General features: G+C 43.5%; 5 protein-coding genes across 7 annotated transcripts; 3 read left to right on the top strand and 2 right to left on the bottom strand.

Moving 5' to 3' along the window:
- Positions 1–4,443: 4,443 nt before the first annotated feature.
- Mxd4 (MAX dimerization protein 4) lies at positions 4,444–18,666 on the top strand. Its single transcript, XM_085692035.1, has 6 exons — positions 4,444–4,678; positions 4,760–4,859; positions 8,025–8,054; positions 13,629–13,743; positions 14,868–15,030; positions 15,498–18,666. The coding sequence occupies exons 1-6, from the start codon at positions 4,459–4,461 to the stop codon at positions 15,653–15,655; spliced, it is 786 nt and encodes a 261-aa protein (XP_085548161.1). The 5' UTR covers positions 4,444–4,458; the 3' UTR covers positions 15,656–18,666.
- A 131-nt stretch (positions 18,667–18,797) lies between these two features.
- On the top strand, positions 18,798–31,613 carry Haus3 (HAUS augmin like complex subunit 3). 2 transcript variants are annotated; one of them, XM_048415031.3, is made up of 5 exons: positions 18,798–23,281; positions 24,286–25,336; positions 26,260–26,699; positions 28,982–29,210; positions 31,283–31,613. In XM_048415031.3, exons 2-5 carry the CDS (start codon positions 24,428–24,430, stop codon positions 31,514–31,516), a joined length of 1,812 nt encoding a protein of 603 aa, XP_048270988.3. In that variant the 5' UTR covers positions 18,798–23,281; positions 24,286–24,427; the 3' UTR covers positions 31,517–31,613. The 2 variants fall into 2 exon arrangements, with proteins under 2 accessions (XP_048270988.3, XP_085548160.2); XM_085692034.2 differs by lacking the exon at positions 18,798–23,281 and having other exon boundaries at positions 23,288–25,336.
- A 678-nt stretch (positions 31,614–32,291) lies between these two features.
- Poln (DNA polymerase nu) lies at positions 32,292–200,114 on the top strand. Its single transcript, XM_085692033.2, has 24 exons — positions 32,292–34,765; positions 46,872–46,951; positions 49,100–49,600; positions 53,415–53,605; positions 56,607–56,719; positions 61,781–61,938; positions 64,676–64,744; positions 66,673–66,733; positions 67,426–67,490; positions 81,649–81,732; positions 82,156–82,251; positions 95,013–95,069; positions 95,881–95,934; positions 97,042–97,107; positions 130,845–130,902; positions 131,783–131,860; positions 132,698–132,812; positions 156,434–156,516; positions 163,481–163,612; positions 193,123–193,233; positions 194,260–194,338; positions 197,947–198,014; positions 198,772–198,833; positions 199,770–200,114. Exons 1-24 carry the CDS (start codon positions 34,627–34,629, stop codon positions 199,827–199,829), a joined length of 2,580 nt encoding a protein of 859 aa, XP_085548159.1. The 5' UTR covers positions 32,292–34,626; the 3' UTR covers positions 199,830–200,114.
- A 1,275-nt stretch (positions 200,115–201,389) lies between these two features.
- Positions 201,390–210,183, bottom strand: Aspnat (aspartate N-acetyltransferase). Its single transcript, XM_085692036.2, has 3 exons — positions 209,816–210,183; positions 208,512–208,676; positions 201,390–206,369 (listed from the first exon to the last, which is right to left on the bottom strand). The coding sequence occupies exons 1-3, from the start codon at positions 210,180–210,182 to the stop codon at positions 206,002–206,004; spliced, it is 900 nt and encodes a 299-aa protein (XP_085548162.1). The 5' UTR covers position 210,183; the 3' UTR covers positions 201,390–206,001.
- Positions 210,184–216,795: 6,612 nt separating this feature from the next.
- Nicol1 (NELL2 interacting cell ontogeny regulator 1) lies at positions 216,796–218,390 on the bottom strand. 2 transcript variants are annotated; one of them, XM_048415254.2, is made up of 4 exons: positions 218,289–218,390; positions 217,956–218,105; positions 217,685–217,773; positions 216,796–216,907 (listed from the first exon to the last, which is right to left on the bottom strand). In XM_048415254.2, the coding sequence occupies exons 2-4, from the start codon at positions 218,077–218,079 to the stop codon at positions 216,842–216,844; spliced, it is 279 nt and encodes a 92-aa protein (XP_048271211.1). In that variant the 5' UTR covers positions 218,080–218,105; positions 218,289–218,390; the 3' UTR covers positions 216,796–216,841. The 2 variants fall into 2 exon arrangements, with proteins under 2 accessions (XP_048271211.1, XP_048271210.1); XM_048415253.3 differs by having other exon boundaries at positions 218,300–218,384.
- Between the last annotated feature and the right edge of the window lie 24,828 nt (positions 218,391–243,218).

Raw genomic sequence — 243,218 nt, forward strand, 5'->3', positions numbered from 1 at the left:
CACCCCACTGTGACCGACACCCTAAATCCAGACACAATCTCAGCACAGACAGACCCAGTGGTTATGCCCCAGTTTTCAAGATCCCACAGATGCGTGGAGGGGCCGGAGGAGTCTATAGCTGGCACAGCGATGGCAGACAACAGGGCAGACAGGCCCTAGAAGATCTGCAGGGCCAGAAAAGAGTCCAGACTAAAACTGGGAGCCTTTCACAGGTAGGATTGGGGTGAGGCTAACAGCATGCTGGATTGAGAGGTCAACATTGTCAACAGTTGCAGAGGGAGCTGGAGGAGGTAATGGGGACCCTATTCCTGCCATTTCTAGCTCCAAAGAATAAAAGTCAATGCTTTCTTCTAGGCTCACAAGGGAACCTTGTTTCATAACGTTGTTGACTTCCAGCCCCAGTACACATAGAGTACAGCAGAGCCCCTAGGGTTCAGGAATGACCTTCAAGAAGGAGGACCCCACAGTCACGTGAGTCCAGGAGCAGAGGCAGGGACAGGATGGACCCTCCCTGTGTCTCTTAGTCAAAGCCCTGGTGGTTCAACTGCCAGGGGTTCTGGCCCTTTATTGTGGAGACCCCATGGCAGTGAGTTAGCGTTTCATTCACCCTCATCCATCATTCATTTTTATTTCCCCTCTGTGAAAGCACTGGAAAGATTTGGTTGGACCTTTGGGGCTACAAAATTCATTTAATATAAAAATTGTTAACTTATGCATGACCCATTAGTACAGTGGGAAAAAACTTGAAATGAAAAAAGTACCCCACAAATCATTCACAAATACAATGAACTGTTACATTTAAATTTTAAAAAATTGACATTATATTAGTTTCTGTAGACCATTCATTACATCTTGATGCACCTTGGTTTTCCTGTCTTCTTTTTGTATTCTGAACACAGTGTTTCCTTGCATGTTAAACTTTCTGGAAAGCCTCCAAGTGCTCAGAGACCAGACCTGGTGCTTGTGACTGGCCAGCCTGGCAGCCTAGGCTCCACCCCAGGTTCTGACTGGTTGAGGCTGGGTAAGCCTGCCCCTATGGGCTCCCTTCCCATGGGCGTGGCCAGGGGTTTGCAGTGCTAACTCCGTTGCACTGCTGCATCTATTCCTGCTGTTTCCTGGGCACTGCTTTGTGCACATCCTGCCGTTGCCTGGGTTTTTCATGCATCCTTCCCTGTGTCACCAAGCCCTCCAAAAGCTAGAGGTTGACATTCTTACTTTATAATTAGGGAAACTGAGACTTAGAGAGCCAAATTCTCATGGCCATAGTAGAATCCAGAATGGCTCTCAGAAATGGACTCGCACAGAACCTCCATACACTCTTTCCTGCTGTGGGTACACCATTAGTCTCTCAGGGCAGGTAGCAGCAGATTCTAGAGGACTGAACTCATCATGGCTCTCCAGGGCCTGCTGGGCCCACCATCCTACAGCTCCAGATCTCTCTCCAGGAGCTAGCCACTAAGAGTCTGAGAAGAGGCAGGAGCAGACTGCAGGATTCTGACAGTGGGGTAAGCAATAGGATGTTAGGACTGGGGCCTAGGGGCTGCTGGGTGTCAACTCCAATGACTGAAGAGGCCAAAGGTGGAGAAGGGACAGGGGCAGGTAGTAAGTAAGAGGTGGAGATGGTGTAGGCCCCAGCAACCTTTCTACTCTGGCTATGTGGGACACTCCCTGGTGTTCCTAAGAAGCCTGGGCAATATTGCCATACCTGGGCAGGGAGGTATAAGGTGCTGTCTACCATAAACTGGTGACCTGATGCCAGAGAAAGGAAGCCAGGGCAGGGAAAGGGGGAAAAGACCTAAAACCATTCTTCTAGAGGTTTCTCAGTTCTCTCATTTATTCTCTCTCTCTTTGTCTGTCTCTGTTTCCCTCTCTGTGTATGTGATGTGATGTGTGTGTGTTGGGGAAGAGGATCAAGCAGCTCTTCTCCACACTAGACCAAAAGCTCTTTGGTCAACCCTCAAATGCCCCAGAAGTGGGTGCTAGCCTCATTCCTTAGTCAGAGAAACTGAGGTGGGGGAGGCCACTAGGGAAAAGCCAGGTAAACTGATGACTTGCAGTCCCTGATCAGGCACCCAAACCTGGGGAAGGCCCATGTCCTTTCTCCTAGGTGATGCTGGGTTCCCCGCCAGTTTGTGGAGGAAGACAGGGCTGAGGACTTGGCGGCAATGCTCTACCAAGAGTGGAGGGGTCTGCTTTCCTACTCCTCTCTGGCCTTCTCTAGGTGAGCCTGGCAGGTCACAGTAAATGACCTGTGATGAGGTAGAGGGTCTTGGTCAGCCAGCCTGCTGCCTCTTCTTCCCAAATCTTGGGAACTTTGGGGTACAGATGAATACAGGCACTGCTGTATTCTTTGTATTTCACACAGTAAAGGCTGTGGGGGTAGAGACCCCTCTGGTCTACATGGAACCCGCTTGCCCTTTGCACTTGCAAGCCAGTTCCTGTTCTAAGCAGCGGCTTCCTGATCTCCCCTGGGGATCCAGCTCATTCTTCAGCCTCGAGCAGCAGGCCTGCTGCCACTAAGACTCCTCTACAGCTGACCTCACTTACCAGATCCCCACTGCCCACTTCTCCCAACTTTTGCATTCTCTCAGCAAGGGAGAGCCCTTCTGGCACCGGCAAGTGCTTTGTCCTGGGTGCTGCTGGTGGGAGCTAGTGTCCTAGGTTGAGATTAAACATTTCCCAAACTGGGAGGTTGTAGTCACCCTTGTGCTCCCCTTCAGCACACTGGAACATCCCGTCCCAGCAGCAAGAGGCAGCAGGCTAGGGAAGTCTTTCCTTAGCACTTGCAGGCAATTCACCAGCATGCCAAAGCAAGGGATGCCGCCCCCCGCCCCCGCTGCTAAGTTTAGGGCTCCCAACGCTCAGCATGGCTCTCAATGCTCCAGAAAGATGGGCAAACTTTTTCTTCACAACTCTGGGCAGCCCTCCAGACTAACTGGTTCTATCTACCTGGCCCTGGGGTGATTGTGGGGCTGGTCCAAGAGGCACCTCAGCCAACACCAAGGGGTACTCTCAGTGTCTCTATAGAACTGTTTATGGCAATGAGGATCCTCACTGGGTCTTGCAGGGCTCCATCCCGGCACCTGTTACTCTTAATCCCGCCCTACAGGTCAGACATCTGTGGCTCACACCCAGGCAAGGAGGGAAGTGGCTCTGGTTTCCACATTCCCAGATTGTTAACAGTCCTGAGTAACCACTGTGGGAGCACTGATCTCCATGCTTCTATTTCAAGAGGACTCTGCAGGTTTCCTTATCTGCATATCGGGCAAAGGGAGATCCACAAGGAAGTGAGTATCATGCATCCACCTTGGTTCCACAGTAAAAGGTAGCGTTAGTAACCTTTGCTGTTGGCAGCAGTAGCCTCCTTCTATTTTAGAGGCTGCTGTCCAGCCACCTTGTGCCACAGAACTCTCCAGCCTAGTGGTCTATCCTCAACCTTAAAAACCAGAGAGGACCAGAGGGGTGGGAGGAGCAGGTACAGAGGATGATGTTAGGCTGCCCATTCCCCATGCATTTATAGACCAACCAGAGGGGGCCGGGTCATTGGGACTTAGGTCAGTCACACAGCCAGGAGCCTGCAGAAGAGCTCGCCTTCTTGTCTGACACCAGCACCTGGTTATTGGGACGGTCCTACCCTCAGACCAAGCACCACAAACAGACTACATTCCGGGATCCCTCTTGCTCGTGGTAGCAGTCAGGTGACCTTTCTTTCACTCCTGATGGCCACCGGAAAACTAAGTGTTCCTGCTTACTCTGGGTTTGACATTTTCTGAGAAGCTTTTAGATTCCAACCTTCTGCATCTCTGTTCTAAGTTTTAGCCTTCCCTGAAGCCACTATTCATGCGGGGGGCAGGTGTCATTTGCAGTCCTATAGCAAGATCCCAGCTCCTGCTTCAATCAGGCCCCAAGCTGGGTCCTCCATCGAGACTGGTACAGCTGACCCCGAGCAACAGGTCGTTGCGCACGACGTGCATGGCATGACAAAGCGCCGGGGCGCGTGTCCGCAGCGCATCCTGCGGGGTGTCTCCCGAGACACGGTCCACGTCCTCCTGGCCCCAGCGTAGGCCGGGCAGCGGTCCCACCGCGCTGTGCTTCCTCTCGGCAACGCGTCCTGCCCCGGGGCCCTCATTGGCCCCACGCCCCGTGGCCGACCATTGGTCCGCGGCCGCAATTTACATAGACCTATCTGGCCCAATCGGTGTGCAACGCCTACTTAACATGCACGTCGGCCTCCAGTCAGCGAGCACCGGGGCCGGGCCACCACGTGCTGTTGCTAAGCTTGGGCTTCTAAATTGTTACTACTGGGGCCAGCCTATCCCAGCCAAGCTTCGCATCTGTCAACATTCTCAGCCCTGCCCGAGGCGTTTGGCCAGTTACCATTGGCCAAGGTTGGCCTAGGACCCGCCCCCTAGGCCAGAGATCCCACACCGATTGGCTGTGGCGACCGCCGCTCGCCTTATGTGTCAATTTGAGGGCCCGAGGCGGAGGGTGGCGGTCCAGCGCTGGAGTCTGCGAGTCGGACTGGTGTGCCGCCAGGCGCGGGGCGTGCGGCGAGCAGAGCCGGCAGAAGCGCGCCGGGCAGCTGCCGCCGCCGTCCCGTGCGCGGGCGGCAGGATGGAGCTGAATTCCCTGCTGCTGCTGTTGGAGGCGGCCGAGTACCTGGAGCGTAGAGACCGAGGTAGCCTGCGACCCTTTGTGCCAGGGTGGGCGGGCGGCGGGCGGGTGCGGGGGGCCGCTGACCGCACGGTCTGTCCCGCAGAGGCCGAGCACGGCTACGCCTCCGTGCTGCCCTTCGACGGCGACTTCACCAGGAAGAAAACAAAGACGGCCAGCCTGGTGCGCAAGGCCCCAAACAACAGGTACCGCCCCCACCCCCCACCCCCGCGCGCTGTGCCCAGCCAGCTCGGGTCGGCCCCGCCCGACTGTCCCCGTCCTCTCCGCGTCCCCAGCGCAGTTCTGCGCGCACCCGGGCGGCCGGCCTGGAGGAGGTGCCGGCCCCGCCCGCGCGTCGCCATCTTCCCGCGGCCGCGCCTCCCGCCGCCGTAAACAGTGCCACGCGTACAGCGCCCGCGCTCGCCCAGAGCCCTTCTGGACTTTTCCAGACTGGAGAGGAGCTGTCAGTTGGTGCTGGCCGCTGTTCCCCACCTAGGGCCGAACTGGGGACTCCTCCCTCCCTTGCACTTCTAAAGCTGGCTTTGCTTTTAGGCCCAGCACCTTACCCCCAGGAGCTTGGACAGAGACCCCTCCCTGGATACCCACCGGTCATGCACAGCCAACTGACAGGGAAACTCCTAACTACAAGTGCAGGGCTGGCCTTGTGGTGAAGAGCTGCAGGGAGCTATTTCTACCAACAGTACCAAAGCCCCACTACTCCTCTCTTTGCCTTGGCCTAGTACTTGGAGGAAGCCCTGAAGTTGGGGTTTAGGTATGGCTAGGACTCCTAAGGGTTCCACTCTCCTGGCTGCAGTGGGGATCGTGGCACACCTGACAGTGTCTAGGGGTCAGCCTTGGCCCAGCCACTCCTGTGTGGTCAGTCTGGGAGCTTCCCTGGCAGGCTGGGGGCTTCAGGAGCCCCTGGCAGAGGGTGCGGCTCATTCCTGTGGCCTGCCTGTTCTTGGGAAACAGAGAGCCTGGCACAAGGACCCATTTTTGTGGTGTCCTAGGCCTGGCAAGGAATTGGTTGAATTTCCAACTGCCTGAGTCCCAGCCCTTGGTCTTCTGCTTTGGGCTGTTGAGAAGGCCATAAGTGTGTTGGAGGCCCCACTGCCCCAGGCTTCCACAGTGGGATGGCGTGGACCCTGATTCTGTCTGCCCAAAACCTAGGTTGGGAGTTCAGGTTCCTGTGGCATGGAGTAACCACAGGTAATAGGACCAGTAGCAGAGACACTCAAATGCTGCAGCCATATGCACAAGTAAGCAATCTGACCTAGCATTATAAAAGAAGCCTTATTTGGGGGGCTGGAGAGATGGATCAGCAGTTAACTCAGCAGAGGACCTGGTCTCAATTTCCAGTACCTTCATGGAATCATTCAACTGTCTGTAACTCCAGTTCCAGGGTACCTGACACCCTCACACAGACACACATGCAGACAGAACATCAGTGCAATGCACATAAATAAAAAATTTACTAAGAAGCCTTATTTTGAACTTAATTTTACAACTGAGGAAACCAAGGCATAGACAGATTCAGTTACTTGCCTAGGGCCACCTAACCACCTCTGTCCCCTATTACTGGGTGAGTTCCTAGGCTTCCACCTACTGCTGGGATGGAGACCTGGGTGCAAGGGGCAGGGGATACAGAGAGCATCCCTGACTTGGGTGCACTTCTCCTAAAGCTTCCTTGGACAGAATGTACTCCCTCAAAGCCTAAGGCCTTAGGGGTGGCAGGCATAGCCCTTCCCTCCCCAGTCCCTGCTCAATTGAGAAGTTGGGATCCCAGATGTGGAAGGGCATTTCTGAACCTGTAAGGCTTCTGTGCCCTGGCACATTGAAAGGCAGACTTGTGGATAGCAACCTAGGGCAAGAGGAGGACAGGAGGGACGCACTAAGGTAAGGACACAGCAGCTCTGTGATTGACATGGACTCTAGGTAGGTCGCTGATGGCCCCCAGTGACTCCATGGGAGGGGCTTAGAGCTAGCCTTTCAGGGTCACATTCTTCGAGAAGATAAGCAGAGGGGATCAGATCAAGGTGGTGCCCAGACAGCACCTGGCACAACCGTGGCCTCTCCTCAGGCACAGGTGCTTCTAGAACCTGTGTGACAAGCTCCCCTACAGGATCTCTGAATGCAGGGAGAGTTCCAAGAAAGGCCATCCCTCATGCTGTTGAGGAGTGGCCCTCCAGTCCAGGGTTGGGAACCAAGACAAGGGTCATCCTTTGGTCAGGAGGTGGGGGACTGCTCAACACTGAAGGCCCCTGCTGACCCCAGCCTCCTACACAAACTAGCAGACCTACAGACCTAGTCAGACTTCAGTTTGAGCTGAAGGCCCAAGGCCAGTGAGCAGCTTCTGTGCAGCCTTCTTGGCTCTGATTGGTTCATGGGGGATCCTGAGGTGCTGGTCCAGCCCAGGTGACTAGCAGGTCTTTGAAGACCCTGGAAACTGCACAGTGGAGCCCAGGAATCAGCAAGAGTTGAGGGAAGATGGTGACCTAGTTCCCTGATGGAGCAGGCAGAGCATAAACACTTTTTGGTGAAAGATACCAGATCCAAGATCTGGAGCAGCAGCAGTAGAAGGAACAGGTGGGCAGTGGCCAGCAGAAACACAGGGAGGGACTTGGTCTGGGTGTGTCCTGAGCTTTCCACTCATTTGTGCAGCAGGCCTGGGACCTAGAAGCCCTTGTTGACTTGTGACATGCCCTTAGATTGACAGAGTCACTTGGAAGCCTGCATGGCACCTGTGGTGTTCAGAAATCTGCTCTGATCTTAGTGAGGTTGGCCAGTGGGGCTCAAGCAGTCCTTGGGGTCCCTGTTCCCAGGGGAGATAAACTTGGACTCAGGGTGACGTGTTCTGCCATAATGCAGCTCCTGAGAGAAGTGGGAATGGTGCTTTGTACCCACAGGCCCAGAAAGCATCAGTATCTTACAAATGCCCCTGAGAAGTGACTTGGCTGTAACAGCTTTGTCTTGGATGTTTGTATCTGTGTGACAGAGTGGCCGTGGGAGGACAGGATCATCTCGTCTCCTGAGGGCCTGGCCTTTGTGATACATGCTCAGACTGCCACTGGTTCTCTGCATGGCTTGTGTTGCTTTTAAGGACACAGCTGGCCTGAGAGAAAGGGGAGCAGAGAAGGAAGATGGCTGGGTATCTGCGAGTCCCAATTCTCACAATTTAGTATGGGGTTATCCTAGCCTTTGGTAGGCAGCTGTGCACCTGCCCTAGCTCTCAGCATCCAGAGATATCCTGGACCTAGACCCTCCTAGCCACTGTGTGAGGGCTCCTGGCTCTCTACAAAGAGCCTCTGTTATTTGTGCTCTGGTTATTAGGCCTTGAAGTGAGCCCTGTCTCTCTCTCTCTCTCTAAACAGGTCTTCACACAACGAACTAGAAAAGCACAGGTAAGTGACATCCCCATTCCCATGTGAGCTACTGGATGTAACTACCCCCAACCCCGACACTGAGGGGGTGCTTTCGCTGCCCTGACCTGTCTGGGTTGCCAGGCTATGCGCTAGGCTCTGGAAAGATCGGTTCTAGAGGGGTCTAGGGTCTGTTTTCAGACATTTTAGCTTGGCAGGCAAGAGCTTGGTCCAGGCCCTATTCTTTGGCCTTTAGCCCGGGATGAGAACTGGCAGGTACCAAAAACTCGAAGCTCAGCTCCTTGCACTGGTAGCACTCTGACTTTGCTCCCAGAAGAGGACTTGAGTGTGATTCGGTGTGCCTAAGCCCCTCTGGAAACTCTGTTTCAGCTCTCAGTACAGTGGCCTTTCTAGCACATTCAGCCCTTCCCCTCACCTCTGTGGCTTTTGGGGCCTGCTTTCTAAGGAGGTGTCATGCTCTGCGTGCCTGGGAGAGCATCCAGAGGGCAGCAGGCCCAGGCACTCTCCCTGCACCCAGGCTCCAGTCAGCTCCTGGGATGGCTGGTGGCCCCTGAGGCTGCTTGTCATTTGTGTCTTCCCTCTGCCAATGACATGGTGTGGCTGAGCCCTGGGAGGTGAGAGGCAAAGGGGCTACTTGTGACTGCTAGCAGCAGCCTAAGTGGAAGTAGAGGTATTTTAGGCTAGGCAGCCCCATAAGCAGTAGCCCTGGTGCAAGGACCAGGGATAGCCCCTGAGAGACTCTAGGCAATAGCGCCATCCTGACCTCTGCTCCTATCTATAGAATGGACCAGTTCTGTCTTGCCTTCTTGGTGTTTAGGGGGTGGGGTGTGTAACTCTGCATCCCAGATGAGCCCTCCTGGGTGCACTGGGAAAGTCTGGAGCCCAGCCAGTTCTTTCCCTCCCCCTCCCCCATGTCTGCGCCCAGTGCAGCGCCAACTTCCGCTCTCCCGGGATTCAGGGCTCTGGTTGGGGCGGGTGACTGGGCAGGGACAGAACACCATGTTCCCAGAGGAGATGCACTTCCTGCACTGGCTGTGTGTGGTTGGGGGGTTCCCAAGGGGCCAGGCCACAGGGATGGAAGCCAGTGTGAGGCAGGCTAGGGGTTGCTCCTAGGTCAGAAGAGACCAGCCAACCTTGTCCAGACCTAGGCATAGTATCCTGGCCTATAGTGAGGGCTTCCTGGAAGCAGTGTTTGGGAGGATGGATAGGGAATGCCATTGAGGGAAGCATGGGTAGTAAGGGTATGGAAACCTCTGGGAAGGTTTGACCTCCAGCCTCTGTAGACATCCATTGACCTTGGCCTTGATCTCTGCCATCTTCCTCAAGCCTAGTTAGACTGGGTCTCATGGAGGCCCTTAATTTAAGATGGGGTAAAAGTGGTTTGGGCATCCTGGGTCTCTCTGCCACCAAGTTTAGGGTAGGGTCTTTCTACCTAGCTAATCAGGTCATAGATGTAGAGAGCTCTGAGTAGCCCACAGGCCTAGGGCTTGGGCCCTGGTAGGGACATCAGTTATGGCTTGCCGTAGCTGACCTGAGATCGATGCCAGGTGTTCCTGGCTGCTGACTGAAGGAAGGGCTTGTGTGTTGTCCCGAGGAAGGAAGGAAATACCTGGCTAGCTGCCCAGCAGGCCATAAGAGGCATACCCTGGACATGGCCTTGGCCTTCACTGGAAGTGTCCTTCAGAGAGACTCAGGTAGGCCTGTGGGACTTCCCCTTTTGGAGCTTTGAATAGTACTCAGACAGCTGTAGGCCCACTACCCCTATAGGTCAGTAGCTCTGTTAGAGTGGCCAAGTCTAGCACTTGCTGCTGACCTCGGCATGGCAACCTTCCTAGGCTCAGCTCTAGTCTTCGGTCTTGGCTAGTATTGGTGAGAGCTCTAGATGTTCTTCCTAACCCTTAGCACTCCTTGAGTGTCCCAGTATGCTCACAGCGCAGGCAGGTCTAAGCCCTTAGCTACTCCCCAACCCTAAACCAGGCACAGAGATGGTTGTTGAGCCTTGACATGCTCTTGCATGGCAGCCAGCAAGTGCCTGACGCAGTCATGTCAGGAACACGCTTGTTAGCAACAACAGAAGATGGTGATAAATAGAAGAGAGTAGGGGTCCCTTGTCCCACGCTGCTGAATATAGGAGAATTCCTCACTGCCATTTTTCCCAGTATCTTGGCCTGGAACTTACCTCTGCTATGCAGTCAAAGCTCTGACCCACATGTGCTGGAAATCCTGACATAGAGCCAAGCTCCCCGCCCCCAGCTCTTGGGCCTTCCTTTGAGGAGTAGAGGTTTTCAGTGAGAAGTTAGGTGTGGCATTGTAAAGAGGCTGGGCTGTAAGAAGAGATGGGGCCATTGCTGATACTAATGTAGGGTTTCTAGGGCCAGTTCTGCCTCTTTTAGAAGTGCAGGGGTTTAACAAGTTTACTTAGGGATAACAGTGAGTGCTGGTGTTGGGTCTGCACTATAGTGGCTTTAGGGAGGATTTGGTGAGGTCCCAGAGCATCCTAGACTCCAGGACTGTGGTGCTCAGAATAGGGGGTGGGGACCTTCCCCACATGTCCTCAACAACCATAGGCTTACACCAGGGTATGCACTCTTCTGAGTTTGGGTTGATTTATTACTTTTACATTGCTTGTGTATGATCAGGTGACTTGTCTTCATCTCTTGAAGAAATACCTTTTTCTAAAGTATTATTCATGAACTCCCTGGATCCCCCTCCCAGAGACCTTATCCTGTTCGCTCGGAGCCCCTGAAATGATAAGGGGCTCTTGTTACCCACTCTCCCTACCTGGATCCTTCACCCAATACCATGGAAGTGCTGCAGACCTGTGTCCATGTGCCCCTAGCCTTCCCAGGTTCCCTCTGACCTGAGTATTGTTGAGTTGAGTCTTCAGATGCCCAGGGATGGTTCTGTAGCACCCAAATTCTAGATGTAGAAGTACTGGTCTGTGATGTGGGCCAAAGCCAATGGTGAGTCTCCCACAGGACCTGTGACAGGTCCCCATGTACTGTCCAAGTAAGTTCCAGCTACCTCTTTACATTCTAGTTGGTACAAAGGAGAAAACGAGCATCTGCTTGTTTGAGTTTTCATTTCCTGACTGCTCATGGGATGGAGTCTGTTTTCATGTCAGAGTTGCCCTTTGTTTTCTGCGCCTTGCCTGTTTGTGTCCTTTGCTCATTGTTATGTGAAGGCAGTATTCTTTATTTTTGATGTGTATGAGCTCAAAATATCACTAATACTAACTGTTTTGTCTTTTATATGTATTGCAAATGCGTTTCTACTGTTATTTGTCTTTCAGCTGTGTTTCTTTCTTGTACAAACATGTCTTTCTCTGATTGTAAAACTAAATGTGGGATTTTTAAAACATAGAAAACCTGGAAAATACAGAAGAGCACAAAGCTAAAGAAATAAACGTTGCCAGCCGCATCCCTGGAGATGCCTGCTTCCCGTGCTTCATTGTGTTCTGTGGAGTCTCTGTGTGCGTCTGCTCTTTTTTATTTTTTAAACAGAAGTGGGTCACTTGTCACATATGTGGTTCTGTATCCTAGTGTTTTCACTTGACACTCATGAACTGGAAAGATAGATACACCAAAAGATGACAGTGTGGTCATCTCTGGGGCAGGGAACTTAGGAATTCCTTGTTTCTTGTCAAATTGCACTTTCTATCAGTTACCAAAAAGCCATTGCCGCTGACATGATTAGATAATGGGTTGTGTGAATTGCTATTTGCTGTGTAACAAGTACACCTGGTGAGAAGACTCCATGGCCACTCCTCCTGTCAAATCCCAATGGTGCTTCTCTGCTCCCTAGCCTAGCTCTGTTTTCTAGTCCCTTCAGTTCCTAGGGTTGGATTCTCACTGTGCCTGAAGCAATGACGCTGAGATATGGACTCTGGGCGGGTAACCATGTATGCAGTAGTATGGAGCTAGGAATCTATGTATGGTGAGATTGAAGATCCTCTAGCCTTGAGGCAGAGTCAGGGACTTACACACTCTCACTCACACCAGGCCTCCTGGCTAAGCCCACTCTCAGTCCTGTTTTTAAGAAGTTCTTCCAAAGGTCTAACTCCAGTTCACCAAAAGGACCTCTAGGCCTTAGGGTGCTGGGCCAGGATGCTAGGCAGGAAAGTGCTTTGTCAGCAATGAGTACAGTTTGAAAGGCATAATGGCCATGGGTGGCACCCTCGCTCCCTATGTATGACTGTTAACATCTCTCTATGGTCTCTTCCTGTATCCAAGGGCCCCCTTCTCTATTCAAGAGATGTCTGTTCCTGCATTCTGCCTTCCATGATCTCCTAGGATTGAGGGAATCTGTGGGGATGCTTGGGCTCCGTGACTAGGGAACAGATATGAAAAAGAGACTTTCAGCATGGTGCCACTCTTTTCTTAATTGAAAATAGATTTTTTTTCTTACACAATATATTCTAACTATGGCTTCTCCTCCCGTTTCCTCCTAGATCTTCCCTACCTCCCCACCATCCAACTCCACACACACCTTCTTTCTCTCTCTCTAGAAAACAGACAAGCAAATTAAAAAAGCAAAACAAAACACTGTTAAAGAGGAGTATATGGGGCTGGAGAGATGGCTCAGAGGTTAAGAGCAGTGACTGCTCTTCCAGAGGTCCTGAGTTCAATTCCCAGAAACCACATGGTGGCTCACAGCCATCTGTAATAAGATCTGGTGCCCTCTTCTGGCTAGCAAGCATACAGATCGGCAGAACACTGTATATATGATAAATAAATAAATTTAAAAAAAAAATAAAGAGGAGTATATGTAGGCACTGGTCATGTCAGGCCAGTTGACTTGCAAGTTGCACTTTTAAGAATGTGTCCAAAGCAAGCCATACTGACTTGGAAACCACTTTACTTCCAGTGGGGCCTGGCTAGCTCCATAACTGGGTATATGGGGCCTGGCTAGCTTCATAACTGGGTATATGGGGCCTAGCTAGCTCCATAACTGGGTATCTCAGAATACTGGTTTCCTGCAGCTACTGGCAGGTGGATGTGCAGATGCAGCAGCAGTCCCTGTTAGCACGGTAATGTCAGAGATAGCCTCTGGAATTGAACTTAGCTGCACCCACAGACCAGGCAGAAAATCTCTCCAGCGTGTGAACAAGTGCTGTGACTATGGTTCCAGTTTTGTGAGAAAATAGATCCACAGAAATGGATACAGGAACAGAAGTCTGGAATGATGTAATTTCCAGTGAGACCACAAACCAGCAGAGAGAACTGGTCCGCGGCCTCCCTTGACCTTATCTACTCATGCTTTTATGAGGACAGGAGTGACTAGAGCACACTGTGCAGGGCAGAGTCTTAGGCCCCGTGGAACCACATGGACACCATATCCACAGAGGTACCTGTGACAGGCTACTCCTGATGAGATGTGTTATCCAGACCAGGAGGGAATTCCTGGAGAAGAAGATAGATACTTGAGCCCCGAGGCAGAGTCTGGGGCAACTTCCAGGTCAAGAGGCAGGCCTGCAGAAATACTGGGGCCTGTGGAGGGGCTTGGCTGGCCACTTCCCACCTTCTGCCAGCCACATCTGTCATAGTTCTGTGGGGTTTGCTGCCTAGCTTGATAGTCTGTCTCTGGCTCTTTCAGACGAGCTAAACTCAGGCTCTACCTGGAACAGCTCAAGCAGCTGGTACCCCTGGGCCCTGACAGCACACGCCACACCACTCTGAGCCTCCTGAAGCGTGCCAAGATGCACATCAAGGTAAGCATGCTGTGCCCTCTGCTCTCAAGCCACCCTGGTGTCCCCCAAGCCATCCATTGGTTCAGAGGACCTGGAGGTGGGTGGTGGAGTCACCTAGCAGGTGCTTGTCAGGAATTTATGGGGAGACCCAGCAGGAGCTGGTGGGTGGTGTAGAGGCTACATGCCTTGTGTTAGGTTTTGTTGAGTGGTGTTTGGCAAGGAGACAGTACAGTTGGCTGGACAGGTCAGGTCCCAGGCTGGTACAGTGTTATAGTTCTCTGTAACACTGGGCTGTGAAGGAGCAGCGGCTGGAAGGAAAGGTGGAGTTAGGAGAGGGGCAAGGCGACATTGTATGCCTTCATAGTCAGACTGGGAGTAGACAACATCTAAAGGGAGGTGGGAGGAGTGGTGGAGACTTGGGAGTTGGTGTGGGACTAGGCTTAGGGGGATTTACCTGACACAGTCTCCTAAGGCCTTCAGACCAGACTGACGGTTGCTTATTTAGTGTTCTTGGGAAATTTGAGTCAACCAGGGTAGGTCTTTCCTGTCAAAAGGGCTCCTCTGCTTTATAGGTGTGGACTCACAGGTCAGGCGTCAATAGCTTTGAAAGTTATATCCAAGACCCTGGGGTTTTAACAGAATAGCAGTGTCCCAGGTGGGCCCCACACAGGAAGGTTTACAAAGGTAGGAAGGTCTGTGCCTTAGAGATACACAAGGCCTGCTTGCAGGCGTCCTCCGTACCATTTCCCCACTGCTCTTCCATGCTCAAATGCTGCAGGTACCCAGTGAACGCCCAGTCTTGGGTAGGTGGAGCTCTCATGAGTAGGGTTGGAGGGAGGGGTCTGCCAAAGTTTGGATGGCACTGTACCAGGTCTTGAGACCCACACATGTCTCCACTTCCTGGGGCTGTCCAGTAACACTGGGCATTCTACAGCTGGTTAACAGGCTAAGAGTGAAAGACCAGGCTGAGTAGTCACCTTGCTGGGGTGAGGAAGGGCATATTAAGCCTTTGGCTGGGTGTCCTGTGGTTCTGTCTAGCAAGTCATTTTATTGGTAAGGATCCTATCTGTAAAGCTTCTGTATTTATACCCAAGGGAAGTTATTCCATCTTGGCTATGGACTCACAGACCACCTTCTATCCCTAGAAACTGGAGGAGCAGGACCGTAGGGCACTAAGCATCAAGGAGCAGCTGCAGCGGGAGCATCGCTTCCTCAAGCGACGCCTAGAGCAACTATCAGTGCAGAGTGTAGAGCGTGTGCGCACAGACAGCACTGGTTCTGCTGTGTCCACAGACGACTCAGAGCAAGGTGAGTGCCCAGGCAAGCAAGGTAGGAGCTCGGACAGCCCAACCCTGGCCTCTGGGTATGGGTATCACCAAAGTTCCAGAGGGACAAGGAAGCACCTAGGGAGAGAGTGATGTTGGTGATGACAAGGTGCCCACACCACCTGAACTAACTGCTGGCAGTACTACGATAATTTCTCAGTCTTGCATGAAGAAAGGGTGGGAAGAAGACAGTGAGGCACAGAGGTTCATGACCTGACTCTGTGAAGGCAGAAAATGATTCACCTCTAGTTAGCATGCTGCAGAGTTTGGGTTCATAACCCAAGACTTTGGCTGGAGCCATCCTAGCATCTTCCACCTCAGAGGACCTCCCTTATCTTTCCCCAACCCCAGCCTCCACTTCCATAAAAGGGAACCATGAGCTCTAATTTGGAAGGGAGCTGGTTTCCTGGGAAGGGGCCACCCTGACCCATCCTCTCTCTGTTCTCTCAGAGGTAGATATAGAGGGCATGGAATTTGGCCCTGGGGAGCTGGACAGTGTTGGCAGCAACAGTGATGCCGATGACCACTACAGCCTACAGAGCAGTGGCTGCAGCGACAGCAGCTATGGGCACCCTTGCAGGAGGCCTGGCTGCCCTGGCCTTTCGTAGGCTCTATGTCCTTTGCTTCTTGACCCACCTGCCTGCCCACCTAGCCAAGCGTCTCAGCCTACCTGCCTCCCTTAACTGAAGCCAGCCTCGTCATGAGCCTACTGCTGTGCCATTCTCGAAGCTCCAGCTGCTGCCTGGTCTGCCCGCCTCTGCCTGCCCACCCTTTGGTCAGGACTCAAACAGCCTGCCCCTTCCCGCAGGGCAAGAGCCCAGCAGGGAAGTAGGGTGAGGCTCTCACATCTGGAGCCCAGCATAGTTGCCCACAATCTGTTCTCAGATTCCTAATCATTCCAGAAGTATTAAATGTCATTGCTGCAAATCTCGGCAGGATCCGTGTAGGGGCCTTAATGACCACCATGGGGAGCTTGAACCCCAGCATCGGATCCCAGGAGAGAGGAGTGGACTGAGAAGGAAAGGAAAGGAAGAAAGAACGGAAGGCAGACGGGCGCAGCTGTCCATCCATTCATCTGTTGGTCCACACAGGCTCCTGAGGTGTGGACAGAGAGATTTGTGAAGGGCAGGGTTTGGGTGAGCATCTGGAGCAGGTGGGTGGGATCCTTTTCCTTTGTGTCAGGAGCCAGGGGGATGCTCTTGGGGGTCTGGCTGAACCACCTCATACCAACTTAGGTGGCTTATGCTCTATTAGGACCATCAGATGTATATACACACGCCTAGGCTCACACCCACAATCACAGACACATGGACATCAGAGAATGTATGTCCTGAGATAGTTGGCCTGAGGTCACTTGGAAATGATGGCCCCCAAGCCTGTGCCTGACTCTCACTCAGGCCCCTGCTCACCTGTGCCAGCCCAAACGTCTCTGTCTAGTTTGCACAGGAAATAGATAGGGCCTTTCTTCTGGCAGGGGACTGGAATAAGCTGGGTGGCAAGCTGAAACCACTGGGTCCTCCAAACTTTCTCATCTCCCTTTCTTAAGAAAAGAAAAAAGAAAAAAAAAGTTTGACAGGGAGCTCCCAGAAGGGGCCTCACAAGTCCTGCCCTGGGCAGCCTCAGCTGGCAGAGGCTTTACCCAAAACACAAAGCAGAAACATTTTTAAAAAGAGAAAAAAGCTCTGAAGACTCGCCAAGGGACATCAGTGTGTGCCGCCTCTATTTCCTGTATGAGATTTTTGTACTCTATTTTCCTAGCCATTGTTGTGTCCTTGTTTGCTGAGGGGTGGGAGCGACCCAGCGTCTCAGGGACCCATCTTCTGTCATATCGTCATAGTGTGCCTTGTGTCCCCTGTTTCACCCCACCTACTGCCACCAGCATGTTCCTGTGGCTTATGGGATGCACCAGGCCTGCTGGCAGGTGCCCCTTCACTGCTTTCCCACAGCTCCAGCCTCCTGGGAGGGACATATGCATGCCTGTGTGGCTCCCGTGGCTGATTTTTGTATCCTGCAGGGCTATGACCTGGCCTCCAATGGTGCCTCCCTGGTAACCGGCAGGGTGGCTGTGCTTGAAAGTTTAGGGACAGCAGGCCTGCTGGCCTGGGGCCTTTTCTTTGGGCCTTGGCAAGGACCTGGAGTGTCAGCCATGGGCAGCTGACAAACACAGTTCTTCTGGAGGTGGTGCAGACCTGGCTAGGAGGCTTCCATTGGCCTTTCAATGCTAGAAGTGCTCTAGTGACACCACACAGCAATATTTGGGTCGTGGCTATGTGCTGGCCCACAGCAGCGCCTGCCACCTTCTCTGGTGCATTCATAAACAATTTCCAAACTGTGGGGGAAATTCCTTGTTTATCTTCAGTCATGCCAGTGAACATCCTAGGGTGGGTGGCCTACTAATAGGCGGAATGAAGTTCCTGGAAACAGTTCTGGCATAGAGCCTGCCCCAGGGGTAGTCAAGATGACAGGTAGAGAGCAAGCCTGGGTAGGAGTCCATGGACTAGAAGGATAGCCCACATCTTAGTAAGCTGGTCCTGTCAACATTTCCAGTCCACTGGGCATCAGTGTCTACCTAAGCATGTCCCCTGGGCACTTGTTTTGAGCACACCCACCCTTAGCACAGGACAGAGCAGAGCTATGTTTAAAGCTCTTGATTCAGGGCTCCTGATGTGCCCTGAATTCTTGTTATCATCAACTCCCTGCTCCATCTCCAGCACCTTAGATTCTGCTTCCACCCTTGCCAGCAGAGTCCACTCCTGGTGACCAGACTGGCCCCCTTGGCTGAATTTTATGGCAGCTCAGCCCTTTGCCTTTTCAGGCTATGGTTCCTATGTAGCCTGGGAGTTGGCCTCCTCAGTCACCCAGGGGTGCTAGCCAGCTGCCTCTCCTACTAGCAGACATGTGAGGGGTGGTCCATAGGCATGGGGGCTGGTGCTAAGAGTTATATATCCATTACTCCTTTTCCTGCTCTCTACCGTTTGCACAGTATGGCCATTGCGAGTGGTCATAGGATTCAGCCAAGGCTATTGTGTGTCTGCAGAAAGAAATCTGGACCAAAATAGCTGCTGCTTATGTCCTCCTCCTGCACCTGACCATGCGAGCCATGTGGTGCTCCATAACAGAGTCTGGAACTCCAGGCTCAGGCTTGGGTCTCCTTCCTGGGAGGTGGTCCAGATGTACCAGACCCACCATCCTGTTGCAGGCCCAGCTGGTCTGGCAGGAGAGGAGACAGAGGTTATGTCTCTGTATAGGCCCTAGGCCTGCCTCTGCAGTCCTGTCCTGCAGGTGCTTGAGCCTGCCTTTCTAGGCAGAGGGAGTTGTGCACCAAACTGTGGCTGGACAACCCCTACCCTTCTGTGTGCCCAAGCCTTCCCTGCCTCTGTTGGGTCAGCTAGCCTCCCACCTCTTGTGTCTGCACAGAGGGTCTTGACTCCAGGCCAGCAAGTAAGTTAGCTCAGGCCTCTAAACTAGGGCACTAGGGCAGGTTCCGTGCCAGAGTATGTGACTACACAGGGGGCCTGAGCTGCGAAGTGGAATGGGACCCCCATCCCAGCTGTCTGACAGATGGGGCTGTGCTGTGTCATTCTGTCATTGTAATATAAATACAGATTTTTATACCTCATCTTCTGGTTTCTAGTTCTTTCTGTCTCCTTGCTTTTCTTTCCCTCCAGCTTCAGCTAGAGGGCCTGACTCACTGGAGCTTGGCTCATCCTGGCCTTTGGGAACCAGCTTTCACATCTACAACTTCTGTTTCCTGGCCAGATCCATGAAGACACGGGTAGAAGTACCACACACCCTACTCTGTGCCAGGTGTCTTGTTGTTGGTCTTGTGGTTTTACCCTTTTGTGGACTAGGACACTGTGGGCCCAAAGACAGCTCCATCCTTAAGGGTGCTATGCTGATCAGGTGCCCTCTACAGGGAAGTTGCTGGATCTCCCTCGGGCTACACCTTCAAGGACCAATCCCTAGGCCCATCCCACTATCCTCACAGTGACTCCGGCATAGCTTCTGCCCTCAGTCCCTACTGTGCTGAGGTGGAAGTGTGTCCAGCTGTGCTCAGTGCTAGCATGGGGACTTAGGCTTCTGAGCTGCCCTCACAGAAGCAGCTGGGAGTTGTTAGAACACACAGGATGGGGAAACAGGACAATGCCCCTGACATTCCACCTCCTATGGGGAGGCTTCAGTCCATTCACAGGAATCCTGGCCCTTGTCCTTAGGGACTCAGCTGTCCTCCCTCCTTTAAGAATTTGCCACCTTGAACACCATAGAGGGAATGGATCAGGACTTCCAGAGAGCAAGATGTCACCACACCAAACCCTCTGTAGAACACATTGGAGATGGCCTAGTGGTACCTGATAGAAAGTTTTAGGGTGGAACCAGGAATCTTGGGGAGGTATCAGCCCTCCCAGCAGGCAACAGTGGGCTCTGGATTCCTGAATATGTGCACCCCTGCCTTCTGTTGGGAAGGAGTGGGAGTGGACAGCCTTTGAGGCAGTTGAAGGTTACTCAGAAAAAGGTGTTTTTTCATGTGAACACAATTGGGACCCCAGAATTGGTACAATTTGGATGTTGATGTTAATATGAACATTTAAATCCCAAATACTGTGGTTTGAGCCTACCCTACTACCACTTCCTATTGGGACGGTGGGCGCCAGGGTCTGTGCTAAATACTTAGCATGATTAGCACCTGCTATAGTCATACTGGGTCAGTCTCACAGGAAATTAATTCTCCATCCATAGCTTTCCTGGCATGTCCAGTCCCACCAGACACCTCCCTAGGACCATCCCTATATATCTTCATGTTTGCCCCCATGTGAGACCCCTGCATGAGTCTGAACACTTGCCTACTTCCTTCTTGGCAGTCAGAGTGGCTCCAAGATGGCCCTGCTGTTCTTCCCTTCCTCCCTAGAATTAAATGCCTGCTAGCTCCCGCTCTTTACCTCAGCCCAGCCTACCTTCAACTTAGCCCTTTGTCCTTACCATCTCATTTTGGATCTCATGGTTAGTTCAAGCCCAGTCTCCTCTGCAAGTGAGCCCCGAGTCCTTTGTCCCTATCTGTCACATGGTTGCTGAGATTCTGGCTGCATCAGTTAGGTGGTGGACTCATATAGACTAATCGCTAGTGGGACATTGCATAGCTTCTTTTTCCAGTCTTTAGCTAGACAGCTGGAGCACAGGAGCTCTGGATTTTTCCAGAGTTATACCACTGGCCTGGGAAGGGAGCTGCAGTGGCTGTCATCACAGTCTTCCTCAACAGATATGAGCCTCTCAGCCTACCTAAGGTCCCGGACTGCTCTGGCCCCTAGACTCCACCAGGCCTCTTGTTATCAGCTTCCAGCTTCAAAGGTGCCTGTTCCTACCCACCACCATGGTGACCCCTTCCTGGTGGTGCTGACTCAAATGCTCCTCAGTTTGGTACTGAGTTTTCACCTTTCTCACATGAGTGTAAACACCATGAGAAGAAATCTCCCCTTCCCCGACTCCACGGCCTGTGGAAAGTCAGCTTTCTTCTGGAAGAACAAGACAAATAGGAAGAAGCTGCCAGGCCACATCTCACTGGCTGACAGCCCCCAGGGATCTGCCAGCTCCTGGAGTTCCCTTGCCTTTACCCATTCCTGAGTTGTCCAGTGCCAGCTTTCTCAGACCTTTTGTATTTGAAAAAAAATGTAGAATCAAGCTAACACATGTCTGAGGAAGTCACTCCCTTGCTTCCAAACAGCCCCATCTCCATGTTGTTTGGAGAATAGGTCTCTTCACTTCCATTAAATTGCGCCCAAAATCAACCTTTAGCATCACAGTTGATATACGAAGTTTTAAAACTGCCTGAAAATATACTCTCTAAAACATAAACTACTTTTTAAATATTGATGACAGGAGAGTGAAACTTCAGCCAAGAAGTAGAAAAAGCAAGCAGCAAAGACTGTCCCTCCCGGCCCTGCAGTTAGGTTTGTTTCATCCGTGACATTCTCACAGGCTTGCTTAGGCGAGATCAGCTCCTGGCTTCCCTTACCTTCTGACCCCATTAAAACCACAACTGATTTTGAGTAGAAAACAAGCTTGTCTTGAAATAAGTTTAACATACTTGCCTTCTTAAATTTTTAATCCAATTCCCGGAAAACTTCCCAGATCTGTATAATTAACCCCATTGTGTTTGTCGTTTGTACTCAGGGTCCTGATCCTGTTCTAATCTCTATATTTTTATGACTTCTTATGGCCTCATAAACACCTTTCAAACAAATAGCTCTGATAAGTAACTCAAAATGGAGAGTTGGGGGCCTGGAACTGCCCAGGAGTCACTAAGAAAAGTGGGTTTTCTGGAAGGTCTCCAGGGTTCCAGGTTGTGCCTCCTGCTTTGGGGGACCTCATCCTGAGCAAAGTAGCCTTTTGTCTTTCTGCCATCCTTAATTTTGTCTCCTCTGAGTTCTTCCTCACAATCTATAAATATCTCCAAGTTCCTCCCATTTTAAAACAAAACAAAACCAAAAAACCCTCTTAGCCCTGCATTCCCACCCCCTCATCTTGTGTCATTTGGCTCTTTTTCTCTCAGTCTTTGCCTCCTCAGCAAAATTTTCCAAAAGCACTGCCTGCACTTCCTCTGGCCAAAACCCACTCAACACCAGCTCCCTGCTGAGCCCCTACCTCCAGCTTGACACCAGGGGTCCTTCTTGGCCTGTTCCCTGATTTCCTAATTCCAGGTTAGGCACCATTCTGAGAACTTTCCCCCAGTAATGTTTGTTTTTATTTACTCCTAGATTTTATTGGCTTTCAAAAAGAGGATTAAAAAGTGAAACAAGAATTAATAGTAAATGTCTTTAACTCTAATTAATTATCTGCTAGATCGTTAGTTTTTCTCTCTTTAAAAACATTAAGAGCTGGGCAGCATAATTCATACCTATGACCCCAGCACTTGGGGATGCTAAAGTAAGAGAATCTTGAATTGAAGCCCAGTCTGGGCCATGTAGAAATCCTTGTCTTAAAAACCAAAACAAGCAGGGAGCTGGAGAGTCGGCTCAGCGGTTAAGAGAACTGTGTGCTCTTGCAGAGGTCCTGAGATCAATCCCTAGCCCTCTTCTGATATAAAGGCATGCATGCAAACAGAGCACTCATAACATTATTCAAATAAATAAATAACTCTTAACAGATAAGTTGGGGAGGGGGGCAATGCAGAAAGAATTCTACCTAGTAGCAGCTAGCCTAGAACTTTGATAAACCACCTCATTTGTGACCGGAGGAGAGGAGTACTGTTTTCTAATGATCAAAGCCTACACCTTGCAAATTTATATGTCATCTTACAAGAGATTGGTAAATTGCAAATGCAGTTTGTCTGGTAGAAAAATGAACAAATGCTGTCCCATACGAACACGTTGTTACCAATGCCAAAGGGCAGTTTTCTGGGACCATAAGCCATTAAGCAGGCTTGCATCACTTAGCCGTATTTCAGCTTTCTGCCTTCCATCGAACGACTGTGGCTATCCTAGCAGCCTCAGAATGTCTGTACTTTCGAGTTGAATGCATTCCTTCCACAGCTCTCCAAACTTACGTGCTTTCCAGTTTGATATTTTGAAGATGGGATCGTGGAGGAAGTCAGCTAGGCCTTGGGAGTTAAGTACTTTTGCTCAACAACTATTGTAAAAGAATCTATAGCCAATAATCCTACACAGCAAGAGATCTGTTGCTAGCACCCCGTTAGGTCACCGTGCCGCGGGGAGGGGTCTTTCGGTCTCAGGCTTCTGATCCCTAGAGGTGTCGAAGATTAAGAGCCATCCTTAGGCTAGGAGGCCTAACTGAACGAGAGAAGCCTGGTTCACTGTGCAGCGCACAGCCCAAAGAACCCCAAACATCAACTTCAGGGTGGGGCGGGGAGAGGGCGGAGTCTCCAGCGAGGAAACCGCTCCGCTTGAGCCTAACGGGAAGGACGGCGGGCTGGGGGCGGAGTTAAAGGGCAGCGTCTGGCAGAAGAGCCAATCAGCTGGCTCTTGGCTCCAAGCAGGCAGGGGGTGGGGCAGGTCAGCTGTTCCTCCTCAGCCTCTCCGCGATACCACGCCTGCGCAGACATCGTCGCTGTTGCTATCTGCGCGTGCGCGTCCCGGCACTCCCGTGAGGCACTGCAACGCGCGCTGTTAGAGGCCGCTGACAGCGCCCGCGGGAGCCGCCGGAGGTGAGGGGTTCCAGTTCGGGGTTGGCGGGGCCGCCGCTACCCTCCTGCAGCCAGCTTGAGGTTCGGATAGCCAATAGAGGTACGGCGGGAGGCTGAGGCTTCGTGCCGGGACTGAGGGTGCGTGGCCAGTCATCCGGCTGGGGTTGGTAAATTGTTTTTTTCCGAGTGCTGCGGATAAAACCCAAGGCCTCAATCATACCAGGCAAGCGTTAAACCCCAAATATGTCCCTATCCTTTATGCATCTTTTTGTTTGCTTGTTTTGCTTTTCGAGTCAGGGTTTCTCAGTGTAACAGCCCTAGCTATCCTGGAACTCACTCTGTAAACCAGCCTGGCTTCGAACTCACAGGCATCCACCTGCCTCTGCCTCCAGAATGCTGGGATTAAAGGCGTACGCCACCACTGCCCGGCCCTTTATGCATCTTTTAAAAAGCAGCAATTCTGTGGTTTTGTGGGTGTGTTTTATTAGGGATCCGGAACTGGTTACTCCAGAAACAAACAAAAGCCAACCCAGAGATTTTGCTATCAGAGTGTCAAATGTATCGAGATTTGTACGGCCTGCCATTGCCACTGACCTTCGTTTGGCTCAAGTCATCGATCATTGTGCCTTGGTGAAAATAATACTTTTTGCTTGATGACTGGTTACTTTGAAACTTGTCAGTTTGCCCTGGTTTTCTCTGCATTAGGCTGGTTATGTCTGGAGATTGAGTCATTTGAACCTGATGAATGCTGATTGATGTAAATATTCAGTTGATCTTTTAAAAAGTGGCATATTTCTGTTTCTTAACTAGAAACGACAGTGGGACATAACTATTATTTTACAAAATATAGTGCATTTTAAATAATTTCGTCATTGGAAAAATAAGATTTTTATTGTTATATTTTCATTAATCGGGTTTTCATTACTGTTGCAGTGTTCTAAGCAGCGCCCTAGTAGCTAATGTTTTGCTCCATTTTCATCAGATAACGAACCTGCACCTGCCTTTCATTTAAATAGTTTCCTGATGGCATCTGATAAAATTATCTGTGTATTTAAAGTGCATTTGACTTATTTGTAGTCTAATACTTGTTTTTTTCCCCTCTAGGAAAGCACATTATAGATTGTATTTTCCCCCTTCTTCCATGGACTTAGTGTAAACATGTTTTTTTCTGTTTGAACTTAGTTCTTAAAGACAATTACCATAGATTCATATCAAATATAAGAAACAGGGGAAGGGTAGTTAAACCATGAGTTGTGGAAAGGAATTTGTGGAAACACTGAAAAAAATTGGTTATCCTAAAGCTGATACTCTTAATGGAGAAGATTTTGACTGGCTGTTTGAGACTGGTGAAGATCAGTCATTTCTGAAATGGTTTTGTGGGAATGTTAATGAACAGAATGTATTGTCTGAAAAAGAATTGGAAGCTTTCAGCATTCTTCAAAGATCAGGCAAGCCCATCCTAGAAGGAACGGCATTGGATGAAGTTCTTAGAACGTGTAAAACTTTTGATTTGAAGACACCTACACTGGATGACAAAGAGATTCAGAAATTAGAAGATGAGGTTCAAATTCTGCAGAAATTGTATAACTTAAAAATTCAGCGACGGAATAAATACCAGTTAATGACTTCTGAAACTAGTTACAAATCTCTGGCATTAAATGCTAAACAAGAGGAAACTGCTAAGAAGCTAAAACAAAGTCAAGGATTCCTAGATGCTGTGAACACTAAACTCAGTAATGAACTTCAAGTTCTTACTGATGGAGTTAATAATTTGATGATATTCTTCAGAGATTCTAATTTGGGTCAAGGGACGAATCCAATGGTATTGTTATCTCAATTTCCCTTGGAAAAATATATAAGCCAAGAAGAGCAAAGCACAGCAGCCTTAACCTTATATACCAAAAAACAGTTCTTTCAGGGTATACATGAAGTAGTTGAAACTTCAAATGAAGAAAATTTTCAACTCTTAGACATACAAACATCATCTATTTGTGATAATGAAGAAATCCTTGGGGAGAGACAACTGGAGATGGCTAGGCTGCAAGTAGCATACATCTGTGCCCAACAACAGATCTTATACCTGAAAGCAAGTAATTTGAGCATGAAGTCAAGTGTAAAATGGGCAGAAGAGAATCTTCATAGCCTAACCAGTGAGGTAAACATAAGAAATAAGACTGAATTTGTATTTTAATTGTTAGAAACATAAGGTTTAATATTGCTACTACTTTAGAAAGGAGAAATTGAATTTAATTTTGTTTTCTCAGTACTTATTTGCAGTGTGTATTTCATACAAAAATATTATTAATCATATTACCAGAACTTAGTAATTTTATCCTCAGTCATACTACCTGATTAATTCTGAACAAAAATGCCTTAATTTGCATTATGAACTTGAAATTTGTGTCATTTCAAATATAGATTAAACTGGGTTTCCATTTTATGATATATGTCATTTATGATATATGCTTGTTTGTGGGTGTTCTGCCTTATTTCTCTGAGGAGAAGTCAAAAGTTCTGGATTCAGTGAAATAAATTCCTCTTGTTGAGAATGTGAAGATCTATTACAGTTATTCATTTGTACTCTTGGGAAGCTTGCTTTCTTAATAATATAATCATCAGATAGTTGAATAAAAATGTAGGTTTTTCTGAATCAGAATGAATACTTACATTAAATTAGTTACTGCAAGAGACAAAAATTTGAAATAATAAAAGAAGTGTGTGCTGGAATCAGCCGATGCACTAATACCTATTGAGATAGTTTAAGAAAAACTAAAATCTTCATTTGCTGTCAGTGACTAATATACCGATAAAGTTATGATCAAGATAATAGATCTCCTAGTTAGCTATTACTGCATGCATATTTAATGTAAAAGCACTGAAGTTCAGTAGTTCATGCTGACTTTTCTCTTGACTTAGTCCAATATCTTCTCTTTTAAAATTAGTTTTGGATTATACTAATAAGTTAGTTTTTATTCAGTGAGCATATTATCTGACCACTTAAAACAAAAAAAGTGAAAATAATTTTAAAATAAAAATTTAAACCTATAATTTAAAATGTTATTGCTTTTTTTTGTGTAGGCTGTTGATAAAGAAAATTTGGATGCTAAAATTTCTAGCTTGAACCATGAGATTCTAAAACTTGAAGAACAAATCACCCATATGAAAGACAAAATTTTGCCTGCTGTAGTAAAAGAGAATGCCCAGTTATTGAACATGCCAGTTGTAAAGGGAGATTTTGATCTGCAGATTGCTAAACAAGATTGTTATACAGCAAGACAAGAGTTAGTTTTAAATCAGTTGATAAAGCAGAAGGCCTCATTTGAGCTTGTACAGTTATCCTATGAAATTGAGTTGAGAAGACATTGGGATACGTATCGGCAACTTAAAAATTTGGTTCAACAACTTAGTCAAAGAAACGTGGTGCTCTGTCAGCATTTAGCAACGATAACAGATCCGTCAGCATCTGAGCAGTTAAACTCCAGGACTCCCATCAACACTAAAGATTATTCTACTCATAGGTATGCATATGTCATTGCTTTCTTAATATTTTTTTATTTGTGTAAGATACAAGAGAATTTGAACAGAAATTGTAAAGGTTAAAAAAATTACTTGTACTTAGATTGGCCTTTCTGCTTTTCTTTTATCTTAAACAATTTTTGTTCCCTTTCTGTTCATGTTAGGTCTGAATGTAGCCACTTTAGAGCTGAAGTCAATGAGTTGTAGGAATAAACTAATAAAACATTTATTCCCACTTAGACACCATTATTTACTTTATTTTAGATTTGGGACAGGACATTTGAATACAGCTTTATATCATAGGTATTGCCAGGCACAATATTGATTGTATTTGGGGAAGGTGGTAATAGAGCGGAAAACTTTATTCCCTGTCTGGTGAGGTAGAGCACTCAAAGTGAAAGCTAGACTTTCCTGGTTATCTAAGTAATTGATGATACCAAGATACTGGAATTAAAAGACTAAAGAATGCAGACTTTAAAAGTCTGTATTCTGTTCAGTGTAGTGACTCATATCTGTAATCCTAGTACCTAACAGGCTGGTATAGAAAGATCCTACGTTTGAGGCCATCGTGGGCTGTAGAAAAAGAATGTTCAGAAAACACTTGTGTTTTAAATTCTGTGTAGTGATGGGATTATACCTTAATTTTAACTTTTTGGAAGCTGGGACAGGAGAATCTTGAATTTGAGGTCAGTTTGGGCTACATAGCAAGAATTCTAGGGCAGCCTGAGTTGCACAATGAGACTTTGTATTTTAAAGAAAGAAAGGATTGGCAGGGAGACAGGGCTAAGGAGATAGTTCAGTCACTGAAGTACTTGTGTACAAACTTAACCTGAATTTGATCCCAGAAATTACATAAAAAAGCCAGGTGCAGTGGCACACTCCTGTCATCTCTACACTGGAGAGGTAGAGGAGAAAGAATCCCTAGTGCTTGCTGGCCAGCCAGTTTCACTGAATAGGTGAACTCAGGTTTGTGAGAGACTTTGGTAAAAAATGAGACAGTGTTTGAGGAAGAGCCCCAACATCAACCCCTGGCCTCCCTGTGCACATGTGCACACAGGTGCACACCCACCCACACAAACACATAATTTGTATCCTATTCTTCATTTTTCTGCAGGATTAGAATAATATACACTAAATCATTTTGTTTATTAGTAAAATGAATGACTTAGGGTTGCCTCATTGTTTTAATTTTAGGGTTTGCCATCAACATCATGGTTCATGTAAACGTGCTAATGTGTAATTGTGTAGTTATATTCTCCGGATTGTAATTGGCAACTTTGAATTTCAACCACCTTTATAGTCTGTTAAGATTTGGGTATGTGAAGAGAGCAAGCTATATACTGGTGTATGTATAAGTAAAAGATAAAATGTCTTTTTATAAGGAAGGTGTGACATGTTGCTTTAGATTTTTCTTTTGTCTTATAGGCTGATGGATTTTCTGCCATTAAGTGAAATGGTCTTATTAATTATCAGGGTTTTTTTTGTTTGTTTTATTTTTGTTTGTTTTGTTTTTCAAGATAGGGTTTTTCTGTGTAGCTTTTTGGAACCTGCCCTGGAACTTGCTCTGTAGACCAGACTGGCCTTGAACTCACAAAGATCTGAGTACCTCTGCCTCCCTAGTGCTGGTATTAAAGGCGTGTACCACCACTGCCCAGCAATTATCAGGATTTTTACCAACCAAAATACTGAACAAATTAAAGTAGGAAGTTTATTGTTAATGGCTATTTATATAGCTCTTAATTGTTTACCTTTTACAATATTTACATTTTTAGTTTTTCTCTTTTAATCCCGCCACAATCTTGTCCAATAGGCATTTATTGGTCATTGCTGCTACTGCTATGTCATAGATGCATTCTATAAAAATGTTTTCTTGGGATGTATCACTGAAGCTTGCTTTGAAGTAAACTAATAAAGGTGAAGTTTGTGTCTAAAATAGGGATGATGGAGAAACTGGAAATTTAGATATTTCTTTTAAAGAATCATTTATCTTTTGATATAGTATCTTGCTGGCCTTGAATTTGCTCTGTAACCTTGAGCCTATGATGCACCTGCCTTAGCTTCCTGAGTGCTGGGATGACAGGGTTGTATCATATGCTCAAATTCAGGTATTTCTCTCTTCTGAATAGTATTATACTTGTGATGTTTCAGTTGCTCAATATTAGAAACACACAAATTACTACTTTTCAGTTGTTACTTAGCTATCACTATCCATGACCCAATATGGTGGGTTATAATTTTGAAAACTGCTAACATGAACATTTTTCTCTTTAATTTTACATTTTAGGCTTTATCAACTTTTAGAAGGAGACAATAAGAAAAAAGAATTGTTTATAACCCATGAACACTTGGAGGAAGTGGCTGAGAAATTGAAACAAGATCTTTCTCTAATACAAGATCAATTGGTAGTATCTACTCAAGAACAGTTTTTATTTCTGTCCAAACTGAATAATGATGTGGACATGCTTTGTGATGCTTTGTATCACGGAGGGAACCAGCTATTGCTCTGTGATCAGGTGAGTGTTTACCTAAGAAGTTTAAAATGCTTTTAAAAATATGCTTATTGTAAGGGGCTGGAGGGCTATCTCAGTAGTTAAGAGCATTTGCTGCTCTTGTAGAGGACCCGTGTTTCATTCCTAGCACCCACATGGTGGCTCACAACCATCTGTAACTCTAGTTATGGGAGTTCTGACATCCGTGGCTTTTGTGGGTATCAGGCACATGTGTGGTACACATACATACATGCAAGCAAAAATACTTATTCAAATAAAAAAAATCATTAAAAAGTAATGTTCTGCCAGGCAGTGGTGGCACACGCCTTTAATCCCAGCACTCAGTAGGCAGAGACAGGCGGATCTCTGTGAGTTTGAGGCCAGCCTGATTCACAGAGCAAGTGCCAGGACAGGCTCCAAAGCTACACAGAAAAACCCTGTCTTGAAAAACCAAAATAAGTAAGTAAGTAGGTAGGTAAATAAATGAATGAATAAATAAAATAATTAAATAAATGAATAAATAAAATAATGTTCCTTATAAAAGAAAATATCATGAAGAAAAGATTACCCTATCCCATTATACCAATATAAAATGTTTTTATTTAGAGTACAGAGTCTTGTTGTATAGCCTATGCTGGTCTCCAACTCACAATCTTCCAGGTTCTAGGATTACAGGCATATGCCACCATACAAAACCTTATGGTTTTTTGTAACTACTAATACGAATTCAGATAATTTTGAATGTTGTGTACATAATTGAAAGTAAAGTTTTCAGCCACTATAAAAATGATATGATTTTGTATTAGGGAAGAAAACTTGTTATTTCAGCAAAGAGAAGATTGCTCGTCTGTCTTTAAAATCTCTGTGTGTACTTATTGGTACATGCTTCTTCTAATGGAATTCCCCAACTTTTTTGTTTTAAACATGTTTCCCAGTGACTGGTCTTTTAGATGTTTATAGACATTTTTTCACCATACTCTTTTTTAAAATCACATTTATTTGTGTGTTATGTGATAGTGTCATGATGCACAGGTGGAAATCAGGACCATTTATAGAAGTTGGTTCTCTTCTTTCTACCATATCTTTCCAGGGATTGAATTATGGTTGTCAGACTTGGCTGTAGATGTCATTGTCTACTGAGGTGTCTCTCTAGTCCATCATTGTGTTACTCTTGAGCATATTTTAAAGGAAAAAAAATAAGCCAGTTAAAATGAGTAGAATATTTATAAAGCCTCATGATTAATTCCTAATTGCTCTGAATTGTTCTGTGATTCACAATTGACACATTTTTCTACATCAAGAATATTAGGGAAAACTGTTTGTTTGATTCCAAACAGAATCTCACCACATAGCCCTTGCTGGACCAGAACTTGCAACATAGACTTGTAACAGTCTTTCCTTTGCCTCCAAGTGGTGGGATTACAGTTCTGAGTGCTTGGCCATCAGAAACCACCACATAATGGTCTCCATGATAAGATGCATCTTTGTTTCAGAATGTTGTGATCTGAAAAAAACTGTGTATCCCAGTCTGGCCTCAAATTTAGAGCAATCTGGCCTACCTTTCCTACTGTTGGTGTTGTAAACATGAGCACCATCCATGCCCAACCTGTTAAGGGTTGTTTTTTTTATTTTAATTTTTTATTACATTTATTTATTTTTGTGTGTGAAGGGTCACACACCTGTCGATCAGAGGACAATTGGGAGTCTATTTACTTCAAACATGGATTTGGGGGATCAAACTTGGGTCATCAGGCTTGATAAAAAGTGCCTTTGTCCACTGAGCCATCTGTTCAGCCCTGTCTTTTTGTTTTTCTCTAGTTCTTTGTTTAAAGATAGGATCTCACTATGTAGGTCTGGCTGGTTTGGAATTAACTGTGCAGATCAGGCTATCCTAGCACTAAGAGATGGTCCTGCCTCTGTCTCACAGGTGTTTATATTAAGAGTCTGTGTCATCACTCCAGCCTAACAGGGCTTTTTATTGTGATTATGAGAAGTTATTCATTCAATAGAATTTCCTTTTAAGTTGCATCTTAAATTTCTAGTTGGTGTTAGTGATAAAGTTCTTGAAATAAAGCTTTTTTTCCTCCCCTTTTCAGGAGTTAATGGAGCATGTTCATCGAGTTGAATCTAAGTTGAATAAACTAAATCATCTCCTTACGGATATTCTTGCTGATGTGAAGACAAAAAGAAAAATTTTGGCAACTAATAAATTGCATCAAGTGGAAAGAGAATTATATGTATATTTTTTTAAAGATGGAGACTATCTAAAAGATGTTGTGGAAAATTTAGAAAACCAGTCAAAGATTAAGACCTCTGATCTTAAAGACTGAAGATTTCTCAAAGCTGAATCTTTACTATGCCTGCTGTGTTTTAGTTTTTAACTATTAGGATGCTATTTCTAATAAACACTACTAATTTTTCTTTTGACATTTACTTAGTATGTGGGGAGGGATGTGTATGTGTGCAGTCATGTACATTAATTAGTGTGTACCATGTCACATGTGTGGAGGTGAGAGCGTCTTGCGGGAGTTGTGTTACTCTTCTACCACAAGAGCTCTGGGAATGGAAATCAGGTCGTCAGTCTTAGTGGCAGTGATTAACCCATATCATCAGCCTCAATGCTGTTAAGGTTATAAATTTAAGGTCAACAGAACATTTTATTTGAATGGATTCAATGTCAAGTTGATCTTCTCTAATATGAAATTTTTAAATACTCCAAAATTTGAACCTGTATTTATAAGCAACTGGAATGTTTCTCAAATGAAAAATTCTACATTTGATCTTTCATGACTGGTCAGTCGTAAAATACATACACTAAATTATAAAGCTACCTTCAGTCTTATTTGTATAAATTTTTGTCTGAAATATGAATGAATTTCACATTTTGAATTAGTTTCTATCCCTAAAATGTATAATTGTTTGTATACAAAAATTAAAATGTCTGAAACACTTTAGTTCCACTCATTTAAGTTAAGGGATATTCAGTTTGTGACATTAGTTTTGAGGTTGTGTAAACATTGACATGTGCTGTGCTTTTGTAGGACTGACAGACCAGACTGGACTTGAATCACATCAGGCATACTACCAAGTGCTTCTCATCACCTGCTTGCTTGGTGCCACTTTATCTTGTCAAATTTTTACTCGCAGGAAAAAAACATGCTATACAAATGTTTTAAATATAACTAAATTTCCTTAAATTGGCATTTTCTGCTGTCGGGTATTTCAAAATTTTGTAGAATTTGGGGTTTTGTTTTTTAAGATTTCTGTTATCTGAGGTCAACTGTGATCTGAAAATACTGAATTAAAAAAATGACAGAAGTAAAGCTATTTTTTTCAGAAGTAAAGTTTTAAGTTGTATGTTATGGACTCTGAAACCTCCTACCTAGGATGTGTTACACCTTTGTTTAGTGTATGTATGCTACATGCTTGACCTTTTTTACTAGTCACTCAATACCTGATAGTTAGCAGGTATATAGATTTCCATACTATGTGCAGTTTCATTTGGGTTTGGAATTTTATCCTCTGTTGGTAAAATAATATTATATATTCAATAGCCAAGTTTTGTGTTTGACTAAAGTAAAATTCTGCTGAAGTATTTTCCCCTAATTTTCTATTGTAACCTTTGGAAGTTTAAATGTGTCTGCTTGTACCACAAATTTTGAGCATTTCTGTTTTAGGGGCTGGGTTCTGGTGGCCGTACTAGAGCTTTAACCACTGTGATGATAGCATAAATAATGAAATTTGAAATATAAGTTTCAAAATTATGTACAAATGGCTACTTAAAGGATTTATGATATATAGTTAAATCACTTTCCTAGGAAAGAAAATGTTGAACAATTATTTAAGATTTGAAGTGGCTTTTGTTTTTAAGATTCATTTTGTTTTGTTTTTAAGGTAAGGTCTTAAATCTTTTCGCCTAGATTGGTCTTCAGTTCATGATTCTGCCTTGACCATGCTGGGATTATGAGTGTATACCACCACATGAGATTTCCTATCAGTTATTTTATCAAATGCTTCCAAAGAGTTCATTTTATGATATGTCTGTGTCAAATACTAAATATTGTAAGTTCAACTATAGGAAATACCTCTAAGAATATTCTTTACCTTTGTTTTATGGTTTACCTTTGTTTTATGGTTCACATAGTTTCTTGGATATTTTCAGGATATAAGTATAGATAGAAAGTGGCCATGCACTGTATTTTTATAATCCATCAAGCAAATGTATTTTTGTCAGTTATTGTATCATGTTACATAAATTTATTTTTGTTAGGTGAATTTAATGTAGTTAAAAAAACTTAACATTAAATTTTATCATAAGATTTAACTGTCAGGGGCTGGAGAAATGGCTCAGTGGTTAAGAGCACTGACTGCTCTTCCAGAGGTCCTGAGTTCAATTCCAAGCACCCACATGGTGGCTTACAACCATCTGTAATGAGATCTGGCGCCCTCTTCTGACCTGCAGGCATGTATGCAGACAGAACACTGTATACATAATAAATAAATAAATCTTAAAAAAAAAAAGATTTAACTGTCAGGCCAGTCTTACTCATGCCTTTAATCCCAGCACTAGGGAGGTAGAGGCAGGTGGATCTCTGTGAGTTCAAGGCCAGCCTGGTCTACAAATAAAATTCTAGGACAGCCAGAGCTGTTAAACAGAAACCTTGTCTCAAAAACAAAACAACTCCCCCAAAACAATTTAACTGTCAGCTGTTCATTTTAATGTCCAGAGATAAGGCATTTAAATTCCTCTTTTTCTCAAATAATGTGGAAAACGGTTAACTGCTTTCCCAGTGGGTGCCAGATAATTTAGCTATGAAGCAGATAATTAATCTGTACCACCCACTAAACCTTCACCTACTCAGCCAGGGGACCAATAGAGACTGTCAGTGCCAAAGTGGCAGGTTATTTGTCTATCTTGATGACCGAGGTCAGGTTTAATTACCGTATTGCAGAGTGGTATGCTTGAAAATAGCAGCCAGCTTTCAGAACTGAGGAGGAGTTAAACTGCTTACCTCATAGTTGGTTAATTAGAAATTATTTTTATATGTTTATTTCTCAAATGAGCCTCTGGTTGGTTTTGATTTGATTTGTAGCACTGGGAATCAAGTCTAGGGTTTATACATACCAAACAAGAGGGAACTGAGATTGGTATGTAAAATGAAAAAAAAAGATAGTTTGTTTTCTTTTTAAAAAATAAAAATCTGTCCAGCTGTCCTCGAACTTGCTCTGTAGCATAGGCAGGCTTGAACTGTCTTCCTGCCTCAGCCTCCTAATTCAGTTTGTACCAACAGGCCCCACTTTTTGTTTCTCCATCCCATTTGTGTTAGATAATCGAAACCTGTTTCCTGTAGTTATTAATACCTTTTAAATGAAAACATATATAAGTCCTTTTAAAGTCTTAAAATTAATATATGGGTACTTATCTTGTATTTAGGATTTTATGAAAATGGAAAATTATGAGGCATGTGTAGGTTTTGATCTCTATGAGACACCCCTCTCTACTGTTGCTCAGAAGATTATGTGTGCTATGCGTTCAGGTGATTTCATGGATTCTAAGAATGAGGGAGAGAGTACAAAGAGTAAGTAATTTTATGAGTCCTTTATTGTCTTATATGTTACTTATTTTAAAAGCTTAAGACTTAAAAGTGAAATGAATGTAATAAAATTATTCCCTAGAACTTTATATTTTGTAGGGAATTTCTATTACCTACAAAAGAAGTGATTTCCAATACCCTCCCTTCCCCATTCATTATGACTAAATTGCTTACTAAATTCAAACTCCTTTAACCCCTTTGCTTTAATACAACACTCTTCCTTGTTCTTGGTACTTTAGTATCTTCAAAGGAGATGAACTCTTTCCTAATGTCTCTTGGATTATTGAATTTGTAATTTACTTGCTGTTGTATATGGTCATAAGAGAAGTGTTTCTGTCATATACTACCATACAATGTATAAATTCTGGGTATCAGAGAAGAATGGGTTTGTGTATGTGGTTTATGATGTATGGCATGCTAACAAAAAGCTGTGGCATATACTCTCAGGCACAGGTATAGCTGGAAGTTTTGTAACATGAGGGTTTTTTAACTAGCAAAGCCAGTAATTTGTTTTATTTCTTTTCCTAAAAACTAAGTTGTAAGTCATATTAAATTAGGATATTGAGATGGAATCATTGAGTGTATTGCCAAGTATTAACACAAATGCTATCCATAAACACAATTTCTTAGTTAAAAGACAGTAGCACTTGGGACTTGAGAGATGACCCAGTGGAAAAATAACAGGCTTGAGCAACTGAGTTTGAATCTGTTGTATTTAGGTAAAGAAGTCAGAGGCAAGGCTATTTGTGTCTAACCACAACATTGGAGATAGATCTTGGGAATTCACTGACCACCTGGCCTAGATGAAAATTACTACTTAAATTGCTATAATCTCATTTTTTTTTTCAAAATCTCCTTGCTCAAAGGTTACACCACTATCCTGACTTTTATTACAACTGCTTCCTAAGGGAAGTGTTTTATATTACTTCAAAAACCTTTTTGTCAGGGATTGCTTATCTATCCCATAGTAATCCAGACTTCCCTTTCTGAGGTACAGAGGTGTGTGCATGGCTCAGGTTCATTGCATCAGGTCCTATCAGATAGTGAGTACCTCTTCTAAGGCATACTTGAAGAAGGCCAACTTGTTTCCCAGTTGGAACTCAAGATCATTTCTCTTCAGTTCTAGGCTAAATAATAGTATTATGGGGTGGGGATGAAATAATATGTCAGAAGGACCTTGGGTATGTGAGTGCTTCATGAAACAACAACTCTATCACTAACCGAGACCTTTATCTCAGAACAGGAAAGAGATAAGCTTACACGTTGTTCATTAAGCCATTTAGCTTAGGTTTTTGTAGTTTTTTTTTTTTGTTGTTGTTGTTTTACCTTAACTCACCTTTATATTCAGAGTTGAGTTCATCTATAAATTTTTTGCCTTATATTGTTCGGTAATACTGTTAAAAGTGTTTGGCAATTACTGGGGTCAAAGAAGTTTTTAAGGTTTTTAGCTGATTAGATGCTATGTCATCTTGAGATTGAGCATGTTTTAATCAGGATATATGTTTATTTTATCTTTATTTTCATAGAAAAACATTCCACACATTTATTAGAACTTTTAAGCTGGAGTTTAGAGGTATATATTGTATTTAAAATATTTTTATAAAAATGAGTTTATAAAAACTTGATTCTCTAAAGGTATTTGGGGGAATACATTCACACTTAGTATGAAGCTTATCTTTATTCCCACTATCTAATAGAAATATTTAGCAATTTCAGTAACCGAATGAAAAACTAAAAGGCAGAATAGATCTATGATTGTATTTCTTCTAATTAGGAGTAAATGAGTAAACATTTTTATGTGTACCAAATAAATATAAAAATCCTTACTTCAAATCATTTACATAACCTTGCAAGGTCTTAGATTTTAGTTCCCAAGGCACTGCCCTCTGCCTCATGGATATTTTTGAGGTAGCCTCTAATTTTTTTTTGAGACAGGCTTTGGGGCCTGTCCTGGAATTAGCTCTTGTAGACCAGGCTAGCCTCCAGCCCACAGAGATCTGCCTGCCTCTGCCTCTCAAGTACTGGGATTAAAGGCCTGCGCCACCACTGCCTGGCTCCAATTGCTTTTTATTTTCAGTTTATTGCCACTTTGGTTGTTTTTTTGTGTGTCATGGCTTCAGGTTATTCTTTGTCCTTGCTCTCTGGAAAGTTTGTCCCTAGGATATTTTCATGTAATTCTATGTAATATCTAGCTCCTATCTGCCCTTTATATTATATTCTACTATTCACTATTTTTCTTTCTTTTTTTTTTAAAGATTTATTTATTCATTTATACAGTATCCTGCCTGTAGGCCAGAAGAGGGCATCAGATCTCATTATAGGTGGTTGTGAGCCACCATGTGGTTGCTGGGAATTGAACTCAGGACCTCTAAAAGACCAGTCAGTGCTCTTAACCGCTGAGCCATCTCTCCAGCCCTATTCACTATTTTTCAACACTTTGTTGTCCTGTTTAGATTTAACTATGACTCCTGACAACATGACACTTTTCTGTCTCCCTGTACTCATCCATTCCTTGTTGACCTTTCTTCACAGCTGTTAGTGTGTTAGTGCTTGTTTCCTGTATGGACATAGATGCAAATTCTCTCAATGAAATACTTGAAAACTGAGTGTAGTACCACATTAAAAACATCTTACAACATGACCAAGTTAGCTAGTTGTTTGTTTGTTTTTGTTTATGTGTTTTTAGGACAGGGTTCCATTTCTTTGTGTAGCTCTGGCTGTCCTGGAACTCACGCTGTAGACCAGGCTAGCTTCGAACTCAGAGATCCGTCTGCCTTTCCTCCTAAGTGTTAGGATTAAAAGTGTGAACTACTGCTGGTAATCAAATTAGTTTTATTCCAAAGATGTAAGCATTATTCAAAACAAGCAAATCAGTAAATTAACTTAATATATAAATAGAATCAGGGACAGAAATCACATGATCACCTCAATAGATACATACATTTGACAAAGTTCAACCCTTTAATGGCAAGTGTCCTGAAGTGACTATGTCTAGAAAGACCATATCTTACCATAAGAAGAGAGTCAGCATCGGGTAACAGCATTTCCCTCCAAGTTTGACCACATAAGTTCAGCCCCCAAGATGTACCTGGTCAACAGAGAGGACTCATGAAAGTTGTCTCCTGACTACACATACACACAAAAATAAATAAATGTAATTTAAAACTAAGGGTAGGAAGATAGGTCCATGGTTAAAGTACTTACTATATATGTGTGAGGACTGGAGTTCAGATCCCTGAAATTCATATGAATTCCCTGGAATGATGTGTATGCATGTCTGGGTCCACTTATAATTCTAGCCTTGGAAAGAAAAGATGGGATCCCTTACTAGTTAGTAAGACTAGCATTATAAGTGAACTCAGTTGATTTGAGAGGTCCTGCCTCAGTGAATAAGGTAGAAGAGTGATGAAAGATGATTCCTTACATCAACTTTGGATCTCTACATGCATATGCACCCATGTGTTCTTGCACCCACTCAAATGTGTGCCTACATATGCAAATGTGTGTACACACACTTGCATATCACACATGGAAATGGAAAATAATAAAAAAATTAAAAGTAAAAGCTTTATACAGAAAACATCACAAATACTGTATTAATGGCGAAAAAATTGAAAGCATTCCCTGTAATTCAAGAATAGGAAAACATTGACTAGTTATCGGACTAGCTCAGCAGGTAGAGATGCTTACTACTGAGTCTGAGAAACTGAGTTCAGTCCCTAGGACCCATGTGGTAGAAGGATAGAACTAACTCTTGAGAGTTGTCCTCTGACCATTGGCACACTATGGCAAGCACAGGCCACCACAAAATAAATATAACAAACAATTTTAAAAAGAAAAGTATGTCTATTCTCCATTGTTGTCTAGTGTAGTCCTTGAATTCTTAAGCCAGAGAAATAGAGGGTACACACAGGAAAGGAAAATGTCAAATTATCCCTATTTACAGACTGGTCCTATACTTAAAAGACCCTGATATCACCAGAAAACTCTTAGATCTAAATAAGCATTTTCTTCAAAGTTGTAAGATAAAAAGTTAGCATCAGTTGCTTTTCTATATAATGACAATGAACACGTTGGAAAAAAAAAAAGAAATCAGGGCAAGCATAGTGGTGCATGCCTTTAATTCCAGCACTTGAAGAGGGCAAGCTCTTTGAGGCCACCCTGGTCTACATAGCAAGTTCCAGGATAACTCAAACTACATAGACAAACACTGTCTCGAGGAAAAATTGCAGAAGAGGAAAAAGAAAAATCTAGAAATATACCTATACAAAGTGTGAGACTTTTACAGTGAAAACAGTATCCCTAAAGGAAGAAACTGAAGTCACTAGAAGATGAGGAAGAATACATTCATTGACTGGCAGGAGGAAAATGACTATTGCCAGAAGCAACCTACAGAATTGCTACAATCTCAAACAAAATTCCAATGGCAAACTCCTAAGATTAATATGAAAGCACAGAAGACCTCAAGCTGTCAAAGCAATCCTGAGCAAAGAGCATACTACAGTTGTCACAACACAATCTCAAATTATACTACAAAGCATCAGTAAAGAAACAACATGGTGCCAACACAACAGAGACCAACAGTGACCTCGAATTGAGGACCCTGAAATAGACCATCCATCCGACTTTCAATAAAGATGCTGAAATAAGTTGGAGAAAAGACAGCATCTTCAGTTGGTGCTAGGAAACCTGAAATTAATGTAAGACCTGAAACTACTAGAAGAAAACAGGAAAGACATTTAAAGATACAGACACAGAATTTTTCTGAATAGGATTCTAAGCCAAGAAACCATCAAGAATTGACAAATGAAATTACACTGAATGAAGATTGGACATCATGGGGGAATAATTACCAGTGAAGAGAGCCTACAAAATGGGAGAAAGTCCTTACTAGTTACTAATCTAACAGCATTGCCATCTAAACTTTTTTGTTTTATTTTTCAAGACAGGGTTTCTCTGTGTTGTAGTTGGACTTTTTTGAACTGCCAGCTCCCAAATAATGACATGGAGACTTCTTATTAATTATGAAAATTTGGCCTTCGCTTAGGCTTGTTCCCAACTTGCTCTTATACCTTAAGTTAATCCCATTTATAAGTTATCCCATTTATATTAATCTACGTTCTGCCACATGACTCATTACCTCTCTTCCATACTGTACATCTGCCTTCCCCATATCTCACTGGTAAACCCCCCAGCCTCAGATTCCTCCCCTGAGTTTTTCTCTCTTGCTGGAAGCCCTGCCCATCATCTACTGCTATTGGCCATTCAGCTTTTTATTAAACTAATTGGAAGGTGCCTTAACAGAGATACATCTTTACAGTGTACAAAAAGATTATCTCATAACACTGTAGTTCTAACTGTCCTGGAACTAGATGAGATTGACCTTGAACTCAGAGATTCTCCTGCCTCTGCCTTCTGAGTGGTGGGATTAAAGGCATGTACCACCACTGCCAAGGGTATCTAAACATTTTTAAAACTCAAAAAAATTAAAATTAAAAAATCAGCTAGTCAGTAATGGACACGTAAACTGAATAGTTCTGAAAAGAAATATAAACTGCCAATAAATACATGAAAAGTGTTAATGTTCTTAACTGTCAGGAAAATTCAAATAAAAACTATATTGAGATTCCATCTTACCCTTGTCATAATGTCTGTAATCAATAAGACAAATTTGGGACTGGATAGTTGACTCTGGTTACCAGCACTTCTTGTTGCAAAGGTCCTGGGTTTGATTCCCAGCACCCACATGGAGGCTTACCACCTCCTCTGGCACAAAGCATGCATGTAGTACACAGGCATACATGCAGGCAAAACATAATAATACTGAAATAATAAAATATAATAAATAATGAAAATCTAAAAATAAATTTTAAGAGTTTCTTTTAAAATTTACAGTTCAGGATGTGGGGGGAACTCTTAAACAATACTGTTCCAAAGAGTCGCTTAGCCACTTGTTCGTTTCCCAGCTGCCCAGACCCCTGAAATAATTACACAGGAACTGTATTAATTAAAATCACTGCTTGGCCCATTAGCTCTAACTTCTTGTTGGCTAATTCTTACATCTTAATTTAACCCATTTTTATTAATCTGTGTATCACCATGAGGTTATGGCCTACTAGCAAAGTTCCAGCATGTCTATCTCTGGCTGAGGATCCATGGCATCTCTCTCCGCCTCTTCTTCCCAGCATTCCATTTAGTTTTCCCCACCTAGCTCTGTTCTCCTATAGCTCTGCTATAGGCCCAAAGCTGCTCTTTTATTAACCAATGAAAGCAACACATAGACAGAAGAACCTTCTACACCACAATACATAGTGAATATGTAAATTAGGTAACCAACCTTGGAAATTAGTATAAAAGCTCTTAAAAAATAAGCTGAGTTGTAATTGCACGTGCCTTTAATCCCAGCACTCAGGAAGTCGAGGCAGACAGATCTGAATTCAAGGCCAGCCTATTCTACAGAATGAGTTCCAGGACAGCTAGGGCTACCAGAGAAACCATGTCTCCAAAAACCAAATAAATACATATGATTCAGCTGTACACTTTTGGGTATATATCCAACGGAATCCAAGTCAGATATCTACACACCTAATGACAACAGCCAAGTTATAGAAGCAGCATACTTGCCCAATTGTATTAATCAGGCTTCTCTAGATGAACAGAACTGATAGAAGATAATATAGAATGGCTTACAGTCATTGTTGCCGAGCTAGTCCAACAATAGCTGTCTGCCAATGTAAGATCCCAGAATCTAGTAGTTGTTCAGTCTACAAAGCTGAGTGTTTCAGTTGGTCTTCAGTATATGCTCAAGTCCCAAAGAAGTAGGCTCTAATGCCAGTAAAGGAATGAACTTGGAAATGAGCAAGAACAAGCAAGCAACAAAAAAAGACCTTTCTTCTATGTTGTTTATATAGGCTGCAATAGAAGGTGGGGCCCAGATCAAAGGTGAATCTTTCCACCTCAAAAGATCTGGATTAAAGATATATGTCTGCACCACAAAAGATCCAGTTTAAAAGTGTATTTTTCTACTTCAAATGATTTAATTTAAAAAAATTAAATTTTAAAAATTTAGTTCAATTTAAAAAATGTTTAATTTCACCTTAAGGTTGTACCCAGCTTAGTCAATTTCAGATGTAGTCAAGTTGGTAACCAAGAATAGCCACCACAAGTCCACCCCTTGTCAACTTGACACAATTGCATCTCCTTGTGTCATGCTTAATTTCCAAATGAAAACAATAACCAGCTCATAATCACCCCTAACATGATATAATTATCCCATGCACAACTGCAAACATATTATATATTTAACCAGGTCATAATTATGCCTAATGTGATATAACTATCCCTCATACAACCACAAATTATGAATTTTAGAATGGGTGGCAATATCACTTGAGGGAACATTCTCAAACTTAAATATGATAACCACTTATGTTCTCTTAATTGATGTTACAGCCCATGATGAAGAACTGGGGAAAGAAAACACAAATATCTGTACAAACACATTCTTAACAGAATATGACAAACATGTCAATTTTAATCCTCATTTCTGCTTACGTGACCTTAGCTGATATTTATAGCTACCTTTCTCTATTACCCACTCAGTATTTTCTCCACCCTCAGCAAGCTCCTCATCAGGTCTTGACTCTTTTCCTGGAGGAGTGACCCATATCTTCATTCTTTTTTTTTAAATATTTATTTATTTATTATGTATACAATATCCTGTCTGTGTGTATGTCTGCAGGCCAGAAGAGGGCACCAGACCTCATTACAGTTGGTTGTGAGCCACCATGTGGTTGCCGGGAATTGAACTCAGGACCTTTGGAAGAGCAAGCAATGCTCTTAACCACTGAGCCATCTCTCCAGCCCCCATATCTTCATTCTTGAAGAGTCTAAGCCCTTTGCTGCCCTGCCTGGATTAGGCTGTTATAGTTTCCCATTAACTTTAGTCACAAGACATGGTGGTACCAAGAGATTCCCTAAAGGATCTCCTGCATTCCAGATATAATCTTTCTTACTCCCATTGTGGAGAAACAATCCGGTTTCCCCTTGGTAATCTAAATCAACCATTCCTCCTAATACTGTTATTCCTTTCTTATCCCATTGGTTTAAGGGCATCAGAAACTCAAAGTGGCCAGGGGAAAGTATTGAACTTTCAGATCAATGAAATTTTTGTTGTGTCTCCTTACAGGAGCACCGACCCTTTGGAAACCAAAATTTCTAGGCCAATAGAACTTATGGTCAAGGGAGCACCCATCAACAGATGAGAAAAGGAAATGTATATGCACACAGTAGTCTTAGTCAGAATGAACTGCCATTTGCAAGGAAAATGATGAAACTGGAAATCATATTAAGTTGAAGAAGTCAAACTCAAACATTTTCTTTTTAATCATGTGTTCATAATACAATTGTTTAAGTGGAAGGCTTTGGGAAGAGGTATGGGAACCAGAGTAGGTTGAGATGGAAGATGAGTGAATTATCAAAGTACAATTTGAATAAAGGGTGAAAAACAAATGGTTCTAAAAGTGGTTCTGGAGGTTTTGGAGTTCAGATATACAAAGAACCCAGAAACCCTTTCCATATAACTAAGCAATGTCTAGGCTGCCTGGACAGCTGAAGATCCAGGCCCTAATGTCCTTCTGCTTGAAAGCAGTGCCAGGGCCATCTGTATTAGAAAAAACGGCATACCCCTTTATTTTTTTATACTTAAGGGTTATCTAAAACTAAACCCGATGTCTATTGTCCTACTTTTTTCTTAAAATGTTTTACATATTCACACATTTTGTCTGAAAGTTTTAGAGTGTATATGTACTGTTATAGTATAAGTTCTATCTTTCTCTCCCTTCCTTCCTTTCTTCCTTTTTCTTTCTTTCTTTCTTTCTTTCTTTCTTTCTTTCTTTCTTTCTTTCTTTCTTTCTCTTTCTTTTTTTCATCTCTTTCTCCTTCCTAGTCTAGCAGAACTGGGCTTATTAAAGGAGTATTTTTATCCACTCAGGATAGAAATCACATAGTAATTTGAACAGGGAATGTTTAGATCTTTATTGACTAGATGGGTTTTATCCACCAAGACATATAAAGAGAACTCTGAAAGATCTAAGTAACAGAAGGAGAGCAGCTACCTCCCCCACCCACAAAGCTGGAGTAGCGTGCTGATAAAGGGAAGGTGTCCATCTCCTGGCAATGTTCCTCCAGCACCCTCTGCTGACTAAGTTTAGCATTGTGCCAAGTGTTTGCAGGGTCAGCGATACATAAGCAGTAAGGAAAGTAACGAAGTTCACATTCACTTAGGATGGACAACATAAAACATCTTACAGCTGGGTGGTGGTGGTGCACGCCTTTAATCCTAGCACTCAGGAGGCAGAGGCAGGCGGATCACTGTGAGTTCATGACCAGACTGGTCATGGCCAGACCTAGTTCCAGGACAGCCAAAGCTATACAAAGAAACCTAACCTTGAAAAAAAAAAATGTTCATTATCAGGGGTCTTGCTGTTCAACGGGTGGAAGATAAACCCTAAGTGATTCAGAAGCCTTAGGGGAAGTAGTAGGGTATCCCCTTGTAAGTAACAGACAAATGACAGCATTTTACTCCTTCCACCACTAAGAAAAGACCCAGAACCTGAACCTGATGGAAAATTTTCAAAGAATAAAGGTATATATCCCACATTTGTGAATGTATTCTATCTCATACAGTGAATGATATGAAAGTCACCTGCTTTGTGTAGGACCTAAAGTAGACAGGGTTCCAATGAAGTCCAGGCAGTGAAGCAAGTATCCCAGTCATAATGCATTGCCAGCCCAACAGACCTTCTGGTATTAGAGGTGGGGAAAAAAAATAGGTGTGTGTTTTTTAGGGTCTTAAGAGAATTATAATTCAGACTTCAAGAACATGAAGCAAGGATATGCCATCATCATCAGAGAATCATAAATCTTTTAAAAGATTAAAATTAAACTAAAAATGCTCCCCCACCCTGCCATGCTACTAGCTCCTTGTGGAAATGGAGCTTAAGCATATCCAAATAACCTTGAATTCCAATCTGTCAAACATTGCCCCATTCTGTCAGAGCATCAAGAGGGCGTGCAGCAATCTATTGTATACTGGAAGTGGTTTGTTTGGTTTGGTTATAAGCAGACCAGTAGGCACAACTGGCTGCCTAGTTTCAGACCTGCATGGCTTGGCTTATAATGTGTTGTCTCAATGTGAAAAATAAAAAAAAAAAGGACTGCAGATGTACCTGACCTGGGTGACATGTTGAAGATAAATCCAAAAGATAAAGCTTTGGGTGATTTACTTGTCTATCCACATTGTATGAATGGGGAAACAAAGGTTAGAGAACTTTCGACCTACAGACAAAGGTTGACCAATCTGGAATAAGAGAGGTCAGAGGTCTGGCACTGGGAGTTCTTGAGGCAAGGCATATGACTAAATCCATTGTATGGTCTTAAAGTATCTCCCACCTATGAACATCCACCACAGGCTGCACCCAACAGCCATGCTATTAGAATGACTTGGCCAATTGGCACTATCACCTTCTGTCCCATGCTGTCCCAGTGCTAACACATGGTTGCTTTGAATTTAGTAACTGTAGGACTTGGGTTGGCCCTTTAGGCATTGGCCCATTAACCAGCACTGGTTTAGCTGTTTTTCTGTCAAATGTTCAACTCTGCAACAACAGAGACTGAGCTTAGATTCCCCAATGGCATCATCTTTTATGAGTAGTTACTTGGTGGCAGGTTGACAACACCGAACTCTCCATGTTCTGAAAGGTAGAGTAATGGTTTTTTCTCTTAGTATCTCATTGTGTGGCCAAGGCTGGTCTTTCATGTGATCTTTCTACCTTAGACTCCCAAGATATTGGACCACAGATATATGTTACTATGCCTACCTTTGCAGTGACTTATCTGAACCAAATCAATACAGGGTCCAAGCATGGGCTCACCTTTTCCATTCTCAGTGCCTCTGTCCACTCCATTTCCCATGAGTGCTCTGGGAACCTTGGAAGAACACGTGAGCAAGTGGGCCCATGTACACAGAAACACGGTCAAAATAGCTGTGGGCACAGATGTCTAAATTGTGTCTTGTTCTGTTTCTTCCTGCACAGCTCAGGTTAGTTAGCTAATTTGTTTCTGTGTGAGTGCACAAGTGTGTGCATGTGGAGGCCATATGTTCTCAGGAGCCAGGTATTTGTCTTTTTTTGAGGTAGAGTCTCTCACTGGGACCTGGGACCCACCTTAGGCTAGACTAGATGGCTAATGAGACCCAGGGACCCTGTCTTCACACCAACCAGCACTAGAATTCTAAGTTTGCATCATACCTAGCTTTTTATATGAGTTTTGGAGATCAAACTATGAGGTCTTCATTCTTGATCAGCAAGCATTTTACAAACAGCCACTTACACAGCCCTCCAGCCCAGGATTATTAAAATTAAAATCTAATTTAGGTATTTGTATCAATGATATTTTCCTGAACTCCTTCCTGATTATTCTATGGCAGTATTATTCAGTTTAATAATTTCCTCAAATGCTTAGTACTTATAAGATGTCTCCAAAATGCTAACTTTGGGTTTTCAAAATAAAATATTCAAGTGCACACGCCTTTAATCTCAGTACTTGGGAGGCAGAGGTAGGCAGACCTCTGTGAGTTTGAGGTCTACAGAGCTAGTTCTGGGACTGCTAAGACTACACAAAGAAACCTTGTCTCAAAACAAAATTCAAATATAAACTTCAAGTAATAACAAATAAGCATTTCATAATTATATAGACATGTCTTCTGTTAATTTGAAGACACTTTATGTAACAAATTACTACAATAGTCTTATGTGTTTTGCTTGTGCTGATAGTGGCTAAATAACATAATGAATAATAATCATTTTCAATGGTTAGCTAATTCTATAATATTTTATTTTGTTTGTGACAGGGTCTATATGCAACCCTGGCTCTTCTAGTTCTGCCTATGCTGCCTATGTATACTAGACAGGCTTTGAAACCACAGGGTGCCACCTGCCTCTGCTCCCTAAGTGCTGGGATTACAGTCATATACCACCATTCCTAGTTCAATTTATTTTTCAATGTTTAATTTTTTGTTTGTTTTTTTAAGCTTCGAAAGTGACCAAAAAATCCAGTGTTCATTATTCAGTATTAGCTGAACATGAGAGGACTCAATCACTAGAAACAAAGGTAAATCTTTGCAAATATGAGTAATTCTAAACAGAGGATCCTCATTTCTTAACAAATATTTAATAAGCATCCTGGTATATGCCAAAACTGCAGATACAATGCTTTAAAAACGTTCTTATTCTGTGTAGCACGTGGTTTAATTTGGACAGGTTGTGAGGAGGATGGAACATCCCACACATCTGCTCCATGTGTGCATTAAGTGCTGGCTGTGATAGCAATTAGTTTCATGTTCCCTGAGACCAAGAAGAGGAATATTTAGCCAAGCTTTGTGCTGTTGCACTTTTCATTTCTGGGTAGTGGGGGCAGGACGTTGAAGCAGGCTATCTCTCTGAAGCATGAAAATTGTTTCTGAGTTGAAATGTAATGGATCATTAGAGGTTGGCCAAACTGAAGATCCCAGCTTCAGAGAGGAGGGGAAGGATACTGAGAGTGTTTAAGGAAGAAGATCTTGAAACTTTTGTGAGCTGACCAGTTTGGGCTATACATGAAAAAGAAGAGGTCATGTCTCTGAAGGCCTTGTTTAGGAAACAGTGGTGGAGGTCGCCTCACGGTGGAGAGAATGGACTCTGGTGCAAACTGCTTGTTCAGGTTCTAACCTAATTTTTTGTTTGGTTGGCTTATTTTGGGTTTTGCTCTTTTTTATTTTTACAAGACAGGATTTCTCTATGCAGCTGTGACTGTCCTCAAACTTGGTATGTAAACTAGGCTGGTCTTGAACTCAAAAAGATCTACCTGCCTCTGCCTCCCAAGTGCTGGGTTTTAAGGCATGTGCCACCATGTGCTGGCATCCTATATTTATGCTATTTATTTATTTAGTGAGAAGGTCTCACGATGTAGCCCTGGCTGGCCTGAAGCTCACTATGTAGACTGGATTGACTCAAACTTACGAAGATTTGCCTGTTTCTGCCTCCCAGGTGCTGGAAGTATAGGCATACAGTGCTATATCCAGCAAAAGCTATTTTAAAGTTTTATTGCATTTTTTATTTAGTTTTGTTGGGGAAGATGCACATGCCATGGAGCACATGTGGAGATTAGAGGACCTCTTGCAGAAGTTGGATTATTTTCCACCATGCGGTTGCCAAGGATCTTAGTCAGCTCTCTAGGTTTGGTGGCAAGTGAGTCATCTTGCCAACCCTCAACCTAATTTAAAATTAAGCTCCCTGTAGTAAAGTAGAGATAATGTCAGGATCTATCTCTAATACTACTGATTATTTGTCCCTAGGATTTTAAAAAAGTCTTATACTTCCTGAAATATTTTAAAGTTGAAATTTAAAACATTCACCGTAAGTTTCTAAAATTGCAAAGAACACGATTTTAGTATATTGTTAATATTGACATTTTAAAAACTGTCATAAAATTTAAAATACTTCTACTGTGATTCAAATAAAGTACACTCTGGCAATATGATATCCACTGTCACCCTTTAAAAAACACACGAACAAGATCTTCAATAGTCTGAAATCTTATTGAATTCCTTTTCTTGAGTACTCCTCCACAGAATTTTTAATTAATATAATTTTATGGCTAAAAGTCTGTTCTTGGAACCATAAAATATTTCTCTTCAGTAAAAGTATGGGTATAAATGTTAAATTTTCTGTGGTACATGACCAACTATTAAGACATTTTCTTTTAAAATAATGTTAATGTACAGTTGTCTAAAGCAAGAGATAAATTATAATTTGGAAACGAATATTAAAACACAAAGTACCATTGTAAACAAATCTTCTAATGAAATGGGTGGAGATTCTATTCTCCAAGTAGTTTTTATAATTTCGTTTTCTCTATGGCCTCTACTTGGATTTGCAAATTACAGGCCTCACTCTTGTTCATTGTCTTCTGAGATGAATGACTTCTAGCACAGGGGCTTAGAGGAAGCATTCTGAGCTAACCCCAGGATCCAGCTATATAATCTGGAAAGACTCCATCTAGCTTTGTTGGAAAATGTGGTTCTAGGATGGAGGTGGTTCAGTGAATGGTAGAACATTTGTTCAGCAGACACCACAGAAGAAGAAAAGAGAAATATCATAGATAATGTGAAACTTGTGTCCTCTCATTATCTCTGGTAAACTGTATCAGAAATTCACTTGGTTGATAGACATGTCTTGTGAATATATGCTGTGATAAAATATTTTCCCTCTTCTTCTGCAGAACCCTAAGTCATTAATAACCCAGTCACCAAGAGGATCCATCAAGTTCTCTCCTCAGTCCTCTATTACTCAGCTCACAAGTCATCTCTCTGTTGGTCAAGTACAGAACAGCACCGCCTCATTGACTCTTTCCAGTTGTTTAATTCCACAGAGTGATCAGGAAGCACCAGTCTTACAAAAAATGAAGTATACAAGAAAGCACTTCCTAAAGGAGAATATGGCTAAAGAAGATGAGAGAAGATTAAATCTTAAAAGGAAATTCATTACATGTAGTAATTCCCCAGAAAAAGCAAGTAAACAGATAGCACTGGAAGAAAGTACTGATGGGGCTGAAACCTGGCTAAAATCTGAGGACATGACAGTGTTTGGAAAACAGTTTTGCGATGTTAGATATTTGGATGATTTGGCAAAAGTCCAGCTGATGAATGTGCTCAAGCAGGCAGAAACTCTGGTTGTGACACTGATGTATAAGGATGGTTCTTCACAGCTCAGAGTCAACCAGGTTAGTAAATAGTAGACACATGCCTGTGGCACTAGCACTTGACAGACTGGGGCAGGAGGATAACTTGAACTCTGGATTTTGAGGTCAGCCTGGGAAACACAGTGAGACCTCATTTCAAAGCAAATCCTCTTTCTGATTTTGATAGGAGAGCTAGAAATAAGATTTTAAGCCTTGCCACCCTTACTTTTGTAAGTGATTCTGACAATGTAGGGTTCCTGTCAGTTCTAAGTTACTGACAAACTGCTCCATTCCATCTTTTACCAGTAATGCATGAGGGTGTCAAATTCTCCACCTGATGGAAAGTATCTCTCTTCTTATTTTAGCCATTTTTGTGAGTGTAAAATTTTTGTTGTACTTTTTTGTACATTTTTGTTGTACTTCTGGAGTGCATTTGCTCAACAGCAATGACACTAAGCATTTTATACACTTATTGCTCTTCATGTATCTTCTTTGGTGAAATCCAAGGGGTTTTTTGGCCTATTTTTAACTAGTTTATGATATTTTCTATTTTGGATATGTAAGAGTTATTTATATGTTTTTTTATATGATTCAAGTCTCTTCGACGATATGTGGTTTGCAGTTTCCCCAATCTGTGGATTTACATTTCAGATTTCTTAAGAGTACCTTTTCAAAAGAAAAAAAAACCCTTAAATCTAAAGAACTTCAAAAACTTGTGCTTTTGTTATTTCATTCAGAATGTTTGGAACTTGAGATGGTTCAGTGTGCAAGAACACTTGCTTTGCCAGTATGTAGGACTGAGTTCAAATCCCCAGCAGTCACAGAGTAAGTAGGGCACAGCTTTGCTTGAATGTAATCTCAGCATTAGGAGACAGAGACAGGGATAAAACCGGTCATTCATTTCAGTGAGAGACCCTATCTCAAAGCAGTAACAAAAAGACCAGTTGAAGAAGACACCTGGCATTCTGCTCTTACCTCCACATAAACCCACACATTCATGTGCATGCAATTCTCTCTGCCCTCTCTCTGTCTCTGTCTGTCCCTGCTTTGTCTTTCCTAGGTCAAGCAGATTTGCTCCAGTTTTATTCTTAAGTGTTTTGTAGTTTTAACTCTTACATCTAAATCTGTGATCCATTCTCATTAATCTTTTTATAGGCTGTGAGATAAGGACAGAAATTTACCCTTTGCAGGCAGTTATCCAGTCATCCCAGCTCTATTTGTTGAAAATATTTTTTTATTTAATTTTCTTAGTGCTTTTATTAGTTACTGTTTAGTTTTCTCGTTACTGTGAGAAAATACCTGACAAAGCCAACTGGGAGGTAGGGTTTGTTTTGCTCAAAATTTGGTGGAGAAGACATGGTGGTGGAAATTTGAGATAGTTGGTCATATTGCATTCACAGGAAGCAGAGATAGATGAATGTTTGTCTTAACTGACTTCTTTGTACTGTCTTTATCCCAGGAACCCAGGCAGGGAACAATGTCTCCCACATTTAGGGTGGGTCTTCCCTGCTCACTTAAGCCTTTCTAAACACATCCTTATAGACAGATGGCTCTAAATCCAGTCAAGTGGACAATCAAATTAACCATAGTAACACTTTTCATTGACAATCAGTTGCTGTAGATCTAAGGGCTGACTGGGTTCTCTTTCCACCTCCCTGCTTTGTTTTTGTTTTGCTTGAGACAAAGTTTCAGTGTATACTGCATGCTGGCCTTGAACTCAAACTTCTGACCATCCTGCTGCCTCAGCCTTCAGAAAGCTTGTAAGTGTATGCTACTTCACCCCATTCTCTAAAGGTTGATTTTCATATGTTTGGTTCTTTCCTTTAATCTTTGTGTCTGTCTTATTCCAGAAACCACACTATCCTGATTACTGAGGTTTGTAATATTTTTAGAAATCAGAAAGCGTGACTCTATTGTCTTCCATCTGAGTTGATCTTTTTCAAGTTTATTTTAGCTATCAGGGTTCCTTTGCATTTCCATATAAATTTTATCACTATTTCATATTGTCATCAATTTCTGCAGCCATCCAGCTGGGGGTTGATACAAATTGGGTTGAATCTTTATGTTTTGGTGGGGAAGCTTTTTTTTCTTATTCTTAAGGACAATTTAATTTAAAAGAAAGACTCAAAAGCAAGAAAACTGAAATCTTGGCAACTGCCCAGAGGGTGGAGATAAAGAAGAGGGTAGAGATAGAGGATAGAGACAGAGGAGAAAGCCAGGGCGTTTGAGTTAGGCCAGCATGGAGCTCAGCTGCATTGTGGGTAAGCTGCCACATGACAAAGAGGCACTTTAGAGAAATGGTAAGGAATCCCAAAATGATGGGGAAAGAGTACTTCGAACAGAGACAAAGAAAAGGGAAAAGTACCAGGTGGTACTCATGCCTTCAATCCCAGCGTTCAGGAGGCAGAGGCAGGTGGATCTTTGTGAGTTCTAGGCCAGCCTGGTCTACAAAGCAAGTTCCAAGATACCAAGCCAGCCAAGGCTGTTATGCAGAGATAGCCTTTTCTAAAACCAAAATAAATAAACAAAATTTAAAAAAAGGAAGACAAATTATGCTTTTCATAGTTTAGTAGTTCAGAAAAGAGGAATGACCCTCTAAATTTGTATCTCTATACCTAGAGTATAGACTAGTGCAGCTCTCAGACCTCACTAGAGAAGTTTCTTTGAGCAGTGGATGGTGGTTAACATAAAAGCACACAACTGGACAGAGAGCAAGTGTCTGTGGAACTCCAATCACAATGGTACGTCTGTATCACATCAGATTCCCCCAAGGCTCAGGAACATTATGGAACAGGGACAGAAAGATTGTTAAGAGTTACAGGTCAGAGTAGACTGGAAGTGACTGGATTATAGCACTGCTGAACTCTAACAGCCGTGGTTGCCAACACAAGCTGCCCCCGCCCAGGATCAAGCCACCAATATTCCAGCATGGATGGGGAGGCATTCCCAAGCTCCTGCCCCTAGCTGAGAAACTATTGCTAGGTGGTGGCTACTGAGAAAAGAAAAGGCAATTTTCTTTCAAGGTGTGGACTCTGATAGGTTGACCATACTCTGGTAGATGGTCCATACACACGAGTATATGGACTACACAAATTGGACTCAGTGTGTTAGGAAAAAAAAAAACAGAACAGGATAGATGGGAAATGGAAGTGGGTCTAGGGGGAGCTAGGGGAATGGGTGGATGAGTATGATCAAAATATAAGGTATGCTTATTTGAAATTCTCAGACAATTAGTAAAAAACATTTAAAAAGAAAAGCCACCCAGTGGTGGCACTCCCAGCACTTGGGAGGCAGAGTCTGGCAGATCTCTGTGAGTTCGAGGCAAGCCTCCTCTACAGAATGAGTCCTAGAACAACCAGGACTGTTTCACAGAGAAAAACAAGCAAAGAAAGAAAGATGACCCTGTCTAAAAGGAAAAGTCAGTTGGGGTAGGAGAGATGACTCAGTAGATAAAGTGCTTGCTGTTCAAGCATAAAGGCGTGTGTGTGGATACCCAGAACCTCTATAAAGCTGGACACCATAGCATGTATTAGTAATCCCAGGGCTCCTATGGTAAGATAAGAGGCAAATACAAGAAAATCAATCACCTGAAGCTCAGGAGCCAGTTAGCCTGGCAGACACAGTTGCAAGCAGCTAGAGACCCTGTCTCAAACAAGGTGAAAAATGAAGATCAATACCCAAGTTTATCTTCTAAGCTCCACATGTGTGGTATGGTATTTCTGGACCCGAATTTAACATGCACATGCAGAGATTTTTTTTTAAGTATTATAGATGTTACTCCTTTGTCGTATAGCTTGCTCTCATAAAGCAATATATCTGTTTAATTTTGTGACTTTATATTACTTTGTCTTTGCAGACTTTAACTTGTCCTGTTAGAGGAATTGTAGTGTTACTAAGAATCCATGTAGACAGCAGCCCTCTGATTTCCCCAGCCCACGGTAGTGTTCTGGGAGAGGACTCCACATCTGCAGATCACTGTATCTATATCCATACTGAGCACTCCTCTTTCTGGGGCTCCAACAAAGAGGCACATAGTCTATTTGTCAGGTAAGAAATCTTTATTGCTTACATTAAATGTAAGGAATTCCAAGCTCTCCTCTCCCAGAGTTTCCAGAATGGAAGATCCATCCTGATGCCAAGATGCCAAGTATTGTAATAACTTTGCAATGAGATGTTAGGGGGAAACCTCATCCTGAAAACCCACTGCCACTACCAGGGTTTCAGGTGTTTTTCACTAGTGTTGTAGTTCCCTCCTGTACAGTATAGTATAAATTATCACTGCCTGAAAACACTAAGTTGTCTTCAGTATCACTAAGGATAATGTCTGTCTGAAGATGTGACTTGGGTGTGTTTTGTGGCACAAACAGTCTTGCTGATAGAGACTTGGTCCCAGGGTGGCTGTTTTGGGGTGGTAGACCCTTAAGAGAATAGACTCAGCAGGTGATGGGTAGGTCATGGGGCTCCTCCCTCTTGAATGGATTCATGCTGGTCTTTCAAAGTGAGTTTTCACACTAGTGGGCTGTTGTGAGGTGAGGCCACCATGTGCTTGGCCCCTTCTATCCTTGGCTGGTTCCCTTTCTGTCTGTCCATCATGCTGTGATGCTTCAAGGGGCCTCTGACCAAGCCAGTGCCATGCTTTTTGGACTTTGCTGCTGCAATTGTGAACCAAATGGACTTTATTTAATTGGGTCTAAAATGATAGTGGCTTTTCTGTCTTTTTAATTTTCTTTACATTTATTAAAGCTTTCTGTGAAGAACTTTTCTTCATCAACTAGACTTACTTATCACATCTTTACTCATATGTCATTTTATTGGATAAAACAATACTCTAGCCCAGCAGTTATACAATCTCCATCTTCACATTTCTTTATAATGCCTGTCACTACCACCACCATTCATAAATATTGTTTATTTTGTTTATTGTATGTCCACTACTAAGCTTGCTGAGAGTTAGGGCAGGATTTTTTCCCTTCTCTTTCATGACCCCACACTCAGAAGCACTGCCACAGAACAAATGAATAATATTTATCCAGCATCATTTTGAAATATGTTAAGTTCTAGGAAAAATAGTCCCTTATGTACTATAAAACTAGAATAATAGCCTCAATTCTACAGTAGTATATCTAGGCTTAAAAATGAACTTAAATAATACTTTATGAACATATACATAAATATGTTTTAAGAAATTTTGCATATATAGTGTATATAAGTGTTTGCATGTGTTGACATGTTTATACACATGCACATGCATATGTGTGCGTTTTATTTTATTGAGACAGGATCTCTTGCTGAATTTGGAACTTGTTTATTCTAACTAATCTAGTTAGCCAGCTTGCCATTGGGATTGCTACCTTCCAAGTTCTGGGATTACAGGCAGGCCACAAAATATTTACATGGGTTCTGGGGATCTGTCATAGTTAGCTTCAGTTGTCAACTTAACACAAACCTAGAGTTACCTTGGAAGAAAGAACCTCAACTCGAGTATTGCATTGACCAGCTTGGAATCGGACCATGTCTGTAAGGCATTTTCTTAATTGTTAATTGATATAAGAGGGGCCAGTCCACTATAGATGGCACCACCTCTGAGCAGGTGTGTCTGGGCTGTATAAGAAAGATATCTGAACATGAGTCTAGGTGCAAGTCAGCGAGCAGTTATTCCTGTATGGTCTCTGCTTCAGTTTCTGCCCCCAGGTTCCTGCCTTGACTTTCCTTGATGATAAACTATAACCTTTAAAATTAAATAAACTCTTTTCTCCCCAAGTTACTTCTAGCTATGGTATTTGATCATAGCAACAGAAAGCAAACTAGAACAGAATCTGAACTCAGATCGCCATGCTTGTGTGGCAGGTACTTTTTCTTCTGAGCCACCTCCCAGTCCACAAGAAACACTTCTGCTGTTTGACTTATCAATATTGACTTCAGCCAGCCTGAAAGTCTCCCTAGGAGAAGGCAGTGTAGCTGCCAGATCTCTTCATCCTAGATCTGTGTCAGGGAGGTCCTCACACCCCATTTTCCATTATTCCTCACTTCTTCCTTCCCTTCCCTCCCCAGTCTAAGCCAAGAACCAGTGCTGTTGGCACTTTGACCTCCCTACCATCTTAGCCTCCTGTCCTAACAAAGTCAGACCATGAAACTTTCAAAACACTATACAGTGCTGTCAATGGAGCCATACAAGCAAAACCCAACTACACATCACCCAGTGTGCTTGCTTACTGAACTTCTGGTTTCTTCATCTCTTGTTCCATCAAAGAGCTCTTTAGATGTAGAATTGCATTCTGCCATGAAAAGGAACTTACAGTTTGGTGGTTTAGGGTTTATCTCCTGGCAGTAGCAAGATATAGTATCAGAAAACAACCTTAACACCTATTAGATATGACATTTCTGAACTCAAGTACCTTCATCTGCTTACTGGATGGAGTGCCTGCCTTGTAGCACTGTAATTAAGCTTTAGTGCAGTAACCTTGAGAAATATTAGCCTGGTACCTGGACACATAAGTGTTAACTGTTACCCCACATGCAGAAGCTCAGGAATGATGGAAGAATGCTGTAGTCCATCACAAGTGGGTCCTTCTCTGATAGGCGTGTGGATAGGCTGCTTGCCTACAACAGTCCTCGAGCAGGTTGCACAAGTTCTGGAAGGAGAAGAATAAACAGGAAGGAACATATGCTATATCCAGTGGCATGGGTAGAAGTGGCACAGTGAAATGGCAGAAGGAAAGACCTGGCCTACTGAGAGGTAGAATACTTGGAAGAGCCTGGGCCAGGTCCAGTGTGTGTACTCTGCATAAGAGCTTCAGGAGTAGAACCTTTGCTCAGAGATAAGCCCTGAGTAATGCTCACTTCACAGGAGTCTTTAGTTAATGAGGTGTGTGTGTGTGTGTGTGTGTATATATATATATATATATATATATATATATATAGTTAATGAAGTGTATATATATGTGTGTGTGTGTGTGTATGTTGTATAAGGATAGTTAGTTATTTAATATCACAGTATTTTTCCAAGATTTGAATTATTGTCTAAATTGATGAATTTTTCCTTGTCTAGGAACTTGCTGTTTTGGACACTTAGATGTAAATGCCCCATTGTTTGTTTTAATGCCAAGGAATTTGTGAGGACAGTACTGCAGCTCCTTGGTGAAGATGATAGTTGGAAGCATGGTAAGCCACCATTCTAATTGTCCCGAAGATTTAGAAAGGTCGCCAGGCCACCATGCTGCATTGCTCCTGGCCTCACAGACACTGTTTCTTCACCTGCCATGAGTATAAAAATGCAGTCCCCTCCTGTGTGGTCTAGACTCCTTTGGTGACATAAGTGGGGAAGGATGATCCATCAAGCAGAGTCACAATGGGCTTTGTTATTACCACCAGTATCTATAAACACAAAAATTAAACTACATCACAGAAAGCATCAGACAAGGCAGGGTGTTTATTATCTTTAAGAGAGTACGGAGTAGCTGGGCATGGTGATGTATGCCTTTAATCTAGGTACTTGGTAAGCAAAGGGCAGCAGGTCTCTGAGTACAAGGACAGCTTGGTCTACAGAACAAGTTCCAGGACAGCCACGGCTACAAAGAAACCCTGTCTTAAAACAAAAACAAAAAACAAACAAAAAAACAAAGAAAGAGAAAGAGAGAGAGAGTAGGGGAAAAAACTTAAGTTTTAGTTGTAAAAATTTTCCAAGTTATCTGAGTTTTGAAATATTCATAATAAAGTGTTGAGAAAAATTATTGTAATAAATTTCTAACACACACAAAATTACTCTGCACAGTCTAATCAAGATTCGACATCCAACTGATTTTTCTTCATTTTCAAACGACCAGCTCCTTAGAATTTTGTAACAAATCTCAAACAACACAAGGTTAAGTGCTAATATTTCAATTGTATGAGCATCCTAAATCAAGGCAATTCCATCACCTTCCCCAGTATGAGCAGTAATCTTTCTGCATTACTAGCTATCCTGACAGTATTCCAGCTCCTACACTTGTCCTGTGACACTCTTGTTTGTTTTTTTGTGATGGTAGAAGTTGTTGATTGCCATTGTCTAGGTTCCTTAATTGCAACCTGGCAAGATCCAAAATCCATTATATTTTCTCAATTTTTTTTCTTTTTTCCATTTTCATGTGTGTATGTTTGTATGTATGGAGGCATACATGTGTGGACTGCATGTACACATATATGCATTCATGTGGAAACCTGAAGTTGATGCTGGGAATTATCTTTAATTGATCTTTTACCTTATCCACTAAGGTATGGTCTCAGTCAAACCCAGAGCTGGCATATGTGACAGTCTTACTATCCAGCTTACTCTGGAAACCCCATCTCTTGCTTTCTGAAACTGGAATTACAGGCATGCTGCCACACATATCTGACATTTACATGGGTCTGTTAATTTGAACTCTGGTTCTCAGGCCTGAATGGCAAGCACTTTGACCACTGAGCTGTAATCCGAGTCCATTTTCCTCATTCATTAACTACATTAGTTCTATAGAGAGGATCCCTTCATTCTCTGCCTAAGTGAACTTGAGATGGAAACACCTAGATGGAAATTTGACTATCTCTCTTTACTTATATCTTCAAAATAATAACTTGTTCCACAGAGTAATTGTATCAAGCAAAGTTTGATAAAAATATTTTAAACAATGGTCATGGTGAACATGTAGGTTGGTTTTATTGCTTATTTAATTATTAGTAATATTTAAATAAGATATACTTATGTATGTACATTACTACAGAAACAGGTTCCTTGGGAAATGACTGAGTGCAGGGCAGGAAATGCTCGGGGCATGTATATAGCAGCTCAAAGTCCCTCAAGTCAAGAAAGGTCAATATTATAAACCATCAAAGATATGAGTGCTAGAACAAAACATACCTATTAGGTTGAAATAAATGGTGGAGAGAAGAAAAGGTAAATCTGTGTGGTCACTGTGGAGAACACTATAGACAGACCTAAAAAAAACTACAAATAGGGATTTGTCCTGTCTGACTTCTGTTTGTCAATTTCAAAAGTTTACAGGGATTAACATCCAGAACATTAGGTACTGTCAAATTTCCAAGGTCTTTTCAAAAGATCTTGCTGAGAACTCTTACCTTTGGAACATCAGAGATCAGTCAGTGTTACCCGGCAGTGTCATGTGAAGTCAAACATTGCTGTCCTGGGGGCACAAGCATCCAAAATGAAAGTTCCAAATATGTCTACATCAGTTGTCTTGGCCATAATCTGGAGAAGTCTTGACACTGACTGCTGTGGTAAATATAAATCTCTCTGACTAGTATAATAACTTAAGAATGCCATGCTATCCGACATTTAGTGTGACATGATCCAAGATTATAGTTTATCTAAAGATCAGTACCTTTTGTTTTTAGTTGTCTCATAGGACTATCTTATGTCAGGAAATACCATTCTGCCTGGCCTACACTACCTGCTTAAATGATACAGTGACAGGATACTGTGTGGGTTCAGGTAACTACTACCCTTATTCCTTGACTCAGGAGGCATGATTTTTTGACCATGATGAAGCATTATGAGTGGTCTGGGAGATAGGAGATAGAGGAAAAAGTAGAAGAGAAGACCTATCACCTATAATGTCTGAAAAGCGCATTTCGGGAGAGGACAGTTGAGGGGAAGGAAAAACAGAGACATGGGACCAAGTTTCTGACTTCATTGAGAGATTCATATTCCAAGTGAGCTTGGACTCCCTATCCTTTCCCAGCTGTTTGGATTCCAGTTCTTTGATGTGATGACCATAATCAACCAGCCATGTATCGAGTGTATCGATACTGGGTGTGTTGAGTCAACTTCCCACAAGGTAGATAGATATTCTTGAAGAGGGCTAGAGAGATGGCACGGCAGATAAAGTGCTTACTGTGTTGAGTGTGAACACTGAAGTTTGAGTCCCTAGTACCCATGTAAATGTTGAATAGGTTTTATGGTATGTCTACCGTTCCAGTACACTCAGAAGGTAGAGACAGGATATCTGGAAAAAGCTGGCTAGCTAGAGAGCCATACTGAGGAATTATGGGTTCAACTGAGAGACCTTGCCTCAATAAATAAGATGGAGCCAGGCGGTGGTGGCGCAGGTCTTTAATCACAGTACTAGGGAGGCAGAGACAGATGGGTCTCTGTCAGTTCAGCCAGCCTGGCCTACAAAGTGAGTTCCAGAACAGGCTTCAGAGCTACACAGAAAAACCCTGTCTTGAAAAACCAATAAATAAACAATCAAACAAACAAACAAGCAAATAAGATGGAGAGTGCCTGAGGAAGACTCCTGGCATCAGCCACGGACCTCTACATTTGTGCACCTGCACATGCACTCACATATTCACATGTGCGCACGCGCGCGCGCGCACACACACACACACACACACACACACACACACACAGACCACACATGCAGATACATACAAAAAAGAAATTATTTTTTTTCCTCTTGGTCACAAAGTCTTATTTTCCATGGTAAGATAGACCTGACAGGTCACTAGCTCAGAAATTTGAAAATGACTGGAAAAAAATCATCTAAATAAAGACTATATAACATTAATTAAATAATTATTTAGAACATATGTGATATTAACTTAACTATATGTATATAGTTAAGTGTGACTGTTTTTTTCTATTAATTACAGGGCACAAATTTTGTCATCGTAACTTAATACATTTTTAAAAAAGAAATTATAGTCATAGGGGTACTTAGTTCTATAATTTGATAGACTAGCAAAAAGTATTAGTCATTGGAAAATTAACCTTTTGGGGGCTATTTATTTTTATTTGATTTTTTTCATATAATATATTTTTATTATGTTTCCCCTCAAGATCTTTCCCCACTGCCTTACCCAGTTTATGTTCTCTCTCTCTCTCTCTCTCTCTCTCTCTCTCTCTCTTTCTCTCTCTCCCTCCTTCTCTCTCTATCTATATATCTCTATCTCTCTCTCAGAAAAAAAACTTCCCACAAAAACACATAATGAAAATCATAACAAAACATATAAGATAAAAAAATTGCAAAACAAAATGAAACAAAAAAGTTCACAAAACACATGGACTTCGTTTTTATCAGCTCATTACTCTTACCCATAAGACTTGCCCTAGAATGTGGTGGATCTACCCAGTGACATTCCGTTGTAGAAAACTGATTCCCCATTTGCCAGCAGGTATCAGCTGCAGATAGCTTCTTGGTTAGGAAGGGACCCTGTGTCCACTTCCCCTTCTCATTGCTAGGATACTGTCTGGATTGAATCTGTGCAAGCCCTATGCATACTGCCACAATCTATGAATTCTTGTGTGTGTACGTCCAGTTGTATCTGTAACACAGTTTCCTTGGAGTGTGTGTGTGTGTGTGTGTGTGTGTGTGTGTAAGCTTCTATGGCGGTAGGTTTCTCTGTGGCTTTTCAGAGGCCTTTATTGTTAATTGTCCCTCTCATATTTCCTCCTTTACCCTGATCTCCCATCCTCCTTCCCATTTAATCCTTCTGCTCTAGCTTCCCCTCTGTCTCCCCATTATACTATATTCTATTTTTCCTTACTTGTAAGATCCTCTCCATCCCCCTGGTCCCTTACTAGGTACCTAACCTCTATGGTTATTTAAATTTAGAACACATATCAAAAGCTTTAAAGTTTAATATTTATATATAAGAGAAACATGTAATAGTTATCTATTTTGGGTCTGGGTTACCTTTTTTTCTTAACAGCTGAATAATATTCCATTGTGTAAATATAACACACTTTCATTATCTATCTATCAGTTGATGGACATATGAGTTATTTCCTATTTCTGGCTATTATGAATAGACCAGGAGTGAACATGATTGAGCAAGTATCTCTGTAGTAAAATGTATAATCCTTTGGGTGAATGCCCAGGAGTGGTATAACTGGATCTTGAGGTAGATCTCTTCCCAGCTCCCTGAGGAAACTTCTCACTTATTTCCACAGTGGCTGTATAATTTGTGCTCCCACAGCAACGATTAAGTGTTCTCCTTTGTTGGGACCCTGGCCAGCATATGCTCTCACTTGCTTTATTGATATTGGACATTCTGACTTGGATAAGATGAAATCTCAAAGTAGTTTTAATTTGCATTTCTGTAATGGCTAAGGATGTTGAACATTTCTATAAGTGTTTCTCAGTCATTTGTATTTCTTATTTGGAAAATATTCTGCTTAGTGTAAATATGGGAAAGCAATAATTGTTTGTGATTTGAGGGAATACTAAATGACCCTTTTCTCTGCAGTTGCAGGTTTTGTGGGACTAGATCCCAGAGTTGCTGCATGGCTCATAGATCCTAGTGACACTGCACTTACATTTGAAGATTTAGTTGCAAAATACCTAGGAAAGTCCATCATAGTTAAACCAAGCAGCACATTTGGTGATACCTCAAGAAATATTGTGGTAAGATGTTTAAGATGAGGTTCTATCTACCTTAGTGCAACCCTGACTGTTTACTTCATAAATAATCTAATAGTAACACGACTATTGCTAGCCCCCATTTCATTTCATTTGTCCTAACCAAATCTTTTTGGCTGAGGTGTTTCTGGTAGAGGTCAATGAATAAAGTGTGAAGATATCCAGGAAGGCTCACTTGAAGTGTAATTCTATAGATTCTCCAGGGTCAGTAGTACCTCCTCTGTGAGCAGAGAACTGTCCTTTTGTAAATATGTAGGTGACAAGTTTTTATTGGCTGACTTCTGCGACAGCCATCTCAGTCAACATAGAAACAATGAGGTGAATTTTTTCAAGGCCTCTTATGCTGGAGATACCCCTTGTCTCCAGGAGCTACCTTTCCTGAAGGAGAGGTATAAGGGAGCAGTGTGGTCACCATGGTAGAACACTGCAGGTGAGCATTCAGATGGCCAGAGGCACAGATGTGAGAGCCTGCACACCCAGCCCTTCATCCTCTTAACTATCATGTGTAGAGCAAGGGTCTGTGTACCACAGGGATAGACAGTAGATACCAGAAACACTGTATCCTTGAATTTAAAAAGAGGTATACCAGAAGGTCATGAAATAGATTGTAGAATCCGAGAAGATACAATTCTTGTAAGAATAGGAGTCTGTGGCCTTGGCAGTCTGGGAAGTAAACCTCTTCCCTCACTAGTGATTAGAATCCTACTCCACCAGGCAAAGGTTACCTAAACAGAAGCTGAAATATGACTGCAAGAGATTGTCCACGTCAGTATTATCAGTCCCAGTTCACAGATGAGTATACTAAATGTGCACTCATCTTGCCCAAAGTACAGTTGATACCATGGTTCAATTTGGATTTATGACTTTAAGCCTAGTTTCTCCTTACCATTTCCACATACGATTCAAGGTAAGATAGCTGCATGGGATTGAAATGAGGGTGTGTTCTTTTAATGCTGGACCAGATGCTTAGGGATGCTGGTGAGCCAGCTCCAGATCTTCTGTTCTCTGTTCCTGAGGCCCCTTTCTTTGTCTTGCCTCATGAGGATAAGAGGCAGTTTCAAGTGCAATCCCAATCATGGTTGTTGGCGAGATGTATCTGTGGAGAACCTTGTAGTGCATGAGAGTTAGAGATGGAAACTGGGCCTTTAGCCTACAGAATCTGCTTCTGTACCACTCTGAAACGGTGATTTGAGTTGCTCAGAACGGAAGGGAGCTCAGATAGAAGAATGGCATGGGAACGGCAAGACCTCCTAGAAAATTAGCTCCTTAGAGGGGACAACAGGGCAGTTTGGAAAGGAGAAAGGAAGCTGTGTTATGCAAAGGAACAGGCCTGTCAAACTTGATTCAAAAGGAAGCTTATAAACAAGGCGGGGGTGGCACACACTTTTAATTTCAGCACTCAGGAGGCAGAGACAGGCAGATCTCTGTGAGTTCAAGTCCAGCCTGGTCAAGAGTGAGTTCCAGGACAGGTGCCAATGCTACAGAGAATCCCTGCCTCAAAAAACAAACAAACAAACAAACAAACAAAAACCCATCCAAACAAAGGGGAAAAAAAAGGAAGGAAGCTTATGATCGATCGCTTTGGAGTTGAGAAAGTTTCAGGAAACCATGTGGGATTGTTCTAGGTGGCGGCATAGATGTGGTCCTCTACCTCATTACTCCTGAGTTGTTGATGGGAGAGCCAAGATCAGGAAATGACTGAAGAAGCATGCTAGCATATATCCAACTGGTAGCCACATATTGTAACATGAGGGCCGGCTTGTTGGTGTTTCTATCCCACCCAGTACCCACAGCCGGCATGCAACAAAGAAAATCACACATAGTCTACATTAGGTTATAAACTGATTGGCCCTTAGCTCTGGCTACTTATTAGCTCTTATAACATATATTACCCCATTATCCTTATCTACGTTAGCCACACGGCTCAGTACCTTTCTCAGCATGGCAGGTTACATCCTGCCTCTTCGATGGTCTGCGCAGGAATGGCAGAGGGAGCTTCCTGCTTCCCAAAATATTCCTGTTCTCATCTCCCTGCCTCTACTTCCTGTCTGGTTGACCCACCTATACTTCCTACCTGGCCAATCAGCGTTTTATTAAAATACATGATTGACAGAATACAGATAATTCTCCCACACCAACATATTTTGAGTTTCTTCTAATGTGAGGATTTAGCAGAGATAAATCTGAGCAATACAGAGTTTGGGGTTCTTTGGTAGAGTGGGATATTGAGTAGAAGGTCCTGGAAGATCCCTGTTAGGAAGGACACAAATTGTGTGTTGAGGGTCTGTCTTTTATCCCATCTCCCCTCTCTGTCCTTTGAAAATTTTTGTGACGTTTCAGGGCTTTTCTATTCAGACCTGTCCTAGGGTATTAATGGATAGGTTAGTGTGGAATGTAGCACCCATGAAGTGGTGCTGTGTGACAGAGCAGGGAGGAGAGGCTGTGGGATTTGAGAACTCTTGTTCTGGCTCTGGAAATCATATAATCATTGCAACAGGCATTGGGAGCTCTATTTTTCTATCTGTACAATGAAGAAAGAAAATGCTGGGCTGGGAAAGTGGACAGCTTAACTTGCACAACAGAGGTACTTTTCTGTTAGGGACCTTGTCAGGAGCATCCTACCATGTCACCAGAAACACTTGTATAAGTCATATCAGTTTCCAGACTATGATGAAAATTGCTGCCATGTTCATCTGAATTTTAATGTATTCCGTTTTTAAAGAATCAGAATGTGTGTGTGAACCTGAGGATACTCTACGACCTCACGATGGATCTCTGTTCCAAGCTGAAGGCAAGACATTTTTTTTATACTGTAATTTCTGGCTATATAAAGCCTGTATTTTCATTGATACCCATCACACTTATGTTTTCAATATGACATGAGATGTTTTCCTAATGCCAAATTAGTTTATGCCTCATTCAGAAAAGGAAAGATTAAAATAATTCCTACAGTTTTAAAATGTGTTCTGTATATTGAAAACAATTGTTTCAAAGCATCACAATTAACTAGAATGTTTCGGATGCCCAAGGTTTACTTTTGTTAGCAACAAGATGGACCCAACTTGTTTCAGTTAGGTTTTTATTGGGAAGCTGTAGTCAATGGAGGAACAGCTGAGGACCTGAAGGAAGAGAGAATATGTCCTGAGGCAAAGGTGAAGGAGACTGGCAAGATGAGATGCTTCCAAGGACAACTATAGCTGGAGACTTTTCCATTCCTGGGCTATAATGAAAGCTAGTTCTCTTTTCCTCTGCCGTAAGGCATATGCCCAAACAAGAAAACTGTCTTAAGGGTTGAGGAGGAGCCCAAGTGATGTGTCCTGGAGAGGAGGATCAGCCTACCTTAGGGTGCAGGGACAGACAGAGAAGTTGAGGGGAACTAGAAAGTGAGGCCCAGCACTCTTAGATGGCAGCAGAAAAGAGTGAACATAAGAAAAACTCCAATAAGCATCATGAAAAATCAGGTGTGGTAAACATGGCCTGTAATCCCAGTTGAAGCAGAGGCAGGAAGAAGTTCAGTGGCAACCTCATCTACATAGAGAGTTTGAGTCCAGACTGAACTACATGACACATGTGTATAAATAAGGGCCTATAAATAAATAACATGGAAGGTGATATGAATAAAAGAGGAAGGATTTCATGCTTTTTTGATGTAAGAATATTTTTAATACAATCGTTTCTCATTTTACATAGCTAGCCCCTTTCTCATTCCCTCCCCTCTTCCTGCCCCCCACCCAGTCCCCTTATCAGAAAGGGTAAGACTTCCCATGGGGCAGTCAACAAAGTCTGACACATCACTTTGAGACAGGACCAAGGCCCTTCCTCCTATATCTAGGCTGAGCAAGGTATCTCTCCAAAGAAATGCTCCAAGACACCAGTTCAAGCACTAGGGTAAAATCCTGGTCCCACTGCCAGTGGCCCCACAGACTGCCCAAGTCTCACAGCTGTCCTAGTTTGGTCCTATGCAGGTTTCCTGCTATCAATCCAGAGTCAGTGAGCTCTCACTAGCTCAAGTCATTCTGTGAGTATCACCATCATGGTCTTGACCCCTTTGCTCATATTATTGTTTCTCCCTCTCTTGGATTGGTCTCCGGAAACTCAACCTAGTGCTTTGCTGTAGACAGATTTCATGCTCTTAAAACAGATGGCCTAATATAATGATTCCAACATTCCTGACTAGTCTGTAGAGTCAATGCAAGATTGATGAAGACTAGGTAAAATGATTGGAATTCAGTAAACCGTTCTGTAGTTAAAATGGAAGACTAAAATCATGCAAATACTCCTCAAAGTAAGAAAGCAAAGGTCTTGTGAAATTTCAGAATATCTCTACCAGATATTTAGAGAATAATAAAATATTCTCTGTAATAGAAATAAAAGTTTTATTAAAAAAAGAATGGAGGGACTGGAGAGGTGTCTCAGCAGTTAAGAGCACTTGACTGCTCTTCCAGAGGACCTGTGGTTCAATACCAGTACCCACATGGTAGTTCACAACTGTCTGTAATTTCAGTTCCATGGAATCCAACACTCACACAGACCTATATCCAGGTAAAACACTAATGCACATGAAGTAAAAATACATAAATTAAAAAAGAATGAAGATAGTAGGAGGAGCCACGTTAGACAGGGGTCACATTAATCCTAACATAACAAAGTCAAGTAGCTTTTCAACAAAATGCAGACAATAATTTGAAGCAATATTGATATTATCTCTTCCATAAACAGGCTTATGGCTTATGGCAACTATTTTGTACTTTGGAGCTTCCTTTGATACCAATTTTGGCAGGTGAGTTACCATAAAAACAAAGTATAGTCATCTTTCTGGAGAATCTTTACATTGTTTAAGAATGACTTTTCTCTATCCTTTAATGGAATGGGTACTGTGTTTCATCCAAAGAGGCTGCTATCATATTATTTTCTGTTCTGCAACGAGATGGTTTAGGCTACATCACCTCCTGGTCTGGAAGGACTTGAAGGGCTGGCATCCAGTCATGGAGACCCCTCCTGTTCTGTCTAGCCAGAAGGGGGTCTCATTGACACTTACCCACCTGTGTTATCTCAATTTCAGGCTAGTCCTCCAGCTAGTTCTCCTTTAGAGATACTTCCTTTAAGCACCCTCCAGGGATTTATCCATCTTCGCCTCTGACCAGGTCTTGCCACAAGGCCAGGAGTCATTTTCCATCTAGAGTATGCAAAGGGCCAGGCTGGAACCAGTGCAGTCCAACATCCTTCCCACCTTGGGACTGAACCCAGAACCTGGCTTGTGCTGTGCAAGTGCTCTGTTACTAGAGTGTATCCCCAGGAAGCCAGTTCTTCCTGTGCTTCTGTTTCCTCACAGAACAGCAGTTGATTTACAGTGGGGCCTGGGTCAATGAGCATTGTTATCATTAGGTCATCAGAGAGTAGGGCTCTTCAGTCTACTGAAAAGGATTGATTAATGCAATGAAAATATTATCTGCTTTTGATTTTGATTCACAGTGATGGAAAACCATAAGATTCCAGTTGACAAAGAAGAAATGGAGAGGACTTCAGCACTCCTTGGGGTAAGCTATTATTTCAAAATCTGTAATTGTCATTGCTTCTATTAGATTCTCATTTTATTCCTTATTCTATTTAACCCTAGATTATTGTGGATACTGTTCATCCTTCTCCTGGACTCCTAGAGGGGAAGACCATGTGTTGAAGGATTTACAGCCCTTTGACATCTATTGCACTATACTAGTTTAAATAAGAATGATTCCAATAGGCTTACATATTTGAAGCTTAGTTACCAGGAAGTGGCACTATTGGGAAAAAAATTAGAAGGTTTAGGAAGTATGGTCTTGTTAGAGGAAGTGTGTCTCTGGGGGTGGCCTTTGAGGTTTCAAAATCTCATACCAAGCCCAGTGTCTCTCTTGGCCTATGGATCAGAATGTAGAACTCTTAGCTACTTCTTCAGCCCCATGTCTGCCTGCGTGCTACCATACTCTTTACTGTGATAATAATGGTCTAACCTCTGAAACTGTAAACAAGCACCCAATTAAATGCTTTCTTATATAAGATTTGCATTGGTCATGGTGTCTCTTCACAGCAATAGAACGGTGTCTAAGAAGTCGGTGCCAGGGACTAGGGTATTATGTGACAGGCCTGACCATGCTGTTTGTTTGGAAGAATATGGAAGATTTTGGACTAGAAAAGTGGTTGAATGCTTTCAGTAGGGTTTAATGGGCCATTCTAAAGGAGTGTGGGATATAGCAGTGGTGAGAGCCATGCAAATTGTAACAGCTGAACTCCAGGTTTCAGAGGTGAAGAATATTAGCAAATGACCTAGAGATTGATAAGAAAAAGAGCAGCTCCGCTGGTGCAAGAAATCCAATTAGGTCGAATTAAACCAAATCAAAATGCCCATCGTTTTATTAAGTAAGACGCTCTCAGGTGGCCAAGCGCATGGCGGGGAGACAGGGCAGCAGGGAGCCCATGTAGACCTGAAAACCAGATGTTTCTCCTCTAGGAGGCCACTTAAATACCCTGTGGGAGTGGTTTGGCATGCTGGGATTTGGAGTCCAGAGCAAAGCAACTCCCAGGCTAGGGGCTGGGGGCTATGCTCCCAACTTAACAGAGATCATTCTTGGGATATTTTAGTAAAAAATGTGGCCTCTTTTTGCTCTTGTCCTAAAAAATCTACATAAGGCTAAATTGAAGAGTTTTGAATTATTGACATTGAGAGTAGAAATTTCCAGACAGCCTAATATTAACACTATATCATGTGGTTATTATCCACATTCCCCTCCCTGGTTCCCATAGGCTTGTATCCTGTGTATAACAGGCCTGGCTATCCTGGAACTCACTCTGTAGACCAGGCTGGCCTTGAACTGAGAGAGATCTACCTGACTCTGCCTCCCCAGTGCTGGGATTAAAGGCATGTGTCACCACCACCCGGCTAGTAATCTCTCTTATACAGATTTATAATGAAAAGGAGCAAGCTGGGCAAAGAGAAGTATAAACTGTACAGTGTGAAGAGAAAAAGAACATCAAAAATCTTGATGTTGGAGCCAATTCCTGTGCTCAAGGAGTTAAAGAGCTTAAAGAAAAACTTGAAACTCAATGAAATAAAGGAAGGAGTGACCTCAGGGCAAGACCCCATACAGCTCTATTTCCAATTTATAAAAAGGAATTAAAGAACAGCTTAAGATGTGAAGGAAACCATCAACATCAGGAAGTGTCAGGGACCAGCCCAGACATAAATCGTTTCTTGTACCAGAGTGGAGGTGTGGGAATAAATGAAGACACAATTCACATGGCAGTATTGGGAGGGGATTTTCAGATATCATTCACATCCTGAAATCTGAAGTCCTGAAATCACCCGTGTTTATTTTCCAAACAGCTTTTTAAATTTTTTTTTTATTTTTCCATTCAAAAATTTATAGTTCCTCCCCTCCTCCTATTCCCCTCCTGCTCCCCTACTCATTCTCCTCCCTCCTCCTCCCTCCCCCTCCCTCCCTCTCCCTGCTTGAGAGAGGGCAGGAAACTCTGTCCTGTGGGAAGTCCAAGGCCCTCCCCGCTACATCCAGGCCTAGGAAGCTGTGCATCTAAATAGACTAGAGTCCCAAAAAGCCAGTACATGCAGTAAAAACAAGTCCCAGTGCCTTTATCAATGGCTTCTCAATCAGCCACCATTGTCAGCCACAATCAGAGAGTCCGATTTGATCACATGCTCGTTTGTAACTACACACAGGACTCCATAAGGTTATAAACTGATTGGCCCATTAGGTCAGGCTACTTATTAGCTCTTATAACTTATTTTACCCCATTATCCTTATCTACGTTAGCACATGGCTCAGTACCTTTCTCAGTGTGACAGCTTACATCTTTCCTCTTCGGTGGAGTGGGCAGAACTGCGGAGGGAGCTTCCTGCTTTCCAGAATACTCCCAGTCTCTTTGCTCCACCCCTACTTCCTGTCTGGCTTTCCCACCTATACTGCCTGCCTGGCCAATCGGCATTTTATTAAAATATGATTGACAGAATACAGACAGTTCTCCCACACCACTTGTTCAGTACGGTCCAGTTGGATTTGGTGAGCCCCCATTAGAACAGGCACACTGTCTCGTGGGTGGAACAACCCCTCATAGTCCTGACTTCCTTGCTCGTCTTCTCCCTCCTTCTGCCCTTCAACTGGACATTGGGAGCTTAGTTCATTGCTCTGATGAGGGTCTCTGTCTCTATTTCCATCCATCGCTGGACAAAGATTCTATGGTGATATTCAAGATAATCATCAGTGTGATAGTGGGGCAAGGACAGTTCAGACACCCTCTCCTCTGCTGTCCAAGGACCTAGCTGGGGACATCCCTGTGGACACCTGTGATCCTGAAACTGAGAAGCTTCTGTAAAGCAAACGACACTGCTATTAAGACAAAAAGGCTACCTTCTGACTGGGAGAAGATCTTCACCAACCCCTCATCAGACAAAGGTCTGATCTCCAAAATATATAAAGAACTCAAGAAACTAGACATTAAAATTCTAATTAACCCATTTTAAAAAAAATGGGGTATTGATCTGAACAGAGAATTCTCAACAGAAGAAGTTCAAATGGCCAAAAGACACTTAAGGTCATGTTCAACCTCCTTAGCGATCAGGGAAATGCAAATCAAAACAACTTTGAGATACCATCTTACACCTGTCAGAATGGCTAAAATCAAAAATACCAGTGATAGCCTATGCTGGAGAGGATGTGGAGTAAGGGGAATACTCATCCATTGCTGGTGGGAATGCAAACTTGTGCAACCACTTTGGAAATCAGTGTGGTGGTTTCTCAGGAAATTGGGAATCAGCCTACCTCAGGATCCAGCAATACCACTCTTGGGAATGTACCCAAGAGATGCCCTATCATACTATAAAAGCATTTGTTCAACTATGTTCATAGCAGCATTGTTTGTAATAGCCAGAACCTGGAAACAACCTAGATGCCTCTCAATGGAAGAATGGATAAAGAAAGTGTGGAATATATACACATTAGAGTACTACTCAGCGGTAAAAAACAATGACATCTTGAATTTTGCATGCAAATGGATGGAAATAGAAAACACTATCCTGAGTGAGATAACCCAGACCCAAAAAGATGAATATGGTTTGTACTCACTGTTATGGTTTTCATCTCTTTAAGAGACAGGCCACTCCCACTCCCGGCGACCCCTGCCCTCCTCCCGCCATCTTAGAGCCCTCCTCTTGCCATCTTATCTTCTCATTGTCCCCTCTTGGCGTGCACATACGCATTTCTCTGCTTTCCCCCCCTTCTCTGTCTTTTTCTCATCTTCTCTCTCTCTCTGCCCCCCCCACTTCTCCCTTCCCCCTCCATAATCCCCTGAATAAATATTTAACCTCACTCTACATGTTGTGTCTATTCATGTCTCTGTCTCCTGCTTGCCCTCCATGTGTCTCCCTGCCCGGGACCAGCCACCACTCAGAAACCGGCAGCCATCTCTGTCTGGGACTGGTTGCTCCCAGAGCCCGCTGTCTGTCGCCACATGGCCTGCTGGGGATCTTGCAGGGACCTGCAGCCATCTCTGCCTGGGACTGGCTGCTCCCAGAGCCTGCTGCCTGCCTACTGCCTCCCGAGACCTCCCAGCATTTTTAAAAAATCTTAATACTCATTAGTGGACTCTAGCCATAAACAAAGGACATTAAGCCTAGAGAAGCCAAATAATGAGGTAAATCCAAAGAAAACATATATAGATCCTCCTGGAAATTGGAAGCAAACAAGATTGCTGGGCAAAAGCTGGGAGCATGGGGGTGGGGGTAGGGGTGGGAGTGGGGGTGGGGGAAGAAGAGAGGGGGAGAGGGAAGGGAGAAGGGAAAGACTGGGGAGAGCTTGTGGGAATGAGAGGGTGGAGAAGGAGGAAGGGCAGATATAGGAGCAGGGAAGAAGATATCTACATTAAGGGAGCCATTTTAGGGTTGCCAAACAGCTTTTATATCAAGGTAAATTGATGGGGGGCAGGTAACACAAACTTTATTAGCATTGTCTCCTAGATGGGGAGGATGACTTAGAGCACATTCTTGCCTATGGCTATTTTATCATGTAGATTGAAAAACACCACTTCCCCAGGTGACCTCATAATTTACAATAGAAGGAGCAGAACAACATTAGCATATCCTGGCACCAGTTGTTAGGATGGTGTCAGGTTGTTTTGCTATCAAAGAGCCAGGCAACTACCTCCTGTGTGGAAGGTGCACATTGTGTCTTTTAAGTTGCTCAGATTCTCTGAAGACCAGACAATGTGGAATATGGGCCTGCATAATTCGAACCCCACAAGAAAGCTGATGCAAATGTAATTGAGCAAGGGGGTAAGTCCCAGTTCCAGCAAACAGCAGAACTTGGCAGCTTCAGCCGCAGCCATGCATTTCTGGCTTTAGAGTCAAGGATACAAGAAGGGGTTGTGGAATCTCCCTATATAGCTAAGGAAAGCCACTGAGGCCAGATGTGTTTCAGGGGAGTGCCTTCATAGAGGCCATTTATTGAACCTGTGAAGGTGAAGCCTGAATTGTGTTAGAGACCATAAGACATTGGAGATTCCAGAGTCATGGGATACTGTTGTAGGAGACTGTTTGTTCCTGGCTGCTCAGCCCTGAAATAACCACACAGAAACTTTATTTTTTGTAAAATGGTTTGGCCAATAGCTTAAGCATATTTCTGGCTAACTCATCTTAAATTAACCCATTTCTGTTAATCTGTGTATAGCTATGTGACTGTGGCTTTCTAGGCAAAGTTCTGGCGCATCTGCTCCAACAGTGGCTATATGGTGTCTGCTGACTCCACCTTCTTTCTTCCAGAATTCAGTTTAGTTTTCCCTGCCTAGCTCTACTCTACCCTATCACAGGCCAAGATAGATTTCTTTGTCAACCAATGGTATCCACCACATAAAGAGGGGAATTCCACATCACCTCCCCTGTTCTGTTTAAATAAAAAGGAAGGTTTTAACTTTAACATAGTAAAATTACATATAACAAAACAGGTATCAAGCAAGAATTACAGTTACAACATTTATATCTATTTTATCTTTATCATAACTAAGGAAAATTATAACTATCTATTCTTCAACTCCATCAAAGATTCCAGAAGAATATATTATTACCTAAGTAAAAAGAAAATGTACTGTAAGCAACTTCCAAAACTCTAAAATTGACAGAGACATCTCGCTGCCTGGACAGTCACCCAAAGTTCTTCTGTATCATTGGCGTATCCCTCTTCAGCCTACAGGCCCGTAGATTCCAGCAGACTTTTCCATGAATCATGAAATTTCAAAGACAGTTCTGCCTATATTGGCAGTTTGTCAGTCACTTTCTTCTATGTACTGCAGAATGTCTGGCAGACTCTTTGATGAAGCAGGAACCCAGAAGAACTCTCTCATCTTCTTTAGGCAACTTCAGCAGTCATTTCTCTGTGGGTCCTGCATGTCCAGTTCATATAGCAGAACATCATCAAGCAGTCCAGGCAAGAGCAGTTTCTTGCCCACATGGCTAACCAATTCTATAAAGAGCCTCTTCAATGCCCATTATCCTGGGCACCAATCTGTTGTGAGAGGCTGCTAGTTCATTTCCCAACCATGTGGCAGCTCAGACCAGAAATAATCACACAGAAACTATATTATTTAAAATACTGCTTGGCCAATGACTCTAGCATATTTCTAGCAAGCTCTAACGTATCAAATTAACCTATTTCTATTATTTTATATTTTATCATGAGGTTCGTGGCCTACCAGCAAGGTTCGCGCTGACAGCCTGAGTCTTTCTCCTCTGGTGGCTCCATGGCATCTCACTGACTCTGCCTTATTTTTCCCAGCATTCAGTGTAGCTTTCCCCACCTAGCTCTATTTTGCTAAGTCACTGGCAGAAACAGTTTCTTTATTCATTAACCAATAAAAGCAACACATAGAAGGACTTCCTACACTAAAATACTAACCAAACTGAGTTGTGGACTGGGTGTGGAACCTGTCCAAGAGACAGAAGTATGCCGTAATCAACAAAACTAAAAGAAGTTGGATATCTGAAGAGCTCTTTGACATCAAACATGGAGGTTTAGAATTTGTAGTTTGTGCTACTGGTTTCCAGTCTTGCTCTGGTCCAGTGTTTCCTTACTGTGCTCATTTTCCTCTCTTTTGGAATGCTAATGTATATTCTATGCCATTATATATTGGAAGTATGTGCTCTGCTTTTCTATTTTTATTTTATAGAGGTTTACATTTAAGAAATTTCCATGAGTCTCAGAGTCTTTGAATTTTGGACCTTTAAACAGTGTTGAGATTATAATAGACTATGGGGAATTTTGAAGGTGGACTGAGTGCATTTTTGAATTATAATATGGCTACAAACCTATGGGAACCAGGAAGGAGAATATGGTGGTTTAAATAAAAATGGCCCCAATAGGTGCATATATTTAAATGCTTAGTCATCAGGGAGTGGAACTATTTTAATGGATTAGAAGTATTACAAGTTATGGCCTTGTTGAGGGAAGTATGTCACTGGACTTTGAGATTTTAAAAGCCCATGCCCAGCCCAGTGTCTCTCAACTTGGCTTGTGGATCAAGACTAGAACTCTCTGCCATGCAATAGGTGCAGCCTTTAATCCTAGCACTTAGGAGGCAGAGGCAGGCAAATCTCTGAGTTCAAGGACAGCCCATTCTACATAGTGGTTTTAGGACAGCCAGGGCTACACAGAGAAAACCTGTCTTGAAAAATAAAATTAAATGCTTTCTTTTGTAAGATTTTCCTTGATCATGCTCTTCACAGCATCAGAACAGTAACTAAGACATGCACTCATGTAGGGGGGGGGAGAACAAGCATTGTACCTAATATATATATGTGTGTGTGTGTGTGTGTGTCTTGGGGGGGGGGTCTTCAGAGTACCATTGTTGTGGGATATTTTGATTACACTCTGACACTCCCAAGACTGACAATAAAGTTTACCTTGAATCAGGGGGCAGAGCCAGCAACTAGCTGACTGGAATTAGTCATAAAGAAGCTAGCATTTTGGATAGAGAAGATACACAGAAACAAAAAGGAGGGGGCTAAAGTTTAAGCTTCCTTTTGGTTCTGGGATGAGGGAAGACATGTCTTTTGTGATATCTCCAGCCAAAAATGAAGGTCAGCTGGTCATTTCTCAATTTCTCTGATCTAGCAGGTTTTCACCCCAACATCTGACTTCCAAGTTTTTGTTGGTAAATAGAATGAGAGAGACTTAACTTGAACCTTCATAAACCAGGCCTTGGAACCAGAAGCTCTGCAAGGCTGTGGCCTGATGTCGGGATTTCTGCCCTGCCTGATTTCTGCAATTGTTAAGTCCCAAAGAAATCACACAGAGTTCACATTAACTCTAAACTGATTGGCTCATCAGCTCAGGCTTCTTATTAACTCTTATAACATATATTAGCCCATTATTCTTGTCTATGTTAGCCACATGGCTCAGTACCTTTTTCAGCGAGGCAGTCACATCTGGGTTTCCTCCTTCCCAGAATTCTCCTGTTCTCCTTGACCTGCCTCCTCTACTTCCTGTTTGGTTGTCCCGCCTATACTTCCTGCATGGCTACTGGCCAATCAGTGTTTATTTAAAATATAATTGACAGAATACAGACCATGGTCCCACACCACTTCTCCCTCTTAAAAAAAAAAAGAGCATTCATAGTCCATTTTTTGGGAATGTGGGCATAGTATTCCATGCTACTTCCTGCTGGTTGGGGGCACTGATAATCTTATGGGGACCTAAAGAAAATTTAGAACTATGATCAAGTCCTGACTGGAGTATCCTGTGAGGCTTGATCATCTCAGGCAGCATCTTGAATCTGTTTTGGATGTAGAACTCTGACATCTGGGCCATCTGTTTCTACCATAGTTATCTCAGGTGGTCTTCCTTGATCAAACCTGATTTTTCTTAACTCATAAAGAATCCACAGCCTCTCATTTCCTGTGGAAACAAAAACAAAACCTCTTCTCCAAAGTAACATATCTTTTGACTTAAATTTTGAAGTCAAGGTATCTTCAAATTAGCTTTCTTTGATTAATTCAGCAGCATTTATAAGCAAATATCTTTTAGCAGCTGTTGCTTCTTTCTCAGCATTCAAACAATTCAAAGAGAACATAATAGCATACAGTATCCAGATTCTCTATGTATTTCCCATCTTTATGTGGCTTTATTTTAACCTCAATTTTTTTTTTTAATTTTTACTTTTAATTTTTGGCTTTTTGAGACAGGGTTTTTTTTGTGTGTGTATCTTTGTCCTGAAACTCACTCTGTAGACCAGGCTGTCCTTGAACTCACAGAGATCTGCCCATCTCTGCCTCCCAAGTGCTGGAATTAAAGGTGTGTACCACCACACCTTGAATTCTTAGAAATCTGTCTGTCTCTGCCTCCCAAGCCTTGGGATTAAAGGTGGGTGCCACCACACCTTGAACTCACAGAGGTCTGCCTGCCTCTGTCTCCCAAGTGTTGGGATTAAAGGTGTGTACCACCACACCCAACTACTCTCTTTCTTTTTTATTTTAAGGACTTTAACCTGTTTCTTTACTCTCCCAAGCTTGCAAATATTTTTAACACACTGTAAACCATTTAGAGGTTTTCTTTATCTTTGAATCTCTCTTTACTGTATATATATCTCTCTTTTTCTGACTATGTGAGTCTTTAATTTGCTAAACAATATGGAGAGAATTAAAGCTGTGGCTTTGACAGCTGGATCCAACCCATTCCTTAGTTTTCTGAGATTCCAGCCTCATGGCTGAGGTATTGGCCAGAGCCATGTTTATTGCCACAACTCTATAGCATTTCAAGGTCCCTGGCACCAACAGAAAGCATGCGGCCAGCTTTTCATCAACACTACTTAAGTGTTTCGTGGCAGGACCTCTTTAAAGAGCTGCAAGGTTTTGCAGCTAAAGCTGAGTCAGGAAGCTTCTCTTAAATGAAAGCACTTGCCTCTAGCAAGCAGAGCCCATCTGAGAAAATGCTGCTAGCAATAAGCCATGTTTAACTTTATTCTTTTCTGTCTAGAATTACTTCCCAAGCTCTGTCAGTTTTTATGTGGATGCAGTCATCCACACGTTGGGCACCATTTGTTGTCGGGGGTTTCTGTTCTGCCCAGTTCCCACAATTGTTAAGTTCCAAAGAAATCACACAGAGTTCACATTAACTCTAAACTGATTGGCCCATCAGCTCAGGCTTCTTATTAACTCTTTTAATCTATATTAGCCCATTATTCTTGTCTATGTTAGCCACATGGCCCACTACATTTTTCAGTGAGGCAGTCACATCTTGCTTCTTCTGTGGCTGGGCAAGGACTGCAGAGGAATGGGCTTCCTTTCCTCCTTCCCAGAATTCTCCTGTTCTCCTTGACCTGCCTCTACTTCCTGTCTGGTTGTCCCACCTATACTTCCTGCCTGGCTACTGGCCAATCAGTGTTTATTTTAAATATAATTGACAGAATACAGACCATGGTCCCACACCAGTGGCCTGAGTGACTAATAGGGCATTGATTGAATGGCCGTGGGACTACAGACGATAATTGAAATATTAGTAGGTGTATGTGCTGCTGCTAAGCCAACAGAAAAACTGCATTTGGTGCTCTAATGCATGACATGACCACACAGATGGAAAAGTCATGCCAGCTGGCACCACCACAGTCACTGTCTGGGCCTCTCCAAGAGCCATTCCCAGGACTCTGAAAAGTGGGCTTGTGCTTGGAAAATGTGGGAGAGGCTCAAGCCCTCTGCTGCTGATGCTGTTGCTGTGGGCAAACTTAGAAGTCAGCAGATTTGGTGAGACACTTGGGAAATTCTTAAAGAGAGAGTTAGATAATAATAAAAGAAAAATCTTTCCCATGTTAAGAATCGGGAATATCATAGTGCAAGGAGTTATGATTCTGTATAGTGCTACTATGGGTGGCTTACAAATGGAAAAAATAAATGAGGGGATGAATCACTTAGCTGAGTTTGGCATAATGGTGATTGTAATTACTATCAGTTTGGTAATTCTTATTTTATCCTTAAAAAGTGGTTTGATAATTGTGCCAAATATGAAAATTTTACAGATAAAATATAAGTCTTAGAAAGACTACTATTGATAAGATACAAACGTTAGAAAACTTACTAATAAAAATAATAAAAATTTGACAGATAAGATACAAATCTTAGAAGGGCTTACTATTGATATGACACAAACTTTAGAAAGACTTACTACTGATAAAATAAAAACTTTAGAAAGACCTACTCATGAAAGTAAGAAAAATACTCAGACACAGACAGAGCAGAATGTACTGTACCACTGCATTATGAGACTGAAGAGGAGTGGTCTAAAGTTATTAGAAAACCAACCTTAATTTATCCAGTTGCCACACAAGAGCAGTCACCAGACAATACGCACCCCCATTGCAATGCAGAAGTTAACTGGGATCCTGTTTCAATGTTAGACTTGAAGAGATTTAAGGGAGCATTCATTTCATATGGTATGCATTCACTTTTTGTGAAGCAGATGTTAAATTCACAGGCAACTCAGAACAGAATTAGAATTAGTCCCCAAAACTGGAAAGATTTAGCTACAGCAATATTGGTCCTCAATTACAGTGGAAAACATGGTGGAGAGAGGAAGCTAAGATCACAAAATAACAAAGTAGGGCTAGAGGTATTGAAATTTCCAAAGACCAGCTTCTTGATGAAGGTATGCTGATTTCCAAAGACAGTTTACATTTGATGATAACACCTTGGCTCTATGCCATATTCAGAAGTTATACAAATATTAATTGAATATTTGGATTTTGAAAATCTTAGTTCACAATGCAAAAGGGTTATTAGGCCCTTAAAGGCAAGATTAGTACCCATAGATAAATGGACCCAAAATACTGCTGATATTGGATCTCACACTTACAATGATACTTAGATAGGAGAAGTGATTTCTAAAAATTTCAAGAAAAATCAAAATGTCAGATGTTTTAAATGCAGTAAACAAGGTCATTTGAAAAGGTATTATAGGTAAAATTTCCTAGAAACAATTTTTTTCTAGAGCTAATTCAAACAGGAAGTGTAACAAAGACCAGCATTGGACTAATGAATGCAGATCAACAAGGGACAAGCAAGATAACCCTTTGCTATTGGGAAATGCCCTGAGGGGCATCCAGCAAACCCCTTCATCAAATTTGGTTCAGTCATTCCCTAGCAGCATTGGAGAAATTCATCCACAGAACAATTAAAAGACTTAATACCTGTTGTTAAAAACCACACTGCTCTGGACATGAACAAAGATAGAACAGCTTCAACAGAGACAACAAAAAGTTCAGAAGAGACCAGAAAACAAGCATTTTGGAAAACTGCCATAGAAGAGCTAAAAATAAAAATAAATGGCATTGAAATTGAGGGTTTCATAGACACAGGTACAGATATAACAATAATTTCACCAAAATCTTAGCATCCAGTTGGCCTCTTCAGAAAGTAAATGTTCAACTTCTAGGGATTGGAACTTTATCTCAGGTAAAACAAAGTGAAAAATGGGTCTAGTGTATAGGACTAGAAAGAGAGGAAAATTAAAATAATATGTGGTTAATATATCAATGAATTTATGAGAATATGATTTATTGCAATAATGGAAAACACAGATTAACATTCCTCCAATCTCAGAAACAAATCATAAAATAAAGAATGCTTCTGAGAGAAATATTAAAAGGTCTATGAAGAACAGCCACAGACTGTTCAGATTGTACATGAGCAGGGCATAACAGCTGCTGATCTTTCAAAAGCACCAACAGCTCTACCTTTAAAATGGCTAACTGACAAACTTGTGTGGGTGGAACAATGGCCTCTGACATCAAAAAAATTACAGGCACTAAAACAGCTGGTACAGGATCAGTTAAGTGCTTAACATATTGAGAAATTGACCAATCCTTGGAATTTTCTTATATTTGTCATTAAAAAGAAATCTGGAAAATGGAGAATGTTATCAGATTTAAGCAGTGATTCAGTTAAAGGGATCTTTAAAGCCTGGAATTCTCTTGCCTTCTTTATTACCTAACATATGGTCTATTATACTGATTGATTTAAAAGACAGTTTTATTTTCACAGTATCTTTACAAGAACAGGATAGAGAAAATTTTGCCTTTACAGTATCTACTTGTAATAATTCTAGCCTATTAAAATGTACCATTGGAAAATTCTTCCATAAAGAATGCTAAATAGCTCCACCTTATCTCAATATTTTGTATAACAGCCATTAGAACTAATTTGTAAACAGTTTCCTCAATCTATAATTTATTATTATATGGATGTTATTTTGCTGGCTGATTCAGATGCAGATACTTTAGAAAAAAATGTTTGATGAAGTAAAGAAAATTTTGTCTTGTTGGGGATTGCCAATTGCTCCTGAAAAAATACAAAGAGGAGAGTCTATTAATTATTTAGGATATAAGATAGATTTGCAGAAAATTCAACCACAGAAAGTCTAAGTCACGATATATCGATTATAAACTCTAAATGATTTTCAAAAATTGCTGGCTTCTCTGTGGCTAATTCTGGCCAGCTAATCACTGGTTCTGCCCCTGATTCAAGGTAAATTTTATTGACAGTCTGGAGAGTCACAGAGTAATCAAAATTTCCCATAACAGGCAATCAAGGGCCAGACTAAGTAAGACTACATTTCTTGAACAGATGTTTGCTCCCTAGAGTTCATTTAAGGAATTGGTAAATTTCCCCGTGAATGAAAAATATGGAAAGATGCATACAGATGTATAAAAATATTTTTAATTCCATTTAAATTAGTCACAAGATATCTCTGGAATCTATCACAGGTCAAATCATGGGATTTCCACAGCTTTATGTGCTTTTCCTGGAAGAAACTGTGTTCTGCTTCCAAAAGTAATCACCACCCTACCTTGGAAGGCATTTCATTCTTGTTATTTTTCATGTATTCTCTATTTCAGAGTCTAAACAAGATAGTTTAGATTATTATTGAACTGTGAGTAATTCAATAGTTTGTATGCAGCCTTTCAATATTCTACATCTTAGCCCTGATGTGATTACTCAGTTTGCCTACTCTGCCATGGGTGACATCTGTCCCAGTCAAGAGGCATCTGGTTGTTTGAAGATGGCAACTGTCATAACCATGCATAAGTTTGATTTTTTCCTGGTTACTGATGAAATGAATTGCTTTTCTATAGTTATTGGCTATTAGTTTCTCTTTGAAACAATCTACCTAAGTCTCTAAAATGGTGTGTGTGTGTGTGTGTGTGTGTGTGTATGTGTGTGTGTGAGTCCATCATGTGAGTCTCCTTCCATCATGTGAGTCTCAGGGATGAAGCTCAGGTTATCAGACTTGTGCTTTTACCTATTACCAGCCCTTTGTCTAATTCTTTTGTTTCTTCTTATTGACTTACAGAACATCTTGATCTATTGTGGGTATAAGCCTGTAACCCATACCTCCCCCCTTTCTGTCTCTTTCTTATGGAACTGGATCCCTTTTCTAGTTCTAATATTGCTGAAAAACACATTCTTTCCCTCCCTCATTTTGCTTATTTTAGTTTCAGCTATGTTTAGGGAAATCCTGAAAGTTCCACCACAAGTCAGTATGTATGCTTTATCATTTTGATAAGTTGTAAAGGACTTTTTACTCAATTAAGGGCTTTTGTTGAGAGTTGCTTGATGAGCAGATTAAATTCTTTTAAATTATAAAATCTATGAATGATAATGTTTCAATTTTTCAGGCTCGCCTCAAGGAACTAGAGCAAGAAGCCCATTTTGTTGCAGGAGAACAGTTTCTTATAATGAGTAATAATCAGCTTCGTGAGGTAAGACTCAATTTTATTTGATTGCTTTGAGACAGGGTCTCATTCTGTAGCCCACACTTACTCAGTAACCTATGCTGTATGCTAACTCCAACCCATGTCAGTCCTCTTACCCCGTCTTCCAAAGTACTGAGATTAACGCCAAGGACAACCATACCTGGCTGGTAATGTTAAGTTTTGTCCTTTCAAAACATTGTCTTACTCACAAATTAAAAGATGGTTTATTCTGAGTTTATAATATTGTCTGAAAGTGATACGTTATTCATGTTCTCACAAGTATGAACATTTTGTGATACATTAAGTAAAAGTCCTTCTAAAGGAGCTAAGCCTCTTTTCAGTGTATGTCTTCAGGCCAGTGGCTGTAAATGTGATGGTTATGTTTATTTTCTCAAATCTGAATCTTTCTCACACATGCTTTTGTTGAAGATCCTCTTTGGCAAATTGAAGCTGCACCTGTTAAGTCAGAGGCAGCATCTTCCCAGAACTGGGCTACAGAAACAGCTGTCCACATCAGAGGCCATGGTAAGAGTCCAGCTTATCCTTCTGACATGCTCATGTATCTACATAAGGTAAAAAGCTTTCTTCTGTGCTGGCAGCAGACCCTGAAGATATGGTGGTCCCATCCAAGGTTATGCTCCTGGCTGTGCACCAAGAGATGGGCAGGTAGCTGCCCTCCAGGAACATCTAACTGGCTATATTTCACCAAAGGATAATTTGATGCAATTTTGATCTTTTTAAGAGTGTGTGTTGTGTATGTGAGTGTATGTGTGAGGGAGAGAGAGTATGTATGTGTGTTTGTGTGTCTGTATATATTTGTGTGTCTGTACAGATGACTGTAGGTACCTATGGAAGACTGGAGAGAAAGTTGGATCCAATGGAACTGAAGTTTCAGGCAATTGTGAACCACTCAGTGTGGGTGCCAGAAACTAAACTGAGTCCCTTGTGAGAGCAGCAATCACTCTTAGCCACAGAGGCATTCATTGCTCTAGTTTCTGAATCTGACTCTTTACAGAGCTTCTGGGGCCTCTAACTCAGGTTGTTAGGCTTGTGTAACAAGCACTTTCAGCCATTCAGGTAACTCCTTGGCCCAGTTTTGTTTTTGTTTTGTTGTTTTTAGTTCAAGAACAATTTTGCTAGTGTTTAGAAGAAAACAGAGCATATAAGCCAGAAATTTCAGAAGCTGGCAGAAGAAGGGGGCCAGAGAAGAGGAAGAGAGAAAATCAGGCCATTCTGAGTTAGGCATGGAGTTCAGCGAGCAGCCAAATGGCAGGCAAACAGTCACATGGCAAAGGGATAGTTTGACTTTTTCTCTTTTGTTGTTCTCCTTTTCCTTTTTCTTCTTTTTCTTTTTGTCTTAATAATCTAAGTAAGACTAGGCACTATACTGATGAAGTGTTGTGATAATAGACACTCTTGTCTTGTTCTGATTTTAATATAATGTAGCTATAGGTTTTTTATATATGGCCTTTATTATATTGAGGTATACTTCTTCTGTTTCTAGTTTCTTGAGAGCTTTTATCATGAAGAAATCTTGAGCCTTGTCAAAGATACTTTCTGTATCCATTGACATAACCATGTGATTTTTATTTGTTATATTGTATGATCTTTGTATCCCAAAAATGAAGTCATCTTGGTCATGGAGCATGATATTTCAATGTGTTGTTAAACTTGGTTTGCAATTATTTTATAGAGTTTTGTGACTATATTAATTAGGGGATCTGATTGTAGTTTTTGTTGTTTTTCATATGCCCTTAATCTGGTTTCAGTATCAAGGAAATACTAGTTTCACAAAATGAATTTTGTAGTATTTGTTCCTTTTCTAATTTCTTGAACAGATTGAGAAGCATTAGCTCTTCTTTAAAGGTTTGGCAAAATTCTGCAGTGAACTCAACGTATCTTGGGCTTTTCATTTTTTTTTCTTTTGTGTGTGCAGTATGTATTGCATGGTGTATACATGCCAATGTGCAAGTGTGTGTGCCATGTGTGCACATGCATGGGCACATGCAAAGTGTCTTTCTCTATAATTCTGGAACTTAGTACTTTAGACAGGGTTTCTCACTGGACCAGAAAGCTCACCATTTCTGCTTGGTTGGCTGGCCAGAGAATTCCCAGGATCCACCTGTCTCTGCCCCCAATGCTGGGATTCCAGGCACACACAATCATGCCTGGCTTTTTATGTGGGTGCTGGAAATTTGAGTTTAGTTACTCATGCTTGTACAGGAAGCACTCTTACCCATTAAGCCGTCTCCCTGGTCACACTTCCTTCTTGAGTTTTTCTTGGGTAGGAGATTCTGTATTACTCTTTCAATCTTATTGCTTGTTATAGAACTGTTTGTTTAAATCCTTTTAGGTTTGTTTGAGTAGGTTGCATGTATTTAGGAATTTATCAGTTTTTCCAGTGTTTGGGGATGTAAGCTTTCAAATTATTCCCTAATGCTCTTCTGGAGCTTATAGATATCACCCTTTTTCATCTTTAATTTTATTCATTTGGGTCTTCTTTTCATTTCTTTTGATTAGTTTGGTAAGTATTTGTTGATATTATTTATTTTTTAATTATTTTGATGCTATTTCACATTGTTCTTTTAGTTTCCTTTTCATTTATTATTTATTTCATCTATTGCTTTTGGACTTGACTTGTCCTTATTTAATGTATCTTGAAGTACATTATTAAATGATTTATTTGAGATTTCTCTGAGCTTTTAATACGAGCACTAAGATTTTAATAGGGAAAATGTGGTACATTTACACAATGGAGTATTATTCAGTTTTAAAAAACGATGACCTCATGAAATTTGCAGGCAAATGGATGGAACTAGAAAAAATCATTCTGAGTGAGGTAACCCAGACCCAGAAAGACAAACATGGTGTGTACTCACTCATATGTGATATTAGAAGTAAAGTATAGGATAACCAGCCTACAATCCACAGCCGTAGAGAGGCTAGATAACAAGGAGGGCCCAAAGAGAGATGCATAAATTTCCCTGGGAAGGGGAAGTAGAAAAGATGTGACTTAATTTTCATTTGATTCCAGGAACTTTTTAGTCTTCTTGATTTCTTTAGTTACCCATTATCCATTCAAGAGTATAGTGTACATTCTCTGTATATTTGTATAGTTTCTCATGCTATCAATTTCTTATTTTATTCAAAGATGGTGCGACATGATGCAAGAAATTATTTTGATTTTTTAACATTTTAAGGCCTATTTAATAGCTTAAAATGTGACTTATTTTAGATAAAGGTCCATGAGATGCTAAAAAGAATGAGTAATCCGTTTGATAGAATGTTCTGTAGATGTCTGTTATATCCACTTGACCTTTGGTGCAAGATTAGACTCTGAAGTTTCTTTGTTGGTTTTTACTCAAGATAACTCCTTCTCTGCTGCTGAGAAACTGGGTAAATAGTTATGTCTTTCACTGCTTAGCCTTTTTTAATCCAGACTTTTCACTTGTTGTGCTGGCTAGTCTTATGTCAACTTGACACACAAACTAGTGTTATCTGAAAGGAGGGAACCTTAATTGAGGAAATGCCTCCATAAATCAGGCTGTAAGGCATTTTCTTAATTAGTGATTGGTGGGGGAGAGTCCAGCCCATTGTAGGTGGTGACACCCCTGGGCTGGTGGTCCAGGGTTCTATAAGTAGACTGAACAAGCCATGGGGAGTGAGTCAGTAAGCAGTACCCTTCCATAGCCTTTGTGTCAGCTCCTAAGGTCCCTGCCCTATTTGAGTTCCTGTTCTGACTTCCTTCAAAGATGAACAACGATATAGAAGTATAAGCAGAATAAAACCTTTCCTCCTCAACTTGCTTTTTGGTCATGCTGTTTTCAACACAGCAATAGAAACCCTAAGACACTTGTCCTGTGATCTCTGTGCTTTCTGGCGTTTCCCGCCCCCCTCCCTTTTTTTAAAATCTCTTCAATTTAGAGTATATCCTCATTGCCCTCAATTTTCTCAGTACCTGGCATCACACGACAGTTGTTTCTAATTAACCATCTTGGCACACCTCCTGAAGCTTTGTTCTTCAAACAAACTCATTTTTGGTTGTTTGTTTGTTTACTGAGATTATAGGTGTAAGTCACCCTACCTGGTTTAAAGAAAAAAAAGGTTTTGAGACAGGGTTTAACTCTGTGTAGCCCTGGCTGTCCTGGAACTTGCTCATAAGCCAGGCTGGCCTCAAACGCACAGAGATCTACCTGCCTGTGCCGCCTGAGTGTGGGAGGAACACACTTTAAAGAGTATGAGACTGCAGTGTACTAAGTGGCCGAGTATAACTAGATGCTCAAAGCTGACAAATAATTTCATTGAAGAGATGCAGATTGGAGTGAATAAGTAGATTCAAACTGTTGTGGAAGAGCAGTGACTGAAGTGCTGGTTTGGGTTTCCTGTGCCACCCAGAGTTTGACTTTGTGATGGGGAAAGTTGTATCCACTTGTCTTAGCCCAGGCTAGCACTTAGATCAAAGGACCATGGGAGCCTGTATTTGATGACTGCTCACATTTAGCTCTTGAAGGTCAGTGAAAGGTTATAAGAAATTGAGGGTCTCCCATAGAGGATGTTCTTCCAGGGTCTTGATCAAAAGAGATCATAGGATAAGTATCTTAGGTAGGGTTTCTATTGTTGTTTCAGAAACACCATGACCTTCTTCCTTCATATCCGGTTTTCATTACAGTCCTGGATAGGCAGTGCAGAATTGAGGGGAGGATTCAGCTTAGTCACCATGCTTACCTTACCTAAGTGTGCTTTGACTTCCAGGTCTGTAAAGGAAGTAATATATTGTATTTTCACTACTAGGACCATGTGAGTCTTCAGTGAGAGTATGTATGCCTGTGTGTTCCTAGCGTTACTAAGGATGATCTGACAGGACAGACTGCCAAAGGATCAGTAATATCTGGCGTCATCCTTGACCTTCTTTCCGCCTCACTCTCAGCAATCTCTGTGGTTGTGAATCTGCCTCCTTCTTCCTATCCTCACTTTATCACCTTGTCCTCTGTCACTTAGGTCACTCAAGACCTCCTCCCCAGAGTCCCACTGCTACTTCTACATGTTAAAGCTATAGAAACATCATGGTGCTGCCCTGAAAACACTTGCCATGTCTTCCCATCACTTTCAGCATCACACAAAGCCCTAGATCATGTCTCCAGTCCATAGGTCTGGGTCTAGCCTTTGGCTGTGGCACTCCTATCTGAACACCAACTGCCCTTGGTTTTCACTCCAGACTTTTTTGATAGGCCCTAGACTGACAGCAGATTTTTGCCTGATAGTTTATAATTGTCAGTTTAAATATTATTTTAAGAATGTCTCTTAGCTGGGTGTAGTGGCTTATGCCTTTAATCCCAGTACTTTGGAGGCAGAGGCAGGCTGATCTCTGTGAGTTCAAGACCAACTTGGTCTACAAAGCAAGTTCCAGGACAGCCAAGGCTCACAGAGAAACCCTGTCTCGAACCGCCCCCCCCCCAGACAAAAAAAGAATACTCTGACTGTAGTAAGGCCTGTAGGCACTTTCTGTGTCTGTGTTATTAATTTTACTTTCTTTTTTAAATATTTATTTATTTATCATGTATACAACATTCAGAACATGCCAGAAGAGGGCACCAGACCTCACCACAGATGGCCGTGAGCCACCGTGTGGTTGCCAGGAATTGAACTCAGGACCTTTGGAAGTGCAGGCAATGCTCTTAACCACTGAGCCATCTCTCCAGCCCCCTTAATTTTACTTTCTACATACAACTTGCCATTGTCTAAACTTATCTTGGCTGTTTACTTTCTTATTCCATAGAATGTAGTCAAAGTCTTCAATTTATTTTCATAATGAAAATAGCCTAATATTAGTGTCCAATGAGGCTGCTTCAAATGCCTGTTCACCAGACATTAAGGTAGCAGGAATTCCTGAGAATTGAGTCCTGTCTTGTCAAGGATACTCCATCTTAGGTTTTACCTCTATAAAAGAGAGATAGGCAGTGTGCCCTAAAGCTCTAGCAGTTTGACAACTGAAAAAGTCACTTCCTATGTGTTTGCTCAATTTAGATGTTTTTACCTGGGTGGAAATTGTGGTAGTTTGAAAGAAAATGGCACTGGGTGTGGTGACACGTGCCTTTAATCCCAGCACTTGGGAGGCAGAGGCAGGTGAATCTCTGTGAGTTCAAGGCCAGCCTGATCTACAAAAGTGAGTCCAGGACAGCCAGGGCTGTTAGACAGAGAAACCCTGTCACAAAAAAACAAAAAGAAGGAAGGAAAGAAAGGAAGAAAGGAAGAAAGGAAGGAAGGAAGGAAGGAAAGAAGGAAAGAAGGAAAGAAGGAAGGAAGGAAGGAAGGAAGGAAGGAAGGAAGGAAGGAAGAAAATGGGCCCTGAAGGGAGTAGTGTAACTTTGTTGGTATGGAATGGAATGTTTGTAGGTATGTTCTTATTGAAGGAAGTGTGTCACTGTGGAGGTGGGCTTTGAGGGTTCATATATGCTCAAGTCACACCGCGTGACATAGTCCATTCCTGTTGCCTTCTGATCAAGATGCAGCTAGCACCATGATTGTGTGCATGCCAGCATGCTCCTTGTCATAATGATAATGGACTGAATCTCTGAACTGTAAGCAAACGAGCCCAATTAAAAGTTTTCCTTTATAAGCATTGCTGGGCAGTGGTGCCACACTCCTTTAATCCCAGCACTCAGGAGGCAGAGGCATGTGGATCTCTGTGAGTTCAAACCCAGCCTGATCCACAGAGTAAGTTCCAAGACAGCCAGAGCTGTTACACAGAGAAATCCTGTCTTCAAAACAAAACAAAACAAAATAACAAAAAAAAAGTAAATATGAGGTCATGGTATCTCTTCACAGCAACAGAAACCCTAACTAAAGTTGGTACTGATGGTACTGGGTTCTAGGGTATTTCTGTGATAGACTGGATCATGTTTTTGTTTGAAGAAATATGGACTTTGGGATTTTGGGTTAGGAAAGCAGTGGAATGCTTTTAATCACTGCTTAATTAGCCATACTAATAGGAGCATGGAAGACAGAGGTGCTAAGAGTTAGGTGAGCTGGGGTTGAACTGACTCAAGAGGTTTCAGAGAAGAATTTGAGTATGTTGCCTAGAGATCATTCTTGTGATATTTTGGTGAAGAAAGTGGCTGCTTTGTCCAAAGTGTCTGTCTGAGGCTAAAGTGAAGAGTTTTGAGTTAATTCCATTGGCAGTAGAAATCTCAAAACAGCCTAGTATGGTCTCTATCTTGTGTTTATTAATGGTAACTCTAGTGAAGATTTATATTGAAAAGGAGCAAGCTGAGCAGGGTAAACTACAAAATATTTTTTTTTAATTTATTAGTTTTTTAAAAAAATACCAATCCAAATTCCTACTCCCTCCCCTTCTCCCATTCCCTCCACACACCCTCCCATCCCATCCTCATCTAATCCTAAGAGAGGGTAAAGCACATTGCTTTGTGGAAGGTTCAAGCCCTACCCCCCACCCCCCCCCCCAACTATATCTAGGCTGAGCTAGGTATACATCCAAAGAGAATAGGATCTCAAAAAGCCAGTACATGCAGTCAAGATAAATCCCGGTTCTGCTACCAGTGGCCCCTCAGTCTGCCCCAGCTATGCAACTGTCATCCCCATTCAGAGGGACTAGTTTGGTCCTTGCTTGTTTCTTCCCAGTCCAGCTGGAGTTGGTGAGCTCCCATTAGTTCAGGCAAGCTGTTTCAGTGGATGAACCCTCCATGGTCTTGACCTCTTTGCTCATATTCTCATTCCTTCCTCTCTTCAACTGGACCTTGGGAGCTCAGTCCAGTGTTCTGATGTGGGTCTCTGCCTCTGTTTCCATCTGTTGTTGGACGAGGTTCTATGGTGATATTTAAGATATTTACCAGTCTGACTACAGGGCAAGTCAAGTTCAGGCCCCCTCTCCTCTATTGCTTAGGATCTTAGGCAGGGTCATCCTTGTGGATTCCTGCGATTTCTCTAGAGCCAGGTTTCTGTTAACCCTATAATGGCTCCCTCAATCAAGATTATCTCTTTTCTTGCTCTCATCTCTGTCCTTCCTCCATCTGACTATCCCATTCCCTCAAGTTCCCCTCAACCCTCTTCTTCTCCCCTCCTCTTTTCTTTCTATTCCTCCTTCTCCCTGCACCCCCATGCTCCCAATTTTGTCAGGCGATCTTGTCTGTTTCTAATTTTCAGGTGGGTCTATATATGTTTTTCTTTGGGTTTTCCTTATTACTTAGCTTCTTTAGGATCATGAACTATAGCCTCAATGTCCTTTCCTTATAGCTAGAGTCTACTAATGAGTGAGTACATACCATATTCATCTTTTTGGGTCTGGGTTACCTCACTCAGGATAGTGTTTTCTAATTCCATCCATTTGCATGCAAAATTCAAGAAGTCATTTTTTTTTAACCACTGAGTAGTACTCTAATGTGTACTACTTTTTCTTTATCCATTCTTCAGTTGAGGGGCATCTAGGTTGTTTCCAGGTTTTGGCTATTACAAATAATGCTGCTATGAACATAGTTGAACAAATGCTTTTGTAGTATGATTGAGCATCTTTTGAGTATATGCCCAAGAGTGGTATTGCTGGAATTGCTGGATCCTGAGGTAGGTTGATTCCCAATTTTCTGAGAAACTGCCATACTTATTTCCAAAGTAGTTGTATAAAAAAATAACAAAACAAAAACAAACAAACAAAAAACCTAGGGCTGGATGGTTTTAGTGCAGAATTCTACCAGAACTTCCAAGAAGAGTTAATACCTATACTCCTCCAAGTGTTCCACATAATAGAAACAGAAGGGACATTGCTAAACTCTTTTTATGAGGCTATAGTTATCCTGATACCAAAATTACACAAAGACTCGGCCAAGAAGGAGTATTACAGACCAATCTTACTCATGAACATGGACGCAAAAATTCTCAATAAAATACTGGCAAACTGAATCCAAGAACACATCAAAAAATCATCTACCATAATCAAGTTGGCTTCATCCCAGAGATGCAGGGCTAGTCCACCATACAAAAATCTATCAATGTAATCCATTATATAAATAAACTGAAATAAAAAGCATATAATCATTTCATTAGATGATAAAAAAAACATTTTACAAAATCCAACACCCCTTCATGATAAAGGTATTGGAGAGATCAGGGATACAAGGAACATATCCAGATATAATAAAAGCAATATACAGCAAGCTGACAGCTAACATCAAATTAAATGGAGAGAAACTCAAAGCAATTTCACTAAAATCAGGAACAAAACAAGGCTGTCCACTCTCTCCATATCTCTTCAACATAGTTTTTGAAGTTTTTTATTTTATTTTTTTTATTTATTAAAAATTTCCACTTCCTCCCCTCCTCCCAATACCCTCCCACTCCCCCCACTCCTCCTACTCCCTCTCTCCCTCCCTCTCCAGTCCTAAGAGCAGTCAGGGTTTCCTGTCCTGTGGGAAGTCCAAGGTCCTCCCCACTCCCTCCAGGTCTAGGAAGGTGAACATCCAAAGAGACTAGGCTCCCACAAAGCCAGTCCATGCAGTACAATCAAAGCTCAATGCCATTGTCCTTGGCTTCTCAGTCAGCCCTCAATGTCAGCCACATTCAGAGAGTCCAGTTTGATCACATGCTCCATCAGTCCCAGTCCAGCTGGCCTTGGCAAGCTCCCATTAGATCAGCCCCATTGTCTCCGTGGGTCGACACACCCCTCGTGGTCCTGACTTCCTTGCTCATGTTCTCCCTCCTTCTGCTCCTCATTTGGACCTTGAGAGCTCAGTCCAGTGCTCCAATGTGGGTCTCTGTCTCCATCTCCATCCATCGCCAGATGAAGGTTCTATGGTGATATGCAAGATATTCATCAGTGATAGGATAAGGCCAGTTCAGGCACCCTCTCCTCTGCTGCCCACGGAACTAGTTGGGGAAATCCCCTTGAACACCTGGGAGCTCCTCTAGAGCCAAGACTCTAGCCAACCCTAAAATGGCTCCCTTGGTTAGGATAATTTCTTCCCTGCTCCCATATCCACCCTTCCTCCATCTCAATTATCCCATTCCCCCAAGCTCTCCCCAATCCTCCCCTTCTCTCTTCTCTCTCCCCATCTTCCCTTCCCCCAAGGAGATCAAGGGGATTCAAATTAGAAAGAAAGAAGTCAAATTTTTTTTATTTGCAGATGATATGATAGTGTACATAAGTGACCCCAAACTCACCAGAGAACTCCTACTGCTGATAAATACCTTCAGTGATGTGGCAGGATACAAGATCAACTCCAAAAAATGCAGTAGCCCTCCTAGACATAAATGATAAAGAAGTTGAGAGGGAAATCAGAGAAAACATCACCTTTCACAATAGCCACAAATAACATAAAATATCTTGGGGTAACACTAACCAAAGAAGTGAAAGACCTATTTGACAAAAACTTTAAGTTTTTGAAGAAAGAAATTGAAGAAGATAACAGAAAATGGAAAGACCTCTCATGCTCTTGGATTGGGAGGATCAGCATAGTAAAAATGGCAATTCTACCAAAAGCAATCTGTAGATTCAATGCAATCCCCATCAAAATCCCAGCACAATTCTTCACAGACCTTGAGAGGACAATAATCAACTTCATATGGAAAAACAAAAAACCCAGGATATCCAAAACAATCCTGTACAATAAAGGAACTTCTGGAAGCATCACCATCCCTGACATCAAGCTCTATTACAGAGCTACAGTAATGAAAACAGCTTGATATTGGCATAAAAACAGAGATATTGACCAATGGAATCGAATTGGAGACCCAGATATTAATCCACACACCTATAAACACCTGATTTTTGATGAGGAAGCTAAAATTATACAATGGAAAAAAGAAAGCATCTTCAACAAATGGTGCTGGCATAACTGGATGTGAACCTGTTGAAGAATGAAAATATATCTATATCACCATGCACAAAACTCAAGTTCAAATTGATTAAAAACCTCAGTATAAATCTGACCACACTGAACTTGATAGAAGAAAAAGTGGGAAGTAGCCTTCAATGCATGGGCACAGGAGACCACTCCCTAAATATAACCCCAGTAGCACAGACACTGAGAGCAATAATAAATAAATGGGACCCCCTGAAACTGAGAAGCTTCTGTAAAGCAAAGGATACAGTCAATAAGACAAAAAGGCAGCCTACTGAATGGGAAAAGATCTTCACCAACCCCACATCAGACAGAGGACTGATCTCCAAAATATATAAAGAACTCAAGAAATTAGACGTTAAAATTCTAAATAATCCAATTAAAAAATGGGGTTCTGAACTAAACAGAGAAATAATCAACAGAAGAATCTCAAATGGCCAAAAGATACTTAAGGAAATGCTCAATATCCTTAGCTGTCAGGGAAATGCAAATCAAAACAACTCTGAGATTCCATCTTACACCTGTCAGGATGGCTAAGATCAAAAACACTAATAATAGCTTATGCGGAGACGATGTGGAGTAAGGAGAACACTCATCCATTGCTGGTGGGAATGTAAACTTGTACAAAATAAAAATTTTGAAGAGAAAAAGAGTGCCAGGAAGTGTAATGGAGCTAAGTTTTGTGTTCAAGGAGATAAATGGATTAAGAAAATAAGTAAAGGAAGTGGTGACTTCAGGGCAAAATCCATCCCAGCTAAGTTTCCAGTCTCTGAAAGGCAATTAAAGAAAAGCTTAGAGTCAAATGTGGTGGTGCTTGCCTTTAATCCAAACACTCAGAAGGCAGAGGCAGGTGGGTCTCTGAGTTTGCGGCCAGCCATTTCTTCAGAGCAAGTTCAAGGACAGCCAAGTTTAGGCAGTGAAGAAAACTATGGAAAATAGAAAGCTGGTGGTGACGATGTAACTGAAGATTTTTGGGTTTGAGGCCACCCTGGTCTACAGTATAGCAAGTTCTAGGACAGCCAAGTTTAGGAAGTAAAGGTAAAATTCAAAAGCCCAAAGCTTGTAAAGATGTAATTGAATGAGTAGGCCATCTTCCAGCCCCAGAAGCAGCAGAATTTGGCAACTTTGGCCACGTGGTTCTTCTGGCTTTGGAGTTAAGGATAGAAGAAACAGGTTATGGAATTTGTCTCTACACCTAAGGAATATAGTTAAGGCCAGGCATTGTCCCTGAATGGGGCCTAGAGAGGCCATTTCATGAAGCTGTGAAGTTGAAGCCTTGACTGTCTTGAAGATTCCAAGATGTTAGAGATGCCAGAGTCATAGAATACTTGTTGAAGAAAGCTGCTAACAGGGAGTGGAACCAGCCCAAGAGCAAGAAGTGTGTTGCAGTCAACACCACAGTGAAAAGAGTAGGAGTTCTAAAGAATGCTTTGACATTAGACATGAGATAAAAAGTTTGGAGTTTGCCCAGCTGGTTTTTGGTCTTGCTTTGGTTTGGTATTTCCTCACTGTGCTCACTTTCCTATATTTGGAATGGTAATATATATCCTGTGCCATTATATATTGGAAGTATGTGATCTGGTTTTTGATTTTGATTTTACAGGGGATTACAGTTAAAGAGATTGTGTGAATCTCAGAAGAGACTTTGAACTTTAGACTTTTAAATAAGTTTGAGACTGTAATAGACTATGAGGACTTTTGAAGTTGGACTGAATGCGTTTTTGCACTATGATGTGGCTACAGGCATTTGGGGCCAGGAAGTGGCATGTGGTGGATTGAAATAAAATGCCCAAAAGGGAGTTGCACTATTGGTAGGTGTGGCTTTGTTGGTATTGTATGGTATGTTTGTAGGTATGTTCTACCTACTAAGACAGAAAGCTTATGATAGTACCATGTAACTGCTGTTGTAGCAAGAAATAAATATCTCAGTTTCCTAGTAGGTCCTGCTCCTTTTCAGACCCTGAGCTCTGTCTACCACTACAGGCTAATTTTTCCTCTTTCTGAACTTCCTATCAGCTTATTAGGATCAGTACTGTATGTTCAATGTTATAGCTTTAGAATTCAAAGCTTGTGTCACCTCCCTGAAGTTTCATCCAAATTTCTGAGTCAAATTTTGGGTGTTACTATAGTGTGGGCTTTATGTTTGAAGGCATCTGTCTTACTCATTTTTGTAGGATTTAGATTTTGTTAATTTAAGTTCTGAAGAAGACTCTTATTTCTCAGGTCATGTGAAATAATTTAGCTCCTGGATAGATACCAGAATTACTTGTAAAGGGTTGGGATTAAGACACTCGATAATCTGAGTTTGCTATGAGTCTTCACTTTGGAAAATATATTATATTGCATCATTTATTATTAGAACACTCTCTAGTTGAAAGTAAACGTTTGAATTGTTGAAATGAAGACATTATGTTCGTAATAAATATTTTTATTTTTTAGTTAAATTCTCTACAAGACCTTCACCCATTACCCAAGATAATTTTGGAATATAGACAAGTAAGTTGACTCTCTCTCTTTCTCTGTGTAAATTGTTTGTGATGAAGGAAAGCTATCCAACACTGTCTCTATTCACAACCATATTTGCTGACGCTTGTTAACAGTGTTCTAAAGAGATAAAATTTCCTCAACCAACTTCATGTCAGCCTTGTTTCTTCATATCCTGATGTCATCTTACTCAAGTCTGAGTCTGTTTTGTCTAGCACTGGAAGCCCAAGGAGTCATATGTGGAAGGAGACTGATGGCCTGTTCCCCTGTCCCTTCAAGTGAGAATAAGACTTTTACTAATTCTCACAAAGTCCCATCATCCCCCCTGTTTCCAGGCTTCAAGACAGTGATGTTTACTGGGGGATACTGGCATGTCCCTTTCATCTTTTAGTTATTAATGTTTTCTCTGTTCACATACCTACCCTTTATTTCATGATTTCTGTTACCCATTAACTACATTTACAAACCAAACAATAGTGTAATTATTTACTGAGTCCCTGTCCTGCAGAAATACACTGGTTCCAAGCCAGTCATCATCCTGGAGTCGTGTAAGGGTTGGGAAAGAACTAGAAAGGGCCCACTGCTGAGGACACTGAGATGAGCATTTGAGCTTTGCAACTTCTCTGTAGCTTAGAAATATTGCAGAATAACAGAATGGCATCTTTCTTTGTGCACCTGTGTTATTACATCCTGCCACTACTTAAGGTTGTCCAAGGTGGATTCTGCATATGTCCAGCCCTATGTAAACTACTGCTCTGCAGTTGATTTCTTTGAGTACTTAAACAAGTTTAAGAAGGTAACTATTTTTGTCTTTATACTGTAGGTTCACAAGATCAAGTCAACTTTTGTAGACGGATTACTAGCTTATATGAAAAAGGTAACAAAGCTTTACAAAAGAAAATTGAGATTAGAAGTAAGGTTTATTTTGAGTTCAGATACACATGCCATTTTTACAATCCTAGTAAAGGAGGAAAAGTTCATTATTCTTGGAACTACGGACTGTGGTCATATTATTCAATTTTTGTACAATGCAGGTTATTATTATGCTTTTAGATTCTCCATATATGAGGCAGCTAGCCTGCTTTCACATCTACTGTCGTGTCTTTTTCTAGAGTCATTTGAGGCTCTCAGAATCCTCTAGAGGAACATACATATGAACACACACACACACACACATACACACATAAAGGGAAGGTGTCAGACTGGATTATAGACTGTGGTCCAGCTAGTCCAACAATGGTTGTTTATCAACAGAAAGTCCAATAATCCAATAGTTGTTATAGTCCACAAGGGTTGGTGTCTCAGCTGGTCTTCAGTATATGCTGGAATCCCAGAGAAGTGGGCTCTAATGCCAGTGAAGGAGTGGATTTGCATTGAGAGCAAACAGGCAAAAAGAGAGCAAGCTTTATTTTTTTTTCTGTTCTTTATATAGGCTGCCAGCAGGTGTGGCCCAGGTTAAAGGTGGATTTTCTTACCCCAAAAGATCTGGATTAAAGGTGGATCTTCACACCACAAAAGATACAAAAAAGGGGTTCTTTTCACTTCAAATTATTTAATTAAGAAAAAAATCCTTCAAAGGCATACCTAATTACTTGAGTTTTAATTAATTAAAGATATAGTCAAATTGGCAACCAATAATATCCATCACAGGTAGACATTACTGTTTTAATTTGCACACGAAAAAAAGTACATTCAGAGGTGTCTGTAACTTACAAGGCTGCACAAGCAACAGTTTGTGGCATAATTACACTTTGAGTTTTTGCCGTCCCTACAGCCCCCTTAACTCACACATAGACTTAACAGAAATGGATCTACTTGTTCCATTGTTACTTGTATTTGGGTTAGAGGGGAGCATCTGTCTCTGATACCAAGACTGTTTTGTAACATTCAGGAGGAGCAAGTGGGTGTTGTAGATGAAGGGTCTGTGTGCTCTTCCTCATACCATATTGTCTGGGTTTGAACTGATTCTTCTTAAATGATCAAGGGCTCCATCTCTTCTACATGGAATCAGACTGGAACTGTGACGGGAAGACTTTCAGCCAAACATCCTGTAAGTTACTTGCTCATTTCTGTGCCCCAATGTATGTTTGGTTCTGCACTGTTCCTAAAACAGGATTTCATGCTGCTAATTGTATTTTACTGTGTGTGTTTATTTCTCTGGTATTGAGGCATAAACTCTGTGCTCTGAGAATAAGAATGGCTGAGTTTTCCACCCAGAAACTCAGTCACCTTGGTGATGTGCATCTCTCCATCGCCCTTTCCAGATTTTTCCTGGGAAGGTGGCTTCCAAAAGTGTTATCCATTTTGTAATTTCTAAAGACTATTTTTATTGGAAAGTTATAAATTCCCTTGATTTATGATGCAGTTGTAGTAACACTTTTGGGTCCTTTTAAAAGAAAAGGTCTTGCTTTGTAGCCTAGGTGCCACCTCCTGAGTGCTAAAGTCACAGGTGTGCACTACTCATGGATAGCTTTCTAAATGGCTTTATAGTTTTAGTGTAAAGGAGATCCTTTGAACTAGATAATGTGCTTGTAGCACAAGCATAAGCACCTGAGTTCAATCACTAACACCCAAACACCCATATAAAAATGTTGAGTGTAATAGTGTATGGTTGTAATTCCAGTGTTGGAGAGGTGGAGATAGAGAGGTCCCTGAGCCTTGATGGGCACCCAGCTTAGCCTATTTGGTAAGTTTGGGGCTAATAAGAGGCCCCATTTCAAAAAACAAGTAGATGGCTCCTGAGGAATGCTACCCAGTGTTATTTTCTGGTCTTCACATGCACATACCCATGCAAACACATATATACACACACATATTTGTTACTAATTGCTCATAGACAAGTTCTTCAAGCATATAAAATAAATACAATCTAACAAATATCAGCTTTATTCAAGTTGGAAAGTCACCTTTCTTGTCACAATTTCTAATAAACATGTTTGCATAAAAGATTATTCTACATTTTTTTAACTTTTAACATCTTTTGCTATTTTGTATCAATCTGAGTCCTCTTAGATTTAAATACATGAATTACATATATAAGTAATTCAAGTATAAACTAAATAATATATGTAATTAGAAATGTTTGGTATAAAATAATGTGGAAATTTAAAGAACAAGAGAATGTAAGTCATCTTTCCCTGTCTGTTCTTCCCACTAGTCCCTGATTAGAGTAGCTAGGAATTAACTAGGTGTATTAGTTAGGATTCTCTAGAATTGTGTTTCTCATGCTTCCTAATGCTGTGACCCCCCCCCACCATAAAATTATTTTTGTTGCCACTTCATAACTATAATTTTGCTACTGTTATGGAATGTAAATATCTGTGTTTTCTGATGGTTTTAGGTTGCCCCTGTGAAAGGGTCGTTCTACCTACAAAAGGGTTGCAACTCACAGATTGAGACTCACTACTCTAGAGGAACAGAACTAGTAGTATGAATCTATATATAGATACAGAAGGATAATTCATTAGAGTGACCTACAGACTCTAGTCCAGCTAGTCCAATAGTGGTTGTCTATCAGTGGAAAACCCAAGAATCCAGTAGTTCTTCAGTCTAGGAAGCTGGAAGTCTCTACTGATCTTCACAATACTGAAGAAGTAGGCTCTAATGCCAGTGAAGGAATGGACTCGCCAGAAAGAGTCAGGGCAAGTAGGCAAAGAGTAAACTTCCTTCTTCCAAGTTCTTTATATACACTGCAACCAGAAGGTGTGACCCAGATTAAAGATAGATCTTTCCACTTCAAAAGATCCAGATTAAAAGTGGGTATTCTACTTCCAATGACTTAATTAAGGAAAATACATTCCTCACAGGTTTTTTAGTTAATTCCCGATGTAGTGAAGTTGACAAGAATAGCCATCACACTAGGCATCCAGTGACACAGGCAGGAGAGGCACCTGCTGACCTAACTCAGATGACTATAAAAGGAGGAGAAAGCAGTGTGGGTGTTCTCTTGGGCACAGGGAGTCTGCTTTGGTACTATAACCTCTTGGGTCCGTTGTCTCTCAGGCTTCTCACACTTGCTCTAGGAGGCAATGATGAGGACATCTACCTTTCAGACCAAATCCACCTGGGTACCTGACTACAGATTCAGGTCCTCCGTGGGTGTCTCTGGCAGATTTCTTTCTGCCCACCAGCCCCCCCAATCCCTCTACTGCCTAGCTATTGGCTGTTCAGCTTTTTATTAGACCAATCAGGTGCCTTAGGCAGGAAAGCAACACATTTTTATATCATTAAACAAATCAGCATAAACAAATGTAACACACCTTTACATAGTTAAATATTCCACAACATAAACAAATGTAACACATCTTTACATAGTTAAAGTAATATTCCACAGCATAAACAAATGTAACACACCTTTACATAGTTAAATATTCCACAACATAAACAAATATAACACACCTTTACATAGTTAAATATTCCACAACATAAACAAATGTAACACACTGTTACATAGTTAAAGCAATATTCCACAACATAAACAAATGTAACACACTTTACATAATTAAAGCAATATTCCAGAGCACAGTCCCATTTCACTCGGGTTGTTCAGATACCTGTGAGAGTGAATCATGAGCTTGTGGCTCTCTCTTCATTAGCTCATGCCCTACTGCAAAAAAATTCTGAGCATGTGTCCTTTCAGAGGATATTCAATTTTTCTTTTATAGTTTTGCCATTGTTTTATGACTATGTTTGGTCCTCAACTCTGCCGCAAGCCATGCACAGTGGTATTCCCCACGGTGTAGTTTCTGATTATGTCTTCAAATCTTCTCAGACAGCTTTTTCTCTGACCAAGATTAGTTGGATGTTTGCCTCTGTGGTCCCATAATGTTGGTATTTTCATGTTTTTTACACATAAAACTTGAATCCAGCTGTACATTATTTAACCATTTGCAATTACCATAAGATGGCCAGAGTTTGAATTATAGTTTTCCTTAAACTGAACAAAATTCAGTTAATTAAACCATGAGATTTGCACATGCTAGATGTGAGCTCTACCACCGAGCTTTATTCTTATCTCTGATAAACATTTTTAGACTTACTTTATTATTTTATGTGTGTTATGTACCATGTGTACCTGGTACCTGCAGAGGGCATTAGATACCCTAGAACTAGAGTTACAGACCATTGTGTGCTGCCATGTGGGTGGTGGATATTGAACTTAAGATTTCTGAAGAGTACCAGGTGTTTTTTTTAAATTTTTTTTCAGCAATTTTTTTTTTATTTTTTATTAAAAATTTCCACCTCCTCCCATTTTCCTCCCCCTCCCCCCACCCCCCTCCCTCTACAGTCCAAAGAGCAGTCAGGGTTCCCTGCCCTGTGGGAAGTCCAAGGTCCTCCCCCTTCCATCCAGGTTTAGAAAGGTAGCTTCCAAACAGACTAGGCTCTCACAAACCCAGTCCATGCAGTAGAATCAAAACCCAGTGCCATTGTCCTTGGCTTCTCAGTCAGCCCTCATTGTCAGCCACGTTCAGAGAGTCTGGTTTGATCACATGCTCCATCAGTCCCAGTCCAGCTGGCCTTGGTGAGCTCCCATTAAATCAGCCCGGCCATCTCAGTGGGTGGGCGCACCCCTCACGGTCCTGACTTTCTTGTTCATGTTCTCCCTCCTTCTGTTCCTCATTTGGACCTTGGGAGCTCAGTCCAGTGCTCCAATGTGGGTCTCTGTCTCTATCTCCATCCATCGCCAGATGAAGGTTCTATGGTGATATGCAAGATATTCATCAGTGTGGCTATAGGACAGGGCCAGTTCAGGCGCCCTCTCCTCAGCTGCCCAAGGAACAAGCTGGAGACATCTCCTTGGACACCTGGGAACCCCTCTAGAGTCAAGTCTCTTGCCACCCCTAAAATAGCTCCCTTAATTAAGATATATACTTCCCTGCTCCCATATCCACCCTTCCTCCATCCCAACCGTCCCATTCCCCCAAGCTCTTCCCATCCTCCCCTTCTCACTTCTCTCTCCCCCTCTCCCCTCTCTACTCCCACCCCCATGCTCCCAACTTTTGCCCGGGAATCTTGTTTGCTTCCAATTTCCAGGAGGATCTATATATGTTTTTCTTTGGGTTCACTTATTATTTGGCTTAATGTCCTTAGTTTATAGCTAGAGTCTACTAATGAGTGAGTACATACCATATTCATCCTTTTGGGTCTGGGTTATCTCACTCAGGATAGTGTTTTCTATTTCCATCCATTTGCATGCAAAATTCAAGATGTCATTGTTTTTTACCGCTGAGTAGTACTCTAATGTGTATATATTCCACACTTTCTTTATCCATTCTTCCATTGAAAGGCACCTAAGTTGTTTCCAGGTTCTGGCTGTTACAAATAAAGCAGCTATGAACACAGTTGAACAAATGCTTTTGTAGTATGATAGGGCATCTCTTGGGTATATTCCCAAGAGTGGTATTGCTGGATCCTGGGGTAGGTTGATCCCGAATTTCCTGAGAAACCGCCACACTGATTTCCAAAGTGGTTGCACAAGTTTGCATTCCCACCAACAATGGATGAGTGTTTCCCTTACTCCACATCCTCTCCAGCATAGGCTATCATTGGTCTTTTTGATTTTAGCCATTCTGACGGGTGTAAGATGGTATCTCAAAATTGTTTTGATTTGAATTTCCCTGATTGCTAAGGAGGTTGAGAATGACCTTAAGTGTCTTTTGGCCATTTGAACTTCTTCTGTTGAGAATTCTCTGTTCAGATCAATACCCCATTTTTTAAAAATTGGATTAATTAGAATTTTAATGTCTAGTTTCTTGAGTTCTTTATATATTTTGGAAATCAGACCTTTGTCTGTTGCAGGGCTGGTGAAGATCTTCTCCTAATAAGTAGGTTGCCGTTTTGTCTTAATGACAGTGTCCTTTGCTTTACAGAAGCTTCTCAGTTTCAGGAGGTCCCATTTATTTATTGTTGCTCTTATTGTCAGTGCTACAGGGGTTCTACGTAGGAAGTGGTCTCCTGTGCCCGTGTGTTGTAGACTACTTCCCACTTTCTCTTCTAACAGGTTCAGTGTGGGCAGATTAATATTGAGGTCTTTAATCCATTTGGACTTGAGTTTTGTACATGGTGATAGATATGGATCTATTTTCTTTCTTCTACAGATTGACATCCAGTTATGTCAGTACCATTTGTTAAAGATGCCTTCTTTCTTCCATTGTATACTTTTAGCTCCTTTGTTGAAAATCGGGTGTTCATAGGTTTGTGGATTAATATTTGGGTCTTTTATTCGATTCCATTGGTCAACTTCTCTGTTTTTGTGCCGATACCAAACTGTTTTCATTACTGTAGCTCTCTAATAGAGTTTGATGTCAGGGATAGTAATGCCTCCAGAAGTACTTTTATTGTATAGGATTGTATTGACTGTCTTGGGTTTTTGTTTTTCCATATAAAGTTGGTTATTGTTCTCTCAAGGTCTGTGAAGAATTTTGTTGGGATTTTGATGGGGATTGCATTGAATCTATAGATTGCTTTTGGTAGAATTGCCATTTTTACTATGCTGATCCTCCCAATCCAAGAGCATGGGAGATCCTTCCATTTTCTGGTATCCTCTTCAATTTCTTTCTTCAAAGACTTAAAGTTCTTGTCAAATAGTTCTTTCACATCCTTGGTTAGAGTTACCCCAAGATACTTTATGCTATTTGTGGCTATCGTGAAAGGTGATGTTTCTCTGATTTCCCTCTCTGCTTCTTTGTTCTTTGTGTATAGGATGGCAACTGATTTTTTGGAGTTGATCTTGTATCCTGCCACATTACTAAAGGTGTTTATCAGCTGTAGGAGTTCTCTGGTAGAGTTTTTGGGGTCGTTTATGTACATTATCATATCATCTGCAAATAACGAAAGTTTGACTTCTTCCTTTCCAATTCGAATCCCATTGATCTCCTTATGCTGTCTTATTGCTATTGCTAGAACTTCAAGCACTGTATTGAAGAGGTATGGAGAAAGTGGACAGCCTTGTCTTGTTCCTGATTTTAGTGGGATGGCTTTGAGTTTCTCTCAATTTAATTTAATGTTAGCTGTTGGCTTGCTGTATATCGCTTTTATTATATTTAGGAATGAACCTTGTATCCCTAATCTCTCCAAGACCTTTAGCATAAAGGGGTGTTGAATTTTGTCAAGCGCTTTTTCAGCATCTGATGAAATGATCATATGTTTTTTTTTCCTTCAGTTTATTTATATGATGGATTACATTGATAGATTTTCGTATGTTGAACCAGCCATGTATCTCTGGGATGAAGCCTACTTGGTCATCTTGGTCATAATGGATAATTTTTTTAATGTGTTCTTGGATTCTGTTTGCCAGAATTTTATTGAGAATTTTTGCATCGATGTTCATGAGTGAGATTGGTCTGTAATTATCTTTCTTGGTTGAGTCTTTGTGTGGTTTTGGAATCAGGGTTACTGTAGCTTCATAAAAAGAGTTTGGCAGTGACTCTTCTGATTCTATTATGTGAAACACATTAAGGAGTATAGGTATCAGCTCTTCTTGGAAGTTCTGATAAAATTCTACATTAAAACCATCAGGTCCTGGACTTTTTTTTGGTTGGGAGGTTTTTTATGACAATTTCTATTTCCTCATGACTTATAGGTCTATTTAAATTGTTCACCTGGTCTTGATTTAATTTTGGTAAATGGTACTTATTTAAAAACAAGTCCATTTCTTTTACATTTTTCAACTTTGTGGCTTATAAGCTTTTGTAGTAAGACTTAATGATTCTCTGAATTTCCTCAGTGTCTGTTGTTATATCCCCCTTTTCATTTCTGATCGTGTTAATTTGTATGTTCTCTCTCTGCCTTTTGATTAGTTTTGATAAAGGTTTGTCAATCTTGTTGACTTTCTCAAAGAACCAGCCCTTTGTTTTATTGATTCTTTGGATTGTTTTCTGTGTTTCTATTTTGTTGATTTCAGCCCTCAGTTTGATTATTTCCAGTCTTCTACTCCTCCTAGGTGAGTCTGCTTCTTTTTTTTTCCTAGAGCTTTCAGTTGTGCTGTTAAGTCTCTAATGTGAGCTTTCTCCATTTTTTTATTGTCAGCTCTTAGAGCTATGAACTTTCCTCTTAGCACTGCTTTCATAGTGTCCCATAGGTTTGGGTATGTCTTTGTGTCTTTATTTTCGTTGAATTCAAGGAATACTTTAATTTCTTTCTTTATTTCTTCCCTGACCCAGGGGTGGTTCAGTAGTTGACTGTTCAGCTTCCATCAGTTTGTAGGCTTTCTGGGAGTAGAATTATTGTTAAATTCTAACTTTATTCCATAGTGATTCGATAAGACACAGGTGGTTATTAATATTTTTTTGTATCTGTGGAAGTTTGCTTTGTTACCGAGTATGTGGTCAATTTTCGAGAAGGTTCCATGAGATGTTGAGAAGAAGGTATATTCTTTCCTATTTGGGTGGAATGTTCTATAGATGTCTGTTAAGTCCATTTGATTCACTACCTCCATTAATTCTTATTTCTCTGTTAGGTTTCTGTCTGATTGACCTGTCCATTGGTGAGAGAGGAGTGTTGAAATCTCCTACTATTAGTGTGTGTGGTTTGATGTCTGTCTTGAGTTCTATTAATGTTTCTTTTATATAAGTGGATGATTTTATATTGGGGCATAGATATTCAGGATTGAGACTTCATCCTGGTGAATTGTTCCTGTTATGAGTATAAAATGTCCATCTCCATCTCTTCTGATTGATTTTAGTTTGAAGTCAATTTTGTTAGAAATTAGTATGGCCACTCCCACTTGTTTCTTAGGTCCATTTAATTGAAAAACCTTTTCCCAATCCTTTGAGTAGATGTCTGTCTTTGTGGTTGAGATGTGTTTCTTGTAAACAGCAGAATGTTGGATCCTGTTTTTGCATCCAATCTCTTAGCCGGTGCCTTTTTAAAGGTGAATTGAGTCCATTGATATTAAGTGATATTAATGGCCAGTTGTTAACTTGGGTTATTTTTTCTTCTTTTTTGGTGGTAGAGTTTGTGTGTTTCCCTTCTTTGAGAAGTGCTGGTGAAGGGTTGCTAGATGTCTGAGTTATTGTGGGCATTGTTGGATTCCTTGGGTTGTGATTTTCCTTCTATTACTTTCTGTAAGGCTGGATTTGTGGCTATGTATTGTTTAAATTTGTTTTTATCCTGAAATATTTTGTTTTCTCCATTGATAGTGAATGAAAGCTTGGCTGGGTATAGTAGTCTGGGCTTGCATCCATGGTCTCTTAGTTTCTGCAGCACATCTATCCAGGACCTTCTGACTTTCATGATTTCCATAGAGAAGTCAGGTGTAAGTCTGATAGGTTTACCTTTATAAGTTACTTGACCTTTTTTCTTTGCAGCTCTTAATATTCTTTCTTTATTATGTATGTTTTGTGTTTTGATTAGTATATGGCAAGGGGATTTTTTTTTATTCAATCTATTCAGTGTTCTGTATGCTTCTTGAACCTTCATAGGAATATCTTTCTTTAGGTTGGGAAAGTTTTCTTCTATAATTTTGTTGAATATATTTTCTGGGCCTTCTAGCTGTAATTCTTCTCCTTCTTCTACCCCTATTATTCTTAGGTTTGGTCTTTTTATTGTGTCCCAGATTTCCTGAATGTTTTGTGATGAGAATTTGTTGGATTTGCTGTTTTCTTTGATCAGTGCGTTTATTTTCTCTATGGTATCTTCTTTGATCAGTGCGTTTATTTTCTCTATGGTATCTTCAGCATCTGAGATTCTTTCGTCTATCTCTTGTATTCTGTTGGTTATGCTTGCCTCTGTAGTCTCTGTTCGTTTACCTAGATTTTCCATATTCAGCTGGCCCTCGGTTTGTGTTTTCTTCATTGCCTCCATTTCAGTTTTCAAGTCTTGAACTGTTTCCGTTATCTGTTTGATTGTTTTTTCTTGGTTATCTTTTACGGGTTTATTCATTTCTTCAAACTTTTTCTTATTCTTCACATCCATTTCTTTAAGGGAGTTTTTCACCTCCTGTTTAAGGGACTCTATCACTTTCATAATGTCAATTTTTTTCTACTTCTTCTGGATTAGGGTGTTCAAGTCTTCCTGTTGTGTGTTCGCTGGGTTCTGGTGTGTTGTCATGTTGTTTTTCAGATTGTTAGAGGAATTCTTGCTTTGGTGTCTGCCCATCTCTTCCTTCAAATGCTCTCTGATGGATCTTCTGGTACAGGATCAGGGCCACTAGCTGGCCAGGAACCTCGCAGACAAAAGGGCAAGTTTTTGTTTTTGTTTTCTCTCTCCCTCCCCCACTCCCTCTCCCCCTCCCTCTCCAGTCCAAAGATCAGTCAGGGTTCCCTGCCCTGTGGGAAGTCCAAAGTCCTCCCCGCTCCATCCAGGTCTAGGAAGGTGAGCTTCCAAACAGACTAGGCTCCCACAAAGCCAGTACATGCAGTAGAATCAAAACCCAGTCAGGACACAAGGGGTGCGCCCACCCACTGAGACGGTGGGGCTGGTCTAATGTGAGCTTACCAAGGCCAGCTGGACTGGGACTGATGGAGAATGTGATCAAACCGGACTCTCTGAACGTGGCTGACAATGAGGGCTGACTGAGAAGCAAAGGACAATGGCACCAGGTGTTCTTTTTTTTGAAAAATGATTTGGTTTGTTTATTTCAAGGCAAGGTCTCACTATGTAGCTCTGTCTATCCGGAATTTACCAGGTAGACTAAGATGGCCTCAAACTCACAGAGATCCATCTGCTCTGTGCCTGGCTTTATGATATTTTATTATTTTTTAATTGTAATATGATTATATCATTTCACCTGCTTCCTTTTCCTCCTTCCCACATGTCCCTCCATGTACCTGCTCTTGCTCCATCTCAAATTCATGACCTCTTTTTCTTTGTTTATTTTTTCTAACTATATAGATTTTTTTCTAAATATACATTCTGTATAATATGACTTGATATTGAGTAATCATTTAGTGAGCTCTTCCCTGGGAAGACTACTTCTCCTGCTCTCCACATTCCTTAGTTGCCTGTAATTCTTTGTCTAGTAGACAGTCCCATGTGACTTCCTCCTTCCATGTTAGCATGTAATGGTGTTGTTATGGTTTAGATCCTGTTTAGGCAGCCATATTGATAAGACTTCATGAGTGGAGTTTCTCTGACTTTCTTAGGAGACACAGTCTCATAACAAATGTCCTATTCCTCTGACTCTTCTGCCGCCTCTTCTGAAATGATCTCTGAGTCTTAGGTACAGGAGTTGTGTTGTAGATGTATCTATTGGAATTGGGCACCCCACGATCTCTTCTTCTCTGTGTTTTGATCAGTTTTCTGTAATGGTCTCTGTTGCAAAGAGAAGTTTCTTTGATAGATGTGAGAACTATACTTATCTATGGGTATGAATATTTAGAATGTAGTTAGGGATTATTCTGGTTTAAAGTGGCAGTAATATGCTTTCCAGGCTCTGCTCAAAGTACATGGTGTTTTCAGCAACAGCAATTTATCTTCTACCTCTGGGAGGCAACTAAGGGCAACAGCATTAGCCTATGACTTCTCATGGTTGGTTCAGGAGTTTTAGTTAGATAGTGTATGGCTCTTAGGGGAAGCATTGTCAGCCCAAATTGGATGGCTTATTTAAACTATATATGTCTAAGCATACCCAGACTTAGCTGTATTATTTATAATTTTTACGTAGATGACTTTTTCAGAATCCTTACTGTTATTTTACCCTCCTCCTTTCTTTTTGTATTTATCTCTTTCCTTAATCATAGCCCCCTCCCGTTTTTCACATTTTTCCCTTCAAATCACTAATACTCCATTATTCCCCGTTCTGCTGTTCCCTCTACCATGGCCCCTTTTACTTTCCTCATTTCTGCAGTTACTCCAGTTTATACACTCACATCTGAAGATTGGGAGCTAAAAGCCACAGGTGAGAGAAAACATGTGACATTTGTCTTTTTGAGTCTTAGTCACATCACTAAGGTGATCTTTTCTAGTTCTATCCATTTATCTGCAAAATTCATGATTTCAGTTTTCTTTACAACTGAATAATATTTCCTGGTGTATATGTATCACATCTTATTATCTATTCATCAGTTGAAGGGCATTTAGGTTATATCTGTTTCCTAGCTATCATGAATAGAGCAGCAACGAACATGGATGATCAAGTATCTGCGGAGTAGTAGGATGTCAAATACTTTGGACATATGCCAAGAAGTAGTATAGCTGAGTCAGATGATGGATTAACTTTAGTTTTTGAGGGTTCTCCACATTGATTTCCAGAAGTTAGAGCAGTTTGTCGTCCGACCAACAGTGAATGAAAGTTCTCTTCGCCTCTACACCCTCTCCAGCATCTGTTCTCAGTTGCTTGCTGATCTTTGCCATTCTGACTTTGAGGGAACCAACAACTGTTCTCAATTGCAGAGCTAATTCTCCAGGCACTTAATAATATTTTTAAAAATCAGTTATAACTGCAATATTTGCAAAAAAACCTATTTTTTCACATATACCCCCTCCTAAGAGAAAGTCCCTACCACCAGCTGAAGTCACTTCCACCTATTTCTGTGTTACTCTGCTTCTAAGTGATAGAAAGTATAAAGTGCAGTAATATTTCATTTGTATTTTAATAAATAAAGCTTGACTGAAGAGCAGAGAGTTAAACAACCCCACTGGTCAACCTTACAGACCAGGCAGTGGTAATACACACCTTTAATCCCAGTAGCCACACTAGTTGCCGTAGACACTGAGTGATACATGCCTTCAATCCCAATGGTGCATGCCTTTAATCCCAGACCTAGAGAGGACTATAAAACAGGAGGAGACAGCTCTCAGACAATCTCTTTCTGAGATTCCTGGAGGCAGGATCGCCATTTCGAATTGAGGTCAAGATTAGAGCCAGTGGCTGGCTGCTTTGCTTTTCCGGTCTTCAGGTTGAACCCCAATTTCTCTCTCTGAGTTTTTATTAATGGTGCTTCTCTAAAGTGTTCTGTCTTTTGTTTTCCCTGCACATTTTGACATTTCAATGAAACAATAATAGGTTATGGCTTATTAAAAATTATGAAAAATTGATTGTGCTGAAGTTTCGTCGGTGTATGTAAAGTAATCACATTGGCACATTTTTTTACAACAGCTGCTTAAGTCTTAGTTAGAAAATACTGCCAGATATGAGGCCAGCCTGGTCTACAAAATGAGTTCTAGGACGTCCAAGGCTACACAACACAATGACACCCTGTCTTGAAACACCACAGCACACCCCCAAAAAGAAAGAAAGAAAATATCCCCAGGCATAGTGCCATACACCTTTAATCTTAGCACTCAAGAGGCAGAAGCAGGCAGATCTCTAAGAATTTGAGGCAAGCCATAGGCCTCATAGTTTGCATAGTGAGATCAAGGACAGCTAGAGAAATGTATTGAGGCCATGTCTCTAAAGAGAGAGAGGGAGGGAAGGAGAAAGGGAGAGAAGAAAAAAGGTCAACATTTATACACTCCTTGTGCTACATCTTTGAGTCTCCATCCCCAACCCCCGGATTCACTTGAGATTTTCCTACTTCTCTGTGACGGGGTATTTGGAACTATTTACTAGACATTATGAATATTATGTTTTGAAAGTTTGAGTCTTTTTTTGGTTTTCGTGACAGGGTTTCTCTGAGTAGCTTTGGAGACTCTCCTGGAACTAGCTTTGCAGACCAGGCTAGCCTTGAACTCACAGAGATCCGCCTGCCTCTGCCTCCTGAGCGCTGGGTTTAAAGGCATGCACCACCACTGCCCAGCTAAGTCTTATTTTTAAAATTCACTAAAATGTTAACACTTTTGTTTTAATGGGTCGTTGGCCTAGTTAGGCTCAGACTACAAGCTCCAATGGCTGTGGTGCTTCTGGGTCTTCTAACCAGCAACCAAGGAATCCCTTTTCTTGGTCTTCTGACTAAAAACCTGAGGCTTTAATAATCTGAACCTGCTGCACACTCTCTCCACTAACCACAGCTGATACAGAACATGGGGTACTGAGGGGAACAAATGATCAATTTTCTGTCTGTCTGGTAGTGTTTCAGTTTCTGGTCTGTTTTTCCAGTTTGTGTCCTGCTCTAATTTATCAGCATCTTCAGAATGCTGCCCTGTGGATTGTGTGCAGTTTCCATAGCTGTATTCAGTACTCACTATATCTTAACAGGAGCAAAATGTCACCTTTACTTTTTCTGTCTTAAACAGATTTATTGAAACAAAATTGATATACCAGAAACTTCATATGTTACATTGTGATTTGATGAATACATTTAACTATGAAACTACCCTCACAGTCAAAATAGTAGACATATCTAACACCTGAACTATCTTTGTGACCCTTTATAATGTTTCCCCCCAACTTGTATGCATGTCCCAGTTCTGTCACTATAGATCACTTACATTTCCAGGAAGCTTATGTTGATGGAGTCACATAGTGTTTACTTTTTTGTCTAACTTCTTTGGCACAGTTATTTTTGAGATTCATGCATGTTGATCCGTGTTTCAATACTTTTTTATTGCTGAGCAGTATTCTATTCAATCTCTATACTACAGTTTGCTAATGAATTTCTTTATTGACTCCGGTATAATTGTTTCCTGTTTGAGATATAAGTACGTATATTCATGAATGTTCTTTATATATATATTATAATACATATATAATAATACAATAGTAGCTGGGGTATACACTAGGTCTGTATTGCTGCTTCCCTTTTGTTTCCATTCCTTTCTCTTTTGAGAGAAGGTACCACCATATCTTAGCTGGTCTACATAGGTCAGGCTGGATTCCAACTCACAGAAATTCTCCTGCCTCTGTCTTCTGAGTTCTGAGATTAAAACATGTACTACTTAGGTGTTCTTTTTTTTAAAAAAAAAACTTTTTTCTTTTATTTATTTATTATGTATACAATATTCTGTCTGTGTGTTTGCCTGCAGGCCAGAAGAGGGCACCAGACCTCATTACAGATGGTTGTGAGCCACCATGTGGTTGCTGGGAATTGAACTCAGGACCTTGGGAAGAGCAGGCAATGCTCTTAACCACTGAGCCATCTCTCCAGCCCCCTACTTAGGTGTTCTTCTGCAATTATTTACTGCCATGGCTCCTCAATGAGTGGGGGGCTCTTGTGCCCTTTCTCCATTCATGCCAGAATGTTGATGGGTTCAAATCTTGTGTAGACCTTGTATAAGTGACAATAGCTGCTGAGTTCATGAGTGCAATAGCTTTGTCATCTTTACATTCTTTCCTCACCTTCTTCTGTGATATTCCCTGACCCTGAAAGAGGGGTTGTATAGAGTTCCCATTTTGGGTGAGCACTCAACAGTCACTTATTCTCAGCACTTAAACAAGTGTGAATATCTGCGGTAACTGCTGTTCACTGTAAAAGAAGCTTCCCTGATGAAGGTTGTCAACAGCACTAATCTTTGGGTATAAACTAAGCAACTATTTAGAAGACAATTTGACAGTTTGTCCATTTAGCAATACAGTAGTAGGTTCTGTAGTCAAAGGTTGCTCGTTCATTTCCTGGCCACCCAGACCCGAAATAATCACACAGAAACTGTATTATTACAACACTGCTTGGCCTATTAGCTCATGATTCTTACTGGCTAGCTATTATATCTTAAATTAACCCATTTCTATTAATTTGTGTATCGCCACGTGGTTGTGGCCTGCCGGTAATGTTCTATATGGTGTCAGGCATCTGTCTCCTGTGGTGGCTACATGGCTTCTTCCTCGACTCTGCCTACTCTCTCTATATATCTCTTCCAGCCTGGCTATATTCTGTTAAGCCATTGGCCAATGGCAATAAAACATATTCACAGCATATATCACCTCCCACATCAAGGTTCTTTTGTGGCCTACCACCTACCTAAAGCCAAGGGACTTTTGACCAGATTTATAGGACTAGACATGAATTACTTCTGTGGAGTGAGCCTCAAATCCAGCTAGAAGGCAAAAATACTACACTGTTGCACCAGTTAGCATATCTTGCCTGACAAGTCTGTACTGTAGCATGCAACATTATCTATCCACCCATGCCAGCATACTGCCAAACAAAACCCTTTTAATTTTATTATAATTTAAGAGAAAAATAAAACAAACAACAACAAAAATAGTGCAGGCAAGTTGTAAATCTCAACAACTGCCCAGGGGAGGAGAGTAGAGTAGGGAAAGAAGCTACACCTTTCCAGAATCAGGTGGTGGTGGTGGCACATGCCTTTAAATCCCAGCACTCGGGAGGCAGAGTCAGGTGGATCTCTGAATGTGAGACCAGCCTGGTTACAGAATGAGTTCTTTGGACAGCCAGGGCTACACAAAGAATCCCTGCCTCAAAAAAAAAAAATAAGAAAAAAGCCATGTCATTTGAATTAAGCCTGTGTGGAGTTCAGTAGGTAGACAAGCAGCCACAAGCAGTGAGCGAGATTCAGAGAAAATGTAACAAAACCCAAAATACCAGGGAGAATAAAGCATATGTAGGCTCTGATCATCATCCAAAACAGACAGAAGAAAATAAAGGGGAAAGTTATGCCTTTGTGAGTTAAGACTCAAGAGTAGCTCCTGGCAGATTTGAAATGACTGTGCTAAGGGATAAGAATTCTGAGGAGAAGTACATTATCTCATTAAAGGACTAATTATTGCTCCTTTCTCTTTGAATGCCTTGAGAAAATACACTTTCCGGGGGTGGGGGGGGTAAATGGTTGACCTGCCAAACTACATTAATTTACAGGAGGAGACAAGGCATGTTTCCATATAGAAATGAATTCCTTTATTTCCTGTGACATTCCTTTCTAAAGAGATAACCGTAAAGTTATTTAGGAGAAGGAGCATTGACATTACCCATTTCTACCATGAAAGTCTAAAGGTCTAGTTCCAAAGCTGTTCAACAGAGGGATTATTATCTGGCCAAAATGAAACTCCTGTTTTGAAAAAGAAAATTATTTTTTCTCCTTTTTTATTGATTTTTATTGAGCTCTATATTTTTCTCTGCTCCCCTCCCTGCCTCTCCCCCGACTTCAACCCTCTCCCAAGGTCCCCATGCTCCCAATTTACTCAGGAAATCTTGTCTTTTTCTACTTCCCATGTAGATTATATCTATGTATGTCTCTCTTAGTGTCTTCACTGCTGTCTGAGTTCTCTGGGATTGTGATTTGTGGGCTAGTTTTCTTTGCTTTATGTTTAAAAACCACCTATGAATGAGTACATGTGATAATTGTCTTTCTGTGTCTGGGTTACCTCACTCAAAATAATGGTTTCTGGCTCCATCCATTTTCCTGCAAAATTCAAGATGTCATTTTTTCTGCTGTGTAGTACTCCATTGTGTAAATGTACCACATTTTCCTTATCCATTCTTCAGTCGAGGGGCATTTAGGTTGTTTCCAGGTTCTGGCTATGACAAACAAAGCTGCTATGAACATAGTTGAGCACATGTCCTTGTGGCATGATTGAGCATCCTTTGGGTATATACCCAAAAGTAGTATTATTGGGTCTTGAGGAAGGTTGTTTCCTAATTTTCTGAGAAATTGCCACACTGACATCCAAAGGGGTTGTACCAGCTTGCATTCCCGACAGCAATGCAGAAGGGTTCCCTTTTCCCCACAACCTCTCCAGCATAAGTTGTCATCAGTGTTTTTGATCTTGGCCATTCTTACAGGTGTAAGATGGAATCTCAGAGTTGTTTTGATTTGCATTTCTCTGATGACTAAGGACATTGAGCATTTCCTTAAGTGTCTTTCAGCCATTTTAGATTTCTTTGTTGAGAGTTCTCTGTTTAGGTCTATACTCCATTTTTTATTGGATTATTTGTTCTTTTGATGACCAATTTCTTCAATTGTTTGTATATTTTGGAGAACAGACCTCTGTCTGATGTGGGTTTGGTGAGGATCCTAAGAAAATTATTTTTATGTGCATAGTTGTTTTGCCTGCCTGTGTGTCTGTGGTGCAGTGTCTGTGGAAGCCAGAAGAGGGTGTCAGATCCACTGAGACTGGACTTACAGACAGTTTTAAGCTACTGTGTGGGTCTGGAAATCAAACCCTTGTCCTCAGGAAGAAGAGCTGATACTGTTAATTGTGAGCCAGCTCCCTAGCCACTGACACTCTTTTAAACATATCTATTTAATATATAATACATATATTTCTAGATTAGTTTATGAAGTAGTAGTTTTCCATAAGGTTTTACATGCCTTTAGCTGCCTCCTCCCCTATGTCTCCATCCTCATCTCCACTTAAACTCAAGTATTTCCCTCATCTACTTTCATATCGCTTATTTCTACTACCCATGTCCAACCTTAAGACCTCTCCCCCATCATGGACCTTTTCTAACTTTCTGACCTCTACAAACCCTCCAAATTAAATGCACAAATCTAAAAACTTGAAGCTAGAGTCTGTATGTGAGACAGATCATATGAAATTTATCTAGGTCAGGGTTATTTCATTTCATATATTTCTAATTCCATCCATTTCCTGTGAACTTCATAATTTCATTTTTCACAGCTGAGTAGCCCCACTTTTTAAAAACACCTTCTTGTCTTTTATATTAGGCCACTTCACTGTCCCATAACTCACTAAGAGACATCTTTTCGTTGAATTTATTTCCTGTTTCAGTTTGGATAGTATGTTTGCTTTATATCACCATAACAAAATGCCTGATATAAATAACTTAAAAATAGAAACTATTTTGACTCACAATTTTAGAAGATGCTAGATGTCTTGGCAGTTTTATGTCAATTTAACACATAGAGTCATCTGGAAAGAGGAACTCTCAACTGAGAAAATTCCTCCATAAAATTGGGCTATAAGCAAATCTGTAGTGCATTTTCTTAATTAGTAGTTGATGTGGGAGGGCCCAGTTCACTGTGGATGGTTCCATCATTGGGCAGATAGTTCTGTGGTATATAAGAAAGCCGTCTGAGCAAGCCACTCCTCTATGGCTTCTGCTCCAGTTTTTTGCCTTGAGTTTTGCCCTGACTTCCTTGACAGTGGATGGAGTTGGGGAAGTATAAATAAAATTAATCCTTTCTCCCCAAGTTGCTTTTGGTCATGGAGGTTTATCACAGCAATAGAAACCCTAGCAAAGATAATTGACATGAATAGGTAATAGATATTTTCAGGGTTTTTCCCTAGGATGAGATATTTTTAATAGTTCATCTCTTTCTGATGCTGTTTTCATGGGTTGTCTGGACAATCCAAAGAAATGTCCCAACTAAAGCTAATTATATTTTAACCTCGAGGAAAGAGTTTTTGAAATATTCTTCTAAATGTCTATAAATTCTAAGTTTTTCACAGATAGCTCCTAAAAACATGTACAGTTCCTGACCCTGTGTGGCTGTTGACATCTGGATGTTCTCTAGACATCTGGATGGATCTTGCAGATGGTGGTAATTTCCTCACGTGTGTGCAAGGATCAGCTCTCTGTTGAAGACTTAGCTGGGTGGTGGACTCAAAAAATGATGATTTTTTAAAATTATCTGTTTTTTTCATTGTGGGAACCAATTTTCTTTCGATTGTTTATGTCCCAAGTGGCAGTAGAAGCTCCCAGCTAGTACATTTCAGTCTGTCTAGGCTCCTGCCTTGTGTTCTACCTGAGACAGTCTGTCAGTCACTCTTCACCCTGTTGTCCTTCCGTTCCCCCGGTCACGGTGCTGAAGCCTGAGTACTTGTTTTTCTTCTTGCTAGATCATAAATTCCATGTGAATAGCCTTTTTAGACTCCTTTTCTGTTTATGGAATGTGTTACCTGCCCTTGTTTCTCTGGCTTGGGGTCGTCACTAGGGTTTCAATGTAATTAAAAACAAGGCCATGTCTCTTCCCAACCTGAAGCAGGAGCCACGAAGTCTTGAGTTTTCATCTAAATTCTTCTTTTCCCCAAACTCAGGCCTCCCTGTTCATAACCACAATTTTCTTCACAAAGGCCTTCTCATGGGAGGAGCCAAGGACCTTTGCTCTCACTGTGCTTGCCAGGAGCCACATTATTCCATCCAGTACCTCTTATCACACATGGCTTAGATGTCCCGTCTAGTGTTTCCACATCGTCAGGGCCAGTTTTTGTCATTGTCCTTATTTCACTGCAGTATTACTCGTGATGCTGGCTCAGAATTTGACAATGTTAAAAATTCAAATTTTCTGACCTTTCACATTGTGTTTTTCTTGAGTGTCCCAATTTCTTCGTTTTATTCTGTTTTGTTTTGTTGCTTTTTTTTTTGAAAGGCTACAGCTGAATTAATTGGAAATATTAACATCTGGGCCGTATTAATTAGATTTTTTCTTTAATTCTTTATGAGTACTTTTACTTCCCTGGTGTTCTTTATTTTATGGCTGTATTCAGTGTCCTGCCGGCATATTTATACAGAATTTAGTGCCTGGCTAGGTTATTATTAGGTGCTCTTTGGTATGACCTACACTTCCTCTACATACCAGCCACCCATCCTGTTACCTTGTTACTGAATTGTTACCTGAATCATGAACATGTCTTCCAGACAGTCTTCTTTCCCAGTCAGTGATTCTATTTCCACTCAAGAGACCTGACCTCAGGAAGCCTTGTTTCATGTCCCCATCTCAGTTATCTGGTCCCCTTTTTTCCTATACACAAGGAATGAAGCCTGCTATAGTTAAGTATGTCACTCATTCAATTTAAGAGTTTAGATGTCACTTGGTGGCACTGAAATCCTGTTTATGTTTTCCATAACATAACTGTTCTTCCCAAGTCAGTGTCCTTATCTATCCCAAAGGCAGTGTTTGTTGTCCCATATATATTTCCCTAAATAGTAGTGTGCCGGTTAAACATACTAGTAATTACCTCAGAGTACCCAAAATGCATCAGTGTCGCATTAGGGAAAATGATTCAAAGCACTTACCCTTGGAGTAGTTTTATCAAGAACAAGCCCAGATTTGAATTCTCTCTTTCTCTCCCTGTCTCTTCTGTCATCTCTCTGTAGCATATTGTTTCTGGCCTATCTGTAATCTGTCTGCTTTATAAGTCTGAATCTGTGCCTGCCTGAATGTTGTCTTGTCTTCTCTGTCCCTGTCCCTGTCTGTGTCCCTCACAAAGACCTTTACTCTATATCTATTAAACAGCACAGAAAGCATCACATGGAGAAGAAATGAGTAATACTTTACAAAAATCTTTAACAAAGTTTATAAGGGATGAAACATTACTGGCTCATACTAACTACCACTGACATCCATAAAAAACAGTGCTGCAGATAGACTTATCAATCTGTATTCATGCCACGTCTAACTTTTATAGTGGATATTTGCTTTAAAAGGTTGTGTTCACATGTTCTTGTGGAACAATTGAAAATCCTTTGGGTTTATACCCAAAAGTTGTATTGCTGGGTATTAAGGTAGGTTGTTTTCTAATTTTCTGAGACACCTGATTTCCAAAGCATCTGTACAAGTTTGCACTCCCACCAGCAATGAAGGAGTGTTCCCCTTGCTCCACATCCTCTCCAGTGTAAGTTGTCGTCAATGTTTTTGATCTTAGCCATTCTGACAGGTGTAAGATGGAATCTTGGAGTTGTTTTGATTTACTTTTCTCTGATGACTAAGGCTGTTGAGCATTTCTTTAAGTGTCTTTCAAATATTTGTCTGTTCAGAGTTCTCTGTTTAGGTCTGTATTCAACTATGTTCATAGCAGCATTATTTGTAATTCATAGCAGAATCTAGAAACAACAAAGATGCCCCTCAAACAAAGAATGGATAAAGAAAATGTGGTACATTTACATAATGGAGTATTACACAGTAGAAAAAAATAATGATGTATTGAAATTTGCAGGCATATGGATGAATCTAGAAAAATCACATTGAGTGAGGTAACCCAGACCCAGAAAGACAAATATAATATGTACTCACTCGTAAGTTGCTTTTAGACATAAAGCAAAGAAAAACCAAGCTACAGTCCACAGCCCCAGAGATCCTAGACAACAAAGAGGACCCTAAGAGAGACATACATGGATCTACATAGGAAGGGAAAAAAAGACAAGATCTCCTGAGTAAATTGGGTGCATGAAGGTCATAGGGGAAGGGAGGGAGAGGAGAGGAGGAAGGAAGGGGAATGGAGAAAAAAATGTATAGCTCAATAAAAACAATTAAATAAAGATCTGTTCATCATGTTTACTGTTTTAACATGTATGACTATATTAGGGCTCTTTAGAGGAACAGAATTCACAGAATACATATTTATATGGATTTTATTAGAATGGTTCCCAGGCTGTGGTCCAGCTATTCCAACAATGACTGTCTACCTACAGAAGGTGGAAGAATCTAGTAATTGTTCATTCCATTAGGCTAGATGTCTCAGCTGGTCTTCAATTTATTTCAGAATCAAAAAAAGTAGGTTCTAATGCCAGTGAAGGAATGAAGCAGACAAAGGGAGCAAGCTTCCTCCTTTTGTGTCTCTTATATAGGCAAACACCAGAAGGTGTGGCCAAGATTAAAGGTGGATCTTCCCACCTCAAAAGATCTGTATTAAAGGTGCACCTTCCTCTCTCAAAGGTCTGGATTGGAAGTGGGCTTTCCCACTTCAGATTGAATAGTTGAGAAAAAAAAAATCCCTTACAGATATTCCCAGCCATTTGAATTTTAGTTAATTCCAGATGTAATTAAGTTGAAAACCAAGAATAACCATCAAAATTACCACGATCTACATATACTTGTGCTTTACTTGTGGGTCAGTGGCATGGAAGAATATATAATTTAAGATGTCAGCTATGAGCCTTGTGGTAGTGGTTTACGCTTTTAATCCCAGCACTTGGGAGGCAGAGGCAGGCAAATCTCTGGGTTTAAGGCCAGCCTGGTCTACATAGTGAGTTCCAGGACAGACAGAGCTATACAGAGAAACCCTGTCTCCAAAATGAAAAAACAAACAAACAAACAAAACCAAAAAGAGATGTCAGTTATATATTAGCTTAGGTTGCAAGAATTGATTACATGAAAAATCCAAAGCAAGTAAAACTGATTGTTACATTATTCTCTTAAAGGTCAGTTAAACCAACTGAGTATATAGTAAGATGTCAGTTTTAAGTCCTAAGTGACCCCAGGGTGTAATATTAACTTTGGCTGTAAAGTCCAGCAAAAGTTAGAATCCCTTTTAATGTAAGAATATTTTCATAATAATGTATCACCACATAAAAGGTGAGGCATTTGCTTTGATACTTTAAATGTTATGTGAGGAGTAGCTGGTAATACTTATCCTCATACCACTAGCTGCTTTTGTTTAGCATTGTTTTAAAGATTTTTCTTTAACAGAAGCAGCTCTAGTTCTCTTCTTGGTAGCTATACTGAATATAATTATACAAATATAGTAGATTATTTCCAGATTTTCAGTATTTAAAACAGTGTTGAGGTGCTAGGAAAATAACTCAGCAGGTAAAGATGGGACTCAGGTATGGTGGTGTATGCTTGTAATTCTAACACTGGCAGGTGGAGACAGGTGGGAGCTTGCTGACCAAGCCAATCTAGCCTACTTGACAAGTTCCAGGTCAGTGAGAGATCTTCTCTCTCTCAAAAACTAAATTAAGTAAATTAAATCAAAAGGTAGACAGCCAAGGTTATCCTCTGGCTTCTACGCTCACTCGCTCGCTCACTCACTCACACACGCACACACACACACACACACGCACACACACACACACGGGGGTGAGATAGATAGATAGGTAGGTAGGTAGATAGATAGATAGATAGATAGATAGATAGATAGATAGATAGACAGACAGACAGACAAATAAATAAATACAGTGCTGAGTGAGAAATGTAGTGTTTTAATGAATATTCTTTAGCTTGTGCAATGTTTTTCTCACTGTTGTTGCCTGACTGTTGCTGGGTGTATTAATGTGCAAGTTTCCTAGTGTCTAAATGCTGCCCCAGTTCACTCTCATATACAGTATGGACAGGATCTCAAACACGTAAGCTCAAGTGACCCTCCCTCCTCATCCTCTCATGCAGCTGGAACTACAACATCTGATTTTCTTGTGTTGTTTAAGAAATATTTCCTTGCATGGCAGTTATAAAGATGTTCAAATTCTGTATTTTGCAATGTGTCTTTAATTTCACTAAAACATACTTTTGTACATGTGAGGGGTAGAGATTTGCTTCTTTTCCATTGAATAACTTTTGCTATAACTATTGTCTTGATGACTCACTTCATAGTCCTTCATCAAACAGGAGTGCCAGTCTTCATGGCCTGATTCTAGGCTCAGTTCTATACTGTTGGTGTCTTGGTCTTGTCTGACTCTTGACTCCATGCATCCTTGACTCAGCACTCTCCCCCCTCCCCCACCATTATCACTTTCACTCTCAGCATGCTAGCCCCAGAAGTGGGCATGGTGTTTGTCAGATGTCACAATGTCACTGAGGGAAGAGCAGAATTGGGTACTTGGGTCTTAAATTTAAGATGCATGGTATAAACGTCTCATTGTAGGGATTTTTCCGGAGGAATGTTTACTATTAGCTCTTACAGCTCATAATCATTATTAAAGAGGCTTCCTCCAGCAGCTTATGTCTTACATCAGTATTAGTTGTTTAGAGGCTGAATGCAAGGAGAGATAGCATTTTTCACTGTAACTCACACATAGTAGGATTCTCATAATGCACTGAATGAATTCTAGGTATATGTCCCAAGAATGTTTTGACAGCTTATATATGTTTAATAGAAGACCCTTTTATAATTTTAAGAAAATAATTAACATTTCAAAACAATGTAGTAAAGTACTTAATGTTTTGACAAGATGTGTCACTGTGGGCAGTTTAATCACCACTTGAAAATCTAAACATGACAGTTTTCATCTGTGGGACATTTCGATTCTTTCCCGTTTCTAGCTGTCACAAATAAATCTGATATAAATATTAATATGCAGGTTTTCATGTTATCTCACATCTCCATTTCTCTGAGGTAAGTGTCTATGGCTGCAATTGTTGGATCTAGTGTTTTTAAACGTATCCTGAACTCTGTATGTTGATATTCCAAAGGATTTTTTTATGTGTACATTCATGAATGATATTGATCTGTGTCTAGTTTTACTATCAAGGTAATACTAGTGTCATAAAATGAATTAGGAAATATGCTTTCTTTTTATAGTCTCTGGACAATATTGTGTGAAACTGTAACTCTAAATATTTGGTAGACTCCTTTGATGAAGTAATCTTGGCCTACAGTCAATACCCTTCTTACAGGTTGTCATTTACACACACACACACACACACACACACATTCTTTTAAGGTAGAACCTCATTGTGCTGTCCTGGCTGCCCTGGAGGTCACTATGTAAACCAGGATAACCTCAAACTTACAGAGATCTACCTGCCTCTGCCTCTTGAGTGCCAGCACCACTGTCTGGCCTTTAACAAGGATTTTCTTGTTATCTGTTTTTTTTTTTAATGTGTATTGGTGTTTTGCCTGCATATATATCTGTTTGAGGGTGTCAGATCCCCTGCAAGAGGAGTTACAAACAGTTATGAGCTGCCATGTAGGTGCTGGGAATTGAACCTGGGTCCTCTAAAGAGCAGTCAGTGCTCTTAACTGCTGAGCTATCGCTTCAGCCTGTTATAATCCATTTCATAGTGTGTTTTTGTCCAGCTTGTGAAATGCACATGTGTATTGCTGATAGCATTCTCTGCTTTTTTGTGATCTTTTCTTTTTCTTTCCTTTTTCTTTGTCAATCTAATAAGAGTTTAGATGATTTTAGTGAACTTTTCAAATAACCAAGTATTTGCTCCATTGATTTTTTTCCCCCCGTTTTCAGTTGGTTGGTTTCTGTTCCTTATTTCTACTCTCCTGCTTGATTTAGATTTATTTGCTCTCCTTCTGGTTTCTTGAGCTTAGCTTATTGCTGAAGAATTTCTTCTCTCTTTTCTCTATGTCTGATTTATTTTAGCACTGTGAACTTCCCTTTTAGTGCTGCTATAGCCACACTCAACACAGTTTGATCCATCATGTTTTGTCGTAGAAAAAATGGGTCAAGCATAATTAAACAAGCCAGGAAGACTTTATCCAAGATTATTGCAATAAGATAGCGAAGCTGAACCCAACTCCAAATACAGCAGGGGTGGCTAGGGACTTAGCACACATAGGCAGGGTGAGGGATCAGTGCATGGAAAAATTACAAAGAGGAGCTTTGCCTGGTGTCTAGGTGGGAGGAGCCTAACAAAACTCAGCCACAGGTCTTTGGTGTTGACAGGAGAAAATGATGTTTGTCTCAAAACTTTCTGTTTCACAATACTGCAAGTAACAGTAGCCTTTTGTTAGAGGCTTTGTTTGTTTGTTTATTAGTTTGTTGTTTGTCTGTGGCTATTGGCTTCTCTAGCACTCAGTTTAAGACATGTTAGGCACAGAAAAAATGTAGACCTCAGTTCTGTCTAATTCTATGAACTTGGTAGTCCCTGACCATTCTGCTTTCTATTCAGCTTTCAGGGTTCTTTTTCTTTACTGTATGCCTAACACCCAGGGTTTCAGTTGTACTGTATGACAGGGAAAATATGCTTACACCACTTCCCGGAAACAGAAGCAGCTTTAACGGAACAAAATGTTTAACAGCACAAAGGCGGTTTTGAAATACCATCTGATATGTATTCGTTCCTGCCCTTTTGCTACTGAGAGGCTGCCAGCCACTGGGGCTGAGGCCTCTGTCTCTCCACAGAGAGAGGAGATACCATTGAGAATAAACGAGTCCTGCTCAGTTCTGGCTCTCAATTAGAACTTGAGAGCACAGCAGAAAAAAGAACATCAGACACTAGAGAGTTAATAGTGTTTTACTCTGTATTTTAAGCTGGATTTCAGAAGTTTTCCTGGAGCACCCAGATTCTGCCTGGCATTTGCCAGTTTAATATACTAAGGACACACTGGGATATGCAGGATCCCCTTTTTTTTCTTTTATTGATTTTTATTGAACTCTATATTTTTCTCTGCTCCCCTCCCTGCCTTTCCCCTTCCCTCTTCAATCCTCCCCCAAGGTCCCCATGTTCCCAATTTACTTAGGAGATCCTGTCTTTTTCTACTTTCTACTTCCCATATAGATTAGATCTATGTAAGTCTCTCTTAGTGTCCACATTGTTGTCTAAATTCTCTGGGATTGTGGTTTGTAGGCTGGCTTTCTTTGCTTTATGTTTAAAAACCACCTATGAGTGAGTACATGTGATAATTGTCTTTATGGGTCTGGATTACCTCACTCAAAATAATGCTTTCTAGCTCCATCCATTTTCCTGCAAAATTCAAGATGTCATTATTTTTTTCTGCTGTGTAGTACTCCATTGTGTAAATGTACCACAATTTCTTTATCCATTCTTCAGTCGAGGGGCATTTAGGTTGTTTCCAGATTCTGGCTATGACAAACAAAGCTGCTGTGAACATAGTTGAGCACATGTCCTTGTGGCACGATTGAGCATCCTTTGGGTATATACCCAAAAGTAGTATTATTGGGTCTTGAGGAAGGTTGTTTCCTAATTTTCTGAGAAATTGCCACACTGACATCCAAAGGGGTTGTACCAGCTTGCATTCCCACCAGCAATGCAGGAGTGTTCCCTTTTCCCCACAACCTCTCCAGCATAAGTTGTCATCAGTGTTTTTGATCTTGGCCATTCTTACAGGTGTAAGATGGAATCTCAGAGTTGTTTTGATTTGCATTTCTCTGAAAACTAAGGATGTTGAACATTTCCTTAAGTGTCTTTCATCCATTTTAGATTCCTCTGTTGAGGGTTCTCTGTTTAGATCTGTACTCCATTTTTTTAACTGGATTATGTGATCTTTTGGTGTCCAGTTTCTTGAGTTCTTTGTATATTTTGGAGATCAGACCTCTGTCTGATGTGGGGTTGGTGAGGATCTTTTCCCATTCTGTGGGCTGTTGTTTTGTCTTGTTGACCATGTCCTTTGCTTTACAGAAGCTTTTCAATTTCTGGAGGTCCCATTTATTAATTGTTTTTCTCAATGTCTGTGCTGCTGGGGTTATATTTAGCAAGTGGTTCCCTGTGCCAATGCGTTCAAGTGTACTTCCCACTTTCTCTTCTGTCAGATTCAGTGTGACTAACTTTATGTTGAAGTCTTTGATCCATTTGGATTTGAGTTTTGTGCATGGTGATAGATATGGGTCTATTTTCATTTTTCTACATGTTGATATCCAGTTATGCCAGCACCACTTGTTAAAAATGCTTTCTTTTTTCCATTTGATAATTTTTGCTTCTTTATCAAAGATCAGGTGTTCAAAGCTGTGTGGATTGATATCCAGGTCTTCTATTCAGTTCCATTGGTCCTCCTGTTTGTTCTTATGCTGGTACCAGACTGTTTTCAGTACTGTAGCTCTGTAGTAGAGTTTGAAGTCAGGGATTGTGATGCCTCCAGAAGTTCTTTTATTGCATAGGATTGTTTTGGCTATCCTTGTTTTTTTGCTTTTCCAAATGAAGTTGAGTACCATTCTTTTGAGTTCTTTGAAGAATTTTGCTGGAATTTTGATGGACATTGCATTGAATCTGCAAATTGCTTTTGGTGCAAGACCCCTTTTGGAAAGGGATCATAGCAACTCCCTTGGACTTGGGAGAGGTACTGAAAGTGAAGGGACAATGGAGTTTAGAATTGAGCTGAATTTTGCTGGGATTTTGATGGGCATTGCATTGAATCTGTAGATTGCTTTTGGTGCAGGACCCCTTTTGGGAAGGGGTCGTACCAATACCTTTGGACTTGGAAGAGGTACTGAGAGCAAAGGGACAATGGAGTTTAGAGTTGAGCTGGATAGCAGAGGGAAGGAGAGTTCTGAAAAGATCCTAGCCCTTACCCTGGTGTTAGAATCCAGTGTGAGGGAAACAACCAGAGGAGAACATACAACCTGGGGTCTATGGGGTTTGGAACTCTGTCTCCCAATCCCTAACTTTAGAGGAGCAGTCTTTCCAGCAGCAGCAAGTTAGCATATAGTATGTGTTTTGCAAGTGAGGCCTATAGATGCTCTTCTGTCCAGTCTCCATGAGACCAATAAACTCCTGGATCCTGCATGCTTCTAGTGTAGAAATGAAGACCCCTGAATCTTCCCACTTCTGTCTACACCCTGGAAGGGAACTGTGACTAGTAAAGTCTAAGGCTGGTCCCAAGAGGAAAGCACAGCCAGGTTTCAGAACACAGCAGTGTCACCAAGGTTAAATACAGGGTCAGGATAGCAGACGGGGACATCAAGTACTGTGGTGGTGGGCTCGCAAGCTGTAATCCTGTTACAGGATTTACCTATAGAAGCAGACAGTGCAGGGAGCCCAGGCAGAAAGCAACAAAGCTAGCAAGATGAGGGTAGTCCCAAGCTGGCAGCATGGTACCTTACTACTAGAGCAGTGGAGTTATATGAGTTTTCCCACCACCTGCCATCACTGATATCACTTTAGGAAGGAAGAGCACAAGTAGAGGGAGCATGGTGGTGTGAAACTACTGAGTGTATGCTCTTCCTTAAACCCCTAATCTGAATTTAAAGTGCTGCTGATCTATGTATTCACTCAGCTGAATTAACACACACCTAAACTCAAGTTGATCTACACAGTTGAGGATATTTCTCAGCCTGCCTGTGCCAGGTGTCTTAAGAAGGGCTCGCTTCAGGCAAAGACTAATCACAGGAGCAGGCCCAGCAGACTCTGCCCATTCCTCGTTGTCACTGCCTGTGTGGTCCTAGCAGATCTTGGAAGCAGTTGTTCAGTTCCTCTCCAGTACAAAGGGAAAATATCTCTGTGAAGCTTCCGAGGAGGAATCTTCTGCAGCTACCCTCCACAAACAACTTTGTCTGCACCCTACTGGTAGATGCCTTTTACTGCATCTGTGTGGGAGGTATAGCCATATGTATGTGCAGGCGCTCATGCACACATGCATGTGGAGGTCCTCATTCTTCTACCTTACTTTTTGAGGCAAGGTCTTCTACTCAAACTCGGAGCTCACTGATAAGGCTAGTCAGTCTCCCTAGTTAGCTTGCTGTGGGGATCCCCTGCCTCAACTTTCTAAGCTGAAATACAGAAGGGCCAACCCAGCGTTTATGTGGGTTCTAATCAGAGGAGTTCTAGGAATTCAAATTTCAGTCATGGCAAGTCCTTTTAGACACTGAGCCATCTCCCCAGTACTTGTGGCCAAAGTTAGTTTTTTAACTTTGTGAACTTCGTTCTCTCCTTCCACCTTTACCTGGCTTCCAGGAATCAAGCTTGGGTTGTCAGGCTTATGTAGCCACAGCTCTAGCCTCTGAGCCATCTGGCTAGCCCACCTTGTAGCACAAATAATGAAAACCCAGAGGTAGATATTGGGGAATGTTTTTAATCTTTTAAAAGAAATTCTGGTGAGGGTGTGGAACAATAACATTCTCATTTATTGCTGGTGAGAATGAGAAATGCAGTTGCTTCTGAAGTTTGGCAATAAAGTCTGAAATTTAATTATAATGTGTTAATAATGGTTCGTTAATTGAAGCAAACATTCACTTCATTTTAGTCAGTTTTCCATCACTGTGTAAAAATACCTGAGATTACTGATTTAAAGGAGGAAAGATTTATTTTAAATTTGATCACACTTCTTTGTAAGTATGTGCATGTGCCAGAGCCCACTGGTTCTCTCCCATTGTGTAGCTCCAGGAATTGGAACTCAGGTTACCAGACTTGGTGGCAAACACTTTACTTGCTGAGTCAATGTATAAACCCAGTTCAGCAATTCATACAAACCAAATACTGTATCATCTAGCTATCAAACTCTATAAAGTTTATCAAATTTACTTGAAAATTTATGTCTATACAAAAATATGAGCATAAATACATATGATGACAAATTTATTAATTATTGCTAAAACATGGAAATAACCAAAATTTCCTTCAATGGATTAACAAACTGTGATTTATTCATACAGAGAAATATTTTTCAATGATAAAAATGAATAGTCTATTAATCTACAAAAAGACATTAACGAGGAACTGGACCTCCTCAGTGGCTAAGAGCACTTGCTGGGCAAATGGAAGGGACTAGAAAAAAAAACATACTGAGTGAGGTAACCTAGATCCCGAAAGACAAATATTATATGTACTCATCCATTAATGACTTTTAGACATAAAGCAAAGAATAACCAGCCTACAATCCACAACCCCAGAGAACCTAGACAGCCAAGAAGACCCTAAGAGAGACATACATGCATTCACCTAGAAAGGAGAAAAAGTCAAGAACCTCCTGAGTAAATTTGGAGCATGGGGATTGGGATGGGGGGGGATGGAGAAGGGAGGAAGAAGGGGAGTGGGTGAAATGTATTGCTCAATTAAAAACAATAAAAATATAAAATTTAAAAATGAGCATTTGCTGTTCTTGCAGAGGATCCAGGTTCAGTTCCAAGCACCCACATGGTGGCTCATACTAAGCATCACTATGTGTAACTTGTGAATCTAGCAATCACTTCTGACCTCCGCTGGCACAGACAGGCAAAACATTCATGCAAATAGAATAAAATAAGAAAATTTGAAAATTAAAAGAAAAAATGAATGAATCCGTTGTGCTGGCAGGTGCCTGTAATCCTAGCATGTGGAGGCAAAGTCAGAAAGACGAAGAGTTGAAACCAACTTGGGCTACCTATTGAGACCCTGCTTGAGTAGAAAATACCTAAGCTCATAGCAGTGATGGAGCATGTTAGTAGAGTGCTGATGCAAATGTGGTGAGGACATGCTCTTTCTCCACAAGCCCTACTCCCAGAACAATTATGAAATCAACTGTAGGGACCCACCCTGAGTGTAGATAATACCATGTCATAGGCTGGAGGCCTAAGCAGAATAAAAGAGGGGAAGTGACAAAATGACAGTCAAGTGTTGGCATCCCCATTTCTCAGCTTCCTGACCAACCGTGCTGCAACTGTTGAGATCCACCATGCTCTTGCCAACATGCCATGATGCAATGAACCCTCTGAGATTGGGAGCCAAAATATAAGTTTTTAAAAATCCGGTCTTTATTCACAGTGGCAGAGAAGCAACTAAGACAGTGTGATTTCCTTAACTATGGACTCTGCTTAATAACCTATCTTCCGTGTGTATAATACAGAAAAGAAAAATAATGCTGTCAAGGAGAGGCAGAAGGTACCGTAGATTAACAGAGTTCTGAAACCCAGGTTTTCTTCCCGGTGTTGAAGGCACTGCTTCAGTTTATGTTCATCCGAGTTCCCAGAAGCCACTCCACACACATCTTGGGATGGTTAAAACGCACTATGTAAATTTAATATTTGTTGAATTTTCTACCATACTTTTGTTTGCTATATTATAAAATCAAAATCTTCCTTTGTAATTCATCTGAGCACAATAAACTTAAATTTCCTACTTTCTCAGATCTAATAGAAAACCCATATAAATAAATCTCTTTATTTTAGTAAAACAACTGTCATTGAAGCTACTATGCTGTGTTCTGTGGGACATACTATTAGAACTTGCGTACCTGTTTGCTGGTTGGGCCTGTTACCATGCTTTCCAGGAGCCGTCAGCTGTGTGTGTTAACTGCAGTTTGGCTTGATGCTGGTCTGACTCTGATGGATGGGGCACACGGGCCTATTTTGTACAGATTTAAACAGTGAAATTACTCAGAGTGAGTAAGCATTGCACATGCTATTTACTGTGCTGGAAAAAAATCCCCTTTTCCTAGCTAGTTTAGAATTTCAGTGTATATTTGGCACATAGTCTGAATGGATGCTGCATTTTGCCATTGCCCTTTTCTGTTCTGTTATGATGTTACTGTTTTAAAGCCCTTTATTCTATGAATATTATGTATTAATAGTTTTGGACTTTTTTTCCAAAAACGTGCATTCCTAAGACAATTCTCTATTGGTCATGATATATAATCCTTTTTGTATATTACTGGGTTTGGTTTGTTAATGATTTGTTAAGAATTATTGTGCCTATGTTTAAGAATGCTGGTTAGCATTTTCTTTCTTCTGCTACCTGATTTTAGTAACCAGGGAGTCACTGATTCTATATGATAAGTTCCTCTTCTGTTCTAGAAGTGCCTTTTAGTGCTGACTGCTTTTTTGTTTGTTTTGTGGGTTTGCTTTAGTAGTTTATACTTTGCATCTATACTATTTGCAAACAAAATTCCAATATAAGGTTTTCTTTACATTGCTTTAAATCATATGTTATCTTAATTGAGTAATGATTTTGTTTATTCTTTGAAAAAGTCATGCATGTATATAAAATATGTTATTGATATCCACACCCCACCTCACCAATCCAGATTCTCCTAGACCCTCCCAACATATCCTTTCCAATTTTATTTTTAACCAGTGAGTTCAATTAGTGCTGCCCAGATGTTCATGGATATGTGGTTATCTACTCTTGGGGGTGGCTACTTGTTCGTTCCCGGCTGCCCAGAACCAAAATAATCACACAGAAACTATATTATTTAAATCACTGCTTGACCAATCACTTAAGCATATTACTAGTTAGCTCTTTTATCTTTGGTTAACCCATTTTTATTAATCTGTGTATCACCATGTGTCTGTGGCTTACCAGCAAGGTTTTGCACATCTGTCCCCAATGGTGGCTACATGGCTTCTCCTGACTCTGCCTTCTTTCTCCCAGCATTCAGTTTATTTTTCTCTGCCTAGCTCTGCTCTACCCTGTGCAGGCCAAATACAGCTTCTTTCTTAATTAACCAATAAAAACAACACATATACAAAAGGACGTCCCACACCAATCCACTGGAGCCTAAGTACCCTCCTAATGTCCACTTTCCACACAAAGAAAGAAGACTCTTCCTGTCAGTCATCAAGTCTCAGTAGCTCCTTGCTAGAGGTGAGGCTTCAGTGGCCTCTCCCTGTCCACATTAGAAACTTTAACTGGGTTAATCTGATGCAGGTGACCACAGCTGTTGTGAGTTCATGTGTGCAAGGAAGATGAAATGCTTTTCCCATACCTCTTGTGCTTCTGTGAGACCTAAAAGGGTCACCTACAAGGTGGATTTTAGTGGTCAGTCTCTGGAATATAGTTCATCATAGCTAATCAGTGGGTCAAGACCAGCTAGTACCCAGAAAATTCTACTACCAGACAAAGCAACCTGTTGTTCACTTAACTGCCAAGCACAGAAAGGTGAAGTGACAGGAATTCTCATGATTTGAACAGTGGAAACATGATTTGAACAGGATGGAACTTGGCTGTCATCTATTAGTACCATCATCATCATCCACTGTCATTATCCTGGTAGAGGTGGAAAGCAAAGGCACTCAAGAAAACTTTTAGGGTGTGAAGCAAGAGCACCACTGTTAGCCATATGCTAAGGCCGAGGCAGGTACCAAACACCAAAAGCAGCGGAAGGGCTGCAACTAAGCTGAGAGCAGACCTTTCATTTCCAAGTATGATGGGATCTAATCACATGGGAAGCAGAAAAATACAAGATCTCCTGAGTAAATTGGGAGTGTAGGGATCATGGGAGAGGGGAGAAGGAGAAGGAGAGGGAAGTGGGGGGAGTGGAGAAAAAATATATCTCAATAAAAATAACAATAAATAAATAAATAAAGTATGGTGGTGAATTTATTTTCTTGTGCTTTTAGGCAGTACAAAAGATGAAGCCTCGGACCTTGTACATGATCATTAAATGTTACATTCCAGCTTAAAGAGTGTTTTTAAATTAAAGTATAACACACATATTTCCTAGAAATCTACCTTTAGCATATTACATGGACTTTTAGAATTAAGAAAGTTCATGATTTAGGCTACTGCCAAGTCACTGTATATATCACAGGCTCGTACAGACCAGAGTCAAGGCTGTTCTCACACTTGCTGGTTTTGAGTAGTGGTGTCTCCATTGAAACTTTCACATTTGCATAGGCATGGCATGTTGGCATTATATATTTAAGAAAATACTATATGTTTTAAATGCCCTTGAATGGTACAGATTACGTTAAGGAGATATTTTAACTAAAGCTATTATCTTATTAACAGAATGTCCAAGGTATCTCCAAGCACCCAATTCAGATTTCTATGCCTCAGAATTTTAAAGGTAACACATTACTTTCTATCTCACTGAAATCTTGGGAGCATTTCTTAAAGTCCAGAAGTGTTTGTAATTACTTTCTTGCAATGTAACTGCTATACTTTCCTGAAGTGTTCGTCTATATTTGCATGATTAGTACAAGCCTACATTGAAAAAATAAAAAGCAGCTGAAGGATATAGTACCTCCCTTTTAGCAGTTTACACATTAAAATAGATGGTAATTATACCAGGGAAATATCTCCCCTCCCACCATCTTTCCCCCACCAACTTCCCAATAAAGAACAAACAAAAGTACACACAATGGCCTGGCTTTTAATAAAATCTCAAGTTTTCTGGAGATGTTTATAAAAGCATATGAAAAACCTTTCTTTTGAGCTATCCCACTGTAATGCTTATGGTCATATTTCTTAAAAAGGGAAAGTTCTAATCTGGTAAAGGGTGCTAGGATGTCCACTCCTATAACCCATGGCCATGTCAGTGCTGCTGCCGTTGATGAAGGAGGCACAATAATACCACCAAAGCCAAGAGTGCTCTTTCTAAATATACATAGTCACCTTGAGCAGGAACAAAGACAAACCACAGCCTCTATGTCTTGGCTGTCCTTTTGTGGGTATCCAGTGGAAGCCACATAGCTGCATGCCTCTGCGTAGATCTTCCCGTCAGTGAGGCTCTCTCTCTAGTGCTTGCTTGACAAGTGTGGTGTTGGGTGTAAATGTCTGACTTTTTCCTTTCTTTATCATAATTCTAGACAGAACAGATAATTTTGATAATAGAAAAACTAAAAATCTAGACTTATTTGTATATGACATTAAAATAACTATATGAGGAATTGCTGCAAGTCAGCTGACAGTGAATCTCATCACATGCTTTTGAAATGACAATTCAGGCAAAGAAGAGGAGACTGTCACCATCTCCCCACGAGCCCTGTTTGTTTCCTCCGAAGGCCACACCTTCCTGGCAGCAGGTACATGCAGAGGATGGTGGAGGGATGCCACTCTCACTATAGATCACCTTGTGCAATTTCATGCAGTTCAAATATTTAACAACTAAGTAATGCAAAGATGCATATAGAAATCATTCTTGCAAATAAATCTTAAAGCAAACTTTATATGAAGCAGAGATTTATTATACACATTAAATAATAATAGGCGTTTGGCTTTCAGGGTTCCCTCATTTTCCTGGCATAATTCATTCAATCTGCTTCCTCCTCCATTGTCCTCCCCCTATTCCCTCCCCTTGCTGACTCAAGCAGCCGTGTTACCCACTGTGCCCCTGTACTTCAAGCCCCTACAGCCCTTCCTTTTTCCCTCTTCTGTCTTTGTTCATTGTAATTTTGCTGAGGACCAAAGCAATGGAGCTGACCACCTCACCCTGACACCAGCTTCTCTGCCAAACCATACCTTGGTCCAATTCTTCCATTTCTCTCCCTCTGACATATCAGATGATTTATCAGAATGTCTCCTAGAATGTAAGTTCCATGAAAGAAGGGTTCTGTGTCTATATTATTTATTAACACATTCCAGTGGGATCCTGTCACACAGGAGAGCTTCACAAAATTGTGATAGATGTGGTGAATGAATGAACTTTGTCCCTCCTGGAAGCTTTGCTGACCTTGCAAGAGGAAGAGCAGGTCTGTAGAATTGCTGGCATAGAAAAGAGCCTGTAGTCCAAAGACTGAGGGAGCCTGACAGATGGAAAGAAATGTTTTAACCTTGAGCCTCATGGGGAGACAGTCTGAGAGTGACTTGGGGTAAATCAGTGATGAGGTGAATCTAAATTGACCGAGAACTCTTCTTCACAGATTTTTCACAGATTGAATTGCGCATTCTTGCACATTTATCTGGGGATCCAGAGCTTTTGAAGTTATTCCAGGAATCTGAAAGAGATGATGTATTTTCTACCCTGACTTCACAGTGGTAAGATAACAAGGAACAGTATTATCAGGTCTGCAGGAATACCAATGTGATTTTAAAAGTCTAAAGTTATTCCAGAGCTATTTTTGTGAGAAAGAAGTTAAACTTCTCTCTAGTAGTTAATCGTTTGAAAAGAAGAGTGGATGACTAGGGTGCCAAAGCTTCCTAATTATGAAATAACTGTGACTTGTCCCAGTAAAACAAGTGTAAGTGAATAAAAATAGTAAGTTGAGTCACTGCAGAAGCACAGGTGCTGGATGTGTGATCTGTAGGACTCCTATTGGAAGGCCATTGTCCTCACTGTGCCTACCCTCACCCCTGTCATTCAGAGGGCAGGAACAATGGGTCTCAGGTGGCAGCCCCCAACTCTGTGGGAATTTCAGTAGCCAGAGACTTCAAGTTTTGTTGATGTTTGCCTCTCTGCCTTTGGAGTCTACCTATTTTTCTGAATCACCATTCTTGGGCAGTAACTTTTCTTCCTCCCAGTGGAAGACCAGCTAGCTGCCAGATAGGTGAAAGAGCAGGTGCAGGGTTCTGATTTCACACATCCCTCTGATCTGGAGTAGCAGGGTGTTCATGGAACCCACTGCAATCATCTGTTGCTCCTCACTTTCCAAGCAGAATAGTGCTGTCCAGTTAAAGGGACACCAACTGGCTCTGCTCCAGTGAGGAAAAGCTAGAGACTGTAACTGGCTTGGATCATGCCGACAGCTCATTTAAATGGATATGTCACTGCTAGCACAGAGTCAGGAAGAGAAGGAGTAGGGTAGCTGCTGCTGGAAATGCCTGCCTCAGCTGTCACAGATGCCAACTTCTCACTTTAAGCCTCTTCCATCAAACTGCTCCCTGTGACTTCCTCCTTTTTCCTCACCTTTATCTTACCTGTCAACTGCTTCTGTCGGGAGCCTTCCAGAAAAAGTGTCCCTGATCCACACACAAGGTCCTGCACTTGTCTCCAAGTACTCATTTCTGCTGACAGTGTTCGCTGAGGTGTGTAACTATCATGGGGTCAGGACTGTACCCCTCTGGGTTAGGCCCAGCTGCCATGGCCCACTTGTCTTCTCTGGCTAGTCCTCAGCACACTGATGTCCACTTCACTCAAGCCTCTTTAATTTGTACTCAGGAAGACCCTTCCCAAACAAAGCATGCCCTGCACTCATGGCTTCAAAAACCCTTTTTGACAAATCAACCTAACTTTCCCCAGCTCAGTAGCTCCCTGCCCGATGCACATATGCAATGCCGCACCATCTGTTTCCTGCTGCACCCTACTAAGCTCTGGGTCTTGCAGTGCATCTGCTCAATAAGTATGGGGTGAGTGGAGACTGAGAGTCTAGGCTATCATATGCATTCACCAGCATACCAGGGCCACAGATTCTTATTTGAGTAATAAAAGTCAGGAAATATTTTATGTAAGAAAGCTAGTATTGGGGTGAGAATATAGTACTACTGAACTCTAAGCTAATACTGAATGCTAAGCTGAACTTGAGTAAGTGACCGTGGAAATTGTTTTTGATGGGGGCAACAGGGAAATAGACAGATACAAATGGAATAACAGTGTGACGGTTTGGGTAAGAATGGCCCTGATAGTCTCATATATTTGAACCTGGCCAAGGTCCTCTCTCGGATGCTTCCTTCCTGAATCTTAATGCCACCAGATGCACATTTTGATCCTCACCGACCTGCTCCCATGCTCACTGTCCAGTACTTCCTTGTCCTGTACCTGTCACACATGTGGTGATTGTCGTTCTCTTTCCTTCACCACACTGAGCTTCAAGGTCTAATCTTCTTGACATGTAGTCCAGGTCCACAGGATATACATGAAGCATCACTTAGCCGCCCTCACCTGTGCCCAGCTCTAGTGGCTGTCCTCTCTGGGATGAGGGTGCCTTTGCCCTCTGCACTGGTTGCTGTGTGTGATATCCACAGCCACTTCTCAATCTCATAGCCTGAGCACTAGAGAAACCCATGCTGTGAGAGTGATTGAGCCCATTTGTTCTTGACACCCAGTCACCAACCTCTCCAAAGACTTCTCATGTCCCACAGATGCCTGCTTGCCTCTGTCTCAGAAGTAGATGTCCTCTACCTAAGAGGCTAGAGCTCTGAAAAGCCACTCTGCTCACGTGCTGTGTTCTCCTGTTCCCACAGCTCTTTCCTCAGAGTACAAGGGCACTCAAGAAACAACTTCATTCTCAAGAAGACAGTGTCTTAACCTCCGCAAACTACTAAAACTAACTAAACAATTATATTTGTAACTTGAAAACTCCTGAAAAATAATCGTCCATGCCTAGATAGTTTTACTGAGAATTTAACCAGGTCTATAAAGGAGAACTGACATCAGTTTATACAAAATAGGAGTAGGTCAATCGCTTTTCAATTCATTTGGTGAAACCAGTACAAAAAAATTAAAACTGGAGCAGAGAGCAAACTAATGTTACTTATGAATTTACTGGGATATAGGCAAAAAAAATTTCACAAAAATAATAGAAACTCAAATCCTACAATGTATAGAAATTATATGCCATGTCCAAGAGAGATTTATCCTAGCAGTGAAACAGTATTTCAACTTTAAAAATCTATCAATGTAAATTGTCATAAAATCAAACTGAAGAATAAAAATAATAGGACCACGTTAGTTGTTGTAAAGTAAATTCAACATTCTTGACAAAAAATCCCCAATAAGTTATAAATAGAGGGGAACAACCTCAATTAGGTAAAAAAAATTGTTTAATTCTTTTAAAAAGCTAAATGATATTTAGTTTTTTGGTTTTGTTTTTTGTTTATTTGTTTGTTTGGGTTGTTTGGTTGGCTGGTTTTGATTTTTCGATACAGGGGTTTCTCTGTGTAGTCCTGACTGTCCTGGAACTCACTCTACAGACCAAGCTGGCCTCTAACTCAGAGATCTGCCTGCCTCTGCCTCCTGAGTTATTTATGGCCTCTCTAGAGAGACTGCACACACCCCAACATGGATGTTCTTACTTTACCCTGGTGTGAAAACCAGGTAGCTAGAGCCGGACATTGGAGTTTGGAGTTGGATCACTTTCTATGCTCGTGCTATGCAGTTTGGTGCTCTCTCCACACTAGGCAGTGCTGGTAAGATGCCATCCTCAGACAGGCAGGCAAAGGGAGAAGCAATGCTCTGCCCTGTGTTGTGCTGCTAAACTAGGGTGTGCAGGAGTTTAGCTGCACTAAGTTCGTTTTCAGCTCAAAATATTTTCCATTTTAAATAGGCTTGCAGGATAAAACCCACTCATAAGTCAGGGAGTACCTGTTCTTAATTATTCAGTCAGCAAACATTTTATGACTAAAATTAGAAAATGCTAAGGAAAGAATCAAAGATATAATAAATCAAGAGACATACTGTGTTTGTACTCAGTATACATATATCAATCCTCCTAAATAGATCCATATATTTATATGGAGATAGATAGATAGATAGATAGATAGATAGATAGATAGAGATAGATGAGAGAGAGAGAGAGAGAGAGAGAGAGAGAGAGAGAGAGAGAGAGAGAGGAGAGAGAGAGCGCAATTCTTTTAAAGTCTGAGTAGTACGTTTATATACATAGAGGAGCTTATCTAAAATGTATGTGGAAAGCATGGGAGGAAATGTTAGACCAGCTACAGTGGTCACTTTACCTGGTGAGATTTAGTGTACAGTGATAAACAAATAGTGATGTTATAGAGGGCTGGAGACATAGACCAGCAGAGCAGGAATGAGGCACAGAACAGTCCCTCACGGGTATGCTCAACTGATTTTTAGCAAAGATTTAACATGAGACAGAAAATCTTCCTCTCCAGATTTGTGTCAAGCTTATCGTACATAAAACTGATGTGAAAAGTTCATGTCTGCATTGGATATTCTCTGTCTTTTCTGTATTTTATTAGCTTGTAATAGTTCAGTGAAGAATTTCCAAAATAAGAGGCTTTCAGTCTTTGCATGATGTTTGCTTCCAACCTCCACAGCAGTAGTAATTTGGCATTTGTGACTTATACTATAATTAGTTGCTGTGGAAATGATTTTTATGTTCCAAACAGAGGACCAGAATAGTACATGGTAAAAATGCAGATCAAATGTACTTAAGAATGCCTGCAGCTTATAAATGCTCTGTTGTTCCAAAAGCAACAAGCAAAAAAGCAAGTAATCAAAAATATGTAATAACATTTTTCAAAGAAGTAACAGTTTCCTAGGAAAACTTTGGAGGCTGAATAGTTACATATAAAGATAGGGTTTAGGAGAAATCATGGAGATCGCTTGTGATCACAATGATGGAATGTAGCAATGACAAAAAAAAAAGAAACTGTAACAGGTGATTCTTGCTGTGAGACAGGAAGTCTATAAGGTGTCCTGCCTCTCTGGTTTATCAGAAATCAGTTCTTAAAATGTTACGCTAACAAATCCTAACACACGGTCCTAGCTTAGGGCCAGGTGCCCAGCAATGAGGAGCTGTCCTTTGGAGATGGAAAGTGGAATTGGGTATAACTCTCACCTATGATAGCTGATAAAGATAGTTGCAGTAGTAAACTTGTGGCTTTCTCTCAGGCAGCACTAGGCAACAAAAGTCAAGAAAATGTTTTGATAACTATTGCCTGCTAGTGACAAAATAGAAGAAACAAAAGAAGCCAACTCAAGTGGCCAGCGTATAAGTGGACATGAAAGAGAAATGTGAGATTCCAGAAATGTGCCTTCTGACTTGAATATAGTAATGATTCTCATCTTTAGCCAGTAAAAGATAAGCCTTAAAAGGCCTGTGAACTAAAAATATAAACCAAAGGTATACTCCTGATGCTTACTACTAATAAATGGGGAAAAAACTGGGAGACACAACTCTGGAAAGAGGACAGTAAATAGTAAACTTCTATGGCTCTCCCACAAGTCCTCAGTCCCTTGTGGTGCCCAGAATATGGAAAAGAAGACACATCTCTTAAGTTGTGAGTGTTCTCTGGGAACAGAGAAGACTGGAGTTAAGTGGAAGGAGCTGATGACATTTTTGAGAGCTGTACTTCCTATTAAAACCCTAATGCTGGCTAAAATATTCTGTGATTATTTGAGACATAATCCTTGAGCTTCGAGTTGTCTATGGGCAAGAAGCAAACTGAGCTCTCCCACCCCACTTCATCCCTAGTCGTCCCATGTCTTCCTCTAGGGCCTAGCCTGCTGATGCCCACTAGTACCCAATACTTGTTTTCCTGCAACCTGCAAGATCTAGCCTGGGTCTCACATCCTGTGCTCCTGCCTAGTCCCACCACCTCCTCCTGCACCACAGTTAATTAATATCTAGGCTTCCATCAAGACCTGTATTGACTCACAGGACCCTTTACACTGCCTGCACCACCCCATTCTATAACCAGACTTCTCATTTCCTCCTCCAGAATCTAGCCTGCTGAGTTCCCCTGACCTCCTCATCCATGCCTTTTCCACGATCTACCAGATTTAACCTGGGTCCCACAACCAGTGTAATAGCCCAGTCTGGGTTTCTCTGCCTCACTGCAGAGGAGCTCTGAGCTGGGGCAAGTATCCAGCTACCTATCCCCCAGACCACGGAATTTTCTCACGTCATGTTCAACCTTTCCACTCAGACCTATCTACCCCCACACTCCCCAGCTCAGAACAGGAAATACATCCTCTAAACCAATCCAGTTCCCTCTGCCCACCTGACTACATTCCGAAACCCAAGACATTTCCAACCTCTAGATCCGACCCAACCCCCCACATTCTTTCTCCTATCCTGATACATCCATAACAAACTCAAAACTAGCAAAGGAAGTCCACATGCCCAGATCTCGTTAAAGGAATACCAGCAATATTAAAGATGAAGCCAGCATCTTCTCTCCAATATCTACTAGTATATAATATATGTGTGTGTATGTGTGTGTGTGTGTGTATAATAGAAAAGTTAAAGGAAAAATGATAAATATCCTCAAAAATTCAAGTTTAAAGAAGACACAAAGAAACAGCTCAATAAAATCAAGGATGAAGAACTTAATGAGAATAAATACCTGAATGATGCCCAAAAAAATACAAACATAAGGCTGATGGAAATGGTGAAGACAATTCAGGATATGAGAACAGAATTGAATAAGGAGATAGAAACACTGAAGAAGACTCAAGCTGAAATGAAGATGGAATTGAAACACCCAGTAGCCCAACTAGAAAACTCAAAGGAACACCTTACAAGTAAAATGAATCAAGCAGAAGACAGAATATCAGGTCTTGAAGATAAAATAGAAGATCTAAACCAAATAATCAAGGAACATGAAAAATTAGGAAAAAACAGGAAATGTTAGTCACCATTTAAAAAAACAAATTTCAAATTATAGTCATAGATGAGGGAGAAGAATCCCAAGTTAACAGCATAGACCACATCTTCAACAAGATCATAGAAAACGTCCCTAAACTAAGGAAAGACACACTCATACAAATGAAAAAAAGCACACAACACAAAACAGACAAGACCAGGAAAGAAAATTGCCACAGGATATCATAGTTAAAACACTAAGTGTATATAACAAAGAAAATGTATTAAAAACTGCAAGAGTATAAAAGGTAAATCACACATAAAGGAAACCCCATCTGAATAACAATTTATTTCTCAATAGAAACTTTAAAAGCCAGAAGAGCCTGGAGCAATTGAACTCCAAGTCTTAAAAGACTATGACAGCCAAACTAAAATAATACATCCATCAAAACTATCTTCTATGATTTAAGGAGAAAGAAAAATTCCCCATGACATAAACAGTCTAAAAAACTATAACTAACAAACCAAACCTAAGGAAAATACAAGAAGTAGTTTTTGGGGCAGAAGAAAGACTGTGGAAAGAAGTACAAAGTCATAATTATTAAAACCCAAAATGGCACTGAGAACACAAACAACATCACAAACTGACAACACAATCAACACAACTAACACATTTCAGCAATAATTTTAAATATCATTCTCATCAATTCTCCAGTCAAAAGACACTGACTGAATGGATCAAGAAACAAAATTTATCCATCTGCTGCCTACAAGAAACACATCATAGAGCTTGGTAGTAGTGGTGTATTCCTTTAATCCCAGCACTTGGGAGGCAGAGACAGATGGATCTCCATGAGTTCAAGGCCAGATCTTAGACATCTTACTTTTAAAGATAGGAGCCACCTTGGAGTAAAAGGATGAACAAAAGTATGCTAATCAAATGGGAATCCAAAAAGTGATGAGCCTTTTTAAGAAAAGAGCCTATGAAAAGTGACTCTAATCCCTAGAGGAGGGAATAGAGACCACCAAAACTTTTAATTAACTTTGGCTTAGCATGGCATCAACAGAAAGCATTTTGAACCTCAACTTCCAAGGGCAAGGGCAGGGCAGAAAAACTGAGAAGATCTCCACCCATCTCAAGTGGTCCAGCCTCTTTAGATCAAGATACAGAAAGTCAGGCTAGGACTAGAGAGCAAAACAACCTTTTAGAAACCCAGAAAACTACAGATGGTTTGTCACAGGGAGAAATATCTCCTGTGATCTGAAAAGCTGACAGCTGGGAAGCTCTAAGGGTCCTTTATCTGTGTAGTTCTCATGCTGTAGACCCCAGAGAAGGACAGTCTCTGCGTCCACTCACAAAGCAATTCAAAGCAGTAGTGATCTACAGCAGACTATGATTGCAATGAAGTCCACACCCAACCTAACCACATATCAAATTGTGACCTGACAGTAGTGTGTCTTTTATAGGAAATAAATATTACTTCAGCACTGTAAAATGTGCAGTATATAATAATTTGAATAAATGGAAACAAGAAATGTGCCCTGTGACCAAGAGAATAAACTAAACATTCAGTAGAATCAGCCAAATAAACAGTCCAGACATGAAGTTATTGAGTGTTCTTAAAAATTGTTCTAAAGATGCCAACATGTGTAGCTCTTTACAGTTGATGGCCCCTGGCGGCATGGTGGCAGGGAGCAGAGGGGAAGTGAGTTTTGTTTAAAAGTATGGCCACTGAGAGTTGGACCATGCACCAGTGGACAACCCAACACCCATGGACAGCACAAATTGGACTTGGTGGGTTCTTTTTAAGAGGGCACAAAAGTAGAAGGTTGGACCTAGGAGCAATAGGAAATAAATGTGATCAAAATACATTGTATGAAATTTTCAGATAATTAACAAAATACTTTATTAAAAGGGGGTTGAGGATTTAGCTCAAGTCCCTGGGTTCAGCCCTCAGCTCTAAAAAAGCAAATATATATAGCATATTTATATATAATATACCAAAAATATGTCTGGCATGGTGGTATGTGGCTTTACTCCCAGCATTTAGGAAGCAGAAGCAGGTGGATCTTTGTGAGTTCAAGGCCAATCGGACCTACCTAGTAAATCTTTGTCTCAAAAACCCAACCAGTTATTTAGATGAAAAATACTAAGATGTGAAAAACTTTGAGAGATACACTAACAGTGTAGAAAGGGATGAGATCGTTAAAGTGAAGAACACCATATCAGAACAAGAATAGAAAATGCACCTCAGGTCAAGTGTGGTGGTGCACGCCTTTAATCCTATTACACAGGAGGCAGAAGTAGGTGCATCCTTGAGTTCAAAACCTGCCCCGTCTACATAGTGAATTCGAGTCCAGTCAAGACTACACAGTGAGATCCCACCTCAAAAAGAAAAGGAAGAAGAGGGAGGAGAAGAAGGGAAATGAGGAGGAGGAGAAAATGCAGCTTAGGAAAGAATCCATGAATCTATGCCGGTTTACAGAGACAAAAATCAGGCACAAAGAGAAAAAAAAACATGGACCACTTAAAACCCATACATGGGATAAAATAAAATAGATCAACAAGGAGAGGAGAGAATGAAGGCAAAGTATAATAAATATGACTGAAAACATTCATATATTGATTAATGATAATAATTTACATATCAAAAAACTTTAAAACATCCCTAAATATTTAATGCAAAGAAAGTCACACAATGGGCAATTATTAAAGTAAAACCAAAGACAAAAAAATCTTAAAAACTAGCAGCAGAAGGGAAGACACATTGACAAAGGAACAACAGTATAATTACATCAAAAACAGAGGCAGAAGATAGTTGGCATTCGAAGAGTGCTGGAACAGTCTGGGATTCTCTATCTAGAAAATTACAAAGATTAAAGCAAAAAAAAAAAGACATTTCAGACTTGCAAACAGTTGGAAGTTTGTCTAAGTACTTTTGCACTACTAGGATGGCATAAAGTTCTTCAGACTGAAGAGAAACAAGATCACCCAAAGGACCACATCTTCAGGAAAGAATAGAGTACTAGAGTGAACAAAGATGAAACACGTTCCCCTTTACTTTACATAACTTGTCTTGCATGATTTATATTGCTCTGTGTGTGGTTTATATGTAATATTTGAATTCTGCATAATCTTTTAAGTTTAGAGTATAGGCAAAAATAAAAGATAAAGACACCAAAAGCAAAAAGGGTGGTAGGAGCACAAGTGGAATTGCACTGGCTTAAAGGCCCTACAATAGCCATGAAGTAGTGTAGTGGTGCTTAGAGGTAGGCGCAGATCTTAAAGATGCATATGTAATTTCTAAGGTAAGACAATGCTAAAGGAAAGCCAGCTAAAATATTAATGGAAGAAGTAAAATGAGGTATTAAAAACTTGTGGTTCACCTAAAATGATACAAGAAAGAACCAGAACATAATGCAGATAGGATAAATAAAAACTAAATACTAAAATGGAAAGATTAAACTTAATAGCATCAATAAATATTAAATATAAATAAGCTGAAAAGGCACAAATAAATGTGTATCATGTAATCATAAATATATAATTATCTCTCCTATACCAAAATGTGGGGACAGAGGAATTTTCAATATCAGAAGCAAATAAAAACACATATTTTTCTCTTTTTTTAAGAAATCTTCACCCTAACACCTTGTGATTGCTGTTTTGTTGGCGCAGTGCCCTTTTTCTGCTGGAATGACAGGCACTCAGGACCCAGAGGACTGTGCACTACTCCCCACTTTACAAGAAGCAGTCAGGAGACTTTCTGCTCAACTGACCTTATGGAGTCTGCACTGCCCCACCCACCATGCCTGCCAGGTTCTAAGGAAGGCTCATTCTCTGTCAGTGATCATTTCCACCAGAGCTAAAGAATTGCTCTGTTCATAGAACGATGCCTTTCTTCCTTTGTTTGACCTGTCCTTGTCTACTTCTCACACGTACTGTAAGACGTTGGTAGGATGAGAATTCTACAGTCAACACTATGGATATGTAGCTTAGTTCGTAGAGTGCTTGCCTAGCATTCAGCAAATCCTGGGTTCTGTCCTCAGTAAATTAGTCACGGTGGTTTACTCTTATAATCCCAACACACAGGAAGTAAAGGCAAGAAGATCAATAGTTCAGTTGTCTTCAGCTTTGTAGTGAGTTTGAGGCCAAGTTGAGATACATGAGACTCTCTCTCAAAAAAAAAAAAAAGTTAACAAAACCCAACAATAGCAGCAATAAAAAAATTGTATGTCTATATTCAGTTTTTAAAAAAGAAAACTAAGCAGGGCAAGCAGGGCAGTGGTAGTGCACACCTTTAATCCCAGCACTCAGGAGGCAGAGACAGATCTCTGTGAGTTAGAGGCCAGTCTGGTCTACAGAGTGAGTTCCAGGACAGCCAGGGCTACAAAGAGAAACCTGTCTCAAAAAATTTTTTTAAAAAATTGTTTTTATTATTTTAAATTATGTATGAATGCATGGGTGTGCATGTGTGTGTGATTATATGTGCATGTGAATGAAGGTACCTGTGGAGGCCAGAGGCTTTATATCCCATGGGAGTTGGAGTTACAGGAGGTTGTGAGGCACCTGATGTAGGTGTTGGGAACTGAACTCAGGTCCTGTGCAAGAGCATTAATTGCTCTTAACCACTGAGCTTTCTCCCTAACCCTGTATTTGGAATTCTGAAAGAACCTTGGCAGAAAAGAAGATCAAACCTTACATGGCACTTTAAAGAGAGGACTATTTAGACAGCCAGTACACTGAGAAGTACAGCCAGATCCAGAAAGAGCCACGTGTCCAGGAAGGGCAAGGCAAGAACTTAAGGCTAAAGGCAGCAAGATTGTAGCGATAGCTACACAGGAAGGGCAAGAAATTCAACTTGTACTTCCCACTCCCTCCACTCTGTGGGTGAGTTGTTAGCTGAGCTTCGGAGGTCAGTGCTGCAGTACAGAGACACAGCAGGGCAGAGCTCAAGAGAAAGTGGTCAGGAGTTAGAGGAACAGAATCCACCTGGAAACTCTTCATTGTCAACTTACAGAATGTTAGAATCGCTGAGGAGGCATACTTTCAAGTGTGTCTATGAGGGCGTTTCTGTAGTTTAACTGAGAGACTACCCTAAGTGTGTCCATACCATCCACGGGCTGAAATCACAGACTAAATGAAAGGGGAAGGCAAGCTGAGCATCAGTTTGCTGAATGATTTTATGTCAACTTGTCACAAGCTGAAGTCATCTGAGAGAAGGGAACTTTGACTGAGAAAATGCCTTCATTCTTACCAAAAGAAATCTACAGTTTCAATGCAATGCCCATCAAAATCCCAGCAAAATTCTTCAAAGAACTCAAAAGAATGGTACTCAACTTCATTTGGAAAAGCAAAAAAAAACAAGGATAGCCAAAACAATCCCATGCAATAAAAGAACTTCTGGAGGCATCTCAATCCCTGACTTCAAACTCTACTACAGAGCTACAGTACTGAAAACAGCCTGGTACTGGCCTAAGAACAGACAAGAGGACCAATGGAACTGAATAGAAGACCCGGATATCAATCCACACAGCTTCGAACACCTGATTTTTGATAAAGAAGCAAAAATTATCAAATGGAAAAAAGAAAGCATTTTTAACAAGTGGTGCTGGCATAACTGGATATCAACATGTAGAAAAATGAAAATAGACCCATATCTATCACCATGCACAAAACTCAAATCCAAATGGATCAAAGACTTCAACATAAAGCTAGCCACACTGAACCTTATAGAAGAGAAAGTGGGAAGTACACTTGAACGCATTGGCACAGGGAACCACTTCCTAAATATAACCCCAGCAGCACAGACACTGAGAGAAACAATTAATAAATGGGACCTCCTGAAACTGAGAAGCTTCTGTAAAGCAAAGGACATGGTCAACAAGACAAAACGACAGCCCACAGAATGGGGAAAGATCTTCACTAACCTCCCATCAGACAGAAGTCTGATCTCCAAAATATACAAAGAACTCAAGAAATTGGACACCAAAAGATCACATAATCCAATAAAAAAAAATTGAGTGCAGATCTAAACCGAGAACTCTCAACAGAGGAATCTAAAATGGCTGAAAGACACTTAAGGAAATGCTCAACGTCCTTAGTCATCAGAGAAATGCAAATCAAAACAACTCTGAGATTCCATCTTACACCTGTAAGAATGGCCAAGATCAAAAACACTGATGACAACTTATGCTGGAGAGGTTGTGGGGAAAAGGGAACACTCCTGCATTGCTGGTGGGAATGCAAGCTGGTACAACCCCTTTGGATGTCAGTGTGGCAATTTCTCAGAAAATTAGGAAACAACCTTCCTCAAGACCCAATAATACTACTTTTGGGTATATACCCAAAGGATGCTCAATCGTGCCACAAGGACATGTGCTCAACTATGTTCATAGCAGCTTTGTTTGTCATAGCCAGAACCGGGAAATAACCTAAATGCCCCTCGATCGAAGAATGGATAAAGAAATTGTGGTACATTTACACAATGGAGTACTACACAGCAGAAAGAAATAATGACATCTTGAATTTTGCAGGAAAATGGATGGAGCTAGAAACCATTATTTTGAGTGAGGTAACCCAGACCCATAAAGACACATGTACTCACTCATAGGTGGTTTTTAAACATAAAGCAAAAAAGGCCAGCCCACAAACCACGATCCCAGAGAACTTAGACAACAATGCGGACACTAAGAGAGACTTACATAGATCTAATCTATATGGGAAGTAGAAAGTAGAAAAAGACAAGATCTCCTGACTAAATTGGGGAAGCATTGAAGTGGGGAGGAGAGCAGAGAAAAATGTAGAGCTCAATAAATATCAATAAAATAAAAATAAAAAAGAACTAAAAAAATGAAAATGCCTTCTTAAGATTGGGCTCTGTGTAAACCTATAGGGCATTTTCTTAATTAGTGATTGATGGGGAGGGCCCAGCCCATGGTGGGAGGTGCTATCCCTGGGCTGGTGGTTCTGGGTTCTGTAAAAAAGCTGAGTGAGCAAGCCATGTTTAGCAAGCCAGTAAGCAACACCCGTCATGGCCTCTGCATCAGCTTTTGTTTCATCTTTTTGCGTTCCTCTCCTGGCTTCCTTCAGTGATGAACAGTGATGAAACCATGAATAGTGTAGCCAAATAAGCCCTTTCCTCGCTAGCCTACTTTTTGGTCATGGTGTTTTATTGCAGCAATAGAAACCCTAACTAAGACAATCAACATTCATGTATTTCTACATCCCGACTGTGAACAAAATATGATTAGACATTTATTTCAAGCTCCCCACTCTATGCCTTCCCAACCAAGATAGATCCTATCCCCTCAGGCCAGAAACCAAAATAAGCACTTCCTCTCTTAAGTTGATTTTGTCATGGATTTTTGTCACAACAAGATAATACAGAAAATCATTACAAAGAGGTAGAGTTTGGGGCTGTAGCAAACTTCATGGTACAGCCTTGTGGGCCTTTGGAATTTGGCAGGATGAATGAGGAGGAATATAGAATTGAAGACTGGAAAAGCCTACAGTGCTGTAGGCAGAATTTACTAGGCCATTCTGGTGAAAGTGTGGAAGACTGGAAAGCTGAAAAGAATGTAGGCAGTGGAAGCCTGGCTCATGGGGTTTCTGAGGTGAAAAGAACTCTGTTGGAAACTGGGGTAGAGGCTACTAGTGTTACAGTTCTGGCAAAGGATCTGGCTACAGCTTGTCTGTGTCCTGAAAATTTCAGTGAGGACAGAATTCAAAAATAATGGGCTAAGTCACATGGAGGAAATTTTAAGACAGCATAGTGTTTGAATTAAGGCATGGATCTTGTTCTCTACAGTTACTGGGGCTTAGAATGAGAAGTCAAAGCAGGAAGGTATAGAAAATATGGAATTTGGGGAGCAAAGAAATGAGTTTAAAGTTGCAGACAAACCAAATGCAAAGAAAGCAGCTATAACTGATAGAGTTCTGATGAAGAGAAATCGAGTTTCTGCATTGAAACAATAAGAAAGATGCCCTGGGGGCAAGACTACATCCGGAGCTGGCAATAGAACTTGGCAGTAGCCTCGCTTGGTGTTGGTTTGCTGAATATGTAAGTGAGGGGTCATGGAGGTGTGGATCAAGCAGGGTCAGACCCTGCAAGATTCTGAGAAGCCATTGTGTAAGCCTGTGAAAGTAAAACTTCAATTTTGAAACAAGACTGCAATTTTATGTTAGCATTGAAGCAAAAAACAGAGTCACAGAGATCATTCTTGCTAGAAGAAATAAGGAGGAGCCTAAGAACATTCTACTGTGTTTGCTCACCTGAATGAGCAGTACTTTGTTTCCTTTGAGACAGAGAACTGTAGAGTGATTGCTGTGGGTCAGCACTGTGAAGCTCATCAGGGAAGCTTGTCAAAACCGTCAAAACTCACTGGCTCATTTCATGATCATCATCATCACTTTTGGGTCAGGGAGAAGTCTAGCTAGATCCATGTTTTAGGTGAGGGATATGGAGTGACAGGTTGTTAGACTTGACCACTCTTTACATATGTGTTAAATTCATGCCTTTCCCAGTTCCAGTCCCATCTTCTGCCTTGGGTTGTGCCTGGCCCTAAAAGGTCAAATATCCCTATGGCTGCCACCCTGAAGGCATGTACACTTACTCGTACACATGAACCCACACGTGATGTGAACACATGCATGTATGCACACATACGCAGATATTCCTTACTTTTCATAGGTGTGTGGAAACCTATGAAGGATGTTTGCTGAACATCCTTCTTCTCTCTTGTATGCATGTATTTATACTTTTTTCCTTTGCCTTATTTGCTTGCTTGCTTGTTTGTTTGTTTGTTTGAGACAGGGTTTCTCTATGTAACAGCCCTGGCTGTCCTGGAACTCGCTCTGTAGACCAGGCTGACTTCAAACTCAGAGATCCTTCTGCCTCTGCCTCCCAAGGACTTGGATTCAAGGTGTGCACCACCACCACCCAGCTCTTTTGCTTTATTTTAATAATGTATCTGAAAGAGAAAAGGTAAATGGTCTTCCATTAATGTCGACATTAACCAAATGTCCATCAAATGGCTTTCAGGAAGGGGTTCTGTGTTTCACTGTTGTTGCTGGCCAAGAAGTATGATAGCATGGGAAAGGCTGAGAAGTTCTTGTCACCATCCAGTAAGAGTTAGGGAAATGTCAGTAGAGATGGTGGGAAGGTCCAAACTCTGGTGGTATTAGAAGGTGGAACCAACAAGAGCTAGGAATGGCCTGGATATGTGAGTGCAGGGAGGGTTTATGCAAGATGAGTAGTGAGCACTGGTGAAGGAAGTGAGTCCATCACCACTCCTGTTCCATCCTCAAAGAGATGACAGGTAACTCTGGTGACAAGACTGGAGCTCAGAGAAGGACTTCGGGGAGAGAAACTGGAGATATTCAAGTGGTAAGTATCAATGGTTGCCATCAGACTAGGCAAAGCAGTTACATATGTATACAGGCTGTGCACACTTCTGAAGGAAGCCAATTGGTTATGCTGGTTCTCTCCTCTGCACATGGGTGTCAGCACTTGAAATGACAGTGAGGGCTGTAATCTGTGCATCAGTCACTTCCTCCCATGGCCACAGATGCAACCGTCTCTGCTTATGTCATCTGATGGGCGTGAGTGACCATGCGACATTCTCAGTTACACAAAAAAGACAGACTGTGTCGCCTGTGTGGCTCCTTGTAGGAGCTTTATTATTTGTTAAGGGCTCCAGGACTGGAGCTGTTAGAGAACTCAAAGGTGGGTCTTCAATTTTGCTTTCCTCCAAGATAGGACAAATAATTCATCCACTGTCAGTGAATAAATGGGGCACTCACTGTAGAAACATTCTGGCAGTTCCACAGAAAGCTAAAGAAAGTGCCATGTGACCTAACGGTAATGAAAAATGCCCATCCAGACTTACATGTGAATGAGTATCCATGGTGGTCTTATTCATTCGAATGGCAGTTTCAATGAGTTCTGGCCAGGCATTTGCAGAATGTCTTCAGTTTGGCACTGTCTGGCCCTTCCTGTGTTTATAATAGGGTTATGGACTGAGAAGGAGGATCACAGTCTCACGACCTCACCTGAAGGACACTCTTTAAGAGAACTTGTGACTGTTGATATCAGTGGGTCACAGAGGTATCTATACCCTTGTGGGAGAGAATTATGAAACTCAGTCTACAACTGAGGGGTAGACAGTGATGCCCTGTCTTCTTAGTTCAAAATGTGCACAAAATTCATACTTCTTTTTTTTAAATATTTATTTAATTATTTATTTATTATGTATACAATATTCTGTCTGTGTGTATGTCTGCAGGCCAGAAGAGGCTGTGAGCCACCTCATTACAGATGGCTGTGAGCCACCATTTGGTTGCTGGGAATTGAACTCAGGACCTTTGGAAGAGCAGGCAATGCTCTTAACCATTGAGCCATCTCTCCAGCCCTCATACTTCTTTTACACAGGGAATTTGTCTGTTCTTGTTTATTAATTTATTCAGTCAATTATTTGTTATCTGGGCTCATGAATATTCTATTTGGGTTATAATCTAGAAATGCTTTTTTGTTGTTTTATTTATTCAGCTGGCTCCTGTGTTCCTTTGACTGTACCTCTTTAAGTGTGTATGTGTGTGTGTGTGTGTGTGTGTGTGCGCGCGCGCATATGTGTGTACCTACTTTCTGGCACTATATGGTTTCCCAGGCCCATCTAGTATATTTCCTGCCTCAGTCCTAGAACGAGCCATTCCAACAGCCCTGTTCTCTTTATTAGAAGGTGGTGTTAGAAGTCAAACTCTAGGTGATCGGTGTGTGCTTTACTGCTGGGGAGTCATTGCTTCTAGCCCCTCTCATCTAGCAGTAGAAGGAAATGTGTGTGTGTGTGTGTGTGTGTGTGTGTGTGTGTGTATGTGTGTGTGTGTGTTCCCTGTACATATATCTATCTAGGTATTTTTATATGTAAACATCTGTAGTTATATAAGATTTAATGTTTACTAGAGACTTGGGAATCTTTGGGCATAGAAACAAAAGACATGAGACCAAGGCTGCTATGCAGGGAATACTGGCAAGGCTTAGGTGGGTTCGCAGCTCTTTACTGACCTGGTAGGCAACTCACACCTGTAACTCCAGTTCCAGAGGATCTGGCACCCCCGCACACGTATAGGTAAAATGCCAACGCACATAAATCTTTTTTTAAAAATGTTTCATAAAAAATACTCTTGGTGGAAAATTTGTAGTCCAGGTAGATAGATTGGGGCAAGAGAAAATGAAAATGAGGAAATCGTCAGAAATGGGAGCTGTATATCAACATATATGGGGCAAAGTAAAATCAGTGTCTGCAGTGAAGTTTGTATTTCAGTAAAATTAAAAACAGGCATGAGAAGTATTCAGCTCAGTAAGTTGGCAAGCAAGGAGCAAACAGACAAGAAGGCAACTGTGTTAGTGTTATGTAATTGTCACAAAAGCTGAGACACAGCTTCTACAGGGGAAGGTTTGTTTTTGCTCACAGGGTCAGAGGTTCACCCCATGGTCTGATTGCTGTAGGCTGGCAGCACATCATGATGGAAGCATGCAGTGGATCAGCATCATTTGCTTCATGACCAGAAGGCAAAACAGACGGACCAGAGTCCCCAGTCTCACCAGGGGCTGCAGGGAGGGTGCAGCAGTTAAAGCTGCTCTTGCAGAGGACCCAAGTTCAGTTATTAAGTGGCTCGCAGTCAACTATAGCTCCAGCTCCAGGGGCCCAGTGCCCTGTCCTGAATCTGATACAGCTGATCTCACTCATCCACGTGCACATGCATATAGTGTTTTTAATCTTTGACAAAGTAGCACCACAGGCTAGGATGAAGCCATTGCAGGAGCGTTCCTGATCTATTAATTATAAAGATCAGACAGAAAGCAAGGAAGGCATAGAAAAGAATACATTTAAGTACTCATTTTTATCCTTGTCCTTAGTTTCTAAGTGAGTTACTGTTTCCTAATCATGGATATATAGTATGGATCATTTGTTTTGGAACTAGGATTGAATACAATACATTTTAAACATTTGTTCTACCTGCCTATCCCCAGATCTATCCTACACCAGCCCCAGGCCTATCCCAGGCCTATCCCAGCCCTGTCCAGCCCTGTCCCAGCCCTGTCCCAGTCCAGCCCTATCCCAACCATGTCCAGCCCTGTCCCAGGCCTGTCTGTTGATACTTAATGAAGTTTCAGTGACTGAGAGGGTAGTTTTAGTTTATGGGTTTCTGGTTACTAACAGCTTGAGCTTAATTTCTTTGTTTAGTTTTTTTCTCTGATTTTTGTTTGCTTCCTCACTTAATCTGTATAAGTTTTTAAGAAGAGTATGTTAAAATGTTTGTTATAGGCCTGGAGTGATGGGTAGTAGTTATGAGCACTTATTGCTCTTGCTGAGAATCCAGGTTCAGTTCCAAGCACCCACACAGAGTTCTCAACTGTTGGTAATGCCAGACTCAGAGGAGGATCAAATGCCCTCTTCTGACTTTTGCAGGTACTGCATGCATGTGGTGCACAGACACATGCAGCCGAAATGCCTATGCACACACACAAAAAATTTAATGTCCAATTGTAATTGTTGACCTAGCATTTTCTTTCTACAATTCTATAAAATTTATATAATGTTTTGAGGTAGAAAGTTAGTTTATATGCTTGGGAGATACAGCTTTGTTTTACTATTTCTTTCAGTAATCATCTTTGCCTCATTCTTGCATAAGGTTTTTTTGCCCTTGTTTCCTTAATATTTAAGTTCTTTGTTAGGGATACAAGCTCTTCCTCTGTGAAATGTGTTAAAGATTTTTCCCACTATGTGGTTAATTTGGCTTTACATATGGTATCTCATGCCATGCAAAGATTGGGTGTTTTGTGGGTACAAGGGAGTAATGAAATTGATTATTTTTCATGCTGGCAGTATAGCCTACTTGATAGATTATTTGCTTAATGTACACATATCTCCTAGTTTGATTCCCATGGCTGTATAACCTGGGCATGATGGCTGACACTTTTGGGAGATCAGCAGGAATCAGGAGGTACAGGTCACTCTCGGCTACATCATGAGTTAAAAGTCAGCCTGAGCTATCCTGAGCTACCCAGCACCTGCTCTCAAGGAAAAGAGGAAAAAGGAACAAATAGTGGATAGCTTCCCATTTGATCAAATCATTTTTTTGTCTTTCAGAAAATTTTTAAAAGTTACTTTCTTTTAAAATTTTATTTACTTTTGTTTTATGTGTGTTGTTTGACCTACATGCATGTCTGTGAGGGTACCAGATCTTGGAGTTACAGTTGTGAGCTGCCATGTGGACGCTGAGAATTGAGCCCAGGTGAACCATGATTTTAAGTTACTCTCATGTGGACTTTACACAGCCCTTACTCCTAAGCATTCAAAGGTTTTCTGTTAGAAGGGCAAATATGTTTACATCTTTTTGTTGTATGGCCTGTGCTTTGGATTGTTGTGTTCACTTTATTTCTTGCTGAGATTTTATTAATTCTCAAGAGGTTCTCAGGAATACCATCATGTTATCTAAGTACAGAGAGAACTTTTTATTTTTTTAACCTTACACATCTATTTTCTTCTTGCTTAATTGATTTAGTAAATACTACCAGAACAGTTTTGAACAACTGTGGAAAGAGTGACCATTCTTGCCCAGTGTTTTCCCATGGAGATATTTTTTGTTGTATCGAGATGTATTATTTTCTCTTTTAAATGAGCTATTCAGCTGTTCTTATTTTTTCAAGAGATTTTTTATTGAAGGAATTGGGGGTACATCTCACTCAGTAAAGTGCTTGCCTAGAACACACAAAATCCTGGGTTTGATCTCTGACATCTCACAAATTGGACATGATGGACTCACATATTATCCCAGTACTCTGGAGGGGAAGGCAAAAGGGTAGAAAGTTCACAGTTACCCTCAACTCTATAGCAAGCTTGAGGCAGCCGGGGCACAGGACACCTGTATAAAATAAAGTAACATGGCATAAAAATAAAGCTTTTATTAGAACTGAGTCTTGATTTTGTCATGGATATTTTCCAACAACTATGAAAGTAATCACATAATTTCCTACACAAATCTGTTAATGTCGTAAATTGTATTGATAAGACTTCCTAACACTGAACCTTCCTTACTTTTTCAGTATAAATGATCGTGCATATAAGTTTCTTAATATACTTACTGGTTAGAATCTTTTTACTGGTATTTTATGTAGGATTATTACATCAATCACTATTCACATGAGGTATGAATCTGAAATTTCCTTTATTATAATCTCTGTATGTGTTTAGATGTAACTGCTATTCTTGATAATAAAAGAGACTTGGAAGGTTTTCTTCACTTTCTGGATTCTGATCAACTCGCTTAGCATAGGATATTATCTGGTCCCTAAAAATTTGATAGAATCCCCTGTATTCTTAATGAGATAGTTCCTTAAACATTTTCTTTATTTCTTCAGTAGACATTGATCTATGTGACATTTTTTAAGAAGAGTTGGAAGTTGAATCCAGGACCTCATGCATGCTAGGCAGGTGCTCTCTTCATAAGTCAACATCGTTAACTTTCGTCTCTTTTAATAGACTGTTCTAAAATTCATACTTCTTGCCTCCACCTCCCAAACTCTAAGATTATAGGAATATGCCACTACATTTAGCCTGAGGTCAATTTTTTTTTCAATGCTGAGAATGGAACAAACCCAAGGTTTTAGAAATGCTAGGCGGGGCCTCTGCCAGCAAGCTGCATTCCCTGAGTCTGCAACCAATTTGTATAATTGAATTTTCTCAAGACAGTGTTCATCTAATCTGGTTTTCAAATGGACCTATATAAAGTTGCACAAGGTAATTTCCAAGGGTTTTTTTTACTTCCTTCATATCATATTTGTTCTTTCTCCTTTTTTGAGGAAATTAGCTAAGTTAGTTGTCTACTTTATGTGCTATAAGAACAAAGGCCCTACCTACCCATTTGATCGACTGTTTCCTGCTCCTTATCTCGTTAACTAATGTGCCATCTTTATAATTTCTTTTCACATTGTTTTGGTTAGCTTTCTTGTTTTTATTGTGTTTTGTACTGAAAATATTTTAAAACGTTCCTTCTTTCTTAATTATTTATAGAGGGATTTAGGGCTATGAATTTTCATGGCTGTTTCCTATATAGCCCATTAGTAGATATAAATTGTTGCCATTGGAAACTATGTCATTTCTGTTTTTATTTCCATTCATAGAAAACGCTTTACTTTGAAAATTGTTGGCCTTAATGCCTGTGATATCAGGATCCTGTTCAGAAAGCCCTTTCCTGGGCCTGTAAATTCAAGGGCATTCCTTACTTTCTCCTCTGCCAGGTTCAGGGTATCAGGTTTTTTGTTGAGATCCTTGATTTATTTTGAGTTGAATCCTGTGCAAGACAGAGGTAAGGATCTACTTTCATTCTTCTCCATGTAGCTGTCCAGTCTGACCAGCACCATTTGCGGAAGGAGTTGTGTTTTCTCCAGTGTGTATCATGAGCCTCTTTATGGAAAATCAGGTGACTGTAGAAATATGGGCTTATATATGGGTCTTCAATTTCATTCATTTGGTCAATTTGGCTCGTGTTTTTATACCAGTACCATGCTGCTTTTGTCGTTGCTGTTGTTGTTTTTCTATGGCTCTGTAGTATAACCTGAGATCAAGGACAGTGATACCTCCAGCAGTTTTGTTTTGTTTTTTAGTTCAGGATTCTTTTAGATATCCTGAGACTTGTATTTCCATGTGAAATTTAAGATTCTTTTTTTCAATTTTTGTGAAAAAATGAGTTGGAATTTTGATGTAGATTGCATTGAATCTGTAGATTGCTTTTGATAAGATGGCCATTTATACAATATTAATCCTACTAATCTATAAGCATGGGCGCTTATCTCAATGGCCCCACAGCTCTTTATAAAATCAAGTTTAAGGATGAGATAAACAAGTATATAAAACAGCACAACAGGAAAAGGGGAAGCTAGAGATGTGTTGTTAATTAGATAGAAATCAGGTGATCAAAATGAATGACAACTAACATGTCAGTGGAAGTGCTAGGGGAGGCAGCACCCTGGAGCCATCCCCAACAGACACACTGAAAACTCAAGCAACACCTGCTAAAACCAACTTTGACAGAACCCTGGAGAATAGGCAATGGTTTACTCCCACCAGACAAATGCTGGAAAAGGCATCTTGAGAGTAGAAGAAGAGCTTCGTGGTCTATTCTGCCCTTGCTTTGTCCCAGTCAACCCTGTGGCAACTGCATGTTTTGCTCCTGCCCAGAACCTGGTCCCTGGTTCTGAAGGGAGCAATGTGCACCTCATTTACAAAGAAGTGTAGTGGTTCCATTCTCATTTATTGGAATTACCCAAAGGACTGACTGACAAGGGTGCTTATCACTTTTTTTTTTGTTTTTTTTTGTTTGTTTGTTTTGTTTTTGCCTGATACAAAACCCACTGCAGAGAATCAGTGGGCATCACTCAACCACATCATAAGGCAAACAAACAACCTGCAGCTGTCTGAGGAAAAATAATAGTTGAGATAAACAAGAGAGCTCAAGACTAGGGTATCTGGGAAAGAGATACCTCGTGAAGTCAGGTCATTCCAAATCACCTCTGTAAGCTAGGAAATCTAGAAAGCCTCAGGCATCCCAGGGCAGGTGATGTGCTAGGAAAAGACCTAAGAAAGGCTGAGCTCTCACCTTTGATGTGCAGTGTAAACAGGAAGTGAAGGCTGAAACAGTTGGGAATACTGTGACCACAGGAGCCCAACACAGACGCACAATCACAAACACTGAGAGAGCCTCTGTCTTTTTGGTGCTGGATCTGTGCTTATTCCATCACTGAAGCTGGTGTAAATGCTAAGAATGCTTTCAAGAGCAGCAGTCAAGGGACGTTCTTCTTAGGCACAGACATCTGTCACTGGGAAATGCCCAGCAGGGAAGAGCAACTCTTGGGGCTCTGTGCTTCTCAGCGATTTCAGCTTTAATCTCTGAGATGCTGGTTAACAGGCAGTCAGATGTAGGCCTCACCCTGATCTCTGTGGGAGATCAAAGCAGCAGCTGGTTGTCCAATTCTGTGAGATACTTCAAAGGACTGAAACCAGCTCACCTCGGTAGTGACCACAGTTGTGGCCCAGGCCCTGGCAAGCACATGCTCCCCTAAAGTTGGATGGACATCCTTTTATAAAAGCAGTGTTTGGTTTTGCTTTATGGGCACACCAGAATTTGAGGGCCACAGCCTCTCTGGTGGTGTCTGTTTGGGAGTCTTGGGTGGATGCTGCACACATTGCAAATCTCTGCTGCCCACTGCACAGGCCGAGCTTTAAATGGTGGTTGGCTCCAGGGGAGGCAGGGTGCATGTAATTTGAGCTCTGTCCCTCTGCAGACAGTGCCGACAATGATGGATAATATGCCATTTTTTCATGCAGGAAGGGCATTCCCATGGAGCATGTGACACACATGGACAGAGAGCAGACCAAGAAAGTAGTGTACTCCGTGGTCTATGGAGCAGGTGAGCCATAGGGAAGGGCTGGGTTCTTGGTGTCACCCATCAGCCAAAGGCTGTATGCCTACATTTAAGTGGGCCATGCTTCAGAGAAATCACTCTCTAAGTCCCTGTGTGTTATTTACATAAACACTACAGTGGTATTTGTGTCACCAGACACCAATCAAACTACTCCATGCTGCTGACTTATAGTGCCACAGACCCTGTAAGAGGACGCAACAAAGCCAGGTAGTGGTGGCGCACACCTTTAATCCCAGGACTCAGGGGGGCAAAGGCAGGTGGATCTCTGTGACTTCCAGGCCAGCCTGGTCTACAAGAGCTCCAGAACACCCAGGGTTACACATAAAAACCCTGTCTCAAAAAAAAAAAAAAAAAAAAAAAAAAAAAAAAAAAAAAAGGTGCTGAGTGTGACCAGACTCTACCTCACATCCTACCAGTGACAGGCATCATCTCTACACTTAGAAACTCCACTCTAAACACACTCCAAGGTTTTTTAGACTTCCATAACCCCAAAATGGACTCTTGTTGGATTTGGTTCTCCTCAGCACATATTCAATAATAATAAGCCATCCTTCTCTTTCTCCTCTTTCCAGAACCAGACAATGTAACCCTTCTACTTCATCCACTCCCTTTTTCCACTCCCTGAATAGTCTTTCAGTAGTTGTCTTGGTTAGGGTTGTTATTGCTGTGAAGAAACACCACAATCATGGCAACTCTCATAAAGGTAAATACTGCATTGAGATAGTAGCTTACAGCTCAGAGGTTCAGTCCATTATCATCATGGCAGGGAATATGGCAACAGCAGGCAGGCATGGTGCTGAAAGTAGCTGAGAGTCCTACATCTTGCAGGCAACAGGAAGTTGACTGACACACTGGATGGTATCCTGAGCATAGGAAACCTCAAAGCCCACCCCCACAGTGAAACGGTTCCTCTAACAAGGTCATACCCACTCCAACAAAGCCACACCTAATAGTGCTGCTCCCTATGAGATTATGGGTAGTTACATTCAAACTACCACAGCAGTGTTTTGTTTTGTTTTAATATTTTGTTTATGTTTAGATGTTCTGTCTGCATGTACATCTGTACACCATGTATGTGCACTGGCCCCCAGAGACCAGAAGATGGCATCAGATCTGAGTGAACTGGAGTTACAGATGGTTGTGAGCTGCTATGTGGGCACTGGGAATCAAACCCCCATCCTCTGGAGGAAGAGGCAGTGTTCTTAACCGTTGAGCCATCTCTCCAGAGCCTGAAGTGTTTTCTTTTCTTCCTTTGGGCCATGCTAAAACAAGGACTAGTTCCCCTCAGAAGAGGATCGGTCTGTCTGTTGTCACAGAGCCAGGCCTCCATGGGCCTCCTTCTTGCTTTGGTAGATACTACTTTGAACACATTGGGATTTGTGCATAGACCATGAGAAGAGTCACCTCCTGACCACTGAAATCCTATGACTAGCCAAAGAAAGTCAACAAAACTACACAGGCCTCAGTGTACATTGCAGCATAGTACATATTTGTCACCCCTAGACTCCACAGTCTCTGTGACTGCAGTGCATGGATGTGCATCCCAAATGCTTCTTCTCCATCAACAATACTGTCTTGTCCAGATCCCTCTCCAGCACTCATGGGAATGTTTTCCCCACATGCACAAAATTCATCCATCTTTTTTCAGTACTCCTTCTCAGCCATTATCCACCACTGTACCAGTTACCCATAGCAAGGCAGCAAGCTACCACAGAAAACCCTTTTGATGGAGCTGGAGAAATGGCTCAGAGGTTAAGAGCACTGCCTGCTCTTCCAAAGGTCCTGAGTTCAATTCCCAGCAACCACATGGTGGCTCACAGCCATCTGTAATGAGGTCTGGTGCCCTCTTCTGGCCTGTAGGCGTACACACAGACAGAATATTGTATACATAATAAATAAATAATTTTTCCTCAAAGTTTATTAAAATACAAAAGTCTCCATTTCCACCCCTCCTCCCAACCCCCTCCCACTCCCCCCACTCCCTGTCCTCCTCCTTCTCCATCCCCAAGAGCAGTCAGGGTCTCCCGCCCTGTGGGTAGTTCAAGCTCCTCCCCTCTCCCTCCAGGTCCAGGAAGGTGAGCATCCAAACAGACTGGATCCCATAAATCCAGTATATGCAGAGGAAACAAGTCCCAGTGTCATTGTCAATGGATTTTCAGAAAGACTCCGGGCCAGCCACTTTCAGAGAATCCGGCCTCATTCAGAGAATCTGGCTGGATCACGTGCTCGCTCAGTCCTATGCTGGAGAGGATGTGGAGTGAGGGGAACACTCATCTATTGTTGGTGGGAATGCAAACTTGTGCAGCCACTGTGGAAATCAGTGTGGCGATTTCTCAGGAAACTGGGAGTCAACCTCCCTCAGGACCCAGCAATTCCACTCTTGGGAATATACCCAAGAGATGCCCTATCATACTACAAAAGTATTTGTTCAACTATGTTCATAGCTGCACTATTTGTAATAGTCAGAACATGGAAACAACCTAGGTGCCCCTCAATAGAAGAATGGTTAAAGAAGGTGTGGAACATATATATATTAGAGTTTTACTCAGCGGTAAAAAACAATGACATCTTGAATTTTGCATGCAAATGGATGGAAATAGAAAACGCTTTACTGAGTGAGGTAACCCAGACCCAAAAAGAGGAATATGGTATGTACTCACTCATAAGTGAATTCTAGCCATAGTTAAAGGTATTTGAGTCTATAATTTGTGATCCTAGAGAAGCTAAATAAGAAGGTGAACCTGAAGAAAATCATATAGTTATCCTCCTGGATAGTGGAACTAGGCAAGATTGCCAGGCAAACTCGGGTGCATGGGGAGTGGGGGGTGGAAGTAATTTTTTTTTAAAAAAAAAAAAAAGAAAACCCTTTTGTTACCTCCAAGTCCATGTGGTGCCTACCCTGCAGGCTACATTCAGTATGCTAACTGGAACTGTGATGTCTTCTGTGTGGTACCATCAGAGGCTCTGTTGATATTCCGCTTTCCTCAGCTTCTGTTTCCTGCTGGCCCCATGGGCCTCTGGAATAAACAGCCTGCGCTGTCACCGCTTCACACGTCAAAACGGCTGGCTGCACAGTACCACCTGGATACCGCTCATCTGTTAGGGTAAAATGCCCATCCTGAGCACGAGCCCAAGAAGCTAGGAGTGCTCATTAGTTCTGCCTGCTAACTAGTGCAGAGAAGCACAAAGCACCCACTGAACAACCAAAACTCCTTTGAGAACATCAGATCATATGACGTGTCTAGAAAGCAGCATGGAAGCCAGTAATCAAACCTAGGGGAAAGGGACAGTCATGCGGTGATGGGTCTCCTGTCCCATTTCCTCCTTAGCCTCCCCTTACTACCCCTCCTCCAGACCTCAGAGGTTTCTGCCCTGGAAGAAAGCTGCATTCTGCCAGACAGATTAGAACCTGGTACCTTGGATCCTCCACCCCCACCCAGGCTCAAATCCCAGTCAACTCTTGACCTGCTAATGTCACAAGAAGCCCTGTACCTCTTTGCCCATCCCCTTTGCCATAAAGGCTTTCATATGGTTGCTGGAGCCACAACTGGCACAGTTAACTCACGCCACCGTCATCTGCTTCCTGTTTGTCTGGGTCCTGTTTCAAGGGTGAGCTATGTTGCTAAGCTTCCAGAGGTCTCTTGGCCCTCCAAGCTGGAGCTAGCTCAATAGCAAAGTAGGGTTGTAGGATGAATGTGTGATTCTCTTGAGTGTTGCCTGGCCCTTGCTCCTCTAGTACTAGGGTCACCCCTCACCACAATAGTTGTATCCCAGAGAAAGATGGCCTCACAGCACCCACTGGCTCCTTCTGAGCTTTTACTTTATGTTTTCTGGAGAGGAAGAGCGCCTCACTGTAAATAAGCAGTGAGTCATTAGCTATGATGCTGGTGAAGGGAGTAATTTGCTGCTTTTAGCCCTGTGGTGACAGAGGCTCCCACCCTGAGCTTCTATCTCTGTTGCTCCATTGTTCCTGCTCCACCGACAGCTGGAATTACTGTGTGTCTGCTGTTCAGTTCATGCTGTCTCTATCCCACCCCCCTTATTTGAGCCAGAACCTTGCTGATGAGCAGGCTGAGGGCATAAGTGAATCACCAGGCCCCAGTGCTGCCAGGGTCTTGGGAAACCCAATGGAGGAACTTTGGACAGGCAACTTGTGCTAGCAAACAGGAGTGTGTCCACAGAAGCCATCTCTGAATAACCCAGCAGCTGCCATAGTAGTGCTGAGCCAGGGAGAAACATAACTCCAGTGCAACCTTCAGAAATCAGTTATGTGATCATTGTGAGGACTGTGGTGAGCACAGAAGGGAAAGCCACAGGGCTATGAGACGAGCAGAGAAGCACTGGAAGAGATGTAGGTGTGCATGCCCAGTCACCTGCAGCATATACGACTGTCTGCCTGGCCTCCTATGACCTCAAATTCATGTACTCTTGTGTTATCTGGGATCTTGACCCAAGCTGGCTCACAAGTCTACTACTTCTCCTGTAGCCAGCTGAATTCAGCATCTGCCAACTTACTGGGCATCTCATCTTGCTGGGCCTGCAATAGAAACCCTAGCTAAGACACTATCCTGAGCACAGCAGAACCCTTGTGTCTTCTGGAAGTCATTCCTAACCCCCAGGCTTGCTGGGCTTGTGCTTTCTAAGGGTTAGCCTAGTGCTGAGTCCTCACCATGATTCCTCAGTGAACTCCATATTCAGCTGTATAATCCACTGGTGCTTACTGGATGCATGCAGAATGCCAGACACACCCTGTACCAGGAGGACAGTAGATAAGGGTTCAGCCTGCTCCAAGCACCTGACTCTGTCAGGAGAAACCAAGTCTCAAACTGAGTGCCCAAAGGATTGTATTTATGATGGAGCCCAGAGCAGCAGCATCTGGGCTGTACAGGAAGTTCTGTTCAAGTAGACCAGACAGCATTCCTGGGCTCTCTGTGACTAGGCACTTGCTCAGCCCTTGAAACAGAAGTGCCCTAGTTATATTTCTGTTGTTATTTTAAAAAACCCTGCTGGAAAGCAGCTTAGGGAAGAAAGGTTTAATTATACTTACAATTCTAGGCTGCAGTCCATTATTATTGTAGGGAAGTTAAGGCAGGAACTTAGGCATCGCATCCATAGTCAAGAGCAGAAAGAGAAGAAACACATGGATCCTTCCTTGCTGCTTGCTTGCTGCTCTCTTAGATCATACAGAAGCCTTGCCTCTGGGATAGTGCTGCCCACAGTGAGCTGGGCCTTCCTACATCAGTCAAAATTATTTCCTATGGACATGCTCAAAGACCAGCACGATCTTAGATAAGTCCTCAGCTGAGGCTCTCTTCCCAGATGGCTCTACTTTGTGTCAAGTTAACAATTAAAACTAAGGAGCATAATCTGCCCCTTAACTTGGCATGCAAGTGCCGTAACTTTCCACTCCTTGATCTGGAAGTCTCACTTTATTTTTTTATTTTTATTTTATGTGCACTGGTGTTATGCTTGCATATATCCAACATAGCGTTGGATCCCTTGAAACTGGAGTCACAAACAGTTGTGAGCTGCCGTGTGGGTGCTGGGAAATGAACCTCCATCCTCTGGAAGAACAGCCAGTGTTCCCAACTGCTGAGATATCTCTCCAGCTCTCATATTAATTTTATAATGTAAAATACAATCCAACTCCAAAAACCTCTAAAAGTCTTCAAAAATTCCAGCACTCCAAAAGTCCAAAATCTATTTTAAATTTTCTTAACTATAGGCTTCTATAAAGACAAAAACAATTTTCATATTTAAATGTTCTTCCAAAAACAAAGCAAAAGCTGCCATTAAAACTCCTAAAGGTTTCAGCCAGCTAAGGCCAGAAGAGGCCTCACTAACGAGGAAATCAAAAAGCGATTCTGAGAGGTTAGAAAGTTCCTCTACTAAGGATCCTTCCCTGTCTTCATAGACACAGAACTCAAGCCCTGAGCCATGGTTTCTAGGACAAGTATCTGAAAGCCTCTTAGGTGCCCTTTGTGCTGGCCAGTTCAAAGCTCAATGTGGTTTCCTCTTGCCCTAGTAATGACCTTCCCAGGAATCAACTCTTGGAATCCCTCAAAAATCAGCTCTGGTCACCCCCAGAGCCCAGGACTTTCCCCACAATACTACTGTTAAGCAAAGGTCCTGGTACCTATTCCTGGGGGGAAATAAAAGAAGACAATTACATGTAAACACCAAATAGAAGCCACACTTGGCTGAGTTTGTTTCATAGGATTCCCTGACTGACCCTAGGGCTAAGGCTAAAGACTTTTTTCTCAATTCACGAATGAAGAAACAGATTTATTTAGAGTTAAGCAACTTCCCCAAGACCACCAGAACCTCCTGTGGGTGACAGAGCTGGTCAGACCCAGGCCTGTGTATCCAGTACCTGCACCCAGCCAACTTGAGGCTTATGTGCTGTGCTGTGCTGTGCTGTGCTGGAACCACCTCCACCAGAGACCTTCACAGCTTCACCGCTGCTTCTTCACAAGAACTTTGCCTCTTTCAGGAGCAAAACACTGATCTAGGGCAAACACATGTATTCTAAAATAAGAATGCTAAGCATAGGGGCTCCTGAATGCCATGTTTCCACATTTGCTAATCAACTCTGCTTTCCTTGTTCCTGTGGGCCCTGCCACTTCCCCCAGTCCTACATTCATATCTTTCCTTGGCTAAGTGAGAGTAGGTACTGAGTTTGCCTGAGCCCAGCTTCACATCAGCTCCTGGCGGGCCTTCAAGACTGCTAAGGATACAGGGTTTAAATGGTCCTCTTTGGGTCAACTGCCACCCAGCACCTAGTGTGTAAAGTCCAAACCAATATTATCCAAATCAGCCACATAAGACCCACACCACCTTATTGGCCACATTGTCCCTGAGGCCTGCAGTTAGCTCATTTCCACACACCCTATTCTTACCTGATATGGGTTAGGCCTGATTTCTGGTGGTATGTCTTTCTGATTCACAGGGAAAGAGCGGCTTGCGGCTTGCCTTGGAGTCACTGTGTCAGAAGCCACCCACTTTTTGGAGAGATTTTTGCAGAAGTATAAGAAAATCAAGGACTTTTCCCAGACGGTTATTGCCCAGTGTCACCGTGCAGGTAAACCAACTGCACCGAAGCCCCTCCTCCTACAGTAGACAGTGGTGTCCACAGATTCTCATTTTGTGTCTGTGTGGATAGACAAGTGAGTGTCTGTATGGTTTGTGTATGGGTTACTGAAGTTGGATGGAGGTGGATGGGAGAGTCATATGCCCCTGGATCAACAGGACTAAAAGACTCCATGTGGAAAGGAAGGGGTTAGAGCTAGGTGCTGCTGTCTAGGGGACCAGCCTCCAGCAGCACAGGGCTTTGACAGGAATCCACTGAGTCGGTGGAGTCGGCGAGGCTAAACTTTTCTCTCTGAAGTGGGTTAGGGAGAAAGGCACAAAACTCCTCATGTTTTCCTTCTTTATTCCTATTCTTTTTCTCTCTCTCTTTATTCTCTCTGTCTTATCTCATGTTGTTTTACAGCTTTTATACCCCAACAGAATCTTCCAAGCAGTACAGTTGCATTCCATTTCTCAAGTGAATGATTATAGGTAAAAACATGTTTTTCATCTCCCTGACATGATTAAAAAACAGTCATTCCCATAACCCACATACAATGTATCTAGATAGTGAGCAAGCAAGAGGCATTGTTTTCACTGACAGGATGCAAATTGTGGTTACAAAGAAAGAGTCAGTTACTTAATTATGAAAGGTGATCTTAAGCCTGGCGGTGGGGGTGCACACCTTTAATCCCAGCACTCGGGAAGCAGAGGCAGGCCGGATCTCTGTGAGTTCAAGGCCAGCCTGGTCTACAAGAGCTAGTTCCAGGACAGGCTCCAAAGCTACAGAGAAACCCTGTCTCAAAAAAGAAAAAAAGAAAAAGAAAGGTGATCTTATAAGGAATTTTGAGGGAGCTACAAAACAAACTGTACACAAAAACAGTCAGCTGAACTTCTAGTTTTCAGGGTGCACACCCATTTATCAATAACAAAAGGTTGAGGTCAGGAATCCATGCAAGAAATCAATCCTCACCTTAATTTATTAACCAGATTTAGCAAGGGGAGCTAGTAACAATCAGGCTGTTTTGTATTTTTGACCCTAGCATAATGAGTCAGACAGTTCAGCTATGTGTCTTTGTGAACCTTAGCTTGTTTTGGAGTTACTTATTTTAAAACTATTAGCAAGGCATCTGGTCTAACCTGAAGTTATAATGAAGCTTTGTTTTAGCTAATGGTACATGACTGTCTTTTTTTAGCCTTAAAAGAATTAGAACAGCCTGGTTCCTGGACTCAGGTGCTTTCCTTTTAATCATTAGCCTGAGCAACTTCTGAAGTGGGGCTCATGAGTCTTAGCTATGAAACATATTTTTGTATTTGCTTTCATTTATCAAAACATGATATAGGCTATCATTATTTTTATCAAATTTGACAGTACAGCTTAAGGAGGGGTCATCTTCCTACAGTCCACAGGCAAAAATGCCCAGTAGAATGGGGTATTTCCAAGATATAAACACACCATATTACAGGCAGTGGCGATCCAAGATATAAACACACCATATTACAGGCAGTGGCGATCCAAGATATAAACACACTATATTACAGGCAGTGGCGTTCTCCCCATGTCAACTCACACCATGCTAGACTCCAAAGAAACAGAGCAGCAGCAAACATGTAAAGTCACAGCAGAAACAAAAGACATTCCAGGGTCTGCAGTCCCATGGCCTTGCCTAAACAAAACTAGCCCGTCAGAGGAGTCCCTTCTGCTGGCTGACACCTGGGACTTCAATTGCAACTCGCTGCTCCTCCGGAAGGGCCCACAGCAACTAGGTTCTGGCTGTAGCAAAAAAATAAACAAGCTTGAATTAACATAATAACTACACATATAGGTAAAACTAGACAGATAAAGCCCTACGCCTGAAAGCTAGCTGGACTTGGTGGTGCACGCCTTTAATCTCAGCACTCAGGAGGCAGAAGCAGGTGGATCTCTCTGAGTTGGAGGCCCGCCTGGTCTACACAGGGAGTTCCAGGACAGCCAGGACTATTACACAAAGAAACTCTGTCTCAAAAAAAAAATCCTGAAAGTGGACCATATATTCCTGTGAAAGGCTTATAGCCCAATAATACAGTATCTCCACAAATAAGATATATCTGTGAACACAGCATAATAAGGATGTAGCTTTATACACACTCTGTGAGATCCCGTTTGTCCTCTATTTGTTTGGAAATACATTGAAACACTTAGTAACTTTAGATTTTCTATATTTGCATGTGTGTGTGTGTATTCCAATAAAGCAAGTCTCATCAAAAAGTGAGATTTACCTATGTATCTGCTTTAATTGGAGATAAAATGGTGTTTTTATTTATTTTTTAAATATATATTTATTTAATTTTCATGTGCTTTATATATATACATATATATATATTGCTTTAATTTTCAAGCAAAAAAATAAGTGTTTTTGCTTGCATGTATGGTATGTGTGGTTGGTGTTGTGGAAGCCAGAACAGGGCATTGGATCTCCCTGGAACTAGAATTACAGATGGTTGTGGGGCACCATGTGAATGGGAACCAAACTCAGGTTCTGCAAGAACAGTCAGTGTTCTTAACCACTGAGACATCTCTCCAAACTAAGAATGGGTTTTTTTGTTTATTTTTATAAAGATTTATTTATTCTATATACAACATTATGCCTCCATGTATGCCTGCAGGTCAGAAGAGGGTACCAGATCTCATTACAGATAGTTGTAAGCCACCATGTAGTTTCTGGGAATTGAACTCAGGACCTCTGGAAGAGTAGCCAGTGCTCTTAACCTCTGAGCCATCTCTCCAGCCCCCAAGAGTATTTTTAAAAGAGATATTTGTAACTGTGGATTCAACGCACACACATATATACACATATATATTATAATATTATATATAATAAATTTTAGGAAAGAGCTGCAAAAATCACAGAAGGAAGAAAATAAATGGATGATCACATATTAACAACAAGCAGTAGGATTAATGACTGGTGCAGAGATAACACTCACAAATCACTATTAACAGGATGAAAATTAAAATTGGATTGAACTGGCAGGACTCCATTCCTGAATATGAGCTCTCACATGTGTTCCCAAGGTACAGCAGACACCTGTAGTTCTCAAATGCTCTCAGGGCCTCAAGAGATTATAGCCTGGAGCCTGTGCTTGTGCTCATGGTTCTGAGCAGCCACCACAGGCTTGTCCTTGGCCTGCCTGCAGATGCCATGGGCAGCATTGGTGCCCAAACACCTCTTATTGGTCAAAGGGAGCCTCCACAAACCCCCAGCACAATCAGATTCCACAGCTCGCTACTCACTTAGACCGTTGTCATCGCCCCACATCCAGCAGGTCTCCATCTGTCCTAACTACTGTCCACCCGGGAGTCTCAGTAGAAGTTAAAATACTGTCTATTAGAAGTGATGCAATAGTGTTGGTCTCAGTGTTGATGAGAACTTATGAAGACACTGTCTTCTCACATGCAACAGGTGGAAATATAGTCACAATACAGACTCTTGAGTAACACAGCTGCACACTGGGGGTGACTTATAAATGTTGCCCATTAAGCTACTCAAGTAATCTTCACAATATATAAGAAGTGGGTGATGAATTAAAAAAAGGGGGGGAGAAGTGGATGATGGTGCTGCCACCATTTTACAGCAGAATAAAATGAGTCAGCAAGAGATCCAGGCAAAGCCTGAATCACATGGTCACCGGTAGAGTGAGTGTAGTTCAGCACTCTTCTCTGGTACAGACATCACCTCTCCTCCTTGTTCTTTCTTAAAGGAATGTGGGGTGATAAATACCCCAAGCATATTAGAATAATCACTAGGTTATTGGCCAAGATTATCTGGATGCCTAGCATGTTATCATGCCAGTGCTAAGGACGCAGTTCCTCACTTTCACACCTTACCTTTTGGCAGGTGAGACAGAGAGCCCATGGGATGCAACAAGCATTACATCCCATGTGTGGAAGACACCAAAGGGTTTCAGGACAGAGAGAGAACCCAGAAGAACTGCCAGCTACAGCCTTGCTGAGGAGGTGACCAGGGCTAGGTCTTGAAACATCAGAAAGGGCCTAGGAAAGTCCCCAATGTGAGCAAGTGGGGAAACCTGGGCAGAGTATGAAGAGAATAGATGGGTTGATCAAGCCCAGCCCATCCATAGAGCTTTACATGGCAGGCATCTGAGTTTTGTCTTGAAAAAAAATTAGTCCAGCAACACTGTTGCAAGAGATTTGGAGAGTCTGAGGTCAGAGCTACAACCGGAGGACAGTCTTGAAGTAGCAAAGGAATTAGGAGCAGAGATGAAATGAGGAAAAACAGAGATGTCACTGAAGGAGAGAGATGCCAGAGAGTCTGGGACTCAAACATCTGATTGCCAGTGCTAATGGGGTCAGGCTCTCAGGTGTCCATGTACTCTACCATCCTCAGTTCAAGCAATTACAGTCACACCAGTTACTCCTAAAGCCCAGAGAGGCCAGGCCCACAGCTTGTTCACATAGTCCCTTACTCAAAATGCAAAATTGTCCAAACCAAGATATCTCGACTGCAGTCAATAATGACTCCTGATGCTTTTACTCCAGGTTCCTCTACCTCTTTTCCCATGCCTGGTGCCTTCGAGAGGCCGCTGCCATTTTTAAAATTTAACTAGGAATGAGTGGGTGAGATGATGGGTTCCTGTACCAATATTCTCATGGCTCACCTCTCACTCCTAAGTGTGAGGTGAAGGAATGCCAGGTGTCCTGACATGAGAATGACATCCAGAGTATTGCTTCTACCCTGAGCACCAGTGTGGAGTGGCAGGGCATTAGGTCCTCTTGAACTACAGATAGAAACTCATCACCAGTGCTGGAAATGCTGGGTAGAGGATAAACAAGGTTTGAAGCATGTATAGTCAGATGGCATCCACTTTGGAACACAGTTCAGTCACTCTGGGACAACCATGAAACAGGCACATGAGTTTCAGACACTTGGTGGTGAGTATCCTATTGCTTAGGTTGCCAAGAGAAAAAAAAAGATGAGATGATTCCTGTAAGTTCCTATGTCTGGAGACACACAGCACAATAGCTGGAGAAGACCCACACAGAATAACCACTGGGAGCAGCCAGCAAGGTGGCTCTAAGTTCATATAGGCCGGAGTTAACTCACCGAATACCTGATACAGCCAATAAATGTTTCACAAGAGCCACACCTTATAGCTCCACAGAAAGATTACTCTAGCTTCCTCACCCCTAGCACAAAGACAGGCCTCAAAAGTCAAGAAGATGGCCGGCCAGTGATGGTGCATATCTTTAATCCCAGCACTTGGGAGGCAGAGGCAGGCAGATCTTTTTGAGTTTGAGGCCAGTCTGGTCTACAGAGTGAGTTCCAGGACAGCCAGGAGAAACCCTGTCTCGAAAAACCACACACACACACACACACACACACACACACACACACACACACAAAGTCACGGAGATATACAAGTGATGTAGACCTGCCAAGAGAGTCACAGATAGAGAGCAAAGACACTTGTGCTCAACAACATGAAGTCGATGGTACCCAACATCCAGTCAGAAGCTATTGACATAGTAACCAAATTGCTGAGTCAGAAGCTTGGTACCCTGTTCTTGTTTTGCATATCACCCATGAAGTGGGTACACAGAACCTTGTCACTCCATGACAATTACTTTGGGGCTGGAGTACAGCTCAGTGCATTAGCTAGCATAAAGGTGAGAGACTAGATCTCAGTACTTACCCTACCAACAACAACAAAAAGTTATAGATTCTATATGTAGAGAATTCCTCTGATCCTTGAATCTATGAACTCACCAATGAAAGATATGCTTCTGACCCACATCAAGTTAAAGAAGTTCCTCTCTGCTCAGGAACGTGTGAAACCAACTGTGAGAGCTATTCTTGGTTGTCAACTTGACTACATCTGGAATTAACTAAAACCCAAAAATGGAAGGCACAGTTGTGAGGGATTTTTGCTTTATTTTAAGTAGGAAGATCCACTTCTAATCTGGATCTTTGAGATAGGAAGACAACTCCTTCATTTGATCTGAGAGACCCCACCTCTAATCCGGGCTACACCTTAACTACTGGATTTCTGTATTTTCCATTCACAGTCAGCCATTGGATTAGCATCTTGCAAGTCATTCTAGTAAATCCCATTTCTATATATATAGAGAGATCCATCCTATAAGTTCTTTAACTCTAGAGAACCCTGACTAATACAGATTTTGGTACCAGAATTGGTTCTAGAACAACAGACATATAAAGATGAATAGACTTTTCAATTTGCCGACACCTACGGTTACCAAATCCTCTAGAAGCTCTTCCCCTGGGAGCATGGAGAGTACTGAAAGCCCACGGTGTGAAATATTTTACTAACTTAAGGAGACAAATGCATTAGATTATTCTGATTCATCAATTGTAAATGGCAATGGATTTGTTGACCCTATATCTGAAACTTTTGGCAGTTTGGGGAAAAAATAAAGAAAACGATGATGCTGGTCAACATCTCTGGATAAATTGACAAAGAATAAGGATGAGCTCCATGATAAAAATCTACCAATTTCTTGCATCTCAAAATACAGTGGAAGATGACAGAGAGTTTAGTGATAAAATTGACTGGCTCTTGATTTGTACAAACAGTGTAAAAGTTTCTAAGTGTGCCTGGAAGAGAATCTTCTCTTCGGTAGCCACAGAGCTCAAATTGCAGAAGACCAAACCAAAGCCCTCATATAAGGCTGGCTGAATTACAGCAAAAAAATACAGATGGTGTCCTCAGTTAGAGTAAGGCCACTAATTGGTAAAGAATAGACCCTGTAATGTGGGTCAGGGCTGTCTGGGAGGAATCTTTTGAAGCTGAAAACTTTGAGTCCTCGGGTTCTCTAGAGTTTATCTCTCCTGAAGAAGTAGTCTCTCTACCTTTAGCCCCACCCCTTGAAATATTACCATTTTCACCTTTGACCAAGGAAACAAATCCTTCATTGTCTGCTGCTAAACCAGCGGGACTTCTTCTGAGAGAGATGCCAGGCTAGACAATACTGGTATCCCTCAGCGCCCACCAATGATTGCCTCTAGGTTCTCAGCCTTCCTAATGCCGCAGTCCTTTAACACAGATCCTTATGTTGTGGCGACTCCTCATCATAAAACTGTTTTTGTTGCTACTCTATGACTGTAATTTTGCTACTGTTAGGAATCATAAAGTAAATATCTGTGTTTTCCAGTGGTCTTGGGGGACTCCTGTGAGGGGTTGTTCAACCCCCCTGGGGGTTGACACACAAGTTGAGAACATTACTTTAGACCTAGAACCAGACTTGGAGCAGGCTCCTAGAGGTGATGTAGAAAGTGTAATCCATGAAGAGGTGTGTTACACTACTAAATAGCTTACTGAGAGTGCTAATTTATTCAAGCAGAAGTCTGAGCACTGTGTGGGGCTGGATTTGAAAGGTGTAGGATAATGGTGGAAAGAACATGAACTGGTTCAGGCTGAGTTTATGGCTCTCTGAGTGAATATTCTAGATTTAATATGAAAGTTCACATGGTTTTTTAAAGGGTGTTTAAAGTTTGCTTGAATGGTTGGCTGAAGCATTTGTCAAGAGATGGCCTCCTAAAAAGAGCTGGAGATTCCTGATGTCTCTTGGCTTAGTGTTGATGGGTGGATTTTAAGGCTCAGGAGAATAGCAGTGCTGGAGCGGGTACACTATGTAAAACCTAATCCTCCCCAATGGAAAGGCCTGGGGGATATGCCCTATAAGACACAAAATGGTGAGGGGGCACCAGCATATTTGAAGAGCTTCATTGTCGCCCTTTTTCTTATGCCAGGCCTTAGGGTTAGAGATGGTGTTGTTCAGTTGGATGAATTAAATGCAGTGGGTTTAATTGGGACCCAAGGTAGCAGGGGCCAGGTGGCAGCAGTGAATCACCCAAGGCAAGGTGATTGTGGTGATTTGAAAGAAAATTGCCCCCAAAGGGAGTGGCTCTATTAGAAGGTGTGGCTTTGTTGGAGTAGTTGTGGTCTTGTTGGAGGAAGTGTGTCATTGTGGAGTCAGGCTTTGAGGGGTCATATACACTCAAACCATGCCCAATGAGGCAGTCTATTTCCTACTGCCTGCATAGCAACATGTAACAGCTCCTTCTCCAGTACCATGTCTGTCTGCATGCTGCCATGCTCCCCATCATGATGATAATGGATTAAACTTCTGAAAATGTAAGCAGCCACCTCAATTAAATGTTTTTCTTTACAAGAGTTGCTGTGGTCATGGTGTCTCTTCCCAGCAATAGAAACCCTAAGACAGTGATCGTAGTTAATGTAATGGGCATCACAGACAAGTAATGCCCATGATGGCCTAACCCATTATTGGTCCACACAAGCAAAGTGAATTTTATGGTGGCATGATTTATATGGACCTGTGTTGCTGGCTAATCAGTCATGATATTTCCAGGCATGAAATATGTAAGAAACCCACTAAGTTTTTGTTTGATCTGTATAAGCAGAAAAATTTGTAAACAAATGAAAAAAAGGGTTCAAAAGATAGTAGCAAAAAGCAATCTCAGCCCATGGACCAATTTCCAGACTTGCTAGCTTGCAGACCTGAAGGCGTAAGTCACAGACAATCCCACACCAGTTTGGAATTATGATTAATATAATGGTTATTTATTCAAAGGGGAAAAAACTTACAGATTACCGTCCCAGACAACAGCCCCTCCGCGCGAACAGGAAAGGAGTCCAGGGGCCGGAAACGGAGCCGGAAGACAAAGAGAGAGTGGAGGACAGCCGCTGCTTTTTTTAAAGGGAGAGACCACGCCCCAATGGGCTGGTAACTCAGCGGCGATTGGCTGAAGGAGCTGAAGGAACTCCCACAGCATCTCCCCCTTTTGTTTAAGTAAGAGAGTTCTAAGCCTACTACGCAATTATATACAATAAGTACAAACCTACGAAATTATATACAATAAATACAAATATCCTATTCTAACTAGCTTAAGTCTTGTATAACAAATAACTTGGCCAAGTCATGAAAGGAAAGTAACTACATTTATATAATCTTCAATCCCATCGAAGATCTGAGAAGGGAAATAATGTTATCTGAGTAATTAGGAAGTGCAATCAAACAACTTCAAGAACATGTAACAAATCGCAGAGACAACTGGCTACCTGGACAAACACCCAAAGTCACATTTGCAGCGTTGAAGCAACCAACTTTGGCTAAGGCCTGATGTAACTGACATACCATTTTCAAAGGCAAGAAACTTCAAAACTATCTTACCCTGTCTTGGCAGGATATGACAGTCTTGTTTTATCCATTTACGGATATTCTGTAACTCTGTCAGTAGTTGAGGTATGAGCATTTCTTTACCCAAAGGCCAGTTCTGCCAAGAAGAAAGGCTCCAGGTGGAGTGTCTTTGGTGCTCAACATTCTCTCGGGCATAGATCAGTGTTGCCAGGAGTGATTGTGTCTCCCTACCATAGAACTCTGAATTAGATTAAAGGCCATTTTCTACAGCTCTTTGAAGAGGTTGAAGATTATCTATCTATACTGAATATAATCTCTATATATCTAAAGAACCTGATTAGTCTAATTATAAATGACAAACTTAGATGACTGTTGATCTATATAATTCTCAATATCTATCTAACTTAAAGACTGAGATAATAAACAAGTGTGCAATAAATGAGGACAATGAGACCTCCAAATATAAACAATGTGCAAGTATACATTGCAATATGGTAAATATATATCAATACATAAACAATATATAAGTATCTTAATCAGAGGTAGAAGTGTACAATGCAATATGGTAAATATACATATATCAATACAATATATATATACAAATACATAAAAATGTTTTAAACAGAGGTAGAAGCATGAAGCATGCATGCATAAAATAGTCAACATAATTTAACTTTGTATCAATATATAAGAATCAATACCAATATGTTTGTCTAAAAGCAATAACTCACAAGTACAAATCTATTTATCCCATAATCCAATTATCCCTCCTTTTTTTTTTTTTTTTTTTTTTTAGGATTCCTGTGCTTATAAAATTCCTCCCCCAACCCTCAACCGTATACTAATTATAACCAACCCCTAAATGATGTTCCTAAACCCAAGGACAAACTTTATTGGGAGAGGGGACGTCGTTCTCTAGAATTACTTCCAGCTGTCATGGGGGCGACGTTCTTTCTGGGGGATCCTGTGAAAGTAAAATGATGGTTAAATTTCAAGATCAATGTCTTTTAAAATTGCAAATAGTCTCTGAGTATTTTGTGGAGGTCTGGCCAGAATGTTGTACAAGATGTGCACCATTTCAGCACGTTGGAACCGTCTTGTGCAGCTGGTACCCAAAACAGGTCTTGTAGTAGCGCTATCAGTATCATGACGTCATATCAACCAGGTGGAGTTGTTGTTATGGGGCCCCATCTTCTTCCTGGAAACTTCAAATGTCACTGTAGGAAAAACTCATTGTTCATTGTGGAAAACTTAAACATTAATTATATAGACATATACATGAATACCTATATTCAATGAGAGACATGATAGATATATTTAATGAAGGTATGATAGATATGAAGAAAAGTAAAGATGTTTTCTAAACTCATATTTCTTTCTGTCCCATATCATGGCTCTTGACATGAGACAGAAACTCCAGAAACTCTGGGTTTTTCTTTAACCAACAGGCTTGGAATTAGAGAGGGACTGAGCCAGAGTCCAACTCTAAAACCAGCTCTATAAATTTAGAAATATGATTTAGTATATGGTACTTACAGAACCTATTCAGTTTTCTTGATAGTCCCTATTGGGCCGTTATTTTCCATCTGTCAGTATTCAAATATCCAGGGTCCCTTGAACTTTTCAAAGATCAGTGTTTTCCTGTGGAGATAAGAACAGAACCCTGCCCCCATTCTATATGCTTTTCTTACCACCTGTATGGTTATCATCATTGTAGATGCTGTCATTTCTCCTTTCCAAGAGGTTTCTCCTCTTCAAATCGAACCTTTATTAATTTTGATGGTATCCACAATTTTTCTTCTCCTGTGGAAACAAGAGCAAAACCCCTTCCCCAACGTAGCACATCTCCTGGCTTCCATTGAGAGGTCAGCACGTCTTTGAAATAAACAGGTTGGTTTAGTTCAGAAGTTTTTTCCATTATCCAATGCCTCTCTGCTGCTGTTGTTCCTTTCTCATTAGCATTAAGAAAATTCAAGGTTAATAAAGCATTATGCAATCTATTTCTGGGGGTATCTTTCGTACCTTTCTGTTTGTTTAGCATATCCTTTATAGTACGATTTGATCTTTCTATAACTGCCTGACCTGTAGGATTATTTGGTATACCTGTAACGTGTTTTATATTATAATAAGCAAAGAAGCGTTTCATTTTCTTAGATACATATGCTGGACCATTGTCTGTCTTTATTTGTGCAGGTATACCCATGATGGCCATAACTTCCAATAAATGTGTGATTACCGAATCAGCCTTTTCTGAGCTCAGGGCAGTTGCCCATTGAAAACCTGAATACGTGTCTATGGTGTGGTGTACATATTTTAATTTACCAAATTCCATAAAGTGGAACACATCCATCTGCCAGATTTCATTCCTTTGAGTACCCTTTGGGTTACTCCCTGCAGGCAACGGTGTTTGATTATAGAAAGAACAAGTAGGACATCTCTTTATAATGTCCTTAGCTTGTTGCCATGTAATGGAAAACTCTTTCTTTAAGCCTTTACTATTGACATGATGTTTTTTATGAAATTCTGAGGCCTGCAGAACGCTTCCAATCAATAATTGGTCAATTTCAGCGTTACCTTGTGCTAGAGGCCCAGGCAGACCGGTATGGGACCGGATGTGTGTTATGTACATTGGACAAAGCCTATTCCTAATTATGTCCTGTACCTCGATAAACAATGAAGTCAACTCTGTGTCATCTGGTATAAATTCAGCGGTTTCAATATGCAAGATAACTCTTTCTGCATATTGTGAATCTGTAACTATATTAAGAGGTTCTTTAAAATCCCTTAGCACCATAAGAATGGCATATAATTCTGCCTTCTGGACAGAATTATAAGGGCTTTGTTCCACCTTACTCAATTCTTCCGATTTATAACCTGCTTTCCCCGATTTATTTGCATCGGTATAAAATGTCCGAGCTCCAGTTATTGGAGCATCACGTACAATTCTAGGAAGAATCCAAGAAGTTCTCTTTATGAGGTTAAGTCTATCACTTTTGGGATAGTTGCTGCTAATTTCTCCCAAAAAATTAGCACAAGCTCTTTGCCATGGTTCATTATCTTCCCATAACTTTCTTATTTCCTCAGTAGTAAAAGGCACTACAATTTCTGCTGGGTCTATACCTGCTAGTTGACGAAGTCTCAGTTTACCTTTTATAATTAATTCTGAAACCTTTTCTACATAAGTTTTTAATTTTTTACTTGGTTTATGAGGTATAAATATCCACTCTAAAATAATATCTTCCCTCTGCATTAAAATCCCTGTAGGAGAAATTCTGGAAGGCAGTATGACTAGGATGGAACTAAGATTCGGGTTGACCCTATCCACATGTGCCTCCTGTAATTTTTCCTCAATCATTGTCAGTTCCTTTTCTGCTTCAACTGTCAATTTTCTGGGACTATTCAAATCCTTATCACCATCTAAGGTTTTGTTTAAATGAACTATTAGATCAGGTGTTATCCCAACAGCTGGTCGTAGACTGGAAATATCTCCTAACAATCTTTGGAAGTCATTAAGAGTCCGTAACCGGTCTCTCCTAATTTGTGCCTTTTGTGTTCGAATTTTCTCTAACCCTATTCTGTAGCCTAGGTAATTAATAGAATCTCCTCTTTGAATCTTTTCAGGGGCAATTTGTAATCCCCACCTAGGCAAAACTTTCTTTACTTCTTCAAACATACTTTCCAAAGTATCTTTATTTGAATCAGATAATAAAATGTCATCCATGTAATGATAAATTATGGACTTGGGAAATTGCTTACGAATTATTTCCAGTGGCTTATTAACAAAATATTGACACAATGTGGGACTATTGAGCATCCCCTGTGGGAGGACAGTCCATTGATATCTCCTAGTAGGCTGAGAATTATTATAAGTAGGCACTGTGAAGGCAAATTTTTCTCTATCCTTTTTTTGCAAAGGTATAGTGAAAAAACAATCTTTCAAATCAATAACTATAAGAGGCCATCCTCTTGGTAATAGAGAAGGCAAAGGAATTCCAGATTGTAGCGGACCCATAGGCTGAATTACCTTGTTGACAGCTCTTAGATCTGTCACCATTCTCCATTTACCAGATTTCTTTTTTACAACAAACACAGGAGAATTCCAAGGGCTGGTTGATTCTTCAATATGGTTAGCATCTAGTTGCTCTTGTACCAGCTGTTCCAAAGCCTGTAACTTATCTTCAGCTAGAGGCCACTGCTTGATCCATATTGGCTTCTCAGTTAGCCATTTTAAAGGTAGGGCTGTTGGTACCTCTAAAGGTTTGCTATTGGCTGTGTGTTCTTGTACAGCCTGAATGGCTGGTGACCTTTTTCCATAATACCTCATTATATCCTTCCCAGAATTGTGAGTTCCTGGAACTACAGGAATGTTAATCTGGGTATTCCATTGCTGTAGCAGGTCACGGCCCCATAAATTTATTGCAATATTTGCTATATATGGCCTTAATCTTCCTATTTGCCCTTCAGGCCCTATGCATTCCACCCATCTTGTGCTTTGTTTTACACGAGATAGGGTTCCAATTCCCAGGAACTGAACATCTACCTCATGAAGAGGCCAATTCGGATGCCAGGATTCTGGAGTAATTATACTTACATCCGCACCTGTGTCTAATAAGCCTTCAATAAAAATGCCATTTATACAGACTCTTAGCTTTGGTCTTTGATCGTTAATATACGTTTGCCAAAATATACGTTTACTCTGTCCTCCTGAATTTTTTGACTCATTCTCCACATGTAATTCATCATTTAGACCAGTATTACTTTTTACGGCAGACATTGGAGTTTTTAATTTTCTTGGTGAGACACATTTTCGACTGTAACTGGGAATGACTGGGCCACTTTTGGCTTGGGGGCCTGCGAGAGGCCCCTCAAGGAGTTTCCCGATGGTATCGGGTTGCCTTGTCTGTCTGTTGTTGACCTGCATTCGTTGGACCAATGTCGGCCTTTACCACATCTTCTGCATATACCTGAAGGCTGAGATCTCCTACTTTTGTCATTCCCAGAGGAGATATTATTCCTAGGATTTCTTTGCCTGCAATCCCTTTTCAGATGTCCTAATTTACCACAATTAAAACACCTGGTAGTTTGATGTCTCCTCATAGCTTTGGAAATCGCTTCTCCTACCCAGGATTCATCGTTATAGCTAAACATCTCAACATTCATTGTATGCTGTATCCATTCTTCCATTGGTGCTGATCTAGATCTTAAAGGCCCAATTATCTTTTTACATTCAGTATTTGCATTTTCAAAAGCTAGAGATTCAAGAAGTATTCGTCTAGCTTCTGGGTCTGTTACCCCTATGTCCAGAGCCTTAATTAATCTTTGCACAAAGTCAGTAAAGGGTTCTCTCTGTCCCTGCCTAACCCTGGTATATGATTCGACCCTTTTTGCTGGATCTTGTATTCTATTCAAAGCATTCAAGGCTGCTTTGTGACATAAGGACAGCACTTCTTCATCATAAAGAGCTTGGACCTGTGGATCAGCATATGCTCCTACACCAAGAATTTGATCTTGGGAAACCTCCACACCTTTTGCTCTTCCTTGCTGTTCCATATGTTTGGATTCTTCTCTGAAATAAATTCCAAACATCAAGGAAGGCCCATCATCTAAAACTGCAGACACTAGCTGAGAGAAATCATGGGGGGTAGCTCTGACATTAGAAGCCCAAGTCCTTATCATTTCCTTAACAAATGCAGAGTGCAAGCCAAAGTTAACGACAGCTTGCTTAATTTCTTTTAAATCATTCATTGCTATTGGTGTCCATCTAGCTTCTTTAACTCCCTTTGAGCCTTTGGAAGTTAACCCTTTGTCAGAATAAATTACAGGGTATGTTGTTAGGACCCTGGGTAAGCCAGTTCTAACAGCTGGTGGTGGCATTGTATCCTGTCCTTGTGCCTTCTTACTCTGTTCACCAGCTCCAATAGTTTCTTCAATCATTTCTAATCTTTTTATCATTGTATCCCTTAAATCCTGAATCTCCTGACCTACCCGTGTTTCTAGTAATTTCACTAAGGTATCAGTTTTTTGGTTCCCATTCTGGAGGTTCATTCTATCTGTTACCTTATCAAAACTTTGTGGTAACATCTGAACGTCAAATTCAACAGCCTGTACCCTTTCAGGTAACTTCCTAGTACCCTTGGACATGGAGTCAATTTTGTCTATCATAGTATCCACTTGTTCAGATAACCCCTGATTTTCAATAATTTTAATCCTTTCAACTAGTTGTTCAATATTAGTCCGTAAAAATCGTATCTTTCTTAATGATAAAATATTGAAAAGAAAACTGAAACCTAGCAACAAGTAAATTAATATATTCCCATAGTCATATAAACCTTGCATGACATAATCCATTGTATTAATAAAGAAAACAGTAAAATTGGCGTTGGAAACAAAAACTGCCATATTACCTCTTGTCTAGTTGGTGGCGCTGTTGCCAAGTTGCAACTAGAACCACTGCAAAGGTGACTTAAACAGGTCCTGTTTCAGTGTCTGCCTTAGTATTTGTTAAAAACTAGGAAATATAAGTTGCTCAAGAAAGAAAGTTTAATTAAATCAATTCCATACACGGAACCAGAAACCCAGAATCCAGGGGTAGAAAAGAGCAACCCGGAAGCCGCGTATGCCTCCACGTGACCGAGTCGTTCTGATTCACGCCACTAAAGCGCCGCACTTACAAGGGAAATTTGAAAACAACTCAGAAAAGAGCAAACCAGGCAGGCAGAGACTGTCCCGAGCCTGTGGAGCTTGGGAGGCGTGGGGTTTAACTGAACTGCTGGCTCCACACACAGGGCACAGGCCGCAGCTGAGGGAGGTCTCGTGACTAGCCGAGCTGGTAGCAAGCAGTTGAGTGGGGGGGAAGGGGGGGTTCTACAACCAAACGTGGGGCGCCAGATGAAGGCGTAAGTCACAGACAATCCCACACCAGTTTGGAATTATGATTAATATAATGGTTATTTATTCAAAGGGGAAAAAACTTACAGATTACCGTCCCAGACAACAGCCCCTCCGCGCGAACAGGAAAGGAGTCCAGGGGCCGGAAACGGAGCCGGAAGACAAAGAGAGAGTGGAGGACAGCCGCTGCTTTTTTTAAAGGGAGAGACCACGCCCCAATGGGCTGGTAACTCAGCGGCGATTGGCTGAAGGAGCTGAAGGAACTCCCACAGCACAGACCCCTTGAACGACGGGTCATCCAGGTTCTCTAAGGTAGGAATTGATAAAATGCCTAAAGGTTTTACTGTTAGTCTTTCTCCATTTCTTCCCCAGAGGGCCCTACAGCCTTTTACAAGGGGAACTGTACACTGGGGGAAAGGAAGCAATCAGACTTTCTGGGGTCTTTTGGATACTGCTTCTGAATTGACTCTGATTCTGGGAGACCCCAAGAAACCTTGTGACGCTCCTGTTAAAGTAGGGGCTTATGGAGGTCAGGTGATTAATGGAGTTTTGGTTGAAGACTGATTCACAGTAGGTCCAGTGGGGCCTCAAACTCATTCTGTAGTTATTTCCCTGGTTTCATATTAACGAATCAATCCCACACCAGTTATGTTTTAAGGGGTTATTTATTTGGCGGGGGGTAAAACTTACATACACCATAAACCGTCAGGAAGGGAGCCTAGTCGCTGGAGCAGGAGCCGGGAGCAGCAGCTGAAACCGAGCACCGGAACCAAGAGGGCCTTATCCGGAACTGCTTCTCTTTTTAAGAGAGAAATATACCACGCCCCAGTGGGCTGGTATTTCAGCAGCTATTGGCTGACGGAGCGGAAGTCGCTCCCCGCTGCACTGTGGGCTCCTGCTTCAGTGATTATTGGTTGAGGCAGTGGAAGTTACTCCCACAACACCTCCCCCTTTTGTTTAAGTAAGAGAGTTCTAAGCCTACTACGAAATTATATACAGTAAGTACAAACCTACACAATTATATACAATAAATACAAATATCCTATTCTAACTAGCTTAAGTCTTGTATAAGAAATAACTTGGCCACGTCATAAAAGGAAAGTAACTACGTTTATATAATCTTCAATCCCATCAAAGATCTGAGAAGGGAAATAATGTTACCTAAGTAATTAGGAAGTGCAATCAAACTTCCAGAACATGTAACAAATCACAGAGACAACTGGCTACCTGGGCAATCACCCAAAATCACGTTTGCAGCGTTGAAGCAACCAACTTTGGCTAAGGCCTAACGTAACTGACATACCATTTTCAAAGGCAAGGAACTTTTCAAAACTATCTTATCCTGTCTTGGCAGGATATGACAGTCCTGTTTTATCCATTTACGGATACTCTGCAACTCTGTCAGTAGTTGAGGTATGGGCATTTCTTTACCCAAAGGCCAGTTCTACCAAGAAGAAAGGCTCCAGGTGGAGTGTCTTTGGTGCTCAACATTCTCTCGGGAATAGATCAGTGTTGCCAGGAAGGATTGTGTCTCCCTACCACAGAACTCTGAGTTAGATTAAAGGCCATTTTCTACAGCTCTTTGAAGAGGTTGAAGATTATCTATCTATACTGAATATAATCTTTATGTATCTAAAGAACCTGATTAGTCTAATTATAAATGACAAACTTAGATGACTATTGATCTATATTATTCTCAATATCTATCTAACTTAAAGACTGAAATAGTAAACAACTGTGCAATAAATGGGGACAATATGACCTCCAAATATAAACAATGTGCAAGTATACATTGCAATATGGTAAATATATATATCAATACATAAACAATATATAAGTATCTTAATCAGAGGTAGAAGTGTACAATGCAATATGGTAAAATATACATATATCAATACAATATATATATGTCAATACATAAAAATATTTTAAACAGAGGTAGAAGCATGCATGCCTAAAATAGTCAACATAATTTAAGTTTGTATCAATATATAAGAATCAATACCAATATATTTGTCTAAAAACAATAACTCACAAGTACAAAGCTATTATCCCATAATCCAATTATCCCTCTTTTTTTTTTTTTTTTTTTTTGGATTCCTGCACTTATAAAATTCCTCCCCCAACCCTCAACCCTATACTAATTATAACCAACCCCTAAATGATGTCCCTAAACCCAAGGACAAACTTTACTGGGAGAGGGGACGTCGTTCTCTAGAATTACTTCCAGCTGTCATGGGGGCGACGTTCTTTCTGGGGGATCCTGTGAAAGTAAAATGATGGTTAAATTTCAAGATCAATGTCTTTTAAAATTGCAAATAGTCTCTGAGTATTTTGTGGAGGACTGGCCAGAATGTTGTACAAGATGTGCATCATTTCAGCTAACCACGTTGGAATCGTCTTGTGCAGCTGGTACTCAAAACAGGTCTTGTAGTAGCGCTATCAGTATCATGATGTCATATCAACCAGGTGGAGTTGTTGTTATGGGGCCCCATCTTCTTCCTGGAAACTTCAAATGTCACTGCAGGAAAAACTTATTGTTCATTGTGGAAAAATTAAACATTAATCATATATATTAATCATATATTAATATCATATATTATATGATTATAATAATATATAATCGTATATTAATCATATAGACATATACAGACATACATATATTCAATGAAAGACATGATAGATATATTCACTGAAAGGTATGATAGATATGAAGAAAAGTAAAAATGTTTTCTAAACTCATATTTCTTTCTGTCCCATATCATGGCTCTTGACATGAGACAGAAACTCCAGAAATTCTGGGTTTTTCTTTTAACAACAGGCTTGGAATTAGAGAGGGACTGAGCCAGAGTCCAACTCTAAAACCAGCTCTATAAATTTAGAAATATGATTTAGTATATTTTACTTACAGAACCTATTCAGTTTTCTTGATAGTCCTTATTGTGCCATTATTTTCCATCTGTCAGTATTCAGATATCCAGGGTCCCTTGAACTTTTCAAAAATCAGTGTTTTCCTGTGGAGATAAGAACAGAACCCTGCCCCCATTCTATATGTTTTTCTTACCAACTATGAATATCATCATTGTGGATGAGCTGTCATTTCTCTTTTCCAAGAGGTTTCTCCTCTTCAAATCGAACCTTTATTAATTTTGATGGTATCCACAATTTTTCTTCTCCTGTGGAAACAAGAGCAAAACCCCTTCCCCAACGCAGCACATCTCCTGGCCTCCATTGAGAGGTCAGCACGTCTTTGAAATAAACAGGTTGGTTTAGTTCAGAAGTTTTTTCCATTATCCAATGCCTCTCTGCTGCTGTTGTTCCTTTCTCATTAGCATTAAGAAAATTCAAGGTTAATAAAGCATTATGCAATCTATTTCTGGGGGTATCTTTCGTCCCTTTCTGTTTGTTTAGCATATCCTTTATAGTACGATTTGATCTTTCTATAACGGCTTGACCTGTAGGATTGTATGGTATACCTGTAACATGCTTAATATTATAATAAGCAAAAAATCGTTTCATTTTCCTAGATACATAAGCTGGACCATTATCTGTTTTTATTTGTGCAGGTATACCCATAATGGCCATAACTTCTAATAAATGTGTGATTACTGAGTCAGCTTTTTCTGAGCTTAAAGCGGTTGCCCACTGAAAGCCTGAATAAGTGTCAATGGTGTGATGTACATATTTTAACTTGCCAAATTCTGGAAAGTGAAACACATCCATCTGCCAAATTTCATTCCTTTTAATACCCTTTGGATTAGTCCCTGCAGGCAATGGTGTTTGGTTATAAAAAGAGCAAGTAGGGCATTTCTTTACAATCTCCTTAGCTTGTTGCCATGTAATAGAAAACTCTTTTTTCAAGCCTTTGCTATTGACATGATGTTTTTTATGAAATTCAGATGCCTCCAGCACACTACCAATCAATAATTGATCAATATCTGCATTACCTTGTGCTAGAGGACCTGGCAGACCTGTATGGGATCGGATATGCGTTATATACATAGGGCAGAGCCTGTTTCTGATCATGTCTTGTACCTGGATAAACAATGAGGTCAGTTCTGTATCATCAGGTATAAATTCAGCAGTTTCAATATGCAAAATAACTCTTTCTGCATATTGTGAGTCAGTAATTATATTAAGAGGTTCTTTAAAATCCCTAAGCACCATAAGGATGGCATATAATTCTGCTTTCTGGACAGAATCATAAGGACTTTGTTCCACTTTACTCAATTCTTCTGATTTGTAACCTGCTTTCCCTGATTTATTAGCATCGGTATAAAATGTATGGGCTCCGGTTATTGGAGCATCACGGACAATTCGAGGGAGGATCCAAGAAGTTCTCTTTATAAAGTTAAGTCTCTTGCTTTTTGGGTAATTGTTATTGATTTCTCCCAAAAAATTAGCACAAGCTCTTTGCCATGGTTCATTGTCTTCCCACAACTTTTTTATCTCATCAGCAGTGAAAGGCACTATAATTTCTGATGGGTCTATACCTGCTAATTGACGAAGTCTCAATTTTCCTTTTATAATCAATTCAGAGACTTTTTCCACATAAGTTTTTAATTTTTTACTTGGTTTGTGTGGTAAAAAAATCCATTCTAAAATAGTATCTTCCCTCTGCATTAAAATTCCTGTAGGAGAAATTCTGGAAGGCAATATAACTAGAACGCAACTAAAATTTGGATCCACCCTATCTACATGTGCCTCCTGTAATTTTTCCTCAACCATCATCAGTTCCTTTTCTGCTTCAGCTGTTAACTCTCTGGGACTATTCAAATCTTTGTCACCATCTAAGGTTTTGTTTAAATGAATTATTAGATCAGGTGTTATCCCAACAGCTGGTCGTAGACTGGAAATGTCTCCTAATAATCTTTGAAAGTCGTTAAGCGTTCGTAACCGGTCTCTCCTGATTTGTGCCTTTTGAGTCTTAATTCTTTGTAAGCCTATTTTATAACCTAAATAATTAACAGAATCTCCTCTCTGAATTTTTTCAGGAGCAATTTGCAATCCCCATTTAGGTAATACTAGTTTTACTTCTTCAAACAGCCTTTCTAAGGTATCTTTGTTTTGATCAGATATCAGGATATCATCCATATAGTGGTATATTATGGACTTAGGAAATTGTTTGCGTATAATTTTCAATGGTTGGCTTACAAAATATTGGCACAGGGTGGGAGAGTTCAACATTCCCTGTGGGAGGACGGTCCACTGGTACCTCCTTGCAGGCTGAGAGTTATTATAGGTAGGCACTGTGAAGGCAAACTTTTCTCTATCTTTTTCTTGTAATGGTATAGTGAAGAAACAATCTTTCAGATCAATAACTATAAGAGGCCATCCCTTTGGTAACAGGGAGGGCAGAGGAATTCCAGATTGCAGAGGGCCCATAGGTTGAATAACCTTGTTGATAGCTCTAAGATCTGTCACCATTCTCCATTTACCAGATTTTTTCTTAACAACAAACACAGGAGAGTTCCAAGGGCTGGTAGATTCTTCTATATGTCCAGCATCTAATTGCTCTTGTACCAGCTGTTCTAAAGCCTGTAACTTTTCCTCAGCTAAAGGCCACTGTTTAGTCCATATTGGTTTCTCAGTCAACCATTGTAGAGGCATGGCTGTTGGTACCTCTGAAGGGCCATCAATTGTGTTGTGTTCTTGTATAGCTCTAATGGCTGGTTTCCGCCATCTGTAATATCTTGTAATATTGTCCTCAGAAATATGGGCTCTGGAAGCAGCAGGAATGTTAATTTGAGTATTCCATTGCTGCAATAGGTCACGGCCCCATAAATTCACTGCAATATTTGCTACATATGGCCTTAGTTTTCCTATTTGTCCGTCTGGACCTATACAATTGACCCATCTCGTGCTTTGTCTTACTCGAGATAGGGTTCCAATTCCTAAGAACTGAATATCTACCTCCTGAAGAGGCCAATGCGGATGCCAAGACTCTGGTGTAATGATACTTACATCCGCACCTGTGTCCAGTAAGCCAGTAATAAGTTTGCCATTTACACACACTCTTAGCTGTGGCCTTTGTTCATTTATAGAAGTCTGCCAGAATATTCATTTACTTTGTCCTCTTAGATTTCTTGATTCATTCACCACATTTAACTCATCCTTCAGGCCGTTATTGCTTTTAACAGCAGGCATGGGGCATTCTAATTTCCCTGAAGAGGCATGTTCTCTGCAGTGATCGGAAATGACTGGACCACATTTGCCATGGGGGCCTTCGAGAGGCCCCCTATTGAGTTTCCCGATGGCAACGGGTTGCCCTGTTTATCTCTTGTTGACCTACACTCATTCGTCCAATGCCTGCCCTTTCCACATCTCCTACATAAACCTGAAGGCTGAGTCCTCCTATTCCTGTTATTCCTAGAAGAGGCATTATTCCTGGACTTCCATTGTCTGCAGTCCCTTTTCATGTGTCCCATTTTGCCACAATGAAAGCATTTTGTAATCTGATGTCTCCTTTTACCTTTGGAAATTGCTTCTTGTACCCATGTTTCATTGCCATAATCAAATGTATCAACATTCATTGTATGTAAAACCCATTCGTCCAAAGGCGCTGATCTGAGCTTTAAAGGCCCCAGGATCCTTTTGCATTCTACATTGGCATTCTCATAAGCCAAAGACTCAATTACTATATTTCTTGCTTCTGGATCAGGTATCCCTATTTGTACAGCCTTAGTTAGTCGTTGCAAAAAGTCACTAAAGGGTTCTCTCTGACCCTGTTTGACCCTGACATATGATTCTACTCTCTGACCTGAGTCTTGAACCCTGTCCCAGGCCCTTAGAGCTGCTGTAGCACATATGGATAAAATGTTTTCATCATAAAGAGCTTATTCCTGAGGATCAGAGTAAGGTCCTTCCCCTAGAATTTGATCTAGAGAAACCTCAATTCCTTTCGCTGATTCTTGTTGTTGTAAAAGTCTGGCCTCTTGTTTGAACAGGCATTTGAAATGCCATAAAGGTCCGTTCTCAAGGACAGCTGATGTGAGCTGGTTCCAATCTTTAGGGGTGGCCCTGTTGCTCAGAGCCCAGGATTTTAACATCTCCCTAACAAAGGATGAATGTAGTCCATAATTCACAATTGCTTGTTTAAATTCTTTCAGATCATTCATACGTATAGGCTCCCATGTATGTTCTTTAACGACCTTAGGGTTTTTGGAGCCAGTTATCTTTTCTGATGTTATTACTGGAAAGGCAGGTATAACTCTATGTAGACTGAGAGTTTTTTGAGGTGAAGGTTGCCTTTCTACCTTTTGCTCCTGTTCATCAGAGTCTATGATTTCCTCAATCTTATTAAATCTGCTCACCATTGCCTTCTGTAAGTCCTGAATCTCCTGTCCAGTATTATGCTCCAAAGCCTTCATTAACGATTCTAAGGCATGGAGCTTGTCCGTCAGAGACACGATATCCTCCTTGGACATAATCCTCATGGCATGTACTGTGCCTTCTTGTATGGAAATCCTGTCAATTAATCTATCATACCCTTTTGATAAAGTCCGATTTTCACATTCAATGGTTATAATCCTCTCAGCTAATGTTTCAGCACTTACAGTCATGGACTGGAGGTTATGCGTCATTTTGGTTGTCCCCTCCTCCAGGGCAGTGACGCTCCCTTCTAAAGAAGCAATATCAGACTGTACCTTCTTGATATTTTGGCCAGTTGACCGAGTCATATCAAACAAAGATCTATTCTCCTCCTTGAGAACTCCAAACTCTGATCTAGTCTCCTGCTTGAAAACTCCAAACTCTGATCTAGTTTCCTCCTTGAAATCTCCAAACTCTTTTTTGAGGAGGTTGGTATCAGTCTGAATTGTTCTTAAGGTTTTAATCTCTGCCCTCAGCATTGTAGATTCAGTCTGTAAGGACTGTATCTTTCTTATAAAATAGCCAAACACCAGAAAAGCAACAGATCCCAGGAATAACAAAGTAAGAGGAATATCTGAGACATCCTTCAGAATATCCTCCATAGCGCAACTGAAAAAACCATTGAACTTTTGGATAGTAATATTTTCCGACATTTTCAATCAAAGGAAATTGTACTTGTATGTATGTATGTATGTATTTATTTTCAACCGAAAAGAAAAATCTTACCTGTAATGACCGTTGCCTGCCAGTAGGAGGTGGGGCGCACCTGAATCCACGTGGCAGTGGTGTTGATTGAGAAAGTAAACTCTAGAATATATACACTCAAATCCAGAGGTTAAATCCACAGATCACAAAAGGTCAGAGAGCTTCTAGTGGCCAAAAAACAAGGCAATAAACAAGGCCCTGCTGCTCTGTTCAACCGGATGCAGAGGGTCGTGACACAGCCACTGCGCTGTTGCTAAAGAGGCCTAGTGCTTTGGGCCCCGTGTCCCTGTGCTGGGATTAAGGGTCAAGCTGCTTTCAGCACTCCTAATCAGTTATGGGTTTCAAACAGCTTGCTGGAACTTCAAAGGGAGCTTGTGCTGTGAGCTCTTTGACTCACGTTGCAAGGAGAAATTTAAAAATCCGTGCCGAACAGGGCAAAGTAAGCCGGCAGAGACTGTCCGGACCTGTGTATCCTGGGAGGCCGAGCTGGGGGTGGGGGGGGTGGGGCGGTTCTTAAACCAAACGCTGGGCGCCAATTATTAACGAATCAATCCCACACCAGTTATGTTTTAAGGGGTTATTTATTTGGCGGGGGGTAAAACTTACATACACCATAAACCGTCAGGAAGGGAGCCTAGTCGCTGGAGCAGGAGCCGGGAGCAGCAGCTGAAACCGAGCACCGGAACCAAGAGGGCCTTATCCGGAACTGCTTCTCTTTTTAAGAGAGAAATATACCACGCCCCAGTGGGCTGGTATTTCAGCAGCTATTGGCTGACGGAGCGGAAGTCGCTCCCCGCTGCACTGTGGGCTCCTGCTTCAGTGATTATTGGTTGAGGCAGCGGAAGTTACTCCCACAACAGTTTCAGAATATATAATTGGAATAGATATACTTAGAAGTTAGCAGAACACATTGGCTCCCTGACCCTGCGGAGTGAGGGTTATCGTGGTTGGAAAAGCTAAATGGAAGCCTTTAGAGTTCCTGTGCCAAAGAAAACAGTCAGTCAAAAACAGGATCTCATCCCTGGAGGAACTGTAGAAATTTGTGCTTCCATCAAGGACTTGAAAGATGCAGGGGAGGTGGTTCCCACCACATCTCCCTTTAACTCTCCTTTCTGGCCAGTGCAGAAGACAGATGGGTCAAAAACTCAACCGGGTAGTAACTCCAGTTGTAGCTGCTGTACCAGATATGGTGTCCTTACATGAGCTAATCAACACATCTCCTGGTACATGGTGTGCAGCTATTGATCTAGCAAATGCCTTTTTCCTGGTACCTGTCCATAAGGAGCTCCAGAAGCAATGTGCTTTCGGCTAGTAAGGCCAGAAGTATACCTTTACAGTTTTGCTTCACGGATATATTAACTCTCCTGCCCTGTGTCATGAGGGATCTTGACTGTCTCTTCAACAAAATGTGGTTACTTTGGTGCTCTATATTGACGACATTATTCTGATTGGACCAAGAACTAGCCACCAATTTGAACTCATAGGTAACACATATGTACATCAGAAGGTGGGGAATAAATCTAACCAAAATTCAAGGGCCTTTTACCGTAGTGAAATTCTTAGGAGTCCAGTGGTGTGGGGCAAACAGAGACATTCCTTTCAAGATGAAGGATAAGTTGTTGCACCTGACCCTCTCACCACCAAGACAGAAGCACAATGTTTAGTTGACCTGTTTGGAGTTTGGAGACCGCACATTCCCCATTTGGTGTGGCGATTCGACCCATACACCAAAAGCTGCTAGCTTTGTATGGGACCTGGAACAGGAGAAGGCTCTTCAAGAGGCCCAGGCTGTTCAGGCTGCTCTACCACTTGGACCATATGATCCAGCAGACCCAATGGAACTTGAGGTGTCAGTGACAGATAGAGATGTTGTCTGGAGCATTTGATGAGTCCCTATATGTAAATCACAGAAGAGACCTTTGGAATTTTGGAGCAAGGCTCTACCATCATCTGCAGACAACTATTCTTCCTTTGAGAGACAGCTCTTGGCCTCCTATTGGTCCTTAGTGGAAACTGAATGCTTGACAATGGGCCACCAAGTCACCATGCAACCTAAGTTGCTCTGTCACTGGAGTAGACACTTATTCTGGTTGTATATTTGCCTTTCCTGCATGTAATGCTTCTGCCATGAAACTACCATCTATGAACTTACGGAATGCTTTCTCCGCCATCATGGTATTCCACATAGTACTGTTTCTGACTAAGGAACTTACTTCACAGCCAGAGGAGGGCAACAGTTGGCCCATGATCGTGGAATCCACTGGTCTTACCATGTTTCCCACCACCTGGTAGAAAGATGTAATGACCTTTTGAAAACACAGTTACAACACCAACTAAGTGGCAGCAGCCTGGAGGGTTGGGGCAGGTTTTCTAGAAGGCACTATATGCTTTGAATTAGGGTCCAATATTTGGTATGGTTTCTCCTATAGCCAGGATCCATGGGCCCAGGAATCAGGGGGTAGAAAAGGAAATAAATAGTTCCACTCACAGCCAAGTGGTGGTGGCACATGCCTTTAATCCCAGGCAGAGGCAGGCTGATCTCTGTGAGTTCAAGGCCAGCCTGGTCTACAAGAGTTAGTTCCAGGACATCTAGGGACTGTTACACAGAGAAACCCCGTCTTGAAAAGCCTAAAACAAAGAATGTGTTTGTGGGGGCTAAGAAGGGAGGGGATGGGGGATGAGAACATGAGGGAATGGAATGGTTGAATTGGGGGAGGGATGGAGAGGGAGAGCAATGAAAGAGATAACTTGATAGAGGGAGTCATTATGGCTTTAGGGAGAAACCTATTGCTAGGGAAAGTCGCAGGAATCCACACGCATGACCCTGGCTAAGACTCCTAGCAATGGTGAAGAGGGTGCCTCATCTGGCCTTCCCCATAATCAGATTGATGATCACCCTAGTTGTAATCATCTACAACTTCACCCAATAGCTGATAGTAGAACCTTCACCCAATAGCTGATAGAAGCAGATGCAGAGACCATGGCCAAGCACTGGGCTGAACTCTGGGAGTCCAGTCAAAAGAGAGGAGGAATTAATTATATGAGCAAGGGGGGGGGGTCAAGATCATGACAGGGAAACCAACAGAGACAGCTGACCTGAGCTCGTGGAAGTTCAGAGACTCTGGACTGACAGCTGGGGGGCCTTCATGGAACAGAATTAGGCCCTCTGCATGTGGTAAACAGTTGTGTGGTTTGGTCTGTTTGTGGGGCCCCTGGCAGTGAGACCAGGATCTATCCCTGGTATATGAGCTGGCTTTTTGGAGCCCATGGTGAGAAGCCTTGCATAACCTTGATGCAGGAGGCTTGATCCTGTCTCAACTTCATGTGTCAGGCTTTGATGACTCCCTATGGGAGGCCTTACACTTTCTGAGGAGGAATGGGGGTGGGGTGGGGGGAGTGGGAAAGGAAGGGATGGAGAGGAAACTGTGGTTGGTATATAAAATGTACAAAAAAATTAAAATAAAGAATGTGACTCGGGCAGTGGTGGCGCACACCTTTAATCCCAGCACTCGGGAGGCGGAGGCAGGCAGATCTCTGTGAGTTTGAGGCCAGCCTGGTCTACAAGAGCAAGTTCCAGGACAGGCTCCAAAGCTACACAGAGAAACCCTGTCTTGAAAAACAGAAAAAAAGAAAAAACAAAACAAAAACAAACAAACAAACAAAAATACAGAATGTGTTTGTACAGATATTTGTGTTTTCTTTCCTCAATTACTTTATCAAGGGCTGTAACATCAATTAAGAGTATCAGTGGTTATCATATTTAAGTTTAAGATAGTAAAAGAATATTCCTCAAGAGGCATTGTCACCTATTCTAGATTTATAATGTGTTTGTAATTGTGCAAGGGATAGTTATGTCATCAGTTAGGTATATTCCTGACCTGGTAAATATATAATGCACTTATGATTGTACATTGGATATTTATCTCATGTTTAGGCACTATTATGACCTGGCTATTCTTTCTTTGGAAATTAATCACAACATAAGGAGCTCTGATTGTTTGTCAGATTGACAAAGAGTGGGCTTGTGAGAGCTATTCACACTTGCCAACTTGACTACATCTGGAATTAACTAAAACCCAAAAATGGAGGGCACAGTTGTGAGCGATTTTTGCTTTAATAGGAAGAGCCACTTCTAATCCATATCTTTGAGGTAGGAAGACAACTCCTTCAATGCAGATCATTTGATCTGAGAGACCCCACCTCTAATCCGTGCTACGCCTGCTGGAAGTCTATGTAAGGACATGGAAGAAGGAAGCTTTTGTTCTTTGTATGCTTACTCTGGCCTTGCTAGCAAGTCTGTTCCTTCACTGGCATTAGAGCCTACGTCTTCTGGATTCCAGCATATACTAAAGACCAGTTGAGACATCCAGTCTAATGGATTGAGCAACTACTGGATTCCTGAATTTTCCATTCACAGCCAGCCATTGTTGGATTAGCTGGACTGCAGACTTTAAGTCATTCTAATAATTCTAATAATTCAGAGAGAGAGAGAGAGAGAGAGAGAGAGAGAGAGAGAGAGAGAGAGAGATTCATTTTATAAGTTCTGTTACTCTAGAAAACCCTTACTAATACACCAACATAGTTGGGGGGGTTGTTTTTTTTGAGACAGCTCTAGCTATCCTGGAATTCACTTTGTATTCCAGGCTGGCCTTGAACTCACAGAGATCCACCTGCCTCTGCCTCCTGAGTTCTGGTATTAAAGGTGTGCAACACCATCTCCTGACAACATAGTGGGTTTATGTGCATTTTATTCATTTATTCACTTGTTTTTGTTTTGTGTGTACGAGTGTTTTGCCAGCATATATGTCTGTGCACCACAAGCATGCAGTGCCTGCAGAGGCCAGAAGAGGGTATCAGATCCTCTGTAACTAGAATTACAGATGGTAGCTGCCATGTGGATGCCAGGAAGCAAACCCACGTCCTCTGGAAAGACTAGCGCTCTTCAGCACTCAGCCATCTCTCCATACCCTTATGCATTTCCTAAGAACCCCAAGCCACGTAAGCATCAGACCCTGGAAGGTCTCATTCTACCTTCATGTGAGGACATATCCTCTATTCTTTGTTCTATATTCCATCTGCCACATACCCCAGAATGACTCCTGTGCCCAAACCTACATATGGCTTTCAATTTCTATAGAATAAAAATGTTCTTGTTTTGTGGAAGATCTCAGTGCAGCTGGAAGCCAGAAAAGAGTAGAAGTTTGACACATGGCCAACAGAAGACATCCCACTACAGGCTTTACTGTATGATGCCATCTTCCCTGGAAATATATCGGATAGTTCTGTGAGAGGTGCAGGGCAGTATAAGGAGGTAGTGGCCACTTGGTGCTATGCCACTTGTACCCGTTTCTTGTCTGTTTCTCCTTCCTCTACCCTAGGCTATGTGACGTCCATCTTGGGTAGAAGGAGGCCTCTGCCAAGGATCTCTGCACAGGACCAGAAGCTTCGGGCACAAGCAGAGCGACAGGCAGTAAACTTTGTGGTACAAGGTACTGCCTGTGGCTCCTTCCTTGAAGTCCCATGTCCCCTGCTCCTTGGGTATTTGGCAGATTGCTCTGTCTAAGGTCTCACGGCCCTCACCTGTCCTGCCTGAGTGTCATGGCTGCTGATGTGGCAGGGTCATCCTTATGTTTTAGACATTTTTGGAAAGACATGGTGATGCATACCTGTAATACCAACCCTTGGAAGGCTGAAGTAGAATTGCCAAAAAGTTGAAGACATCCTGAGCTACTAGCCAGACATTTAAAAAATGAAATAAAGAGATGGCTTCCCCAAGACCCTTGGAGGTCATTCTCTTCCCCTCTAAAAGTAAGAACCTGAGTCCCCAGGATTCTCACCAACATTATAGCCTGTTGACAGAGGTTTCTGTCCTGTCTGGTCCCTCAGCCATTCAATCCCAAAGAAACACACAGGGGCTTACATTAATTATTAACTGGTTGACCTATTAGCTCAGGCTTCCTATTAGTTAGTTCTCACATCTTACATTAACCCATAATTTTTGTCTGTGTCAGCCATGTGACTTGGTACCTTTCATCAGTGAGCCATTCTCATCTTGCTTCCTCTATGTCTGGGTGACGACTGCAGACTAAACCTTTCCTCTTCCCAGAATTCTCCTGTTCTGGTTGCCCCGTCCATACTTCCTGCCTGGTTACTAGCCAATCAGCATTTTATTAAATCAATACCAGTGACAAATCTTTACAGTGTACAAGATCATTGCCCCACAGCAAGAACCAGTCCTAGAGATGGGTTACTTGACATGGGCTAGGACTCTTCTCTCACACCCTGAGTATCTGACTGGGGTCAGGTTTCCTCAGTAAGGCATTCAAACCACATCCCCACAGCACTGGGAAGGAAGCAGCTCGACTGTATTAAGGATCCATGGTTTGCTTCCAGTTGCAAAAACTCCTTCATTGTTAGCCAGTGGAATGAGCAGTGTCCATGGGAAATGTCCCTATAACAGCTCAGGCACTGTGTGCCACACCTCAGGTCCTAAAATTGAACCCTTGTCTCCACAGGTTCAGCTGCAGACCTCTGTAAGCTAGCCATGATCCACATATTTGCTGCAGTGGCCACATCCCCAACCCTGACAGCCAGGTCAGTGAAATAGTCATTTTTCCAGGGCCCAATAGTGAATTCCTGCCAAAGAGATTTGTTGGATGCCAAAATGGCATTGCTCCTTGTACCCACCACATGTTTTTCCATCCTACCCTAAGGACCCCAAGCTCCTCCCATGGGCCTCTACACACCAGGGTGCCCATATCACTGCCCAAGTGGGTCAGCACTTCTAGTCCTGGAAGGAAATCTCCTACAGGAAGATGACAACTTCCCTAGATCCCAAAATGTGAAGTGAGTCCCATGGGCCCCAGTACCACAGCCCCGAGAGGGCTGTGGAGACATAGGAACCTGCTTGCCTTTGGGAATTCCTCACCAAACTTACAGTTTTCTCTTGGCCTGTAATGTAATTCATGCTCAAGGTATGAGTTTTTCTTTATCAGCAACCTATCATATTTCTTTAGAAAACTTTTATTTCTTCAAACATTTCCCCTGCCAATTTTTACCTTTTACCTGTGTTCTTGGGTGATTTTCACACCTCTGAACAGGAACATGCTCTGTGGACTGGTATTATACAGAGCCAAGGGCAAGAAGCTCAGTTCCACGCCCTATCGTCTCCTGCTTTTTACAGCCCTATTCAAGGTACTTTCTTACTGAAAAGAAATAGGTTGGGAAGCTGCAAGTCCCCTGGGAAGGATACCAGAGGAAGGTGCAGAGACTGTAGCTGAGCCCTGCCCCAGGCATGCCCGAGGGTTGGGAGCAGACTGTGCAAAGCTGGGCCTAGCTGGTTTCTCCTGTCACCTCTCTTTGTCTTCTTCCCAGTACTCACAACGATTTCCTCCCAGTTCCTGTAACTGATGGAATCTGTACATGTGCCCACTCCCACTGTTCCTGGGATAACTTCCAGCTTCATATGGACTGTGTCGGCCCGTCCTGGTGGATGCTGGAAGCACACTGCACTCTGCATCTGTCACACGCAAGGCTAGCAAGTTGCTTCTCTGTTGCTGTTTTTCGAATTGGTGAAAGATTAAGGCTTAGGGTCTCCTTGGCTGCGATGTCTTTCCAAAAGATAAGCACAGGAATCTGACTCAGGGGTACAGAGAAAAGGAAACTGAGGCAACAAGCAGAGTGCAACTTGTCCAAATTTAGGAGAAGACAAGCTAGGGCTAGGTGTCCTCCCAGAACTGCAGAATCTCCTATCTTGTGCCACCACACAAATGCACTTCTAAAAGGAACCCACAAAGAATTCAGTATGGCTAGGGTGATCCATAAGAGGGAACTTCCTGGCAAGCTATTGGCAAAGGGATGCGGTTAGGCCCTTCTGGAAAGTTCTCTCAAAGGGCCAGGATTTGTCTGCCTGTGTCAGGCCAGCCAGATGCAAATACAGTAGTTCTGTGTCCTCCGTGGAGCAGACGGCAACCAGTGGAGGCATGGTCCCCTGGGAGTCTGGGTGGTCTAAGCCTGCATTCTTCTGCTTCTCCTGCTTGTTCTTGTGCCCCAGCTTCCAGAGAGAAGTGTGATGTCTCTGTGGCTGTGATGGTGATGTGTGAGTGACTAACAGTCACACCTATTAGGTCCTGCCACACTGGCAGCTCAGACTGCGTGGTGTGATTTCAAGAAGTGTGAAGGCGCTCTGCTAAATCTGGAAAGAGTTACAAGTGCCTCTTCTGAGGTTTCTGTCCATTTGAAAAGTAAACTCCTTGGAAGCCAAGGCCTGCCAGACACCCTGGTAGTAGTTTAAGAAAACATGCCAGTGCTACAGCTTAGTGCCTGCCATGTCCTACCACAGTCTGCCTTCTGGAAGGGAGTGCTGATGCCCTAGCCAGGGGCACTATATAAAACACAAGGGAATTCCTCTGTGAATGTCCCTGAGAATGCATACTCCACTATTCTATAGTCTGGACCCAGCATGATATGTCCACTGCCTGTACAGTTTTTAGAATGTGCATTTGTTGGCCTCTAGTACAGTGGCCTGGCTACAGTAGCCTGAGCTCAAAAGGTGTATCATTTTCCTGCCAAGTCCTGTGTGTGCCAAGGCACAGAGGTTGCTCTGTTTTAGAAGTTCAGGCTCTTTCCCTTTAGTGCCATGATTGAGGTAGCTGCTCTGACCATCTCAACACCTTCCAGGCAAGAGAAGGTCGTGATGGTCAAGGCAACCCTTAGCAAACCTTCCTGAGAGTTGGAAAACAGGTGACTTCTGGGTCATTCATGTTAGAGGAGATGGTGTGCATGCTGGGAACATTGCCCTTTCTCTTCCTGCCCAGTAACAAAGGGTGTTAGAGAAGAAGACTGATGGACAGTCCACCATAGAACTCTTCTGTCCAAGAACCATCATGGCCACTCTAGTGAGGCATTTGAAGGCTGCTTCTTCCTTCCAGCCAGGGTTCACCATCAGATCCATTACCACTGCTGGGGTTAAGTGGGGAGGGTTAACACAACTTCCCTGTGAAGCCTCAGCTTTCAGTGCCACAGGGGAACCCAGGGCAAACAGCAGTAGGGGGCATAGAGCATGTGATTATTGCACTTCAGATTTCCATCCAAGAGACAGAGCAAGGGCCACAGAGGATAGCGCACATAGGACCCCTCTATGCCCTCGACCCTTCCCTGGGGACTATAGGTGCTTGTGACCATCATTATCCCCCGGGCTACACACTTCATCCCTGGCAGTGCAGGACCAGCTGCCCCGTGCACTCACAAAGGTGCTGGGAACTACATATCTATAAGGATTTTGAAGTGTCATCTCCCTGTGGAGCATGGCCACCAGGATCCCACCCTCCAAGGAGCCTGTGGGTTTGTGACAAGCTGTCACATGTGCTGACAGATCTATGGGTTGAGAACTCAGATGTCCCCAGCAGTCCATGTCTCATCCTGTGCACATGTGTGCTCTTCCCCCACTCACCTGGCCAAATCTGCTTTCTCTGCCCAACACACTTACCCAACAGAGCACTGCTTCCTAGACTCCTCTTCCTACTGATGCCAGAAGGGGCTCAGGGGCCACACAGGACTGCTAGAGAAACGGAACCTGAGTGTTCATGAAGCCAAATTCAACTGGAACTGTGGTTCACTGCCCCAAAGTACATGTTCAATCCTGTATGGACCATCCAAAATATCCCATAGCTGATGTGATTTTGTACCTTTGAATTCTTCAAGTTCTGTTAAATATTTATATGGCTTTAAAAGCAAATTTTAAAGCGTATTTCCCCATCACTTCCTCTAAGCTAAAGGGTATGCTCCCACCATGCTCTCCATTCAGCCTCCCTCCTCACAGCAGGAGCGGCTCTCCTGCCCCATCCACGCTCCTCATCACATCCCACAACCAGTGGAGGCTAGGGCACATGAAGAGGTCGCTCTGCTCCTAGAAAGTTCTTCCTCCAGTCTGCCAGTCTCCCATGGCTGTGAAATGCTCAGCCTGCTCAGAGGCCGGACAGCTCTCCAGAAGTTATGTATCCCTCTCTCCTGGCCCCTTCTGCCCACTCCCTGAGCTGTCCTTCTGATGGTGAGCAACCCCAGGCCACAGTGCCAGGGTGGCCATACCTATTCCACACTCTTTCATAAACCAGATGCCAAACAGCCTACCAGGAACTGTCAATGCTAACCTGAGGTTCTGTGTGGAAGCACCCACACTCACAAATGCCCTCCTTCCTCTCCAGGTTAGTTGCCCAGATTCATGACGAGCTGCTGTTCGAAGTAGAAGACACTCAGGTCCCTGAGTTTGCAGGTGCGTCCAGGGGAGCATAGGGGGTGGTGTTACCCACAGTCAGGAAATTTGCCATCTCTGTGAAGCTCCTCCCCTCTGTCCCTCAAGGACTCTCCCAGCTGGCACCTAGTTTGGTGACCCTAGTACGGGGAGATACATGTCTAGTGTTCCAGAACAGCCATAAAACTTCTATGCACAGACATCCATGGCTGAGCCTCCATTCAGGGCAGTCTGTAGAGATGATGATACAAGCTCACAAGATAGATCATACAGTCAGGGCCACAAAGCTACCATCAGAGGCATGACAAGAATATTTTATACCTTTGCCAGAAACATCAGGAACTATGGTCTTTCATGCCCAGACTATTTTGACTGGCACCTTCTCCTAGCCCTAGTACCATAGCCAGAACTAGTAGAATGGGCAGAGTATCTACCCACCTCAGCTGGCCTGCCTCTGCTGGGAAGAGCTGGGGTGGAAGGACGCAGCCAGCTCAGTCGGTATGGTGGCCAGAAGGGTGAGCTGAGGATCCTTTAAGCTGAATCCTGAGCTGTGGATGTAGACACTGGGTGTTGTACCAGCTATGAGGTTACAAGAGAAGATCAAGGGCCCTGACCAATTGGTTTGAGTGGCTTGTAGATCCAAGAAATAACCAGGTGACTTGGATCAGGCAGGACTGAGCCTGAAGGTTCCTCAGTCCTCAACTCATGGGGCCTGGAAGCCAGAAGGCTGGCCAGCCCTGGACCCGCACAGTTGTAAGCGGCTGTTTTCCTGTTCTAGCTCTTGTCAGAAGGATCATGGAGTCCTTACAGCAGGTACAGGCCCTGGAACTGCAGCTTCAGGTGAGGAGACCCACATCTGCCCAGCATTACAGCTGGAGTCAACCCAGTGTGGGCAAGAGGGTCCCACTCTCCAGAGGTAAGGAGAGCAAGGAATAAGGCGAGCCCCACCAGCCTTGCACACCAGGGCTGCTGCCCTCCAAGCCTCCACTTGTCCTCCCCTGATGAGGAGTGACCCAGGTGGTAGCAGAAACATAGCCTGCCCTGTGGGCACTTTAGAACCAACCAGAGCCACAGAAACCGCAAACTATCTTCCAGAGCAGCCCTGGCTCTGCTCACAGGCTCGGAGGCTTCCCTGAGAAAGCCTCGGACCTGCTAGACACCTTGTTGCACACCAGGGCAGTGCACCTCTCTGCATAGGTGGCAGCTTTGCAGGGTTAAGGAGCCACACATGTGTTTACCCATTTGGCAGGGATTCTGTCCCCCTGAGGTTGTCCACAAAGCCTATGCCTGCTGTGAGCAAAGTAAGTACTAGGGGAGGAGCCTGGAGCCCAGGAAACTAAACTTAGCTGCCATCAGGGGGCCCTCATGAGGCAGAAAACAACAGGAAATAACTGGGAGTCAGCCCCTTTTCAGACATGGTGGCTTTGTCTAGTGCCTTGGGGAAAAGCCCACTCAAGTAAGGGTCTTCTGTCCCCTCGTATCTCTCCAAGATACAGCCCTGACTGGGCGAGCACATGTTGCACTATGACATTCCTATCCTAAGTCACCATGCCTGGGAGCCCTGCAGACACTTCCTGAGGCCTAGTGGGTAGGGAATTCCACCATGGTAGGTGCATGTGATGTGAGCACGCAGAGGGCAAATATGAGTATATGTGTGTCCATGTGTACACCTGTTATGTGGCTGCTCTCTCTGGAAGGATGTGTCCCTGTGCACTGCTACCTCTTCAACTTGCATAGGAGCCTGGGAGGTGGCTGAGTTTGTTTGTCGCCCCACAGGTGCCCCTAAAGGTGAATTTGAGTGTTGGCCGCTCATGGGGACATTTGGCCCCACTATAGGAGACCCTGGACTCCACCTGAGCCACAGCAAATCTCCCTGCAACAGTCCAGCTACCAATGAGGTCCCTCTTCAGTACCTACCCCATTCAAGTACATTTTTTCATCTTGTTTGTCTGTAGCCCTGGGCAAGAGTGGGAGGAGAGAGTTGGTTTCTACCAGTCCATCCTGCAGCCCTTCCCCAGGTCATCAGCTCGCACTCTGTGGGGCAAGACAGATACAGGCCACACTGGCCTTTTGTGGAACAACTGGGTCCCTACCTGAAGTAAATGCCGAATGAGACGCTGTCTTCTTGTCTGAGGGGATTCTTCCTGTGGGTGCACACACAGGTACAACATATACGCTGCTCAGCAAGAGGTTGACTGGGGAGTGCCTCAACCCAACTTGACCCTTGATGAGTGTCCTCTCAGGCCCCGTTCCCTGTGATGAATATAAACCAGCATGGAGCATGTCCAGTAAGGAAGCCAACAGCTGGCACCGGTGAGGGCACCACTGGGTTTAATATAAAAGGCCCAGTTCCATGACAGGCGGCACACTGGCTGTTTCACTTAAGATGTCTCAGAGATGGGCTTTGATATGTCACCCAAGCCCAGGAAAAGATCACCAACTCCCTCCTGCTGGCTAAGAAGGGCAGCCCCTGACCATGCCATGGTTTCATTCTTCCTGGCTTCTGGGCAGGAAAGAAGGGAGGTGGGAAGGAAACTCCTAGAAAACTATCCAGGAGTTGGGCAGTGTCTGAGTGGTGGAAACCTCCCCCATCCTCCAAGGGTCCCCTCTTGACAAGGCTGGCTGATAGCCTGCACTGGGGTCGACGGGAAATGTCGTCATGTCTATCCCTCGATCTGCCCAACAGATACCTTATTATATCCAAATCTCAAATCAACCCTAAAATGCTTATGGGTAGACAGGTAGACAGGCAGCAGGAGCCACAACCTGTGGTGGAACCACCCAGCAGGAGGCTGCCAGCACCATCAGCGCTCACCTCCAGGAGAAGAAGGAAGCTCTTCATGGACCCAACCCCCATAAACCCAGGAGTCTTGGCCTCGTAAATACCCAGACCCCAGAAACAGGCCAGAACACGGGGCTTGCTAGCCAAGAGACCATACTAAAGGTGTCTAGCTAGGCCTGACACCCAAGAACTGGGAACCAGCATAGGGAGAGAGTAAAGCCTTCAAGTTGCTGCTGGGCCTGAGTCAATCCCAAGTCATTCAATTTCTATCCCTCCACACCCACAGCTAAGTTGTCCCACACACTGGCTGCTGCCTCTGTATCTACCACACTTAGGAAAGTGCGAAGGGCTGTAGAGCCCCTAACCATCCCTGGCCAAAGAGGAATCCAAGCACCTCTTCCCTGGTCGGGAAGAAAACACCATGGGAGGTTAGGCTTGGGACCAGTTGGGGAAAGGGGTCTCTTCCCAACAGGGACACCAGAGCCCGACCCTTGCCTCACTGATTCCACTCCTGTTCCAGGGTCCAGCTCAGCCACACAGGCACAAATAGCCCAGACAGTGGGAAACTCAGAATATCCACCCCAGGAGGTGCCTCAAAAAAGCACAGAGCCGGGTTCCTTCAGTTCTGATTTTATTGAAAAACAGCAGCATTGGGGGCCGTGCAGGCAGAGCACACACCCACTTGGGCCCCCAGCCTGTCTTCTTGGGAACTCGGCTCATCACCTGGCCCTAGGGGCTATTTTGGCACATCCTGGGGTCTCAGGACACCCCCACCCCCATCATGGGCTCACAGTACAAATTCAGGAACAAACCACAACAGTAAGATCTACCACTGTGTCACACCCTCACACACTGACCAAACACAGTCTGTCCTGTCCAAGGGGCTTCCAGCTTCTCTACCCTACCTCAGCCACAGAAGTCAGGGCCGGCGGAGGCTCAGTTGGCCTGGTGGGGTTGTGCTACATTCACATGGAGCTGGGCAGGGCAGGGGAGGGAGTGGGCACAGTGAGAGACAACCACAAGACCCTGCTTCTTATCACAAAGAAAGTGCTCCCAGATCAAAGACTGTTCCCACTGGTTCTCTCCCACTGCTACACATGTGCACATACAAACACATACATGCACACATCCATACACATATGAAACTGCCCACGCATACACACATGCACACACATGCAACACATGAATGTGATTTCTTGGGCACATATAGTCACATGAGAGCACATAATTACAAATGGCATGTGCTTGTGCACACACACACATACGCATACAGATGCTCATACATGCATACACATACTCCCAGATGCACATGCTCACACGTGTGCACAGATGCACAACACAGATGGGTATGCACATTTATGCAGGTACACCCTTTCTTTAAAATGGCTAATTATTGCTGTTTTTTTTTTTAAAAAAAATACATCCAACAGTGGTTAAGTCAAGGCTCATCTTCTAACCAGACCCAGGCAAGCTCTGCCCATGGACCCCTCCCCTGCTGGAAGCACAGTGATGGCAGCACCAAAGAGCAGCACAGCCCAGGGTCTGCCCCGTACCCAGCAGTGTAGCCAAGAGCCAGGGACAGGACCATGACTGAGGCCAGAACTGACCAAGAGAACAGGTAGCAACAGGTTCAGGCAGCAGTGCTACCACAGACAGGGAGACACAGCCACCTCAGGTCAGCTCTCTCAGGCCACCCCCTGGGGCTTGGCGGAAAGGTAGCCTCAAGGGTGCTGCACAGCTCCTACCCAGCTAGGAAGCCATGCCCAGCCCCCAAGAAGCCCCAGGCACCAGCAAAAGACCCAGAAACTTTTGTCCCCAGACCTCTAGCCACAGGCACAGCCCTGGAAGCCAGCTCCAGGAAGGTGATGACTATGGGGCCACCTGGGACTGGCAGAGGCAAGTGGGACTGACCAGGGTGCTTTCCAGCAGCAAGTGAGGATCCTGTGGCTTAAAGAGTCCCAGGCATCGGGCCAAAGCCAAAGCTCGCCTCCACTGTGTCCCTGACTCTGCTCTGACTTGTCCCCTTCCCTGATGAAGGAAGGGAGCTGTCCAAGCCCCTGAGACCACCGGCCTTCTCCCAGACCCAGTCATCTACCACCTCAGTCAGGTTAGCACATCCCTCCACTGCGGCCCAGCCCAGGGCAGGGCTAGGGTGAAGGGCGAGCACGGGGTTGGGGGGGGGGGAGCACAGGGGAGAGGCTGCCATCAACACCAGGACTTGACCCCACTACACTCAGGAGTGTGCCACCCCACCCTAAGGGCCAGCACTTAGCACATGCAGGCCAGCCTCCTGGCTGTCCAGCAGACTAGGCATCTGCAGAGACACCTGCCTGGGCAGTGGGCCACCAGGTCTCTTCTGTTGGTACACCCCACCACCTCTTCCACCCTCCCTCACGACTCTAAAACAGAGGCTTCCTTGCAAACAATAGGACTCCTGGAAGTCCTTGGAAGCCACAAGATCCTGAGCACAGGGTCAGACCCCAGGCTGGCTTTCCCTGGGCCTTATAGGCCCAGAGTACAAGTACTGGCCAGCTCAGGTGCTTGGAGGCCTGAGGGAAGGGGAGATGGCCAGCAAACTCAGAGGAGCTGCACCAAGCACATGGCCACCAGGTGGAGCAGGGAGAAGGGCTCCACAGAGGTAGAAAAAAGAATCTCAACAAACAGAAAATTCACATCAGTGCACATGTGCAGAGCTCGCCCAGCCCTGGTGGGACAAAGAGGACAGGGCCAGGCCCAGTCATCAGCACGCTCAGCTCCCTCCAACCCAGGGCCTCGGGCCTGCCAAGGTGCACACTGCCCAGTGAAGCTCCATCCTGGTACAGCTGGAACCTACCCCACCACCCATTCCTGACATCTCGACCAAGTCTTGGTAGCAACCCAAGGCAGACAACGAATAATGAAGAGCCCAGCAAGCTTTCCTTCACCCACGGGCTGTTTGGCAGGAAGGGGTCCCCTTAGGCAGACAGGTGCCAATAAGCCAGAAGGGCCACATCTTCCCCCCAGGCTCCTAGGAAGGGAGAATCTACTATGAACTCATCCCAGGTCAATATCAAGGAGACTGTGGGATCCCCAGGCTCTGCCCTGGCCCAAACAATCCCAATGCCCTTCTAACCCCAAAGACTGCAGGCCCCAAAGGCACAGGATCAGAGAAGCCTTGGCAGCTGGTGGTGTCCAGCAGACCTGGCTCCCAGTTAGGCCCACCCAGACCTCAGACCCACCACCAATCTCTGATCCCCCCATCCTCAGACACCAGCAGTCCCTATACCCCCACAGCAACTAAGACTAGCCCCGAGCCGAGACCAATCCAAACAGAAAAGAGGAAAAAGGCACAACTGTTTGTTTTCCATTTTGCTAAAACACTTTACGTCTGTCTGTATAATCCAGATTAACAAAATCTGAGAGCTGCAAGAAAATAGGGTGCCAATTTCTGTACAGTCTACAAAACTCCCATCCCCAAGAGGGGACCGGGCACCACCAGGGAGGAATGTACAGGGGAGAGCGGGGTCTGTACAGTGTTCTGCAAATGCCTCAATTGCTAACAGGACAAAAGGCCCCTCAGGAAGCTGGGCTTGTTCCACCAATTCATTCACTCTAAGCCTTTCTAAGAATGTCGCCATGGTGCCAGGGGCCCAGCTCTATAGCCTACCTGACCTGCCACTCCTTGTCCCCAAGCCCCACACAGAGGGTGTGGATGGGCCTTTATGCTCCACCCCCACCCCCCACCCCTCACTGAAGCGAAGTCCAGGTTTCAGCTGGCCACACGAGCACTGCCATCCACTGCCTTCCTTCCTCTGTCCCAGGCCACCCCCCAATTCAGGCTGGACCCTAAGTGGGACCTCAAAAAGGAGAGGCCAGGAGCAGTTGGTCCAGCAGTATACTCTATAGTGAGATGGCTGGACCCACCCCAACAAAAAACCAACTTCCACACCCCAGGCAGTGCCCAGCCCTTCCCATGAGGCTTTAGGGTCCTCCAGTCCTCAGGCCTACACACAGGGGTTCCAGAGGCAGCCTGAGGCCTCACAGACCAGGGATGCACTTTGAGGGCAGTTCCACTAAACTAGAGTCTCCTTCCATACTCCAAACTGAAACCTTCCACCTACCCGGCCACCCACCCCCATCAAATGGGGCCAGAGACCACGTGTATGCTAGCACCACACAGACTTGTGTCTGGAGGCTCAAACTACCATTTTGTCCCAGGAATTAAAGTCATGCAGAGTGCTATTCTGTCTACGTAACTTATTAGAGAATGGGTTGTTTCAGGCTGGGAAAAGCTGTGGCAGGCATCGCCAACAACAGCCTGAGCTAGTTACATTCACAGGGCAGACCCCACAAACAGCATGAGTCCACAGGGCCTCGGGCGGCTGGGAGGGGGTCACCTGATCTAACAGGTGTTTGGGGAGGTGTCCCCCCCCACCCCCATGAAATCCCCACCATGCTGTGCAATGGATTGCTACAGGAACCAAACCCGGGTGACCAGCCAAGTCAGCCAGAGCAAGGAGGCACGGGGACCAAAGGGAAAGAGGTAAGATGATTCTGAAGCAAAGCAGGAATGGATAGGGCCGGGTTAGGCCAGGCCAGGCCCCACCAGAAAGATAGGATCAGGCAGGTAGGCCCTCCAGAGGCCAGCTCAGGACAGGACAAGTGAGCTCACCAGCTCGGACCTGAGGTCCAGACTAGGCAGGGCAGCGGGGCAGGGGGCTGTGGCATGCGGCATGCTGCAGCCAGGCCATGTCCTCAGCATGCACAGGGCAAAGCAGGGCCTGGGGCCAGCTTGGCCTCCCACAGGGCAGTGGCTGGCCAGCCCAGCAGGCCGCTCTTCCAGAGGCCATTGGCTGAGCCTTAGCCTGGCTGGGGGCCAGGGGTCTGCTCCTTGTGGGGCTTGTTGTAGAGGTTCTGTGCTTGACGGGCAAGGCTAGTCCTTCCCTGATGGAGGCAGGCTGGGCAGCTTTGTGGACAGTCCAGGTGGTCCACAATGCTGCTCTTCAAGGCATGACGAGCCACTCTGCTGGGCTGGGGGGGGCAAGGGCTGGGGCTGCAGACAATCTACCCCACCAGAGTGTTGCCGAGGAGCAACGCCCTGTGTCCCCAGAACCAGCCAGGTGACGCTGAAAAAGGAGAATCCAAACTAACGCCAAGGTGAGCATTGGAAAGCAGGGCCGCACTGGGCAGCGAGCAGGAGGGCAGAGGTGAACAGGGGCAGACAGGGTGGTGGGCAGGTGGTGGTGGTCACTCCTCGCGTAGCTGCAGGCGGTAGCGGTGGTAGCGGACCTGGAAGAAGAGGCGCTCGGCCAGCGAGAGGGTCATGCCAGGCAGCACGTAGTGATCAGTTGCGCCCATGTGTCTGAAGCCCAGTGACTCATAGAGCTTGTGGGCGGCCACCTTAACGGCTGTGGTGCCCAGTACCACTGCAGAGTAGTTGTGCAGCATGGCAAACTCCAGCACCCTCCGGCCCAGAGCCTTGGCAATGCCTTTGCCGCGGAAGCGTGAGTCCACGGACATGCGGAGCAGCTCCACCGTATTGTCCTCTTCATGGGCCCGAGCGGCCACGATGCCCACAACATTGCCATCCAGCACGGCCACCCAGAAACAGGATCCTAGGAAGGACAGGACAGTCAGGGACATTTTGCAGGGAAGGCTGGAGAGACTTCAGCTGCCCATTCCTGCTGGGCGCCAAGTCAGGGCATTACAATGACGCCCAATCATCCAGTGCCCTGGCCCTCCTTTCCGCTCTTTGGAACAGCACGGGCGGCCATAATTCAGGATAAGCAGGTAAGTTGCCTCCTCCAGACCCCCTGCGCAACAAAAACACTCCAATGGCCTTAGTTCGGCTGACCTGCCCAGCTTTGCATGACTGGATCCCACAACACAGGGAGGCACAATCAACTCAGGCCGAAGTCTGTACTGTCCTGGCCAGAATAGTAGTTGGAGGTGCCCAGGAGCTGGGCAGGCCTTGATGAAGCAGATTCCTACCCCCAGACCACCTGAAAAACCAGAGTCAAGGCCTCAGTTCCAGCTGGCCTACTCAGAATCCCAGCCCCTGGCCTGCCATCCTCCTCCTCCATGATCCTTGCAGAGATAGAACTGAGTGAGAACCCAGAAGAATGTTTTAGATCTACCAGTGAGAGACCACAGACCGCCATGGACACCCCCAAGCCCCAGTGACTGGACAAGGAGCCTGATGACCAAGCCAGCTATCCCCACCTATAGCAAAGCCAATCCCAGCCTCACCTCTACAAGAAGGGAAAAGAGGGAATAAGGAGTTGGGATGGGAAGAATGCTGAAGGGCACAGGCCACTGGGAACCCAGTCACTGTCGGAAACCAGAGGTCCATGGTCAAGGGGATACCCAGAGACCTCTCTGGAAAGACAAAGGTTGAGGGACAGCAGGGGAGAGCGTCTGACTGGCCAAGAGAGTGCCGTGCTGTGGGTGACCTGGCCTTCCCTCAAAGGGCCACACTTCCCCAAAGGCTCTGCACTATAACCTGTCCCCAGCAGGCAGTAGGAGGCACCCCTACCTTCACTTCTCACCTCTTGAGGGCTCGGGGGAGACTCAGAGCTCTGTAGCTGAGGGTACTGCCTGCCCAGCTCCAGCGCAGCAGAGAAAGCCAACAGCTCAGGAGGGCCCGCATGCCAGAGCCTCTAGGACTTCCCCCACCAGAAGGGGACCCGATGGGCCAGTCTCGCTCCTACCAACTGCTACACGCCCACCCACCCGAGCCAGACCAGAGGTCAGGACAGACTCCAGCACTGACTGTTGTCTCTCCCCCAGGTCTCGTCCCCCGTCTGCATGAAAACTCATAAATCCACACAGCTCCATTAGCTGCTGTCCAGCATTTGCTCTTGTGGGGTCCTGTAAACCCAGCAGATGTCTAAGGATGAGCAAAGACTGCCACACTCAAACCCCCGGGGTAACTGAAGCTCAGACAGAGCACACAACAGGCACCTCTGGCCGCACCCATGCCATCTACCCAAGTCCACTCAGGCCATTTCCCCTTCTCTTCCCAAGTAATGCCAGGTAGGTTGAGAGCCCTGCAGAGGCCAGGAAGCTACACTTGAATGTGAGAAAGGGCCAAGGAGAACAGAAGGCACCAAGGCCAGCTAGCTGGGTAGGAGGTTGGGGTGCGAGGTAGGGCAGCTGGGGAGGAGCTGGCAAAAACTATAGCTGGCAGAGCCAGAGCGGCTGCCCTTCTCTGAAACAGACCCAACTCCCGCTGGCCAGTACAACTTCAGCCCCTCACATCCCAAACGTCTCCCTCTTCTGGTTTTCAAGACCCATCCTGCTTCAGAGCTTGTTAGGGGGAGAGAGCAGCCCCTCTTTCTACAGAAACCCCTAGGTCTGCCATAATTCCTTATGATTCACTAGGAGGTTCACTGGTCAGGATGCCAAGGGTAAGGCCGGGACCTCTTCCCACTCTGCTCCCTGGAACCTTTCCTGTGCCACACAGGCTTCCTCCACCCAAGGCACTCTGGGCTGGCTCAGGATCCAGCCAGGACTTAACTCCTCAACACATATATATATATATATACACACAAGGTAGGTACCAGGAAAAGGCGTCCGTCAGCGGGCACAGTGGAGCCAGGCCACCAAGGAAAGGACTTCGCTCTGGCCTCCCCAGCTGACTCTACACTTAGCTAGAGGCCTCAGTCATTCAGAACATCAGGATCCCTCAGCCAGGCCCTCTAGTACCTGAAGGGGAAGAAGGAGGGGGCGGGTAGGGCTGAAATTCCAGAACTCACCAGGTGGCTTCATGTAGTACTGCTCTATGTCAGCCATGTCCGTGTGCAGTGCACACTCCAGGTAGGCCAGAATCACCTTTCGGCTGTAGTAGTAGCGCAGGGCCAGGAGCCCGACCGGCACCAGGCACGTCAGCAGCAGTGAGCGGGTCACAGCAAAGCAGAGGGCTGCAGGCAAGGAGGCACAAGTGAGGTGGCAGGTGCAGAGAGGACATGGGTGGGCCCCACAGCACCGGGAGTCCAAACCACCTTGGTAAATCAGTGCCTAGGGATGCGCCCCACCAGGGACTGTTTCTCTGTGTAGGAGCAGTCATGGCCGTGGTCCCTTTCTACGCTTCCTCACTTCCAAGCTCTCTGGCGTAAACACCTGCTACCTTCACAACCTGAAACAAAGGTCCACAATACAGCCAAGGCCAGGCCAGTGCTGGTCAGCCCTCGGTGCCCCAGTTTCCAAGAGGGCTCTTGCCTATTCCACCTAGCCTGGTGCTAAGTCAAACAGCTGGACAAAGACACCAGGGCACTGCCTAACCAAGCAGGTCATCCCACACTGGTGTGTGAAGAGACTCAGTCAGAGCCATCCCTGGTCAGTTTCTGGGTCCGCTAGGCCCACAGGGTCAGGCGACAAGCACCACACCACTTCCAGATTCATTTATGCTGTGGAAGAGGAAGAGGCGCTAGAGCAAAAGTTGCCTCCCTTGAATGACCTTGGGAGAGTCGCCTCAAGCTCCTCATCCGCAGAATGGGATGATTTGATGTGGGGGGGGGGGGGGTGTGCTTAGGACCGCACAGGATATCCTCCCTGTGGCCCTGGCTCTGGCGAACAGCCTCCCTGGCTCCCCGCGGAGCTGGCTGTCTTCCCGTCATAAATTAGCACTTGAGCCTCAGGCGGCCTCCCCCGCCCGCAGATTATATATAGTTGTCGCGCCGGGCCGCAGCTGCAGCGGTACCTGCCCTGTCACGCCGCCCCCACCCGGGATGCCCCGCGACGGGGAGAACGGGCACCGCGGACTGAGTTGCTGACCCAGTGCTTCCTGGTCCGCGGCGCCCGCACTCAGCCCGCACCGGTTCCCACGCCCGGCCAGGCGTCTTGGCCGTAAGCCCGCAGCACTGCGCCGCGGGTTCGAGCGGGTCTCCTTCCCGCCGGTCCCACGGACGGACGCGACACCGGGGCTTCCAGATGGGGACCCAGGAAAAGGCGGGGCCAAGCGCGACGGTCCCCGGAGGGGGTCCGCTGGACCCGCTGGAGCCGAGCCCGGCCCGGGACTGCGGCAGACCCGCCGGTCCCCCGCCCCCCGCGGCGCACTGACCCGCCAGCAGGGCGTAGAGCAGCTGGGTGCGCGGGTGCTGCCGCAGGCCGCGGAAAGCCGTGTTGGGGATGCGCTCCAAGATGCCATCGTAGAAGATGCGGCGCGCCGCCTCCTGTTCGGCTGCGCGGAACTCGCGGATGCACACGCCGCGCCCCTCCGGCGACCCCGCGCCCCCCGTGCCTCCGTGGGGCTGGGGACCTGGCGCGGGTGGGGGCGCGGCGGCCGGCCCGGGCGCGGCGGGTAGCGGGGGCCACATGGCTCCGGCGGCGGCGAGCAGCGCGTCCTTCTTGGCCCCCGGCAGTGCCTCATGGTCCTCCGCAGCCACGATCTTCGTCTCGCAGACCATGTCGGGAGGCCCACAATGCATGCACCCGGCCGGGCGGCACAGCGCAGGAACGCGGGCCGGCGGCGGCGGGCAGAGCCCGGGCCCAGGGCAAGGGCGCGGCGCCCTCGGACCCGCGACAGCGGCCGCAGCAGCAGCTCAGGGGCGCAGGGCGGAGGCGGCGGGCGGCCGGGACGCGCGCAGGGAGCTGCGCCGCATTTTGGAGAAGTATTTATAATGCAGCGGCGCCGGTGCAGTCGAGGCGCCCGGGGTCCCGCAGGGTCCTAGCGTCCACTGCATTGGCTGCCGAGGGTCACCATGTGATCTCGGGGGTGGGAGCAGACGCCGCCTCCGCGCCCGCCCGATGGCACACTTGGGCTGCGCGGCGGGCGGACCGCGGGAGCACGGTGGGGCCGGGCGACGAGAGTGCGAGAAATCGGCTAGGCCAGTGGTCCTCAGTGAGCGCGCGGGCGAGCGGCAGCGAGGACAGGGCGCTCGGAGAGCGCTGCGTGGGGGGCTTGAGGCTCGCCCGGAGGACAGCGAGTGATGGACGCCTCCCACCCCGCCCCTAAGCACCCGCAAAGCTGCCGCTGCGCTCGGGCCTCCGTGCCTGCAGCAACGCGTCCTCCTCCTCCGCGGCCGCTGGCAGCAGTCACGGATGTGTCTCCATCTCCCACCCCTTTGTCTGAATGCGGTGCCCGGCCGAAGTCCTCGGGAGGGGCATCGTGCTCTCCGGGCTGGTGCCCTGCGAGCCTGTGGTCGGGGCCGAACGGACTGAGGCAGTGAGGACGAGGTTGAAGTGGGGTATGATGTCTGCGCCTCTTGACGCAGGGCTGCACCCCACCCTACTCCAATCTGACACCCGACCGCTCCCGGCAGCAGGCAAGCTGGATTGCAGGACCCCTCCCGGCTCGGCCCCCGCCTTCCGCGGCCCGCGCATGCGCCCCGTGGCCTTGGTGCAGGTGCAGCGGGGGCTCGCATCTGAACCGCGTCTCGTGGTCCCCCCCCAGAGCAAGACGTGCAGACGCAGCAGACTAAGCACGCATGAGGTGGGGTCTAGTATCGAGACTGGGGAGCGCATAGTGGCATATTCTCTTTCCTGGGTCACAGGGTTGGGCACCCCCGAAGCCGCATTCGCCCACATGATCGCGGAGACCCTGACGTCTCCGGGCCTGAGAACCCTCAGTCTCCGTCATACCGCACCAGAGTTAGAGCCAGCACAGTGGCTAAGATCACTTAGATACTGGAGGGGCCTGGCCCGCAACCAGAACCTGGGAACAGGGTGTGGAGAATCCACCACCCAGGGTCCTCAGCGCAAGAGTGCTGGGGAGAAGAGGGACAGGCTAAGGAGGATTTCCCTCGGTGGGTTTTCAAAACACAGGTGCATATCCCGGCTGTGACCTTCCAGAGCCCGGAAGCTAAATCTCTAAAACTTTCAAAGGAACTCACTGATGGTACCTGAACAGGCTGAGACCCCTGACCAGCAACACTGGCCTCTTCTGGGTCCTGAGTTTGGCCGGGTGGTATGCAGGAACTGTGCCGGCCTGTGAGGGGGTTCAGGCCCGGTGAGGGAGGGTGCTGGGAGAAGAGGAGATTGGGCATTGAGAAATGAGGTGAAGCCGAGTAGGTCTGACTTAGGACCCTAGGCTTGAGGGTCACTGGGGACGTTGAAGCCTTGGAGGTAACAAAATGGTCTAGCCTCTGTAGGGACTCGTCCCAAACCCCGAACCGAGCTTCTCCTTCGTTGTTCTACACCGCCAGGTTCAGGGGCCAAGGCTCGTCTCAATGCGACCTTGATAGCCCTTCCTGTTCTGCAGAGGTCCTGTCCGCTGGTCGGCCTGACTACGCCCTTTAGTGCCTAATCTTCCTTTAACCGTGTGCACACCCCCATCCCCGGTGGCCATGGTGGAGGCCTGTGCTGTGACCAACTAGAACATATCATAATCATCTGGAAGTGTAGAGGAGCCAGGACTGGGGTCCAGGCACAGCCCTTCAGAAGGGCTTGGAGACCCAAAGACTTTGCACAGACAGCGGGGCAGTCAGTGGCCCTGGTTAGCCTGGTTCCTCCTCTCTGTCGTGGGGCGCCCTCTGCCGGTATCATTTAGGGCATTCCCGGGTGGCATCAAGGTCCTTTCTCATAAAGACCCAGCCTGGAGCCACTACCTCTCCTGAACTCCCAACACACCCATCTGCCTGGGTCTCCAGGAAGACTCTAGAGACGCAAATTGACTTCCTCACGCCCAGCAGCCCAGAAGCGCCTGCCTACAGCTAGGTAGGGTTGAAGACCTCTGCCCAAATTTCAGAGACAGAAGTGGGGGTGGGCGCCCTGAACCCCTACACCTCAACATTCGCAGGTAGGGATGTTTCCTTAATAGGGCCACCCTCCTCCGAGGGTGTGTCCTCAGTGATGTTGGGGACAGATAACTTATCCTTGCCTGGCATGGCTACCCCAGAGTCTATGTGGGGGGAAGATGAGCCAGGCAATGGAAAGACACACAGCCAAGGTGGTCCTGGAAAATGGTCCTGGGTTGATTTACACCTGAAGGGTATGAGCTGCTGACGACTGGGGGAGGACAGAAGCCTTAAGAGAGGAGAAGAACCTTAAAAAAAAATACAGAAGAAAAACAAGTCCAGCATGCCACTAACAGATGTCACCAAATGGGAATTCTGCAATAATATCTCGAGGTCAGAGGTCCTGGAGTCCCAGACTTGACCTGCCTAGCACTCTGACTGTAAAACAGTCTCCAGACAACCTCAGGGTCTGCCTCTTAGGAAAGCCACCCCAGAACTCCACCTCTTAAGAGTCACATGGCATCACTGCAGCGGCAAAGTGAACATACTTAGAAAACCATACCTACCCCACCAAGCATCCTTCTAAATGTAGACAGAGTCCCCACACTGTGTTGGGCCTGGCCAATTCAATCACACTCAGCCGTGTGCTAGGGTAAGGACATATGCTAATAAAAAAGAAAAACGAAACAGGGCAGTGGGTGGCACCTGCCTTTAATCCCAGCATTCAAGAGGCAGAGGCAGGTGGATCTCTCTCTCTCTCTCTCTCTCTCTCTCTCTCTCTCTCTCTCTCTCTCTCTCTCTCTCTGTGAGTACAAGGCCAGCCTGGTCTACAGAACGAGTCCCAGGACAGCCAAGGCTACACAGATAAGCCCTGTCTCGAAAAAAATAAACAAACAAAAGTAAGGAGGAGGGCTGGAGAGATGGCTCAGAGGTTAAGAGCATTGCCTGCTCTTCCAAAGGTCCTGAGTTCAATTCCCAGCAACCACATGGTGGCTCACAACCATCTGTAATGGGGTTCTGGTGTCCTCTTCTGGCCCTCAGGCATACACACAGACAGAAAAATGAATACATAATAAATAAATGAATGTTTAAAAAAAGTAAGGAGGAAAAGAAAACAGTCTAGTATCCTTTATGAGCCAACTCTACCGAAAGAGGAGGAGGGGGCAGGTATAGTGGCTCCCAGCACTTGAGAGGTGAAGACAGAAAGATCAGGAGTTTGAGGGTGTTCTTAACTACCCAACAAGGAGGTGAACAGCCAGAGCAACATGAGGCCTTGTCCCCCACCCCAAAAAAAGGAAGGGTGATAAGGCTGAATTATGAAGCAGGTCACAGAAGCCCAGGGGTTAGCTTAGGACAGCAACCAGTGCATGCAAAGCCTTTGAGGTGGGGGTGACATTACAGATAGAATATGTCAACAGAATTATTTTCAGACAGATTGACTCAGAGTTTCCTTCCTGAACATCTTTCTACACAGGCCACAAAGAGTGGAGGACCTAGAAAAAGGTGGCTCTGCCGGAAAAGAGAAAGGTAGACAGTGGTATAGCCAGTGGGTCGCAGAAGCTAGTTAGGGGTAGCAAGAGAATGGAGGACCGTAAAGCTGGATCAGGTGGGGTCTTTCGTCACTTCCACTGGAACAGGGAACCTTGATGTGTTTATTAGGTACAGCACGGGGGGCGGGGGGGAGCTGTCTACAGGTCATAAGTTTCAGGCTACAGGTAGCCAGAAGCTGCAGCTGCTAGGCTTACACACGTCCACGAATCATTATCAACACTCACACACAAATTCACTCGGGACTGCCTCTGCTCCTGAGAGGGCAACCAGCATGGGGATGCACAACTGTCTGGGATCAGGAACAGAAACCCAGGCAAATACAAGATATCCTGTGCTCACGGCTTGGGTTCGGTGCCGGACAATAAGCAGGCAACAAGGGTCAGTTAGTCTAACACTAAATCCAGGAGAATGAAAGGTATCTTAAAGAAAATGCATGTCATGTGCCTGGCCATAAGCTGAGCTATGTTTAGTCCTTCCGAATGCCATATTGAGCCAATGACAGACAGGAAAGCTGCACCGGAGCTCCAGGACAATGCAAAGGACATTGGCCTTATGGAAGCCTAAAGTTGCCAGATGTCTGTGCTGTGTGGATCCCTCCATCTCTGCTCCTTCTCAGAAACCCAAGGCACGCTCACTCATGGACTATCGTTGCTCAAGATCACCAATGCCCAAAAATGCCATCTGTTGGCAGTCTTGGTGTTTGCTAACCTCAGCAGCATGAGGTCCCCTTCTTCCCGCTTCATGGTGGCTCCTCCTACTTTGAGGTCCCTCACTGTATCTGTTTTCTCTGCTCCTCTCTCCCGCAACTCTCAGGCACAGGGAACTCAACAGGGAACACCCGTCTTTCCCTGGTGCTCGTCCAGGTATAGCCTTACAGCTGCAGTGACCTGCCCCATCCCAAATCCTGCTGGCTGTTTTCTTCTTTTCATTCACTCTTTTCTTTTTCGGGACAGGGTTTCTCTGTGTAGCCCTGGCTGTCCTCTATGTAGACCAAGCTGGCCTTAAGCCCAGAGATCTGCCTGCCTCTCCCTCCAGAGTGCCAGGACTAAGGTTACATGTCACGTGTCACTGTGCCCCACTTCTGTCATCTGGAATCCAGCCACTTCTCATGCTGCCACCGTCCAGCTGTTCTCCATGGTGGGTGCGGCCATTTCCCCAAGGGCCCGAATTAGCTTCCACAGTCATCTAGAGGTTCTAGCAACCATAAGCACCCTGTTCACACAGACCTAGATTCTGCTGGCTCAAAACCGTGTGAAGGCCAGAGAGAGATCTCAGTGGCTGAAAGTGCCTGCAAGGCAAGCCTACCAAACTGAGTTCAATCCCTGGAACCCACAGTGGAAGGAGACAGCTATCTCCCCAATTGTCTTCTGTGCACATGCATGTGTGTCCATGCGCGCGCGCGCACACACACACACACACACACACACACACACACACACACTTTAAAGATACCACAATGCTCCAAGGAGACTCACCTGCCAAGCTGCTTCTACTCTTCCCTTCCCTTGCTTCCTGCAGCCCCCAGGCTCCCACAGGACGGGCTGAATCATGTCTACCAACCTCCAGACCTCTCCATCCCACTTTCCTGGCCGATATCCCTACTTTGTCCCATAGGAACGTCCCCAAAGAGGACCCTACACCATCCTTTCTTGGCTATTTGTATCAAGAGCTAATAGCCTCCATAAAATACAGGACAGTTAATCTTGAATTTAGGGTAAACAATAGTTTTAGTGTAAGTACATCCCACAAATGTTGTATAAAGGGTACTAAAAAAAGTGTTTCTGTATTTGGCTTGCTAAATCTGGCAACCTGTACCTAGAACAAGGTTACACTTCTGGCCTCTCCTGCAACTAGGAATGGCCAGAGGTGAGTGCAACCAATGGGACAGAAGTCTACTTCTACCTTCTCTGCTCAGGGAGAACACAAGAGACCTGGTTGGTGCAGCACCCCTGGACTGTGCTCTCAGCTCTCCTCCAACACCCTCCATGGTGAGGTGGGGTGCTAATCAAGGAACCAACGCCCAGATAAGCCAGGGCTGTGCCTAGGGTGAGACAGTCACTCAACCTCAGTCCAAGAAGAACCTTTAGTGGCACCGCCTTTAATCCCAGTACTCAGGAGGCAGAGTCAGGCAATCTCTGTGAGTTCAAGGTCTACAGAGCGAGTTCTAGGACAGGCTCCAAAGCTACAGAGAAACTCTCAGAAAACAAAAACAAACAAAACAAAAAAACAAAAAAACTTTGCACAAAGTTTCCAATAAAAGTAGAGAGCCATACTCACTTTGCCTGAGCTTTGCCTGCTAAGCATTTAGTACACGGGTGCGCAGATGTAAGATGGACCACTAACTCCCATCCAGAAGTCCTTGGTACCCAGGGGCCAAGTGCGAGTCTGCAGATGGACCCATCCCAGCTCCCCCTCCTGGAAAGGGCATTTACCCATTGCCTGCTACCCACTGCTGCTCTCTTCTCCAGAAGCCCCGGGTTAGGGACCCAGAGCTCAGCTTCCAGAGAGCCATGCCCACCCTAGTACAGAACCTGGGAACTGGGGGCAGGGGAGGCCATTATCAAGATCCCCCAGTCTGCAAACAAGGGTGGGCTAGCTGGCACGGGTCTGAGAAGTCTAATTCACTGCAGTGACAATGTCAGTAGGGCCAAATGTTTGGGTGGACACCCAAGTGTCCCTTGGCACAGGTGCTGCTGGGGGACAGTGCCAAACAGTGCCCTACCACCTGTGACAGGGAAACCAAGACCCAGAGAGGGTTACAACAGGGCAACGTAAGTGGTCCTGATTGCCAGAGCAGGGACACAGGACACAGGCATGCTAGCAGGCATTTATTGACAGGGAACATCACTGGCCAGGGATCTTCAGCGTCCAGCCGGCCAGCAGGCACACAGAGCCCGGCGCTCGGCCTGCAGCAGAAGGGTCTCCGTCTGCAAAGGAACCAGAAAGAGTAGGACAGAGTTCTTAATGGACACCTTCCCAGGCCTTCCTGGCATCTTCACTTTCACACTCATACCCTGCTGGGCCTTCCGGCCTCCTCACCTTGCCCTTTAGGTGCCTTATCACCCCCATTCCCTCCAGAGCAGATGCCGTTGCTGGGGTCCCTCCTTACACCCGTCCCCATTCCAGTCTTCAACTCACACCCATCACCCAAAGCTCCTCCATCATGCACCCCCTCTTCATAATCCACAAGAGGAGTGGGGAGAGACCCCAGCGTTGGGACTGTGCCCCTGACTATCCCGACAGGGCTGAGCCCAGAAAGGGCCTTTCCTTCCTCCTACTTCCAGGAATTCTCTTTACAGAAGTCAACTCCCCAGGGCTGGAAAGCTACAAGTTCACCCAACCCATGCGGACCTAAGACTCCAGGACACACCCAGATCTCTGGCCCTACTTAGCTTTCCATTCCTCACACGCCATAGCTTCTATGCCCAGCCTCAGTTTCTTCTTCCTACTCTGGGCTCCTTTCTCACGGGAGATCCGAGTTTAGTACACAGCCGTGGAATACACACACTATCTACCACAAGGCACGGGACAGAGTACCCTGAGGCCTCGGCGGAGGTTAGGCAGTGAGCTGGGCGTGGGAGCGTTTCCAGGTGAGCTCTGCTCCCAGATCCCTAGAGTGGCTAGGTCTTGGGATGCTATAACAATATAATAATATATATTATTAATATAACAATAGCCAGCCCTCCCTGGCCTTGTGTACTCACCCGCGCGTCCAGGCTGTAGGCCGTTTTCCGTAGGTCCTGAAGGGCGCGCTGCATGAATTCAAACGCGTGGCAGTCCACACACGGACGGCCTGCAGGGACCGGGATCAGCATCACGTTAAGGGTGGATACACCGAGCCCTGCCAGGTCCCACTCGAGCAACCAGCTGAGTCCCAATCCCTGTCGCCGGCCCTCAGGTTCCCACCCAAGAAGTGACCCGCGCAGGAAACAAAGACGCCTCCCCCTCCCGCACGCCCCCTCCTCCGGCACCTACTCTGCGCGGGGACAGCGCTCCCGGCGGCGGACTCGGCGCGGGCGCCTAGCAGTGCCAGGCTCAGCAGCAACAGCAGCAGCAGCAAAGTCGGCGGCGACAGCAAGAACCTGGGCGCCGGGGCCATGGCCGAGGAGGGAGCCCGGGGCCGCCCTGCAGCGAGCAGCGCGGTCAATGACGCTGCGCACCAGACTGCACCCGATCGGGTCCACCGGCGATGACACCGGCCCCGCCCACCCCCGGCTCGGCACCCACAGCCCAGCCCCACTCAAGCGTCCTGCGAACTCGGGTACGCTTAGCCCGGTCCCACCCTTCCCCGGACCTCGCGGTCCCCACCTCGCTCTTACCGCGGTTCACGGAACCGCGACCAGCAGCGCGGGCGACTCGGAAAGGAGGACGGAGGACGCACCGCGACCCGCACGCGCGCATGCGCCCAAGCCAACCCCACCCGGGTCCCCGACGTCGTCGTCATGGAAACACCGCGGTCGCGCGCGCCTGGCGCAGGCTGCTCCCACTCTGCGCGAAGCTTATTAGCGCTGGAGCGCAGCGGAGGACACAGGAGCCGGGCTGGGGGGCGCCTACCGCGACCTCCCCATTCTGGCCGCACGCTCCGTGCTCGGCCAGCACCTGCGGTGATCAGATGCTGGCCGCCGCCGAATTTGATTTCCCGCTCTCCGGGACCCACGCACGTGAGAGACTAGCGTGGGAGCCATTCCAGAGCCGGCCTGGAACCGCACACCCAAGCTAAGGGGGTGTCCTGACTGGAGCTTTAGCGCCTCACGAAGGGTGCGGGCAAGCCTGCAGTCAGGAAAGGGCCACAGCACACTAGTTTGTCACTGTAGTACCCTGCGCGTCGTCACGGTGTCGAGGAGAGGAGCTGGCCTTCCTTCGGAAAGCAAGGCTCTAGTTAGAGTTGCATTTTGTGGGATTGGCCCAAGTGAGCACTGTGGTGGGGTGGAGTCCCCTTCTACTGTTTCATTCCAGGATCTAAGCTAACCATGACCAGTAGCCACGCTGGAGGGTCCAAGAGAGCCATCTGCTCCTTCCCACCCAAGCACACTACATACACTCTTCAGAAAACCCGCTGAGATTTCTATTCAAACCACGCAAAAGTGACCCCAAAGGTCACCGGTAACAGGAAGGAACTGTGACCTTCAAGAAAAGCCTAGTTTGTTCTAAGTCAGGTGAATGGCCAAGGCTGGTAAAGCAGATGTCGGACAAATTGGTGCCACATCTGGCAGGCGGGATCTCTTCTATAAATGTTATCTGGCGGCTCTAGTTTTATAGTTGGGGGACACTGGTGATACATTCTGAGAAATATATTAGTCACTGGATGCCAAGTCAGACAGCCAAGTTAGAGTAACTAGCAGAGGACTTCAGTAAGCCTGAGGTCATTTTGGCTCTGGGGTTCCACAGTCACCACTGGACTCCATGACCGTTGCAGTCACTGAGAGCAGTTAGCTGAGACAGTATCCTCAGAGACCCTCAGTTCACACAAGCCTGTCTGCTCCTCTCTTTTCTCTCTGGCTCTGACTCCTCTCTGTCCTCACCTTGCCCACCTCACCCCCACTTCATCTGCCCCCTCAGGGCCAGCAACCAACAATCATTCTTTACCCTCAGAGTTTTAATGCTGGCTGGGTCCTTGTCCTTCTGGCCCAACTTTCTCCAAAGACTGTTGTGAGCAGAGAAGCCATGCCCCGTCCTTTGCACACCTGACCTTGAAGAACAGCGACCTCACCCTACATGGTGCTAAACAGTCCTGCCAGCAGCCTCCTCCAGAAGTTCCTCTACGGACAGCCACTCAGGAAAAGTCAATATAAAGCAAGTTGGGACACACTTAGATTCAGCTTAGATCTGAGACATAAATGCTTTTGAGTTCTTGATATTTACATGTGAGTTGGGAGCTTTGGAGGTTATACTGTAATTGGCATCTTAGGTTAAAACATTAAGTTTTTAAAAAGCTTTTTGCCAGCTGGGCATATAGCTAAAGGGCACTTGCCAAGTATGTGCTCATCCCTAGGGACACACTTCCTCCCGCAAGGACACACCTCCTAATCCTTCTGTGCAGTTCATCAATGGGGACTAAGCATGCTGGTACATGAGCCTTATGGGGCCATTTTCATTCAAACCACTATTCCTTGCCTATCCACTCATTTTTTGGAAACCTGAATTGCTTCCCACTCTCGCTGCTGTGAGCCACTACTATGATAGAAGAACTTTTCAAATCACTCTCTGCTCCCCCACCTCTGCCCATCCCTCTGTGTGGTGGTGTGGAGATGGGGTGTCTTTCAGGAACACCCTCAGCATGTCAGGCCAGGAAATAAACCACAATGAGGTGAAGATGAAACTCAGTTCAGATTGACTTTGTCAACCTGGATCAAGTCTTCTAGAGAATCTGATGCCAGGGGGTTTATTGTCAGTATGTTTAAGCATGATATAATTTGGGGGAAAAAAAGGTTTCCTGATGTAATACAATCCCCAATGGCCAAGGAATCATAATTACATCAAAACTGAACTCAGGGTACATGTCATTTCTTCCATGAAGATGGGGTCTGGAGATAGGCTACCCGGACTAGCTTAATGGCCTAAGGAAGGATCTGTCCTGGTCTCAGTCTTACAAAGAGCCTAGAGGTCATCTGGGCTATTAGCTTGGGGGAGCCTCTGGCTACATAGATGATGTAAGGGTCCTTGAGACTATTAGGTACAGTCAGACTTTCCTTCGGGCCACCAGCTCACAACGACACAGAGACTCATAACTTGAATTAACCTGTTTCTGTTAATCTACATCCTGTCACACTGAGGGCCAAGGCCAAAGTATAGGAGTTTGGTCAGTGACCTCTATCTTTTCCAACTCAGCTCATCTTTTTCCTTTGTTTTTGGACAGAGTCTCACTATGTAGTCCTGACTGACCTGGAACTTACGCCCCCCTCTGCCTCTCTAAGCACAAGATAAAGGCCTGTACCCCCATGACCAGATGCCCCTCACATTTTATGGAGGAAGCTAACAGTTGTGAGTGGCTCTCGAGGCCTGGAGGTTGGGGGTGGTGGGATTTGTAGCAGAGACAGATTGGGCATCAGGATGTTTGCCAATATCTAGGACACGCAGGACTGTCTTGGAATCTCTAGGGACTGAGTGTGGGTGGAGACCACCTACTTAGAGAGAGGTACCCGTTGTGTGGTGCCCTGGGAGCAAAGAGATACAGGTGTAGTGACAGGAAGCTGCCCTGTTGGCTGTGCCTGTCTGGCTGCAGGATGTGGTGTGGGAGTCCGGGAAGCATGCTGTCCAAGGTGCCCCAGGGAGCTCTGGAAATGGGTCCTGCCTGAAAAGTAAGGTCTAGCAGACTCCCTCACTCAGAAAGGCTTCGACCTCTCGCGGCTGGGTAAGATTTGGGGCGTCTGCTCTGGAGACCTTCGCGAAGCCAGATCAACTGCTGCATATTTGCTTTGGGCTCTGGTGGGACTGTGACCCTGGACTTTGAGCATGCTTCTGCGCGCGCGCGCGCACACACACACACACACACACACACACACACACCACTTTGCCCCAGCTCTGTCTCGGGATTTTGTTCCACAACCTCTCCAGATCAACTTTCCTGAAGGGGTCGGGTATATCTGTGGGGATTACCTGGAATTGAAATTTGGCAGGAATTGGGGGCTGGACAGATGGCTCAGTGGTGAAGAGCACTTGTTGCTCTTCCAGAGGACCCAGGTTCAATTCCCAGCATCCACATGGCAGCTCACACCCATCTGTAACTCCAGTTCTAGGAGATCCAATGTCTTCTTCTGCCCCTGTGGACACCAACCTGCACATAGTTTACAAACGTACATGCAGACAAAATACCTAAATACATAAAATAATCCTAAACGCAATTTAAAAACTTTAAAAAAAAATAGGTTTGACAGGGGTTTTGGTGGTCCATACCTTTAATTCCAGCACTTAGGAAGCAGAGACAGGCAGATTTCTATGAATTCCAGGCAGGCCTGTTTGGCATAGAGAGGTCCAGGTCAGGGCTCCAGGCCAGGGCTACATGGTGAACACCTGTCTCAGAAAAAAAAAAAATATTTTTCAGGTTGAGGCTAAAACAGTAGGGGAGTGGGGGGACAGGGACTCATGCATTGGCTCCTGGCAGACAATAGGGCTGGGAAAGGAAATGAGAGTTGGGGTGGGGACTTCTGGCCTAAAAACCCCTGTGGCAAATCCCAGGTGTCTGTTGTCTCCACTGTCACTCCCTGCACTGAATGGAACAGGGGCATAAGGAGTAAATGCAGCCTCTTCCCACCCATACTGACCGCCCGGAGGCATGTCCTCTTGATGCTGGGACCAAAGAAGGGGAAACATACCTCTGGTGGTTTCATGGCAAGCACCTATTTGGTTTGTAGCTGCGACCAAATCATGACCATGGAGTGGTCAAGAAAGGTGAAACGGCAGGCACATTAGTGATGGCCCCAGAACAGTTCCACTTCCAAACATCAGCCAAAGCAGCCCCATAGCCTTGCAGGCAACCAGGCCATCTGAGACCTGGGGTCTAGGAGATAACTGTCCAGGGCAATGAGCAGTGTGCAGAGGAACGAGACATACCAGGAACAGGACCCCACAGGAAGTGAGAGAGGGCTGGCTTTCAAGGGACTGTGCCAAGAGGTTTGTAAAAGGGAGAGAGAGGGGGAAACATCAAATGGTAAAACTAAGATCAGACAACATGAGAAAGGACCCAGTGTAGTTGTTACACTCCTAGCACTCAGAAGGCTAAAGAAGGACAATCAAGGCTGGCCTAAGATAACAGGAGACCCTGTCTTAAACAAGCAAGGAAACATGACTAAGTTTGAAACAAAACCAAATAGGAATTCGAGGGCAAAAGAACACAGTCCCGCTGTACAGTGGTGGTGGTGCACACCTTTAGTCTCAGCACTCCGGAGGCAGAGGCAGGTGGATCTCTGTGAGTTCAAGGCCAGGCTGGTCTACAGAGCAAGTTCCAATGCTGTTGTAAGATTTTAGACAATTCTGAAGCCATTTCTGACAATTCCAAACCCTCTCAGCCTCTGTGCCTCAGTGCTTCCCCTCCTCCCCTGGGAACCAAGGACCTAACAGCTACACATGCACGTACTCAGTTCCTGAACAATTACCCATACACGTATGTTTTGACTCAGTCCCCTGGGAAATGGGGTCAAAATGACCTCATCTGATCTGACAATAGTTCTCCAGTCAATTATTGGTATTAGTCCTTTTCGAATAAGCCAATCATAATGGTCAAGGAACAACCCCTCTTGTTTCTATGGGGCCTTCTCCTTTAAAAGTAGACTGTACCAGCTATTCGAGGTCTCTCGGCTTCCCGAATGCTGAGGGACCCTGTCATGACAGAATTAATAAAATCCTCATGCTTTTGCATCGGCTGTGGTGTATGAGGTGGTCTCTGGGGGCGACTCCTTCTCGGGTTGAACACTAGAGTTCAACACTGTGGAATATTCACTATGGTTGGTTTAATAAAAAGCTGAATGGCCATTCGCTAGGCAGGAAGAGGTTGGGTGGGACTTCTAGAGACAGAGTCTGGGAAGAAGAAAGGAGGAGTCTTAAGCCTGATGCAGGGAGACAAGACATGCAGGGGAGAGGTAAAAGCCACGAGTCACATGGCAACACATAGATGAGGAAAAATTGGTTAATATAAGTTATAAAAGCTAGTGGGACAAGCCTACACTATAGACTTAATAATAAGTCTCTGTCATTTTTTGTGAGCTGGCAGCCCGAAAAGCCCAAGGCTATATACAGAGAAACACTGTCTTTAAAAAAAGGAAAAAATACACAGTCCCAAAGTCCAGCAGATGGGCTGGGGACAGGCAGTGGAGGGCCGAACAGAGACAGGGGCTGATTAGTATTCTGGACAAATAGAAGAAACAGGAGGCAGTCCCCACTCCCACTCCTGGGTCTCCCAGGCTGTGCGTGAGGCTGAGCTTAAGGAACACTGCTCCTTCACCAGCTGCCTCATCACTGGGCTTCGCCAGCAGCTAGAAAGATCACTGTGGCCGACACAGGAAAAGAGCCTGGCGTGCCTCCTCCCCAGAGCTGAGGCTAGCCCGGCAGAGAATCTGGGACTCCGGTGCTCCAGTCAGTGGGGACTGCTTTCCAGCTGCAGCCAGAACCAAGTTGGAGGTGACACTGCCAAGTTCCATTCCATCTTGTAGTTGTTGTTTTTCACTCTTCGGCTCTTTACTCTTTTGGGGAGGCCATCGTCCAGTTCCCAAAAAGATGCGCAGAGGCTTATTCTTACTTGAATGCCCGGTCTTAACTTGGCTTGTTTCTAGCCAGCATTTCTCTTTTTAAATGTATTTAGTATTATTTTTATGTGCTTTGGTGTGAGGGTGTCAGGTACCCTGGAACTGGAATTTCAGACAGTTGTGAGCTGCCACATGGGTGCTGGGAATTGAACCCAGGTCCTCTGAAAGAGCAGCCGGTACTCTTAATCACTGAGCCATCTCTCTAGCCCCTAGCCAGAGTTTCTCAACTTAAATTATCCCATCTATCTTTTGCCTCTGGGCTTTTATCTTTCTCTCTTTCTGTATACCTTTCTTTACTTCTTTCTCCATAGCTTGCTGTGTAGCCGTGTGGCTGAGCCCTGGAGTCCATGTTTAATGTTTACTTATTGCTATAAAAAGGGTGTCAGAACCTGCCCCTTGGCCACAGTTTCAGGAGCCTGAACTCTGGCTGTGGTCTCAGCTAGCTGATAAGTTTTTTGTGCTCCATGGTGATTTTTTTCTGGAATAAAGTTTGTTTCTGATTTTATAGACTTTGGTGGTCTGTCCCCATCGTTGCGCAACCCCGGACCCAACACTCCCAAATAATCACATGCGAACACCTTTCTTATAAATGCCCGGCCTTAATTTGGCCTCTTTCTAGCCACCTCTTCTTAACTTAAATTATTCCATCTACCTTTTGCCTCTGGGCTTTTCCTTTTCTTCCTTCTGCACATCTTACTTTCCCTCTTCCCTGGCTGACTGGGTGGCTGGGTGGCTGGGTGGCTGGGTGGCTGGCCCCTGGTGTCCTCCTCTCCTCCTTTTCTCGATCCTCGATCTCTCCTCCCAGATTTCTTCTTCTATTTATTCTCTCTACCTACTAGCCCTGCCTATCCTTCCTCCTGCCTCATTATTAGGCATTCAGGTCTTTATTAGACCAATCAGGTGTTTTAGACAGGCACAGTAACCCAGCTTCACAGAGTGAACAAATGCAGCGTAAACGACTGCAACACATCTTTGCATCATCAAACAAATGTTCCACAGCAACAACAAATGTAACACATCTTAAAATAATGTTCCACAACATTCTGTCAAGTTTTTCCACAGAAGAAGATAGGGCTTTTCACAAGGGTCAAGCCCCCTCAGTGAGTCCTAAGTTCACCCTCACAGCCCAAGAACCAGTGTCTGTACCCTCTCTGCTCTCTGAGGTTTGGTATGTTTGGGAGGGGTTAGTAGGAGTATGGGTCCTTATCTAGAACTTTAGAGATCATAAGGGCTCAGAGTTGTCTCCTGTATATACTTCCCCAAGAAGGGCACCTAAAGGCATTTCCTTCTGGCTATCAGATCGCCCTCAGTTTTCTGCAGAGACTGTGAAAGCCGAGGGGAGGAAAAACTGAGTCACAGGTTGCCCTTGAATTCAGGTTTGCCAAGGATGAAAACGTCAGAGGCCTGTGGAGCTGTTGAAGTTTAGTTCCTGAGATAGTGAGCACCCAGGGCTTAGAGACCCTGAAATACAGGCTGTGTACCTCATAGGTCCCTGGAATAGCACACCAGATGTCAGTCACATGGACATCAGTGAAGGAGAGAAGGGAGGGAGAGACGCACTGTGTGGCATGGTCACTGTGGCATATCTGCATAGTTCACATGGGGCATGTGATGTTCTTTCTGCAGAATACGAAAGTAACCATAAGGTACAAAGGAACCCACGTGTAACTTTATTACAGGGAAAGGCGTGCTGGACCGTGCAAGCGGGAAACAGGAAGGAAAGAGAGAGCGGATGTACAGCGCTTTGCCTTTTAAAGGCCACCCCAGCATACGCGCATCAGACGCTGTGTTTTGTGTCTGCGCGGGGTAGGGGGGTGGGGGACTGGGGGGGTGGAGGGGAGAGGGGGTGGAGGGGTGGGGGGTGAGGGGTGTTTGCGTTGTATTGTGGGTGCATGTGTTTCTGGGAAATGAAGTCTTCCGAGTCAGGCAGATGATGCTGTACTCTGTGCCTGTGCACAGGGGCCTCCTGGGAAATGTAGTTCTCCAGGAGAATAACATTCCACGCTTTTTGATTTGCTAAAAATTTCGGGGGTTGAGGGTCTTAATGGGTAGGGAATGGGGGCGTAGCCCAGTCTCTCATAACTGCTTCCTGCTGACTTTATGGGCGTCGAGGAGTTCGGGGTGTTCGATGCATCCTGGTGTCCTGTTCGCTGGTGTCCTGTGATGTTCGATGCATCCTGGTGATTGTGTCCTGTCCGCTGGTGTCCTGTGATGTCCGATTGAAATCGCATCTCTCTAGGTCTTGAGGAGCTGGAAAACAAGTCACGTTAGAAGAGGAAAAAAATTAAAGGGGAGATTTGAGGTGGGGGGGGATAAAATAAAATTAAATGATACTTATTCCGTTTTGAGTCTGGTCCGTTTAAGTGGGTCAAGCTGGCTCCCTGGAGCTTAAAGAAAATATCTTAAAGGAAATAATTTTTTTATCTTGGGTATTGCCTCAACATCCAGGGGACACTGCCTGCAGTCAGTGTTGAACCTGTCATGTCAAGGGACCCGTTTAGGTTTTGCTTACCACCTGGGCTTATAATCTTTGGCTGTGTGTTTGACGATTTCTGTAAGAGCAGCTGAGTGGTTATTTGGAAATTTAAACATGACATTGGAGGTATTTGGAGAGGTTACATATAGGAAAAAGAGAAGAAAGGAAAATATGTTGGCATAAGAGAGTTGAGTGAAGGATAGGAATTCTATTTTTCTTGTGTCCTCTGGAACTTAAGAGAGCAAGGTCCTGTCTGAGTTACCATGTATGAGGGATTGTCTTGAGCTGGAGGAGTAAATGGTTTAAGATGTGACAGGTGCGGGCTTGGCAGGAATCAGAAGCTCAGCAGCCACCAAAGCATGTATGCAGGGTGTCCAGCCTTGAATGGTGAGGTCCATCTTCTTTGACAGGTATGCTACAGGTGCAAAAGAAGGTCCCAGTTGATGTCCTAAGACCCCAAGGGCATATCCCTCCTTCTCTACTACATAAAGAGAAAAAGGGCGAGTTAGATCCGGAAGATGAAGAGCTGGAGCCTGGAGAAGGGCCTGCTGGAGTCTCTGGAAGGGTTTGGTAACTGGATGAAGAAGGGGCTCATGCAGAGAGCCGAGAGCTGCTTCATATAGGGGGCAGGCGAGGAGAGAAAAGGAGGAGATCCAGGAACGCAGGAAGCCGGCCACTCCCAGGAATGATAAAACTTCTTCTTTGGTGGAAGGAACTGAGTGGTAGATAATTGAACCTTAGAAGGTGAGACTCTATAGCCCCCTTTAGATAAGAAATTTAAAAGGGCAACAGTATCTGTCTTGCTGATCTCCAATGATGGGCTGCAAAGTAAAATGTCATCCACGTGTTGTATGAGCTTGGATTTAGGAAGAGACAGTAAGAGCAGATCAGAGGCCAAGGCTTGGCCGAAGAGGTGTGGGCTGTCTCGGAAGCCCTGGGGAAAAAACGGTCCAGGTGAGCTGTGTGGAAAAATTAGTGTCAGGGTCTGTCCAGGTGAAGTCTCTGGGTCCGATGACCCCATGCCACCGTGTGCACAAGGACAATCTACAGACCAGTGACCTTCCCTGTGACACCTTGGACAAGGTCCCCTGGGATTACGATGGGGATTAGGGCATCCTCGGGCCCAGTGGCCCGTCTTACCGCACTTGAAACATGGACCTGGTGGCTCACGCACACCGGGAGGCAGGGGGGCAGCATGAACAGGGCGGGTCGGGTAGTCTGTCACCTTGGCTGGCAGGGCGGCCGTGGCTACCATGTGGCAACGGCAGTGGTTGCGAGCTTTGTCATTCCTTGCATGGTACACCTTAAAAGCCGTCTCCAGGACTTCCGCCTGTGGGGTTAAGGGGCCTTTCTCCAAACGCCTGAGCTTGGCCTTGAAGTCTGAATAACATTGATTTAAAAAGTGAGTCATTAATAGCTGTCTGCCCTCAGGGGATTCTGGGTCCAGGTTCGTAAACTGTAATAGAGCTTTTGTAAGGTGTTCCAAAAATGCAGAAGGATTTTCCTTTGTGTCCTGAATAATTTCTGAGAATTTAGAATAATTTACTGGCTTGAGGGCAGCCTTCCGGAGGCCTGTTAGGAGACAAGTTAAAAATCGGTCTCTGGCCAAGATCCCACATGGAGTGTTATAATCCCAGTGTGGTTCTTGGTCTGGGACTGCCTCTGCCCCAGTAGGGTGGGAGGCAAGATTCTGGTGAACATCATCCACGTGCTGTCTGGCCTGCTCCCAGACCCACCTGCGCTCCTCGGGAAGTAAGTTATTGGACAGGATCATAAAGATGTCATGGAAAGTGAGATTATAGGATTGAGTAATATATTGAAATTCTTTTATGAAAGTGGTAGGATTAGACGTATAGGACCCAAGTAATTTGGCTATATGGGAGAGTTCCGAAAGGGAGAATGGAACGTGAGCCCTAACCAATCCGTTAACTCCAGCCACCTCCTTCAAAATGGCAGGATGGCAGCAGGCTTGGCTTGATCAGGATTAGGCTCCGTGGTGGCCCATGAACACGTGAGTGGAGGAGTGAAGGAAGGTGCCAGAGCAAGGCGGCTGGCATGAGAGGAAGGGGAACTCAGCAGGGCTTTGGAAGACCGAGGAGGCGGAGTAGGGCGGGAGCGGGAGGGAGATGGGGAGGATGAATCCGAAGAGGCTTCTGGCGATCTACGTGACCTGCTACGAGAAGAGGGGGAGTGGGAGGAAGTGGAACCGGAGGAGGTGGATGGAGACCTGCTGGCAGGAGAGAGAGAATGGTGCTTAGGTGAGGCTTTTCTAGATTTTGAATAGGATTTGTGTGAGGTTTTCGGGGACCTAGAAGGAGGTTAGGTGAGGTTTTCTTATGACTGGACCTGGAAGAAGATCTATGTGAGACTTCCGGAGACCTAGGACTGGAAAGTTTATGTGAGGTTGTGTTTGACCGGGTAGAGTGAGAGAGAGCAGGTGAACAGTGAGGGAGGACAGAGGGGTGAGTCTTAAGGGCCATATAGAAGAAAGCAGAGACAAAGGAGAGTTCTTTCCATCTGCCTGTACGATTGCAATAATTTGATAACTCCCGTAAAATGTCAGGGTCGAAGGTGCCGTTAGGCGGCCATTTGCAGTTTCCCTCTAAGGTATACCGGGGCCATTTTTTGGAGCAGAGATGGATGAGTATGGAAATCTTCCTTTGGAAAGGCATCAAAGCGTGAGGCTGCATAGCATCCAAAAGACATCCTAGCGGGGAGTTTGAAGTGATAGTTTTAGACGATTTGCCCCCCATAACTAAGGCCATGAAAACACTCGCAAAAAAAAAAAAAGTGGCACCTCAAGCCTACAGCGAGAGTGACTCCCCATTAAGGCAAGATGCAGATGGGGACTGGCTAGGCCAAGCCATCCCAGGCACGGGCTTAGCAAAGGGGACAAGCTGGAAATGAATGCCAGCAAAGGGACTCCAGGCCCTGAAGGCCCGCAGTTGGGGAAAGTCCCCCCAACCCTAGAAACACCGGGAATACTGGTCAATTCCCAGGTTAAAAGAGTTGGTTAAGCTGGTCGGAAGGGGACACTCATGATTAGAAGCCAGTGTTGTTCGTAGGAGCTCGCCCAGGCAGATAGAACACGTGGGTCATTGTAGAGGAGGTCCTCGGTTCTGTTCGTGTCCCGGGAGGAAGTCGGAGGCCCAGGAGGCGCCTGAAGCCTGAACTCCGGTTTTCGGCTCCGATCCGAGTCACGGCACCAATGATGTTCTTTCTGATACGAAAGAAACCATGAGGTACAAAGGAACCCATATGTAACTTTATTACAGGGAAAGGTGTGGTGGACCGTGCAAGCGGGAAACAGGAAGGAAAGAGAGAGCAGAAGTACCGCGCTTTGCCTTTTAAAGGCCACCCCAGCATACGCGCATCAGACGGTGCGGTTTGTGTCTGCGCGGGGGGTTTTTACGTTGCATTGTGGGTGCATGTGTTTCTGGGAAATGAAGTCTTCCGAGTCAGGCAGATGATGCTGTACTCTGCGCCTGTGCACAGGGGCCTCCTGGGAAATGTAGTTCTCCAGGACAATAACAGCATGAAACGAAGTTGTAGAGCGTACACACCTGGATCAGCTACACTGAGGAATTAAAGGTAAGTTAAATCGCTAGGGTAACTGAGCCCTGCTCAATAAACATTAAACTTAACATTTAAAATGGATTCAAAAAAACTGGGAAGATGTTTCATTACATAAAGTGCTTGCCATGTGAACCTAAGAACCAGGGTTTGATGTCTGGCTCCATATAACACCCTGGGTGGAGCAGTGTGTGCCCGCCATCCCAGGACTGGCATATGAACACAGGACTTGGGGCACACTGGCTGGCATAGCCCAACTTAATAAGGAAGCTCCAAGGTCAAGCAGTTCGCTACCCCGTCCCCCTCCAAATAGAGTGCATAAATAATAAAGACGGCTGAGAGTCATTCTCAGACCAGCACAACTGCCTGGTGTCTGATCCAAAGGGAGCTCCGATTCTCCAAATAGCAGAAAACAGTTTATATATCTAGAAAAGAGCTCAAGCTGAACTATAGAATTTCTGGGGTTAGGTAAGGTGACATTCCTCAGAAATTTGTGAAACCAGTCCCCACCTGCCAAAAGGAATTATTTCTCACACCCTGGGCAGAAGAAACCAAGGCTGCCTGTGTTTGCATATCAAAGCACATGCTGGTCTCCAGGCTCCCTCAGCATCACAAGTACCTAGTATACATTTCAAAGTGCAAGACAGCATCCTAGCCTAGCTCACCTCCCCAGGATTCCCTCCTCCCAGACACCTGTTTGTTCTCTTTATGGTGGCAGGGGTTTCCCACAGACACACTATTCTCATTCTCTCTCTCTCTTTCTCTCTCTCTCTCTCTCTCTCTCTCTCTCTCTCTCTCTCTCTCTCTCTCAGTTGTTGATTTTCTTTTACTTTAGCCCCACATTGGGTGCCAAAATGTAGTTGGTTATTTTACTCTTTTGGCTTTTTTTTTTGGTGGGGGGGCCACCACCCAGTTCCCAAATTAGTCACACATGGAATCTTACTCTTTCTTATAAATACCCGACCTTAACTTGGCTTGTTTCTAGCCAGCTTTTCCTGTCTTAAATTATCCCATCTATCTTTTGCCTCTGGGCTTTTATCTTTCTCTATTTCTGTATACCTTTCTTTACTTCTTTCTCCATGACTTGCTGTGTAGCTGGGTGACTGACTCCTGATGTCTTCCTCTCCTTGTTCTATTGAAAGACCCCCCCCCCCCGTGTGGGGAGACTCTCACTCAAGTCTCGGGATAACATGACCCCCCCCAGTAACTCATAAGAGACCATCCTTGCTGCAATCACACGAAGTTTAATTGACAAGACGGGAACCAGTGCACTGGGGCTGAGACTCATAGCCCAAGCAGGGGAAGAGTTCGACCCCGAGTAACTGGGAGAAGGAGTTTTTAAGGGATGAAACCATAGCCCAGTAATCCAAAGGGGGTAGGGAGGGCATCGTAGAAAATTCTGAAAATCCAGTGAGGATCACAAAAGGGCAACTCCCTGTTTCTCAAGATTATTCTCAAGATTATAATCAACTAGTTCCTGAAACAGAGTATTCCAAAAATACCAATGATAATCACAAGGGGGAAACTCCCTGTTTCTCAAGATTATTCTCAAGATTACAATCTAACTTTATCTTCAGCTAGTTCCTGAACCAGTCAATCCTAGATTTCTGATTCTTCTCTCCCTGCTTAGATTTTTGGCTCTATTTTTTCCTGCTAGGGGGGTCTGAATTTATCCAGGTATTTCACTATCTTGCTCCTCTCTCTCTTCCACACTTCTCCATCTATTTATTCTCTCTGCCCCCCAGCCCCACCTATTCTTTCTCCTGCCTCACTATTGGCCATTCAGCTCTTTATTAGGCCATCAGGTGTTTTAGACAGGCAAAAAATCATAGCTTCACCATTAAAAAAATATGACATGAAAAAATGCAACACAACTGGGCAGAGGTAGTGCACACCTTTAATCCCCACACTCAGGGGGCAAAGGCAGGTGGGTCTCTGTGAGTTCGAGGTCAGCCTGGTCTACAAGAACTAGTTCCAGGACAGGCTCCAAAGTTACAGAGAAACCCTGTCTTGAAAAACAAAAAAAAAGAAAGAATGCAACACATCTTTGCATCATTAAAACAAATGTTCCACAGCATAAACAAATGTAACGCATCATAAAATAATATTCTGCAACAGTGTCTCTCTCTCTCTTCACTCCCTATTCTATCTCTTGCTGTCCCACTGTCTCTGCTATTTTCTCCCATCCTCCCACTTTCTATTCCTGGCCAGGTCCAGTCTACTGGCCCTGCTCAGTCTACTTCTTTCTCCCTCTGCTCTGGACTCTTCCAGATGCATCTGGGCTGTTCTCCCCCTCATATCCACAATAAAAACCCTTAACCATATCATGGAGTGGTTGTCAGCAATTTTTTTTACCTCACCCCCTCACATACATTTGCTGCTGAAAACCAGGAAAGGGCGCAATAGACCCCTTTCCAAACAAACCCAGCTGTTACAGGGAGTCCACCATAGGTGATCACTCAGACGCAGTTTATAGGCAAGTGAACGTCTTTATTGTATGTGTTACAGCTCAGATGGAAAGGGCTCCTGGCAGTCAGGAGCCAAGGAACACCACAAAGTCGCACTGCACAACAAACCTCACATAAGAGATTTATTGGGAGGAAGAAAACCAGGAGGGTGGCTGCCTCCACTTGGGTGAGAAACAGCAGAGAGCTGAACAGAAGGCAGGGCTTATATAGGGTTTCTCATGGGGGGATGGAACTCTTCAGGGTGAAGCTTTCCAGGGTGGGGATTGGTGGGATTTCAAGTCCAGAGCTTGGGCTTTTTACTCTGTAGGGCGTGGGCAGTGTCCAGCTCTTAGGACAGCTGAGTGTTCTGTGGATGGAACCTGGCAGTTGGAGGTCCTGGGGGACCTTCTACTGTGTGCCTAGGGGAGCTAACATTTATTCTAGCAAGCTGGAACTACACCCAAGTATTTGGGGACCAAGTGTATTCCCAAGTACCCAGAGGACAGGGATTTTGAAGGCAGAATCCATATCCTGGCATCTCAACGACTATAGGTGGATGTTTTGGGCGGAAGCCATGTTGTCACCCCTGGGAATGGTGCATAAATGTTTTGAAAATGGAGCTTTTTAGACAGCAAGGCCCTCTGGAGAAACCCATCCGTTTGGCAAGGACCTGTGGAAACAGTCCTGCAAACCCTTGCACCGATCCCAGAGAACTCCCGAACTTAAGGCCTTTGCACCTTCCCTATGCTTATTCTTACAGTAATTCTTACTCTTGCTTTCTTGGCCGTGATTGTGCCTGAGTTTACTGGGAACAAAATCCCCTACAGAAAAATTAAATTTCTCTGGACTGTTACAGAAACCAGTTTCTCAGGTTGCCCCTGGCTGCCTTTGAGGCCATGCTGAGTACGCAGGAGGAGCTCAGGAAGGTTAATGATTATTGCTTATTAAATTCCAAAAGGAGATAAATATGCTCCAAAGAATTTAAGAACTTGGAAAATGGTTTCTTAAAAGATGACATTAAAAACTTATAGGCACACGTAAGGAAAAGATATAGGACGTGAAAGGTCAGACATTTTCCTGGCGCCAGGACATGTGCACTCAGATAGTTTCCTAATATATCAATAAAGGAATCTAAAACTCCCAGTTCCCTTAAAAGAAAAGCACACACAGAAGCTGCCAGGAAGAATAAGGAATTTAGTCCCAACTGTTGATTCTACTGCCACGAGAGGTAAGCTGCAGAGCTCAACAAACCTGCCCCGCGCTACTGTCTCGCTTGCAAGAACCACGCAGGACACAGGATTCTTCTGCAGAAAGGCTTTAATCCTCTTGGGAGCTAGAGCATAAGCCACATGGCGGAGACCCAGACATGAAGGAAGCCATCCCTTATATATGAAACAGTCCTAGCTTCGGACGTGTCACTCTTGGATTGGTCAACTGCTCCCAGTCCCAGGTGATACCTTGGGAGTAGTGGAAAGTTACCAACACGTGTGAGCTTTCTAGCTCACCTGGCGGTGCAGCGCCATCTATGGTGGAGAGTGTGGTTGCGGCCTTCTACATCTCCCCCTAATTTTACTTCTTTGCAGAAAGGCAACTCCCTCAAAAGGTAAAGATAGAGGTCGCACTTCCCAAAATGAAAACATTAAAATGGGCTTACACGGAATCTGCCCCTAGGCTCATGACACCTGGAACCTATCCGGCCTGCCCTCTGCCATTTTTCTGGGAAAGGGAATATACGGCAGGAAACCCTTATGCAGGGCGACTTATCTCTCAGAGAGGGCCATTCTCTGTGCGATGCTTTTCAGCTCGACAACCTTTAGGGCTAGCTAAGCCAAGCACTCCACCCTGTGCCATGGACCACAGTCCTAGGGGTGCAGGAGCTGGTTGGCTTAAACCTTACTGCTTTAACATAGATAACCACATATCAGAAGAGGCTCCCTGTTCCAGGGCAGTCAGCGCTGTGCAAAAACCACTTCGTCCCTAAGACTTTGGGATTTGAGTCAGCAGACCATCCAGAGGAGAAACACTATTCCATAGCATAGGACTGTTCCAAACATTCCAACCCCCACCCATTCTTTGAAGTAGGAGATGAAGGACACAATCCAGGACTGGAATTCTTCGGCCAAGCTTATGTCCACTCGCGTGGAGTTGATTGTCACGATGGACCGTCTCAAGGAGGACAGCAAATCATCAAAATTCTCCTGCAAGATACAAAGACAATTCTCGGGACAAGTTAGCCACTTTTATAAAGTTCTCATATGGTACATTGGTCACACATAAGGCTGGAGTTCTCCATACACAGCCCAATTGGGCAAGCTGCCATAAGCTATCCACCTGTTCTTGCATTAGGTCAATTCTTTAATTAAGAACCATTATTCCACCTCTAATAGATGTATCTATGGTAACCTGCTGATCCAGGGCTGTAGCCACTGTGGTAGATAACTGATTGAGGGTCTTTGTTTTTCATGATATAGGCTGTGCTGCCATTTAAAAAATGTATAATGAATAGAGCATCGGGGGCAGTTCCTTTATTATTCCCCCTTTTTTCAATTTTAACAAGAACTGGTAAGTCCTCCAATCCAATTACCTAGAAGATAACTAGACAATTGCTTAATAATCTGGGATCGCAGGGGCACAACTCTCCAGCTGCATCAAGAAGTCTGTAGTATCCAATTCTTAATTTGAATAACCATGGCATTTTGTAACCTGTCTTGAAGATACCCATAATGTTTAGCAGAAATAACTGACAGGATAAGGGAAACTGATAGCAAGCAATAACTGACAAAACAAGGGGAAATCCAGCAGCATAGCAATGGCACAGCAACAATAACATTGCAATGTACAGCAACAACAGCACAGCAATAACTGACAGACCAAGGGCAGGAGCTGGACCATCCCTCAGGAACCCGCCAGCTCCGCAGCAATCAGGCCAGACAGCTCCATAGCAGAGGCTTTGTCCTCAGGCCTCTGGACAGATGAATCCACAGCATGAATAGTAGCATTCCTAGAAAAAAAAACATAAACAAACTCTTCTCCCAAAATAACATTTAAGAGTATTAAAAAACTCAGTGTAAAAATTTAGCACAGTCAGTACTGGAAGTAGGCTGGTCTTGAACTTAGAGACCTATAGGTCTCTGTTCCAAAGAACAATCTTGTTTGCCTGTGCCATTACAGCAGGCCTTAGAATTAAACCATTTTAAATCTGGCACAGATGAGATTATTGTTTTAAAAATATGAGAAAACCGTTTTCCTGTTTCCAGCCTGGAGTCCTAAGATGACGTGGCCACTGGGGAACCCATACGGGGGTCTCTGTTTTTTACGGTATGGGCCGTGCTGCCCAAGTGGCGCCTAGGAAAAACCCAGGCCCTGTTTGTTGATATAAGGTTTAGGATTTATTGGCTCCTGTATTCCTTGCCGGTACGGTGGCCTTGGGTTCCAGAGCCTGCCCGCCATCCGAGGGCTGTGTGCAGCTGCACGGCTCCCGTGTCCCAGGCCAGGAAGTGGCGGCTCCACCCCCAGGCGCCCCTGCCTTCCCCGCGGGGCTAGCCTAGTTCTCTGAGGCTGTGTTGGTGGCGGAGTGTGGCGGGAGCCGACACTCAGACCGAGGCGGCACAGGCGGCAACATCTCAAGGTCCGCACCAGAGCCGCTGCGGCTCAAGGGGCCGATGGGAGAGGCGGCGACCAGGGCCGCTTTCCTACTAGCCAACTCTCAACACCTGTGCCACAGCAAAAGCAGCTGTAAACTCTCACAGATCCAGCCAACGACCCAATCACCCCAAAATCCAAGGGCCCTTCGCATCCACCTCCCTGCGGATCCTGAAACACCAGACAAGTCAAGCGTATACACAGCAATCTTTTAGGAGGACTTGAGTTCTTAAAATGCTAAGCAGTTCTTAAAAACTTAAGTCGCACTATGTAGATGTAATACGGTACTGCCTGTTTACTGCGTCTAAACCTTAATTGCGCTTTTATTATGATAATTACGACCAGCCCTGCCTGAAGTCAGCATCGTTTAGCATAGCCAAATGGAATCAGAGCCATTTTAGCCTCAGAGACCCTCACAGTTTTAGGTACATTGCAAGGTACAATTAGGTACAATTCTGGCCTGGCAGCTTGTGGCACCGCTCTCATTCTCCGTACGTGACACCCTCCAGGCCAGGCACCAACTGAGCCGGTGCAACGTGCCCCCCACCATAGCCACAGAGCAAAGCTCCGTTCCAGCTGCCCTCCAGCCCCAGCTGCACCCACTCCGAGCCCAAACCGGTGTACGGAGCAAAGCGGAACTCAGAGAAGCAGGCTTGCTGCTCTGCAACCATTGAAAGGACCTCATTTAATCTTTTAGGGAGTTTGGGCGTCGTTAGTCTCTCTGGCTGCTTCCTGCTGTTATTGGGCCGCTGCATTTTAGGGGTATACATTACAACATTTCAGGAGGTCTCGGTGATTCAAACCACGTGGATCTCAAGCACATACTTAGGCTCCCATCCTCCGTGGAGGCGAAAACAGAGCCTCTCCTCCAAAACATCATATTCTTAAGCCCATGTTTTAAATTTAAACTACCTTTTTTAGCAGTTTCTAAATTCAAATATCTTTCTCCTGTCCGGTACATAAAAAACAACATGAACAACATAACATAAAGCTTTTGACCTTGTAAATCAGCCTTCTCCCCCATTTTTACTTTCTTAGAATCATTGGGGGGGTCCTTTTTAACTTATCTGAGTGCACGCACAACCTCCCACTGCTGCTCAGTTTCTGATATGCTCTCTGGACTTTAGAGCGTACCTCTCTAAGCATGCATGCCTGCAGTTCTGAATCCTCCTTGTGTCCAAGGGGTCTCCGGCGGTGCAAAGTTCTTCTTCTTCCCGGGTATCGCACCAGATGCCCCGCGCTACTGTCTCGCCTGCAAGAACCATGCGGGACACAGGATTCTTCTGCAGAAAGGCTTTAATCCTCTTGGGAGCTAGAGCATAAGCCACATGGCGGAGACCCAGATATGAAGGAAGCCATCCCTTATATATGAAACAGTCCTAGCTTCGGACGTGTCACTCTTGGATTGGTCAACTGCTCCCAGTCCCAGGTGATACCTTGGGAGTAGTGGAAAGTTACCAACATGTGTGAGCTTTCTAGCTCACCTGGCGGTGCAGCGCCATCTATGGTGGAGAGTGTGGTTGCGGCCTTCTACACAAACCCACATAGGAGTTTACTAGGGAGGGCAGGGATAAGAGAAGGAAATGCGCGGACAGCCCTCCTCAGTGCGTGCGCAGATCCAGGTGGCAACAGTTCACCGCAGTTCTGGGGACTGTGCGCAAAGTCTGGGGTGGGTGACCGCGGCCGCCAAACTGGGTTGCCAGTGTGTGTCTCGCTACTGTGCCACTGGTGGCTGTCAGCAGCCGGCGGCTGTTGGAGATGCCAGCGATGGAATCCTAACACCAACAATTAAAGAGTTAGGTGTTAATCGTTGCTAATTTGAGAACTTATAAAGAAAAGGATTACAACTGTAGCCCATACGATAAAGATGCCATGCAGATCTCTTAGAAACTGGTATATAACTGAGAAGGATATCTGAGGCACCATAACAATACTTTTATCTGATTTTATATTGTTAAGAACTAATCACAGGGTTTAAATCTCTTACTTTGTAACTGTATGTTTGCAGCCAGCTAGGGCACAGTATGCATGAGATGCACCTGGCTAGATATAAACATTTGACTTTCATTATAATGATATGGGGTAAAGGACCATGACACCAAGAAAGAAAAAGGGAAACTAAAATGTTAATTATTTTTGGAAATGATTAAAGAGAAATGATTAGAAACTGCTCATGCTTGAATGCATTAGAACTTGTATAAATAAAGACAGCCTGAGCCAGTTGGGGCCATCAGTTTGAAAGACAACTGAGGTCAGACTCTTCATTCTTCGCCAACTTGACACATCCGTCCTGGCACAAGAACATCACTGGAGCTGGACTCGGGCAGATTTCTATCTCACCTGCCAATTCCCAAATAACCAACATGGAGACTTAATATAAATTATAAATGATCAGCCAATAGTGCAGGCTTGTTACTAGCTCTTATTTAAATTAACCCATATTTCTTATCTATGCTTTGCCATGTGACTCATGGCTTGTTACCTCCTTTGCTACACACTCTGCTTCCTTGGTGGCTGGCTGGCGTCACTCCCTGACTTCTCCCTTCTTCCTCCCAGCATTCTCCTGGTTGTCTCGCCTATAACTCCTGCCTGGCTACTGGCCAATAATCAACTTTTTATTAAACTAATTTGAGTAGCAGATCTTCACACAGTGTTATTCCACAGCAAGCTGCCGCAGAAGCAAGCAGTTTAAGAGAAGCTAAGATAATCAGTTAGCTGGAGGGGGCTCCCCCAAACAGGCAGTTAAACAGAGGCTAGAATAAGTTAGCTAGGCCATCCTGACCTTGGGTTCCTAGGATTGAGTTGGGTAATTTTCCATGGGAGTCTCCGTCAAGAAGATCAAATTCTAGTTAAACCTGAAGTAACCTCAGCAAGAATACAAGGTGGATGGACGAACCTTTGAACTGTTTTAGCCAGTCACACACCCTCTTGTAACTGAGCAAAGCTACTGACCTGACCCTCCAGAGGCAGAGGTCCCTTGCTTCTGCTGGCTTCTGCCACCCACCATATCCAGCTCCAAACTTTAGCGCCCACCTCCTCAGCCGCTTCTTCCTTCCACCTCCCTGGTCTATTCGGGTGGCACCTCGGCGTGGCTGGCTCTCTGTCTCCTTGAGTTCCCGAAGCCCACTACTGCTGAAAAAGCCATGCGGGCGAGTCAGCAGCTTCTCATCCTACTGGACACCCACCTCACGGGAGAGGAGGCCTCTTCTTTGTGATTGGGGACATTTTACTCTGACACGTCTCCTGATCCACTTGGTTTGGGAACACTCTGAATTGAAATTCTTGCTACCAAACACTTGCTCTTTTCTTTCCCTCCCCACCTACTACCCCCTTTCCTGAAGCCTCTCCCATCTCCTTGCTTTGCCCTGGCTCCGCCCCGCATATTTCTCAACTCTCTCCTGGAGTTCGCGCTGTCCCTCTCCACAGGCTCGGACTGAGCCTGAGCTCCACAGGCTCGGACTGCGGTTTCTCAAAAGCTTGACTGTCTTACTACAAGCGGCTTGGCCTCACTAACAGGTTTTCTGGATCCTGATGACAGGGTTCTCCACCGGCGCAATCAGACCAAGCTGAATCGGAAAAGTATAACAACAGATTTACTTTAGTAAAGCAACTCCCAGGAGGCCTCTTCAGTCCCAGAAATCCAGGCTGGAGAAGCCACGCGCCCGAACTAAAGCAGAGGGATTAGAGATAGCTTGTCGGTGAGGATTTGGGCTGCTGGTACCTTCAGGGGAGAAGCTGTGGAACTGGGCTTTTTGGTGCCTTCCCTTTGTTCAGAGAGTCTCTGAGCAGGCAGGGTTTGGAGAGACAGGAGTGGGGCTTCCCAGGCTGTGCATCTGAGCAGGCAGGGTTTGGAGAGACAGGAATGGGGCTTCCCAGGCTGTGCAGGAGCAAGTCGGAAGTTCCAACCAAACACTCAGTACAGCTCAGTGGTCAAAGATGGCACACTGACTTCCAGACTTGCAGATTGTAACAACTTCTGCCATTGTACAGGCAAATGATCCCAACACAACACTTCTTAGCTCGAAACTTTCTGTGCTCTCCACAATTTCTTTCTTCCTTCTTTTCTTCCTTTCTTCCTTTCCCTTTTTCTTTCAGGCTCTCTCTACATAGTTTAGACTGTCCAGAAGCTCACTATGTAGATCAGGCTGGCCTCCAACTCACAGAGATCCACCTCCCTCTGTCACCCAGAGTGATGGTATTAAAAGTGTGTGCCACCATGCCTAGCCAGCAAACGTCTTATCTTTAAGCCTTCTTTGCTCCCTTTCAATACCAGGCATTTTCAAGGGAGCATCATAAAGAAACTGACAACATTGTGGGTGGTGATGGCACATGCCTTTAATCCCAGCACTTGTGAAAGGTATTTCCAGGGCCAGCCTGGTCTACAAAGTGAGTTCCAGGACAGCAAGGGCTTCACAGAGAAACCTGGTCTCAAAAAACAAACAAGCAAAAAGGAAACTAACGACATGACCTCTTCATGATATGGGTAAGGATTTTTATTGTAGATATGAGAGAGAGAACAGTCAGGGGCATCTGGAAGAGCCCAGAGCAGAAGGAGAAAGTAGACTGACTGCACATGGCCAGAAGGATGGACATGGCCAGGACTAGAGAATGGGGAATGGGAGGAAATGGTGGGGATAGTGGGACAGCGTGAGTTAGAGCATAGACCACAGAGTGCCCGAAAGAGGGAGAGTGCGTAAGTGGGAGGAACAGCTAGAGAGAGATAGCAAGCATAGTGGGGGGGGGGGGGGGGGCTGCCATCAGAAAGAGAGCACACAGGTGTCTGGGAGGAGGGAATCCTAGGGAGGTGAGAAGGGTTAGGATGCTGTCTTGCACTTTGAAATGTATACTAGTTGTGCTGCTGAGGGAGCCTGGAGACCAGCATGTGCTTTGATATGCAAGGCAGTCTTTTGTCCCTTCTGCCCAAGGTGCGGGGGAAATAACTCTTTTTGGCAGATAGGGGCTGATTTCACAAATTTCTGAGGAATGTCACCTTATCTAACTCCAGAAATCCTATAATCCAGCTTGAGCTCATTTCTAGATCAATGAGCCGCCTGTGAGACAGTGCAACCAGTCAAACCGACTAAAGAAACAAAGAGCCGCTGAGCTACCTGGGAAGGACACCCACCAACCTGTTCAGATGCCTGCCGGCTGTGCAACGTGTGAGTGTTGCAGCTTGGATGGAAAGGAATCCTGGCAGTCAGGAGCCAGGGAATGCCACAAAGTCACTATAAGCATAGCAATTTACAGCCCTGCTCCAGGGAACGATTTCGCCTCTGTGTTGGTTATTTGGGAGCAGGTAGTCAGGAAGGAATACTCCGCTTACAAAGAAAGAAAGAAAAACAGTTCAAGTTGAACTTATTACAGGAATATAAGCTTTCTTTAATTGTAAAAGTCAGGCAGTGGTGGTACATGTCTTCAGTCCCAGCACTGAGGAGGCAAAGGCAGGTGGATCTCTGTAAATTTAAGACCAACCTGGTCTACAGAGTTAGTTCCAGGACAGTCCAGCTACCTAGTGAGACCCTGTCTCAAAAAACAAAAACAAACAAGCAAACAAACAAATAACTACAATCTCACCCAAGTCTAGATGCTGGTATCTGGGTTACTTACAGAAGCATGAGTAACTTTATTTATTTATTTATTTATTTTTTGAGACAAGGCCTCACTATGGAGCTCTGGCTGTTCTGGAATTCACTATATAGGCTAGGCTAGCTTCCAGCTCACAGAGAACCATATGCCTCTGCCTCCCGAAAGCTGGGATTAAAGTCCTGTCCCACTACACTTGGCAAGTATGAACATTTTTTTATATTTATTTATTTATTTATTTATTATGCATACAATATTCTGTCTGCGTGTATGCCTGCAGAGCAGACCTCATTACAGATGGTTGTGAGCCACCATGTGGTTGCTGGGAATTGAACTCAGGACCTTTAGAAGAGCAGGCAATGCTCTTAACCGCTGAGCTATCTCTCCAGCCCAAGTATGAACAATTTGAAGCACCAGGAAAGTCCACTCCATGACAGGTGTCAACTAGCAAAGGCAACATCCCTGAGATTCACAACTCCCTGAATAGGCAACATGCAAAACAGTCTCTTCCCTGCCAGTAACTATGTATATGGCATTAGGTGACCTCGGGAAGTGACCTGGTGAGTCTTACACCTTTTGGAACTTCTTCAGTCTTATACACACTAAGACTTTTAAGAGCAGCTCTCCTCTCTACACGAAATAATGTTTCAGTTAGGAGAAAACAGATAAATACTTCTTTCTTTGTATAGTCTCATTCTGTGGCCCCAAATGGACAATAACTTGTGGCTCCTGTTTCATCTCCAATCCCAACATCACAGGCATGGACTACTGTTGTAGAATATCATTTTAAGATGTGTTACATTTGTTTACACTGTGGGACATTTGTTTAAAGATGCAAAGATTACCAGGTGGTATTGGCACATGCCTTTAATCCCAACACTCAGGAGGCAGAGGCAGGTGAATCTCTTTGAATTTGAGGACAGCCCAGTCTACAGAGCTAGTTCTAGGACAGCTGAGGCTACACAGAGAAACCCTTTCTCAAAAACCAAAATAAATACATAAATAAAAAATAAAGATGCAAAGACAGGCTGCATTCTTTTATGTTACATTTATTTAACTCTGTGAAGCTGCCTATCTAAAACACTTGATTTGTCCAGGAAAGAGTTGAACAGACAATCAGCAGGAGAAAGGATAGGTGGAGCTGGCAGGTAGAGAGAATAAATAGAAGAAGAAATCTGGGAGGAGAGATCGAGGATCTAGAAAAGGAGAAGAGGAGGACACCAGGGGCCAGCCACCCAGCCACCCAGTCAGCCAGGGAAGAGGGAAAGTAAGATGTGCA

Source organism: Myodes glareolus, chromosome 8, assembly GCF_982192425.1.
Source record: "Myodes glareolus chromosome 8, mMyoGla1.1, whole genome shotgun sequence".
Taxonomy (NCBI): domain Eukaryota; kingdom Metazoa; phylum Chordata; class Mammalia; order Rodentia; family Cricetidae; genus Myodes; species Myodes glareolus.

Excerpts from the sequence above, each read along its gene's own strand:
- Aspnat (XM_085692036.2), bottom strand. The coding sequence starts at position 210,182 with ATGCATTGTGGGCCTCCCGACATGGTCTGCGAGACGAAGATCGTGGCT. Across the intron at positions 208,677-209,815 it reads GCTCTACGCCCTGCTGGCGG|CCCTCTGCTTTGCTGTGACC; the intron begins GTCAGTGCGCCG and ends CCTTGCCTGCAG. Across the intron at positions 206,370-208,511 it reads GTACTACATGAAGCCACCTG|GATCCTGTTTCTGGGTGGCC; the intron begins GTGAGTTCTGGA and ends TGTCCTTCCTAG.
- Haus3 (XM_048415031.3), top strand. The coding sequence starts at position 24,428 with ATGAGTTGTGGAAAGGAATTTGTGGAAACACTGAAAAAAATTGGTTAT. Across the intron at positions 25,337-26,259 it reads TTCATAGCCTAACCAGTGAG|GCTGTTGATAAAGAAAATTT; the intron begins GTAAACATAAGA and ends TTTTTTGTGTAG. Across the intron at positions 26,700-28,981 it reads AAAGATTATTCTACTCATAG|GCTTTATCAACTTTTAGAAG; the intron begins GTATGCATATGT and ends TTTACATTTTAG.
- Nicol1 (XM_048415253.3), bottom strand. The coding sequence starts at position 218,381 with ATGCGCGCGTGCGGGTCGCGGTGCGTCCTCCGTCCTCCTTTCCGAGTC. Across the intron at positions 217,774-217,955 it reads GAGCGCTGTCCCCGCGCAGA|GCCGTCCGTGTGTGGACTGC; the intron begins GTAGGTGCCGGA and ends CGGTCCCTGCAG. Across the intron at positions 216,908-217,684 it reads CCTACAGCCTGGACGCGCGG|ACGGAGACCCTTCTGCTGCA; the intron begins GTGAGTACACAA and ends GTTCCTTTGCAG.
- Poln (XM_085692033.2), top strand. The coding sequence starts at position 34,627 with ATGAAAATGGAAAATTATGAGGCATGTGTAGGTTTTGATCTCTATGAG. Across the intron at positions 49,601-53,414 it reads CACAGCTCAGAGTCAACCAG|ACTTTAACTTGTCCTGTTAG; the intron begins GTTAGTAAATAG and ends TTGTCTTTGCAG. Across the intron at positions 56,720-61,780 it reads AGATGATAGTTGGAAGCATG|TTGCAGGTTTTGTGGGACTA; the intron begins GTAAGCCACCAT and ends TTTTCTCTGCAG.
- Mxd4 (XM_085692035.1), top strand. The coding sequence starts at position 4,459 with ATGTGTCAATTTGAGGGCCCGAGGCGGAGGGTGGCGGTCCAGCGCTGG. Across the intron at positions 8,055-13,628 it reads AACGAACTAGAAAAGCACAG|ACGAGCTAAACTCAGGCTCT; the intron begins GTAAGTGACATC and ends TGGCTCTTTCAG. Across the intron at positions 15,031-15,497 it reads CACAGACGACTCAGAGCAAG|AGGTAGATATAGAGGGCATG; the intron begins GTGAGTGCCCAG and ends CTGTTCTCTCAG.